Below are 288358 nucleotides of genomic sequence, written 5' to 3' on the forward strand. Positions count from 1 at the left end.
TGAGTCCTTAGTCTTCACAGGCAAGCACCTTAACTACTAAGCCATCTTTACAGCCCTAAAATAACTTTTTTAAAGTACCCTTTATTAAAAACCCAGTGGAGCCAAGCGTGGTAGTGCACACCTTTAATCCCAGCACTCAGGAGACAGAGGTAGGAGAATTGTGGTAAGTTCGAGACCACCCTGATAATACAGAGTGAATTCCAGGTCAGCCTGGACTAGAGTGAAACCCTACCTTGACAAATCAAAAAAAAAAAAAAGAGAGAGAGAGAGAGAGAGAATGAATGAGAATTAATTGATACACCAAGACCTCCAGCTGCTCTGCAAAGGAAATCCAGATGCATGTGCCAACTTGTGCATCTGGCTTTATGTAGGTCCTAGGGAATCAAACCTGGGTCCTTTGGCTTTGTAAGCAAGTTAAGGCTTTTTGCCTTAACTGCTAAGCTATCTCTCCAGCTCTGTTTTCTTTCTTTCTTTCTTTTTATTTTTATTTATTTTCAGAGAAAGAAAAGGAGAGAGAGAGAGAAAGAGAGAGAGAGAATGGAAGTGCTAGGGCTTCTAGCCACTGCCGCTGCAAACAAACTCCAGATGTATTTGCATGTGCCACTTTGTGCATCTGGCTTTACGTGAATACTGGGGAATTGAACTCCGTTCATTAGGCTTTGTAGACACGAACCTTAAAAGCTGAGCATCTCTCCAGCCCTTTAAACCATTTTAAATGAATGTGCAATTAGATAAAGCAGGGGATGAATAGGACGGATTTAGAGATGGCTGTCTATCGTAATTTGTATGGTGTAACAGAACAGTTTCCCAGGACCTTGCTGTTTTGAAGCGAATGATGTACACAGCGCTTCAGCACTGATGGCCAAGGCCGACTCCTGGCTTCACAGCACAGGAGGAGAGGGCCTGGTGGGCCTCTGTATTACAGATTTGAGCCTCAGGATAAATTCAGGAAGTCCTGTCTCTAGCCCAGTCCTGTCTTCCTGTGAGACCTAGCAGTCAGAGGTCACAGGCCCTGCTAGAGGTAGGCTTCATGCCAGCTGGTCTCCAGATCTTTCTAGGAGGTGGTGACTTTGCTGGGAATCAGCCCAGCTGAGTGTGGATTTCTCCACACTGTGAAGAGCATCTGTGGAAGTTTTCTTCACAGGTACAACTCCTAGCCTGTGATATACTAACTAGTTCCTAGTTGTTTTTAATTTTTTTTTTAACTGTTTCTTTGTAAGGAGAGAGAGAGAGAGAGATGCCAAAGCCTCCTTCCACTGCAAATGAACCGCAGGTGCATGCGCTACATTGTGCATCTGGCTTCATGTGGGTATTGGAGAATCAAACCTGCGTCCTTTGGCTTTGCAAATAAGTGACTTTAACTGCTGAGCCATTTCTCCAGCCCCCACCTCATCTGAACATGCCATTCAGAAAGATGAGAATGTTTTATTAGGCTTTCCATAGACCAACATTTGGCTTTCTCAACCTTGGTAGGCTATTTGAGGCTCACATTGACTCTTGTTTTTGCATCTGGTTTCTAATAAGCTATGTGAGCAGTGAGCAGGGATCAAGACAAACACTTGGCACTAGGAAAAGCCATTCTTGCTATTGTTCATCCATCCTCTGCTCTCCCTTTTTTGCTCTGTTACTACTTTTCTCTGGGAATGATTTTGAAGTGGTTAAATACAAATTTGTACACACTATCTAGAGGAGCCAGACTCCTTTTGCTCCAGGCTTCCTGCTGGGCACACTCTCATGCTTAGCTGGTGTACAGCTAGCCTTGGGGAGACATACTGTGAGGTAGTAATGAAGAAATGGTGTCTGGAAGTTGGTGTGGCCAGGCCTGGTACTGCCTGTTTTCATGATTTTTGTTAAGAACCAGTTGATAATAGTTGTTCACGTTTATTTCTGGACTTTCTTATGTGCTATTGGACAGTATGTTGGGTGATTTGCCAACACCATACTGTTTTTGTTGCTATGGCTCTTTAGTGTGTTTTGAAATCAGGAATTATACCTCCAGCTTTGTTCTTTCTGCTTAACATTGTTTTAGCAAATCCAAACCCCATATTGATTCCAGTATGGTGTTTTGAATGGAAAATACCCCCAATAGCCTCGTGTGTTATAATTATGCCTCATACTTAATCCCCACCTGGTGGAGCCTTTGAGAAGGAGCCTTGCAGGAGAGGGTGTCACTGGGGTTGTCCTTGGATATTATGATCCATCCCTGCTTGCCAGTGCTAGCTAGCTTGCTTTCTCTGCTTCCCTGCTACTGATGTAGAGATGTGCTACTCCTGCTCTTTCTAGGACGTGGTGACTTTGCTGTGAATCAGCCCAGCTGAGTGTGGATTCCTCCACACTGTGAAGAGCATCTGTGGAAGTTTTCTTCACAGGTAGAAAAGTACCCTTTATTAACTTATTAATTTATTTATTATTTGCCCTGGTGTACTAATTCTTTCTCTCTCTGACTATCTTTTTTTGTTGGACATCAGTATTTACTGAAGCATTATTCATAATAGCTAAATTATAGAACCAACAACAGAAAGATGAATAAATAAAATACAGTATCTATATACAATTTTTAAAATTTTTTTTTTTAGTTTTTCAATGCAAGGTCTTGCTCTAGCTCAGGCTGACCTGGAGTTCTCTAGGTAGTCTCAAGGTGGCCAAACTCATGACAATCCTCCTATGTCTGCCTTCCCAGTGATGGGAAGCCACCACACCTGGCTGCACAAAGGATTTTTTTTTAGCCATGAAGTCATATCATTTGCAGGAAAATGGGTGCAACTAGAGGTAATCAAGAGTTAAGCCAATTTCAGAAATATCATGTTTTCTCTCATTTGTGATTCCTGGATTTTATGTAGCTACATCAAATCTTTGTGTATAAGTGTATATAAAAGTATATATGGGGGGGGGCTGGAGAGTTGGCTTAGCAGTTAAGTGCTTGCCAGTGAAGCCAAAGGACTCTGGTTCAAGGCTTGACTACCCAGGACCCACGTTAGCCAGATGCACAAGGGGGTGCACGCATCTGGAGTTTGTTTGCAGAGGCTGGAGGCCCTGCCGTGCCCATTCTCTCTCTGTCTATCTCTCTTCTCTATCTCTTTCTCTCTGTGTGCTTACAAGTAAAATTATATATATATATAATGTATATATATATATATATATATATATATATATATATATATATATATATATATGTACATACACATACATAGGGATAGGGAGAAGGATCAGAGGTTAAAAGCACATGCTTGCTGACCTGGGTCCAATTCCTCAGCACCCACATAAAACCAGGTGCACAGAAGTGGCCCATGTGTCTGGGGTTTGTTTGTAGTGCCAAGAAGCCCTGGCACAGCACACCCATTCATTCTTTCTCTCTTTTCTCGCAAATAGATAAATAAAAATATTTGTGTACATCATGAAAGTAGAAATAAAATGGCCTAGGGGACAAAGGGGACTAATGGGAAGTGAGGGGATAAGAAAAGGGAGGTCAGGAGATCAAGGGGAAATGTGTTCAACATAAATTATATCATGTACAAAAAGTTATAAAAGGAGGTGATGGGGCCTGGGGAGATGGCTCAGCAGTTTAAAGGACTTGTGTGCAACGCCCGCCAGCACAGGCTAATTCCTCAGCCACCCATGTAAGCAAAAAAGGGCCCAAGCATCTGCTTGTCTGCTCACAGCGGCAAGAGACCCTGGCACACCCATCCAAGTACACACACATGTACAAACACATAAATAAAAAAACTTTAAAGCAAAAAAGAGACAATCACTACATTGTTCCAATATAACAGAACAGAGTAAAAATTACAGAGAAAAAAAAATTAATTCATAAAGAAGTTGGGCCTTACCAAGAAGAAGGAACTATGTCTTCTTACTGCGAAATAACCTTTTGTGCTGGGATTTGGTAAGCAATGTAAACAAATCCCATCTTCCTCCTTTTTACCTAATCTTCAGTCACTAAGACGGCTCAACATTAATGGATGAGCAGATCTTGGTGGCTTAAGCCTGTAACCTCAGCACTGCAAAGGCTGACATTTGAGACCAACCTAGGTTACAGAGTAAGTGCCAAATTAGTGAGACCCTGCCTTCAAAAAAGGAAATGAGCCGGGCATGGTGGCGCACACCTTTAATCCCAGCACACGGGAGGCAGAGGTAGGAGGATCACCGTGAGTTTCAAGGCCACTCTGAGACTACATAGTGAATTCCAGGTCAGCCTGAGCTAGAGTGAGACCCTACCTCAAAAAACAAAACAAAACAAAAACCCAAAATGAACAAATCAGTGGATGTCCAAACAAACAGAAGATTTAAAAGTCACTCTAAAGACAATATTTGTCTTTATACTTGTAACTGGCTTTTTGTCTCTCTAGAGAAACATTATACTAACAAAGAGATGAAAACATGGGTACACTTAGAAAAAAAAAAAACTAAAACCATTTCAAGCACCTCTGACTTTGCCTTGGGAGTGGGAAGGGCATGGTGAGCAGACATTGACACCATGTCTCTGAGTGTTTGCTGCCCTCCAGGGCTAACAAAAATTGGACTGGATTCATGAACATCAACAAGCTTTTGACGTCTTCTGATGTCCATAATTGGGGATTGTGACTAGAAGAGGGAAGAATTCAGGCTGAGCTGGACAGGCACTTCTGAAAGTCGCTGAGGCCCTGCAGGTTATTTTCTTGAGAAGTTTTATTGGGCTCAATCAAATTGCTACTGGCATCCAGGCCACACAGTTCTGAGACTACCCAGTACTGCCTGGCTATGGGACAAGGGTCTTTGCAGAAGCCAGTTCCTTCCTCTGCCAGGGTCAAGGAGGCCAGGCCCTGTCACTGGGGGAGAAGGCTCCCTGCCCAGGGCAGAACTAGGTAGAAGCCTAGTAGGCTGTGTGACTAAAGTGCCTGTCATAAGTGAAGGGCGGGGCCAGCGGTTGCCAAGGCTCTGGGGCTCTCTCCCATTCAGCAAGAGGCAGCGCTGAGCAGCGCATCCCTGGTTATGCAGTGTTCCCTGTACTTGTCATGTTTCTACTTTGCTACCGCAGACCAGGGTTTCTCCTCAGCCAGCGGCTTTTGTCGGGGTTGGCCCAGGCCACTCCCACTCAGGAGCTGGCAGGAAAGCTGCTTGGGTTGATTTGGAAACCCTGGGAACTGGCTTCAGCTCAGATCTCCCACCCAGATCCCTGCAGGGACCTGCATTATCATCAGACCCTGAGGATTTTGATTACCTGGGATCCTCTGCTCCCTTCCAGATGATCACCCTGCCACAGTGGCTGACAGTGGGAACCTGCCACTTGAGCCAGATCAGTTCCCTGTTCTCATCAGGATCTGCGTGACAAGGTGACTCACCCTGGGAAGCACCTGGAAATTGTTGAGGCTAAATGATATTAAAAATCAGGCCTCCAATTTGCCTCTTCAGTTCGAAAATACTCATCTTTAGGGACCAAAAGTAACATCCAGACTTCTGGTCACAATCAGGCAACAGATCACCAGGCATTTGAAATGCATGTTCCATCTCTAGGGTGTCGTAGTTCAAAAGCGACACAGTTTGTTTCCCCCCCTGAACTTAAAGAAAGACCTAGCTCAGCACAAGGGGCTTGGCCAAGGCTGTGGCTGCAACAGCAAGCCAATTTGTCCAAGCTCAGCTGAAGCAGCATGCGTGGCAAGATGGTGATGATCAGAGTGTGATGCGGACTGCTTGCCTCTGAGATCCCAGAACTCAGGTGAACCTTCAGAGCCCCCTGAGCTCCTGAGAGAGCTTTTCAGGCAGACCTGGAACTTCAGCTGGCTTCCAGAACTTTCAGTCATTGTCACCTTAGCAGGAAGCCAGCTCCCACAGCACCTTGAGGAGGCTGAAACTCCAATGCAGCAGGAGGCCTCAGCTCCGCATGCCCTCGCTGAGGAGTGTGTGCAATCTGTACTTCCCGAGGTAAGCGGTCCCTCTCCTAGTAGGAGTCAGGCTCAACACTCCAGCTCGCCACCTGCCGCAGTGACACCCATGGATTTTGAGATCACCATAACCCCAGAGGTTCAGCCATCTCCCAGCCAGCAGCAGGTCCCAGTTCAGTCCCCAGAGAGTCCTGAGGAGGAAGAGCCTCCACCAACCCAACAAGATCACCCATCTCAGCCTTCAGCGCTCTCTGAAGCCCTTGAAAGTTCTGGAAGCCAGCTGAAAACTGCAGGTCTGCCGGAGGAGCCCTCTCAGGAAGTCAAGCCTCTACTGGAAGAAGAGGATTCAGCTCTAGGTTTGGAAAATGTAGTTGAAACTCCACCAACAACAGTTCAAACTCCCAGCCAGGATCAATATAATTTTCCCAACAGTACAGCTAAGACTGCCAACTTGGAAATTACCATAACCTCAGAGCCTACAAGGGAAACTAACTCTTCCCCAGTCTAGCAGGAGCCCCCTGCTCAGCCTCCAAGCCTTTTCTGGAAGGTGAACCTTCTCTCATCCAGGAACAGGAGTCCGATCAGCCTTCCTGAATCAACTGGGGAGGTGGAATCTTCTGGAAGCCACCTGGAGTCCCCAAATCAGTCTCCAAAGGATACTGAGGAGGTAGACTCAGATTCTGAAAACCAGCTGGAATTTGCAGTACTGCCTGAAAGGCAAGCCCCCAGTTGAACAAGAGGCTACAGTTCAAACTCCAGAGTCCTCTGTGGAGAGTCAAAATGACTCCCACCAATACAGTGTGACCAGCTACAGTTAGGCCTGTGGATGTGACTCTCACCATAACATCAGAAACTACCCCCAAGGGCGAATCAGCCCAACAGGAGACCCCAGCTGAGCCTGCAGAGGAACCTGAAGAGCTGGAACCTCCTCCAGGCCAGGAGGGGCCTGTCATCCTGCCTGCAGAGCACCCTGTCACCCCATCTGCAGAGAATGGGTTTGAATTTCCACTAAACAATCAAGTGCTCTAGATGAGTATTCACTGTCCTCCGTGGGGGACAGTGTTCTTTCTTCAGATAGCATGGGATTTCCTCTTCAAGATATGGAAGCAATGTTCAGAGGTCAACATTCAAAGTTGCCTCATACCACAGTTAAACATGTGGATGTGGAGATCACCTAAACCCAGAACCCATTATGGAAGCTGGAGTTCCAGTTCAGCAGGAGGACCTTGCTCAGCCTGTAGTTCCCACCAGGCAAGCTGGATTCTCTCCAGTCCAGCATGATGTCTCTTCCCAGACTCTGTATTTCCTTGTAGCTGACTTCTCCAGTCCATCAAGAGCCCTCTGAAGAGCCCATACCACCAGCAAGTGAGCCCCCCCAAACAGGTAGATCCTAGGTCTGCCTCTGGGTCCTACTGTGGAGGTGCAACCTTCTACAACACAGCAAATGACCCCATCTCAGCCTGTAAAAGTCCCTGAGAATCTGGAGCCATCTCCAGTGTCACAGCCTAGCCCAGCCCAGCCTTCAGAGCCATCTGTGGAGGTGGAACCTGCTCCAACCCAGCAGGTAGTCCTACCTGAGCTCCAGGAGCCACCTCCAACACACTGTGTCAGGATAGTTCCTTCTAACACTGGGTCAGGGTCAGGCTCACTCTTTAACTTCACCCAGTGTCACATCTCAGCCTTTGGACCTTGAACTCTCCATAAGTTCAGAGCCTACTAAAGAGGCTCAACATTTCACAACCCTAATGAATACAGCTTCTACTCCAATGCACCCCTGAGGTAACACCTCCCGGCCAGGATCAACATCCAAATCTGCCTAAAGTTACAGTTGGACCTTTTGATCTGGGACTTCCCATAACTGAGGTATCCAATATGGGGGCTGAACTTTCTCCAACCCTACAAGAGACCCTCACTGAGCCTCACAGACACATACAAAGGTTATAGATCAAGCATCAGTATTTAATGAGTTTGCACATGCAATTCCAGATCAGGATCAAACTCAACTTCCAGTGTCCCCCAAAGACTCATTTCAACCTCTAGACCAGACACTTAATGTGACTCTGGAATCCTGGACAGAAGCAGAACTCTTTATAGCCCTGACCACAGCTATAGCTCCTCCTCGAAAGAACCCTGAGGCAACAGCTCCAGACCAGACTCATGCAAACAAACACAAATAACATCACAATTCAAATGTTACATGTGGAACATTCCAAAGTTCCACAAGCTGCTACAGTGGTTCAACAGTCTCCATCTATGAAGATGAAGCTCAGCCTCCAGAGCCACCTGAAGAAACTGTAGCTCAGTCACCAGTTCTAGCATCAAGTCAGGGTCAAGCTCAGAGCCCAGTGTCACCAAACCCAGAGGCTGCACATTCTGAGGCCCCAAAGACTACAGCTCCTCCTCCAACGTCCTCTGAGGTGACGTCCGCAGACCAGGGTCAGACTCAAAGTCCAAACTCAGCTGAAGTCACTGCTCCTCCTTTGGATATGGGAGCTATAGCTCAGTATTCTGGAGTCCCCAAAATGAATGTACTGTGTCCAAGGATCAAATCGTGGCCACAGGCATCAACATATGTGAGCTCTTTACATGCCAAAAATGAGACACTGTCGTGCGTTGGTCTCAACCCAGAGCAGAAGCTGCACCAAGTGCCTGTGCCAGAGCCCAACAGCTACAATGGCACCTTCACCATCCTATATGAATCACCTTTCCTTCCTTGTGCCCTGCCTTCTGCCTGACCTTGGTTACAGGCATGTGCCACCACACCAGATTTGGATCCTTTCAGCAGCCATGTCAGTAGTGATTTTGAGAGGAACACTCAACTCTGGAACATGCAGAAAGCTCTAGCACAATCTAGGATAACGAGAGCAGAGGTTGAGTCAGTGTGGTCATCCTGCGAGTGGAAAGAAAACCCCAGGATCTCTGCAAAGGAAAGGGTTGACTCAACAGGGTGCCCAGTTGAGCCAAAAAGCAAAAAGGAATAAGACTCCCCCTGGATGGAGATGGGAGTGATGGTGGAGTCACAGTGGAAACAACAGGAGAGAGAAGCTGGTTTGAGGGAAAGGTTTCAGCTTTTGGCATTTTCATTGGTGGGCTCAGAGCACTCAGAGGCTGTGGTTGAGTGGTCATGTCCACTAGGCAGAGGAATGGACTTACTTGTTCTTCATGCCCTGACAGGTATGTATAAACTTGAACAGCAACGTCTTCCATTAGCAGAATTTTCATTGGCTTCGCTATTAATCATTCCATTAAATTCTTTTCCTCCTGGATGAGTCACTCGAAATAGCAATGACTAAGACTTCATCATGTGGCTGTTACTAGGTTTCAACTGGTTACTGGAAACTGCAAGGCATGGGAAACTTCCTGGTTTGGTTTAATTGAGATCAGGAGTCAAAGGCACCTGCTTTTTACCTGTAGGAACTTGCCTTATTGGACAACTTTCTTTCTTTCTTTCTTTATTTTTTTGGTGGCAAACTTTCCCAAGCAGAACTTCCAGGGGAATTTTGTTCATTTTCTGAGTATTGTGATGGCTTATCGTGTTTGGGGAAGAAACCAGTAGATGTTAGCTGCAAATGAGCTGACAAGCCACGAGATTCTTGTTCTCCTCTCATTTTCTCCACTTAACTTTAAATGTTTTCCTTTTGATGTGTGTTCTGGTGTTTTGATGAGACATGTAAGAGTTCTGTGCAAAAATATTGGGGCTGTGAGATTTCCAGTTCGAAGAAATCTATAGATCTGTGTTGGTTTCTCAAAGGCCTGCAGGAAGACCTCTGGTCAGCCTAGACATGCTCCATTTTAGGCTTCTTCACTGGTAATGAGGTGACTAGGAGGAGGAGGAGGCTGAGCAACTGCCCTGGAGCCGCCCCTTCTCCCATCATGGTTTCTGGGCTCCTGCCTCCTCCCCTCCCCACCAAGCCAAGCTAACCGGCTGGCTGGCCCTGGACAGTGAGCACCCCAGCCTAGTCAGGCTCCAGGACCACAGAGAGAGGGGAAGGAGAGAAGAAGGGAAGGGAAGGGGGGAGGAGAGGAGGGAAAGGAGAGTGTTATCTCTTTCACAATAAAAGGCCAGTCTGTTGAGTTTGTTTCAAACAAAATAAAAAAATATATATTTTTTAAAGAAATAATGTCCAGTTAAATTCATCAAAGAAATCATCTTGTCTCATGTACTACTTTGCTAGGAGATTTCATTACTGCTCTCTCTTTTTGTTTGTTTGTTTGTTTTGTTTTTCGAGATAGGGTCTCCCACTAGCCAAATCTGCCTGGAATTTACTATGTAGTCTCAGATGGCTTTGAACTCACAGTGATCCTCCTGTCTTTGCTTCCAGAATGCCGGGGATTAAAGGTGTATACCACCATGTCTGGCTCAGACTCATAATTTGTTACCATTATAGACAGGGTTGTTTTTTTTGTTGTTGTTGTTGTTATTTGTTTGGTTGTTTTGTTTTTTCAAGGTAGGGTCTAACTCTGGCTCAGGCTGACCTGGAATTCACTATGTAGTGTCAGAGTGGCCTTGAACTCATGGTGATCCTCCTACTTCTACCTCCCAAGTACTGGGATTAAAGGCATGTGCCACCATGCCCAACCAGAGTAGGCAGGGTTTTTATGACTGCATGGCTCCCTTTTGATAAGTCAGGTTTGTCTGGAATTATTTCTAATCATAGCTTTTCTAATTTGTTAGGACATAGTTTTTTCATGGAAATTCCTAATTATCCTTTGTATTTCTATGTTTGGTTGTACTGTATCATTTTTCATTACTAGTTTCATTTATTTAGACTTTGTTCAATTTTCTTGGTTAGTTCCATTATATATATATAATATATACTATATATACCATATTTATAGTATATGTTTTTTGGCTAGTTTAATATACATATGTATATGTATATACCATATATATATATACACACATATGTATATATAAAGAACACAAATGTGTTCATTATCCATTTTAATCAGTCATCTGTTGATGGTCACTTAGGCTGATTCTATAACTTGGCTGTTTGGCACAGTGTCACAACAAGCATGTCTGTGTGTCTGTCTAGTGGTCTCTACTCTATCGAGTTTGATACCTTTGTATATAATATCCAAGATTAGAATAGGGATATATAATTTTTCTTTTTTTTCTCCTTTGGCTTTTCAAGATAGGGTCTCACTCTAGCCCAGGCTGACCTGGAATTCACTATGTAGTCTCAGGGTGGCCTCGAAATCATGGCAATCCTCCTACCTCTGCCTCCCGAGTGCTGGGATTAAAGGCATGCGCCCCCACGCCTGGCTCCATTTTCCTGAGGTAATGTCTTGATTTACCTCTATCCTGATTTCCACAGTGTTTGAACTAATTTACATTCCCAGCAACAACCTATAGGAGTTCCTTTTTCCCCACATCCTTGGCAGTATTTGCTAATGTTTTTTCTTTTCTTTTCCTTTAAGTACACCTTGTTGGGCTCAATGTAAATAGTTTGCATAACTATAAAATTTAGTTAAACATTAGAAAATTAAATTCTTAAAAAGTGAGAAAAATTAATCAAATGGGTTACACTGTGTAGCTGATAAAAATTGTCCAAAGAGGCTGGGCATGGTGGCGCACTTCTTTAATCCCAGCCCTTGGGAGACAGAGGTAGGAGGATCACCATGAGTTCAAGACCACCCTGAGAACTACATAGTGAATTCCAGGTCAGCCTGAGCCAGAATGAGACCCTACCTCAACCCCTACCCCAAAAAAACAATTGTCCAAAGGAATTATTCCAAATGACCTAGAAACCCATTAACTGCCTATAGATTCATATTGAGATATACCCTGAGGGTAAAAACTCTTCAACTCTTTCTTTTTTATCAAGTTGAAACTTTATATGGACACATCATGTTTTAGTACCATCATTTTCCTCCTCCCTGCCTTCACTCCACTGAGGGCCCTCCTCAGTGGGATTGCTGGTATTCACCATGAAGTTGTGGGTTATTAATTGTGAGAGCAGCAGTCAGTCACTGTAAGGTGGGGGTAGGATGCCTCTGAATAGTCCTCAACTCTGTGCCTTTTACAATCTGTTGCAGTCTGATTCGCATTGTCAGTAGAAATCACCCAACCGAAAGCAGCTTGTGAGGAAAAAGAGGTTTATTTTGGCTTACAGGCTTGAGGGGGAAGCTCCATGATGGCAGGGGAAATGATGGCATGAGCAGAGGACAGACATCACCCCCTGGCCAACTTAAGGTGGACAATAGCAACAGGAGAGTGTGCCAAACACTAGCATGGGGAAACTGGCTATAACACCCATAAGTTCACTCCCAACAATACACTGCTTCCGGGAGGCATTAATTCTCAAATCTCCATCAGCTGGGAACCTGGCATTCAGAACACCTAAGTTTATGGGGGACACTTGAATCAAACCACCACATTCTGCCCCTGCCCGCATAAACTAATAACTATACATGATGTAAAATGCAGTGCATTCATCCAATTTAAAAGTCCCCATAGTTTTTATCACTTCCAATGATATTCATACATCCCCAGAGTCCAAGATCTTTTAATTGAGCCATAATACCAAAAAAAATTCCCCCCAAAACCATAATGGCACAGAGTAAACAGTCACACTGATGGCATTGGGCATAGTAAAGAAATATTCAATCAACACAAGATTTAAAACAACCAGGGCAAATATCAAACTCTATAGCTTCAAGTCCAACAACTCTAGCCAGTGACAAATCTCCAAGTTCAATCATTCTAGCCAGCAACAAGTCTCCAACAAATTCCAAATCTGCTTCTCCAGCTGGGCTACTCCAGTCCTGTAAAACTTCATCAGGGCCAGCAGCTTTCCTTGGCAGCCATCTCATGGTTCGAGCATCTCCACTGGGTCTCCACTGCAAAACGGTTCATCCTCATGGCTCCATGGGGTCTCTATGCAGGCAACCAGCAAACCTGCTTCACACTGCCCATGGCCATTTCCAAAACACAAGACTATGTTACAAACTCAGTGACCCTCTCTTTCCAGCATTTCTTATACTCCACAATACCAGGTAGGGTGCCAATTTGTTAATCCTGGGGGGAATAAAGTAGACTTTGAAGAACAGGACACTCCTTGAGCACTCAGGCCCCTTCAAAAGAGTCTACATTCTTCCTGTTGCCCAGTGCAGGTCAGCTAGCCCAGTCTCAAAGGTTGTAATCTCTCAATTGCAGCTGAATAGCCAGCAGTTCACCCAAAGATTTTTCTTTCTGTTCCATATCCTTCTGCTCACACCAGTTCATTTCTATGCAAAGCAATCCTGCACAACTTCTCAGGACACAGGCATAACCACAAGCTTTTCACACAAACTGCTAGCCCAGTCCAAGCAAAGCTCTTTCTCACCCTCATAAGCCAACCTTTATAGTCCATACATAGTTCTTACTGCATTCAGGTCTTTCAGCTCTAACCAGAATAGTCCATCAAGCTGTACTTACAGCACTGCAAGGCATCTCTTAGGCTGAAGTTTCAAATCCTTCGACATTCCTCTTGAAAATCAGCTCCAAAAGGCCAAAGCCACACAGTCGGGTGCATAGCAGCAATCCCACTCCTCAGTACCACTTAACTGTTGCAGTCAAGTTCACACTGCTCGTGGAAATCACCCAACCAAGAGCAGCTTTTGGGGAAAAAAAAAAAAAAGATTTATTTTGGCTTACAGACTCAAGTGGAAGCTCCATGATGGCAGGGGAAAGTGATGGCATGAGCAGAGGGCGGACATCACCCCTTGGCCCACATAAGGTGGACCATAGCAACAGGAGAGTGTGCCAAACACTGGCTATTACACCCATAAGCCTGCTCCCAACAATACACTGCCTGCAGGATGTGTTAATTCCCAAATCTCTATAAGCTGGGAAGCTAGCATTCAGAACACCTAAGTTTATGGAGGACACCTGAATTAAAGCACTGCACCATCTTTGTGCCTCCTTTTCCACAAAATTCCCTGAGACTTGGTGGGTGAGTTTTAAGTCTATTTTAGTGTTTAGCTCTCAGCAGCTCTGGATTTCTGCTTTGGTACGTTTTCGACTATTCTCAGTGTCTGTCTCCATCACTCTGGCACAGGTTATCAGGCTCACTATTGAAGCTGCCCTCTTGCTCGTCTGGCCAGTTCCTCTGTGGTTTTACTCAGGCCCTAGCTGATGTGCAAAGGCTGGTTCATCTCCTGCCAGGGAGCCTTGTCTTGTTGATAGTTTTTTTGTTTGTTGGTTTTTTTTTTTTTTTTTTTTTTTTTTGTCCTTGGTTCTCACTACCTTTGGGAAAAGAAAAGCAGATACTCCCATGGAGAGTGAGATCAGTATAGGTTTAAGGGGATAAGCATTGTTAATGTAGAGATATTTTGATGGGTATAGCTTCTCTTTTGGCCAAAAACTAGTGGGCGTTTCTCACTGGAGTCCATAATCTTGGTCTCCATTGGATTCCTACTTGGTTCCCAGCTATCTATTCCTTTCCACTGAGTGGATCTCTTAGCCTATCAGAGAGTCATTGGTTACCCACCTAGGCTGGGTGCCACCATTTCACAGGTGTGTACATCTTGTTAGGCCAGCTGCTTGCATACAGCAGGGCCCCTGCTTGCTCACAATGCTGTTGGTCATTTTCCCCCAGCAGGTCTTGTAGCACTTCCCAGTACTACAAGGGCTAAGCATCTGGGAGCTGGTCCAACCAGATCTCCCCATGTCCTGTGTCTGCAGCATGTGATGTCTTCAGCAATAGAGTCCTACCTTTTACCTTAGGCAGGTAATCAAGTACTTTTGCACAAGCCTGATTTGTTTTCGGGACCTTATAGATGTCTCCAAACAACAACGCAACGTTGGTTGTAATTGATTTCTGGCACTGGAAGTTACAAACCAGAGCCAGGTGTTTTGGAGCTAGGCTTCATACCACTTTCTCTAGGGCCCCTCTTACCAGAGGATCCATGCCCTATATTCCTATTGAGTGTTATATCTTTTAGTCTACTGTCCAGGAGGAAGGTTTCTATGGTACTAATTAATTTTAGTTTGTTTTCTTGATGATAACCATTTTGACTGGGATAGCATAGAATCTCAAAGTAGTTTTGATATGAAGTTCCTTGATGACTAAAGATGTTGAATATTTTTTTTCAAGGTGGGGTCTTACTCTAGCTCAGGGTGACCTAGCACTCTGTCATTTCAGACTGGCCTCAAACTCATAGTGATACTCCCCTATCTTTGTCTCTCAAGTTCTGCATGCCCTGCCTTGAACATTTTTTTCTTATTTTATTTATTTATTTACAGGCAGAGAGAGAGAAGGAAAAGAAGAGAAGAGAAGAGAAGAGAAGAGAAGAGAAGAGAAGAGAAGAGAAGAGAAGAGAAGAGAAGAGAGAAGGGGAGGGGAGGGGAAGGGAGGGGAGAGGAGAGGAGAGGAATGGGGATGCCAGGGCCTCTAGTCATTGCGAATGAACTCCAGACACATGACGCATGTACCACCTTGTACATCTGGCTTATGTGGGTCCTGGGGAATTGAACCTGGTTCCTAACCATTAAGCAATCCTCTAGCCCCTTGAACTTTTTAAATGTACCTAATGAACATTTCTACTTTGTTTGTTTGTTTCTTTGAGGAAGGGTCTTGTTCCAGCCTAGGATGACCTAGAATTCACTATATAGTCTCAGGTTGGCCTTGAACTCACAGCAATCTTCCTACCTCTGTCTCCTGAGTGCTGGGATTAAAGGCATGAATAATGCACCAGGACCTCCACCCATTGCAATCAAACTCCAAATGCATGCAGCACCTTGTGTGTCTGGCTTATGTGGGATCTGAGAAGTTGAACATGGGTCCTTAGGCTTCACAAGACAAGTACCTTAACCACTAAGCCATCTCTCTAGCCCAGCATTTCTACTTTTGAGGACTGACTATTCACATCATTTCCCAGGTATGGAGCAGATTGACCTTTTGTTGTCTAATTTTTTATTATTTTTTTTGTTTATTTTTTTTGAGAGCAACAGACAGACAGAGAGAAAAAGGCAGATGGATATAAAGAGAATGGGTGTGCCAGGGCCTCCAGCCATTGCAAACGAACTCCAGACGCGTGCGCCCCCTTGTGCATCTGGCTAACGTGGGTCCTGGGGAATCGAGCCTCAAAGCAGGGGTCCTTAGGCTTCACAGGCAACCGCCTAACCACTAAGCCATTTCTCCAGCCCCTCTTGTCTAATTTTTTGTTTTCATATGTTCTAGATATTAATCCTTTGTCAGATGAATTACTGGCAAACACTCTTGTACTTTTTCAGCTGTCTCTCACTTTGTTGATTATTTCCATTACTGTACAGAAGCATTTTATTTTCATTCAGTCCCATTAGCTAGTATTTTCATTAGTTTTTGAGCTATTGAAATCCTAATCAAAAAGTCCTGCTTACAGCTATACCTTGAAATGCCAGTCTTGTATTAAATATTTGGTCTATTTGAAATTGATTTTTGCAAGAGTGCAAGAGGGTCTAGTTTCATCTTCTACTTGTGGATTTTCGAGCACATTTGTTAAGAATCTGTCATTTCTCCAAAATATTCTTTTGGTATTTCTGTTGAAAACCAGAGTACTGAAGCTGTGTGGATTATTATTTTTTTTTTAACTTTTTGGTTCTCCATCCATTCCATTGGTCTACACTTCTTTTGTGCTGTGTTTGTTATTTTTCCTGATATTTCTCTAGTATAATTTGAAATCAAGAGCATGGACATGTTTTTAAAATATTCTACTTATTTATTTATTTGTAAGGAATAGTGGTTTGATTCAGGTGTTCCCCATAAACTTAGGTGTTCTGAATGCTAGGTTCCCAGATGATGGAGGTTTGGGAATTAATACCTCCTGGAAGCGGTGTATTGTTGGGGGCGGGCTTGTGGGGATTATAGCCAGTTCCCTTGCCAGTATTTGGCACACTGTCCTGTTCCTGCTGTCCACCTTGTGTTGGTAGTGGTGAGGGGTGATGTCCACCCTCTGCTCATGCCATCATTTTCCCTGCCATCATGGAGCTTCCCCTGGAGTCTATATGCCAAAACAAACCCTTTTCCCACAAGCTGCTTTTGGTTGGGTGATTTCTACCAGTACTGTGAACCTGACTGCAATACAGAGAGAGAAAGAGAGAGAGAGAGAGAGAGAGAGAGAGAGAGAGAGAGAGGGAATAGGTGTGCCAGGGCCTCCAGCCAATGCAAAGAACTTCCAGATGCATGTGCCATTGCATCTGGCTTTATGTGGGTACTGGGGAATCAAACCCAAATTATTAGGCTTTGCAGGCAAGCACCTTAACCATTAAGCAACTTCTCCAGCCCAGCAATGATGGTTTTGCCCAGGATTGGTTTGGCCATTCTAATTCTTTTATGAGCAAACTCTCCAAATACATACATACTCTTTTCTACTTAGGAAGAATTATCATCATTTATACAATGCAAGAGCATAGTACAGTCCATTCCTCCAGAGAAAGAGATGGTGGGGGGGGGGGGCGGAGATAGGGACACATCTCCATAATAAGTCTTAAGAGTATAATAAACATTTGAGGAAGATTATAGCATTAAGTGATTTGGGGGCAGATAGTGTTTAGTGTACATATTTGGAGAATTTGTGCCTACTTATAATTTGAAACTGATGCTTTATCATAATAGTTTATCATTATACAAGGCTTTAAAAATATTTTTTATTTATTTAAGGCAGAAGGAGACTGACAGAGAGAGAAGAGAGAGAGAGAGGAAGAGAGTATGGACATGCCAGAGCTTCCTGCCACTGCAAACAAACTCCAGATGCATGTGCCACTTTGTGCATGTGGCTTTCAGCTGGAACTAGGGAATTGAACCCAGGCCATCAAGCTTTGCAAGCATTGTAATTTCTCCAGCCCCAAGGTTTTTATGATATGGATAAACCTCATATACCTCACCATTTCTGTTTAAGGAAAAAAACTCACGTTAAAAATTGAATTCTACCTAACAGTGACAAAAATGGTACTTATGTAAAGAAGAGCTGGAATTGCTCAAGTCCTGTGAGTTTTGCTGACTCCTTTTTCCCCTTGGGTAGCCTGCAGCTGACATTCAGTGGCAGAGATTGTAACCACCAGGGCTGTACTCTGAACTGCTGTACTGCGCTTCCTGCCATTAAGTTGCTGTTTCACTTGGCCTCAGCTTCCTGGTCAGTTCTTTTATCTAAATGAGACCCTTGCCTACTAAAGCACACCACTCCCGAAATTCCCCCCACTCTCCTGCACTCTGTTTCCCCTCACTATCAGATCCTACCAATCTGACCGTCCAGGGTTCAAGCCCCTGTTTAGTCACCAGCTGTGGGTTTCTGGGTTCTTGCTCTGGGGCAGTCGCCGTACCCCGAAGGTGCCCAGGGAAATGGGGTGGGTGAGCGTGAAAGTAAAAGACTTCCCAGAGATAGTTCCTTTGGTGAACAGCTCTCTCAGCTTATTGTCAGGGAAAGGGTTTTATAAGCATCTGAGGGCAGGGGGAAGGGTCCTAAGGTGACTGGACATACCAGGTTCATTCCTGATGCCTAATTAGTATATGGGGACATTCATTCCAGCACTTAGGCTGGGGGAGAGGGGGTCAGGTGATCTAGGGGGATGGGCTGTGAAGGTACTGGCTGATAAGGAATTTCCTAGGCAACTGGCCAAAGGTTACAGTGCAATGGGCAGAGCCTAAGTTCAGGTGTGCCAAGCTTGGAGGGGGAGTGGTCTCCTGTAGCCTGGGGGTCCCAGCAGTGCCTGGAGGCTCAGGCCCCTCTCCTGATGGCCCGAGCCTGTGCCTGGCAGTGCAGTGCCCGACGTCTACCCATCTACTACGGAGGTTAACCCGCCTTCAAGAGGGCTTCCGTTGCTTCTGACTGCCCTACTGGTACCCTTCAACATTTCATCTCCTCAGATCAGAACTTGAGAAATCAGTCTCTAGTCCTCTCAAATATTCTTTCATCGGCCTTTGGCTCCTACATTCTAAACTCTAAATGCCAGTAGTTGCCTCCACGTTTCCAGATTCAGTGGTCTATTTCTAGGTCTCATCTTTCTTCTCTTAGCAGGAATCGACAGTTGATCAAACCATGCTTCTTGAATGTCTTTCTCATTTGTTTCTAGAAAATCTCCCATTTCACCCCCAACTCCCCTGCTGTACCTACTGCCCCTCCCTGTCTTCCTTGTAGGCTTCTCCATGTCTCAACCTTTGGGCTCTAGAGTAACCCATGGCACAGCTTGTGGGTAGCTTGTCTACCTTTGATGGGCTTGTTTAGTCTCCTGGCTTTAATGCTATCCATTTGAATCTGCAGCCACACTTCCTTTCTGAATTTTGGTTTTTGTTTTCAATGTTCTGTTCAACACATCCATTTGGATTTCTAGTCAGCCCCTCAAATTCAGCTACTCCACAAGTGAACTCCTGTTCGGCATGATGACATGCACCCACAATCCCAGCATGCAGGAGACTAAGGCAACATGATCAGACGTTTGAGTCCAGTCAGGGCTACATATTGTGGGCTCTAAGCTACTCTGGGCTATGTAGTGAGACCAAGACTCAAAATAAAAAATAAATGATACAGGGGCTGGGCATTGTGGTGCATGCCTTTAATCCTAGCACTCAGGAGGCAGAGGTAGGAGGATTGCCATGAGTTCAAGGCCACTGTGAGACTACATAGTGAATTTCAGGTCAGTCTGAGCTAGAGTGAGACCCTACCTTGAAAATCCAAAAATCAAAATAAAATAAATAACATATTCCTGACTCCTCCTATCCTCATTTTGTTCTTCTGGTTCTCCAAGTCAGATGTGGAAGTCACTTTTGCTTTTTTCTTTTACACCTACATCTTTGGTTCAACCACTTCCCACCTCTGCCACTTTCCTCTCTTGCTTGGTTTATTATAGTGGCTTCTTAACTGATCTCAAATTCCCTTTTTGCATTTTAAATCAGTTTGCCTTTAAAGAGGTATTTTTATGCTGGAGAGATGCCTCAGTGGTTAAGGTGCTTGCCTGCAAAGCCTAAGGACCCAGTACCCATGTAAAGCCTGATGCACAAAGTGACAAATTTGTCTGGAGTTCTTTAAAAAAAAATGATGGGCATGGTGGTGCATGCCTTTAATCCCAGCACTTGGGAGGCAAAGGTAGAAGGATCACCATGAGTTCAGGCCATCCTGAGACTACATAGTGAGTTCCAGGTCAGCCTGAGCTAGAGTGAGACCCTACCTTGAAAAACAAAAACAAAAAAAAAAAAGGGGGGGGGGGAGTGGTGGCACACAACTTTAATTCCAGCACTTGGGTGGTAGAGATAATTACTGTGATTTGAAGGCCACCCTGAGACTACATAGTGAATTTCAAGTCAGCCTGGGTAGAGAGAGACCCTACCTCAAAAAAAAATTAATTAATTAATTTAAAAAATGAAGAGATACTTAAAAAAAAACATAAATTAGCTCATATTCTTTATTATGATGAACTCTCCAATGCCATTTTATTTGAAGACCTACAGTGCTTTATAACAAACATCCACTATTATAACCTCGCCCCTGGGAAGCTGGCCACCACCTGCCTCTCTGACCACATCCTTCTTGAGTTCATGATCCCACTGTAGGGCCTTTAACTTGCTACTCTCTCAAATCAATCCTCTTTTCCCAAATATCTACATGGCTCACACCATCACTGCCTTCAAAGCCACCCAATCAGTGATGATTTCCTTGACCAATCTATACTTTCTTTCTTCTTTTAATTATATGTATTTATTTTACAAAGAGGGAGGAGGAGGAGGAAGAGGAGGAAGAAGAGGCAGAGAGGGAAGAGAGAGAAAGAGAGAGAGAGAAGAAAGATAGAATGGTTACACCAGAGCCTCCAGCCACTATAAACAAAATCCAGATAGATATGCCATCTTGTGCATCTTGTTTAGGTGTGTTCTGCAGACCCAAACCTGGGTCCTTAGGCTTCACAGACAAGTGCCTTAACCACTAAGCCATCACTCCAGCCCAGTCTATACTTTCAAGGTTCTCCATTCCTCCTAATAGGCAGCATCCCTATTCTACCTCTGCCCTACTTTTCTCCATGGATCTAACAGACTCTCATACTTTCGTTACTACTTATCTAGGTCTTCTAAATAGAATATACATTCAAAGAAAACAGAGACTTTGAGCCAGGCATGGTGGTGCATGTCTTTAATCCCAGCATTCGGGAGGCAGAGGTAGGAGGATCATGAGTTCAAGGCCACCCTGAGATGACAGAGCTAATTCCAGGTCAGCCTGGACCAGAGTGAGACCCTACGTCAAAAAAAAAAAAAAAAAAAAAAAAAAGAAAAGAAAAGAAAACAGAGACTTCGTAGAGTCTGTTCATTTGGATACACAACTTCTAGAAGTACTCCTATCCTATTTGTAAGGAATGGATGGGTCCATGAAACCTTAGTGTTGGAACAGATGATCTCTAAAGTCTCATTTAAATCTGATTTTATTGTGAATTGGTAGTTAATAAGCACTCATCCCCTTTTTTTATTAATGTCTTAAAATCATAAAACTATGATGCTAAGAAACTGCTTCAACTGAAATGATCAAATTTATACAATTTTTTTGTTTTGTTTTTGATTCTTTGAGGTAGGGGTTCTCTCTAGCCCATGCTGACCAGGAATTCACTATGTAGTCTCAAGGTGAACTCACAGCAATCCCCCTGTCTCTGCCTCCTGAGTACTGGGATTAAAGATGTGTGCCACTATACCTGGTTTATTATTCAGTTAAATTTTTTTTGTTTATTTGAAAATAGATAGAGAATGAGTACAAATGGGTGTCCCAGGGCCTCCAGCTGCTGCAAATGAACTCTTAGATACATGTGCCACTTTTGCATATGGCTTTACATGGGTACTGGGGAATTGAACCCGGGTTGTTTGCAGGCAAGCACCTTAACTGCTGAACCATCTCTCCAGCCCCTTTATTCAGTTTTTGAGATGGATTCTCACCATGTAGCACAAGCTGGCTTTGAAATAATGATCCTTCTGCCTCTGGTTTCTGAATGCTGGGATTATAGGCAAGTGCAACTATATACCTGGCTCAACATAATTATAAAAGCTGGCACATTTTTTAGTTCTTGTAATCATCTATGAATAAGCCCATTCATTCCTCACAACAACCTTGTGAACTAGGTGTTATTTCCATATGCCATGTATAGAAATTTATGAAAAGAACGGCAAGGTTAGCACATAGCTCAAGGGCATTGAGTGACTGGCAGAGCCAGGACTTGAACACATGCACCCAGACTCCAAAATGATAGTTCTTTACAGTATGTCATCTCCTGTATAACACAAAGATGACATTCTCTTAAAGGTGATAGAAGGTTTAAAACGTGACTAGTATCTCAGTTCCTTCTTAACATACTCTGCATTAAAGTCTCTCTCTTTTTTTTTAAAGTCTCTTTTTCCAAAGCATGTTTCAAGCATGGATATTGCTAAGCCTTAATTTTATTAACTATGGCTATTCAAAACACTATAAATAATGAAAATAAAAAATAGTATAATTTCTTCACTCTTTTTTCTTTAGTTGATTTCTTTTTCCTCTGCTTTAACTCATAAATGGTTTGATGTTTTTATTGGTCTTTGATAGGTATCTGGTATGCTAGAAACTGCAATGTCATCCGAACTGATGGAGTTGGCAGTCTCTAATAGATTGTAAACTCTTCTGAGAGCAACGAGACTCTATGAGGGTCCAGCCAGGGAGCCTTGTGTCCCAGTGATGCTTCCTGACTGTGTTTTTATGAAACCTGCCCTGCCAGATGAACTAGTAAAGCAAGGTAGGGGAGGAAAGATTTATTTTAGCCCGGTTTCATAGCAGGCATGGGGGTGGTCAGGACGGCAGGAGTGGTGCCTGTCTGCGGCAGTGGGAATGTGAGGCAGCCTAGGCACATCCCAGTAAAGCTCTCAGTAGACTGCTCAGGTTGCAACCAGCCTGGCTCTAATCAACAAGGCCTGCTCCCCAGTAATCCACTTCCTCTAGCCAGGACCTATGCCTCTCTAAGCTTCCATAACTTCTCCAAGCAGCATCACCAGCTGAGGACCCAAGTGGTCAAACATATGTGTCTTTGGGGGAGGACATTTTATAAACAAACTAAAACATCCAAGTGGGGAGTTAATTCTCTACCCACTGCAGGCATCTGCTCACCAAGTTCTGAAGAGGGGTCAGTAGAAGGAACTTCATAGTGCATGGCAAGGAGAGGTGAAACCTCCTTATAGGATTTACTGACTATTCCACTTAAATGTTGACATTCCACTTCATCTTCAGCAGTGTGCTGATTTTCCAGATCGGCTCAACGATACAGTTAATAAAACTGCCAGACAGCATCCAAAGCCAGATGCTTCCTCCTGTATCACTGCCTTGATCTTTACCACATTCCTTTAAGCCCAAATCAAGAGAGCACTGTGAGATGGGTTTAGGGTACCCCAGCCTAAGTCCCAAGCAGCTACACCAAGATTTCTATTACCATGGCTATGCAAGGGGGGGGGCAGGGGGGACTGCTCAGGGAACGTGCCTATATATCCTCAATTCTTTGACATTAAGTGATCTGAGTTCATTCACAGGAAGGGGAGAAGTAATCATGTGTCCTTATGTAACTAGCATTTCGCCCAATACCTAAGTAAAAATCTCATTTTAGTTTGAATTAAGAATTGATTAGAAGGCGGGCGTGGCATATGCCTCTAATCCCAGCACTCAGGAGGCAAAAATAGGAGGATTGCCATGAGTTCAAGGCCACCCTGAGACTACATAGTGAATTCCAGGTCATCCTGGGATAGAGTGAGACCCTACCTCGAAAAACAAAAACAAAACAACAACAAAAAAAGCAGCATTGATTAGAGGGTAAAGTGTCAAAATGAGTAAAATAAACACTTCTAAAATAGCATAGAGGAACCCCCCCCCATCCCAAGAATGCATACTCATCAAGTGTGTGTGCAAGGAAGAGCGGCTCTTTTCAAGAATGGATTAGACAACAGGAGACATTTGCGAGACATTACCTGGTAAGAGAGCGATATTTAAGCAGGTGGCTTCAAAACTGAAGTATGCTGGCAAAAGTGAAATAATGTGACTTGCAGCTAATTCCTTTTGAAGAACCCTTTTTATGTCTCTTCTCCTGAGGGTGGGCGGGGGGCATGCAAACAGAAATACAGAGATGCCTGACTGACCAGGTGAGTGATGGAAGCCAGTAGACAATCATTTCACACAGCAAGCTTGGCCCTTTCCCCTATTATGGAAAGGAAGCATGCTCCCCACCTTCCTTTCCTATTATTCAGCTGCAGATGACTCTTAAACTAACAATACCGGTGTGAAGCTCTCAGAGACATAAGGAGTAGGTGCCTTGCTGAAGTCTTTTCCCATGCATTCTGGTTCTCACACAGCTGATTAACGTGGAGCAATGGAATTAGGGAGGCGTTAAAGCTAAGGTAGACCTAGGCACAGCTGGGAGAATTTTCTATTAAACCAACCAGAGTCTGAGGGAAGTAGCAAGTGGTTCTGAATGAGAGAGCTGCCTGTGGGAAGGATCATTCTTGGCAGGTCTTCTTAGAGGAGGCCAGGGAGCAGGCAGTAAAGCTTTGTGAGTACAGCTCACCTATCATGTCCAGCTCTTTCCTGGTCAAGTCCACTGCAGGCCCAAAAGCAGCAGGGCTGCACACAGCCTCTTGCAGAAGCATGGAATCAGGGGCGGGGTGGAGCTGGCAGGAAAAGCTTTGAATGTAGTGTTAGATTCTCCCTTCCCTGGAGAGATGAGCAATCATAGGGAGAGTGGGAATCTCAAAGATTTGCTTGATGGACAATGACCAGAGGGTTGACATCGGGTGAGGGGTTTGACAGTAGAAAGCAGTGGGCCAATGACAATAATGTTGCTACCTCTCATAGTACCCTGGCTTGGAGCATAGAACCAGAGGCATCTACCACTGAGCCTGTACTATTTGAACACTTTTGACCCTATATTAATAGAAATGTGCAAAAAGGAATCCCCTGTACGAATGAAAATAATTTTTCTTCTAAGTTAGGAAATTTAGAGGGCTGGAAGACTATCATAATATGTTTGACATTTCCTGGACATTGCAGTCACAGTGCACCGGGGCTATGCAGGGCATGATTGCATGCAGCAGGAAATGGATGGAGGACAATTTTTCTTCAATCTCCTGGAAGCTATATGGGACAGGACAAGGATAGGTACAGATTTGATATGCACCACACAGGCAACCTTTGCTATGTCTAACAATTGCCTGCCTTTCAGAGGAGCATGGGCAAGAAATTTCCTTGAGAACAGTGGGCGTGAACAGGAAGCAGAGAGTCTAAAACCAGGATCAGGCCCAAGCCTGACCTGCTGACAGGAAGCCTGCAGATGCGGAGTTCTCTTGGCCCACACCGTGACGGGCCAACCTGGGATTGGCCTGCTTGTTATTACTCCCCCTCAGTCTACACATGCGGAGTGTGTGAATAGCCAAAATCCAACCCGGGGGTAAGTCAGCAAATATTCAGGCTAGTTAAATAGCAATCATTCAGGAAGTGAACAGAAAGTTCCACGACACAACACTTAAGAGTGCATTAAATAAATATAAATTTTATTAAAAACACTCACATAGCGTTATCAGGAATGATATAATAAACAGCTTTCAAATAACCTGCATTCATAACATTACAATACTTACAGTATTTATAACCATCCTCAGATTTTATAAACAAACCCAACATCTCATGAAAATGAAATGAAACTAAGTTAAAAAAATAAAGCATAGAAAAATGCACACAGAAGTTCATTATCTTAGTGTCAAACTGCAAAAAGTTTCCTACACAATTTAGCTACTACCTTTAAAAGTGAACTGTACATCACTGTGCGTCAATCAAGATGAAAAATTCATTCAAGTAAAGTTGACACCACTCAAAAGCATTTTCAAGTATGGCTATGTAGTCAACCTGATGTTCCTATATAAGCAAACTGTAGATCTGCTTTCCGTTCATTCTACCCGAGGCAGGCTTGTTATTTACAATTATAGATCTGGTATTTACAATATGCCATTCGATTTCCCCTCTTCCTACCTGACCTCTACCCACCCCCCGACCCAAACCATGCTTCCTGCTCCTGTTGGCCAGCAATTTGACAAATGACAGAGATGGCTACGTCAGAATCACAAAATGCACGAGCAGTAACCAAATGTTTTGGATTTGGCATTATGATAGGTAAGACATGAAATTCATGTGGTTTATATGCAAAATAAACATTTTTAAATGCTTAGAACTTGGGAATAATCAAGAACTAGAGAAAACTCTTGGACAAAATATCATGAAGATTTGACCCCCTCCCCCCAAAACCCCAGAGGCCTCCACTGATTAAGAATTTATTTGAAAAGCTAGTAAGCCACATTGCATTTACAGGCCTACTGCCCTGTGCACGTCTGGATGCTAGGTCCGGTTAGAGAACTCGATTAAAAAACTATTGAGTCCAAAGGCTTCTGGCCAACAGCTGCTTGCCATACTTCTGCCTTCCACAGTCTCCCTTTATTAGCTCAGTGCATTCTATTTTCCTGTTATTTTTTCTTCCTTAAAAATGCTTTTCTTTATAATTAAGAGCCAGCAAATTTACAAAATTAGTTTTAGTTACTTACATCAGCACATGTACAAGTAAAATAGGAGGGATTCAACAACAAAAGGGTTAAATCCCTGAAAAAAGAATCTATTTATTAACCTACAACAATTTTACAGAAACACAGGTGACATGTTGGCATAAGGAGAACATGAGCTGAAATATCCCTGAATTTTTAGAACAAAAAGGTTGAAGTTCAAGTTATACTTGCTAAGAAATCAAGTATTGAAGAAAAGGTATGCTTTTTTTTAATAATAAAAAGGTTGAAAAAATGGTGGTACACAATGCAATAAGCTTTCACTCTCAGTTCCAGATCCTATTGCCAAACTAGTGTTGAGGTATATGACAAGTAGGAACATCACTCAAACCTGTGATGAATATTCTTAGCTCACATTAGGATATATGTGAAGCAGGCTGAGTAGCACCATCATGATGTGAATTTTGCTTCAATCCCATATATATGTGTGTGTGTGTGTATATACACACACACACACACACACACATATATATACACACACATACACACACACATATATATATGTATATATTTAAAATTTTACAGTACTAAAATACTAAAGCATTGCGTTAAAAAAGTTTTGTTTACAATTTAATTTACTATACAACGTTCACTTCTTTATACAAATGAATGATTTAAAACCACCACAGCAAACCAGCTGCCTGTTCATTTTTTCCTTTATAAGCAACAGATTCACGTGGACCAAACCCTGTTCAGTCATCTTATGCAGGTATCAGTCCACTCAATCTTCTTGGTGAGGAGGACACTTAAGCTAAGAAATGACAACATACAATGCACATAATCATCAACACAAAGGCAGACTGCCACTCAGTTCTCTGAAGAGCACACTGACCATCAAGTGAGCCAAACCAGCTTTGCTGAGTGGTGCATGCAGCCAACTTTTACCTGTGGTTAACAGAAAGTTCTCAAACTGTACGTACTGAAGCAATGAACTCGCCATACAATTGTGTGTAACACGGATTTACAGTGTAGCCTGTGAGATGAGCACCGGTTTGCACAAGCACCGGGAAATGTGTTCTGTGGATTAACATTCCCTGGAATCCAGTCAGCCTCAGTGTGGGTGGAACTGGCTGTTAACAGTGAGCATACTGCTAATGAACAGATGTAGGATGAAAAGCAAAAACGCCTTAAAAGCTTTCCTTGTATCCTTAAAAAATTTAACTTTTCATCCTAAGATGAAAGTAAACGTTTTCTTTTTAAACATCTCAGTACCTTAACATTGTTCAAGTTGTCATAGCTTCGGTAGGCAAAGTGCTTCTAAAACATCATTGAAAATATTTATACATATACATGTATTTGCACATATACAAATGTGTGTATATATGTACATATATACGTTTATTGTCCCATAAGGACACTGCTGGATGAGCAAGATCCAGAAGCCTTTACAATGTCCACATTTTAGAAACAAGGCTTGTGTAAGGACAAGTAATTATGGTAAAACTTGAATGAAAGGTCCCCCTGTTCTTCAAGGGCACTGGAGTACACTGACAGCATCTTGATGATAAAAAGGCATTAATTTTTCAGCTATTAAAGACACCATTTTCGTAGCACCATTTCGTAGAACACCCAAACATATTCAGTGTTTTGTTGCTATTCATTTATGCTTTCTGTAGCTATTTTGATAAATAAGTTAATATTAAGATTACAGTAAAAACTGCATGTTAAAAAGCCATAATTCCAGTATTTCAGTACATTATATATTCAGCACCAGATGGTATTTTAATATTCCTGCAACTGTACTACTACAGTACTGTGTTCCATGACTACGCAAACTCTGTATTATTAAAAGTGGTCACAGATGTGTGGAGTTGTAAGAGGGAAAAATCACATTTACATATCTAATCGAATAATAGAACCAGTGTTTGAAAATGTAAATTGTGGAACATTTTCTTCCCCACCTTCTTTTGCATAGAATGCTTTGGTCTTTTTCCTGGGTATTATCTGTGACCACTGGGGAGTCAGTGGGACTTTAAGTGCTATGGTAAGATATTACCTTTTTTTTTTTTTTTTTTGCTGGTGAGCTGAGGTTTTCCCCACCACTTTTGTCATGAATACCATGACATGTCTCCACTTCCCAGAGAGCTAGCCTACTGATAGAATGGTGGTCATCTGTTCTACTGAGGTTACTGACCAAAGGGCCACCATCATATGTATCTACTGTAGGGCCCTGTGACCCGAGTGAAGGCATATGGAGACGTGGTCACTGTGGAGTCTGTGGTCGCAGAAGCGGTCTTCTCAGCCAGGGACTTGATGAAGCGCAGGTAGGGGGGCTCGGCGGCTTCGTGCGGCTCGGCGGGCTCGCGCTTCACCTTTTTGCCGTGCGTTTTCGGGGGCACGTGGTCTGGGCCGTGCTTCTCGCACTCTTCCCCTTTCTCGCGGGCCTTTTCAGCCACTTTGGCTTCCCAGAGCGCCAAGCCATGTTTGGGCTCATTCATGTTCTTATGCTGGTAAAAGACAAGCGAGACCCTGGTGGGGTTTATCCGATTCGGATTCTTTAAGGGGGTTGTAGCGTGAAGCTCGCGCTTTGCACACTCAATGAGAAGCGACCCATGAGTTGGAGCCACGGCCACTCCCCCAATGTCAGGATCCAGAAAGTTCTGCTCCCCGTCTGACCAGACATCATGGTCCTCTGCAGTAGACGCCGACCCCTGGACTGAGGCTGCAGGCGCCTTTTCCTGACCGTTGGCGTCACTCAACAGGCCCTGGGCCGAGGCAGCGCTATCGCGGCTGAGCCCAGGAAGCACCTTCGGCAGCCCATTGGCTGTGTGGGAAAGCATGCCATTCTCCTTGTTTTGGAGACTCAGAGCGTGAAGAGAGCTGCTCATCACGCCCGAAGCTGCACCGTAATTGGAGATCACACGAGAGGGTGGATGATGGTCACCGTTTTTGCACTCGGGATTTGCTGGGTTGCTCAAATTGGCTGGTAACCTGGAGGCAGCGCCCATGAAGTGGCCGTCCATCTCATGGGTGGGGTAAGGAGGAAACGTCCCTATGTGGGGCACGTTTGGTCTTCCCGTACAGTTGCTGAAGGCCTCTCCCTGAATATTTTGGCTTCCATAACCTAAGTACTTTGAGGTAAAGCTCTGACTGTTTCCAAACCTCTGCTGGTAAAGCGTGTGGATAGGTGGTAGATTGAGCTTGGAGAGAGGGTCCTGGCTTGGATATCTATAGAGATCCACGGCCTGAGACTGGGGAGAGTAAGACCCCAGGTACGGGGAGTAGCCGTCCACAGACACATTTCCATTGCACTGATAGGGTGAATATTGGTTATTCTGATTTAGAAGCCCAGGGTAGGCATTCAAGGGGTTAGAACTCAAATATGAGCCTGCAGCTTGAGAGGAGGTGGAATAGAGACTCACGTGGTTGGAGCCTCCATAAATATCTGCAGGATGGGACGAGTTTGGATAAGGACTGATGGGGTTGGGCCTTCTCATGTATAAATTGGTAGATCCAGACGAGTAAGAACCAACAGAGTTGGACTGAGGGTGACTGGTCAAGGTGTGTTGAGCAGGCTGCTGTGTTTGCTGGGCATGTCTCTGGAGCTGCTGGGGCTGTTGCATGACTGGTCCTGAAAGCCGCAGAAGTTCTGTGGACAGGGAAGGACAGAGCAGGAAAAAAATATGCCTGATTATTACCTTGTGAACTCTAGCGAGGGTAATTAAACGTTTGCAACGTGATTATGCAACTGCCGTAAGTCAGGATGACCAAGGCGCTGACCACTGCTCAGTTCAGCGTCATCGTTTATGTCTGAGTATTAGAAGCAAAGTGCAACACTCTGCCAGGATATTCTGCTAGGTTCAGACCTCCAGAGAGGTTCCTGTGTTCTTGGCTTCTGGTGCAAATATAGGTATGATAAGCAACAGGACCATGTGGTGCATTTGGGCCTTCCTTTCTCCACTCTTAGCTATGACCTTCGAGGGGAGGGGACCTACTTTACTTCATTTACCTGCCTCCTGGCACGCAGCAGAATTTGCTATGTAATTAAAGTAAAACTACACGATTTATTATGGGAATTAGGCAATATTAAGAGAATGGCACTTATTTCTTCATTAAAAAATCTTATATAATTGACCAATTTTACTTCATGAACAAAATTTCTAGGAAGGATTTTTTTTTTTCCTGTTTGGTTTTTTGGGTTAGGGTCTCACTCCTAGGAAGGAAATTTATACAACTCTAGATAATAGTTTATAGAAACTATATTAGCTTTGTCTGTGAAACTTTACAGCTCAGTTTTCTGTACCGTGACTTCACTTTTAAGACTTTTAAGGGCAAATGAATGGACATACAATGACAGTTTTGAGAACTGAACAGGTTCCAGAAACCAGTAAAAACAATATACTATTCCTTTATACTGTGTGTTCCACATAAGACAACCACCAAAAATACTTAGTAAGCATTTTTAGATGCTGTTATGAATTACTTCATTTATATGAGCCTGAAAGTTATTCAGTAGAGAAAGGTGCTTTGTTCTTAGCAAACTGATAAATTAAATAAGATATGTTGTTAATGGTCAAGCCAATATAATTTCAAAATTCGGATGTGTTGGGCTGGAGAAGATGGCTTAGTGGTAAAGCGTTTGCCTGTGAAGCTTAAGGACCCTGGTTCGAGGCTCAATTCCCCAGGACCCACGTTAGCCAGATGCACAAGAGGGTGCACGCGTCTGGAGTTCGTTTTCAGAGGCTGGAGGTCCCAGAGTGCCCATTCTCTCTTTGCCTATTTCTCTGTCTGTTGCTCTCAAATAAATAAATTTTAAAAAATTTGGATGTGTTTAACCAGTCCTAGCTACAGACACAAACATGGGGCCTATGGATAGAAGCAGCAGCTAAATCTAGTTGTTGTCCTGCAATGACTGTAAGCAAATCTTCAATAGTTTCACAGCATAGCTGCATGTAGAACTCTTCAACATGTTGAAGGAAAAAGTACTCGGTAGGGTTCTTTCCCTCCCCAGTAAATCACATTTCCAAACTTTCAAAATAGTATTGCTTTAGTTATTTGGTCTTAAAAATTTGGAAACATCAAAAGCCAGGTATGGTGGCACATGCCATTAATCTCACTCAGCACTCAGGAGGCAGATAGGAGGATGGCTGTGAATTCCAGATCAGCCTGGGCTACCTCAAAAAAAAAAAAAAAAAAGTCATCCTTAAAATTTTCTTCTCCAGTTCAATATTAGACTTTTGTCATTTTGAAGAATTTACTTGCATCATATATATATAATATAATATAATATAATATAATATAATATAATATAATGTCATTTGATTTTCCTCTTCTTCTGTTTGCCAACCTGTCACTGCCAAATTAATGTTATTTTCAACATACAAATTGCATGTTGTTTCTTAGAGAGCCCCAACGTCTCTATCAAGCTGCGATGGGTGGTTACCACCTCCCTAACATCTTCAGGAGGAAAGCCTGACCCTTGCTACCTGAGAGAAGCTTCTGGTTTACAACCAAGAACCTTCCAACCTGTAACACACTGCACACATGGATCCGCGTTTCAGCCAAGTTTACCTGCCAGCTGCTTCACCTGGCTTGCATTTTCAGCCTGTTTGGTACGCGTTGAGGCGGATTTTTCTTTTTCAGTCTTACTTGAGCTGTTCTCCAGAGCAGAAAGCTTTTCTGCTGCGGCTCTCTTGGCTTCTAGCTTCCTTTGCCGGCAAGTCTTGACGGGCTCTGCCAACATCCTGACTTTCCGCCGGAACGAGCTCAGTACCTGAATGGCGCCCGCTCGCTTTTTCTCCTCCTGAGCTTCTGCACTCCCAAACTCATCCACATCCGAAATCTTGTACAAAGGCAACACGTGGAGCTGCTCATCCTCCGGCGTCCCTCCAAGACCTCGATTGTCTTCTTTAGTAAGGGTGCACACCTGGTGGGGAATGAGATGTTCAGCCTCAGTTGTGGGTCCCAAAGAAAAAGAGTGTATGGGGCCAGAGAGGTAACTTAGTGGTTAGGGCATGTGCCTGTTTAAAAGCCTAACGACCCGAGTTCGATTCCCTAGATCTCACTTAAGCCCACACATAGTGGCACGTGTGTCTGGAGTTCGTTTGCAGTGGCTGGAAACGCTGGCAGGCCCATTCATTCTCTCTTTCTAATAAATAAATAAATAAAAAACTTTGGGTTTTTTTTTTTTTTTTTTTTTTTAAGAAAGTGTGTGTGCATGCCATACCTATATCTGTGTTGGATCAGTAGCATGCCTTTTACCTACCATAAACCCAAGCCTACCTGTTCCCCATTATCAATGAACACAACATCAAATTGGAGCCGTGATAAAAGAAATGTTTCCTCGTTGAAATTTTTCAAATTTCTCTTTAGGGAAGAAACCAGTTGCACTCTGGCCAAAGGAAATGAAGTAATCTGACCCCTTTCACTTGCCCAGAACACATGCAATAGATGTGTTTCTTTCAAAGGGGCTAAAACCTGCTTCTACCAGTAGACCTCCTTTTAGAAGGCATTGTGGAAGTTTATGTCACATTATACAAATGCATGTCACAACTTTCTTCACAGCTGACTCTTAACTCTCTGTGTTTAAGACATTTGCTGTGTTCAAGAACTTAAATGAGTCACCTAAGTGTAAAAAAAAAGTCTAAGTAACAAAAAGTTGAAGATTCAACTGACATGTATACTTCACACTTCTTTGCTTTGATAATTGAGCCACAGTCATATTATTTTTTAAAAAAAAAAATATTAGTTTTGATGGAAGGGTGTTTTTAGCATATACATTTTTATTTATCTAGTGCTTTTGGAAAAAAAAAACAGAAAAAGTATAAAACCTAAAAGACAAAACAATATGCAATAAGTGAGAGACACTCTTAAAAGGAATATGGTCATAGCAGCCTGGTCTTTATAAATAACATGAGATGGTGTGATGGGTTTGCCATTTCCTACATAGGCAAGTTCTCCTTGTCTGAGCACTTCTCTTCTGTAGTGTTTCTTTCCGTCATACCCTGTAGAACCTAGATCTTTCAGAGGAAAATCCCCTTGACTCTAAAGAGCTTTCTCAGTTTTCAACACTGACTGTGGTTATCTTTAGAACCTGCTATATAAGCTGAGCTAGCATGCATTTCTTTCACTGTCCAGAATCTAGCACTGCCTCCTAATAATGAGCAGATGCTCAGGTGGCAGCATGACTGGCAGGCCTTGGGTTTACACTCTTAGATGTGAAATTAAAAACCTATGGCCGGTGGTTGTTGCAGTCAGGTTCCACTGCTAGCTGAAATCACCCGACCAAGAATTGCTGGGGGGAGAAAGGTTTTATTCTGGCTTACAGACTCGAGGGGAAGCTCCATGATGGCAAGGGAAAATGATGGCATGAGCAGAGTGGACATCTCCTCCTGGCCAACATAAGGTGGACAATAGCAATATAAGAGTGTGCCAGACACTGGCAAAGGGACACTGGCCGTAACACCCATAAACTGGCCCCCAACAATACACTGCCAAATCTCCTTCAGCTGGGAACCTACTAGCATTCAGCACACCTAAGTTTATGGGGGACACCTCAATGAAACTACTGCAATAGTCAATCTGCTCCAGAGGCTCTTCTTATAAGACTAGGAAACCAAGAATGTTTTTCACATTTTGAATGGGTTAAATAATAATAGTAAACATCATCATCTCAAAAGAAGAAACATGGCAGAGACACCATAGGGCCTATAATGCTCAAAGTATTTTTACTACCTGCCCTTCGTAGTTTTCTGATTTATGACCTAGATAAGATCAGTATCTTCTCTGCTTCTCAAGACAATCTTCATACTAGCTTCTTTATTTTTATTTTTTAAAATATATATTATTTGAGAAAGAAAGGCAGAGAGAGAGAGGGAGAGTGGCATCCAGCCATTGCAAAACGAACTCCAGATGCATGTGCCCCTTATGCATCTGGCTTACAAGGGTCCTGGAGAATTGAACCAGGATCTTTTGGTTTGCAGTCAAATGCCTTAACTGCTAAGCCTTGTCTCCATCCTGTAGCTTCCTTAAGTTGTATCAGCTGTTGTCTATAACCAGGTCTCATGTACCCCAAGCTAGTTTCAAACTTCCAATACAGCTAAGGATGAGCATTTTTTTTTTGTTTGTTTGTTGTCTTATTATGACAAGACACAACCCTAGACTTTGTCACTGAGATTTATACCCATGTTTGCCTTTCACTGTAGTCTGAATCCTAAGACTTATTCCATTCTGTCCACTTTAGAATGTAGGCACAATGAGTGCTTTTGGGCTTTCAGATTTTATTTAGTAGATACTATGACAATGATAATGTGTTTTTATTTAAAAAAAAATATTATAGCCAGATGCAGTGGCACATGCCTTTAATCCCAGCACTCGGGAGGTAGAGGTAGAGGGATCACCGTGAGTTTGAGGCCACCCTGAGGCTACATAGTGAATTTCAGGTCAGCCTGAACTAGAGTGAAACTCTACCTTGAAAAACAAAAACAAAAAAAAAATTATTTGAGAAAGAGAAGGAGAGGGAAAGGGAGAAAGTAGGGGTATGCCAGGGTCTCTAACAATGCAAACAATCTCCAGATACTTGTGCCACTTTGTGCATTTGGCTTTACATGGGTACTAGGGAATAAAACCCAGGCAATTAGGCTTTACAAGCAATTGCTTTTAACTGCTGAGCCATCTCTCCAGCCCTTACAATGCGTTTTCAGTTTGTACTTCTCTCTGCAAGGTAGATAAGTACTTAGGCTTATCGATAGTTTTGTGTTTAATTGACTGAAATCTACCATATAGCTGAAACTATATATTTTTTTTTGTTCTGTTTTTTGAGGTAAGGTCTCTAGCCCAGGCTGACCTGGAATTCACTATGGAGTCTCAGGGTAGCCTCGAACTCACGGCAATCCTCCTACCTCTGCCTCTGCTGGGATTAAAGGCGTGCGCCACCACGCCCGGCTAAAACTGAATTTTGATATTCTTGGTAACTTAACTGGAAATGGCAATAAAGAAGCTTAATACTAATATTATAAAAGTTAGTACTAAGAGTTACCAAAATTCTCATGTGACTGTAAATAGTTTTCTCCCAATGTGTCACTAAGGTCATCTTGTAACACCACTTCCTTCATGGAAACACCCCTTTGGAGGTGCCTGTGGCAGAAAGCATGCGTGCTAAGCACAGGCTGCACAGCCAGCCCGTGTTCCTCGCTGGGCAGAGCTGAGCCCTGCGTGCCGCTTACCAAAGTGCTGCCATTGTGCATGTTGTGCAGGTCTCTATGCGCGTGAGCACAGAAGTCCAGGCACGCGGTGACCCCTGAGAACGGACGGCCTTCTTTCAGACCCAGACGGCACTCCGGAGCTCTGTGCTCATACTCAACCTGAGGAAAGAAAGGCACATGTGTGAAAGTCACTGCAAAATTATTTCTCAGGATGTTCTGTTCTTGATATCTAGAAACAAGATAGAGTAACAGAAAATATGGTATATTCCTAAAAATGGTCAAGTTATACTGTTATAGTGCTACTGAGGCACTCCTCAATAGTTGGTTGTTTCATATGATGCCAGGGATCAAAACCAGGTCCTCACACAGGCAAGGCAAACACTTACCAGTCAGTATATTCTCAGGCTCCTAAGTAGCTTATATTAAGCATCATATATTTGATTTATACTTTGTTGACTTTTGATCTACTTATACATCCAAGTAACTATGCCATAAATAAAAATACATATTCATTGTCTCATGACCCCTTGGCACACAAGCCAGGTGTGGTGGTGCACGCCTTTAATCCCAGTATTGGGGAGGCAGAGGTAGGAAGATTGCCGTGAGATCAAGACCACCCTGAGACTGCATAGTGAATTCCAGGTCAGCCTGGGCTAGAGTGAGACCCTACCTCAAAGGACTTAAAATACAAAAATACTGGCAAACAAAATACAAGGATATATCAGAAAGATCATTCACCCCAAAAAAGTATCCCAGAGATGCAGGGAGGGTTCAACATATGCAAATTGATAAATGTAATACATTATATAAATAGACTTAAGGACAAAAATCACATCATCATCTCATTAGAGGCAGAAAAAGCATTTGACAAAATACAACATCCCTTCATGATAAAAGTCATATAGAGAGTGGGAATAGAAGGAACATATTTTAACATAATAAAGGCTATTTATGACAAACCTACAGCCAACATAATAGGAAACAGAGAAAAACTTGAAGCTTTTCCACTAAAATCAGGAATAAGACAAGAATGTCCAATGTTCCCACTTTCATTTAATATAGTACTGGAAGTCTTAGCCATAACAATAAGGCAAGAGACACACATAAAAGGTATACAACTTGGCAAGGAAGAGATCAAGTTATCATTATTTGCAGATGACATGATTCTATACATAAAGGACCCTAAAGACTCTACTAGCGAACTGATAGAGCTGATAAAAACCTACAGCCATGTAGCAGGATACAAAATAAATACACAGAAATCAGCCTTCCTAACCCTATATGCCATCAACACACAGAGGATGAAATCAGAGAATTACTCCCATTCACAATTGCATAAAAAAATAAAGTACCTTGGAATAAACCTAACCCAGGAAGTAAAGGATCTCTACAACGAAAACTTTGGAACACTCAAGCGAGAAATTGCAGAAGACACTAAGCGAGAAATTGCAGAAGACACTAGGAAATGGAAAGACATCCCTTGTTCTTGTATTGCAAGAATCAACATTGTGAAAATGGCAATCTTACCAAAAGGAATCTATACATTTAATAGAAATAGAGAAAACAACCCAAAAATTCATTTGGAAGCACAAAAAAATCTTGAATATCTAAAACAATTCTAAGCGACAAAAATAAGGCTGGTGGTATCACCATACCTGATTTTAATCTATAATACAGAGCTATAGTAACAAAAACAGCATGGTACAGACACAAAACAGACATGTAGATCAATGGAACAGAACAGAGGATCCTGATATAAATTCTGGTAACTACAGCTGCTTGATCTTCAACAAAAATGCCAAAAAAAAAAAAAAACCCTCATTGGATAAAAGACAGCCTCTTCAACAAATGGTGCTGAGAAAACTGTATATGTATCTGTAGAAGTATGAAAATAGAATCTTATCTCTCTCCATGTACAATAATTAAAAGTCCAAGTAGATCAAATACCTTAATATCAGACCTGAAACTCTGGTATAGAGGAAAAAGTAGGGGAAACCCTTTAGCATATTGGTCTTGGCAAAGACTTTCTGAATATATCCCCAATTGCTCAGGAAATAAAAACACAGGTCATCCACTAGGACTTCATGAAATTGCAAAGCATTTGTACAGCAAAGGACACTGTGAATAGAGAAAAGATGTAGCCTTCAGAATGGGAGAAAATCTTTGCCAGCTATACATCAGAAGATTAATATCTAGCTATACAAAGAACTCAAGAAACTAATAAGAAGTCAAACCAGTTATACAGTGGGCTATGGAACTACACAGAGAGCTCTCAAAAGAAAAACACCAGATGGCATATAAACATCTTAAAGAATATTCTACATCCTAGCCATCAGGGAAATGCAGATTAAAACTACATTGAGATTCCATCTCATTCCTGTCTGACTGGCTACCATCATTAAAACAAATGACCATAAATGCTGGCAAGGATGTGGAAAAAGAGGAACCCTTCTACACTGTTGGTGGGAATGAAATCTGGTCCAGCCATTGTGGAAATCAGTGTGGAGGAAGGAGATTCCTGAGACAGCTGAAAATAGATCTACTGTATATCCTAAGGATTTGTCTCACTACCTTAGAGATACTTGCTCCACCATGTTTATTGCCTCTTGATTCACAATAGCTAGGAAATGGAACCAGCCTAGATATCCCTCAACTGATGAGTGAATAATGAAGATGTGGCTCATTTATACAATGGAGTTCTATTCAGTGATAAAGAAAAATGAAATTATGAAATTTGCAGGAAAATGGATGGATCTGGAAAGGATTATACTTAGTGAGGTAACCTAGGCTCAGAAAGCCAAATGTCACATTTTTTCATCTCATATGTGGATCCTAGCTACAAATGATTGGATTTCTATGTGAGTAGGAATAAAACTCAGTAGCAAAGGCCAGTAAGCTAGACAAGGGATATAACAGGAATAGAAAGTGAGGGAGGGGGACTTAATAGGATGGTATTGTATATATGTAAGTAGAAGAACAGATTAATGCAGGTGCAAAGGCCTAAGTGAGGTCAGGGGAAGAGATTGAGTAAAGGAAAGGTAGAGGAAGGGCTAATCAAAATCTAAGAGGATATAAACCTATTTTTTTGGACAATGGAACACCCAGAAGCCATAGATTGTTATTAAAAGTTTTTCGGTGCCAGAGATGGGATATCTCCAGTGAGTTGTTGGCCAGGGAGGGCCCTGATGCCCTCAAACATTTCAGGCCATTGCCAAGGTTCTTGGTTCCCACCGAGAACAGATGGTAAGATCCTATTGCTGAAGACCAATACTTGGGCTGCACTATTGCACCTGCTGGGGCATTTTCCCTGGCTGGCCGAATTTAAGGCTTGCAGTGTCCACTGGTGATTTCTCTCTCCCATTGAACTGCATGCAGTGTAGCATTTTCTGTCAGCTGGTCTACATGGACAAAAGTTTCAGCTCAGCTCAGCAGGATTCCTCAGTGACTTGGCAGCCCAGTAAGCACATCTCTCAATGTTTATACCCATATATTAATGCTACTCTCACTTTTGGTTGGAGAAACTTCTCTTTGCAGATGACAGTGACCTTGGGATGACTAAGAAGGCACTGAAATATCTCTATCACACCTTCTAAGGCTCAGGGTCCATTGTGGAAAAGGTGGCAGAAACAATGTAAGAGCCAAAGGAAGGGTAGGACTCCTAACAACGTGCTCCTCCAGACATAAAATGGCCTGGATAGCCATGAGCTCACAGTGCCTGACAAAAGACCATCATAACAGGAGGAAAAGATCATGACATCAAAATAAAAGAGAGACTGAATCAGAGGGGGCAGGGATATGATGGAGAGTGGAGTTTCACAGGGGAAAAGTAGGGGAAGGGAACTTTTATTGTCTACAATTATGGAAGTTGCCAATAAAAATAAATAAATAAATAAGCCATCCTTTCCAATTGAATTGTTCTGGTTGAAGGTCAGTGGATCATATTCCTTGGGGGTCTATTTATAGACAGTTTATGCTAATCCACTAGAATGGTAGATATATGTGAATACTAATTCTATACTTTCTTCATCACTGGCAAGCAGATATTTTTAAGAAACCTTAAAATTAAGCAGAATACATATATAAATTCTAATCTTTAACAAAAATTGACTTGGGCTGGAGAAATGGCTTAGTGGTCAAGGCACTTTTCTGTGAAACCTAAGAACCCAGGTTCAATTCCCCAGGACCCATGTAAGCCAGATGCACAAGGTGGTGCATGTTTCTGGAGTTCGTTTGCAGTGTCTGGAGGCCCTGGCATGCTTGTCCTTTCTCTCTTTCTCCCTCCCTTGCTCCCTCTCTCTGTCTCTTCCCCTCCCTCTTTCTCTCTCAAATCTTTTTTTTTTATATATATTTTATTTATTTATTTGAGAGCAACAGAGACAGAGAGAAAGCTAGATAGAGGGAGAGAGAGAGAATGGGCGCGCCAGGGCTTCCAGCCTCTGCAAACGAACTCCAGACGTGTGCGCCCCCTTGTGCATCTGGCTAACGTGGGACCTGGAGAACCAAGCCTCGAACCGGGCTCCTTCGGCTTCACAGGCGAGCACTTAACCGCTAAGCCATCTCTCCAGCCCTCTCTCTCAAATCTTTAAGATGTCAAACATTATTTAAAAAATTGACTCAAGGTCTTTTGCATTTCTATATATACATTTTAGAGCCATCTTAACTGTTTCTTTAAAAAAATCAATGCTCTCCCATAGTTCTAGGGGTGATGTGCAGATCCTTTAAGACTTCCTCACTGAGTACAGTTTTATTTCAACTTATTTAATTTGCTTCCTTCTTTTTTCTTCTACTTGCTTCACTGCATCATGTGAATGTTCTAGTATGCTTTAGAGAAGTGATGAGAAGACAGCCTTGTCTTGTCTTGTTTCTTCCTGTGGGAAAAGGCTCTAGCCTTCCTCCATTATGTATAATGTTGGCTTCTGACCATTTATCTGTTGCCCCTTTGAAGGTGGAGAAAGTTCCTTTCTATGCCTATTGAACATTGCAAAATACTTTTTCTTCATAGACTGAGTGAATTATATTTTTTCTGCTATATCTGCTAATATGGTGAATGACTTATTTCTGAATATCAAATGAATCAAATATTCCCAAGATAAACTATATTTGGTCAGGCTCTTTTATAGCTTTTATGTATTCTTTCATTTTATTTGCTAGAGTTTAGAGTTAAGAATTTTTACATCAATATTCAGATAAATTTTACTGTAGGTTTTTTTCCCTTTAATGTCTTCATCCAGCTTGACTGAACAAGTTGGCATGTGTGTATTATCATTTTTAATTTTAGAATAGTTTCCATAGAATTGGCTTCATTGTTTCCTTAAAAGATGGCTAAAATTTGCCAAGGCAGTCATGCAAGCCAGAAGTATTGCTGGTAGAAAGCATTTAGCCACAGATAAATCATAGTCACTGTTCATTTTAGGTCCACTTCAGTGATGCGGTCTGGGGTCTCTGTGTCCCTGAGCATCTGATTTTGTATGAGCTCTGCTAGTTTGTTATTCAGATTTTCTCTCCATTTTACCTAATATGCTAAATTTATTGTCCTGAAATTTCTTTTTTTTTAATTTTTATTAACATTTTCCATGATTATAAAATATATCCCATGGTAATTCCCTCCCTCCCCACCCCACACTTTCCCGTTTGAAATTCCATTCTCAATCATATTACCTCCCCATTACAATCATTGTAATTACATATATACAATATCTACCTATTAAGTATCCTCCTCCCTTCCTTTCTCCACCCTTTATGTCTCCTTTTTAACTTACTGGCCTCTGCTACTAAGTATTTTCATTCTCACGCAGAAGCCCAGTCATCTGTAGCTATGTCCTGAAATTTCTAATATTTCTTTATTCTTTTAATGTATAAGGATCTTTAGCAATTTATGTTATTTGTGTATGTGTGTGTAAGAGAGAGACAGAGAGAGAGAGAGAGAGAGAGAGAGAGAGAGAGAGATAGACAGAGGCAGACAGACTGGAGAAAAAGAAAAAAATGGGCATCGGGCTGCTGGAGAGATGGCTTAGTGGTTAAGCGCTTGCCTGTGAAGCCTAAGGACCCCGGTTTGAGGCTGGGTTTTCCAGGTCCCACGTTAGCCAGATGCACAAGGGGGCGCACACGTCTGGAGTTCATTTGCAGAGGCTGAAAAGCCCAAGCCCTGGCGCGCCCATTCTCTCTCTCTCCCTCCATCTGTCTTTCTGTGTCTGTCGCTCTCAAATAAATAAATAAATTAATTAATAAATAAATAATTTTAAAAAAAAGGGCATGCCAGGATCTCCAGACACTTACAAAAGAACTCCAGACAACCGGATATGGTGGCGCACACCTTTAATCCCAGCACTCTGGAAGCAGAGGTAGGAGGATTGCCATGAGTTCAAGGCCACCCTGAGACTACATAGGGAGTTTTTTTTTTTTTTTTCCCCCCAAGGTAGGGTCGCACTGTGGTCTAGGCTGACCTGGAATTCACTATGCAGCCTCAGGGTGGCCTTGAACTCATGGTGATCCTCCTACCTCTGTCTCCCAAGTGCTGGAATTAAAGGTGTGTGCCACCACATCTGGCTCATTTTTTTTTCCCCTCCAAGTTCTTCATATACTATTCTTGCAATGTTAGGGATCAAACTCAAGCCTTCTGCATACTAGTTAATTGTTCTATTATTGACCTCAAGTACTTTAATTATTATTTGTAATTTTACCTCTAGTGCTAGGGCCTGCACCTAGGGCTTGCACACAATAGGCAAATGTTCCAACACTGAGCCACAGCCACAGTTGACATTGGTGATTTATTCCATCTCTGTTGTTCCTGACCATACTACCTCAATGAAATGATTTATTCCCTTATTTTACACATTATTCCAGATTGGTTTTGTATTTTTTCCATTTCCTTACCTTTTAGGGAATAAATTGCTTTCATTTTTCTAGTTTCTTAGGATAGATGCATACATTACATTGAAGCTACACTTTTCTAATATATGTGCAATGGTTTAGGGATGTATCGCATGAATTTCAATACTTTAACTTTCCAATTAAATTCTTTGACCCTAAATTATTAAAATGCATGTTGGGGGTGGGGAGATGGCTCAGTGGTTAAAGGTACTTGCTTGTAATGCTTGACTGGGTTTGATTCCTCAGTACCCATGTAAAGTCAGATGCACAAAGTTGCATGGCGGCACATGCCTTTAGTCCCAGCACTTAGGGGGCAGAGGTGGGAGGATTGCCCCAAGTTTGAGGCCACATGAGACTTCATAGAATTCCAGGTCTGCCTGGGCTAGAGTAAGACCCTACCTTGAAAAAACAAAAAAAAACAAAAAAAAACAAAAAAGAGTATGTTACTCAGCTGGAGGTGGCTGTACACACCTTTAATCCCAGCACTCAGGAGGCAGAGGTAGGAGGATCACCATAAGTTCGAGGATACCCTGAGACTACATAGTGAATTCCAGGTCAGCCTGAACTAGAAGAGATCCTACTTCGGAAAAAAAAAAAAAAAAAAAGGCTAGCCTGGGTCTCTAAATTGAGTTCTAGGTCAGCCTCAGCTAGAATGAGACCTCTCAAAAAACCAAACAAACAAGTATATTACTCAATTTCCATATGTTTAAAGAATTTTTACATGTTCTGTCACAGAAGTGTTGAAAACTTTTTTCAAGGTACGGTCTTGCTGTAGCCTAGCCTGACCCAGAATTCATTATGTAGTCTCAGGCTGGCCTTGAACTTACAGTGATCCTCCTACTTCTGCCTCCTGAGTGCTGGGAATAAACGTGTGCACTAACACGCCCAGCTCTGTCAAAGATTTTTAATTTTATTTCATTACAATTAGAAAGCTTGCCTGCCATTTTTAATTTATTGAACATTGTTTTATAAACTAGAATATGGCATCAGAATATCCTTGTAAATGGGTGCACTTGAATGCTATGCTGTATTTAAAAAAATATTTTTATTTATTTGAGAGACACATGGGGAAAGAAGGGAGGGAGGGAGAATGGGCATATCAGGGCCTCTAGCCTCTGCAAACAAACTCCAGACGCATGCATCATCTTGTGCATCTGGCTTATGTGGGTACTGGGAAATCAAACCTGAGTCCTTAGGCTTCAAAGGCAAGTGCCTTAACTGCTAAGCTATTTCTTTAGCCCAACTTGTATCTTTAAAGAAATTTACTAAGCTCTGTCCTTTAAATAGTGCCATTAATACAATATACATTTTTGTTGTTGTTGTTGTTGAGGTAGGGTCACCCAGATCTTACACTATAGTCTTAAACTGGCCTCGAACTCAGAGTGAACCTCCTACTTCTACCTCCCAAGTGCTGGGAACAATATAAATTTTTAGATGGGACCAGAGCAGCTAAATTTACTTCCACTCCCAGGCCTAATCTAATTCACCTTGCTTTATCTTCCCTTTGGACATGAACCAGAACTATTTCAGGTCCTGTGTGTGTTTAGCCTGCTTCTGTCAATGGTTCTATTCTCCAGTTCTGATAGTTTCTCTGCACTTTCTCTGTCCAGCATTGTTCTCTACTGCTCTCTGTAGCTCTTCTCAGTGAACTTTTCCTCTCTTCTACTCATAAGTCATGAACTGTAGCCTCTTGGGCTCTGGTTTATAGGCATGTGCCTCCACTCTTAGCCAGTCGGCTAGCTTTCCACAAAGGCACCAAGAACACACATTGGAGAAGGTATAGTCACCAGTGCTGGTAACTGTCCCTCTGAAGAAGAAAGAAGCTAACTCTCCCTCTCTGACCATATCAAAGACCGACTCAAAATGGACCGGCCACTGTGGACAGGAGACCACTCAGCAATGGGCACATGATTCTACCCTACCTTTTGCCATATGATTTAATAATTGCTGTTGGCCTTATAATGGGCCAGCCAGGCCAAATGAGCCAGTGGGTGCAATAGTGGCAGGTCAGTCATGATGGAAACCAACTGCCCTACAATTGGACTGGAGGCCCACTCCATGTGGGGGAATACATCCCTGATACTGAAAACTTAAAACAGGGGTAGTCAGGAGCCTTGGGGATGTAACATCTGTTGATGTCTGGAAAAATATATATATTATGCTTATCTAACTGCCTAGTGAGCACTTCTCTTAATATCCATACCCTTATTTTAACACTACTCTCACTTTGGGTAGAGAATCTTCTTTTTTCAGATGGCAGTGACCTTGGGATATCTCAGAAGGTATCATAGTGCTGGAAGGAAGTGACTGGAGTACTGAGTAACATCTCGATCACACCTTCAAGGCTCAGGGTCTAATGCGGAAGAGTTGGCGGAAAGAATGTAAGAGCCAAAGGAAGGGTAGGACTCCTTACAACGTGCTCCCTCCAGACATAAAATGGCCTGGATATCCATGACCTCACAGTGCGTGACACTACCTTCACAAGACCCTTATAATAGGGTCATAAGAGGAGGAAAAGATCATGACATCAAGATAAACAACTGATTGAGATGGGGAGGGGATTGATGGAGAATGGAACTTCAAAGGGGAACATGGGGGGAGGGTATTACCATTTAATATATATATATATATATATATATATATATATATATATATATATATGTTTTGGTTTTCTGAGGTAGGGTCTCACTGTAGCCCAGGATGACCTGGAATTCACTATGGAGTCTCAGGGTGGCCTCGAACTCATGGCAATCCTCCTACCTCTGCCTCCCGAGTGCTGGGATTAAACGCGTGTACCACCACACCTGGCTCCATTTAATATTTTTTTATAATCATGGAAGATGTTAATAAAATTGAGAAAAAAAAAGAAATTTGGCTTTCCGTTATTGGTGATTCTGTTGTTGGTGTTATGGAAACAGTGGAGATGCGAATTTGTTGCCTTCTTCATGAGCAAGTTCTGAACAATCACCTGCCTATCCAATAAGGCATCCGACAGTACATATAAATAGGGCAATGAGTAGATAAATAAATAGTTCTGTTACTTGCTTTATGGAGCCAAGACATAACAAAAGAAGAAAATAATGGCAAAATTGGACATATTTGTACACATACTTATACTTTCAATACAATACACTCGCTCATTTGAATGTATTCACTAATGTCTTCATATAGGGACAAAGTTATTGAGAACAGGTTAGTGTATAAAGCAGCTATTTTGTTCTTAAAAATCTTTAAAGCTAAAAAGATCAACACGATGTCATTTTGAGGATATAATTTTCATATACAAGAACTAGTGTTTTTTGAGCTGGAGAGATGGCTTGGCAGTTCAGGTACTTTCCTGCAAAGCCAAAGGACACATGTTTGATTCCCCAGGACCCATGTAAAGCAGATGCACAAGGTAGCCCATGTGTCTGGAGTTTGTCTGCAGTGGCTGAAGGCCTTGGTGCACCCATTCACTCTCTCATTAAAAAGAAAGAAGCCAGGCGTGGTGGTGCATGCCTTTAATCCTAGCACTCGGGAGGCAGAGGTAGGAGGATTGCTGTGAGTTCGAGGTCACCCTGAGACTCCATAGTGAATTCCAGGTCAGCCTGGGCTAGAGTGAGACCCTACCTCGAAAAAAACCAAAGAAAAGAGAAAAGAGAGAGAAAGAAAGGAAAGAAAGAAAGAGAAAAAGAAAAAAAGAAGGAAAGAAAAGGCAAAAGAGAGAAGCAGTACTTCAGAGTACTTCAGAGGGAAGGGGCCCATCCTAGACAGAAGTGAACAAAGAAAAGAAGAAAGAAAGAAAGAAAGAAAGAAAGAGAGAGAGAGAGAGAGAGAGAGGGAGAGACAGAGAGAGAGAGAGAGAGAGAGAGAGAGAGAGAAAGAAAGAAAGAAAGAAAGAAAGAAAGAAAGAAAGAAAGAAAGAAAGAAAGGAAGAAAGAAACCAGTGTTTTAACAATTAAGATGAAAAGTTAAATAAAGAAGCATTTCTTCAAAGACATTTTTTGGAGCTGGGCACACCTTTAATCCTAAAACTTGGGGAGGTGGAGGTAGGACTACAGTGTGTGACTACAGAGTAAATTCCAGATTAGACTGGACTGGAATGAGATCCTGCCTCAGGAAGGAAGGAAGGGAGGGAGGGAGGGAGGGAGGGAAAAGGAAGGGAAAGGAAGGAAAAGGAAGGAAGGAAGGAAGGAAGGAAAAGGAAGGCAGGCAGGAAGGAAGGCAGGCAGGAAGGAAGGGAGAGAAAAAATGACAGACCAGTTTCATTTGTATCAACAACAAAAATCCTCACCAGGAGTAATAGCGAGAGAAATCTAACAACATGATAAAGAACAGTACATTATTTTAAATATTTTACTTATTTAGTTATTTGAGAAAAAGAGAAAGAGGTAGCAAGAGAGAGAGGGAGAAAATGAGTGAACCTGGGGCTCTAGCCACTGCAAATGAACCCCAGATGCATGCTCCACCTTGTGTATTTGGCTTTACGTGAGTACTGGGGAATCGCACTTGGGTCCTTGGGCTTTGTAGGCAAGCTTCTAGCCAGTGAGCCATCACTCCAGCCCCAATACAATATTTAAAGGATAAGTTTAGCTGGCCATGGTAGCACATGCCTTTAATCCCAGCAATTGGGAGGCAGAGGTAGGAGCATCGTCCTGTGTTCAAGGCCACCATGAGACTACATAGTAAACTCAGGTCAGTCTGGGCTAGAATGAAACCCTAAAAACCAAACCAAACCAAAATAAAACAATAACCAAGGATGAGTGAATAAGTTATTAAAATCTTTACCAATAATCATTTAAACTCACCTGATTATTGTATGCATCAGGTGCAAGTTTCTTGTATGTGGGTGCAATAAGAGTGGACAGGCTTTGTAAATGAGACTCTAGTTTCTCTTCCTGTATAAAAGAGAGATTCAACATATTAAATTATAAACCTATATATGTACATACATAGGATATATGACAGCAAATTATTCTAATTGCTGGCAATGATTGCTTATTAAATAATTATCCTAAAAATATGACTATTTCCATTGTTATTTACTTTTCCATGTGCTATTAAATATTAAATATCTCTCTATACAATCATGGACAATCCAAACATTGAGAACATTCTCAGAACTACCTCTATGACAGCCTGAAAAGGGAAATGCTTTGTTACGCCCCCACACCTCTGCACACCAAGAATAGAATTTCCAAATAATCTAAATATATATCTTTATATATTTAAAAATATATATAAATATATATTTAAAATATATATCTCTCTCCCCCTTCCTCTTTCTCTGTCAAATAAATAAATAAAAATGAAAAATATAAAAATTTAAAAAAAATGGTGGGCACAATAAGCTTAGCAGATGTGGTGGCTTCTGTGGGGGAAAGTCCTGTATAAGAGAAGGTAGAGGTTAATGGTCATCTGGCTTTGGTTTATGAAAACTGGGTAAAGTGGCAAGCATTTATGTATGAACTACTGACAAACCTCTTAGTATAGAAAACTAGCTTCTACTTTTCCTAAGGTCCATTAAATATGCCCCTGCCTTATGAAAATAGGATGCCTGCTTATTACTGAGAATACAATCCTCTGAAAAGTTTGTGTCCCAATTTCAAGAGATTTTACATTTGTTATATTTTCACTTTCTATTGTAGGTACTAATAATAAAGATAACAATTTTTCCCGTTGGATGACTAAATCAAGATTAATATATACTATAAGGTATACACTGAGGTTTTCTGATCATTCGACTACCATACTCTAGACTATATGCTGGCCCAAATACTGTTAAATCTGATATTAAATGATGTTATAAAAGAAAACAATTTATATTATAAAAATTACATTTTAAGAAATGAGGTAGGAGGATTGCCATGAGTTCAAGATCACCCTGAGACTACATAGAGAATTCCCGGTCAGCTTGGGCCAGAGTAAGACCCTACCTCAAATAACTAATCTATATATGTATATGTATATCTCTTAGAGGAAACAAGAAAAGTCTGATGGCTTCAGTATGAGAAGCCAATGTTCATTTATTTCAACTGAACATTTATACTAAAATCTAAATATATTTTTGTTACTTGAATGCATTCATTATAGTAACCAAGATAAATTGTATAGCATGTGAATATTGACTAGAAATGGTTCATAAACATGACTTCCATAATTGAGACTCAAAAGTAAATGAAGGCACCAATCCTAATTCAGTATCACTACTGAGATGATAGCCCTTCAAAATTTTGGAACTGGCAAAAAAAAAATCTAAAAGAAACTTTATTGGAATTAACAAAATGTAAATGCCTTAATATTAGTGTAAGTAATGTTGCTGAAATGCTATCTATTACTTTGGTATGACATAAATGGATTAAATGCATAAAGTAGAATGTACCTAAAACAGTTTAGCCAAAATTTTTGCAAATTCATCTGAGATGAAATTCTGCTGTTAATGAGAGCACAAGAGGTTATATTAACTTCAGCCATAGTCATTAATTCTCTATTTAAGAAAATAGGTTATGTACCAGGAAATCGACTAACCTCTTTTGGGTCATCACCAAGCAGCTTAAATTTCCTTGGGATCTTGCTTCTGGCGAACTTACATCCATTGTAGTACATGCTCCAGGAACAGCCAAACGAAAAGGAGGCACCACAGGTCTCTGGATCTAGACCCTGGCAGGCACAGGTTCTTCTAAGAAATCAAAGGACCAAGCTGAAGACTAGGCACATTGTATTGCTAACCTCATATTCTGGGTGCATGTATACATACAAAAGGAGTTTGAAAAGATATCTAATACACTGTGTTACTAAGCTGAGACAAAAACACACCCAGAAAAGAACTATTTCAACTAACTTTAAAATATAGTTTGAAGAATGTGAATGACTGGTGGTTGGTGGCCAAGGAGTTATGGTACTCTCTCCAGACATGGCAGCTTGATCTCAAGGACCACTGCATCTCTGGTTCAGGAACTGGCCCATGCTGGAGGGCCACATCTTTATCCCACAGCATTTGGCCACACGGCTTAAGCTGGCTTTCATCCTTCTGAGAATAAGTCTCTTGTGGCTCAGTGTTTCTTCTGACTCAAGGAGTGGAGAGGCCTGGAGGTGGGTGACAGTGTCACAGGAGAACATGAAAAGTAGTCCTTTTGGTGGCATTCCTTATTGTCAAGAGGTAGTTTGAAGAATTAACCTCAGAGAATTCTTGAAACCAGACAAAGGGTGAAGACAAAGTCAAAGGAAACCGGTGGCAAGCTGCAAGGATAAGAAAGTCTGCTACTCCATGCTGCAGCTGGCTACCTTGAGATGAGCCCTTGCTGGTCCTAAGTGACCTGTCCTGCTCCAGCCACGTACCCTAGTTTTCTAGTCTTTCTGTGAGACCTTTACTGCTAAAGGGAAGGAGAACACCAGTATGTTGAAACTGGGTATTTAGCAGTGTTCTTCTTTGCCTGAACCTTAGAAATTCATCTGCCTGTGCTGCTGCGGCTGGTGGTGGCCATGGTGGCCGCTTCACTCTTGTTAGATCTGGTCTGTGAGTCTGGGGATTTGCAGAGAAGACAGCAGTGGATGTGCAGGGCAGTGTTCCTGTGACTGGGGATCTGACTTGGGTATGGATGCCCATGCAAGGGGTTTCTTATCTTCACCCCTCCAATGCATTAGCCAGTCAATGTTTCCCATGCTCCATACATGGTGATATGGACTGGGCCACTCAAAATTCACCTGCCTTCATAATAAGCATCTTCCCAATGCAAGGAGATTGAATCCATCCAACAACAACAGAAGAAACACAATTTAGCAACCTTTGGTAGAACAAGAGGTTCTAGCTGAGTGGTAGAGAACTTGCCTAGCATGCAGGTTAAATGCTTTGCGGGGTGGATGCGTGTGTGGGAAGGAGTAAAATCTGGGCCCTTGGACATACTAAGTAAGGGCTCTAACCCTCAGCTAATCCCCAATCCTAACAAACATTTCTGGCAGGATAAAGTACATACATAAAAGCACATATTGTGGGCATGGTGCTGTACACCTAGAGTCCCAGAATTCAGGAGGCTGAAACAGGAGGATCACAAATTCCAGGCTACAGCTGAGCACGGTGGTGTATAGCACCCGGGAGGCAGAGGCAGGAGGATCACCATGAATTCAAGGGCACCCTGAGACTAAATAGTGAATTCCAGGTCAGCCTGGTCTGGAGGAAGACCCTGACTCAAAAAGACAAAAAAGAATGAAAAGTATGTGTAACTTTATTCCTAAAAAATGTTCACAAATTGAGTGTACTTAGGCAACATTTATTAGAATGCTAGAATCTTCCAAATCCTTCCAAAACAGGCCCCCTAGTAGCAACTTCTCTCAAAGTAGCTTTGTTTGGCCTATTTTGATATGTGATTTATAAGCATATATATAATTTGTGCCTTTTTTTTTGAGGTAATGTCTTGCTCTAGTTCAGGCTGATCTAGAATTCACTATATAGTCTCAGGTTGGACTCAAACTCACAATTCTACTTCTGCCTCCAAGTGCTGGGAATAAAGGCGTGTGTCACCATGCCCAGCTTATTTGTGTCTTTTATTTTATGTTTTGACTTTTGGAGGCAAGGTCTCAGTCTAGTCCAGGTTGACCTGCAATTCACTATATAGTCTCAGACTGGCCTTGATCTCATGCTGATCCTCCTACCTCTGCCTCCCAAGTGCTGGGATTAAAGGTGTGCATCACCACACCTGCTCTTTATTTGTGCCTGCAAAAATATTTTGTCTTTACTTGAGAGAGAGAGAAAGAGGCAGAGAGTAAGAGAAAATGGGTGTACCAGGTCCTTAAGCCACCACAAACTCCACATGCATGTCCCACCTTGTACATCGGGCTTACATGGGTTCTGGGGAACTGAATCTGAGTCCTTTGGCTTTACAAGCAAGTGCCTTAACTGCTAAGCCATCTCCAAACATGTTTGAAAAATCCATTTTTGGGTTATAGGGATGGCTTAGCGGTTAAGGGAATTGCCTGCAAAGCCAAAGGACCCAGGTTTGATTCCCCAGGACCCATGTAAGCCAGATGCACAAGGGGGCGCAAGTGTCTGGAGTTTGTTTGCAGTGGCTGGAGGCCCTGGCACATCCATTCTCTCTCCCTCACTCTTTCTCTGTCAAATAAATAAGTAAAAATAAAATAAAGAAAATCCATTTTTATTAGTGCATGTAGTTATGCCTTAAAATTTTTATTTTATGTTGTGAATATACTACCAGGTTACTCTGTAGTCCCAGGCTGGCCTTGAATGCTTTTCCTATGTCTTGTTTCCTGAGTGCTGGGAGTAAAGGCATACTCCACCACATCTGGCTCCATTATTCTTGTTTTTTTTTTTTTTTTTTTTTAAAGGTAGAGTTTCACTCTAGTCCATGCTGACCTAGAAATCACTATGTAGTCTCAGGGTAGCTTGGAACTCATGGTGATCCTCCTACCTCAGCGTCTTCATGCCCCCTCAGTGCTGGGATTAAAGGCGTGTACCACCACACCTGGCTATTATTCATTTTTTGAAGAATAGTTTTGCTATGTTAATTCATTTTATGCAGTACTTATTCATATTCATTGCTTCTATGGAGGATAAACTCTCCAAAGATCTATATCCTTGCTTTTTATTGAGCTCTGTGCAATAGTGGTTTCTTTACATTGGTATATTCCTTTAGCATTTATTAGCTAAAATTCTTTAAAGAGCTCTCCTTATCAGCTGGTTGGTTATGGTTGGATAGTTTATAAGCAATAAGCAAGTGACAGAAAAAGCTTACACATGTTATTGTTACTAATATAAAACCAAGTTGTTAGGGCTGAAGAGATGGCTCAGCAGTTAATGCACATGCCTGCAAAGCCAAATGACATGGGTTCAATTCTCTAGTAACCACATAAAGCCAGATGCACCAAATGGCACATGCACCTGGGGTTTGTCTGCAGTAGCTAGAGGCCCTGGTGCACCCATTCTCTCTCTTTTTCTCTCTTTCCCTGCTTGCAAATAAATTAATTTAAAAAAAAGCCAGGAGTGGTAGTACATGTGACCCTACTTTGAAAAACTAAAGAAATAAACAAAAAACCCTCAGACTTCCACTTATGATCGTGGCATTGTAGACATGCCACAGCAGCCTAGGGGAAGAAATGAGCAGAAAAACACCATAATACATTCTTCTACCAAAAAGTGAAGGTGTGTAAGTAATTATCACCACAGCAGAGAAGCAGGAGAGACCCAGAGCTTCAAGCAATTGTAGAATCAGTTCCCGCTGCAGTGCTGGTCCTTGTCCCAGTGTCAGGGAAGAGCTATGCGCCTAAGCCGCAGAAGAAACCAGGTAGGGAGACACTCCACTCACACCAGCCTTCTTGAAAAATCAAAGATCTGAAGAGACAGCAGGGTCCAGCAGAGCAGCTGCTGAGGAAGGGGACCACCGGGACCAGCTCACAGATCTGCAGCTCCAGCACAGCCTCAGGCACCCTCCAGAGTCTCCCCTCCCTCAGCTGCCAGTGCCAGCACACCACTAGAGACCCGAGGAAGGGGAATCAGCTACCCAGCACCCAGCACAGCCATCAGAGCAGTGGACCCACTGACCCAGCCAGCCTAGCCAAGCCCACAGTGCAGTACAGAGGGACCCAAGAAGGCACACAGCATAGGTGAGACCAGAAGCCATCCCAAAAGGTAAAAGGGCCGACCAGGTGAGTGCCTGCCCCTAACCTGGAACACAGGCCGGCCTCGGAAGTGCTGCTGGCACCTTCCATGTCAGGTCCCAGTTATGGTCTTGCATTTTGGTGCAGTCCTTTGTTGCTTCCTGATTTATAGGGCCTTTGTTTTTTGTCATTTGTAGGGGCAGGGTCTCACTCAGCCCCAGACAGACCTGGAACTCTTTACAGACCAGAAATTTCAGCCTCCCAATTGACAGCATTAAGGGTGTAGGGCAACACACACCCTAGGACTTCGACTTTGTTAGGTTATCTGTTTGTTTTAATGACCACTCTTACATAAATACTCTGTGCTGGTTTTAATGGGTGTGTATATTGCTCAGCTGAATTTCAGAACTTTCCTATATTTTGCTCCACTTAGCCTACTAGAATATTTGCATAGCAGGCAAACCCAACACCTAAGGACACTTTGCTGTAACTCTGGGAGTAATATAAGAGCCACATCTGGCACCTTAAGCTCCTACCCTGAAGAAATATGTCAGATTAACATGTCTAAGAAACTGAAAGTAATTAGAAAACCCAGGCATCAAATTAACCTTAGGCAAAAATCTCTACATAAATACAGGAAACAAACAACAAAAAAAATCAGGGCACTATAATTCTGCCAAAACTTACAAATCCATCATAAATAACCTCCAGTGAGACCGATTTAGATGAAATGCCTGACAAGTGGAACTAATAGTATCTACAGACTATTCCATCCAATTGCTGCAGAATATAGAAAATTCTCTAAAATAAACCATATCCTAGGACACAAAGCAAATCTTAATAAATGCAGGAAAACTGAAATAATTCCTTGAACTCTATCTGATCACAATGGGATTAAACTACCAAATCAACAGCAAGAAAAACTATAAAGCATACACAACATCTTGGAAACTAAACAGTACCCTACTGAATGATGAATAGGGCATTGAAGAAATCAATAAGGAAATTTAAAAAAATCATACAATCAGCTGCGTGTGATGGAACACACCTTTAATTCCCGCACTTGAGAGGCAGAGGTAGGAGGATGGCTGTGAGTTAGAGGCTACCCTGAGAATACAGAGTGAATTCCAGGTCAGCCTGAGCTAGAGTGAGACCCTACCTCAAAAAACAACCAAAAAAAAAAACAAAAAAAAAATCATAGAGTCAAATAATAATGAGAATACAACATTCCAAAACCTTTGGGACACAATATGAAGGCAGTCCTAAAGAGAGAAATTTATAGCTTTAAGTGCCTATACTAAGAAATCAGAAAGGTCGCAAGAAAACAACTTAAAGCTTCACCTTAAGACTTGGAAAAAGAAGAACAAGCAAGCCCCAAATCAGTAAATGGGAAGAAAATAGTAAATTTAGGTTGAGCTCACACCTATAATCCCAGTACGTGAGAGACTGAGGCAGGAGGAGCACAGTGAGCTTGAGGCCAGCTTGGCATCTTAGTAATGAAATGTCAACCCAGCCTGCCTCTCTCAAAAGACTGAACCTGTCTCTAAATAAACAGTTATGTCAAATAATTTAAGAATTGAAATGTTTAACTATACGATGACCACAAGAAACACCTTAACCTTAAAGGTATAAATAGGCTAATATAAAAGGAAAGGAAAAATACATGTCATTGAAATCGTCGTTTAAAGGCAACATGGGGCTGAAGGGACGGCTTAGCAGTTATGTTGTTTTCCTGCAAAGCCAAAGGATCCAGGTTCAATTCCAGAGGACCCATGTTAGCCAGATGCACAAGGGAGCGCACACGTCTGGAGTTTGCAGTGGGTGGAGGCCCTGGCACGCCCATTCTCTCTCTCTCCCTCTTTCTCTATCAAATGAATAATATATATGTATTTTTTTTAAAAAAAGGAATATGATTCTCACTGGTATGGTGCTTATTGAGCATGTACAAAAAAAGATGTTTGAAAAGCAACCTGGATTGGCTAAACAAATATAAGACATAATAAACTGACATAATATTACCAAAGAAAAACAATTATATTTTATAATGTTGCACAGGTGAACCAATTAAGTGTGACAATTATAAACATATGATCCTAACAATAGAACATCAAATTGTAGCCAAAGATGACAGAATTAGAATCACAGACAATTTAAGAATCCATTTTAAAAAATGGACAGAACAAGCAGAGATTGAAGCAAAAAGACAAGTTGTGAAGAGCATTATAAAATACAACCACAATTGTCTATTCTATATTCTACTCAGTAGTAGCAAAATTCTACATTCTTCAAGTGCTAACAGAGCACCCCAGGACAAGGTACATTCCATGATCCCTAAGGGGAGTTGGATTAAATTATAAATGAGTAACAGGAGCAAAGCTGTGTTAACTGTAACCTGATGAAATAAAATGACAAAATGCTCAGCATATAATAAATGGACTGAAGGAAAATCATGAGGCAAATAATGAAAATTCAAACTAAACACATGAAAACTTTAAGGAATACATTTAATACACTGCTAGAGGGAAATATACTGCTTTGGTTGCCTATATTAAGAGTTAAAACGTTCTTAAATCATTTAGCCAATTTTCTATCTTAAGAAATTAGAGGGGCTGGGCATGGTGGTGCACACCTTTAATCCCAGCACTTGGGAGGCATAGGTAGGAGGATGGCCGAGAGTTCTTGGCCACCCTGCGATGACATAGTGAATTCCAGGTCAGCCTGAACTAGAGTGAGACCCTACCTTGAAAAACCAACCCTTCCCCCCCTGGCCCCACAGAAAAAAAGAAAAGAAATTAGAGGACTGGAGAGATGGCCTTATAGTTATGGCATTTGCCTGCCAAGCCAAAGGGCCCAGGCTCAATTGCCCCAGGACCTACATAAGTCAGATGTACAAGCTGTTAACATGTGTCTGGAATTCTTTTATAGTGGCTAAAGGCCCTAGTGCACCCTTTCTCTCTGTCTACCACTCTTCCTCTCTCAAGCAAATAAATTAAAATTAAAAAAGAAATTGGGGCTAGAGAGAGATGGCTTAGCATTTAAGCACATGCCTACAAAGCCTAAGGACCCAGGTTCAATTCTCCAAGTCCCAAGAAAACCAGATGCACATGGTGTCACATGCATCTGGAGTTCGTTTGCAGAGGCTAGAGGCCCTGACGTGCCCATACTATCTCTGTCTCTAAACATAAATAAATAAACAAACAAATAAATAAATAAATAATGTGCGTTACCAAAAGGAGGAGGAGGAGGAGGCATGGTGGCACATGCCTTTAATCCCAGCACTCAGGAGGGAGAGGTAGGAGGATCATTGCACATTTGAGACCACCCTGAGACTACATAGTGAAATCCAGGCCAGCCTGGGATAGAGGGAGACCCTACGTCAAAAAAAAAAAAAAGAAAAAAGCAAACCACTCACACTCCAAAAGTAGAATGAATGCTAAACATTAAATTGGACAAGATTAAAATGAAAGAGAATGATAATAAAGAAAAATCAATGGAATTTCAAAGGGAAAAGTGGGGGGGAGGGTATTACCATGGGATTTTTTTATAGTCATGGAAAATGTTAATAAAAATTGAGAAAAAAATTAAAACAAAAGAAAAATCAAAGAAAATATTATATGGTTATTTGGGATGCTGCAGCAAGTAAGTCTCAGTCCCTCCCTTGCTTTCCCTGCTTGACTGCCTTCCCCCAAAGTCATGTGACAGGCCTTCAAACCTGACAGTCTCAGTTTCACTTCAAAAAGAATACTTTAGATTCACCAATTTAAATATGATTCCCATTACTAAAATCAGAAACAGAAGATTACTACTGATCTTACATAAATAAAACAAAAAGAGCAATGTTTTCACAAATTAGACAACCCTGATAAAAATGAAAATTTCTTGAAACATACAAGCTATTAAACTGACTTAAAGTATGATTTGACCTAGCCAGGCGTGGTGGTGCACGCCTTTAATCCCAGCACTCGGGAGGCAGAGGTAGGAGGATTGCCATGAGTTCAAGGCCACCCTGAGACTACAGAGTTAATTCCAGGTCAGCCTGGACCAGAGTGAGACCCTACCTCGAAAGGAAAAAAAAAAAAAAAAAAAAAAAGTATTATTTGACCTAATAAGTAAAAATATACATCCCATAACTGGGCATGGTGATGCACACCTATAATCCCAGCACTTGAGAGGATCACCATGAGTTCAAACCCTCTGAAACGATAGAGTGAACGAGACCCTACCTCAAAAATACAAAAACAGTTGGTTCCCCACCATGGCTGTGTGCCACTATTGCACTTGTGTGGGCATCACAACAGGTTATTTGTTGCTAAGTAGGTTAGACCATGAGTTGCTTGGACAGATATTGGTCATTTTCCCCCAGCCGACCATGTAGCACCTTCTAGCACTAGATGCATTGACTGTATGGGGACTGACTCTCTTCCAGCTTCCAGCCACACCATTCCATTTTACACGTCGACCACATAAGGTGAACTGCTCTTGATTTAGCTAACTGATCCCCTCAGTGGTATGGGACTCATAGCTGGAGCTGGGAAACAAGTCAGAACCATATCCAAACATAAGCTTGCTCTCCATTATCAAGCTACCAATCGTGGGTTACAAGAGGGCCTACACCTATGAAATTCTCTATTAAAAAAAAGTAAGGGTTATCTCATTTGTCCTGGTGCTAACTTACTCTCTGTTGGAGAATCTGCTTCTCTTTTTCAGATAGATGTAGATCCTAAGAAGAGAGCCACCCCATCATACCTCAAAAGGGCCCTGGCTGAAACTAAGAACAATTGCGAAACAAGCAAGGGTGCTATTTCCTGGTGAACCAGGTACCAGCAGAAGGGTGAAGAAGATCAACACAGAGAAAAATCAACTCCTTTCATATCAGAGAGCCAGAGACCCAGAGGCCAGAGACCCAGAGGCCCCCAACACCTCATCACTGAAGCAGACCAAAAATGAACCCAACATGGCTCAGGGAAAATTTTGCAGAAGAGGGGGCAGAAAGAATGTCAGAGCCATATGTTGGGTCATGATATGCAGAGACATTTATCCTACCCATAACTGTGGGCTAACTCCACGATTCATGGCCCATATACCTCAACAATGAGGGGCCAAGGGGGGGGTTTAGGTCACGGATGAGCCTAATAATGGTACCAAACTGACTGTATTTGCTGAATACAAAACTAATTAATAAAAAAATTTTTAAATACAAAAACACAACATATACATCCTATAATTAAAGATGTCCTATACTACTTCCCATTTCTGACCTTACACAGATGATATCTGCATTTAATACTTGATCCTAACAATGAGAGAGGTGAACAAACATTAAAAAGTTAGCACTACCTAGACTATCAAAAGTAAGGTTGCCAAAGGTCAGTGGTAAGTCCCTTTTGCTGAAGACTCCATACGCAACTGACATGTAAAATGGAATGGCATGGCTGGAAGCCAGGAGAGAGTCAGTCCCCAGACAGTCAGCATGTTTTGTGCCAGAAGGTGCTACATGAGCGACTGGGGGAAATGACCAATTATCTGTCCAAGCAACTCTAGTCTAACCTGCTTAGCAATAAATAACCTGTTGTGATGCCCACACAAGTGCAATAGTGGCACACAGCCATGGTGGGGAGCCAACTGCTCTTGATTTGGCTAAATGATCCCCTCAGTGGTCCGGGAAACAAGTCAGAACAATATCCAAACATAAGCCCTCTCGCCAATATCAAGCTACCAGCAATCATGGGCTACAATAGGGCCTACTCTCTATTAAGAAAAAGTAAGTGTTATCTCAATTTTCCGGGTGCTAACTTACTCTCCGTTGGAGGATCTGCTTCTCTTTTTCAGATAGATGCAGATCCTAAGGAGAGAGCTGCCCCATCATACCTCAAAAGGGGCCCGACTGAAACTAAGGATAATTGGCGAAACAAGCAAGGGTGCTGTTTTCCTGATGAACTGGATACCAGCACAAAGGGGAAGGAGACCAACACAGACAAAAATCAACTCCTACCAAATCAGAGAGCCAGAGCCTCAGAGGCCCCCAACACCTCAGCACTGAAGCAGACCAAAAATGAACCCAATGTGGCTCAGGGAAATTTTGCAGGAGAGGGGGCAGAAAGAATGTCAGAGTCACATGTTGGGTCATGCTATGCAGAGACATTTATCGTACTAAGAACTGTGGGCTAACCCCACAATGCACAACCCATTTACATCAACAAGGAGGGTCCATTGGGAGGGTTAGGTCATGAATGAGCCTAAACAATGGTACCAAACTGCCTGTATTTGCTGAAAAGAAAACTAATAAATTAAAAAAAAAAGTTGCAGTGCAAATCCCTGTCCTTAAAATTGGACAGGCTGAAAAAAGAGAGCAAAGTGCATAAGGAGAAACCTCCGTAGGTAGCACTAGGAAAAGCTGAAAGGAAGACTGTCTGGGGGCTGTATGCGAAGAATTCTGAGGATTGAAATCTCCAAACGTAGAAAGCCCTTTACATTTGTGAGTTGTTTTTTTTTTAATCCCTAAGAAATGGATCTGGTTTCCACAGAGTAGTTGAGAAAAATCCCCCTAGCATGCAGAGAGCGAGGGAAGAACAGGACCATTTTGAAAGTGTCACATTATTCAGTTCTTCACAAATCCTACAATCTGTCTGAAGATAAAAGTAGAATAATTACCTTGTAGCTCATTCTATGAAGCCAACCACACTTGAACACCAAACCAAAACCAAAACCAAAGTCCTAATAAGAAAAGATACAGTCCAAGCTGGGTGTAGTGGCACACATCTTTAATCCCAGAGGTAGGAGGACATCTTGAGTTCAAGGCCAACCTGAGACTACACAGTTAATTCCAGATGTACTCTGAGCTAGAATGAGGTCCTATCTCAAAAATAAAGAAAAGGTACAGTCCAATATTGCTCATAAGCATGAATGTGAAAATTCAAATCAAATAGTAATATATATATATATATATATATATATATATATATATATATATGGATTTATATCTATCAAATACTATATAATAATCAAATAGGATTAACTCAAATAAGGTAGCCTGAAAATTTGAAAGTCAGGTTGGGTTATGACTCACTTGGAAAAGTGCCTGATGCACAAATTTGAGGACCTGAATTCAGATCTCAGAACCCACATAAATGCCAAACATGGCAGCTCTTGCCCATAATCCCAACTCTTGGGAAGCAGAAGTAGGTGGATCCTTGTGTCAAACTGGCTACCAAGAGTAGCTAAACTGGTGAGCCCTGGACTCAGTGTCACCCTGTCTCAATAAATAATAAGGTAGAGAGTGATCAAGAAAGACACCCAATATCAACTTCCAACCGCACATGCACCCACATACATATAAACACATATACACATGACATACATGCAATAACAACAACGACAAATTGAAAACAAGCTGGGTGTGGTGAACATGCCTATAATCTAAGTACTTGGGAGCACAAGACAGGAGAATCAAGTTTGAGAGCAGCCTGAGCTACATGGTGGAAGTCTATATTAATTAAAAAAAAAAAAAGTTCATGTCAACAGATATAGAAAAATCATTTGAGGGCTGGAGAGATGGCTTAGCGGTTAAGCGCTTGCCTGTGAAGCCTAAGGACCCCGGTTCAAGGCTCAGTTCCCCAGGTCCCACATTAGCCAGATGCACAAGGGGGCGCATGTGTCTGGAGTTCGTTTGCAGAGGCTGGAAGCCCTGGTGTGCCCATTCTCTCCCTCTCCCTCTATCTTTCTCTCTGTGTCTGTCACTCTCAAAAAAAAAATTTAAAAAGATAAAAAAAATCATTTGATAAAAACCAGCCCAAAGCTCTCAATAACAAGAGGGAAATGTTTCCAGTTTCTCAGAAGATCCCACAACCAGCACATTCAATAGTGATATACTTTAAGACCTGCTGGGATCAGAAATAAAGTATGGACTGTTCCTTCTCACCACTACAAAATAAAGCAAATAAAAACGTGGAGATTAGGAAGGAATAAAACCATTCATATTCCCATATGGTAAGATCTAGAAAACTCAAAAGAACTAAAAAAAAAAAAATCTGTTAGTTGATTATAACATGACTATAGGTTATAAGGTCTGTTCACACCAACAATGACCACATAGAACATGAAATTTAAAAATATTATCATTTATATTAATACTCTGCAAAATGAAATACTCATGCACAAATCTAAGAAAACATAAAAAGCTCAAGTGAGAAAATGGCAAATCTGATAGACAACATCAACAAAGAACTAACTGAAAGAAAAGAAATTCCTCTTCATGGGCGCCAACACAGTGTTAAGCTATCCCTTCCAGACTGATCTAAGGACTCAAGCTAAATTTCTATCAAGCCTCAGAAAAGTGCTTGTAGGGCTGGAGAGATGGCTTAGTGGTTGAGCGCTTGCCTGTGAAGCCTAAGTACCTCAGTTCAAGGCTCGATTCTCCAAAACCCACGTTAGCCAGATGCACAAGGGGGCGCACACGTCCAGAGTTCATTTGCGGTGGATGGAGGCCTTGGTTTGCCCATTCTCTCTCTCTCTCTCTGCCTCTTTCTCTGTCTGTTGCTCTCAAATAAATAAATAAAACTAAACAAAAAAATTTTTTAAAAAAAGAAAAGTGATTGTAGACAGTGATAAACTGATTTCAGAATTAACAGTGGGAGGCAAAGACCCAGAAAGAAATACTACTGAAAAGAGAAGAACAGTGTCACAGACCTGTCTACACAATTCACTCAAAATCTCACGTGGTCAAAATGACAGCACTGGTAGAAGAGCAGACAAGCGAATGCATCAGAACACAGAGCCCAGAACGAGGCCCAAGTAAGTGAACAGAAGGTAAATGGTCTCTGACAAAGGAATAATACAGTGGGCCAAGGCAAACTGTATAACAAATGGTACTGAGGCAAATGGACACCCCATGCAAAGACAGAATGTAGATATGGACTCTATTGCTGTCACAAAATTACTCCAAATGCATTCAGACCTAAACGTAACATGGAAAACCATAAAACTAGAAGACAGCGTGGGAAAGAATATAGATGCTGACCATGCAAGCATGACTGATGGCAAGCTGGACTTCATTCAAATAACCCTCCTTCTGCAAATAATACCATCGAGACAATGAAGAGTGGTTTTCCCCTGGGAGATACTGTTTGCAAAAGGTGTATCTCTAAGCCACAGAGAACAACTCAACACACAATCAGAGTGCCAACAGACCTGTCATGGCTCAGGGAATGTTGCCGAAGAGAGGGCAGAAAGATTGTAAGAGGCACAGAGTAAGTAGGAATATCCTGATGCATGGCTCTCCAGCTAGCTCACAGGGACTGACTAAGGCCTTCATCACCCTACAATTCCATAACTCCACTGAGGAGAGCCCCAGGGAAGTGGGAGCAGTGGCGAGGGGATAACAAAAACTAACATAACATAACATACATACATTACATATATATATATATATATATATATATGCATACACACACATACCTGTCCTTCAAAAAAAAAAAAAAAGGAAGGTATCTCATAAAAGGCTGCTACTCAGGATGTACCAACTACTTTTGAAATTCGATGATAAGAAAGTAACCTGACTTTAAAAATAAGCTGAAGCTGATGACTTTAACAGACACCTCAAGGAAGGTACACGGACAGGAAATAAGCACATGGAAAAGAAATGCTGCACATCACGTCTTCAGGCAAATGCATACTGAGATAGTGCTGAACTATCATCATGCACAGAATGGCCAAATCGAAGCACTGGCAGAATGCTGGTAAGGCAGTCACAGGAACTTCTGTTCATTACATCTGGGAATGCAAAATGGTATAGTCTGCTTGGAAAATAATTGGGTGGTTTCTTAAAAGAAAGTCAGACATGCTTTTAACCGTCCATTCTAGTCATCAGGTTCATTACTAACCCAAGAGGCAGCTGTGGAGACAGGAAGGCTGCTATGGCCACGTGAAATGGGGAGGTGCAGTAGGCTCAGCGCAGGCAGCGCAGTGGCGGTGGCGGTGGCCCCACACTCGGGGGCTGGGAACAGACGTCATTGGCAGAGTAAGCCCGAAGTCAGGGGCGGATCAACCTCTGCAGCCACTGATCTGCCCTTTACTGCTGTGACGCCCAACATGTTGGCACTCCAGTGGGTTCTTGACACACACAGCTGCATCCCTCCAGCAGAAAGACTGATACTTAAAAGGTCGTGAAGGTAGGAGACAGATGCTCAACTTTACAGCCCTCGGTGCCAAGGTGGCTTCTCACACTCTCAACACACTTAGAAGACAGTGCCGCTGGACGAGTAGCCCTGGCAGGAAGTATGGGCTGGGAGTCTCAGGAGATCTGCCTCATCTGAATGCAAAGCTAAGGAGTCCAGCAGAGGCCCCCGGGGTACTCAGATGGAGGGCAGTAAAGTGAAGGCGGCTCTGAGGGACATCAGTAGCCACTTCTCCAATACAGGATCAATAGCAGCATAAGCCACAGGAATGACCAGGGTCCCTAAAGCTCAATGATTTAACAACAGACAACCAGAAGGAAGACTGTCATAGATGGAGGACAGTCAAGGAAGTATTACATTCAATGCTCAATATGGAAGAAAAAGTCATGACCATAGCATTCAAGTCATTTAGAATATGAAGAGACCAAACCTAAGACTCCATGGGAAAAGAAAAGGAGCTGAGATAAAGCTACAGGTATTAAGCTCTATTCACTGACTTTATACCAGAAAGTTGCCCAGACTAGAGAGTTGGACATCTAACCACAAAAGGCATGTAGATCCCCAAAGACCTGACCAGAGAAGCTGCCCTTAGCACATGATAGTCAGATGTCAAAACCAAAAAGTAAATAAATAATATTGAAAGTTCTAAGAGAAAAATGTCAACTCACCTATATAACATCAGAATAATGCCACATCTTTCACCAGCAACCATAAAAGCCAGGAAAGCATAAAATAATATATTTCAAGTCCCGAAAGTAAGTAAATTCCAACAAAGATAGTCATATATGGCAAGGCCATCTGTTAAAAGGTGGTAAAAGAAATTTCAAGACCATACAAACTAGAGCAGTTTATGACCATCAGTACTGAAGAAGTCCTGGAAGCAATTCTAAACACAGAGGATGAACAAAGACAGATTCACAAGAGCCCTGGGAAGAACAAAGTCCATGAGAGGAACAGGTGAAGAGAGAAAAGCAAGGTAGGAATCCATCTAAAAACCAACAAAGAAGCTGGCCGAAGTGGCACATGCTTTTAATCCCTAGAAGTATGTGTGTATGTATACCAAATTATAGCAACAAGATAAAAACAACTTAAACAGTCCTACAAAATCAACAAGATTGAAACATACAAATCAACAAATGTAATATAGCACAAAGACTTCACAAAACTCACATGATTATCTCAATTAAAGAGACAGAAAAGGCCTGTGACAAAGTTCACATCCCTTCATGATAAAAGCCCTAAAGAAAGTAGAACTATTTCAACATAGTAAATGTTATATATGACAAACCTAAGTTGTGAAAAACTGAGGGCATTTCCTCTAAAATCATGAACAAAGAAAGGCTTCTTACTCACCACTCTTATTTAATATCTTGCTCAAAGTCTTAGTTAAAGCAATGACAAGAAAAAAGAATAAAATGTATATAAACAGGAAAAGTGAAGGCTGTCTTAATTAGCAGATGACACAAATCCTATTAATATTTAGATCTGATAGTTCTAGCAAGGAAGAAGGTTATAAAATCAATGTATCAATCAATAATGACCTTGTCAAGGAAGAAATCATAGAAAAAAATCAGTTCACAATAGATTCAAATAAAATAATAAAATACATAGGAACAAACAACTAAGGATGTAAAAGATCTCTATAATGAAAACATGACACTGAAGAAATCAACTGAAGAAACCACTACCAGATGGAAAGACTTCCCTTGCTCATAGACTGGTACAGTCAGTATTAAACAAATGGTATGTTACCAAAGTGCTCTCTCTATAGATTTTAGGCAATCCTTATCAAATTTACAAAAATAGTGATATAGGGCACTCATCTGTGAAGCCTAAGGACCCAAGTTCGATTCCCCAGGACCCACATAAGCCAGATGCACAAGGTGGCACAAGTGTCTGTAGTTCATTTGCAGTGGCTGGAGGCACTGGCATGCCCATTCTATCTTCCTCTTTCTCTCTCAAATATATAAATTTAAATTTAAAAATTTACAATTATTTCCTTTACAGAACTAGAAACGCAATCCCAAAAGACCACAAATAGCCAAGGAAGAAAGCAGAAAGAGCAATGGTGCTGTAGAGACATTGCAAATGCCCCTTAGTTATGAGTTGATTAAAATCATGACAAACACATCTCACATACATGTTATTCAGCCATAGAAAGAAAATATAATAATGGCCACAGCATGGATGAATGTGGAATGAAATTATTGAAGTACAGATAGGCTAATGATTCCACTACTATGAAATGGCCAGAATGGCCAAGAGATCTATTCTGTTCTGTTCTGTTTTCTGTTGTGATCTTCTTAATTATTTGCCACAGAGACCAAAAGTTAATTCATTAGTGGTTGCCACTTGCAAAGGAAGATGGGAGGAAACTGCCTATAAAACCTAAGGGTTCTTTGTAGTGTAGAGAACATTCCATGGGTACAGATGATGACTGTATATCTCAAGAAAGTCATTTCCACATGACTTGCAATGTGGCTCATGCTTAGATGAATGAAATAAATATAGTGCAAATGTAATCTATAACAAATTTTAAAAATCCTTGGCCTTTTATTACCATTTGGTTTCAAAATTACTAAAATATTTCAAAGGGAAAATAAGATTATGTATTTGGCAAATTCAGAGCCTCTCCTTCTTCCTTCCCTTCTTCTTTCCTGCTTCATTTTCTTTTGCCTTTCTCTTTCCCCCTGTCATTCCCACATCCTCCTTTCTTATCATTTCATTTTTTGAGACAGTCTCTCACTATGTATCCCAGGCTGGCCTGGAACTCCTGTTTTGCATCTCAAATGGTAGATTTACATGTATGAACCATCATACCTGGCTGGGATACTTTCAAGAGAGAGAAACTCTACCTAATAGTTATGTCAGACAACGGGTGCAAAAGTGGCATGTCTGTCATGGTGGAAACCAACTGCCCTCCAATTGCACTGGAGGCCCATTCCATGGAAGAAAATACATCCCTGATACTGAAAACCTAAAGCAGGGGTAGTCAGGTGCCCTATGGGTGTAACATCTGCTGACGTCTGGATAAATGTATATACTATGCTTATCAAACTGCCCAGTAAGCACTTCTCTTAATATTTATACCCTTATATTAATGCTACACTCACTTTGGGTAGAGAATCTTCTCTTTTCAGATGGCACTGACCTTGGGATGACTCAGAAGGTATCATAATGCTGGAAAGAACTGACTGGAGTACTGGGTAACATCTAAATCACACCTTCCAAGGCTCAGGCTCTAATGTGGAAGAGGTGGCTGGAAAGAATGTAAGAGCCAAAGGAAGGGTAGGACTCCTTACAACGTGCTCTCTCCAGACAGAAAATGGCCTGGATATCCATGACCTCATAGTGCCTGGCACTACCTATAAAAGAGCATCATAAGAGGAGGAAGAGATCATGACATCAAAATAAAAGAGAGACTGATTAAGATGGGGAGGGGATATGATGGAGAATGGAATTTCAAAGGGGAAAGTGGGGGTAGGGAGAAAAAAAAAGAAACTCAGATGGAAAAAAAATTAGTTATGCCAGACAACAGAGGTAAACTGGGACTATTCTACCCAAAAGCCTCAGTTAATGCAAGGTGTGTACACTCTCCTTTTCATTATCTTTGTTTGGAGGGAGGCACTTGTGTTTACATATCTCTGTCCATGTAATTTCAACAGATATGTCCTGATTATTGAATGACATTAAAGAATTAGCAGCTTTTAGATGAAAATGACAACATGGGCTGGGTTATGAAACAAGAAATTGTTATCTCTTGGGAGATATAAATGAATGTTTTTTTATGGTAAAGACAATGTGGTATCTTTTTGGTTTTAAAACACTAGTGGCAGTGGGAATAATAAATATAGGACAAACACATGAAATGGTATAGCTAAAATGTTAACTGATACACTGCAGCTGTGTGCAGAGTCCATCATGTTACATTGTTTTCTTTTAGGTGTCTTTGAAACTTTTTATAATATACATTTAAAAAATGCTTTATATCAAACTGCCATGGGAAAAGCATTTCTGGCTTTGATTCCCTCATAATGACAGATATACTCCCACAACTCTCACTTGCCAAAAAAAATATTGAGTAGGCTTAGTCATAAAACAGAAATCTCACAGGGAACCTTAAAGGAGAAACAGCTGGCTTGGCTCACAAAAATGTGAGAATCACCTTTTGATCCCCTACAAGATGCTCTGAGCTCTTCTCTGGACTCCCAGTGGGCGGTGCAGTGTGTGTGGGCACAGGGGACTGACACTGCAACATGGCTTTGAATGTGAAACTGAGGCAGCGCCCTGGTCTGAGACTTCTTTCTTGGCATAAAGTAAGGATTTTGACTTCCAGTTAAAATGGCAGCCTAAGGGAGAAAAAGCCATAAAACAAACAACAACAACAAAAACCCCAGCAAAATACACTCTTCTACTAATAAGTGAGGTGTATAGGAAATTACCGACTGCAGCAGAGAAGTAGGAGAGATCCAGAGCATCTAGAGCCCACAGAACCAGGCAGTGGTGGCTCCGGCAGCAGTGGCACCAAGTCTGCATGGCCTCAGCTATAAGGCTCAGCCTGAGCCACACAGGAAAAGGCAGGTAAGGAGACTCTTTGCTGGTACTCTAGCTCCTTGCAAACTCACACAACGTGAAGGGAGGACAGCAGGGAAGAACAGAGGAGCAGCTCGTGAGGAAGACGACTGTGAGGACCAGCAGGAAAACATCAGCCATCATTCACTGCCTTTCTCCCCCCACCCCCCACCAGCTTAAATCCCAGCAAGCACCAGAGACCTGGGGAAGGAGCTCACCTACATAGCAACAGACAGGTGATCAGAGCAGCAATCCAGCAACCCAGCCAGCCTACCTGAACCCACAGCGCAACAAAGAGAGACCCAAGCAGGAGCACAGCACAATTGAGACCAAAATCATCCCAAAAGGTAACTGGTATTACACCAGGGAAGGGTCTTACATGGTCACAACCTGACTTGAAACCCTCAAAAGACCAGAAATCCTAGCCTCCTAGTTGACAGAATTAAGGGTGTGGGGCAACACACATCCTAAGGGACTGTGATTTTGTTTAAGGATCTGCTAGTCATAATACCTACTTTTGCATAAATGCTCTGTGCTGTTTTTCATTGAATGTGTACATTGTTCAGTTAAATTTTAGACTCTGCCTGTATTTTGTTTCACTCAGCCTTCTTTAACACTCTCATAGTAGGCAAACACAACATCCAGGTTCACATTTTATAGTTCCTCTGAGAATCTTAAGAGCCACACCTAGCACCTTAAGCTCCTACCTTGATAAAAGATAACATCAGATTGGTTGATATAACTAATAATACTGCAGATAATTAGAAAAATCCAAGCATTAAATTAATCCAAGATGCCAAAATATGTACATTATAACACAAGAAACACACACAAAAAATCAAGACAATGTAAATCCACCAAAAACTGTTAATGCATCAGAACTGACCTCCAGTGAGACTAATTTACAGGAAATGCTTGAAAATATGTCAAAGAATTATTATAAAAATGTTCAAAGATTGGGCTGGAGAGATGGCTTAGCGGTTAAGCGCTTGCCTGTGAAGCCTAAGGATCCCGGTTCGAGGCTCGATTCCCCAGGTCCCACGTTAGCCAGATGCACAAGAGGGTGCAAGCGTCTGGAGTTCGTTTGCAGTGGCTGGAGGCCCTGGCATGCCCATTCTCTCTCTTGTCTCCCTATCTGCCTCTTTCTCTCTCTGTCACTATCAAATAAATAAAAATAAACAAAAAATTTAAAAAAAATGTTCAAAGAAATCAGGGAGGACATCAAAGGAATAAAAATCAAAGGAATCAAAGATGACACAGTAAACCAATTAAATGAAATGAGAAGGTCAATATAAGACATAAATGAAGGAATGGAAATAATAAAGAAAAATCAGTCAGAATTACTAGCAATGAAGAACACAGTCAATGAAATAAAAAACTCTGTAGAAAATTTCACCAGTAGAATGGATGAAGGAGAAGACCAGATGGCAGATCTAATACATACAGTCCAACAAAGAGAAAGACAAACTTGTAGAAAAGTATGAGTGGGAATTTCAAGATATTCGGGACACTATGAAAAGATCCAATATAAGAATTCAGGGTATAGTAGAAGGGGAAGAATTTCACTCCAAAGGCATAGTAGGCATCTTCAACAAAATCACAGAAGAAAATGTCCCCCAAATTGGGAAAGAGATGCCAATGCAGACACAGGAAGCCTTTAGGACACCAAAAAGACAAAACCTGGAAACAATCTCTCCTCAGTATATTATAACTACACTTCAAAACATACAAGCCAAAGAAAATATATTGAAAGCAGTTAGACAGAAAAATCAAGTCACATACAAAGGCAAGCCATCAGGATCACAGCATATTACTCAACGCAAACTTTTCAAAGTCAGAAGGGCTTGGAGTATTCAAAGTTCTGAAAGATAACAACTGTCAACCAAGTTTACTTTATCCTGCAAAGCTATCCATTCAGATATATAGAGAAATAAGGACATTCTACAACAAAATCAGGCTAAAGGAATATTTGAAGACAAAACCAGCTCTACAGAAAATACTTGAAGCAATCCTTCATACTGAAAAGAAAGAAAAGCACCTATAAGGAACCTGGAAAAACCAAACCATACTCAAATACTGCTTAATACAAGAAAGCAAAGGTGAAACCAGAATAACAACAAAGCAAGAAAAATGGCAAAAATAAATAAAGACCTTTCAATAACTCCTAATATCAATGGCCTCAATGCGCCAACCAAAAGACATGGGTTTGCAGACTAGGTTAAAAAGAAGGATCCTTCAATTTTTTGCCTCCAAGAAACTCACCTTTCTGCAGAGGATGGACAGTATTTTAGGGTGAATGGTTGGAAAACGGTGTTTCAAGCAAATGGGCCTAGAAAACAAGCAGGGGTTGCTACCCTAATATCTGACAAGGTAGATGTCAGTCCAACATTAGTTAGGATAGATAAGGAAGGTCACTTTATATTAATTAAAGGCACACTCAAACAGGAGGACATTACAATCCTAAACATATATGTACCTAACATGGGGGCTCCCAACGTCATCAAACAAACGCTATTAGAACTAAGGTCACAGGTAACACTGAACACAGTTGTAGTGGGTGACTTCAACACCTCACTCTCATCAATTGACAGGTCATCCCAGCAAAAATTAAACAGAGATGCATCTGGATTAAATGAGTTCACAGAATAGACCTAACAGATATCTATAGGACATTTCATCCAAATGCTGCAGAATACACATTCCTTTCAACAGCACATGGAATAGTCTCTAAAATAGACCATGTATTAGGACACAAAACAAATCTTAATTGGTTGATATTGTATATATGTAAGTACAATGATTGTGATGGGGAAGTAATATGATGGAGAATGGAATTTCAAAGAAGAAAGTGTGGGGGGGAGGGAGGGAATTACCATGGGATTTTTTTTTATAATCAGGGAAAATGCTAATAAAAATTTTTTAAAAAAAAGCCTATGGTGGGAGAGAACCTGGGCCCTAGGGGAGTAATGCCTGCTGTTGCTGGATTAAACACATGTATCATGCTCACCAAAAAAAAAAAAACAAAAAACAAAAAAAAAAAAACACAACTTAACAAATACAGGAAAACTGAAATAATTCCTTGCACTCTATCTCATCACAATGAGATCAAACTACAAATCAATAGCAAGAAAAGCTATAAAGTATACACAAAATCACAGAAACTAAACAACACACTACTAACTGATGAATGGGCCAATTAAGAAATCAAAATATTCAATAGAGTCAGAATATAATGAAAACACAGCATACCAAAACCTTTGGGACACAATAAAGGCAGTCCTAAGAGGTAAATTTATAGCTTTAAATACTTATAATAAGAAATTATAAAGGTTGCAAGTAAACGATTTAATATTTCACCTTAAAGCTTTGGAACAATAACAAGGCAAACTGAAAATTAGTAGACGGGAAGAAATAAAGATTAGGGAAGAAATTAGTGAAATAGAAACCAAAAAAAAAAAAAAAAAATCCAAAGAGTCAATGAAACAAAGAGTTGGTTCTTTGAAAGGATAAACCTTTAGCAAATCTGACCACTTGCTCAACCATTTTTATTGCTGCACTATTCACATAGCTGGGAAATGGAACTAGCCTAGATGTCCCTCAACTGATAAATGGATAATGAAGATGTGGTACATTTATACAATGGAGTTCTACTCAGTGGTAAAGAAAAATGAAGTATGAAATTTGGAGGAAAATGGATGGATCTGGAAAGGATTATACTAAGTGAGGTAACCCAGGCCCAGAAAAACAAATGCCGCATGTTCTCTCATATGTGGATCCTAGCTACAAATAACTGGATTTCTGTGTAAGTAGGAAGAAAACTCAGTAGCATAGACCAGTAAGCTAGAAAGGAGCTATAAAAGGAATAGAAAGGGAGGGAGGGGGTACCTGATAGGATGGTATTATATATACTTAATTAGAACAACAGATTAATGGGAGTAAAAAGGTCTAAGTGAGGTCAGGGGAAGAGACTGAGTAAAGAAAAGGTGGAGGAGGGCTAATCAAAATCTAAGAGGAGGGCTGGAGAGATGGTTTAGCGGTTAAGCGCTTGCCTGTGAAGCCTAAGGACCCCGGTTCGAGGCTCGGTTCCCCAGGTCCCACATTAGCCAGATGCACAAGGGGGCGCATGCGTCTGGAGTTCGTTTGCAGAGGTTGGAGGCCCTGGCGCGCCCATTCTCTCTCTCTCCCTCTATCTGTCTTTCTCTCTGTGTCTGTCACTCTCAAATAAATAAATTAATTTAAAAAAAAATCTAAGAGGATATAAATAAGTCATATGGAAACCTACTTTTTTATATCATGAAACATGTAGGAGCCATAGATTGTTACTAGAAAACTTTCAGTGCCAGGGATGGGACACCTTCCAGTGATATTGGTCAGGGAGGTCCCCCAAACATTACAGGTCATGGCTGAGGCCCTTGGTTTCCCACCAAGAATAGATGGTAAGAGCCTGTTGCTGAAGTCTCCACATACTTGGGCTGCACGGCCACTGAGAAACCCTGATGGAGCTGAGCTGATAACCTCCCCCATGTAGACCAGCTGAAAGAAATCTGGAAAAAGCTATGCTACATGCAGTTCAATGGGAGAGAGAGGAATCACCAGTGAAGATATTCAACAGTGCACACTGCAAGCCTTATATTTGGCCCGCCAGGCCAAATGAGCCAATAGGTGCAATAGTGGCACATCTGTTTTGGGGGAAACCAATTGCCCTCTTAATTTGACTGGAGGCCTGCTCCATGGGAGGGACTATATCCCTGATACTGAAAACCTGAAACAAGGGTAGTCATGAACCCTAGGGGTGTAACATCTGCTGCTGTCTGGCTAAATGTATATACTATGCTCACCAAACTGCCCAGTAAGCACTTCTCTTAATGTTCATACCCATATATCAAGGCTACTTTCACTTTTGGCTAGAGAACCTTCTGTTTTTAGACTTAGGAGGTGACATGGTATGAGAAGAAGTGACAGAAGAGTGCTCACCACAGAAATATCTCAATCACACCTTCCATGGCTCAAGGTATATTGTGGAAGAGGTGGTGGAAAGATTATAAGAGCCAAAGGAAGGATAGGACTCCTTAAATGTGCTCCTCCAGACACAAAATGGCCTGGATATCCATGACCTCACAGTGCCTGGCACTACTTACACAATACCATCATAATAGAAAAGAAAAGATGATGACATCAAAATATAAGAGACTGACTGAGAGGGGGAAGGGATATGATGGAGAGTGGAGTTTCAAAGGGGAAAGTAGGGGGAGGGAGGGAATTACAATAGGATATTGTTTATAATATGGAAGTTATCAATAAAAATTATTTTTAAAAAGTCATAATTTTGACTTAAACCATCTATAAAATAAAAGTTAATTGTGGGGTAGAAGAAACCTCAAAAGGTATTTTCTAAGTATAGTCTCTATTGCTACTTGATAGACATCTGTTTTAATTATGTATTTCTTTTATGTTTTAAAACTTGGGGGAAATGGTAGAACTTCCCTTAGTATGCAGAAGCCTTAGCTTAAACATTATCTAAATAATTACATCTCTACCCTGAAATTCTAGACAAGGGAAAGCAAAATGATACAACTATGCTTTAAAAATATCTTAAGAAAAACAAGTCTTAAGAAAAAATCATTAAAGATTAACAAAAAAGTCTTACTGGGTGTGGTAGTACACTTCTTAATCCCAGCATTCCAGAGGTAGAGGTAGGAGGATCATTGTGAGTTTAAGGCCAGCCTGAGACTACACAGTGAATTCTAGGTCAGCCTGGGATAAAGCAAGACCCTACCTCAAAAAAATTTAAAAATCTTAATATTTGATTCATATCTTTTAAAATATTTTATTTGATGGAGAAAGAGGCAGATAAGTGAAAGGAAGAATGGATGCACCAGGGCCTCTGGTCACTGCAAATGAACTCCAGAAGCATATGCCACCTTGTGTATCCCACTTCAGATAGGTATTGTGGAATCAAACCTGGGTCTTTTGCCAGCAAGTGCCTTAACCACTAAGCAATCTCTCCAGCTCAGAATCATATCTTTTCATTTCATACTTACAAACTATTTAGATCAATTAAGCCAATTAAGACCTCTAAACCTCTAGACCAACCATTGTTCATGATTTTAAAATGTGAAACAAAAAAATTTAAGGAGGCTTTTAACATATATTTCCTTGTATACGTCAGTGTCCATTTCATGTAAAGGTATTTATAGTAAATTAAAGATGCCTTTAGGGGAGAAATGCCAGACATAAGTAAAATTAATGATGAAAGTGAAAGTTCACATGAAATTTCAAGAAAATTAATTTTAACTGTAATTTTCACAAGCAGTTATTCAGTGATCCAGAAATTTTAATCCAAGTCGAAAAGAAATTCTATTTAAAAACAACATAGTGTTACTGAATTCCTAAGGAAATATCACCCCAAATGCACCCCAAATGTCTTTTAATTTCTTTTTTGACTCAAGGTACCTATTTCTACTTTTTCCAGAATGAACAAGAAAATTTACAGAAGGTTGAAAAATATTTCACAACTAATGCAATACATGGTAAGTTTGCAAATCACGTGTTATGAAGCATTTGTGGAAGTGGGCTGACAGCAGTCAAGCCACATGTTCATTATAGGATGAGTAATGTATAGTGGGCATGGTGGTGCACACTTTTTATCCCAGCGCTTGGGAGGCAGAGGTAGGAGGAGCGCCATAAGTTCAAGGCCACCCTGAAACTACATAGTTCCAGGTCAGCCTCAGCTAGAGAGAGACCCTACCTCAAAAAACCAAAAAAAGTAAAAAAGTAAAAGGGAAGAGTAGTGTTCTTTAATAAATTACTGATCACCAGGGATGGAAGGATGTCTTAGCGGTTAAGGCATTTTTGCCTGTAAAGCCAAAGGGCCTAGGTTTGATTCCCCAGGACCCACGTTAGCCAGATGCACAAGGGGGTGCACACGTCTGGAGTTCGTTTGCAGTGGTGTCTGACATGCCATTCTCTTTCTCTCTCTGTCAAATAAATAAATATATAAATAAATAAGATTACTGATCACTGATTTGCTATGTACCAAAACTATACTGACTTAATGTTGGTAAAAACCATGAGCAAATTATAGCCAGCAAAAGAATAAATTTGATTAGCAATGGACTTAGCGTAATGTGGATATGAATATTTCCATAACCTCAGCATACTATTTTGTGGTTAGGAAGATTACAGAAACTGTAAAACTAAAATTATTTTTGAACAAATTATGATCAAAATACTGATTATCTCAGCATGCCACGAACAACCTTCCCATATCTTAGCATTATTGATGAATTCACAGCACAAAAATAAAATAAACCTTTCTCCAAGTGATTGCTATGGCTTCCTATAAAGTGGAAAAAGTTAAATAAACAAAAAATCCCAATTAAATGCTCTAAATATATTGAACTGGATCCTCTTGCCATCCTACACCAAATTTTTAAGACATATTTATTTAAGGGGGGGTGGGCAGATAGAGAAACTGGCTGCACCAGGGCCTCTAGCTACGTCAAACAAACTCCAGACCCATATGCCACCTTGTGGGTACTGGGGAATTAAACTTGGGTCCTTTCACTTTGATAGCAAGTGACTTCCTCCAGCCCCATCAAATGTTTATATTCTCAGAAAATAATACCTATTCAGTCATAGAGAGCAATTTTCAGTTATTCAGCAACAGTGGAAATGGAAGCAACCTTCGTTAGTATAAGGAAATAAATGAACTCAGTTAAATATAAAAAATATTTCTATTTCTATAGACATTCTAGAAATTTTATAATTTTGTTTGATATATGTTTACTTAAACATATGTCAACATGACTTATATTAATGGTCCATGACCTGGAAATAATGAAATTTTTCACAAAATGTATTTGCTTTGGATGGTGGACCCTGGAAAGTGATGTCACAAAGGCTGTCAATTGCAGCACAAGAAAAATATGCTAATGGTCATGTCAGTACTTACAATTCTGTTCTGGACTGTCGTAAGATCACAGTATGCAAAATTTTGGAGAAATCACCTCAAATTACTCATGCTAGCAAATAGTTACATTGCCTGACTGTGAAATACACATTCTGGCTTCCACCTTATAGAGATATACAAATATAAGTTCAACTATCCTCCCTTAGCCAAGGACAGGCTTTCCTACAGGGGCCTTAGAGAGTCAAAGGGCTCCTAAGCTTCACTTACTCTTCGTTGAGGGCACAGCGCCGGTTGGTGAGCGTGCCATACTTCCTCAGCGTCTCGGTGAGCTCAGAGTAGAGTTTGTCAGCCAGAGTCAGGGGTATTCCTTCCCACACGAGGATGAGGATCACAATGACAGCAGCCTCGCAGGAGTGGCCAGCTCGCTCTCGCACCAGACACAGTAGCTTCTCCTCAGCGCTCTGTCTGCGAATCACCTGTGAGGATCAACATGCCACCAACATCCCCCACCCCACCCAGGACAAGACACGGTCACTTGTGGCAGATCAGAGCACTGATTTATGTACACATTTCTCGTCTAGATCAATATTAGAACAGCATTTACTGGCACCTTCAATTTGCTTGTTATTGTCCACATAAAATGTGGGAATCTAACCCTGATCTCACAGAAGAATATGATCAAAATACTTTCTTTATTTCTTTTATTTGAGGCGGAGTCTCACTCTAGCCCAGACTGACCTGGAGTTCATTTGCTAGCCCAGACTGACCTTGAACTCACAGTGATTCTCCTAACTCAGCCTCCAGGGTGCTGAGATTAAAAGTGTATGCTACCATGCTTGACTATAAAATTTGCTTAATGTTTATAATAGAGTATGCCAACACAGTGGTGGTCAATTAAATGACACCCCATTAAACCTAGAGCTATATGAATGACATATAAAGTCTTAATTCGAGGTTTTCATAAGCGACAACATAAACATTAACAGTGTTAAGGAAGTGAAGATGAGTTTACATCTTAAGGATTATACTTTAAGCAGGACCTTTCATTTAAAACTAAATTCTTTCAATTAAATAGCATACTTATGATTCTCATCTGCCTTATGAGTAATTACAGGACAAGTCCCTTTTCACTGGCATGACTTTGCTTGGGCTCAGGGGAAGATTGACAGATCAAAATGGACAAGATGGAAAACCAAAAGCATTGCCAAGTCACACTTACCCATTTAGCAATAGGACATCCCTGAGAACTTTTGCCTTCTTTACCAGTATAGATGACTTTTTCAATCCTAATAGCTTTACCCTTCTGTCCAAACCTTAAAGAAACCCACAGAAACACACACACACATACAATTAGCAAATGACTTTAATGAGGCAACTGAATTATTTGAACATTAAAGTATAATTCTGTCCCATGACCACACCCTGAGAAATGGTTTATTTTCAAAAAAGTGGTTCTTAGCTAAGCACACTGGGTAATAGTCACATTCTACAGTATCAAAATATACCAAAAATTGTAATGAACTGTCCTGTAATTTATGTTGAGTGAAAAAATTTGGGAAACATATTTATACATCATTTCAAAGTGTGAAATTTTAGTTAGTATGCTAAATTTGGGTTTTTATATACCATTTTATTTTCATCCTTTACTAAATTTAGTTATTTTAAAATTTTGGGACTCATAGTACATTTTAGATAGAGGTGATTCTTAAAGAAACCTCACATATTTCTAAAGGGAATCTGGCAAAAAGTTCGTATCTAGCCCTTCTGAAAATATAGAATAGTTCTATAGATAGACAGTATTCCTACTTACAGCCAAAGCATTATGCATGACTTATAATAGACAATGCTACTCTTGTTAACCAGGGTACTAGGTTGGTACATAGCAAATTTTTACATATTACCTTAGAAATGCATAATTTACAAATAAAGTCAGAATGATAATGAACATGTCCTTGCTGGCCATATGTATCTAAATTTATTATTCAAACACTGCCTAGCTCTTAACAGAAAGACATGTGAGTAGAGAAATGGCTCAGAGCTATAGATATCTGCAGGAAAGGCCCCCTGAGTCTCCACCATGCAGGAGATAAATGTAGATACACACAATGCTCAAATACCTGTGAGCGACAGTATATAAAAGCAAATGCAATCTGCCTCTTTCTATCAACTTCTCACACTTGCTCTCTCTGTTCATCAGAGGAAACTTCCTTCAAAATATCTACATTTACAAGTAGAAGAGAATTTAACTCAGTGATTCCGTTCTTATACTGCTTTCCCCTTCTTTCAAAACTCTGTAACATCTCAGCACCAGGAAGGAGAGCGGAGGGAGGGGAGAGCCCCTCTTTGCTCATGCTAGCACCCTGAACCTGACAGGCATTCTGGATGATTCTTGTTTGTGCCTGGCGTTTCTAGTGACTATCTCAAAGTGGGCAGACCGTGCCAGCTAACCAACTATTTATACTGTCAAATATTGTGACTCTCTGGTGAATAGCACAGTGTGTAGTGTTGGCAACCCTGGAATAGCTAGGCCGACTAGTAATTACTTGATTTACAATTGTTTACTGCTTTGTGCGTGAGGGCTGAAAAAATTCTGACATATACAAAAGGATAACCGTTAATCTGCCCTGTGCCTTTGCGTTAATTACCTTTCTTCCATGATTTCTCTAATAGCTGCAACATTAGGACCTGCTCCTAGATGGGTATAAAAAGGACCTTCATCTTTTTCAATAATTTGCTCTGTTGAGATAATAGAAGATTATTATTTTAGACCTCAATTATACTAAATATAAAGGCTATATCCACAAAGATTATCCCCCAGCTGCACATTCAGGGCCCTAAGTGACTTTATTTTTTTTTCTCTGTAAAATGAGTAAATTGATGGACTGATTACTATTAGAAAATGTACTATTACTATTAGAAAAAGTGCCAAGTAATTAAGAATATGTACGTGATGGTTACTGGAAAAAATGATCAGGTTACAATTCAGATATGGAATATAAGAAGTTATTTCAAACCAAATGGGTGGAAATAAACAAAGAAAACAGCTTAAAGGACTTGGAATGTATTATGTATAACATCAACTACAACTCAAGTTTTTAAACTGAAAAAGTAAAAAATGTAGGTTGGGTGTCATGGTGTACGCTTTTAATCCCAGCATTTGGGAAACCAAGGTAGGAGGATTAGCATGAGTTTGAGGTCACCCTAAGACTACAGAGTGAATTCTAGGTAATCCTGGGCTAGAGAGAGACCCTACCTTGAAAAACCAATAAAATAAAATAAATAAAAAATGAAATAGAAATGTAAAGCTAACTAAAAGCTTGTCTGCCACTTGTAAATTAGATTAAAAAATATATAACTATCCTACTCCACTTCCAGGATATTATTCAGTTTATTGTTAAGGGTCCATTTTTCTCCTGTTAATACACCAATATTTAATTGCTCTTTTGAAAATAATATTCTACCTAGACTCATATTTGTATGCAGAATTTATGAGAGAAACTCCTCAGATATCAGGTAAAAGGGACAGTTGTAAACTACCAATGACGGGTTGTAACTTACTTAATGTTATCTATGACATGTGTGGTACTTTTAAGTCCAGGGCAGCAATTTAATAACCATATGGAGATGTAGTATGGATCCTACTTTTATCAGTCTACAAAGTGTTTGACACAATGCGATAACAGGGACAATGTGGAGTGGTTGGAACATTAGCCACATTAATCTAACATGAATTTCTTTTTAAATGCCTTCTATAGCTAGGTGTGGGGGACATACTTTTAATCCCAGCTTTGGGAGGCTGAGGTAGGAAGATGGCTGTGAGTTCAAGGCCAGCCTGAGACATAGTGAATTCCAGGTTAGTCTTGGTAGTGCAAGACTTTACTTCAAGAAAACAAAAAATAGGACTGGAGAGATGTCTTAGTGGTTAAGGTGTTTGCCTGCAAAGTCCAAGGACCCAGGTTCCATTCTCTAGTAACCACATAGGCCAGATGCACCAAGTGAAGCATGTGTCTGGAGTTCACTTGCAGTTGCTAGAGTTCCTGCCATGCTCATTCTCTCTCTCTCTGCCTTTGCTTTTTTCTCTCTCTCATATAAATAAATATATATTATAAAGAAAAACAGACAAAAAACTAAAGGTGATGCAATCAAACGCCTTCTACAATATCCATGCAGAGTAGCTATAATTAATATCTTCTGTCTACCTCAATAACTACATCCATTGGCAATTATGGCTACTTATTCTCAAAGGCCTATTATATAATCTGAATTTTAATAAAAGGTATTTATAGAAAAAAGAAATAAAATACCACTTTTTAACAATGACAAAAAGATAAGATGGAATAGAAATCATAATGGCTTAAGTGTATATGTGGAAAGGGTTGTTTTATAATTTCCCCAACTCAACAAGACTGAATAACTTCTTCATTATCCCAAAATCTTGTAAAGCTAATACTTAACTTCAAATTAAACAAAAAATCATATTTTCTATTCATGGGCTGGAGAGATGGCTTAGTAGTTAAGTCACTTGCCTGTGAAACCTAAGGACCCTGTTTTAATTCCTAAGAATCCACATAAGCCAGATGCACATGGTAGTCCATGCATCTGGAGTTCACTTGTAGTGGTTAGGCCTTGGCATGCCCATTCTCTCTCTCCTCCCCTCAAATAAATAAAACTAAAATATAAAAAAAATCCCATTCATAATTTTTATAAGCAATTATTCTCTCATAGTAACAGAGATTTTTAAAAAGTTGCCTGCATGTCTCTTTTAGAGATGATATTTAAAGTTAAACTAATGGATTAATCTAAATAAATATATTTTTGGATGTGAATAGAGGGGAAAGATGAACTTACACAATTAAGTTTTAGAGGGGAATGCATTCAAGTGATTTTTTTCTTTCATGGCACAAACATCTGTGATTTAAAGACCAAAAAAAATTGTAGGCTTCAGATACTATGAGCTTTCACAAATTGCTCCCAGACTCAAGATTTAAAAAGGAAGAAAGAAAAATCCCACATCTGAAGATAAATTTGCTAATTCTGGAAAAATGCCATGTGCTTAAATACATTTTTGGCACTTACCTACACATCTGCATGATGGGAAATCATACTGAGTCTTGACAGGTGTATCCAATAAATTTTTTATAGGAGTGTCAAGTAATTTGGAAGGTGACTCTAAAAAATTATTGAGAACAGAACCAGCTGTTCTTTTGGTTGGTGTCTTTTCGGAAGGCGCTGCTTGCTGCTCTAAAGCTGGGGTGTGGCTGTTAAGTTCTGCAGCATTGATATGTCGAGATAGAACTGTGACTGACCCTGACATTTCAACTTTCACTTGTTTCTGTGACTTGAGATTCAGGGTCTTGTGGTCAAACAGGGACTTGACCTGAAACTGCTTCAGATGTTGCTCCATGGTTTCGATGATGCTCTTGGGCTGCACACTGTCACAGCTCGGGGTGGGAACCTCTTGCTTTGCGATCTTCCATGTTCTGTTTTCTAGTGGTGCTGACGTAGGGCGCATGCAATCATGGGGTTTGGATCCAGGCTCAATCTTAATTGGCCTGTGCATCTTACTGTGACAAGACTCCACCTGAGTTTGCTGCTGTTCTTGCTTTTGCAAAAGATGCCACCTTAGGGCAGCATGCTTTTGAATATCCTTTTGAGGAGGGGTCTGTGTGTGACTTCCTCCCTGGTCAGGCACAGGGAATGCCTTAGCTTGGTTCTGCATCAAGTACCTTTGTGGAGCTGGCTGTGTAGCCTGTCTAGACATGTCTTGGTTCCTGTTTTTATAGACCTGGAGAACTGAAGCCTGATGAGGCTTCTCCTCTTGTTCTGGAAAGCACCTGTGGAGAACCTCTTGCTTGGGGGTCACATTATTTGAATTATATTGCATGTGATGCAAGTTTTGGGTCTTGCTTCCTGCAAAGAGTTCAGAGTGGATAGTTTGTTCTTTAGTCTCTGAGGCCAGGTGGGTACTGTTTGAACAGGAAACCTGGCTTGCACTTGACTTCAAGATCTGAGCATAAGGAGAATTGTGACTCTTGGTCTTCTGGACTTGCTCCAATTCCAACTGGGTACTGTGAGTTTGCAACTCACTGGATTTTGAATACTGATTTTCACCGCTAAAGTGTTTTTCCTCTTTAATCTGGCTGAAGAATGACCCTGCTCTTTGTTGATCATTGTTACCTTGGGGGTGAGGAACAGGCTGAGGCATTTGTTCTTTATTCTTCATCTGTAATGTTTGCTGCTGCTGCTGTTGGTTTTGAGGGAAGTGTGCATTCTGGGATGGCAGTGTCTGGGCTGCCTGCTTATGAGGCTTGTGTTGCAAATGGTGTGAGTTTGAAAATGGCTCAGTCTCCAAAGCCTGTTGATTCAAATGCTGTTTTAACAATGGGGTCATGAGTTTCTCAGTCTGTGGATCTGCTCTTTGCTGAACATGATATCTAGGGGCACATTGGGCCTGCATGTGAGCATCAGGGGGAAGGTCTGTCTTAGAGACGAGCGCCTGGTGTGAGGGCTTTTGGAATTGGAGATGTTGGTCCACCATACCTTGAGACTGCCCTTGATTAATCTCAACTTGGTATATCTGTGACTTCTGCTCATGATGCACCATTTTCTGGAGGTAAGCTTGCCTTGGGAACCCTCCAGCCATATTGGAATTTCCAGTGAATTGGGTGGAGGTCATTGGATTAGAAGGGTTGGACTGATACTGTAGGACTGAGTGCAGGGATGCCTCACTGCATTTGGGATGAGATGATGCGTGACGAAAATGAGAGGCCTTCAACTCAATCCATCCTGGCTTCAGACAGGGCTGTGCTGGAAGCATGAGATCTCGTGTCTGCTCCCTGTCTTGTCCCTTCAAAATCGCTTGCTCTTTTTGTCTCATCAAATGCTGGGGGTGATCCTGTAAATCTCCACCACTACCATGATCTTGTGGGGTTTGCCTGAGATGTTGTGATATTGTTCTTGTTTTCTCAGAACAAACGGGAACAGCCATTGTCCCTGATGCCCCCATACAATTTTTATTCAAACAATTATTCTGCAGCCCTTCTGGAAACACCAGTGGGGGGTTGGATGTGTGTGTGGATAGATTAGAACTCTGGGATGTTGATGCATCAGCCTGACCTTCTATTTTCACTTCCCTTAAAAGGGTTATATTACTATGGTTGGGGTAGTGATGGCGTTCTAAAACCCCAACATTCATAGCGCCTTTTCCTTCTGAAGGGAGCTGAAGAGGAGGAGGAGGAGGGGGAGAAAGAAGCAATTGTGATGGTGGCGGTGTGGTAGTGGCAGAAAAGGAATCTTTAGTGAACACCAAGCTTTGCTTGAAGTAAGCACCATTCATTTCATTTTGCTTTAAATACTGTGCAGAGCTGCCACTAGGAGCTTGCAAATTGCTGCTGGAACCTGAACAGAATTCCTTACCAGATAATAGCTTTGTGTTTCCTTGGATGTTATTGTTTTCTGCAGGAGATGGGCTTATCTCAAAAACTGACTTCTGTTGATGGTGTTCTGGTTTCTGGAAGGGACAGGTCCCTAGCACTGCAACTGGCTTGCTGGCATTCTCCACATCACAGGCCTCAGTCACAGCCGCAGCTGGCACTGGAGGCAGCTCGGAGCTCGAGGTCTGTGAGGAATTGATCTGCCCTGAGGTATGCGATGGATGAGTGATCTCATTAGTAGCCTGACTGTTAATGGCATTTCTGTGAGATGTGGTTTTCTGCACTGCAATGGAAACACAATCTGGATAATATTGAGACAGTGATTTTTCCAGGAGTTCACCGTCAGTGTTTGCCATGGAGGAGGCAGAAACTGTAGCACCATTAGGCATTAGGGCTGCCTTGTTTTTAAGAAGTAATACAATGTTCTCGTCATGTTTCCCTTCTTGCTTGTTGACAATCTGGAGCTCTGGCTTCTCAGACCCATTGCAGCTATGTGTTGGCACATGGATGAAATCTGTAGCTGCACCTTCTTGGGCTACAGAGCTCACAGATTCTCTCTTTTCATGCAAATCGGAGACATTTGGTTGACTGCTGCTTTCACCTGGACTTCTTCCTTGGCTTTCCCCGAAGTTTGTTCTTTCTCCGTTAGCCTTTTGGTCTTGTTTCAATTTCTTGTTCTGTTGGAGTCCAGACAGAGATGGTTCACTAACTGTGCGCTTTATCCCACCATTCTGCAAGCACCTGGGATACGCTCTGCCTTCTTGTATGAAGTCTGGACTCACACGGGTACCCTGCATGTGGGGCACTCCATAATAGCTCTTGAAATATTGCCACTTGGTGTCTCCATTTACTTCTGGGTGGGGTCTTTCAGCTAACGGGCTTCCATTTTGGAGCTTGATGGCCAGAGGGTCTATCTGGCAGATGGAAGGTGATGGTACCAGGAATGGACTCAGTCTGTTGCCCTCAGCATGGCTGGTTCTGTCCTGTTCCATCAGGCTTACTTCGGGGCCATCCACGAGGCTGCCCTTTGAATGAACCCTAAAGATCATGGACAAAATGTAAATGTACTAATATTTACTTAACACTAAAACATCTTAGACAATGACTTGTGGAAATAACCCAAGAATGCCTAGGTCCTGCAAACTATGAAACTCATTTTTATCTTTTTAGCCAATAGCTACTTCAGGACTCCAGGAAATGATTATGCTCATCTTTCCAGCAACTCTAAAATATTTATGGTCAAGGAGCAGAATGATCAAAGTCATGAGGTGAAATGGGAGGTTCATACTACATTAGTAACATCAAGTGCCTTCTCAAACAATTCCTTTCAATCACAATACTAAGAACAGTAAAGAAAAATTATCTTCAGTTTTTTCTATTACTCATTGATCCCATCACTTACTGAGATCTACCATTTATACTTCTTGCATATTTCTACAACCATCTTCAAACCACCTCTTCACAGAGATCTATATCCTATCTCACCAGCCACTTAATAGTTTGCACCCCCCCCCCCGCAATGGCTTCCCTCTTAGCCCATTTCCCCCTCATCCCACAAGCCCTTCAAGTTATGGAAAGATCACAAGGAAATGTTCTTAAATATAATTCTGATACTGTGCCCTCTGTTCACACGTTACTGGCTCCACCTTTCCTGCACCAGTGTTCTTACAGTTTGTGGCTTTTCCATAAATTAACAAATCCTCTACTGATGAACACTTATGTTGTCTATAGCCTTTTTCTAAAACCTGTATACTTACTAAAAAAAAAAAAAAACAACGTAGTAAATGACTATGTAACAGACTGGTCAGAATGAATTGCCTCCAAGCCAGGAACCAGCAGCTGAAGAATAGGCCAGGAAAGGAGAATAGGTTTTGTCATTTTGTACCATTCAAGTGTGTGAAGTACTTAACAAAATTTAAATAGAAAAAGTTAGAATTCCCACTGGACAAAGAAAAGCAGCAAAGTGACGCTTCTATTTATACTTGGTTTACTTCCTTCCAAATGCTGAGATGGGAGCAGGGTAAAGGGAAAAGGTGGTACCCACACATAATACATCCATAAAGTATGTTCTTAATAATATGTGTGTATACGTGTGTATGTGTGTGTGTGTGTATATATATATACATATATGTATGTATGTGTGTATATATATACATATATGTATGTATGTGTGTGTATGAGTAAAAAAAAAAATTAAGCTTTTTCACCAGCCATTTATATAAGTTAAATAAAATAGGCTGGAGGAAGTTATATAAATGTGCCATTTATATAAGTTAAATAAAATAGGCTGGAGGAAGGTTCTGTATACAAGGTTGCCTGCTTAATTTTCAAATAAAACATTTTTGTAAGCATTCAATACATTATTATCCATTCACATAATTTTGGAAATTCTTTCAAGTGCCAAGGGCAAAATTACAATAGATATCTGCAACATGCAAATCTTTTATGAGAACAATAGCTCTAAGAGAAGATGACCTAAAATGAAACATTTCAATATGAGGTTTAAACACAATTTCCATTTTTAAATGTCTTATTTGAGAGAAAGAGGCATTTTAAATAAATATATATATATATATATATATATATATATATATATATATATATATATATATACGGAGAGGGGGGGAAATAGGTGCACCAGGACCTCTAGCCATTGCAGTCTTTAGATACGTGTGCCACCTTGTGCACCTAGCTTACATGGGAACTGGGAAATCAAACCTGGGTCCTTTAGGCTTCACATGCAAGCACCTTAACCACTAAGCCATCTCTCCAGCCCCACAGTAGCAATTTTAGACATTAATTTAAAATGATTAACAGAAACATCTGGTCTGTGACAGCAATTCCTTTCCTGGGTAAAACTACTGGCTATGAAAAGTTAATGGTTAACTTCTTAGGAAAGTCAGGAAAAGAATCTCAGGGCTGTTCGTTATTGGTTTTAGAATAAGTGAACTGCCATCTTAGAAAACAAAACTAGAACATTCCCTTTGGATTTAAAATGTTGTTCACTACACTTTTGCATGTGTACTTTGAAGAGACAGTAAAAGGCAGAAAGAGTGAGTATGCAGGCACCAAGACCTCCTGCCAGGGTAAAAATTCCAGATGTATGTGCTGCTTTATGTATCTGGCGTTACATGGGTACTGTGGAAGTGAACCAGGCCACTGGGCTATACAAGTGAGTGCCTTTAGCTGCTGAGCCATCTTTGAGCTTTTACACTATGATTCATCAATATCATTTCTTTTAATAAAGACATAAGGTATTTTTAAAAAAATGTCATGCTACTGGGACGGCATACCTTCCAGTGAGTTGTTGGACAAGGAGGTCCCTGATGCTCCCAAAACTTTACAAGCCACTGCCAAGGCCCTCAGTTTCCCACCATGAATAGATGTTAAGACCCTATTGCTGAAGACTACACATACTTGGGCTGCAAGGCCACTGAAAAATCCTGCTGGAACTGAGCTGATAACCTCCTCCATGTAGACCAGCTGACAGAAAGCTGGAAGAAGCCATTCTGCATGCAGTTCAATGGGAGAAAGAGAAATCAGCAGTGAAGATATTCAACAGTGGATACTGCAGGCCTTATATTTGGCCAGCCAGGCCAAATGAGTCAATGGGTGCAATAGTGGCATATCTGTCATGGTGGAAACCAACTGTCCTCTAATTGGGCTGAAGGGCCTCTCCATGAGAGGGAATACATCCCTGATACTGAAAGCCTACAACAGGGGAAATCATGAGCACTAGGGGTGTAACATCTGCTGCTGTCTGGCTAAATGTATATACTATGCTTATCACACTGCCCAGTAAGCACTTCTGTTAATGTTCATAACCGTATATTAATGCTACTCTCACTTTTGGCTACAGAACATTATCTTTTTAGATGGCAGTGACCTTGAGGTGACTCAGAAGGCATCATGGTGCTGGGAAGAAGTAACAGGAGTGCTCAGCACTGCAATATCTCTATCACACCTTCCAAGGCTTATGGTCCATTGTGGAAGAGGTTATGGAAAGAACGTAAGAGCCAAAGGAACGGTAGGACTCCTTATAACGTGCTCTTCCCCCACCCCACCGACACAAAATGGCCAGAATATCTATGACCTTATAGTGCCTGACACTACCTACACAAGACAATCATAATAGAAGCAAAAGATCATGACATCAAAATAAGAGAGAGAGGGATTGAGAGGGGGAGGGGATATGATGGAGAATAGAGTTTCAAAGGGGCAAGTGGAGGGAGGGAGTACATTACCATGGGATATTGTTTAATAAAGAAAAAATGGCATGATGTAGTCCTCACAGATTCATACATATTTTTAAAGATCCTAGAAAGTTATAATGTATAAGGCGAAACAATCTCCAGGGGCTGGAGAGATTGCTCAGGGGTTAAGGCACTTGCCGGCAAAGCCTAACAACCAGAGTTTGACCCCCCAGTACCCATGCAAACCAGATGCCAAAATGACACATGTGTCTGGAGTCGATCTGCAGTGGCTGGAGGTCCTAGCATGCCCATTTCATTCTGTCTGTCTCTCTTCTATCTCTCTGTGCTGGCAAGTGAGTAATAAGAATTTTCAGGTTGTATTTTGTGGATATTTTCCTACTAATCAGTTAAATAAGTTTTTTCCCTTATAAATTTAAATGATTGCAAGAAGGAAATATTGTTGGAAATTATGCTAAATATTTTTCAAGGAATTATAAAATTTTTGCTATGGAAAGTTTTACGATATTCTTTAGTCTGTTTTCTATTGCTAAAAATAGACTAGGCAAGTTATAAAGAAGCAAACTTAGCTGGGCGTGGTGGCACACACCTTTAATCCCAGCACTCGGGAGGCAGAGGCAGGAGGATCATGGTGAGTTCAAGGCCACCCTTAGACTACATATTGAATTCCAGGTCAGCCTGGGCTAGAATGAAACCCTACCTTGAAAAGCTAAAAAAGCAGATTTCCCTCTTTATTTTCAAGGTTGAGTCACCTCCATTGGTTATATTGGTTCCTGCTGTTCACATCTGGAGGTGGGGCAGGAGGGCATCATAGCATGTGGCTCAGGTGGAGGAGTGCTTCTATAGCATGCACAAAACCCTGGGTTCCATCTCCGGCTGTGTTTAAGCCAGGCATGGTGGCAATTGCCTGCAATCCCAGCACTAGAGAGGTGAAAGAGGCCATTCTCAGCCTCAAAGTTCAAGGCCAACCTGGGATACAGGATACTCTCAAAAATAAAGTACTATTTGGATATTGAATACAAGTTCCCTGATATCAGCATATATGTTGTGTTATGCTGGAAGCCTTCCCCAGTTCCAGAACTGTATGGGACAAGGCTTGTTCACACAGACTCATGAATGGCATTTTCATCATTGAAAGGCTATGGGATTTTAAAATGGCATTCAAATGAGTGAATGATGAGGACAGTCCTAATGATGGAAACATTTCAGAGTATCAGAAGGTATCTAGGTCTATTTACCCATTTAATGTATGTGAAAACTGGGCAAAGATTAGGTATGAAATTAGTGGCTCCCTTTGGGGTCATTCCTAAGCACTGCTGATACCTTTATAAAGCCCTGTCCATCACATAATGCAAAGAGAAATGCCTAATTTAAGGATAAGAGTTAATTTTCTTATTAAATCCATAAATTGAGACTTTCCAGGTTTAGGATTCATATTTCAAAAGATGATTATATTGGTTACATATCAGAGGGCTTGTAATTATTAACATGATTATGGGCATTTTTATATGCACTTTACCAAGGCACAATGTTTCCTTATATGGCTTGAAATAAATGAAACATAGATGTTGAAGTTGCCATAGCTATTTAAATCCTTTCTTGAACTCAAGATCCTGTAGCTTCACCTTCAAGTGCTAGAATTACAGGTGTGTGCCAAAATATTTGAGGGTGATTTATCAAATCTCGGTTACTGAAGGAACTCTGAGTCAGCACACATTAGATCATTTATTTATTCAGCCAAGTATAACTTGAAACCTCCCTTAGTACAAGTGTAATGTGGAGCTGTTGCAGTCAGGTTCACATTGCTGGCAGAAATCACCTGACCAAGAGCAGATTGTGGAGGGGGGAAGGGTTTATTTTGGCTTATAGTCCCGAGGGGAAGTTTCATGATGGCAGAGGAAAATGATGGCATGAACAGAAGGTGGACATCACCCCCAGGCCAACATAAGGTGGACAATAGCAACAAAAGAGTGTGCCAAACACTAGCAAGGGGCTATAACACCCATAAACCCAGCCCCCAATAATACACTCCATACAGGAGGTATCAAGTCCCAAATCCCCATCAGCATTCAAAACACCTAAGTTTATGAGACACCTAAATCAAACCACCACAGCAGCTACTGTAAAAATCCACACATCCAGGCTCAAGGAATGGTTTAGTGGTTAAAGCATGTGCCTGCAAAACCAAAGGACCCAGGTTTGATTCCCCAGGACCCACGTAAGCCAGTTGCACAAAGTGGTACATATGTCTGGAGTTCGTTTGCAGCGGCTAAAGGCCCTGGAATATCTATTCTCCCTATTCTATCTATTATAGCTATCTATCTATCTATTTCTCTCAAAAAACTAAATAAAAATTAAAAATAATTTTAAAAATCCACACATCCTACTCTGCGCAGAACCATCACTATGCTGAAGCAATAGGGCTGACTCTTCACGTGCCAAGGGTGAGATGAGAAAGAGGATGGGCCACTTCATCACCTATGCCTGCACACCCCGTACCCAGAATGCTCAGGAAATTTATTTTATTTCCTGTTGCCTTATGAGAGAGAAAATGTGTCCCACTCAGTTTTAAAAGGCCAACAATGAACAAGGTTATCTAAAGGCCTTCCTGGGCTAAAAAGATGGCTCAGCAGTTAAGGCACTTGCCCAAAAGCATTAATGTAGAAACAGCAGTGATTTGAGTAGAAACATACATCAGTTGTGATTATCAACACCAGAAGAGACCACATGAAAACCTCAATATTTAAGACAAAACAAAATCAACTAGCAATATTCAACGAATGGCTTATGGACACTTTTGTAATACTGGACACTAAACCTAGGAAAAGACATGTTTCTTTGCTTTACTCTAATTGCTAATCAAAGTGTAATAGCTTGATTCTGTAGTATGTCATGGGACTTCTTTTTAGGTCTACAAAAAAACAGTTATAAGATGAAGTGAATTTAAAAATGTGTAGAATACAGGCATGGTGTCACATGCCTTTAATTCCAGTGCTCAGGAGGCAGAGGTAGGAGGATTACTATGAATTCCAGGCCAGCCTTGGACTACAGAGTGCATTCCAGGTCAGTGTGAGCCAGGGTAAGACCCTACCTAGAAAAATCCATCCCCTCAATAATGTATAGGTTTAGCATTTTTTAAGGGCTTAAAACTCCATTTTAGAAATTGTCATTTAAGTGACAAAGTTAAATCACCAAGAAAAGTCACAATTTAGATCCCACTAACCATGTTTTTATGTTTATATTTTTATTCTAACAGCTTGATATTCCTCATGGACTCTGGTTTTCTGAGGAACCTAAAGAGTACCAATATCTACTATTATTGTTAAAAAATTTAAGCAGGAGAGTATAATGGGGAGGAGGTAGTTTAACATACATAGGAATGTGGAAAATACAGTCATTTAATGGTGCCACTCTACAATATCAGGTAATGCCGCAGAGTAATTTTGAGACAGAGAGAGATTTACAAGTTACAAAGCATGTTTCCCTCTGTTCAAAATGCTAACATTCTTACTGGTAGCTAGCATTTTGGTTTCCTAAGGGTAAAAGAGGTTTTAGCCACAGTACTTCTCCTTTGATATTTAATTCGTGCCTTCTCCTGCCTCTCTGACAATAATTAATTATAAATTCCAGTTGCATCGGCAGCATCTGTGAAACAATTACTGTGCGGAGGACTGACTCTGCAGTCTAATCCATCATAATTATGACAGTCCTCTTTGAAGATACTATGATGCATGACTTAAAAATAGCACATTAGTGTGCAAATGGATCAGCCTCTCATTTCACCAATGTGCATTTAGGGCTATAATTGAGCTCAACACCATTTGACTCCTTTTGAATCACTCAAATGGTCGCTGTATCTTTCACCGCATAAACCTAGATGAAGCTCAAAATTTGTGAAAAGAGGTTTTGAATTTTCTTTTGCCTTTGGTTTTGTAGGTAGCATGTCTTTTCCTACTCTAAGAGTAAGCTTGTACATATCATTTCAGTTTCCTGTCAGCCTTTTTCAAGGGGCCAAAGTTAATTTATAAGTCTGTGTTGATATTATACTACAAGGAAATTTTCCCCATAAAATCCATTTGTCTGTAAGGTTAATATTACCAATATATAAAAAGAATCATTGACAAGTGAGTCCTGTTTACTGTAAATACACTCAACTCAGTGAGGGTAAATAGTTGAGGCTGGTTACCCATGGACACCACATCTACCAAAGCCTGTGTTCCAGCGCCAGCCTCAGGGGGTCGTTGTTCACAGCCCTGATGAGCTGCACCCCTACTGCCAATTCACTGTTAGGCGTTAGTTCTTGACATGGACATCACTGAGGAAAGGTGATATGTTTGACTACACTTCCTGCATAGATGGCAACATTATCCAAAAAACCTTACAACCCAAGTTGATAACAAGAATATAACTTGTGTCAATCATGTACTTATTTCAAGATGTGTACAATATCATACCTGTAATCCCAGCATCTTTGAGCTGAGACAGCAGGATTTAAAGTAGGAGGATGGAATTTGCAGGAAAATGGATGGATCTAGAAAGGATTATACTTAGAGAGATAATGCAGGCCCAGAAAGCCAAATGTTACATGTTCTCTCTCATATGTGGATCCTAGCTACGAATGATTGGACTTCTGTGTGATTAGGAATAAAATAGTAGCAGAGGCCAGCAAACTAGAAAGGGGATATAAAGGGAATAAAAAGGGAGGGAGGGGGGGACTTAATAGGATGGTACTGTATATATGTAAGTAGAAAAACAGATCAATGTGGGTGAAAAGGCCTAAGTGAGGTCAGGTCAGGGGAAGAGACTGAGTAAAGGAAAGGTCGGGGGGGGGGGGCGGAGGGGGCTAATCAAAATCTATGAGGATGCAAATAAATCATATGGAATCCTCCTGGTTTGGACAATGGAACACTCAGGAGCCATAGATCGTTTGTTAGAAAATTTTCAGTGCCAGGGATGGGATACCTCCAATGAGTTGTTGACCAGGGAAGGCCATGATGCCCCCAAAACACTATAGGCCATTGCCGAGGCCCTTGGTTTCCCAGCAGGAATAGATGGTAAAACCCTATTGCCGAAGACTCCACATACTTGGGCCACTGAGAAATCCTGCTGGAACTGAGCTGATAACATCCTCCATGTAGACCAGCTGACAGAAAGCTGGAAGAAGCCATTCTACATGTAGTTCAATAGGAGAAAGAGATACCACCAGTGAAGATACGCAACAGTGGACACTGCAAGCCTTAGATTTGGCCAGCCAGCCCAAATGAGACAATGGGTGCAATAGTGGCACGTCTGTCATGGTGGAAACTATCTGCCCTCTAATTGGAATGGAGGCCTGCTCCATGGGGGGAAACACATCCCTGATACTGAAAACTTAAAACAGGGGTAGTCATGAGCCCTAGGGGTGTAACATCTGCTAATGTCTGGATAAATGGATATACTATGCTTATCAAACTACCCAGTAAGCACTTCTCTTAATATTTATACCCTTATATTAATGCTACTCTCACTTTGGGTAGAGAATCTTTTCAGATGGAAGTGACTTTGGGATGACTCAGAAGGTATCATAGTGCTGGAAAGAAGTGACTGGAGTACTGAGTAACATCTCGATCACACCCCCAAGGCTCAGGGTCTAATGCAGAAAAGGTGGCGGAAAGAATGTAAGAGCCAAAGGGAGGGTAGGACTCTTTACAATGTGCTCCCTCCAGACAAAATGGCCTGGATATCCATGACATCATAATGCCTGACACTATCTACACAAGATCATCATAAGAGAAGAAAAAGATCATGACATCAACATAAAAGAGAGACTGACTGAGATGGGGAGGGGATATGATGGAGAATAGAATTTCAAAGGGGAAAGTGGGAGAGGAGTATTACCATGGGATCCTTTTTATAATCATGGAAAACGTTAATAAATATTGAGAAAAAAAATATATAAGATATAAGTCATATGGAAACCTACTTTTTTGGACAATGGAACACCCAGAAGCCATAGGTTTTTATTAGAAAATTCAGTGCCAGAGATGGGATACCTTCCAGTGAGTTGTTGGCCAGGGATGGCCATGATGCCCTCAACATTACTGAGGCCATTGCTGAGGCTCTTGGTAGGAATAGATGGTAAGACTGTATTGCTGAAGATTCCACATACTTTGGCTGCAAGGTTATTGAGAAATCCTACTGGAGCTGAGCTGAAAACCTCCTCCATGTAGACCAGCTGACAGAAAGCTAGAAAAACGTATGCTGCATGCAGTGCCATGGGAGATGGAGAAATCACCAGTAGGGATACTCAACAGTGGACACTGCAAGTCTTAAATTTGGCCAGCCATGCCAAAGAGCCAATAAGTGCAATAGTGGCATGTCTGTTATAGGGGAAACTAACTGCCCTCTAATTGGACTGGAGGCCCACTCCATAAGAGGGAATGCATCCCTGATACTGAAAACCTGTAACAGGTGTAGTCATGAGCCCTAGGGGGTGTAACATCTGCTGGTGTCTGGCTAAATGTATATACTATGCTCACCAAACTGCCTAGTAATCACTTCTGTTAATGTTCATACCCATATATTAATGCTACTCTCACTTTTGGTTAGAGAAGCTTCTCTTTTCAGATGGCAGTGACCTTAGGATGACTCAGAAGGCACCATGTTGCTGAGAAGAAGTGACAGAGGAGTGCTCAGCACTGAAATATTTCTATCACACCTTCCAAGGCTCAGGGTCCATTGCAGAAGAGGTTGTGGAAAGATTGTAAGAGCCAAAGGAAGGATAGGACTCCTTAGAACGTGCTCCTCCAGACACAAAATGACCTGAATATCAATGACCTTGCAGTGCCTGACACTACCTACAAGACCAGCATAAAAGGATAAAAAGATAATGACATCAAAATAAAAGAGAGACTGACTGAGAGGGGGAAGATGTATGATGGAGTGGAGGTCTGCATTTCAGATGGTTCAGAAGCAAATCTGTAGTATGCAACGCAATTCCACCAACCAGTCTCCCAATTGGTAAGATGAGCACAGTCTTGTTAATTCTCAATTATGAGCATGTGAGTTAAACTGTTTCTTAAATTTGCTTGTTTTTGCTGGGACACCATCTAGGATGTACTCTCTCTGATACCTGAAATTTAGAATGTGAAAGAGGGCTGGAGATATGACTTAACCATTAAGGCACTTGCCCAGGTTTGATTTTCCGGGTCCCATGTAAACCAGGAGCACATGGTGGCGCATGCATCTGGAGTTCATTTACAGTGGCTACAGGCCCTAGCACATCCATTCTCTCTCTGTCCCACTCTCTATGTCTCAAATAAAAATAAATTAAAAATTTTTTAAAAATGTGAGTTAGAGAAATCGTAGGAGTTGTTTCTCTTTTTGCCTCAGAATCTCCCCAACAGACAAGGAGACCCCAACAGAGTGGCTGGGAGTAAATTCCGTGGGCAAAATGAAAGTGGACACTGATGTGGTGGTAAAAGAGACTAAGGGAAGATGGATGTTCCATGCCATGGAGAGCCTAACTGAAGCAATGAGAAACAGGATTTGCAGGCCTACTGCAGTCCTTCATTCTGGTTCAGGTGAACCCTCCTGCCTGGTTTCTTAGGCTTAAACAGGAAGGGAGAAGAAATACTCAGAGTGGGTCCCTTACTCTCAACTGTTTTAAGTGTTGGTGTTTTAGCCTGTGCATGGAGAGGAGCAGACCATGAAAATGAGTAGGACTGAATTTCAGTTATGTATTTAGTTTTGGTTTTTCAAGGTAGGGTTTCATTGTAGCCCAAGCTGACCTGGAATTCAATATGTAGTCTCAGGATGGCCTCAAACTCACAGCAGTACACCTACTTCTGCCTCCCAAGGGCTGGGATTAAAGGCGTGAGCCACCATGCCAGGCTCCAGAATGGTTCTTTTTAAATATTTATGTTTTTATGATATAGAAAGAGGCAGACACAGAGAGAGAAATAGGTGTGCCAGGGCCTCTAGCCTCTGCAAGTGAACTTCACACACATGTGCCACCTTGTACATCTGGTTTATGTGGGTACTGGGGGAGTAAACCTGGGTTCTTAGGCTTCACGGGCAAGTGTCTTAACCACTAAGCCATCTCTCCAGCCCAGGACTGATTTTCAAAGACTAAAATAAAGCTAACAAAAGATGCTACAAAAATTCCAGAACTTGGCTTAGACAAAAAAAGGTAGAATAGACTGGGAGAAGACTATGGTCTATTTGAGGAGCAACTACAGAGAAGAACGTTTATTTTTACACCTTCAAATAAAATAGCTTCTAGTAACATATTAGAATTACATGTAATTTCTGACAGGGTTTGTAATCACTCAATGTTTTAAATATAGTTTATCTATTTTTATTTATTTAACAGAGAGAAAGAGGAAGAGAGAGAGGGAGAGAGAGAGATCGGACGTGGTGGTACATGCCTTTAATCCCACCAGTCAGAGAGAGAGAACGGGTGCACCATGGCCTCCAGCCACAGCAAACAAACTCCAGATGCATGTACCTTATGTATCTGGCTTACATGCGTCCTGGGTAATTGAATCTGGGTCCTTTGGCTTTGCAAGCAAGTGTCTTAACCACTAAGCCATCCCTCTAGTCCCCTCACTCAATATTTTTAATGCAATGACACTAGAATTATCATAAAAGCAATCATTCAAGAGTATTCATTTTTCACTCAACAAGTATATTTGCTGACTAAATTCTATATGGCAGGCACTGTTGTAACCACTAACAATGATACACCACTGAACAAACGAGACAAATACCCCTGCCTGTTGAACCTGATGATCTGAGGAGAGAAACAATAAGCACAGGGAGGATGTCAGTTGTGCAGTGTGGTGGCAGATGCTGAGCGCTAAGGGAAAATAAATAATAGGACAGCATATGCAAAATTGGGTATGAGGAAAGGGTTTTAGGCAGCTGTATTCAATTCTATATGGTTAGAATAAGTCTCAATGGCATAGTGAGCTTTGAATAAAGTCTCAAAGCCAAATGACAAACATTTAATTAATCAAGATGTTAATTAACCAGTGTGCTAATTTTCTATCAGACATGATGTCTCCTGGCTTTAGTCCTAAATTAAGGAAAGAAATTTTTTTAAAAGGAGAGAGACAGAGATAATGAATGAGCTAACAAAATGAGCATGAGCCAAATATGGTAACATACACACCTATAAACCTTACCCTTGGCAGGTAGAGGCAGAAGCCAGGAGGATTAGAAGTTCAAGGTTTTCCTTAGCAATATAGTAGGTTTAGGTTTGAGATCAACTGGACTACATGAGACCCTGTCTGAAAGAAAGGAGGGAGGGAGAAAGGGAGGGAGGGAGAGAGAGAGAGAGAGAGAGAGAGAGAGAGAGAGAGAGAGAGAGAGAGAGAGAGAAAAGAAAGGAGAATGAAAGGAAGAAAATAAGAAAATGTATTAAAGTCGACCCAATTAACATACACTCAGTGAGCTGCAATATTAATGTAAAGTGGGCTATTAAATGTGTTTTATTTTATGATTTCATTGAAAAACTTCCCCCAGATAGTTGCAACACAGGCATTTTGAGAATTGCGCCATCTGCTTCTCAGAAGTGCTGTATGAATCTGCACAGCTCTGTCTTCAGACTGCTCCAATCTTAATCAAGGACAGTTACCATGGCAACCTAGTCATTTTTCTTCCTATTTTAGGATAGTGATTGCATGTTTTTGTTAACTTCTAAGGTGTTACAATGTGATTTTTTAAAATTTTTTGTTCATTTTTATTTATTTATTTGAGAGCAACAGACAGAGAGAGAAAGAGGCAGATATATATATAGAGAGAGAGAAAGAATGGGCGCGCCAGGGCTTCCAGCCACTGCAAATGAACTCCAGACGCGTGCGCCCCCTTGTGTATCTGGCTAACTTGGGTCCTGGGGAATTGAACAGGCAAGTGCTTATCTGCTAAGCCATCTCTCCAGCCTGCTTTTTTTTTTTTTTTGAGACAGGTTCTCATGTAGCAAAAAATGACCTTGAACTTCTGATCCTCCTGCTGCCACCCTCCTGAGAGCTGCTGTTACAGGGATATGATGCCAACATGCCTGGCTCATCTGCCTTGTTGGGGGATCGAGTCCACGGCTTTCTGCCTGCTAGGGGTCACCTCACCTGTATCTCCACCTCCACAAAGTAATTATTGACAGTAAGAGGGACATTTTTACACCTTAATACTTCAGTGTGTATCATAGGGATGTCATTGAACTCATGACACATCAATGGCTATCAATTTGAGACTTTAATATATGCCAGTCCTGCCTGGGCTGGTGGCTCATGCCTTTAATCCCAGCACTTCGAAGACTGAAGTAGTATGACTGCCATAAAGTTAAGGCCAGACTAAGGCTACAGAGTGAGTTCCAGGTCAGCTTGGGCTACAGTGAGACCCTACCTCAAAAACAAACAAACAAACAAACAAACAAAAAAACACCTGTGTACCAATCCTAAGGAAAACTGCCAACATGGTGACACACTTTAAGACAACTCATTTTCTTTAACTAGGAAGATATGGTAAATATTTTATTTATTTATTTCTTCAGGGAGGGGGGAAGGGAGGGAAGGAGGTGGGAGGAAAGAGAATAGGCATGCCAGGGCCTCTAGTCTGCAAACTCCAGATGCATATGCTACTTTGTGCATCTAGCTTTATGTGGGTAGTGGATACTAAGGAATTGAACTTCAAGTCCATTGAGCCATCTCTCTAACCCTTTCATAAACATTTTAAGACTATATAAATTACAGTGCACACTTTAAACAATATCAAATTAGAAAGACCTTAAGTTTTTCTCCTAATAAAATTTCTTTCTAGAAGAAGTCTGTGGGTTCCTGATATAATACAAAATATAATCTCTGAGAATTTGTAATCATCTAACTAAAAAAAAAAGATAGCACACACTGGTCAGGTATGTCAGAATAAGAAAACTGTTGGGAGATGGGGTCCTTTAATCCCAACACTTAGGAGACAGAGTAGGTGGATCAGTGTGAGTTACAGGCCAGCCTGAGACTACATAGTGAATTCCAGGTCAGCCTGGGCTACGGCAAGACCCTTCCTCAAAAAACCAGTGGTGGGGGGGGGAGATAAAAAAAAGAATGCAGCACAAAGAAATAACCACCACTACAGTTATCAACTTGTGAATTTTAATTCTCTGGAATTAGTAGTGGTATCTCCAAGAACTTCACTGAGACAGATCATCACAGAAAAGAGAATAGTCTCAAAAGAGAACTGCTACCTCCTTTTACAGAATGTAAACAGAAGGTAAGAGGGTAAGAGATGGTATAGTTGGCACAAAGAAAAGGGAGACAGGCAAAGTAACCCTACCCAAACCAAGTGCGGGAGATGGAGATGATGAGTGAAAGACAGGGAAGTGCGTTGCTTGTGCCTTAGCCACACCCTCCTGGAAAAAGCACAGCTAGCAAGAGAGCAGTCGTGAGCACAGAGATTCTCTTGTGGAGCAGAATGATTGAGAATCAGTATTCACTTAGCTCTAAACAATAAAATACTCTTTACAGAACTGCCAAGAGACATCAGATATTTTTTATGTAAGTACCACAGAAAGTTAAGGGAAATCATATTAAATTCTTAATTATTAATTGAAAATGCATAATATTCATGAGCTCAATTAAAATAATCCAATTTCCTTCAATTCAATCAACTTTGAAGAAGAAATAAAATTGGGGATTTGGATTTTTATTTTTATGGTTTTTCGCGATAGGGTCTCACTCTAGCTCAGGCTGACCTGGGACTCACTATGTAGTCTCAGGGTGGCCTCAAACTCACGGTAATTCTCCTGAGTGCTGGGATTAAAGGCGTGCGCCACTATGCCCGGCTTGGATTTTTTAATAACTATGAGATCCTGGAGAGTGTTATTCACCCAAATGTCTTATTTCTTGACATTTCAATCATCTTTGCATGTCAGTGTTAATTAACTGGGTAACATCCAAATGCAGTATCTATGTACACCACACTTTTGGAATAGTCATAAGGTTCTCTGTAGAACTCTAGCTGTATGTGACATTATTGTGTAATTTTTATAGGGCTGGAGAGAGTGTTCAGTGGGAAAATGCTTGCTGCATAAGCACAGGCAGTAGCTGGAAATCCCCGTGCTGGTGAGATGGAGACAGGGGAATCCCTAGGGTTTGCTGGCTGGTTAGTCTAGAGATGAAGACAGGAGAATCCCCAGGACTTGCTGGCTAATTAGTCTAGAGATGGATGCAGGAGAATCCCCAGGACTTGTGACTAATTTAGTCTAGAGATGAAGACAGGAGAATCCCCAGAACTTGCTGGCTAATTAGTCTAGAGATGGATGCAGGAGAATCCCCAGGACTTGCTGGCTAATTAGTCTAGAGATGGATGCAGGAGAATCCCCAGGACTTGCTGGCTAGTTAGTCTGGAGATGGAGATAGGAGAATCCCTAGGACTTGTTGGCTAGTTAGTCTAGAGATGGAGACAGGAGAATCCCTAGGACTTGCTGGCTAGTTAGTCTAGCCCAGGTTGTGAACTCTAGGTGTGAAAGCGATTGAGGAGGACAACAAATGTCAGCCTCTGGCCTAAACACACACATGTACATATGTAGACCCACACAGATACAAACATACATACATGCCCATAGCCCAACAAAGGGGTGGGGGCAGCTGAGTCTTAGTGGTATGTGTTGCTAGTCCTAGCTGCTGGAGACACTGAGGCAGGAAGACCAGTAAGAAAGACCGGGGTTAGAGGCCAGCGGAGCAGTGTCTCTAAAGGTATGTTTGGGGGGAGACAATGAGATAATTCTGCATTCAAGCAACAAGCGAAACTCAAGTTGGGTATGGTAGCACACATCTTTGATCCCAGCACTTTGGAGGCAGAGGTAGGAAGTTGAGGCCAGCTACACAGTGAGTCCTAGCGCAGCATGGACTAGAGTGAGACCCTAGCTCAAAAAAAAAAAAAAAAATCATTTGTTTAATATACATTTATCATTTTCTCTACTAAATGGCCTTAATGTTTTTAATCTGATGGGATAACTAAAAAGTGCAGTGCCATGCCATTTCCCAGATACAGGTGGGACACAGAATCATTATTTATAAAGCACTCTGCAAACCCAACATTCCATTGAATAGCATAAATTATAAATCCCTAAGTGAGATGGACATGGTAATTTACAATGTATTAATTAAATGCATCAAAATATTTTTATAGAAGGGCATGGGGGCACACACCTTTAATACCAGCACTTAGGAGGCAGAGGTAGGAGGATCGCCATGAGTTCAAAGCCACCGTGGGACTACAGAGTGAATTCCAGGTCAGCTAGAGTTAAGAGTGAGACCCTACTTCAAAAAACCAAAAGGGTCTCACATGGTAGCTCAGTCTAGCCTAGGAATCACTTTGAACTCAGGTGGACATGCACATATACAGGCGTTATCTTCAAATTAAAGTGGTAAAAACTGAATTATCACTGGGCGTGGTGTCTCACGCCTTTAATCCCAGCACTCGGGAGGCAGAGGTAGGAGGATCGTCATGAGTTCGAGGCCACCCTGAGACTACAGAGTTAATTCCAGGTCAGCCTGGACCAGAGTGAGACCCTACCTCGAAAAACCAAAAAAAAAAAAAAAAAACACCTGAATTATCAAACTTGTTATTTTACTTTTTTAGATGGGAAGAGACATAATTGGCACACCAGGGCCTCAGCCAGAGCTGGCAAACTCCAGATGCTTACTTGTGCCACCTAGTGGGCATGTGCCACCTTGCGCTTACCTAACCTTTGAGTGTCTGGCTAATGTGGGATCTGGAGAGTTGAACATGGGTCCTTGGGCTTCTTAAGCAAGCATCTTAACCGCTAAGCCGTCTCTCCAGACCCCCTTGTTATAGTTTTACTGCTCTTCCCAATGTTCAAACTTTTTTGCCTTTAACTCAGTATTTCTTCTGCCCTAGAGAAAAGATCCAAAGTGGTTACAAAATGTTAAGACAGAACAAGAATTTTGAAATAGAAACTCTTCTTCTTTTGAGGAGGAGTCACTCTGGTAGCCCTGATTTACCTAGAAGTTGCTATGCAGACAATGCTGACCACCAACTTGTGGTGATCCTCCTGCTTCCTGAGTTACAGGGTTCCAGGTTATGTGCCACCACACCCAGTGGCAGCTCATAACATTATAATTACATGGTGATTTTAGTTTGTGTCTATGAATTTAATATAGCAAATATTTACTTATCCAAATGTAATTTTTATCACATACACATATTTTAGTTTGTGAGAGGAATGAGAATTTACTTTTAGAATTAATTTTTATAAGCACAGTCTTTATGATCTCTATCTTCTCAAATGTCACATCAGGAAAATAATTCCCCACAAAATGGCCTGGATACCGGTGACCTCACAGTGCCTGACACTACCTACACAAGACCATGATAAGAGGACGAAAAGATCACGACATCAAAATAAAAGAGACTGATTGAGAGGGGGAGGGGATATGATGGAGAGTGGAGTTTCAAAGGGGAAAGTGGGGAGAAGGAGGGAATTACCATGGGATATTGGGATATTGTGTACAATTATAGAAGTTGTTGGGCTGGAGAGATGGCTTAGTGGTTAAGCGCTTGCCTGTGAAGGCTAAGGACCCCGGTTCGAGGCTCAGTTCCCCACGTCCCACGTTAGCCAGATGCACAAGGGGGTGCACGCGTCTGGAGTTCGTTTGCAGAGGCTGGAAGCCCCTGGTGTGCCCATTCTCTCTCTCTCTCCCTCTATCTGTCTTTCTCTCTGTGTCTGTCGTTCTCATATAAATAAAAAAAAAAAAAAAAAAGAAAAGAAAAAAAGAAAAGAACTCCCAATTAATTATCCAACTCCAGCTCACAAAAATGAATGGATTGCTGCTAGGTTCATTTTTATAGACATGTAACTACCAACAGAGCTGAGAAACTGCAGTGACATAAATCTAGTTAAGGGTAACTGAGTAACTGAAATGAGAATGAAGCTGGAGCACAGGCCTTTAATCCTAGCACTTGGGCAAGGCCACCCTGAGACTATATAGTGAATTCTAGGTCAGCCTGGACTAGAGTGAGACCCTACCTCAAAAATCCAAAAAAGGGAAGGAAGGAAGGAAGGAAGGAAGGAAGGAAGGAGGAAGAAAGGAGGGAGAGAGAGAGAGGGAAGACGAAGGGAGGAAGTAAAGAAGAGAGAAGGGAAAATTTTGATTTTACAATTTTTTTCTAAACATCCCTCTTTAGAGCATTAAAAAATTAGAAATCCTATATATTCATATTAAAATAATTCTATCAAAGTTCATCAATCCAGAAGTAAAGAAAATTTTAATGATCATAAAATACCTATTTTCCTCTAAACTTCTCCAAATATACTATGTATTACACAAAACAGACTCCTTAGCACTACTATTGAATGAAATTAAAAAAAAAAAAAAAAAAAAAACCTAGTAAGTTTAAAAGAAAAGAAAGCCAAATGGGAAAATTCAGATTCCCAATACGGATTTCATATTAAACTATCTTGTTACTATGTACCATGCCAAACTTATAGAAAAATCTCCTCCCCATTTCCGGTCCTCTTCCTCTTCCCCCTACCCCACTTCTGGCACAGGGTATGAACCCAGGGCCTTCATTGTGCTAAAGTATATCCTTCTCCATAAACAACTGATCTAAGTTACATTTCTGGAGTTAAAGGTCTAGCTCTGCAGGACAGTCTGGGGGACTGTTTGTCAACCCTGATAACATCTTCATGACATGCTCAGGGCAGAATAAGGATAAAGAAAAGAATAGCAGCAAAGAAAGTATTGTAAACTCAGTCTACAAATTCAAGAAAAACATACTTCTATGAATGTATAAATATCCCATAAGAAAGCTTAGAATTACTTAGGAGTTATCATGAATTCACATGCCATACTGAATGATATATTTAAGATTTGTGTGTGACCAACAGTTTGCCCAACATAGAGAGCTATAGATCTGTTATCATACCTATAACTACATTTGTTAAAAGACACATTAGCTTTTTTGTTTGAAAACAGCTTCAAATTAAGCAGTCAATGATTAAAGTTTAGACTTTTTTCCTAGAACAAAACAAAATTTTTAGGACAAATCAATTGGAATTTTTAAGTATTTACTTATTTGTAAGCAGAATAGGCATCCCAGGGCCTCCAACAGCTGCCAGTGAATTCCAGTTGCATGCATGCGCCACTTTGTGCATCTGGTTTTACATGGGTACTGGGCATTTAAACCAGGTTTTAGGTTTTGCAGGCAAGTGCCTAGACCACTAAACCATCTCTCCAGCCCCAAGTTACATGAATTTTGTCATAACTTGTGGCAAGTCATTGATTTTTATTAGAATATGGAATATGCAATTGTAAATCTGAAACTATACTGAAAATATCACCAACTACCTAAAAATTGAAGTTTCTTTGTGTTTGTTTGTTTGTTTGTTTGTTTTGTTTTGTTTTTTGAGGTAAGGTCTCGCTCTAGCCCAGGCTGACCTGGAATTCATTATGTAGTCTCACGGTGGCTGCCCTACCACAAAACAAAACAAAACAAAACACAACACAACACAACACAAAAAACAAAACAAAACAAAACAAAACAATACAATACAATACAAAGCTCTAAAGCTAGGGCTGGAGAGATGGTGCAACAGTTAAAGGAGCTTTCCTGCAATGCTTGATGCCTTGGGTTTGATTCCTCAGTACCCATGTAAAGCCAGATGCACAAAGTGGCACATGCTTCTAGGATTTGTTTGCATTGGCAACAGACCCTGCCATACCCATTTCCACCTACCCCCCTGCTTGCAAATAAATAAATAAGAATATTTTATAATTATAACAACTTCCATGATTGTAAACAATATCACATAGTAATGCCCTCCCTCCCTCCCAAGAATGTTTTAGAATATTTTAAAAAATTTATTTATTGGGCTGGAGAGATGGTTTAGCGGTTAAGTGCTTGCCTGTGAAGCCTAAGGACCCTGGTTCGAGGCTCGGTTCCCCAGGTCCCACGTTAGCCAGATGCACCAGGGGGCGCACGCGTCTGGAGTTTGTTTGCAGAGGCTGGAAGCCCTGGCGCACCCATTCTCTCTCTCTCCCTCTATCTGTCTATCTCTCTGTGTCTATCGCTCTCAAATAAATAAATAAATAAAATAAGAAAAAATATATTTATTTATTTGAGAGAGGGAAAGAGGCACAGAGAGAGAGGGGAGAGAGAGAGAGAATGTGCATGCCAGGGTCTCCAGCCACTGCTAATGAACTCCAGATGTGTGTGCCCCCTTCTGCATCTGGCTTATGTGGGTCCTGGAGAGTTGCTCCGGGATCCTTTGGCTTTGCAGGCAAACACCTTAACTGCTAAACGATCTCTCCAGCTCCCAAGAATTTTTTTTTAAATTTTTTTTGTTTATTTTATTTATTTGAGAGTGACAGACAGAGAGAGAAAGAGGCAGATAGAGAGAGAATGGGCGCGCCAGGGCCTCCAGCTGCTGAAAACGAACTCCAGACGCGTGCGCCCCCTTGTGCATCTGGCTAAGGTGGGTCCTGGGGAATCAAGCCTCGAACCGGGGTCCCTAGGCTTCACAGGCAAGCACTTAACCACTAAGCCATTTCTCCAGCCCCCAAGAATATTTTTAAAAGACTCAAAAAAGTTCTGGGCTTCACATGATGGTGTATGCCTTTCATCCCAGCAATCAGGAGGCTGAGGAGGAGTACTGTCATGAGTTTGAAGGCCAGCTTGAGAATACATATTGAATTACTCATTAGCCTGGGCTAGAGCAAGACCCTACCTTGGAAAAAAAAAAAATCTGAGCCAGATACAGTGGCACATGGTTTTAATCCCAGCACTTTAAAGGCAGAGTGGGAGGATCGCTGTGAGTTAAGGCCATCCTGAAACTACATATTGAATTATTCCAGGTCAACCTGGACTTGAATGAAACCCCACTTCAGGGGAAAAAAAAAAAAAAACAAAAACAAGCAAACAAACAAAAATTCTGGAACTAACTTAACTTTGAAGAGAGAATGAATAGAAAATGTTTGGGCTCTTATTGAGAAAGTTACTCTAACCACAGATAGAGACTTGGATGTCTTGGTTGTCAAAAATCTATGCAAACTTACTGACTGACAGAATGTTCAAAATTCAATAGTACTATGCAAACAAGGGTTGAGTTAGGATTTCAGAACTGTGAGCCGGGATTGCAGTAAAAATTCTATACTTGGGGCTGGAGAGATGGCTTAGCAGTTAAGCATTTGCCTGTGAAGCCTAAGGACCCCGGTTCGAGGCTCAATTTCCCAGAACCCATGTTAGCCAGATGCACAAGGGGGCGCACGCGTCTAGAGTTCCTTTGCAGTGGCTGGAGGTCCTGGTATGCCCGTTCTCTCTCTGTCCTCTCTTTGCGTTTCTCACTCTGTCTGTTGCTCTCAAATAAATAAAAAATGAAAAAAATTTCTACACTTGATCATAGCCAAAAGGCTAAGAAGTGGTCAATGAAAATTCTAAATAACCTCTTTCCCATGTTTAAATGCTCATTTTGGGGAAAGATGCAGAATGAGGAGAGAAATGGAAACAGTTCACATGCATGCAGCTTTGTAAGCGGCTGCACACAGCCCCACTGAAGCCACTCATTCCTCAACTCTCTAAATGAAATCTTTCCTTCGAGCCACTCTGGCATTTCCAGCTCTGGAAGGCTGCCACAGAGCTACCAATCTTACACATTTAAAAGTGCCTCCTAGCCAGGCGTAGTGGTGGATATGGTGGCACATGCCTTTCATCCAAGCACTGGGGAGGATAGCTGTGAGTTCAAGACCAGCTGAGACTAATCCAGGTCAGCCTGGGCTACAGCAAGAACCTACCTCAAAAAAACAAAAAAAAGTACCTCCTTGGTAATTTAAATTTTAAATGGTTGAAATTGCAACGAACTGTGTACAAACTAAACTAGGGATTTTCATAAACATGGGCCAAATTTGATAAAGCTTTAAATGGTATTTCATTAGTTTTCTAATATATGTATGCTAGGGATTCACATGTAATCATAAGATATTGGAAAGACACTGAAATAATCTATTCTTTTCTACCTAAATGCTACTCAGCTAAAGAAAATTAAATTCTATGAAAAAGTTTGAAGGTTATCTTTTATGAAAGTACCACATCCTGCATCACTATACCAGGCAAACTTCTGGACACACATTCTCAAAGCTAGGTTCAACTTGGTTATTGAGGCCATCGCTGAGTACTGTTAAGTGCTGAAAAGAAAAATAAAACAAATAAAAAACCATGGCACTATTAAGTTTCATCACACTCACATAAAAACGGAACCATGGGGATTCACAAGGTGAACAACTGACCATAAAACCTCAAGTTAGGGCTGGACAGATGGCTTAGCAGTTAAGGCACTTGTCTGTGAAGTCTACAGATCTAGGTTTGATTCCCCTAGTACCCACATAAGACAGATGCAGAAGATGGTGCATGTGTCTGGAGTTCATTTGAAGTGGCTGAAGGCCCTGGCATGCTCATTCTCTCTCAAATAAAATACTGGAAAAAAGCTCAAGTTCAACACCTGCAACTAGCATAATCTTACTATTTTAGTAGCAGTGTTTTGTGGTTAAATGTAATCTCAAAGCCTATTCTACTTCAGTCTGAAAGGCTTCCTCAGCCAGGCGTGGTGGCACATGCCTCTAATCCCAACACTTGGCAGGCAGAGGTAGAAGGAGGGCCATGAGTTTGAGACCAGCCTGAGACTGCAGAGTGAATTCCAAGTCAGTCTAGGCTAGAAGAGACCCTACTTCAAAAAACAAACAAACAAACAAAAAAATCAGTCATCAAAGTTAACAATAAAAAGAAGAGACAGAACAGGACATGGTGGCATATGCCTTCAGTCCCAGCACTTGGGAGGCAGAAGTAGGAGGATCTCTTGTGAGTTTGAGGCCACCCTGAGACTACAGAGTGAGTTTCAAGTCAGCCTGGACTATAATCACACTTTACGTTGCAAAAACAAACAAACAAAAATGAGATGGAGCTGGTGTTCTGACTCACACCTTTAATCCCAGCACTTGGGAGGCAGAGGCAGGAGGGTCACTGTGAGTTGAGGCCACCCTGATATTACATAGTGAATTCCAGGTCAGCCTAGGACAGAGGGAGACCCTACCTCAAAAAATAAACAACACACACACACACACACACACACACACACACACACACACGAGAGCATAGTCTTCATTGTGAGTATGGGTACACTGATCTCTCTATCATTTGACTCATGGCATGGCTTGAACATTCTGAAATTTCTCATGTCTCAGGGCAGATGAAGCACTTGTGGGAAAATAATTTTATTCTTTGGATCCTCACAAAGTAATCTTAGGAATAATCAAGGTAACTAGCTCAGGCCACTGTGGTGGTACATGCCTTTAATCCCAGCAACTGGGAGGCAAAGGTAAGAGGATCGCTGTGAGTTTGAGGCCAGCCTTGGACTACAGAGTGAGTTCCAGGTCACCCTGGGCTACAGTAAGACCCTACCATGAAAAAAACAAACAACAAAACCAGCCTAGGAATGATCAGTGTAGACATAATTGGTCCTTACTGTTACCCTGTTCTTTCACAAGCTTCTAACACTAGCATGCTTGAAGGTGGACATTAGTGACTTAGCTGGGATCAAGGTGCATTAAATCCTTTCTTCCATTCACCGAGGAGTCATAAGGAAGGCTTGGTGTTTCAGCTTAGTGACAGCAGTAAATTAAATGGGTTACTCTAAGCATTAAGCATGTAAAAGACAGATGGGACAATTCTGGTCCCTGAACAGTCCCTCTATACACCTGCCTGCATGGACTCTCTCCAGCAATCTCTTTCAAGGCTGGATTAAAATTTTACCTCCAGGGCCTTTGGTTTTCCACCAGAAATAGATGGTAAGACCCTATTGCTAAAGACTCCACATACTTGGGCTGCAAGGTCACTAAAAAATCCTGCTGGAACTGAGCTGACAACCTCCTCCATGTAGACCAGCTGATAGAACGCTGGAAGAAGTCATTCTGCATGCAGTTCAATGGGAGAGAGAGAAATAGCCAGTGAAGATACTCAACAGTGGACACTGCAAGCCTTATATTTGGCCAGCCAGGCCAAATGAGCCAGTGTGTGCAATAGTGGCGCATCTGTCATAGTGGAAACCAACTGCCCTCTAATTGGACTAGAGGCCCACTCCATGGGAGGGAACACATCCCTGATACTGAAAACTTAAAACAGGGGTAGTTATGAGCCCTAGGGGTGTACTATCTGCTGCTGTCTGGCTAAATGCATATACTATGACCACCAAACTGCACAATAAGCACTTCTCTTAATGTTCATACCCTTATATTAATGCTACTCTCACTTTTGGTGGAGAACCTCTTTTCAGATGGCAGTGACCTTGGATGACTCAGAAGGCATCATGGTGCTAGAAAGAAGTGACAGAGGAGTACTCAGCACTGCAATATCTCTGTCACACCTTCCAAGGCTCAGGATCTATCATGGAAGAGGTGGCAGCAAGAATGTAAGAGCCAGAGGATGGGTAGGACTCCTTACAACATGCTCCCCCAGACACAAAATGGCCTGGATATCCATGACCTCACAGTGCCTGACACTACCTACACAAGACCATAATGATAGAAGGAAAAGATGATGACATCAAAATAAAAGAAAGGCTGATTGACAGGGGGAAGGAATATGATGGAGAATGAAGTTTCAAAGGGGAAAGTGGGGAGGAGGGAGGAAATTACCATGGAATATTGTTTACAATCATGGAAGTTGTTAATAAAATAATAATAATGATAATAAATTTCACCTCCAGGCACTAGGGAGACTCAGTGGATACAGCACTTCTGTGTCACCACGAGGAGCTGAGTTCAGAGACTCGGGATTCACATAAATGCCTGGTGGCCTGCCTGTAGTCCCAGTGCTCAGGAGGAAGAGACAGGTGGATCCTTGGGACAAGCAGGCTAGCTACAACTGAATTGGTGAGCTGTGGATACAAGTGAGTTCTTGCCTCAGTAAATAAGGTAGAGTGATGGAGGAAGTCTCTTCACATCACTCTGACCTCCACAAACACACACATGTACACCACACACATACATATGCTCCTCCGTGTGCAGCCTTTCCACCAGCTCCAGGGGCTGTCCCCTTCTTCCAGAATCTGGTGTTTAGGTTTGTGTGTGGTGGCACCCTCGCCGCAGTGACATCCTGTTGGGAGTTTCCCTATCATCTCTTCTAGTCAGTGTTCCTCAGCCTCTCACTCTGCTTGTCCCTTAAATGCAGGGGGCTCAAGGTTCTGTCTAGAGTCCTCTTCTCTTAGACTTCATCTATTTATAATCAAAATAGTTAACTATGTTCAAGGTAGTGTTCTGGGTTTAAAAATGAGAGGCTGATAGGCCAATTTCCTTCATTAGTTAAGATTTTGTAGACTAAGAAACACCTTAATTTCAGGATAATAAATTCTATTATAAATTCAGGAGAATAAATTCTCTGAAGAAATAAACCTGAGTGAGGGACGAGGGAAGCTAAACTAGGATTATTTAGAAATAATAGTAAAGGATATATTCTCTGAGCCACTGATGTTTATCTGAATTAAATGAAAAAGCCAGGGATGAGAGCTGGGGGAAGATGTTCCACAGAAATTCTAATAGTACTGGTGGTGAAATTAGCTTGGAATGTTTGAGGAAGAAACCAGACTGCTCAGTTCCTGATGACCAAGAGAAGGAATGATTTTAAGATGTGACTAGAGGGCTGGAGAGATGGCTTAGTGGTTAAGTGCTTGCCTGTGAAGCCTAAGGACCCTGGTTCGAGGCTCGGTTCCCCAGGTCCCACGTTAGCCAGATGCACAAGGGGGCGCACGCGTCTGGAGTTCGTTTGCAGTGGCTGGAAGCCCTGGCGCGCCCATTCTCTCTCTCTCTCTCCATCTGTCTTTCTCTCTATGTCTGTCGCTCTCAAATAAATAAAAAATGAACAAAAAAAAATTAAAAAAAAAAAGATGTGACTAGAGATACATAACGGCTGGGCAGGGCTAAGTTGTTGAGATCATTAAGTCAAAAGGGAGGCTACCACACAGAAAAACACATGATCTGACCCCCCACCCCCATCACACTGGAGATCGTACCCAGGTCCTCATGAATGCTAGTCAAACACTCTACCATTTACTCTCATTCCTGCTCTGGACTTTTTTTCCCCCTTTTTCTTTTGGGTTTTTGAGGTAGGCTAACCTGCAATTCACTATGTAGTCTTGGGCTGACCTCAAACTCACTGCAATCCCCCTACCTCTGCCTCCCGATTACTATAATTAAAGGCTGCTCTGGACTTTAAGAAGGCCACCCTAGGAGACGAGGGACATATCTCAGCGGTACAGTATGTACTTGGTATAAGCAGCAGTAGTTCTATGTCGAAGCATCACTGGAAAACAAATAATAAATTGAAAGTCACCATACTAGTTGAAGAGAGAAAGAATTACAAGCCTGGAGGGACCACAAAAGAGATGCAGGCAAGTGGAGAGGTTGAGGCAGAAACAACTTGGTAATAGATTGGATAGAGGTCATGAAAAAGGAAAAAAAAAAACACCATCATAATACTGAGTTTTGGACTTGAATAGCAGGTTAATGATAATGTCTCTTATTTACTGGGCCAAAGGTGGAGAAACACAGGACCACTGTGAAAACAGACTTCTGTTCTAAATGTGCTTGGCTTGAAATGCACATTTAAATCTAAGGGGGAAGTTGGACATGGTGGCCCATATATAAAATGCCAGCACTTGGGAGGCTGAAGTAGGAGGATCACTATGAATCTGAGGATATAGCCTGGGTGAGAATGAGACCCTGATTCAAAAACAAACAAACAAACTCCAAGTGGGTCATTCAGGCAGACAGTCAGGTATACAAGTCAAGGACCTAATACCTGGATAAAAGAAGAAAACATCATGAAACTAGCCAAAGGCTGAGCTAAAAAAAAAAAAAAAAAATCCTATTTCAAAGAGACAGAATAGGGCTGGATAACTTAGTGATTAGAGTGCTTGCCTGCAAAGCCTAATGACTGCAATTACATAAAGCCAGATGCACAAAGTGGTCTATGCATTTGGAGTTCATTTGCAGTGGCTGGAGGACTTGGTGTGCCTATTCTTTCTCTGTCTCTATTTCCCTCTGCTTGTAAATAAATAGGGCTGGACAGATGGCTTAGTGATTAAGGTGTTTGCCTGCAAAGCCAAAGGACCCAGGTCCAATTCCCCAGGACTCACGTAAACTAGACGCACAAAATGACACTTGTGCCTGGAGTTCCTTTTGCAGTGGCTGGATGCCCTGGCATGCCCATTCACTCTCTCTCTCCTCCTCCTCTCTGCCTGTCTCTCAAATAAATAAATCAAATATTTTAATATAAATAAATAGTTTATTTTTTTAAGCGGGCTGGAAAGATGGCTTAACAGTTAATTAAGTTGCTTGCTAGCAAAGCCAAAGGACCCAGGTTCAATTCACCAGTACTCACATAAAGCCATGTGCACAGGTGACACATGCATCTTGAGTTTGTCTGCAGTGGCTAGAGGCCCTGGTGTGCCCATTCTCTCTCTTTCTCCACTATATAAAGTGGTCTCTTTCTCTCTCCAATAAATAAATGAATAAAATATATATTTTTATTATAATTTTTAAATTATATATATATTTTTTAAAGGTGCAAACATCCTTTATTCGTTGCAACAGTAAATGGAGAGAGGTGGGAACGAGTCAGCAATTGTTCCTTGCTCGGCGACCCCAGACCAGCCGCACTGGAGAGGTAAAATATATTTTTTTAAATGGAGAAAGAAGAGTCAGTGAAGTGACTCAAGACACAGCCAGAGAGATGTGAATCAGCTGCTGGAGGATGTCTTTTGTATGCACAAATTCAAGTATCATGCCACTCTTGGATGTCTACTTCTTTTTAACTCAGATTTCCAGTCCTCTCCTAGTCACCTATTCCTGAATATGCTATAAGCACATCATATACACAAGCCAAATCCATTTTCTTTACCTCAAACTTCTCTTCAATATTTCCTAGCAGGAGGAAGGATCTTATCAGATATTCAGGTTTCCAGCCTGACACTCCAGCAGATATCGGTTATCTGCAAATGTGTTGGGTGGCACAGCTATCTCTGAACACATGTAGCCCAAATACCTGACAAAATTACTCGGATGTTTACTTCTTTTTTCTTTGTTACAAACATCCCATTAGTTACCACACACTGTTGGTTCTAGCTCTTCCTTTCTATGGAACCCCTTAGCATAATGGGAAGTCATGTTTCAATTTTTCTTAAACTTTGGGGTTACCTTAGCATGAATTTCTACTCCTCTTCTTGTGTCCATTAAGAAACACATGGGAGCCGGGCATGGTGGTGCACGCCTTTAATCACAGCACTCAGGAGGCAGAGATAGGAGGATTGCCGTGAGTTCGAGGCCACCCTGAGACTACATAGTGAATTTCAGGTCAGCCTGAGCCAGAGTGAGACCCTACCACGAAAAACCAAAAAAAAAAAAGAAAAAGAAAAAAAAGAAACACACGGGGTGCGGGGCCTGTGGGCCGTGGCGCCCGTGTGGCCGCAGCGTGGCCCCGGCGGGGAGGCCCCAAGCCTGGCGGAGGCCGGTGTGTGCTCAGCCTATGCAGCACCGCTGGACAAGAGCACCAAATCTCCCCATAGCCGCGGGAGACATTTCCACCTTTCAATCCTTCGTCTTTCTTGGGGGACAGCTGACCCTTGGCCCTGGATGTCCTTTTGTGTCCGAAGTACTACAGTACAGCTCTGGAAGCATCATCCTTACTTCTTGTTTTTTTTGTTGTTGTTTGTTTGTTTGTTTGTTTTCGGGTATGGTCTCACTCTAGCCCAGGCGGACCTGGAATTCACTATGGAGTCTCAGGGTGGCCTCGAACTCATGGCTATCCTCCTACCTCTGCTCTCCCGAGTGTTGGGATTAAAGGCGTTCGCAACCACGCCTGGACATGGGCCTGACTTTTAACTGGGGAGCTTTACTCAGATGATCTGCTGTCAAGGGTTCCTGCGATCTCTGTGTCTGCCTCTATTTTTTCGGAGTTATGTGGACACTGATTTATGATACTATTTATGCCCATCAGGACAAAAAAGGGTGACGCTCTGATTGGTCTGAAGTCCAGGGTGTTGCTGTTCAAAGAGAACACCAAGCAGTGGCTCAGTGGCTTCGGTGTCGCCATGCAGGGGCTCTGAGCCTGGTGGGCATGACTGCCGCCTACTACACTGCTCTGGTAGGGGTAGGAGCCCGCCTGGCTCACCAGATTTACACCTAGACATCAACAGACCTGAGGACTGCTGGGATAAATTCACCTCTAACTGAACAATAGGAATACTCATGTTTTTAGGAATTGTGCTTGGGAATTCATGGAAAGAGAAGACATATAAAACCGGGGAGGGGGAGGGGGATGAAGACAGAATAGAAAGCTAGCAGATAAGACAGGCATGATGGTACACACTTTAACCCCAGCAGTGAGGAGGTGGAGGTAGGAGAATCATGAATTCAAGACCAGCCTAACAACCTGTCAAAAAAAAAAAAAAAAAGGGTGGGGGTGGTATAATTAAATCAGTTTTTACAGAGTTATGAAACCAGATTTTTATAAAGCCTAAAGATGGCCTTGAACTCACTTGTGATCCTCCTACCTCAGCTTCCCAAGTGCTAGGATTAAAGGTGTGTGCCACCATGCCAGCTACTGTTAGGATTTTAATTCATCTATTTCCTAGCAAGGTCACCAAAACAAGGGACTTATGGATTTGAGTTGACCTTGAGTTAATACATCCTTCTATCTAGTATAATTCTCATGTGAAGTTTTGGGAGTCATAGACTTTTAGCACTTTAAATAAACTTGATGTGTATCTCATCTAAATGAATGTCATTTTAGGAAACAGAACTTTGTTTCCTGTGTTGAATTAAGGCTGAATCTCATGTGAGAAGCTATGGTGTGTTCTTTATTGTGATCTTGACTTCAGTGAGTCAAGATCACAATAAATTGAGTAAGCCATTCTGGGCTTTAATGTTTTAGAAGAAATTAAATAAGTGCATAAAATTTTTACCTGTTCTACCAACGCACTCCCCCCAAAAGAAAGAAAGAAAGAAAGAAAGAAAGAAAGAAAGAAAGAAAGAAAGAAAGAAAGAAAGACAGACAGACATGGGGCCAGATGTGGTGGCTCACACCTTTAATCCCAGCATTTGGGAGGCATAGGTTGGAGTATCACTGTGAGTTCAAGGCCATTCTGAGACTACATAATGAATTCCAGGTCAGCCTGAGCTAGAGTGAGACCCTACCTCAAAAACAAAACAAAACAAACAAACAAAAATCAAGCTGGGTGTAGTGGTACATGCCTTTAATCCCAGCAGAGGTATCCAGGCCATCCTGACCTGAGACTACATAATGAATTCCAAGTCAGCCTGGGCTAGAGTGATACCCTACCTCAAAAAAGAAAGGAAGGAAGGAGGGAGAGGGGCAACTAGGCAGGCAGGAAGGGAAAAAGAAAAACATCAGGCCTGGTGTGGTGGTGCACACCTTTAAGCCCAGCACTCAGGAGGCAGAGGTAAGGAGAACTGCCATGAGTTCGAGGCCACCCTGAGACTCCATAATGAATTTCAGGTCAGCCTGGGCTAGAGTGAGACCCTACCTCGAAACCCCCCTCCAAAAAAAAAAAAGAAAAAGAAAAAAAAAAGAAAAACATCAGGCTGGGGAGATGTATTTTTTAAGATGCTTGCCTGCAAACCCTAATGATTGAGGTTTGATTCCATAGTCCCTGCATAAAGCTAGATTCAGGGTAGTGCAGGCATCTGGAGTTCTTTGTAGTGTTCAAAGTCCCTGGCATGCCTATTTGCTCATTATCTTCTTCCTCCCTTTCTCTCTACTTGCAAATAATTAAATATTTTTAAAAAGAGAGGGAGGGTATTACAATGGGATATTTTTATTATCATGGAAAAATGTTAATAAAAATTGAGAAAAAATAAAATAAAAAGAGAAACACATACACATAAAAATGCAAGACAAATTCCCCCCCCACACACACACACACAAACCAATGTGGCTAGGTACTATTTTAGTTAAACTAAAACTACTGGAAATGCTTCATGGAGACATGAATCAACAGGCAGTAAATATTTAGGCTGCTTGGCCTTTGATATAAATCCAGCCAACTAGAAAATGCAAAGGTCCAGGTGTTGTGCTCACCCCTTTAATCCTAGCACTCAGGAGGGAGGCAGAGGTAGGAGGAATGCTGTGAGTTCGAGGCCACCCTGAGACTACAGTGAATTCCAGGTCAGCCTGGCCTACAGTGAGAACCTACCTCGAAAAACAAAAACAAAAACAGAAAAACAACAACAAAAAGTAAAGATCCAAAGACAATGTGGACTATGTGTAGACTTACACTGTCTTCAGTGTGCCTAAGAGCAGAAATCTTGGATTTCTTTCCTATTTGGCCGAGGACTCATTTTATTTTATTTTATTCTGGTTTTTTGAGGTAAGGTCTTATTGTAGCCCAGGCTGACCTGGAATTCTCTATGTAGTCTCAGGGTGACCTCAAACAGCGATCCTCCTACCTCTGCCTCCCAAGTGCTAGCATTAAAGGCCTGCGCCACCACACCTGGCTTGAGGACTCGTTTTTAATTCAGAACCCTGTTATATTCAACTCATCTCAGAGCAAATTCAAACTTAAGCTATTGTTAACCAGGCTGCAGTTTAGTGATACTAATTGAATAAATCCTAACTGGAATAAGCACCAATGATGAATGGACAAAAAAAAAATTCATGTAGACACAACCTACTGTGGGTAGTTTGGCCAGGAGCTGCCCTGATCCAAACAAACACACTAAGCATGAGGCATGTGTGTTTATTTCTGCTGGGCAAGTTGTGAGTTAAACACCAACTGTAAGTTACCACACTCTTGATTGTCTTCTAGCAGATGTTAAAATGTAATAGCTTTGCCCCTTCTTCCTGTTTCCCTGGAAAACACCAACCACTCGTGAATGTGGGTTGTTTTTGCTGACAGCTCCATCCTTTGGTGGATGGGGACAGTTTTAATTGGTACCAAGTGTCCTGCTGTTTCCTCTTTGTCATGGCAGGTCACCATGTCAGAAAAGCAGGAAGACACCAAACAAGGGCATTCCTGCTAAATTACTCACAAATGCTGAGATTAATTGGAAACACTACCTGCTTGCTTGGTCCCGTGCTGATGTGAGGCCTGCTCCTCCTCTACTTGTCACGGTGCTCGAGGACCAAATGATGATGCCCTCCTTAGCTTTTTAAGAATGATGCATTTTAAAATCAATAAAGTTTTTCAGTGTCCCTCATTCCTCTGCTTAAAGGCAAGAAAATTAGAAATTTTTTTTAAAAAGTGGAGAGGAAAATAATCCACCAGAGATTTCCCAATTTGCAAAACTGGCTCCTCAGGACTAAAAATACAGTCTGGATGATTATGCTGGGGAGTCCTACTCAATGTTCAACATTTAGATATTGACCAGTGGACATTTTTTCATCAAAGCAGAGCATATTAAAATATTCTAGCCAAGTGTGGTGGCGCACACCGTTAGTCCCAGCACTCGGGAGGCAGAGGTAGGAGGATCGCTGTGAATTCAAGGCCACCCTGAGACTCCATAGTGAATTCCAGGTCAGCCTGGGCTAGAGTGAGACCCTACCTTGAAAAAACAAAAAGAAAAAAAAAGTTCTAAATTAGAGTTGGAGAGATGGCTTAGAGGTTAAGGCAATTTGCCTGTTAAACTTAAGGAGTCAGGGGACTGGAGAGATGGCTTAGTGGTTAAGTGCTTGGCTGTGAAGCCTAAGTACCCAGGTTCAAGGCTCGATTCCCCAGGACCCATTTTAGCCAGAGGCACAAGGGGGCGTACGTGTCTGGAGGTTGTTTGCAGTGTAGCGCGCCCGTTCTCATTCTCTCTCTCTGTCACTCTCAAATAAATAAATTAAAATTTAAAAAAAAAAAAAAAACACAAGGAGTCAGGTTCGATTCCACAGCACCCATGTAAGCCAGATGCACCCAGGGCACTTGTGTCTGAAGTTTGTTTACAGTGGCTAGAGGCCCTGGTGTACCCATTGTTTCTCTATCTGCCTCTTCCTCTCTCAAATAAATAAATAAATAAAACTTAAAACAAAATGTTCTAAATTAGCATCTGGTGTGGTGGCTAGCACTTGGGAGGCAGAGGTAGAAGGATCTCTGTGACTTTGAGGCCAGCCTGGAAGTACAGATTGAGTTCCAGGTCAGCAAGACCCTACCTCAAAAAAAAAACAAGGATAAAAGCCGGGAGTGGTAGAGCATGCCTTTAATCACATCACTCGGGAGGCAGAGATAGGAGGATCGCCATGAGTTCAAGGCCACCCTGAGACTCTATAGTGAATTCCAGGTCAGCCTGGGCTAGAGTGAGACCCTACCTCGAAAAAAAAAAAAAATTACAAAAGAATAATAAAATATTCTAAGTTTAGGTGGGAAACCACTGAAGTCTTTCCAGCTACGGCATCAGAGAAGTACAGAGCTGCCTCGGGAACAGTCATTTCAGTTCCTTTTTCTGTCCTTAGTACAGCCATGGGGCGGAAGCCATGGCCTAAACCAAGCTTACTAACTTTGAAAGCTTTCAGACTTCCTTTTTTCCTCCTTCAGCAGACCACGGCTGCTATGTGATGCACACCCATATCCCGATGTGCTGCACATCTCAGCAATACAGTTTTCTTTACTGACCCTCTATTGTGAGTTCTCTTTCTTCTTTTCTCTTCTAACGAGGACCTTTAATATTTCTGTTAAACCCATTTCTTATTAACTAAGTTTACTATTATCCAAACAAGAAACACACTGACAAATTGAATTTCCACACACATTCATTTCTAAGCTTTGAAAAATCACAGGAAAACTATTGGTCCCTAATCTTGGAAAAATTTAAGTAAACTTTCCAGATTATTGCTGGGCGTGGTGGCACATGCCTTTAATCTCAGCACTCCGAAGGCAGAGGTAGGAGGATCACCATGAGTTCGAGGTCACCCTGAGACTCTATAGTGAATTCCAGGTCAGCCTGGGCCAGAGTGAGACCCTACCTCAAAAAAAAAAAAAAAAAAAAAAAATCAAAAAAAAATACAGATTCTTTATAAATCACCACATGTTCTTGTCTAAAATCTTTATCATTTTCAGTTTTTTAATTCTATAGCATCATTTGAAAAGTTCAGCTTAAATTTGAAATTTACTCCAAACTGGACATGGTGGAGCACCTTTAATCACAGCACTCGAGGCAGAAATAGAAGGATCAAGGCCACCCTGAGACTACATAGTGAATTCCAGGTCAGCCTGGGCTAGACTGAGATCCTACCTCAAAAGAACAAACAAACAAACAAAAAAGAAAAACAGCCAGGAGTGGTGGCACATGCCTTTAATCCTAGCACTCGGGAGGCAGAGGTAGAAGGATGGCTGTGAGTTCAAGGCCACCCTGAGACTACATGGTTAATTCCAGGTCAGCCTGAGCCAGAGTGAGACCCTACCTCGAACAACCTCCCCCCCAAAAAAAAAACCTTTATGGAGTCAGTGCTCATTGTGCCCATTAATAAAATTAAGACACACAAAAGTAGAAATATTACAAACATATACAAACTCTCTATGGAATAATTAAAGTGATTTAAGAAAAATAAAAATTTAAAAAAAAAAGGCCAGGGGTGGTGGCGCACACCTTTAATCCCAGCACTCAGGTGGCAGAGGTAGGAGGATTGCTGTGAGTTCAAGGCCACCCTGAGATTACAGAGTGAATTCCAGATCAGCCTGGGCTATTGAGACCCTAACTTGAAAAAAAAAAAAAATTCAGCAATATCCTATATTAGCACTCAAGCGCTAGGGGATGGTGCTAGCTGACAAATATAAAAAGGAAAATACAGAGGAGGGGCTAAAGAGATGGTTCAGTAGTTAAAAAGAGACTTTCCTACACAGCCTGCTGGCCTGGGTTCAATTCCCTGATGCAAAAAGTGGCACTGGCACGCTGGAGAGCTGTCTCTGTGGTTAAAAGTGTTTGCTTGCAAAACCTGGTAGCCTGGATTTGATTCCCCAGTACCCACGTAAAGCCAGATACATGAAGAGGCTCATGTGTCTGGAGGTCGTTGGCAGTGGCTAGAAACCCTGGTATACCCATAGACTCTCTCTCTCTCTCTCTCTCTCAATAAATAAATAAAATAAGTTCTTTTTAAGACACTAATAAACCAGGGATAGTGGCACACACCTTTAATCCCAGCACTAGGGAGGCAGAGGTAGGGGTCACCTTGAGTTCAAGGCCCCCTGAGACTACATAGAGAATTCCAGGTCAGCCTGAGCTAGAGTAAGACCCTACCCTGATAAACCAACAAACAAATAAACAAACAAAACAAACCTACAGAGGGCGAGAGATATGGCTCAGTGGCTAAAAGTACTTGTTTACAAAGCCTGAAGGCCTGGACCATCACCCAGTATCCACAGAAAGCCAGATGCACTAAGAGTCTGGAGTTCTTTGCAGTGGCAGGAAGCCCTCATGCAGCCACTCTTTGCCTTTCTGTTTCTCTCTCAAATAAATATTTTTTAAATAAATAAATAAAAATGGATGAATTCACTTATGAATACTGCTAACAGTCTATTCAGTATCTCTCTTCTAATGCCAACCATAGAATGCTACAAAAGAACAGATAAAAAAACACCCTGCTAACTTCACCACCCTTATTTAGAGGACAGGAGTTGGAGCAGATGCAGGAGATAATAAGAAATGGAAGGGAAGGCTCAGGGTCTAATGTGGAAGAGGTGGCAGAAAGAATTAAGAGCCAGAGGAAGGGTAGGACTCCTTACAACGTGCTCCCCCACCCCCACAAAATGGCCTGAATATCCATGACCTCACAGTGCCTGACACAACTTACACAAGACCATTATAATAGGAGGAAAGGATCATGACATCAAAATAAAAGACAGACTGATTGAGATGGGGAGGGGATATGATGGAGAGTGGAGTTTAAAAGGGGAAAGTGGGGGCTGGAGAGATGGCTTAGCGGTTAAGTGCTTGCCTGTGAAGCCTAAGGACCCCGGTTCGAGGCTCGGTTCCCCAGGTCCCACGTTAGCCAGATGCACAAGGGGGCGCACGCGTCTGGAGTTCGTTTGCAGAGGCTGGAAGCCCTGGCGCGCCCATTCTCTCTCTCTCCCTCTATCTGTCTTTCTCTCTGTGTCTGTCGCTCTCAAATAAAAAAAATTAAAAAATAAAAATAAAAAATAAAGAAAATAAAATAAAGAAAAACATGGAAGGGGCGGGAAGGAGCGGACAGCAGGAGAGGAGGAAAGGAGAGGGGAGAGGAGCAATGTTGTGATATCACTGGAGGCACACTCTTGTGGTCTGCTCACGCTGATATGGGAAGCTGCTTCCCAGCCAAGGGGGTCCTCTCTTCCTGTACAGATGCAAGGACAGAGAAGGGGGCGGGAGGCTTTGGAGAAATGGATATGCAGCAACTTTCTGTGGACATCAGGATCTAACCTGGCTTCTCTTGCTGCCAGGACTCATTTAGATCAGGGTGCTACTCTTCAGCAGGGCGGGGTGAAAGGCCAGAGTAACAACAATGAAGCCTAGTGTGCTGATGCACTCAGGAGGTGCAGGATTGCCATGAGTTCGAGGCCAGCCTGGGACTAGAGTGAGGTCCAGGTCAGCCTGGGCTAGAATGAGACCGTACCTCAGAGGAAACAAGAACAAACAGCAACATAAAATAATTCAATTAAAAAAAACACGTGTAAGCACATTCTGCACCTAGACTAAAAATATGAACAAGTAAAGAAAAATACAGACAGAGCAGCAGCAGCAGGAACTGACCTCTTAAGCAGGGGATGGCTTTTCAGTGATAATTGCTCTAAATGCCCTCATCAAGCAAATGCCCTGAACATCCTGAGATTCTACTGGATGGCTGTTGAGTGTAGCTGACTCTGCCTTCCTTCCAGGATGTGCCAAGAGGGAGAAAAACAAACTGACAATTTATCTTTGGCATTCAAACCTTAAGCAACACAAGACCACTGCTGTGACCCTAAAAGCGGTGAGAATTTGTCCCCATGAGCATGGAAAAACCTCAAGATGTGCAGCAGGATGTCGCTGTTACTCAGTTCTCTTTCTTGAGACACAGAGCACATTACTATGAGTTCCCAGCCTGGACCACACTAACCTTGAACTCCCAGAGATCCTCCTGACTCATCCTTCTGATTGCTAGGATTACACACATGCACCATCACACCAGACTTCAAGTCTGACCTTTTTTTTTGTTGTTTGGTTTTCGAGGTAAGGTCTCACTCTAGCCCAGGCTGACCTGGAATTCTATGGAGTCTCAGGGTGGCCTCGAACTCACAGTGATCCTCCTACCTCTGCCTCCTGCGTGCTGGGATTAAAGGTGTGTGCCACCATGCCCGGCAAGTCTGACATTTTGACAGAATATCAGGTCTCACAGAGTGTCTCTTCTACTAGGCCCCTTGGATATAGTTCCATTAATTTGTTAGAGTGGCTTGCAGATTTCAGAGAGAACCATTTGTGAGCTTCCATACAGAAAATGGCACAAGATCTTGTAGCAGGTGAGGTATGGGAGAAGGAGCTGGGAGCTTTCTTACCTTCTTCAGAAGCCCCACTGCAGGATCTCTGCCTTCAGCTGTAGGAAACCCTAGCACAGTCCCCTGTGTGGGGTTTAAGAGAAATAGAATGCTAAGGGCCTGGGTGGAGACATCCCAGAAGGCCTATCTGCTTCAGCATTCTTCCTAGCCTCGCCCCCTTCCCCAGGGCATGAAGGGCAACATTCCTCAGGAAAGTAAAGTTTCTGTGCCCCACCTTGTGGGAATGAACTCTACTTTCTAAGGTCTGTATTGGGGTGGAGTAGAAGATGAAAACCAGTATACATCTATCTCATAATATCCAATATTTTTGGTGGGAAAATAAAAGTTCAATCAGAAGAAAAAAATGAATGCATCACTCAACAGCAAAAGAACATGTTTAGGAATAGTTTATTTAAGCCAGGTGTGGTGATACATGCCTTTAATCACAGCATTGGGAAGCAGAGGTAGCAGGAACACAGTGAGTTGAAGGCTACCCTGAGACTACCTAGACTACTTAGTGAATTTCCAGATCAGCCTGGGCTAGAGCAAGACCCTACCAACAACAACAAAAAGAAAGAAAGAAAGAAAGAAAGAAAGAAAGAAAGAAAGAAAGAAAGAAAGAAAGAAAGAAAGAAAACAAGGAAATTATTTAGTACTCTAAAAATTAATCAGAAATGTAATGTGTCATCCTGTCAAGTTTGGGGGCTGGATATGTAACAATTTGATAGAACACTCATGTAATAGCTGGGAACCCTTGGGTTTAATCCCAAGCAACAACATACACACAAACACCCACACATTCTTAGGCAGTCTTTAAATCACATGAATGCAAGTTTGAAAACTGAAAAACAAGAAGGAAATTAAAGAAAATTATGTTATTCCACAAAGAATTACAGCATTCTTAGAAGAAGCAAAACAAGTAGAACACTTCAAATACTAAAACAGTAAACATGGAGTTAAGGGGGAAAGGGTCATTAAGGTCAAAACTAGAGTAGCACTGATTTGGAGTATTCAAATGGATTCTGGAGGCTCATCTAGTCAGATCTCAGATAGGCCCACACATAAACCTCTGAACTGGGCTGTGGAGATCCTATACTGCCATGAATATTTGGAATATTCATTTCTGTTGATTTGCACTCCTGTCCCTTTAAAAATATATATATTCATTTATTTGAGAGAGAAAGAGGGGGAGAGAGAGAGAGAAAGAGCATGCCAGGGCCTCCAGCCACTGTAGATGAAGTCCAGCTGCATGGGGCCCTCTTGTGCATCTGGTTTACATAGGTCCTGGAGAAATGAACTGGGATCCTTTGGCTTTGCAGGCAAACACCATAACCACTAAATTATCTCTCCAGCCCACCCCATCACCCTCCATGCTCATCCCAAACTCAAGATCTTAAGCGTAGGTGTTTGTGGTCCAAGCCTATAATCCCAGCACTCAGGAGGCTGTTTGGGTTTAAGAGTGGGGTAATAAGGACCAGGCGGGGTGGTGCACACCTTTAATCCCAGCACTTGGGAGGCAGAGGTAGGAGGATCGCCTAGAGTTCTTGGCCACCCTGAGACCACATGGTGAATTCCAGGTCAGCCTGGGCTAGAGTGAGACCCTACCTTGAAAAATAAAAAAAAAAATAAAAAAAAAAAGAGTCGGGGAATAAGAATGAATATCCACCTGAGTACTGGGATTACAAGTATGTGCCACCCCTTCCCCAGCCCACTAATCCTTTTCTTAAAAAAAAAAAAAAAAGAAAAGAAAAGAAAAGAAAAGAAAAACAGAAAGCAAGCTGTGTGTGGTGGCACACATCTTTAATCCTAGCATTTGGGAGGCAGAGGTGGTGGAGGAGAGTTGGAGGCCAGCCTAAAATTACACAGTGAATCCAGGACAACTTGGGCTAGAGGAGGACCTGACCTTGAAAAACCGAAAAAAAAAAGAAAGAAAAAAGGAAAAAAGGCCAGGGGTGGTGGCAGTGCCTTTAATCCTAGCCCTAGGGAGGCAGAGGTAGGAGGATGGCTGTGAGTTTGAGGCTACCCAGAGACTACATTGTGAATTCCAAGGGCTAGAGCAAGACCCTACCTTAAAAAAAAAAAAAAAAAAAAAGTAGGGCCTGGTGGTCCACACCTTTAATCCCAGCATTTGGGAGGCCCAGGTAGGAGAACTGCTTTGAATTCAAGGCCACCCTGAAGCTACAAAGTGAATTTCAGGTCAGCTTAGACTAGAGTGAGACTCTACCTTGAAAAAACTAAACAAATATAACAAAACAAAAAAGGAAAAGGAAAAGAGATAGCATGCTGGTGCAGGACTTTAATCCCAGGACTCAGGAGGCAGAGGTAGGTAGGAGGATCGCTGTGAATTCAAGGTCAGACTGAGACTACATACTGAATTCCAGGATCAGCTTGTTTAAAAACAAACAAAAATAAATAAATAAAGGGAAAAATACTGGGTATTAACTAATCGTGACTCCTGACTGAGGGTGTCACAGCTGGCCAAGCCCCTGGAGGTTTACAGCTATTCAACAGCTGATATCTGGAAAAAGCCTGGGGCACATCTTCAAGATGGCTTCAGTCCGGTTTTCTCAGATAGCTGTACTATTTAGCCTCAAACAAATGCAGTATCTTCACTGCTTTAGAACAGGTTGATTTCATGTTAGGTCAACAAAGCTAAGCAGACTTTTTTTTTTTTTTTTGGTTTCTTTTCCTAAATAACTCTTTGATCAAACAACAAAGCAAAGTAAATATCTGAAAATGGTAATGAACTCAGAACATCACACAAATTAATGGAGACTAATTATAACTTAAGCCCTAAAACCCTTTTATTGCCAAATAAAGTGGAACAAAAAAATAGAGCATTCCAAATCAATGGTATAGGAAAAAGCTGGGTGTGGTGGTCATGCCTACAATCTTAGCATTTGGGAGGTGGAGGAGGAAGATCAGGACTTCAAGGTCATCCTCAGCTATAAACCCTGCTCCATACCAGACTAGGCTATGTGAGACCTTATTTTTAAAAAGTTTAAGGAGCCCTTGGGAGGCCGAGGTAGGAGGGAGGATTGTAGTGAATTTGAGGCCAGCCTGGGACTATAGTGAATTCCAGGTCAGCCTGGTCTAGACTGAACCCTATCTGGGATGTGTTTGTGTGTGTAGGTGTGGTGGGGGTAAGGGGGGTTGTTTACTCTTCCTACAGTGAAACATTTATATTCATCAATACAACCGGAATGTGCATATTGGCTGCCATCCTAGAGGCTCAAACTGGCCAAACACATAGAACTCAACTGTAACAAATTTAATTGTGGTAGGATACTTTCGTGAGGCAAAGGGTATCAATGAGTCCACATTTGTTAATTACAAGTAAGCTTATTTGATGGTCAAGCTCTGAAATAATGTAACTCTGTAGAGGGAAATGTTCCAATGCTCTAGTCCCCACACCCCCTCGCAACAAAGGGCAGGTCTGTATCTATTTCAAGAAGTGGAAAGGCGGGGGAGGGAGGGTATTACCATGGGATATTTTTTTATAATCATGGAAAATGCTAATAAAAATTGAGAAAAAATAAAAAATAAAATAAAATAAAATAAGAGAGGCTAGATGGGAGGGGCAGGAGATTCAATGGAGGGTAGATTTGAGGGGTGGAATGGGAGTGCAGAGAGGGAATTATCATTTATATATTAAAAAAAAGAAATGGCCAATGGGGGCAAAGAGAAATAAAAGGTACTTTTTTTTTTTTTTTTTTTTTGGTTTTAGGAGGTAGGTTCTCGCTCTAGCCCAGGCTTTGACCAGGAATTCACCATGTAGCCTCAGGGTGGCCTCAAAAAAAAAAAAAAAAAATGATCCTCCTACCTCTGCCTCCCAAGTGCTGGGATTAAAGGCGTGTGCCACCACCCCTGGCCTCTTGCATGTTTTTTAGAATGAGTTTGAGAGTTTACAATAAAACCAGACACTGCAAGAGCTCTGCCATGAGGTTAGAAACAGCCTGTATGAACTAGTGCCTTCAGAGTGCTGGAGCAGACAGGCACAAGTGATCACAGGCATTACCATGTGAGCAGCGGCAGCACCGCACTCTGCCCTCCTCCGATGTGCACACTAGGCTGTGTCGCGAAGGAAAAAGTCAGTAGAGAGTTCTCAAAGGAAGAAATACGAATGGCATATAAGCATCTAAAAAAATGTTCTACGTCACTAGTCATCAGGGAAATGCAGATTAAAACTACATTGAGACTCCATCTCACTCCTGTCAGATTGGCCACCATCATGAAAACAAATGATCATAAATGTTGGCGAGGATGTGGAAAAAAAGGAACCCTTCTGCACTGCTGGTGGGAATGCAATCTGGTCCAGCCATTGTGGAAAACAGTGTGGAGGTTCCTAAAACAGCTAGAGATTGATTTACCATATGACCCAGCTATAGCACTCCTAGGCATATATCCAAAGGGCTCATCTCATTTCCTTAGAAGTACGTGCTCAACCATGTTTATTGCTGCTCAATTTATAATAGCTGGGAAATGGAACCAGCCTAGATGTCCCTCAACAGATGAGTGGATAATGAAGATGTGGTACATTTATACAATGGAGTTCTACTCAGCGGTAAAGAAAAATGAAGTTATGAAATTTGCAGAAAAATGGATGGACCTGGAAAGGATTATACTAAGTCAGGTAACCCAGGACCAGAAAGCCAAGCGCCACATGTTCTCTCTCATATGTGGATCCTAGCTACAGATGACTGGGCTTCTGCGTGAGAATGAAAATACTTAGTAGCAGAGGCCAGTAAGTTGAAAAGGAGACATAAAGGGTGGAGAAAGGAAGGGAGGAGGATACTTAATAGGTTGATATTGTATATATGTAATTACAATGAATGTAATGGGGAGGTAATATGATGGAGAATGGAATTTCAAATGGGAAAGTGTGGGGGTGGGGAGGGAGGGAATTACCATGGGATATATTTTATAATCATGGAAAATGTTAATAAAAATTAAAAAAAAGAAAAAAGAAAAAAGAAAAAGTCAGGAACCCAAGCGTCACCATGGAGGTGCAGAGGATGAAGGGTAGTCAGGATGTGGGTCAGGAACATCAGGCTAGGAGTGTGTTCAAGCTAAGAGTGTGATCTTTTTCTCCCACAGTCAGTGCATTTCTGAACTGAGTTCTGAAGACCTTTAGGCTTCCCAGATCAACTCAAACACATTCTGAACAGGATAAGAACTGACAATTAGCCAGGGGTGGTGGCTCAGGCCTTTAATCCCAGCACTGTGGAAGCAGAGGTAGGAGGATCGCGGAGACTACATAGTGAATTCCAAGTCAGCCTGAACTAGAGTAAGACCCTACCTTGCAAAACCAAATAATAATAATAATAACAACAACAACAACTAGCAATCTCTTCCAGATCGAGGTTCTTGGAGAAGCTGCTACTGTTAGCAAAACTTGATGGTGGAGATTCATGGAGAGCTATTAGGAAGGGGTGCGGTGGATCTGGTGACATATGCCTGAAATCCAAACACTCAGGAGGTGGGGGCAGGAGGATCAGAAATTCAAGGTCATCCTCAACTGCACAGTGAGTTCAAGGCCAGCAAGGTTTATAAGAGATCAGGTCTCAAAAAGGGTGTAGAGGGTGTGGGGAGTATTTACATGGGCAGATATGCATTTAAAAGCAAGGCAGTCAGGCATGGTGACACACACCTTTAATTCCTGCACTCACTGTGAGTTCAAGACCAGCCTGGGACTAGAGTGAGTTCTGGGTCAGTCTGAGCTAGAGTGAGACCTTACCTGGGGGAAGGGGGAGAAACAGGACCAAACAACAACAACAAACTATGAACGGGCCAAGCGTGGTGGTACACAACTTTAATCCCAGCTCTTGGGAGGCAGAGGTAGGAGGATTGCTGTGAGTTCGAGGCCAGCCTGAGACTAGACAGTGAGTTCTAGATTCAGCCTGGGCTAGAGTGAGACCCTACCTTGAAAAGCCAAACAAACAAACTATGAATGGATTAGACACAAATAAAATATTAATAAGATGATCACAGATTTTCATAGAAAACCATTATTGGCTTAATTCAACACCTTTTAAAGAAGTTGAGATAATTAACATAACTTTTATATTCTGAGAGAACAGATGGATTGACATTTGTAATGATGAACAAATATTCTCAAGCCTTTGTTAGCATTATGACTCATTTCTGCCTAAAATATCCTATGAGATCAAGAGAAGCAACAGATTCTTCATTGATGAGGAAACTGAAACACAGAGTGGTGAAAATGACTTTCATGGGGTCCATCTTAGTCCAGTTTACTTGTTCTAAACTAAAAGGACACATCATACGTGGATACTTATTGCAAAAAAAAAAAAAAATGCTACAGAGCTATTTGTAAATTTAAGGGTTGGTAAAGTTCTTAGACAAATCCCATGAGGATGTCGGTGGCCTCTAATTCAGTCCCTTGAGAAACAGTACTGACACCAGTCTGGACACTATGTTTAACAGAGATTTTCCTTTCATGTAGTTCAGCCAAGAGTCACACCATACTGCAATTTGTGGAGAGAGTAAATAAGTAATTGTAAGGGCCAGGCGTGGTGACACACGTCTTTAATCCCAGCACTCGGGAGGCAGAGGTAGGAGGATTGCCGTGAGTTTGAGGCTACCCTGGGACTCCATAGTGAATTCCAGGTCAGCCTGGGCTAGAGTAAGACCCTACCCCGAAAACAAACAAAGAAGTAATTGTAGAGCTCTTGGAGACAGGGGGAAAAAAGTCTTTAAAATATGCTTTTTTTCAACTACTAAATAATCCCACTTTGGGGGCTGGAGAGATGGCTCAGTGGTTAAAGACACTTCCTTGCAAAGCCTGCCTGCCTGGGTTCGATTCCGCAGTGTCCACATAAGCCACATGCACAAAGTGGTGCATTTACTGTAGTTCATTTTTAGTAGCAAGAGGCCCTAGCATACCCATTCCCTCAATCTCTGCCTCAGTATCTCTCTCTGTTTGCAAATAAATAAATAAATATTTGAAAAAATCTATTTTTGTTTAAAATTTAAAAACAACTAATAAAGCCGGCGTGATGGCGAATGCCTTTATTCCTAGCACCCGAGAGGCAGAGGTAGGAGGATTGCTGTGAGTTCGAGGCCACCCTGAGACTCCATAGTGATTTCCAGATCAGCCTGGGCTAGGGTGAGACCCTACCTTGAAAAAACCAAAAAACAAACAAACAAACAAATGGACAGAAAATGGAAAAATAGGGGTTTTTTTTTGATGGTTTTTTTTGTTGTTGTTGTTGTTCATTTGTTTTGTTTTGTTTTTCGAGGTAGGGTCTTACTCCAGCCCAGGCTGACCTGGAATTCACTATGGAGTTTCAGGGTGGCCTGGAACTCACAGCAATCCTCCTATCTCTGCCTCCTGAGTGCTGGGATTAAAGGCATGTGCCACCACGCCCAGCTCGAAAAATAGTTTTTCCTTGACAAGCACTCCAATAAATGGCCTGTAGGGCCTATTTTTCTTTTTAAATTGCATGGCAGCTAGGTGTGGCGGTATGGTCAGCATGTAGTCTAGCTAGCTATCTGGGAGGTTGATACAGGTGGACTTCTTGAGCCCATGATATGGAGACCAGCCTGGGCAATGTAGTAGAACTCCATGTCAGAAATAAACAAAACGCCCCATTCAAAGGATAAATTGATGAGGCTATATGACTATGGACTTCAGAGCATACAAATGGTTTGTAAGGAACAAACATTGTAATTCTTAAATTGGGAAGGAGATTTAAACTATAGGCGTAATCATGAATTATGTCAAGACTATCAGGCAGTTTCCTGTTTCTAGTGGGTCTACGGTTTTATAAGTCAATAAGAAGAGTCATGTTTCCTCGGAGAGTTTAAAAAAAAAGGAAGGCTGGAGAGTTGGCTTAGCACTTAAGCGCTTGCCTGTGAAGCCTAAGGACCCTGGTTCGAGGCTGGATTCTCCAGGACCCACGTTAGCCAGATGCACAAGGGGGTGCACGTGTCTGGAGTTCGTTTGCAGTGGCTGGAGGCCCTGGCGCGTCCATTCTCTCTCTCTCTCTCTCTCCCTTTCTCTCTCAGTCGCTCTCAAATAAATAAACAAAAAAAATTTTTTTAAAAAAAGGAATACATTAAAAACAGCTATTTCACCATGCACCAGGTGGTGCATGCCTTTAAACACAGCACATGGGAAGCAGAGATAGGAGGATCTTTATGAGTTTGAGGCTAGCCTGGGACTATAGTGAGTGACAGCCTGGGCTAGAGTGAGACTTATCTTGGAAAAACAAACAATTTCTTCTGAAACTCCTCACTGCCAAGAATGAGGTTCTATCCTAGCACTTGGGAGGCAATGGAAGGAGGATGGCCCATGAGTTTGATACAGAGTGTGAGAGCTCCATGTCAACCTGGGCTAGACTAAGACCCTGCCTTAAAGAAAATGTGAAGCTTTTAAAAACAAGTGAGCCTGGCATGGTGGCACCTACCTTTAATCCCTGCATGACGGGGAGGCAAAGGTAGGAGGATGGATCACTGTGAATTCAAGGGCAGCTTGGGACTGCACAGTGAATTCCAAATCACCCTGGCAAGATCCTACCTCAAAAAAAAAAAAAAAAAAAAAAAAAAGCAAGTGACATTTGTTTCATGAGGGTAAAAATGAAGTGACTACAGATTTGAAAACATGACAGAAAGTAGTGTGAAAGACACACAACTATGTGCTTGTGCATGAGTATGGAGGCCAGAGGTTGAGGTTAGGCATCCTCCTCCACTGCCGTCCACTTTAGAGACAGGTTCTCACCTGATCCCACTGAACCTAGCATTCAATGACTTGGCTAGGCTAACGAGCCAGTTTGCCCCTCACATCTGTCTTCACTTCCTGGAGGCTCCTGACTACATTTGGAATTTACATGGATGCTGGGAATCTGCTGAGGCCTTCACAAGTCTCCCGACTCCATATTCTTTTATTTATTTATTTTTTGAGATAGCATTTCGCTCAAGGCCAGGCTGACCTGGGATTCACTATGTAATCTCAGGCAATCCTCCTTCCTACTACCTCTGCCTCCTGAGTACTGGAACTAAAGATGTATACTACCATGTCTGGCCCAAAAATCCATTTTCTTTTTCTTTTTCTTTTTTCTTTTCTTTTCTTTTTTTTTTTTTTTTTTTTTTTTTGAGGCAGAGTCTCACTCTACCCCACACTGACCTGGAATAGTCTCAGGGTGGCATTGAACTCAAGGTGATCCTCCTACCTCTGCCTCCCAAGTGCTGGGATTAAAGGCATGCACCACCACACCCGGCTCCCACCAATAATCGATTTTCCTAATCTCATTCCTGAATCACTCCAGTAGGTCCTTTTTTTTTATTTTTATTTTTGGTTTTTCGAGGTAGGGTCTCACTCTAGCTCAGGCTGACCTGGAATTCACTATGGAGTCTCAGGGTGGCCTCAAACTCATGGCAATCCTCCCACCTCTGCCTCCCCAGTGCTGGGATTAAAGGCGTGCGCCACCAGGCCTGGCTTGTGTTCTTGGTTTTTTGATGAAGGGGGTTCTTGCTCTAGCCCAGGCTGACCTAGAATTCACAGTGTAGTCTCAGGGGGGCCTTGAACTCATTGTGATCCTCCTACCTTTGCCTTTCAAGTAGATATACCACAACAAGCCTTATTCTTTTAAATGTGTCAAAAATCTTGTTTCTAAAGATGTGAATTCATCTGGCCACACACAAGCTTCATTTTTTCCCAAACATTTTCAGGACAGGGTAAGCTTTTTGGGTTGACATTGGGGTTTCCACATGTGGGCCTTCCTCTGCTTCCCACCTGCTCTACACTCCTCGCAACTGGAGCTCTGTACAGCTAGCTCCTCACCTGACCTCAAGGATACCACATTTTTCTCTTTTTTTTCTATTAACAACTTCCATGATTGTAAACAATATCCCATGGTAATGCCCTCCCTTCCCCCACTTTCCCCTTTGAAACTCCACTCTCCATCATATCCCCTCCTCCTCTCAATCAGACTCTCTTTTATTTTGATGTCATGATCTTTGCCTCCTATTATGATGGTCTTATGTAGGTACTGTTAGGCACTGTGAGGTCATAGATATCCAGGCCATTTTGTGTCTGGGGGGAGTACTCTGTAAGGAGTCCTACCCTTCCTTTGGCTCTTACACTCCTTCTGCCACCTCTTCCGCATTAGACCCTGAGCCTTGAAGGTGTGATAGAGATACTGCAGTGCTGAGCACTCCTGAAAGACACCATCATTACCTCACTCCATCTCGTATTCTTTTCTGGCATTTTTTGTGCACTGGGACTGGGACTGTACTTTTTTATTTATTTATTTTTGGTTTTTCAAAGAAGGGTCTCACTCTAGCTCAGGCTGACCTGGAATTCACTATGGAGTCTCAGGGTGGCCTCCATCTCACAGCAATCCTGATCCTCCTACCTCTGCCTCCCGAGTGCTGGGAATAAAGTGGGGGTAAAGGTGTGCAACACCATGCCCGTCTTGTACTCTGTTTTCTTCAAGGTAGAGTCTTTCTCTAGCTCAGGCTGACCTGGAGTTCACTCTGTAGTCTCAAGGTGACTGGGGTTAAAGACATGCACTACCACGCCTGATATCCAGCTTGGACTCTTATCTACTCAAGTTCCTCCTGCCCTTCATGAGAGAGGCCCTGCCCTGCCAGCCACCTTGGAATGACCTAGCCACTCCTGGACACCTCAAGTTCTCACCCATTCGCATTTAGGTATACCTGAGAATATTTACTGGTGATACGTGTTTAAGCTGCATCAAAGGCTCTGGTTCTCTTTGACTCACTCTAGGAAATCTTTTATTTTTATTTTCATGGCTATTATGGGACTTTCTCCCCAACATAACTTTGTAATTTGTTTGAATACCTTTACTGTATCTTTTCCCCTTCACTGAGTTTTTTTTTTTTTTTCTCACTGGCAGACACATTTATTTTGTCTTTAATCATAAAATTACATGGATGCTAAGGAATTGTTTTATAATAAATTTATTTTTGATTTCTTATCCATGTTTAATTTTTTAATTTTTATTAACATTTTCTATGATTATAATAAAAATCCCATGGTAATTCTCTCCCTCTCCCCCCCACTTTTCCCTTTGACATTCCATTCTCCATCATATTACCTCCCCATCTCAATCATTGTACTTACACTGAGTTTTTAAAAAAATATTTTATTTATTTATATGCAGAGAGAGAGAGAGAGAAGGAGAGAGAGAGAGAGAGAGATTGATTTTACAGGCAGGAGTCTTACCCACTAAGTAACCTCTTCAGGCCCGTCACTGGGGTTTTGCTCAAACCACAATCTGGGGCTAGAGAAATGGAATAGTGGCTAAAGATGCTGCTTGCAAAACCTGACAGCCCAGATTTGTTCCCCAATACCCATGTAAAGCCAGATGCAGAGTGGTGCATGCATCACTGCTTGCAGTGGTGGAGCTTCTGTGCCCATTCATATTCTCTCTCTCCTTGCAAATAAGTAAATGAGTTTTTTTTTAAAAAAAAAAAACAAAATACTTCCCAATGAATTTATATGTTAGAAACAGAAAAAGAGGGCTGGAGAGATGGCTTAGCAGTTAAGGAGCTTGCCTACAAAGCCAAAGGACCCAGGTTCGATTCCCCAGGACCCATGTAAGCCAGCTACACAAGTGGCACATGCATCTGGAGTTCATTTGCAGCAGCTGGAGGCCCTGGAACACCCATTTTCTATCTGCCTTTTTCTCTCTCTCAAATAAATCAATAAGAATAAAATTTTAAAATTAAAAAAAAACAGAAAAGGAACTAGGGGTATTGCTCAGTGGTAAAGCACCTGCCCACCATGTACAAGGCTTTTGGTTCCATCACCAGTGCGGCCAAAATTGAAGTTAAAGAGAAACTGAAGAAAATGTTTTAAGAATAGTGACAAATAATAATAGTAATAATAATAATAATAAATGCTAGTGTAAAATTGGGAACTTAGAACATGCCAAGCCCTAAACATATTACCCATAAAAATCCTATTATTATCATCACCCATTATTACTTTCTGCATTGGCAGATAAAGAAAGGCTAAAGGATATCTGGCTTTATGTGGGCACAGTGGAATTAAGCCCCAGGCCATAGGCTTTGCAAGCAAGTGCCTTTGACTGCTGAGCCATCTCCCCAGCTTTATTATGATGGTTTGAATGAAATATACCCCATTGGTTCATGTGTTTGATCCTTAGCTGTTGACAATGTGGGAAGGTTGTGGGGACTTTTGGGAGGTTGAGCTTTGCTGGAGGAAGTATGTCACTAGGGGGTTGAGGTTTATTAATCCAGACCTACTGGGTGCTCAGAGCTCAGTTCCCTCTCTTTGCTACCTCCCCGCTGATGTGACAAGATGTGATGCCCTGGCTGTCTGTCTGCCCTGTTTTCTCCCCACCTTAATGAAAGTTCCCTTTGAAGCAGTAAAAATAAACTCTTTCCTCCAGTGGAGAAAAAAGAAAAAAGAAGACTCAAAGAAGTAAAGAAAATTTCCAGGAATATGCCTGCAATAAACGTACTAAAAATAAGACATAGTAGCCAGGCATGGTGGCACACACGTTGAATCCCAGCACAGGGGAGGCAGAAACAGGAGGATTGCCAAGAGTTGGAGGCTACCCTGAAACTACTTAGTAAATTCCAGGTCAGCTTCGACTACAGTGAGACCTTGAAAAACAAAAACAAAATAAATAAATAAATAAGACACAGGGCTGGAGGCATGGCTTAACAGTTAAGGCATTTGCCTGGAAAGCCAGAGGACCCCTGTTTGATTCTCCAGGACACATGTTATCCAGATGCACAAGGGAGAGCACACATCTGGAGTTCATTTGCAATGGCTGCAGGCCCTGGTGTGCCCATTCTCTCTCTCTCTTTCCCTTTCTCTGTCAAATAAATAAATAATAAAATATATATATTGTAAAAAAGACACAGGCTTATTGCCTACTGAAAGTAAGTCCTAGGCTGAGCTATTCCAAGAGTAAAAAAAACTAAGCATAGCAGTCTGGCTAAATGTATATACTATGCTTATCAAACTGCCCAGTAAGAACTTCTCTTAATGTTCATACCCTTATATTAATGCTACTCTCACTTTTGGTAGAGAATCTTCTCTTTTCAGATGGCAGTGACCTTGGGATGACTCAAAAGGCATGATGGTGCTAGAAAGAAGTGACAGGAGTGCTCAGCACTGCAATATCTCTGTCACATCTTCCAAGGCTCACAGTCTATTGCAGAAGAGGTAATGGAAAGAATGTAAGAGCCAAAGGAAGGGTAGGCCTTCTTACAACGTGTTCCTCCAGACACATAATGGCCTGGATATCCATGACCTCACAGTGCCTGACACTACATACACAAGACCATCATAATAGGAGGCAAAGATCATGACATCAAAATTAAAGAGAGACTGATTGAGATGGGGAGGGGATATGATGGAGAATGGAATTTCAAAGTGGGGGAGAGGGAGGGTATTATCATGGGATATTTTGTATAATCATGAAAGTTGTTAATAAAAATAATTCAAAAGAAAAAGAGGGCTGGAGAGATGGCTTAACAGTTAAGGTGCTTGCATGCGAAGCCCAAGGACCCAGGTTCAATTCTCCAGGTCCCATGTAAACCAGTGGCACATGTGTCTGGAGTTCATTTGCAATGGCTAGGAGCCCTGGCATACCCATCCTCTCTCTCAATCTCTCTCTTACTCTTTCTCTCATTCTCAAATAAATAAAAAAATAAAAAATATTAAAAAAAAGAAAAAGAACTGGAAAAAAACTAAGCATAAAATAAAATGGGTAAGTTCAGAGAAAGAACTCTTCAGAAAGCTACTTGTATGTAAGAGTATTTTTCTTAAGCAGCTCATATTTTCAGTCTTATCCTTGCTTCTTTTTGGTTATTTATCTTGCCCTTGTCCATAAACACCTCCTCCCTTACCCAACCATCACCTCCAAGAAGGGAAAAAAGTATGGCTATTATTTCACTAAAGCAAGAAAATTCTATCTTAAAAACTACATTCCCATTCTCATGTAAAGGGCAGGAAAAGACTGAGTAGAGCCAGTGTCCTCACCCACATTGTAAAGTCAGTGATCATTACGAGAGGAGGGAAAGTAAAGAATATGCTTTATTCACAATTACCTAAGATTTTCCAGCATAAGAGGGAAAGAGGAAGTCTATTTTCAGTGACAATGACTGCTCTAAAAATATTAACATGCAAGAGGAAAATTTTCATTCTGAGAGTTACTACTCAGCTGAGCTCTCTCTGCACAGAGATCTGGAATTCCCAGGGAGGAGAGGTAATCTAGGCGGGACGCTTGCCTAAGAACACAGCAGCCTGAGGGATCCTGGGAGTGTAACTGAGGACACGCTGCACAGGATCCCTGGGCGCCAGCGCAGCCTCTAGGAAGTATCAAGTGGCAGAGTGGAGCCTTCCCTGCTGGAGTGTGGGGAGGGAGGGCAGAGATTACCGCCTCTCAGAAGACTCCCTAAGTGGATGCTTAGGTTCACTGAGACTAAAATACCTGCTAAGAGCTACAGAAGGAAAAAAAGTGCCCAGTGTTTCCTTGTGTCTCTACCCAGCCTTCAGTTTCTTCCCCCAAGGCCCCCATCATTTTATTTGGCTTGTAGTACAGGAAAGCGTGTACATTAAAACCCATGCTAGCCTTCATCCTAGATGTTTTGGGGGAAATAATTCATTAGTTTCCTACTTACATACCTGCATATAAATGAAAATGGTTTGACTAAAAACAAAATGGGCTCGAGAGATGGCTTAGCAGTTAAGGCACTTGTCTGTGAAGCCTAAAGAACCAGGTTTGATTCCTCAGTGCTCACGTAAGCCAGATGCACAAGGTGTCTGGAGATTGTCTGCAGTAGCTAGAGGCCCTAAGGAGACCATTCACTCTCTCTATTTCTATCTGTCTCTTTCTCTATCTCTCTCAAATAAATAAACAAACAAATTTTTAAAGTTACTTTTTGGCAATAGATATTGAAGAGACTCAAAACTCATCAAAGCAGAAAATCAGAAGCTGCTAAGAGATCAACCCTACAGGAGTCTTCTGGGAGCAAAAGAGAAGGAATGTAAAGGACACAACTGGAAGGGAATATGAGCAATGTGTAATATGTTCATATACTATAGCTCACAATAAAAATAGAAACAAATCCTTAATTTTATCTCATTAGCAGTTCAATGGCATTAAAAACAAACTGGCTTTTATTAAGATCAATTCTTTTATTTTTAATAGTTATTTGTTTATTTGAGAGAGAGGAAGAGGCAGAGAGAGAGAGAGAGAGAGAGAGAGAGAGAATATATGGGTGTGCCAGGGCTTTCAGCCACTGCAAATGAACTCCAGATGCATTGTATGTGCCCTCTTGTGTATCTGGCTTACAGGGGTCTCGGGAAATCAAAACTGGGTCCTTTGGCTTTGCAGGCAAGCACCTTAACCTCTAAGCCATCTCTCCAGTCCTAAGATCAATTCTTAAAACCATGATGAAAAAACAGTTACTGTCTTGCTGTCTTACCTAAGTGAGGCCAGGGGAAGCAATTAAGAGAAGGGTGGGAAGAGAGTCAATCAAAATTCAAGATATTCTGAATAAGACATATGAAAGCCTACTTCTTTGGATAATGGCACATCCAAAAGCCATAGATTGCTACTAGAAAATTTTCAGAGCCAGGGATGGGATACCTTCCAGTGAGTTGTTGGCCAGGAAGGTCTCTATTGCCTCCAAAACATTATAGGCTATTGCCAAGGCCTTTGGTTTCCCAGGAGTAACAGATGGTAAGACCCTAATGCTGAAGACTTCACATGCATGGACAGCAAGATTACTGAAAAATCAAGCTGGTGCTGAGCTGAAAACCTTCTCCCTGTAGACCAGCCAACTGTAAACTGATAAAAGTTGTACTGCATGCAGCCCTATGACAGATAGAAGTCATCAGCCATGAAAACAGTGAACACTGGAAGCCTCAAGTTTGGCTAGACAGGCCAAATGACTGAACAAGCGCAATATAGCATGTCTGCTCTGGGGGAAACCAACTGCTCTATAATTGGGCTGAAGGCCTACTCTATGGGAGGGAATACATGCCTGGTACTGAAAACCTAATTAAAAGCCTATGGTAGGGAAGGTCATGAGCCTTAGTAGTATAAAGCCTGCTCTTGTCTGTATAAATGCATATATTACTCTCACCAAATTGCCCTGAAAGCACTATACTTAATGTTCATATTCTTATTTTAATGCTACTCTCACTTCTGGTTAGAAAATCTTCTCTTTTCTGATGGCAATGACCACTGGATGACCCAAAAGGCAACGTAGTGCTGAGAAGAAGGGATGGAGGAGTGTCCAGCACTGAAACATCTCACACCTTCCAAGGCTCAGGGTCCATGGTGGAAGAGGTGGCAGAAAGAATGTAAGAGCCAAAGAAAGGGTACCACTCCTTACATACAACTGTCCAGAAAGAAATTGGCCTCAATATCCATGACCTCATAGTGCCTAGTAATACCTTCATAAGACCCTCATAATAGGAGAAAAAAGACGATGACATCAAAGTAAAAGGAGACTAATGGAGACAGGAAGGGGATATGTTGGAGAGTGGAGTTGTGACAGGGAAAGTGGGGGAGGAGAGGGAAATATCATGGTTTATTACAAGTATAGAAGTTGTCAATAAAAATATTTAAAAAAATACCACCTAGTTCTTTTTAAAAAAAATTTTTTTTGTTCATATTTATTTATTTATTTGAGAGCAACAGACAGAAAGAAAGAGGCAGATAGAGAGAGACAGAGAATGGGCATGCCAGGGCCTCCAGCCACTGCAAACAAACTCCAGACGCGTGTGCCCCTTGTGCATCTGGCTAACGTGGGTTCTGGGAAATCGAGCCTCAAACCAGGGTCCTTAGGCTTCACAGGCAAGCGCTTAAACGCTAAGCCATCTCTCCAGCCCCCTACCTAGTTCTTAACAAGACTGAGCCAAGTGGCCTCAAATAAATTAAAAACGGAGGTGAGAGGGCAGGAGAGATGGCTTAGTGGTAAAGGTGCTTGCCTGCAAAGCCAAAGGTCCCAGGTTTGATTCCCCAGGACCCTCATAAACCAGATACACAAAGTGACACATGTGTCTGGAGTTTGTTTGCAGTGGCTGAAGGCCCTGTCATGCCCATTCTCTCCTTCCCTCTCTCTCTTTCTCCCTCCCTTCCTCTCAAATAAATAAATTAAATTAAATTATGTTTTTTCTTTTTTAAATGGAGGTGAGCTGGGTATGGTGGCGCATGCCTTTCATACCAGCACTCAGGAGGTAGAGGTAGGAGGATCACCGTGAGTTCGAGGCTACCCTGAGACTACATAGAGAATTACAGGTCAGCCTGAGCTAGAGTGAGACCCTACCTCAAAAAAAGAAAAAAAAATGGAGGCGAGAGCTAGGCATGGTGGCATATGCCTTTAATCCCAGCGCTCAGGAGGCAGGCAGAGGTAGGAGGATCGCTGTGAGTTCAAGGCCACCCTGAGACTACATAGTGAATTCCAGATCAGCCTAAGCTAGAGTGAGACCCTACATCAAGCCCCCCCCCAAATGGAAATAAGGCTGGAGAGATGGCTTAGTGGTTAAGGCATATGCCTGGGAAGCCCAAGGACCCAGATTCAATTCTCCAAGTCCCACATAAACCAGATGTACTTGGTGGCATATGTGTCTGGAATTCGTTTGTAGTGGCTAGAGGCCCTGGCATGCCCATTCTCTCTCTCTCTGACTCTAATAAATAAATAAAGAAATCTTTTTTAAAAAATGGAAATGACTGGCTGGGCGTGGTGGCGCACGCCTTTAATCCCAGCACTCGGGAGGCAGATGTAGGAGGTTTGCCATGAGTTCAAGGCCACCCTGAGACTACATAGTTAATTCCAGGTCAGAGCGAGACCCTACCTCGAAAATCAAAAAAAAAGAAGAAGGAAATGACAGCACTATGATTAAGGGACTACAGTGTGACTCTGTGCTAAATTCTTAATTGATTCTTCTTCTGAGAAAGAAAATGGGGAAAAGTTAGGAATCTGATGAAAACTCTCCAGAAAAATACTGCTAAATATAGTCAGCAGACAGCTTTAGAGATCCCTTTATGTGAAGCTCTACCCTTGTGTCCTGAGCATACTTATTAGACACATTTAACAACATAACAAGTTGAAGGTTAGAAGACAGATTAACCATTAAATTAAGAGTGATCTTATATGTGTGAGTCAAGCAGCAATTGTCCTTATTGTCTTACCAGCAGCTCTGTCCCTCAAGGCTCCTCCTGGATCATGTCCTGTTGGCTACAGATAAACCCATCTCCTGCTTCCAAGCACAGGAACCAACAGGAACAAGGGACATAGATAATCTTGGTTCTGCTGCTGAGGGTTTGCCAGCCTGGAAAAGACAAAATTTGAAAATCTTTAAGTTTACAAAAGGGATCAGGCACGAAGGTGTTGACTTTTCAGTTTCCAATGTCTATAATTAGATGATTCCATTACAATATTGACTCTTAAAAAATTAGTTAAAAGATCTTTCTTATCTTTTCAACATGAACTGAGTAGCGCTCTCATGACCTCACCATGGTTCCTAATATCCCCCAGAAGACCAGCCCAGTTCTAAGCCATCAACATTTTGACATGGAGAACAGAGGAGGCTAAAAGGAACAAGACAAGAAAACAAAGTAGGACTGCCTTGAACGAGAAGGGCCTTCAGGGGATTAAGGGAGATCAGAGGAACAAAATAAGAATGAAAGGGCAGTAACATGATCAAAGTACTGTACATATTTATATATTAAAGTTCTCAATAGAAAAATCTTTTTCAGCCAGGTGTGGTGGTGCACGCCTTTAATCCCAGCAGTTGGGAGGCAGAGGTAGGAGGATCGCCTTGAGTTTGAGGTCACCCTGATATTATATACAGAATTCCAGGTCAGCCTGAGCTACAGTGAAAGCCTACCTTGAAAAAACAAAAACAAAACAACAACAACAACAAAAAACTCAAAGCAGTGTCAAATATCCCAACAAAATTATCTAATAGATGTAGAGCACTTTGAAACACCCAAGCAGGGCTGGAGAGATGGCTTAGCCATTAAAGCACTTTTATGTGAAGCCTAAGGATCCAGGTTTGACTCCCCAGAACCCATGTAAGCCAGAAGCACAAGGTGGCACACACATCTGGAGTTCCTTTGCAGTGGCTAAGACTCTAGTGTGCCAATTCTCTCTCTCCCTTGCTTTTCCTTTTTCTCATAAATGAAAGAAAGAAAGACCCCCAGCAGTTCTGGTCACCATACTTTTGCAGTAATCAACTTTTCTTGTTAACTGTTGGCTTATGTTAGCTCATCTATTGAGCTCAAGCATTCATAGCTTGGGCTCTAGAAGCACCACAGTGTAAGGCCCAGAAGTTCTGATATGCTAGGCTGAGGTGAAGCCGTAGTTACCAGGTTCTTCTAGGTGAGGGTAGACTGAGAACCATTGGTGGAAGCCCTTGTACCTGCTGATATACAGCACTAAGCTAACTCATGAACAGTGAGTATTTAAGTGCATATGACAGTGACCATGTCAAGGGCAATGCTAAGTGCTGTGGATAAGGAAAGCATTGTAACATGCAAACCCTGTGTGCAAAATTGTACGGTAGCTAGGGACATTGGACATAGTTTTCAAAAGATCACCTAGGAAGCCACACACTTTAAAAACAACCCAAGTGGGTTGAAGAGATGGCTTAGTGGTTAAGGCACTTGCTTGTGAAGTCAAAGGACCCAGATGTGATTCCTCAGTACCCATGTAAGGCAGATGCAAAAGGTGGTGCATGCATCTGGAGTTCATTTGCAGTGGTCAAAGGCCTTGGCATGCCCATTCTTTCTATATATATGCCTCTTTCTCTCTTTCTAATAAATAAATTAATTAAATATTTAAAAAATAACCAAGTAAGATTCTGTGGTCAAAGATGCAGTGAGAACCTTGGGTATTCCAGAAACTAGAAGTGATGACGTGCTTATGAAAGTGAAAGATCTATGACATGAGAAAAGCCATGGAGTTCTAAGGACAGGGTGTTGTTCAGGCAAAGATGTGTGGCAAGGAGGTATGCAGTAACTAAGTTGGATGAGAAGGGTTTCTCAGCTGGGTGTGGTGGCACACGCCTTTAATCCCAGCACTCGGGAGGCAGAGGTAGGAGGATTGCCATGAGTTCAAGGCCACCCTGAGATGACAGAGTTAATTCCAGGTCAGCCTGGATCAGAGTGAGACCCTACCTTGAAAAACCAAAAAAAAAAAAGAGAGAGAGAGAGAGAAGGGCTTCTCTAAAAGAGCATTAGAGCAGTACAGAAAGCTACATCAAATCAGAAGCTGAAGAGTTTTAGTAAAATGACCAATGTCACTGAGCCATTTTCCTAAATATCTAGAAACAGTACTGGAATATCCTGAAATAATGTCAACAAGAATAGCACATTCTAGGGAATTTTAATAAATTTATAGGGCTCTTAGTACACACAGACACTATACTTGTGACTTCACTTAGCACACTAAGAATCTGGTGAGATGGTTAATATCCTCTCCACTTTATAAGGAAGAAGGTCTCATTTTTCCCCCCTCAGTTACATGGCTAGAAATAATAAGCCCCAAACTGAGAAACACAGTTTCTCAGAAGTGTGATAGCCTAACAGTCTCGTGACATGACTGAAAGGTTTGCAGCTAGGATTCATAAACCATCAAATTCTTTTTTTCTTTTTGAGTTAGTGTCTCACTGTAGCTCAGGCTGACCTGGAATTCACTATGTAGTTTTCAGGCTGGCCTTGAACTCACAGTGATCCTCCTACCTTTGCCTCCCAAGTGCTGGCATTAAAAGTGTGCACCACCACACTCAGTTTAAATTCTTTTTTATATATATTCTGAAGTTTTATTAGTTTGTTTGCTTTTTTTTTCTTTTTAGAGAGATAAAAAGAGAGAGAAACAGAGAAAATTGGCATTCCAGGGCCTCAGAACTGAAATTGAACTCCAGATGCTTCTACCACCTAGTGAGCATGTGCAACCTTGCACTTGCCTCACCTTTGTGCATCTGGCTTAGGTGGGATCTGGAGAGTCAAACAAGGGTTCTTAGGCTTTGCAGGCAAGTACCTTAACTGTTGAGCTATCTCTCCAGCCCTGAAGGTTTTTTTTTTAATATTTATTTATTTATTTGAGAGAGAGAATGGGGATGCCAGGGCCTCTAGCCACTGCAAACAAACTCTAAACACATGTGCTACCTTGTACATCTGGCTTTACATGGGTACTGGGAATTGAACCTGGGTCCTTAGGCCAGGGTCTCCAGCCATTGCAAACAGAATACAGATACCTGCACCACTTTGTGTACCTGCCTTTTATGTGTGCACTGGGAAATCAAACCTAGGCCATTAGGCTTTGTAAACAAGGTTTTTAGTTTCTGAGCCATCCTTTGGCCTCCTATACTGAAGATGTGACCAAAGGCCTTGCACATGCCAAGCAGGCATTCTATCACTGAGCCACAACCCTAGCATAAGTTCCCCTTTGGAAACCACACCCAGAAGTGAGTTTTGACATATTCAGAAATTTGTATCACTGATCACAACCATCTATTCCAGAATATTCCTATCTATCCCAAAACATACCAGGCCCACCACTGATCAACATGCTATCTCTATAGGTCAGCTCTATTCTATATATTTTATATAAAGTGGAATTACAGAAATTTTGTCTCTTTTTTCCCTTTCTTTTCTCTTTTTTTTGGCGGTGGGGGGTACTTCTTGAGTTAGGGTCTCACTCTATTTCAGGCTGACCTGCAACTCAATCTGTAGTCTCAGGCTGGCCTCATACGCACAGGGATCCTCCTACCTCTCTTCCTCTAGTTCTGGGATTAAAGGCATGGTGGCTGGGTTGTTTTTTGTTTTTTGTTTTTTTCCATGTGGTATAATGTTTTCGGGTTCACCCATGCCATAGCATATATCAGTGCTTCATTATTAAGACAGAGCAATGTTCTGATGTATAGATACACTAGAATCCTTAATATCTACCAATGATGTACATATGGGTTTATTCTGTTGGGTTTTTTTTTTTTTTTTTGACTACTAGAAAAATAAAGTTTATGTGAATACTCATTTGTAAGTTTTTTGTTTTTTTGTTTGTTTGTTTGAGGCAGGGTTTCACTCTCTCTCAGGCTGACCTGGAATCCACTCTGTAGTGTCAGGGTTACCTAGAACTGACAGCGATCCTCCTACCTCTGCCTCACCAGTGCTGGGATTAAAGGCGTGTGCCACTATGCCAGGCTTTCATTAAGTTTTTATTGTGGTCAAATACATCTAACATAATGTTTGCCATTCTGACTATTTGTAAGTATATACTGCTGTGGCATTCATACACTCACGCTGTGGAGCAAAATAGTCTGTTGCCACCATCAACCTCTAGAGCTTTTCACCCCCCTCTCCTGCCCAAATGAAATTCTGCAGCCACCAAGCAATCCTTCCTTCCCACCTTGCCTCTTCCCTGGCAACCGCCATTCTGCTTTTTGCCTCTAACATTTGACAGTTCTAGGTAACTCATGTAAGTGGAATCATATATTTGTTCTTCCAGTCCCAGTTTATTATTATTATTATTATTATTATACTATTATTATTATTATTATTATTATTATTATTATTTTGGTGTTTCGAGGTAGGGTCTCAGTCTAGCCCAGGCTGACCTGGATCTTACTATGTAGTCTCAGGGTGGCCACGAACTCATAGCGATCCTCCTTCCTCTGCCTCCCGAGTGCTGGAATTAAAGGCATATGCCACCATGCCCGGCTCCCAGTTTATTTTGCTGAGCATAATATTGCCATAATATGTTCCATTATACTGTAACCCGGCTCAGAACATTTTCCCTTTTAAGCGTGGATAAGCTGTGTGTGTGGCTCATATCATCTACTCATCCACAGAGGACACTTGTGATGTTCCTTTTGGCTACTGTGAATAATGCTGCAGGGAACATGAATATAGCTGGGTGTGGTGGCGTGAGTTCAAAGCTACCCTGAGACTATATAGTGAATTCCAGTTCAGCCTGGGCTAGAGCAAGACTATACCTTGAAAAACCAAGAGAGAGAAAGAGAAAAAAAAACAAACAAACAAACATAAGTATACATCATTTTGTTGATATGTTTTCATTTTTTTTTCTCTTTGGAGTGAAATTCCTAGTATTCCTGGTTATATAGTAATTCTATGCTTGTTCTCTTGAGTAACTACTTAACTACTGTAATATGACCTTCACCAAATTAAATCTCTTATTTCTACTTATTTATTGATTTGAAAGATAGGGAGGGAGGGAGAGAGAAAGAATGGGTGAGCCAGGGCCTCCAGCCACTACAAATGAACTCCAGACACATGAGCCACCTTGTGCATCTGGTTTATGTGAATCTTAGGGAATAGAACCCAGGTCCTTTGGCTTTGTAGGCAAGTGCCTTAACCACTAAACCATATCTCCAACCCCATTTTAGACTCTTAAAAGCCATGTATCAGTGTTATAACTTCCCCATCCTGACCAACACTCCTTAAGGCATGTCTTTAATTGTATTCATCCAATGAGTGAGAGGTGGTACCTGACTCAGAGGTGACACATAACCACAGGCAAGGCTTGGCTTACTGCTGTGCCACAGGCATAAAATGACAGTCTGAGCAAGAGGACAATAGAGGAAATGACATGATTAGATAGGGAGCTGTATTGATAAATAAATGGGCAAAAGTTATAACATGCCAGATGCCAGAGAAAAAAGCATGACTCATTTCCAAAACTAAAGTTTTAAGCTTGTACGGATGAGTGAGGGTATGAGTCCGAAAAATACATCCTCTAGAAAGGAAGCTGAAGTGAAAAGCTAAAGTCTTGACATAACGCATTTGAGAAAATGTGGCAATTACAAATAAATATCACTATGCAGGTAAATTTAGGATATTCTATCTATCGATCTCTCTCTCTCTCTGTCTCTGGACTCCAAGAAGGACATTATTATCTGATATATACTTGAAATTCCCAAGACTAAGCCCAGCAACTCACAGACCAAACACAGGATGGCAGAGGAGTTTCTGTCTTCCTGTTTTCTGTTGAAAGCAGTAAAACAATACTTAAAGAGTATCAGGACTTTAGCAGTAAGTCCTTGGTTGGTCTAATTTCTTGTATGTATCAGGATGGTGGTACCTCCCATTTCAGACTGGCATGAGCATGCTTAGTGGACGTGTTCTTCAATTCCTGGCACAAGTTCAGCAGTCCTAGAAGGCTGACTGTTACTGCAGTTTTTGAGGATTTGAGCCGGCAAACTGTTAAAGAGACCAATGGAGGTCCACTCATCTTTGCCCCAAGGAGATCCTTAGTACAAAGCTCCACGCTAACAATCACAGCAGCCCTGTGTTAGCAGTTTCTTGGTGGTCAATGGTCCTGACTTGGTTCAGCTTTGGAAAGACTCTAATGTGATAATATTCAGGCATCAATGGAGTAATGACTTATATGCTTGGGGACCTATGTGATAGTGAAGCTTAATGACACTATTTAGGACCTTGAGGTGACTGTGCTGGAGGAAAATGCAAAATGCTGTCTGCCAGCTTATATGTGCTGTTGTTTCCTTCTAACCAGGTATGTTGAGACTTAAAAGAGAGCCCATCACTGCTGAAGTTGGGGGGGCAGGGGAGAGCCACAGGGAAGCACCCTCAAAACAGAAGCCCATGAGCACAGTCAAATGTCTTCACTCCCGTACACGTACATTTCCATTCAATGATACATACTTTCTCATGTTGTAACCTTTCTGAGGTTAATATAGTTTCCAGTCAGTTGACCTAGTCCTTGACAGTTTCTCCTAAATTAAAACCTACTCTGATTTGATCCTTATTAATTACTCATCAGTTTTTAAAAGGAAAATATCTACTTCCTATAAGATTTTCTAGAGAGCAGATTTTTAAAAATAACCAATAAAAAAGCTCAGGTTTACTGAAAACATCCCACCATTTAATCATTTTTAAATATATTTTTATTTATTTGTGAAACAGAGAAGTGGATAGAGAGGAATAATGGGCGCACCAGGGCCTCCAGCCACTGTAAACAAACTTGACACATGCACCACGGTGTGCATCTGGCTTACATGGGTCCAAGGGAATTGAACCTGGGTTCTTTAGCTTTGCAGGCAAGTGCCTTAACTACTAAGCCACCTTTCCAGCCCCCATTTAATCTTTGAAATATCATCTGCTATGTACTTGTGTACATAACTTATTGCTAAAAGAGACTCTTAAAGACCAAGCATGCCTCAGGGTCTTGACAACCTTGGAGGAGACTCAATGCAGAAGATATTTCATTTTGGCAAAAGGCAATAATTTTCCATTACAAACCCTGGTGAGGCAGTTTAGGGTGACTGGACTCCTAATTTAAAAAGCAGGAATGAGCCGGGTGTGGTGGCGCACGCCTTTAGTCCCAGCACTCGGGAGGTAGAGGTAGGAGGATCGCCATGAGTTCGAGGCCATCCTGAGACTCTATAGTGAATTCCAAGTCAGCCTGGGCTAGAGTGAGACCCTACCTCAAAAAACAAAACAAAAAACAAAACAAAAAAATTAAAAAATAAAAAGCAGGAATATCCTTGAGTCTGCCCTTGCAGTCTTCACTTTGCTAGAAAAGCAGAGAATGATCTTTATCTCTCTCTCTCCCTCTTTTTTTTTTTTTTTTGGTTTCGTCAAAGTAGGGTCTCCTCTAGCCCAGTCTGACCTGGAATGCTCTATGTAATCATAGGGTGGCTTGAACTCATGGCAACCCTCCTACCTTTGCCTCCCTAGTGCACCACCACACCAAGTTTTGGATTTTAATTCTTTAAATTCCTAAGACAAGGATCTGGGAAACTTCAAATTTACTGATGCATTAGTGTATTTGGTGCATTGGTAACCAAGCCCAAGACTTCCATTACACTATAAACAAATTTTTATTTTAAAAAAAATAGGGTGAATGTCTCTCAAAACTAGTTACTCCAACTACAAATATATGCACATCTATATAAGCTATGGGCACTCTGTGTAGGCACATTTCTTTCGGGCATTAAATTCTCTGCTCTGTTCTATTGTGCTTTCTTTGAGACAGGCCCACATTTAATAGTCCAGGCTCACCTAGAGCTTACTATATACCCCAGGCTATATGTGAACTCATGTTGAGCCACCTGCCTCAGCCTCCCACAATTTATAATCCCGCAAGATCCACCATAGGTATGAGAGCCAGGCTTTTCTAAATTCCTTCTTTTTCAAAAGCCGGATCTCTAACTGATAAAACCTCAGCTCTCCTAAGCAAACAGAAGGGTGTGTTTATCAGGATAGATCCAGGCCTTCCTTTCTCCTTTGTGGAGCTGGAGCGCCTGGGGCACACTTCTTCAAAGCCTCCTGGAATAGCTTCCTTCCTGGAGAAAAGCTGCCTCAGCTCCCTGACACCACACGCCTCCAGGTCCAAATGGGGTCAGACTGGAGTTAACCTAGGCAGGTCATGTTCACTAGATGGTTCTCCCCTTACACACACACACACACACACACACAGGGCAAGTAAACAATCCCAGCTGTGCAGCACCCAAAGGGAAGTGCTACTTCAGACTGTCAGCAACTTGGCAGCAATGGCTCTTTTTTTTTTGTTAGTTTGTTTTTTGTTTTTTGAGGTAGGGTCTCACTCTAGCCCAGGCTTACCTAGAATTCACTATGGAGTCTCAGGGTGGCCTCAAACTCACAGTGATCCTCCTACCTCTGCCTCCCGAGTGCTGGGATTAAAGGCGTGCGCCACCACGCCTGGCAGCAATGGCTCTTCTATTAGTGCTCTAAAAAGTCAGTGCATCAAAATACTTCACTACACATAGTGGTCAAAGCTCTGAGGGGAAAGTTCAAGAAAGACCTCACATGTACTTCTCTTTGCTTCTCCTAACATATACAAAGTAAGAATTCAGTCAGAATTTCAAGAACAGAGTTCAGCAAAATTATATATATGTATGGATGTGTGTGTGTGTGTGTGTGTGTATACATATATACACACACACACACACACACACACACACACACACACACACACACGTGGGCTGGAGAGATGGCTGTGTGGTTGAGGCACTTGCCTGTGAGGTCTAGTGACCTAGGTTCCATGCCCCAGTACCCACGTAAGCCAGATGCACAGGGTGTCGCATGTGTCTGGAGTTCATTTGCACAGTGGGGTGCACATTCTCTCTCTCTCTCTCTCAAAAATTCATTAAAAAGAAACAAGGATATACCACACAAACTTGCTTCTAGTCAACAGTATTTTTTTTTTTTAATTTGAGAGAGTCAGATAGAAAGAGAGAGAGAAAATGGGCATGCCAGGGCCTTCAGCTACTGCAAACAAACTCCAGATGCACATGCTACCTTATGCATCTAGCTTATGTGGGTCTTTAGTAATGGAACTTGGGTCCTTTGGCTTTCCAGGAAAATGCCTTAACTTCTAAGCCATCTACCTAGCCCCTAGTCAATAGTTTTTACAGATCTAAAATTGCCAAATCTGAAATATTAGCCAGCACTAAAAAGCTGTATATTATAGTTTCTCCACTGTACAAAGACATTACGTAATAACCAAATAGAAATGTAAGATACACACAGAAACTCAGTTGAAGTAATGAACAGATTATATATAAATCTGTTTATACGGTTTCTAGAAGCAGAAGCAGTAAATATATCAAGAGATATCTTTAAAAACTACAAAAGAATTAGAAGAAAATGTTGCATAAACACAAGCAGAAAGTCAGGTGTGATGTGAATGTCTATAATCCTCACATCCTAACAGCCTAGGCAAGAGAACTATTGCCTTCAGGTAGAGGCCCCTACACTGTACAGCAAGACCCTACCCTGTCACAAAACACTACGGCATGGCCAAACAAAAAAGCAAGGGGGCTGGGCGTAGTGGTGCACACCTTTAATCCCAGCACTCGGGAGGCAGAGATAGGAGGATCACCATGAGTTCGAGGTAACCTGAGAATGCAGAGTGAATTCCAGGTAAGCCTGAGCTAGAGTGAGACCCTACCTAAAAAATTTATATTGCTGAAGACTCCACATACTTGGGCTGCAAGGCCACTGAGAAATCCTGCTGGAGCTGAGCTGATTACCTCCTCCCTGTAGACAAGCTGACAGAAAGCTGGAAGAAGCCATTCTACATGCAGTTCAATGGAAGAAAGATACACCACCAGTGAAGATACTCAAAAGTGGGCACTGCAAGCCTTATAAATGGCCAACCAGGCCAAATGAGCCGACGGGTGCAATAGTGGCACCTCTAATTGAACTGGAGGCCCATTCCAAGGGAGGGAATACATACATCCCTGATACTGAAAACTTAAAACAGGGGTAGTCATGAGCCCTAAGGTTGTGATATCTGCTGATGTTTGGATAAGTGTATATACTATGCTTATCAAACTGCCCAGTAAGCACTTCTCTTAATATTTATACCCTTATATTAATGCTACTCTCACTTTGTGTAGAGACTCTTTTCAGATGACAGTGACCTTGGGACAACTCAGAAGGTATCATGGTGCTGGAACGAAGTAACTAGAATACTGAGTAACATCTCGATCACATCTTCCAAGGCTCAGGGTCTATAGAGGAAGAGGTGGTGGAAAGAATGTAAGAGCCAAAGGAAGGGTAGGACTCCTTACAATGTGCTCCCTCCAGACAAAAAAATGGCCTCGATATCCATGACCTCATAGTGCCTGACACTACCTACACAAGACCATCATAAGAGGAGGGAGGGATCATGGCACCCAAATAGAGGAGAGACTTATTGAGATGGAGAGTGGATGTGATGGAGAATGGAATTTCAAAGGGGAAAGGGGGGGGGATATTACTATAGGATATTTTTTATAATCATGGAAAATGTTTATAAAATTGAGAAAAAAAAATTTTTTAAAAAGCAGAGGGAGGGGGAGAGAGGAAAAGAGTAATATATAAATTCCTATATCTGAAGTACAAACGTTTCTATGACACTCTATTTGGCAGTACTTGACCTCTTTGGTTAGAGACTGGGCAAATGGAGTATGAGCTCAAATCTTCACTCTGAAACCAGTGAGAGGGAGGACAGGGAGGGAGGGGGAGGGGGAAGGGGAGGGGAAGAGGAAAAGGGAGGAGAAAGAAAGAGGGGGAGAGGGGGAGGAGGAGGAGGAGGAAGAAGAAGAAGTAGTAGTAGTAGCAGCAGCAGCAGCAGCAGCAGTAGAAGAAGAAGAAGTAGTAGAAGTAGAAGTAAAGAAGAAGAAGAAGTAGTAGTAGTAGTAGTAGTAGTAGTGGAAGAAGAAGAAGTAGTAGAAGTAGAAGTAAAGAAGAAGAAGAAGAAGAAGAAGAAGAGGAGGAGGAGGAGGAGGAGGAGGAAGAAGAAGAAGAAGAAGAAGAAGTAGAAGTAAAGAAGAAGAAGAAGAAGTAGTAGTAGTAGTAGAAGAAGAAGTAGTAATAGTAGTAGTAGTAGTAGTAGAAGGAGGAGGAGGAGGAGAGGAGGAAGAGGAGGAGGAGGAGAAGAAATAATTTAGGGCCAGGCTTTCCAGACTAAGCTACATACTAGGAATCTGTCAATTTAATACAAATACATGATGCTTCTATTCAGCAGAGATAAATAAATGCTTACTGCTGGGTCTGGTGGTAACACACCTTTAATGCCAGCACTCGGGAGGCACAAGTAGGAGGAGGATTGCTGTTAGTTTGAGGCCAGCCTGTAAGTACAGAGTGAGTTCCAGGTCTAGACTGAGATCCTACCTTGAAAAACAAACAAAGAAAATGCTTATCATCACCTTTAATCGCAGCACTTAGGAGGCAGTGGTAGGAGGCAGCCAGCCTGCGACGACAGAGTGAATTCCAGGTTAGCCTGGGCTACAGCAAGACCGTACCCCCCACCCAAATTAAAAAAAAAAACAACGAACGAACAAAAAACACGTTTATCAGCTATATGTCAAAGTGTAGCTCATAGGCTAGAGGAGGATCCTAGTAGCCAGCTACCGTACGCTTGCATGATTTCACTTAGAAGGCTGTGGAGAGGTCTGGAGAGGACGAGAGGAAGCACGCTGTGGCCCAGGGCAGCAGTTACGTTGCCAGTCACCTTGGAAGCGCTTCAATGGCACCGGCAGAGCCACTCTCATGCACCTGCTGTGAATCAGCTCTGGCTGTCTGCACAATTCTTAAGTATGGGAGTAAAAAAAAAAAAAAGACATTAACTACTGTTGTAAATTTTTTTAAAGATTTTATTTTTATGTATTTATTAGAGATGGGGGAGGAGAGAGAGAGAGAGAGGAAAGAGTGAGAATGGGCATGCCAGGACCTCCAACTCCAGATGCATGCCCCCCCCCGTGCATCTGGCTTACGTGGGACCTGGAGAATCGAACCTGGGTCCTTAGGCTTCGCAGGCATGCACTTTAACTTCTAAGTCATCTTTCCAGCCCTGTTGTAAATCTTTTGAATCTGTGTTTGTTGGGGGAAAGTATAGCTATTCGTGTTGGTCATAGCTAGAAAACAAAAGAGTAAGTGAAATTTGGTGGGAAAAAAAATAAAAATGTAAAGAATCACACTTATTGTTGTTTTTGTTTTTTGAGGTAGGGTCTCACTCTGGTCTAGGCTGACCTAGAATTCACTGTGTAGCCTAGGATGGCCTCGAACTCACAGTAACCCTCCTACCTCTGCCTACCGAGTACTGGGATTAAAAGCATGTGCTACCATGCCTGGCTAAGAATCACACATTTTAAAAATATTTTCAAAATTATAAAAGTTTTATAGTATTAAGCATCAATGAAGATGGACGTATGAGGGTGAACTTTCAAGTAGTAGACATGATAATTGAATTTAAATCTATTTCTACTTAAGTAAAGATAATTACTATAAAAAACCACAAATGCAACTGGGCATGGTGGAGTACATCTGTAGTCCCAGTGTCAGGGAGGCCAAGCCAGCAGAACTGTGAGTCCAAGAACAGTCTCAGGTACATAGACTGTCTCAAAAACAAACGCTGTAAATTCAATCACACATCAGACTTTGGTTAAGAATCATATAACTGACTGATAAAGTCAATAACAACAAAATTATGACATGTTTTCATGAAAGTAATTATGACATAGTATGTTAAATTTTTTGTGGCTAAAAATTTCCTGGAAGGGAACTACAACTGTTACTACTTACAAACCAATTTCTTATAAATGTTCAAGAAATAGTATGGACTGGAGAGATGGCTTAGGAGTTAAGGCATTTGTCTGAAAAGCCAAAGGACCCAGGTTTGGTTCCCCAGGACCCACGTAAGCCAGATGCACAGTCACATGCATCTGGAGTTTGTTTGCAGTGGTTGGAGGCCCTGATGTGCCCTGTCTCTCTCTGTCCCTCTTCTCTCTCTCTCAAATAAATAATAGAATATATTTTAAAAAAGAAATAGTACCATAAGTAATGGTCTATACAAACCTACACATTTTACAAAATGTTCACTTTTTTGTTTTTTGTTTTGTTTTTTGTTTTTCAAGATAGGATTTTGCTCTAGCCAAGGCTGACCTGGAATTCACTATATAGTCTCAGGCTAGCCTCGAACTCACAGTGATCCTCTTATCTCTGCCTCCTGAGTGCTGCAAAATAATTTTTATTTGCAGGATCCTCTAAGAGGAATATTTGTTGGCTTTGACTGTCCTTTGTTAAAAGAGATTAAAGTTACCTAGCAATGTCTGTGTTGTAGAAACTGAAATAGAGTTGTCTCCTACCAGTGCTTCTAACATAGAAGAGTGCAAGTAAGAAAAGCACTGTTAGCTAGGCGTGGTATGCATGCCTTTAAGGCCAGCACTCGGGAGGCAGAGGCAAGAGGACCACCGTGAGTTTGAGGCCAGCCTGAGACTACAGAGTGAATTCCAGGTCAGTCTGAGCTAGAGTAAGACCCTACCTCAAACAAGAAGGAAGGAAGGAAGGAAGGAAGGAAGGAAGGAAGGAAGGAAGGAAGGAAGGAAGGAAGGAAGGAAGGAAGGAAGGGAAAAAGGAAGGAAGGGAAGAAGGGAGGAGAAGGGAAGGAAATAAAAGAACTATTAGTGCTATGGTGTCTTGACACTCCTTCTTCACCACATGGCAAAGTAAAAATCATTAAGAAATTCTTAGGAGATGGCAATTCTCTCAAAGAACCTCAATTTTGATTAAATAGAGGATTTACCAACTACACCCATACATAAAAACTGTACACATACACACACACACACACACACACACACACACACACCTCCAAGTGAAAATAACAGAAGACACAACTAAAATGTCAGAGATAGTAGCTGAGACTGCGCATTAGCCATTGGCTAAAGTCCAGTGTGAGGACCCCATGAAAGTGGAGCTCAACGGCTACACACGTGGCTCGTGCAGATAATCCCAGCATTCAGAAGGCTGAGGCTGGAAGGCTGCTGGGAGTCTGTGGCCAGCAAGAGCTACATATAAAGACCCTGTCTTAAAAACAAGCAAACAAAAAAGTCCACACACATAAAATGAAACCCTCACAGGACGGCAGCAGCTGCACAGGGCTTCCCAGCACACTGCTCCAGGGGGATGTCAATCTTCCCAGCAAGCAGAGCCACCGACATGACTTAACACTCTAGGTTTATGCCAGGTCAGGGCACACAAGTCACCTCCACTGCCATGAATGAAGCCTTGCTTATCAGAAAGCGGGTCAGAGGGGACATAAATCATCTAAGAGTAACAGCTAACCTCAAATAACTTTCTATTACAAGCCCTTGCTTTTCAAATGAAGAGGAGATGAGGAAAACACAGACTACATTTTCATCTCAAATCCTCTAAGCATTTCTCTAATGCTTCATATTCTAAGTGTAGACAGTGTGATTTGCTCTGTAGCCTTTGAAGTACAGTGGCTCTGAAGGAAGGTAACTCAACTCTGCTCATGGCTTATCTCCTGTCCACCCATCACCTGCTTGCTTTTAATAAATGACTGGTAGTGTTCGAAGCTAGCCATGCTAAGGGTCAGCTAAGAAGGACACTAGGTTAGTTTCCTTCACCAAACCGGAACATAGAGGTTAAAAAGACTTGAACTGAAGCAAAGTGGCAGCCACAGATGAGAGAAAACACTGTTATTATTTAGTATTTTTTTCCTTTCTATAAATTTGTATTCAGGTTGTCTTAATTTTTTTTAATGCTAATATACTTTACTTCTTGGTTCACAGTAAGATTAGCAAATAGCATGCAGTTCAAATATGTGTGTGTGTGTGGGTGGGTGTGTGTACACACACACATATATATACATCTTGATCCCACACACCAACAAAACTGTACACTTGTTGAATATATTTTTTATCAAGATGGGAAAGTTGGCCAGGCATGGTGGTGGATGCCTTGAATCCCAGCACTCAGGAGGCAGAGGTAGAGGACCACTGTGAGTTCAAGGCCACCCTCAGATTACATTTTGAATGCCAGGTCAGCCTGGGCTAGAGAGAGACCTTACCTGGAAAACAAAAGATGGAAAATTCCACATATTCCTAATCTGTGTCATCATGTCTTTTTCTGCATGTGCATGTATGTGTGGTGTATGCATGAAGGTGTACTTGTGTTCAGGAGCACATGTTCATATGCAGGTCAGAGGTTGAGGTTGGGTGTCTTAAATTGCTCTCCACTTTATTTACTAAAGCAGGGTCTCACATGATCCCCTGACAATTCAGCTAATCTAACTAGCCAAGTGTCCTGGGACACACTTGTCTTACCTTCCAGGTGCTGGGATTACAGGCAGATACCCACCCAGTGTGGAATCAAAAACCTGAACTGTGATCCTCATTCTTGCATAACAAACACTTTATCTAGGAGGTACCTCCCTAACCTCTATCATAAGCCTTTTTATTTTATTTTATTTTTATTAACTTACTTATATGGGTATTGGGGAATCAAACCCTGGTCATTAGGCTTTGCAGGCAAGTGCCTTAACTGCTGAGCCATCTCATTAGATTTCAATGTGCAAGGCCCTGAGAGACACTTAAACCATAATCTAGAGGCTTATCAGTTATGTTGTTTTCTCTAGTGATTTTTTTCTTTTCAATGTTATATGTTATATTTCATCTTCAAATCTCATTGTTTCTGCTTACCTTGTGTTAATTTTGCTTTTTTCCTCTAGTTTCCCAAGGTGGAAGCTTAGATTGTTGGTGTTTTATGTAATTTATGTATTAGATATTGTTTCTCAATATGCAATGCTTTTACTACATTCTAAATATTTTGAGAAGTCATTGTTTGCTTTGATTAGATGAAAACATTTTAAGTTTCTTTTGAGATTTCATTATTGAGCCATGCTTGATCTCCAAGTAGCTGACCTTGAACTCACAGTGATCTCCCTATCTCAGCCTCTGAGTGCAGGGGTTAAAGACATGAACACCATGCTCTGCTCTTGGCGAATGTTCTATGCAATTTTGAAAAGAATGCTAAATTTCCTGGTTAACATAGTCTACATATCTTAAGTCTATCCAGTTAGCAATGATGTTATTGAGTTCCACTGTGCTCTTATGGGATGTTCTCCTTGGTGGAGCTATCCATTTCTGCTAAAGTAGTAATACTGATATATTTTTAAAATTTTATTTATTTGGGAAAGAGGCACAGAGAAAGTGAAAGAGGATGGGTGTGCCAAGGCTTCCAGCTGCTGCAAATGAACTCCAGATGCGTGCACCAATTTATGCATCTGGCTTATGTAGGTCCTGGGTAACATCTATATACATCTAAAAAAGTGTTCTACATGCTCCCTCCAGACACAAAATGGCCTGGATATCCATGACCTCACAGTGCCTGACACTACCTGCACAAGACCATAAGAGGAGGAAAAGATCATGACATCAAAATGAAGAGAGAGACTGATTGAGATGGGGAGGGGATGTGATAGAGAATGGAGTTTCAAAGGGGAAAGTGGGGGGAGGGAGGGCATTACCATGGGATACTTTTTATAATCATGGAAGTTGTTGATGAAAATTTGGAAGAAAAAAATAAAAAGATAAAAACAATAAAAAAGTGTTCTGGTGTTCTATGTCCTTAGCCATCAGGGAAATGCAAATTAAAACTACTTTGAGATTCCATCTCTCTCCTGTCAGAATGGCTACTATCAAGAAAATAAATGACAATAACTGTTCGTGAGGATGCAGAAAAAGGGGAACCCTTTTACACTGTGGTGGGAATGTAATCTGGTACAGCCATTGTGGATATCATGTGGAGGTTCTTGAGACAGCTAAAAATAGATTTATCATATGATCCAGCTATAGCACTCCTAGGCATATATCCTAATGATTCTTCTCACTACCTTAGAGATACTTGCACAACCATGTTGTTTTTGTTTTTGGTTTTGAGGTAGGGTATCACTCTTGCCCAGGCTGACCTGGAATTCACTATGGAGTCTCAGAGTGGCCTCACACAGGGATCCTCTTAGCTCTGCCTCCCAAGTACTGAGATTAAAGGTGTGTAAAGCCACGCCCAGCTCACTGAGTTTTAATATGTGTCTTTCCAGATGAAGTGAATTTCTTGCATACCACTTTGTATATAGTATCTTGACTATACTTAAGATGATGCATATGTAATTGGATTTATATCTTTTATATTTGTTACTTTCTCCACTTTTATTTCTCTTTATTTTTTGAATTTTTATTTATTTGCAAGGAGAGACACAGAGAGAGAGAGCACAACAGGTCCTTCTGCCACTGCAAACAAACTCAGAATGCATGCACCCCTTTGTGCATCTGGCTTTCTGTGGGTGCTGGAGAATTAAATCTGTATCATTAGGCTTTATCGGCTAACCAATGAGCCATCTCTCTAGCACCATTATTTCTCTTTTGTTTCCACTTTTTTTTTTTTATCTTGTGGAATATCTATTTTGTTTTGTTTTGTTGAGGTAGGGCCTCACTCTAGCCCAGGCTGACCTAGCACTCACTCTGTACTCCCAGGCTGGCCTTGAACTCACAGTGATCCCCTACCTCTGCCTCCCAAGTGCTAGGATTAAAGGCGTGCACCACCACATCTGGCATCTTGTGAAATTTATTATTTTTTTTGGTAGTGCTACAATCTGAACCTAAGGGCTTTGTGAAAATTCGACAAGTACTGAAGGAGCAGCTATGGCCCCTCGAGATAGTCTATTTCTCCTTCATATTAAAAAAGAATTGTCAGCCGGGCGTGGTGGCGCACGCCTTTAATCCCAGCACTCGGGAGGCAGAGGTAGGAGGATCACCGTGAGTTCGAGGCCACCCTGAGACTACATAGTGAATTCCAGGTCAGCCTGAGCCAGAGTGAGACCCTACCTCGAAAAACCAAAAAAAAAAAAAAAAAAAAAATTAAAAAAGAATTGTCATGTATGAGTTTTACCCTCACCAACATGTGATTGAGGTGGCAGTGCTGGAAACAGAACCCAGGGCACCACACACACTCAGCATGAACTCTAAAGCACACCATTCACACACACACACACACACACACACACACACACACACACACACACAGCCCTCTGTCAAGACTTCAAATGTCCCACTCCAAAGTCTTATTTGCATGTTTATAAATCGGACTGATTTCGTCTTTGCCTTCTTTGGGCTTCTTTCAATATCTTTCCCTTGGATCTGGCATGTGAGCAACCACGTATTGTGTTCTCCCACACTTCATAGACTCTCTATCATGCTTACTGTCCTCTGAGCCACCTGGATGTGTAATATGGCATGTGGCATTAATCTGAGGAACTCTTTCAGGGACTACTGCTTCACATATGGCTTTGTTCCTTTTTTGTTTCTCTTATGCCCAGTATACATTCTGTCCTTTGTAGGCGCCCTGCAGTTCTTGGCTAGTGCCATCCACCTCCGCAGACAGCGTCCACTTTGCACTTTAGTTCAGGGGCTTCCTGCCCGTAAGCTTAGTGATGCCGCCCGTAGTCAGGTGCAGTTTAGTACTAAGGCCATCAGTCTCTTTCTTCACACCTGCCCCACTGTTTTGCTATCTCACATTCTTTTGGGCTCTTTCTCAGCACCTCTCTGTGCTTGTATTCCCATCTGCTCCTGCATGCTGTCTACTTCTCCCACAAAAGCCCTTGGCATATTAATTGTCGCTAAAATAATTCTATCCCAATAACTTCCATGCTAATTCCGCTTCTGGGGCTAGTTTGGTGTCTTCAATTTCTTTGGGTCCCTTGTGATTTTTTTTTATTGAATGACATACATAATATTCTGTGTAAAGAGCACTGCGGTAAATAAGCCTTTCATGAGTGGTGATGGGGGAGGAGCGTGGTGAGGACTCCTTCTTTTTGGCGGGGGGCTGTAGCTAAGGCTGACCTGGAATTCACTATATAGTTTCAAGGTGTCCTCAAACTTAGGGCAATCCTCCTACCTCAGCCTCCCAAGTGCTGGGATTGAAGTTGCATGCCACTATGCCCAGCTAGTCCTTTTTTTTTTTTTTTTTTTTCCTTCAGTTTTTTGAGGTATGGTCTCACTCTAGTTCAGGCTGACCTGGAATTCACTATGTAATCTCAGGGTGGCCTCAAACTCATGGTGATCCTCTTACCTCTGCCTCCAGAGTGCTGGGATTAAAGGTGTGTGCCACTATGCCCAGCTAGTCCATTTAAAAAAAAATATTTTTATTTATTTGCAAGGAGGGAGAGAGAGAATATGAATGAATAGACATGCCAGGCCGGTTGCTGCTGCAAATGAGCTCCATGCACATGTACCACTTTGTTGCATCTGGCTTTACATGGGTACTGGGGAATTGAACCCAGGCCTTTAGGCTTTGCAAGCAAGAGCCTTAATGGCTGAGCCATCTCTCCAGCCCAGGCCTTCACCTTTTAGTGAGATTATACCTTGGACTGTGACCATCACTAGCGGATCTCAGTTATTTTCCCATCAAGTGGGACAGGATGGCTTCATGAGGTCTGGAGTTGGCTATTTCCCTTCTCCCAAATGGGTTATAATCCAATAACATTTCAGTTAGACTCTGGTAAATAGTTTCTCTAAAGGCGGGTCTTGATAAGTCTCACAGAATGCTCTGAAATACTGCAATATGGTTCCTTTGCCTCTCCCTTTCCTGGAGGCCCAAGGTAAAGAGGTACTTTCTCCAATCCCCACTGTGAGGAACTGGAAGAACTGACAGACAGAAGTCACAAAGGCTGCAGCACCATCACTAGACCTCCTGGCCTGGAAGGCTGAAACTCCAGGCCTTGCTGAGCCTCCAGCAAGTCCATGTATATGTTGACAGCCATCTATGATCATTTAAAATCTTTACTACTTACTGTATATTAATTATATTATAGGTATGGACAAAATATTGTATATTATCCACCTATATTCACCATCACCCACTATTTTTTTGTTTTTTTTTCGAGGTAGAGTTTCACTCCAGCTCAAGCTGACCCAAAATTTACTATGTAATCTCAGGCTGGCCTTGAACTTGTGGCAATTCTCCTACCTCTGCCTACCAAGTGCTGGGATTAAGGGTGTGCACAACCATGCCCAGTTTAGCCATTATTATTTTCAACTCAGTCCTAAAGAAATCTCATGATTTCTTAAAAAACCAAAATGAATCTCCATGAGCTTATGTTCCCCTATATGTGTTGCTTGAAGTTACCCACAGGATATCAGCCTGATCTTATAGACCTTCTAATTTATCACATAATGAATTATGAAGAAATTACCTTTTTGTTGCTTGTATTTTTTTAAATTTTTTTGTTCATTTTTATTTATTTACTTCAGAGTGACAGAGACAGAAAGAGGCAGAGAGAGAGAGAGAGAGAGAGAGAGAAAGAGAGAGAGAGAGGAGAGAAAGAGAGAGAGAGAGAGAGAGGGAGGGAGGGAGGGAGAGAATGGGCGTGCCAGGGCTTCCAGCCACTGCAAACGAACGCCAGACATGTGTGCCCCCTTGTGCATCTGGCTAACGTGGGTCCTGGAGAATCAAGCCTCAAACTGGGGTCCTTAGACTTCACAGGCAATGCTTAACTGCTAAGCCATCTCTCCAGCCCTGTGGTTGTATTTTTTGGTTTTGTTTTTCAAGGTAGGGTTTCTAGCCCAGGCTGACCTGGAATTCACTATGTTGTCTCAGGATGGTCTTGAACTCACAGCGATCCTCTTAGCTCTGCCTCCCAAGTGCTGGGGTCAAAGGTGTGTGCTACCAAGCCTGGTGAAACTACCTTTTTGTGAATATTCCCTGAGGTTTAAAGAAAATTAATCAGCAAACTATGATTTTCCTAGTCTTGTCACTTTTTTTAGTATTGTAGCAAATTTGTAATTTTCAAAAGTAGAATTTCTTTATTTCTTTTACAGAAATGTTTTATTATGATATAAGGCTTTAATACCATTGAAATTTCCTTAAAAGGATAATCTATGAACTTACCACTTTGGTAAAACAGTAAGTAGCAAATATCTTATATACATTTTCCTCTAGAGATTAAGGATAAGTAAACTTTTCATTATACTGAAAACACGTAGGCATTGATTGCTTCTTTAAATCCAAGTGTGTGTGTGTGTGTGTGTGTGTGTGTGTGTGTGTGTATGCATATTTGAAAGGTTTATACTTTTTTTTTTTTTTTTGGTTTGGTTTTTCGAGGTAGGGTCTCACTCTAGCCCTGGCTGACCTGGAATTCACTATGGAGTCTCAGGGTGGCCTCGAACTCACAGTGATCCTCCTACCTCTGCCTCCTCCTATGTGCTGGGATTAAAGGTGTGCACCACCAGGCCGGCTAGGTTTCGACTTTTATTTATTATACATTATTGTTCTTTGAGACAGGGTCTTCCTAAGTATCACCAGCTAGCCTTGAATTCATTAGGAAGAGCTAGCTGACCTGGCACTCACAGCTGTCCTCCTGCCTCTGTGTCCTGAGTGCTAGTCTGCAGGTGTGTGCCATTCCACCTCACCACAAAGTGTGTATTCTGAAGAGGTGCGAGGCTGACTTATAGAAAGAAGATTAAAGGGCTAGGGGTGTCGCCCAGCTGGCAAAGTGCTTGCCAAGGCCCTAGATTCAGTCCCCAGGACTGCAAAGCCAGGTGTGCTGGCACATCCCGGCAATCCCCGCACTTGGGATGTGGAGGCAATAGTATCCAATGTTGAAGGTCATCTTTATCAACAAAGCGAGCTTGAGGCTAGCCTGCATGGGACCCTGTATCAAAAAGAAGACCGAGGGCTGGAGGAATGGCTTAGCAGTGGTTAAGGCATTTGCCTGCAAAGCCAAAGGAGCCTGGTTTAATTCCCCAGGACCCACATAACCCAATGCACAAGGAAGCACATGCCTCTGGTGTTTATTTTCAGTGGCTGGAGGCCCAGTCTCTCTCCTCTTTCTCTCTCTCTAATAATAATAATAATAATAATAATAATAACAGTAATAATAAAAAGAATGACAAAAAGGAGGAAACTTTCCATTGTGTAAGCAGAATAGCATTATCACCGCACAAGCAGAGAAAGGTACAGCCAATAGCCGGCATAGACAGAGCTGTTCACTGCCCATATCAATTTAATTACCAAGAATTAGTCATCTGCTGGGGCAGAACTGATGAATACTTTTGCTTCACTAAAGATTTTCCTTTGAAGTTGGGTAAAAAATTAGCCAGTGGCAAACATTAAGGCCACAAATTGTTCACATTTTGGGAGACACAGTAGAAAGCTCAAAGATTCTCTGCAGGAAACCATGGTTCTAAAATGTTTCTCCTAAGCATACAGGAATTTGAATTTTCCCTGAATGGAAATAACAGTCACAAAATGCAGAGTAACAAATATTCACTCACTATAATTATGCTGCAAATAGCCTCTCTTCTCTCTCACACACACACATACACAGAGAGAGAGAGAGAGAGAGAGAGAGAGAGAGAGAGAGAACTATGTGAAATCCCATTAAATTTCAAAGATTACTTGTCCAAATACTGGAAATCATACTATCACATGAAAAGCCAAAGATTCATCTAAATAGCCATTTCTTTACTTGCCATACCAAATTCATCCCACTCTACTCTTTTTTTTTTTTTTTTTTTTTTGAGGTAGGCTCTCACTCTAGCCCAGGTTGACCTGGAACTCACTCTGTAGTCCCAGCCTGGCCTTGTACTCATGACAATCCTCCTACCTCAGCCTCCCAAGTGCTGAGGTTGAAGGTGTGTGCCACCGCACACAGCCTTCCCAAGTTCACTTTTTGTTAGAGAACAGTAAATGCTGCAGACACCGGGAAGGAAATTAGGAAGCGGACGTGCATACACGTGCAGATGTGGCTGTGCAATCCCACTTCAGCAGCACAAGAACAGAGTGAAAACCCCACAAAAATATGGCAGTATGTTTGCATTTGTCACTTCTAATTTGATTTTCTGTCCCCTTCCTATCACTTTTAAAGAATGGAAGATGAAAGCAGGGTGTGATGGTGCACACCTTTAATCCAATCACTTGAGAGGCCAAGGCAGGAGGATCGCCATGAGTTCAAGGCCACCCTGAGATACATAACATAGTGAATCCCAGGTCAGCCTGGGCTAGAGTGAGACCCTACTTTGAAAAAAAAAAAAAAAGAATAGAAGATGAATGAAGGACCACCAGCTTCTATTATTTGGTTATATGGCTATATACTGTGATCAATAAAAATTATGAAAACTCAGAAGTCAATTCTTTGATTTCACAGTGTTCTCTGTTTGGAGGGTTAATAAAGAACAAATAAAATGCATGCATTTACTGGCACAAACTAGAGTATTATTATTTGTGTCACTAAAATATCACAGGGAGAATTCTTTTTTTTTTTTTTTTTTTTTGGTTTTTTGAGGTAGGGTCTCACTCTGGTCTAGGCTGACCTGTGGAATTAACTCTGTCATCTCAGGGTAGCCTTGAACTCATGGCAATCCTCACAGGGAGAATTCTTTAAAAAAAAAACAAAACAGATTGATCTGGAGAGATGGCTTAGCAATTAAGGCATTTGCCTACAAAGCCAAAGGATCCCAAAGGACCTTGGTTCCATTCACCAGGACCCATGAAAGCCACATGCACAAGGTGGCCTGTGTGTCTGGAGTTCATTTGCAGGGGCTGGAGACCCTGGCATGCCCATTCTCTCTCCCTCTCGCAAATCAATGAGTTTAAAAAATACTGTTCTCTGCTCACAAAGTGTCATCTTGGGATCCTCATAGACAGGCTCTGGGCTAGACACTGAAAGTAACACTTTGAACAACAACAAAGTGGATCCACAGATTATGTTGAAATTGGCTATATGTTAAGCTAGCACCACAGCAATAAGAAAATTGCAGGCTGGAGAGATGGCTTAACAGTTAAGATGCTTGCCTACGAAGCCTAAGGACCCAGGTTCAGTTCTTTAGGTCCCACAAAAGCCAGATACACAAGGTGGCACATGTGTCTGGATTTTACTTGTAATGGCTAGAGGTCCTGATGTGCCCATTCTCTCTTTCTCTCCCTTTCTATCTCAAATTTTTAAAAAAGTAAATTAATTAAAAAAAAAAAGAAAATTGTCAACAAAACACTATGGAAGCAGGATGTGGTGGTGCATGGCTCTAATCCCAGCACTTGGGAGGTTGAGGTAGGAGGATCTCTGAGAGTTTGAGGCTACCCTGAGACTCCATAGTGAATTCCAGGTCAGCCTGAGCTAGAGTGCAACCCCACCTTGGAAAAACAAACAACAACAATAAAAACCCACTATTAGTTTGTTTGATGATTTTAAATTTTAATAAAAGATGCTTTGAAGCCGGGCGTGGTGGCGCACACCTTTAATCCCAGCACTTGGGAGGCAGAGGTAGGAGGATCACCGTGAGTTCGAGGCCATCCTGAGACTCCATAGTGAATTCCAGGTCAGCCTGGGCTAGAGTGACACCCTACCTCGAAAAAACAAAAACAACAACAACAACAACAAAAAGATGCTTTGAAAGTGGCAGAAAACTTGCACACAATGAATCCTCCACCTAACTGCCTTTCAATGCCAAGGGCATGGGATCTCTAAAGAAGCAAGCTGAAAGATACCTATCTCATCATGACAGTAGATGCTAACAGGTGCTGGAAACTCTGTTTCTCCTAGTTTGGTGGTTAGCAGACAGGCTACAGGAGGTCAGAATGCAGCAGAAAGACGCAGAGCTCATCTCGCAGGAGGTAAGCTCCCAGTCAGCTAAGGTTCAAAAGGGGCAAAAAGTAATGTTGCCAACAATGTTGACATTTTGAAGTAGTTGCAAAGCCCTTTGAAATACACAATGTAACCAGAATATTATCTGCATTGTAATAATAACATCAGAAAAAAACACAGTTGCCAGTGTACACAGTTTTCTAGGTACAAATGCTTTCTTTACTCCTGAAGCTCCTGGGGACTTGATTCAGGCCACATGGATCAGAAAGCCAAACCCCAGTCCGTCATGGTGGCGCATGCCTTTAATCCCAGCAGAGGTGGGAGGATTGCTGTTGAGTTCATGGCCACCTGGAAAGTACATGGTGAATTCCAGGTCAGCCTGGGCTAGAGGGAGACCCTACCTCAAAAAACTACAAAAAAGAAAAAAGAAATTAAAAAGCCAACCTCCATCCACATGTGCTCAGTGAATACTGTTGAAATCAAGGGCAAAATAGAAGGAAACCAGCCATGCCTATTCTGAAGACAGAGGTAGGAGGGTCGCTGTGAGTTCAAGGCCAGCCTGAGACTGCATAGTGAATTCCTGGACAGTTTGGACTGCAGCAGACCCTACATTGAAAAAAATGAAAACAAAACAAAAAAACAGGAACCAAGCTGGCATATGTCACAAGCAACACCAGATGGTTAATATTCTACTCACATCTCCTAAATTCTTTCTTTTGTTATTATTGTTGTTTTGAGGTAGGATCTTGCTCTAGCACAGATTGACCTGGAATTCACTATGTAATTTCAGGCTGGATTCGAATTCACAGTGATCCTCTTGCCTCAGCTTCCCCAGCTGGGACTGAAGGCGTGTACAATCACACCCACACCCAGCTTGTCTCCTAAATTATTTCTTTTTTGAATTTTACACATCTTTATTTACAATAACTTAAAATAATTTTTCATCTCTGGCAGATATTTACAAGGTCAACAGTGACTACATTTCACATTTTAACAATCAACAGCATTAATTAGTTCAGTAAGACAAGATAATGGCTTACATGCGCCAATAAATATGATCTTAAGTGTGTGGTTTTTCTTCAGCTCTGAAAAAATGAAGATTTTCACTAGTCCTAGGATGAAAGGACATCATTCAATAAAGATCTTACTGTTTACATGCCTACCCTAATTTTCTTAATAAAATTATTCTAAACTAGCTGAGTATGGTAGTGCACACTTGAAATCCCAATACTTGGGAGAATGAAGCAGAAGCATCATGATTAAGCACTTTCTCTCCTGTAGCTCAAAAGAAATAATTAGAGATATAAATGAATGTGAAAGTCTCATATGGGGCTGGAAATATGGCTTAACAGTTAAGGTGCTTGCCTGCGAAGCCTAAGGACCCAGGTTTGATTTCCCCAGTACACACATAAAGCCAGATGTCCAAGGTGGCACATGCATCTGAAGTTTGTTTGCAGTGGCTAAAGGCCTTGGAATGCCCATTCTCTCTCTGTTTTTCTCTCCCTCTAAAAAATGAATAAATATTTTTTAAAAAGCCTCAAGTATACATGTACACACACACATATATATGAATGATAATAAAGGTATATAAGGGTCAGAGTAAAACATGTAACTAAGCCTAAGAAGAAACAAAGAACAGAAACTCTATGTCAAAATAGAAGGAGGCTTCATGAAGGAAGTATATTTCTAATAATTAATTAATTAATTTTTAAAAAAGAAAGTATATTTCCTTTTTCTGACTTTTTCTTTTTTTTAACTTTTTTGTTTATTTATTTATTTGAGAATAACAGACAGAGAAAGGGGGGGGGGAGGGAGGGTGGGAGAATGGGCACGTCAGGGCATCCAGCCACTGCAAACAAACTCCAGATGCATGCACCATCTTGTGCATTTGGCTTACGTGGGTCCTGAGGAATCAAATCTAGTTCCTTTGGCTTTGCAGACAAGCACCTTAACTGCTAACCCACCTCTCCAGCCCCATTTTTTAAAAATATTTTAATTTGTGTATTCAAAAGCAGAGAGATAGACAAAGAGAATAGGTGCACCAGGGCCTACAGCAACTGCAAAGGATCTCCAGATACACGTGCCTTCTGTGCATCTAACTTAGTGGGTACTGGGGAATTGAACTCACATCCTTAGGTTTTGCAGGCAAGTACCATTTTGACACTTTGACAATATAAATAATTTCCTCAGCCTCATATTTTTCCCCCCTTTGGTTTTTCAAGGTAGGGTCTCACTATGGCTAAGGCTGAGCCTCAGGCTGACCTATGCAGCCTCAGGCTGGCCTTGAACTCACAGCAATCCTCCTACCTCCATTTTCCGAGTGCTAGGATTAAAGGCATGAGCCACCATGCCTGGCATAGAGAAAGAATGGGTGCTCCAGGGCCTCCTACCTCCAGATAATTCCAGATGCATATACCACTTTGTGTATCTGGCTTTATGTGGGCTCTGGGAAATTGAATTGGCATCATTAGGCTTTGCACGCAAGTACCTTAACTGCTGAGCCACCTCTCCAGCCCTTAGCCTTATCTTTATAAAACAAGCCCATCTATCAAATAAACCAGTTTATTGCATGCATGTCCATTTAAGTGAAACTATAGTCAAATGAAAGCTATATTTCAATCCATTATCAGAGTCAAGTACAGGGTGTGCACCTGTAATTACAACACCCTAGAGGCTGAGGCAAGAAGATGACCATGAATTCGAGGCCAGCCTGAGCTATATATGGAGACCTTGTCTTAAAAAAAAAAAAAACATAGCTTGGGCCAGGCATGGTGGCACATGCTTATAATCCCAGCATTTGGGAAGCAGAGGTCGAAGGATTGCTGTGAATTCCAGGTCAGCCTGGGCTAGAGCAATACCCTATCTCAGAAAAAAAAAAAAAAAAATTAAATATCCAGAGGCATTGTTCCCCACAATGACTGACTACTGCTTTCACAATCCATAGCCCTTACCCTCATGGTGAATAGGAGTAACACTGCTGAAGAAGGCCCTCAGTGAAGGGGGCAGAGAGGAAGAGAATGGAATCATCACATGATCTGCCCATACAAAGCTTCTAATTAATTTTTAAAAAATGAAAATGAAAACAAAGAAGGGCTGGACTTTCAAAGCTTGACCGCCTGGGTTTGATTCCTCAGTTCCTCAGTACCCATGTAAAGCCAGATGCATAAAGTTCATTTGCAGTGGAAGAAGGCCCCTAGCATGCCCATACTCAGTCTTTCTCCCTTTAAAAAAAAATAAAAATGAAAACAAAAAGTTAAAAGTAAAAAAAAAAAGGATAACAGCAGAGCATGGCGGCTGATGCCATTAATCCAAGCACTTGGGAGGCAGAGGTAGGAGGAATGATGTGAGTTTGAGGCCAGCCTGGGCTAGAATGAGACCTTAGCTTAACAACAAAAGGTTAGTTTTTAGAAGAAATACATGAGCTTTAATCAACCAGAGTTCTTTCATTTTATAGCCATGTGACGCTCAGTGCAACAAACGACCAAGGAGGAATGTTCTGTAACATGGCCTAATTCTCCTGAAAGCCTGGGTGTTCAGACGCGGCTGGGTAGTATGCGGGAAAAGGCACTCATAGGTAATTTTATATACACTTTTGTTATTAGGCCCTAGCAAGATTGAGATAACTACATCTTTACTAGCTCAAAGCAATGAATGGCAAATGAAGAGAATTTATAAAAGTCTACAATCTGTTTTCACCACAGCTTAGCTTTGGTACATTAGAAATGTATGATACGGGCTGGGGAGATGGCTCAGCAGTTAAAGGCACATGCATGCAAAGTCTGACAACCCGGGTTCAGTTCCTCATTACCCACATAGAGCCACATGCACAAAGTAGCCCATGCATCTGGAGTTCATTTGCAGTGGCAAAAGCCCTGCATACCCACATTCGCTCTCTGATTCTTTGACTCTCTCAAATAATGAAAAAAAAATTTTAATGAAATGTATGATAACACTTAATAACGTTTTTCTTTTAAATTTATTTATTTATTTGAGAGAGAGAATGGGTGTGCCAAGGCTTCTAGCCAGTCCTAATGAACTCCAGACACATGCACCACCTTGTGCATCTGGTTTACATGGGTCCTGGGAAATCAAATCTGGGCCTTGTGGCTTTGCAGGCAAGTTCCTTAACTGTTAAGCCATCTTTCAAGACTTGAATAAATTTTATTGTTTCAAATACAGAGAACTTTCTCCCCCTTTTTGGACCATCAATGCAGATTAAAACTATCTTTCCTTAGATTTCACAGTGTTGGTTAAATGATTCACCCTTGAGAATGTGAAGAGATTCAGAGGTTAATTGACCAAAACTTGTGTTCCATAGGTTAATGATAGAATTGGGCAGATAGTCTAAAGTCTTCTCATCTAACATTTTCTATATTTAAAAAAATATTTTATTTATTTATTTGAGAGAGGGGGGCAGGTAGAGAGAAAGAATGGGTACACCAGGGCCTTTAGCTACTGAAAACAAATTCCTGATGCATGTGCCGCCTTGTGCATTTGGCTTTATGTGGGTATTGGGGAATCGAACTTGGGTCCTTTGGTTTGAAGGCAAGCACCTTACCTGCTAAGCCATCTCTAGCCCCTTCTCTAACATTTTCTAATGCTAAACATGCCTCCAGTAAGAGCTAAAGCTTGGTTTAAAAATTCCTTTCAAGCCAGGTAATCCCAACACTTGGGAATCAGAAGAAGGAGCATAGTCAGGAGTTCGAGGCCAGCCTGAGACTACATAGTAAATTCTAGGTCGGCTTAGGCTAGAGTGAGACCCTACCTCGAAAAACCAACCCCCCCCCAAAAAAAATAATCCTTTCAATGGGCTGGAGAGATGGCTTAGTATTTAAGGTGCTTTCTTGCAAAGCCAAAGGACCCAGGTCCACTTTTCCAGGACCTCAGAGGCACAGGGTGGTATATGTGTCTGGAGTTCCTTTATACCAATGTGCCTTTCTCCACTCCCCCTCATCTCTTTCAAAGAAATATATATAAATTCTTTAAAAAATGCCTTTTCAAGAGCCAGGCATGGTGGCATATACCTTTAATCCCAGCATTTGGAAGGCTGAGGTAGGAGGATGGCTGTGAGTTCAAGGCCAGTCTGAGACTAGGTAGTGAATTCCTGAAAAACAAAACAAAAAAATCCTTTCAAGTATGGTTGCTCATGCCTATAATCCCAGCACGCGGGAGGCTAGGGCAGGAGGATTGCTACAAATTTTAGGCAAACCTGAAATAATCACAGTAGTGTTCTAGGCATGCCCTCAGCTAGAGTGATACCCAGCCTCAGAAATTTAAAATAAAAGCTGGGTGTGATGACCTCCTTTTGTAATTCTAGGACTCTTGAGGTGGAAGACGGAGTTCAAGGTCAGTTTGGATTGCAATCCCATTTCAAAGACTAAGCTTTATTTTGAAACAAGACCTTATTTATGGATAAATGCAAATGAAAACCCTTAGAAATCGATTAAAGAAAGGAGGAACCACTCCCCCCCCCCCTACGGGGAAACCAGCGGTGGTTTGTGTTGTTTTAACCCAAGGCCGGGAGATAGAATCACAATGCGGAGGGTGGAGGGAGTGGGTGAGGGGAATGCAAGCGAGGAAGGGCGGATGACCAGAGAGGGAGGTAGGGACCGCGAGCGAGCGGGAAGCAATCCGCAATGTGGTAGCAGTTATTCCTTTGGGAAGTGGGATCACTTCTCTTGCGTCTTAAGACACAAGGAGGTGATCTATTTTTTTGTTGCATGTTTTAAAGGCATTTGTTAGAATGGGCGACAGGCATGGGCACACTTCACACACGGGGCACTGTCAAAACCCATCAGAACAAAAATATAACAGACCCCCAAAACCCTTCGGCTTGACGCGGCACTGGCTTCCGGAGCTACGTAAGCACCCGCAGGCACCGCCTCTGGTAGGAAAACTGCACTGGGAAGACCTGACCGAGACGTCCTCATCTTGGGTTCATGACCCCATCAGAGCCAGACAAGGGCTCGGCGGTGAATTACACAGGATGCTCAGCAAGCGAGCTCTCCAGGGTGCTGGGTTGCGAAAGACTCGGGAATCCCAGGCCTAGAGAGCAGAGCGCGGGCGGTGCCGCGGAGCCCGTGCCGCAGGGCCCGTACTGCAGCGGCGCGCGTGGAAACCATCCTGCCTGCCCACAAAGCCTCAAACTCCCTGATTCTTTTGCCATAAAAACCGTGCCCGTGCTTATCAAGGAATCATCTCTAATGGTTTTTTCTTCTTATTAGCTTTTTAAAGGGAAAAAAATGTATGAGAGGAAGAAAGGGTCAAAAATGTTTTAAAAAATTTCACTTGTTGCATCTTTTCCATTTTTTAAAATAATATATTTCATTTATTTATTTGAGACAGAGAATGGCAGAGAGGAAGAGAGGGGGAATCGGCAAGCCAGGGCCTCTAACCACTGCAAACGAACACCAGAAGCATGTGCCCCACCTTGTGCATCTGGCTTAAGTGGGTCCTGGGGAATTGAACCAGGATCCTTTGGCTTTGCAGGCAAAAGCTTAAGCCGATAAGCCATCGCTCCAGCCCCTTTCCATCTTTTTTTAAAAATCTTTTTTCGCCGGGCGTGGTGGCGCACGCCTTTAATCCCAGCACTCGGGAGGCCGAGGTAGGAGGATCGCCATGAGTTCAAGGCCACCCTGAGATGACAGAGTTAATTCCAGGTCAGCCTGGACCAGAGTGAGACCTTACCTTGAAAAACCAAAAACCAAAAAAAAAAAAAAAATCTTTTTTCAAGATTTATTTTATTTATTTGAGACAGAGAGAAAGGGGGAGAGGGGTGAGGGAGAGACAGCGCCAGCGCGCGCGAGAGAGAATGGGCGCACCAGAGCCTCCAGCCCCTGCAAACGAACTCCAGACACGTGCGACCCCTTGTGCATCTGGCTAATGTGGGACATGGAGAATTGAACCTGGGTCCTTAGGCTCCACAGGCAGGCGCCTTAACAGCTAAGCCATCTCTCCAGCTCCCTTTTCCATCTTTTGATGTTTGTTTTGGTTTGGTTTTACAAGGTAGGATCTCACTCTAGCCCAGGCTAACCTGGGTGAAATTCACTATGTAGACTCAATGTGGCCATGAACCCACAGCTACCCTCCTATCTCTGCCTCTCAAACGCTGGGATTAAAGGCATTTGCCACCACCTACGATTCATTCCATCTTTGACTGGCTGACATGCCTAATTTATTTGATCAACATTTTGTAACCTCAACAGTGCATTCTACAAGCACCTCCAGGCTCCTCTGACGGTGCTCATCTGTTTTGATATGGACAGAAATTTTATTAAATGGGGTTCAAGAGTTGCTGGAGATATGTTTGCAAAGTGACAATTTACATTCATCTAAAATAACAAAATGACTAAGCACTACTTGTGTGAGAAGGAATTATTATTATTATTATTATTATTATTATTATTTGTTTTGTTTTGTTTTTTTGGAGGGTAGTGTCTCTTTCTATCTCAGGCAGACCTCGAATTCACTGTGTAGTCTCAGGATGGCCTTGAACTCTCAGATATCCTCCTACCTCTGCCTTCCAAGTGCTAGGATTAAAGGCTTGCATCACCATGCCCAGCAAGACATATATTTTACCTGACTTTTTAGTTCATGTTTTACACACACACACACACACAAACACACACACACACACAAAATTTTTTTTGGCTTTTTTGAGGTAGGGTTTCTTTCACTCTAGCTGAGACTGATCTGGAATTCACTAAGTAGTCTCAGGATAGGCTCCAACTCTGGGTGATCCTCCTACCTTTCCTCCAGAGTGCTGGGATTAAAGGCATGTGTCACCATGCCCAGGAAATCTTTGTTAAAGATATTTTTATTATAGGTGTGGTAGCTCATACCTGTAATTCCAGCACTCCAGAGGCAGAGGTAGGAGGATCACTGGGAGTTTGAAGCCACCCTGAGACTACAAAGTGAATTCCAGGTCAGCCTGTAGAGTGAAACCCTACCTCAAAAAAAAAAAAAAAAAAAAAAATTTTTAAAAATTTATTTGCAGAGGATGAGAGAGAAAGAAGAGAGATAGGGTGAACCAGGGTCTCCAGCAATGGCAAATGGACTCCACATGCATGCACCACTTTGTGCCTCTGGTTTTATATGGGCACTGGAAAATATAACCACTGACTGAACCATCTCTCCAGCTCTGGTTAAGTCATTTTAAGGTGAAATGTCTTATGTTCCTTTGAGGCAGTTTAAGGTGATTGGCACCTCCCCCCACAAAGTAAAACAGGGAATACCCTTGAGCTTAGTAGTGAAGGTACTTGCTGGCAAAGTGAAAGGACCCAGGTACAATTCCCCAGGTCCTATGTAAATCCAGATGCACAAGGTGGTGCATGCATGTGGAATTCATTTGCAATGGCTAGAGGCTATAGTGTGTCCTGCGCCCTTTCTCTCTCACTCTCTCAAATAAATATTAAAAAAATGTTACACCTAAACAAAAAAAAGTTAAAAGGGGGGGAGAGGGACTGGAGACATGGCTTAGCAGTTAAGCATTGCCTGTGAAGCCTAAGGACCCCAGTTTGAGGTTCGATTCCCCAGAACACAAGTAAGCCAGATGCACAAGGGGGCACACTTGTTGGGAGTTTGTTTGCAGTGGCTGGAGACCCTAGTGTGCCCATTCTCTCTTACTCTCTCAGCCTCTTTCTCTCTCTGTCACTCTCAAATAAATAAAAATTTTAAAAAAAAGTTACAGCTGATGTTATTAAAAAAAAGGAGTTCCCTTGATCTGTCCCCCCCCCCCCCATAAAACAGCTTGAATGTTTCCCTAGGAAGGGAGTTCCCTTCCAAAAATTAAGATTCCTGGAAGGACTAAACCTGAATTTAGAAAATTCTGATTGGTTAAGCTTAGCCCCTAAAACTTGGCCTCATGACTGGTTAACTCAGCTCCCATTCAGAACCTATAAATGACCTCATTTGGGGCCTCTAGGTAGGCTTAACCGGTTTTTGCCTACTCATGGGCAAGACCCTTCATATTATCTCCTTTTGCCTTTTCTTGAATTAATAAAGTCTAAATTTACCCTCTGGTAAGTGGATTTCAATTCTTTGAATTCATAAGAAATGATTTGGGGGATAGCCCAAAATTATTGGTGTGTTGGCATATATTGGTACAATGGTGAGGAACTTCAAATATTGAGTTTCAGGCTGGAGAGATGGCTTAGCGGTTAAAGCACTTGCCTACAAATCCTAAGAACCCAGGTTCAATTCCCCAGAACCCATGTAAGCCAGATTACATGAGGCTGGAGTTGCTGTTTGCTGTGGCTAGAGGCCCTTGTGTGTCTATTCATGCCCCCCACTGCCTTGAATCTCTCTCATAAATAAATAAAATATTTGATTTTAAAAGATCCAGTTTCACCTTATACACTTAAAACTATACTTTGGGGCTGGGGAGATAGCTTAGTGGTCAAGGCACTTGCCTGCAAAGCCTAACCACCCAGGTTCAGTTCCCCAGTACCCACATAAGCCAGATGCACAATGTGGCACACACATCTGGAGGTCATTCGCAGTGGCTAGAGACTCTGGTATGCCCATTCTTTCTCTCTCTCTCTCTCAAATACATAAATAAAATATTTTTGAAATAAACTTTGTAAAATATTTTCAAATTATATATGAAAATAATTTGATACTTATAAAATTTTCTTTTTTTTATTCCCCTTTTACTTATAAAATTTTCTATTTGGAGTAAGAATCACATTTTAAAAAGTAAGTGAGTCATTTTAAACTAGTGAAAGTTTAGTTCCCAAAGCTAATAGCCAAATGCCCATCCCAATTTTTATTTTTAGCAGTAACACATGACCAAACTTAAGCCATTAATAAGACCAGCCACCAGCAAAAATGTCAGCCAACCAGGTGTGGTGGTGCACACCTTTAATCCCAGCACTGGCAATACTGAGTTGTGAGGATTGCCATGAGTTCAAGGTTACTTTGAGACTACATAGTGAATTTTCCAGGTCAGCCTAGGCTAACTAAGCATGAGACCATTCCTTGGAAATTAAAAAAATAAATAAATAAAAAAGGCAACTAGCTTTGTTTTCTGCCAGAGTTTTTGCATGCACTATGCATTGGAAATTTCTAAATTAAAATATAACTTTGCTTGAATTTTAACTTATAGTTTATAAACTTCATAGGACAAAAAATAATAATAATTGATCTGACTGATGTGGAATAAAGATAGAATCTGAGGGCTGGAAAAAATGGCTTAGTACTTAAGGCATTTGCCTGTGAAGAGTAAGGATCCATGTTCAATCTCTCTCCAGATCCCGCATAAACCAGACACACAAAGGTATTGATGCAAGCACCTGGAGTTTGATTGCAGTGGCTAAGGCCTTGGTGCATCAATTCTTTCTGTTTCTCTCAAAGAAAAGAAAGAGAAGAGAAGAGAAAAAAGAAAAGAAAAGAAAAGAAAAGAAAAGAAAAGAAAAGAAAAGAAAAGAAAAGAGAGAGATGGGCTGGAGAGATGGCTTAGCAGTTAAGGCACTTGCCTGCAAAGCCTAAGGACCCAGGTTTGATATTTCAGGTCCCACATAAGCCAGATGCAAAAGGTGGTGCATGTATCTGGAATTTGGTTGCAGTGGCTCGAAGTCCTAGCATGCTCGCTAGCTCTCTCTTTCTCTCTATTCCTTTCTGTCTCTAAAAAATAAAAATAAAAAATAATTTTTAAAAGATAGAATCTACTTGCGTGTAAAGCCTAAGAACTTGAGTTTGATTCCCAGTACTCAAAGAGAGCCAGATGCACAAAGTGGTGCATACATCTGAAGTTCTTGCAGCAGCTACACAGCCTGGTGCGCCCATTCTCATTCTCTCATTCCATTCATTCTCTCTCCCCCTCCCTCTCCTCTTTCTTCCTTCCCCTCCCCCCTCTCTGCCAGGCATGCAGGCATGGTGGTGCATGCCTTTAATTCCAGCACTCAGTAGGTAGAGGTAGGAGAACTGCTGTGAGTTCAAGGCCAGCATGGGACTACACAATAAATTCCAGATCAGTCTGGGCTACTGTCAGACTCTACCTGGAAAACAAAAAATAGAATCTAGAGTACAAATTTTTATTTTTATTTTTGGTTTTGGCAAAGTAGGGTCTCACTCCAGTCCAGGATGACCTGGAACTTACTCAGTAACCCCAAGATACCTTAAACTCACGACACTCCTCTTACTTCTGGTCTCCTGGTGGTTGGTATTAAAGGCATGTGTCACCTCACCCAAGTGGAGTATAAATTTTAAAATATGTTTTTGACTGCTAAGAGGTACCTGCCTTGGTTTTCACAAAAACAATAACTCATATGGCAAGTATTTTTAAACTGGACAATGTCTTCTTTCCTGGTATGTACAAGACATTTATTTATTATTGTTAAAGGTATTTTCTTTACATCAATTATACATGGTACATTAAAATACAAATGTGAGTGAATTACTATTTTACTATCTGAATTCACTTTTTAAGATGCATACTTTGATTTTACAGACTATTACCCACTTTACTTGCAGAAATAGTTTCTTCTTTTGCTATAATGTTAAAATAAACTAATGAAAAATGAATCCTCATTGTCTGTACTAATTAGAGGGTGGTTAAAAGTCAGCCTTAGTGTGAAAAAAAACCTCATGAAAAGTGACCAGAGGAGAGGACTTTATAGCCAATGGCAAGTATAAAAATTCTATGACTTCAAAGTAAGATACTTCAAACAAAAGTGGCAAAGTGCTGAAAGAGCCAACATTAAAAACTAAATGAATAGGAAAATGACAGTGCTGAGGACAGGATGCAGGTGTGGTCCTGGCTATTGTTACTGTAGAGGCCCTGGGACAGGCATGTTTTAATGGATGACCTTGTTTCTATGCATACGCAGGGAAGGAAAAGAGCACCATAACTCAGGCATACTTTATTTACTTATTTTTGTTTATTTGAGAGTGACAGAAAGAGAGAGAGGTACAGAGAGAGAATGGGCACACCAGGGTCTCCAGCCACTGAAAATGAACTTCAGACGCTTGCGCCCCCTTGTGCATCTGGCTAACATGGGTCCTGGGGAATCGAGCCTCGAACCAGGATCCTTAGGCTTCACAGGCAAATGCTTAACTGCTAAGCCATCTCTCAGCTCAAAGTGAACATTCATTTGTTTGTTTGGATTTTGTTTTTCAAAGTAGGGTCTCACTGCAGCCCAGGCTGACTTGGAAATGACTATGTAGTCTCCTACCTCTGCTGGGATTAAAGGCGTGTGCGCCGCCACACTCCACTACTCAGGTGTCCTTGATATCATCAGGTTTGCATTACTCTCATTCAAGTCATTGGGTTTTGTTGTTGCTGTTGTTATTTTAATTTCTTCAGACAAAACACATATTTCAGGAAGAACAGTGTTTTTGTTTGTTTGCTTGTTTTTTGTTTGTTTTTTGAAGTAGGATCTCCTCTAGTTCAGGCTGACATGGAATTCACTATGTCATCTCAAGGTGTCCTCGAATTTATGGTGATCTTCCTGCTTCCCAAGTGCTGGGATTAAAGGTGTGCACACCACGCCCGGCAAAACAGTGCATTCTCTGTGAGGAAAAATGTAATTTGACAAGGCATACTTCAGCAATCCCTCAGGCATGACAATCCAAATTAAAGTGATCCATATTTTGCACACCCACAGAGCAAACTGTGACACCACAAAAAACAGCTGAGGCTAAGGTAGGAGTAGTGCTATGAGTTCAAGGACAGCCCAGGCTATTGAGTGATCACTTCTGGCATGACTTAAAGGCAGCCTGCCTACATTTATAATTGACTACAGGCAGACCTCTCTGGAGATAATAGTACATCAGCAGAAAACAGTGTTTTTTTTTTTTTTAATATATTGCATTTTCCAAAAAATTTGTTGTTTTCAAGGTAGTGTCTCACTGTAGCCCAGACTGACTTGAAACTCATTCTCTAGTTCCAATCTGACCTTAAATTCACAGCAATCTTCCCATCTCTGCCTCTCAAATGCTGGGATCAAAGGCATGCGCCACCACACCCAGACATCATACATACATACATATATACATATACATACATATATAGATAGATAGGTGTGTGTGTGTGTGTGTGTGTGTGTGTGTGTATGTATATAGTTTTGTTTTGTTTTTGTTTTTCAGGGTAGGGTCCCACTTTAGCTCAGGCTGACCTGAAATTTACTATGTAATCTCAGGGTAGCCTTGAACTCATGGCTATCCTCCCACCTCTGCCTCCCGAGTGCTGGGATTAAAGGTGTGCATCACCATGCCCGGCCATAAAAAAATATTTTTAGAAAAACAAAGTAAAGGGCTAGAGAGATGGCTCAGCAGTTAAGGCACTTGCCTGAAAAGCCAAAGGACCCAGGTTCGATTCCGTAATACTCACATAAAGCCAGTGGCACAAGATGGTAAATGCATCTAGAGTTCATTTGCAGTAGCTAGTGGTCCAGGTGCGTCCATTCTCTCTTTGTATGTACCTCTATCTCTCTCTCTCTTTTTCTTTCTCTCAAATAAAATTTAAAATTTAAAAACAAAATAAAAATATCAACTACGGGGCTGGAGAGATGGCGTAGCGGTTAAGCGCTCGCCTGTGAAGCCTAAGGACCCCGGTTCGAGGCTCGGTTCCCCAGGTCCCACGTTAGCCAGATGCACAAGGGGGCGCACGCGTCTGGAGTTCGTTTGCAGAGGCTGGAAGCCCTGGCGCGCCCATTCTCTCTCTCTCCCTCTATCTGTCTTTCTCCCTGTGTCTGTCGCTCTCAAATAAATAAATAAAAATTAAAAAAAAAATCAACTACGCAGGTGGGGCAAAGTAACACACACTTGAAAATCAAACACTTGGAAGGATGAGGCAGGATGATTTCTGAGTAGGACTACTTGGCAAAATACTGTCTCCAGAAGAGTTCAAGGCCTGCTTGAGCTACATAGTAAGGCTCTTATTTCTCTGGTAAGAATGAAAACTCCCTGCTTTCCATAACATTCACTTTCCAACTTCCTGACTGGTAAGAACTACTACCAAGAGTTGTCTGACTTGTGTTTGCCACAGATATACTGCAAGACTTTAAGTAAATACAATGATGATACTCTTAATATCTCATGTCATTTTATACAGCTATCTCTTGAAAAGGTGATGATCTGGGCATGGTGGCTGGCACACACCTTCAGTCCCAGCAGTCACTCAGGAGGCAGAGGTAGGAGGACCACTGTGAATTTGATGCCAGCCTGGGACTACAGAGTGAGTCCCAGGTCAGCCTGGGCGAGAGTGAGACCCTACCTGGGGGGAGAAGGAAGGAAGGAAGGGAGGGAGGGAGGGAGGGAGGGAGGGAGGGAGGGAGGGAGGGAGGGAGGGAAGAGTAATCATACCATTATGAAGCCAAAATACTTTGTGTGTGTGTGTGTGTGTGTGTGTGTGTGTGTGTGTGTGTGTGTGTGTTTGTATGCGTGCATGTTTACGTGGTTTGAGGTAGGGTCTTGCTCTTGCCCAGGTTGGCCTGGAATTCACTATGTAGTTTCAAGCTGGCCTAGAACTCACAGAGATTCTCCTACCTCAGTCTCCCAAGTGTTGGGATTAAAGGCATGCACCACCACACCCTGTTTTTCCTTTGTTGAGTATGACATAACATGTGTACCTTATGTTTCCTTGTGCTTGTTGCTGAGCCCCAACATTCAAGATTTCCAATTCAGCCAACTTCCCCCACTCCACTCACCAGTCTGTAACTCAACATGGAAAGTGGTCACCATTCTATTTCCTCTGTTCTGACATCACAAAGACTGCTCCAGAGCAGTTTCCTTTCCAATCTTATTTTACATCTACCATATGACATAGCATCAATACATAGAAATAGACTTGACTGCTTTAATCCTATGAAATGCTATCATTTGCATTTTAAAGTATGAGCCACCATGCCTGTCTCATGTCTAGAATCCCAGCACTCAGGAAGCTGATGTACGAAGATTGCCATGAGTTTGAAGCCAGCCTGGGTACATACTGAATGAGATCGAGGTCATCTTGAACTAGAATGAGACCCTGCCTCCAAAAACAAAAGAAAACCTGAAATATGACAGTGAGCAGTGATACAAACTGTTTTCAAATCAAAGTTTTAAAAATTATGTCCTCGAATGTCCTCAACATTCATGCAGAAAAGACACTTTGAAAATACTTTGTTTTGATTTATTTATTTGAGAGAGAGAGAGAGAGAGAGAGAGAATGAATAGGTGGGGCAAGACCCCTAACCACTACAAAAGAACTCCAGATACATGCACCACCTTGTGCATCTGGGTCCTGGGGAATGGAACCTTGGTCCTTTGGCTTTGCAGGCAAGTACCTTAATCACTGAACAACCACTTCAGCTCAGAAAAGACATTTAAAAAATTTTTTTATTGACAAATTCCATAATTGTAAACACTATCCCATGGCAATTCCCTCCCTCCTCCACTTTTCCCTTTGAAACTCCACTCTCCATCATATCATATCCCCTTCTCCTCTCAATCAGTCTCTCTTTTATTTTGATGTCATGATCGCAGAAAAGACATTTTTAATGCTCAAATGTTTGTCTAGTCATTCGGTACTAAATGTTCAATCTAGCAATTTCATTTCTCATTCTACCTACACATTTGGCATCAGTTTAACCACTGATTGCAATTGTTAAATTTCTACAGCCAGTCCTTGGGTTACATCTGCTGAACTACTTAGAAAAGGGCAACATAGTTGAACATACTTGAGAAAATTTCTTGCAAGAAACTCTTAAACTCTGTTCACCGAGTCTCCTAATCTATTCCTTGTCTATTTGATCATTTCATATGGAGTTTTTAAAACTTTTGTTTTAAGAAACTTGCTTTCTAATTTTTTTATTTTTGTTTTTATTTTTTAATTTGAGAGAGAGACAGGGAGTAGAAAGAGAATGGGTAACCAGGGCATCCAGCCACTGCAAACTCCAGGTGCATGCGCCACCTTGTGCATCTGGCTTATGTGGGTCCTGATGAATCAAACCGGGGTTGTTTGGCTTTGGAGGCAAGTGTCTTAACTGCTAACCCATCTCTCCTGCCCAGCTCTGAGCATTTTTTTAAAACATTTATTTATGATATATAGAGAGAATGGGTGTACCACTGAATACACACTTCAGACACATATGCCACCTTGTGCATCTGGCTTCACATCGGTACTGGGGAATCAAACCCAGGCCATTAGGATTTACAAGCAAGCACCTTTAACCACTGAGCCACCTCTCCAGCTACCAAGTTCTTTTTTTATATAAACAAAATTATGAACTTTTTTCTCATTAAGCATCCTCACCAATGAAAGGAAATCAATTTAACAACACAGCAATCACTGACCCAGACTTTTAGTGACACAGCTCCACTTGATTTAAACTATAGATATTTTTGCATGGAGCATGAAATACTTTTGAAAGCTAAATATCGTAACTGAATCTCATACTTTAAAAAATAAGACAGCTTTTTTTTTCTAAATTTGAAAGGAAAGAGAGTGAGGAAGAGGGAGAAGGAGAGAGAGAGAGAGAGAGAGAGAGAGAGAGAGAGAGAGGAGAGAGAGGGAGAGGCAGAGGAGAGGGAGAGGGAGAATGGGTACACCAGGACCTCTTGCTGCTGCAAATGAATTCCAGACACATGTGTCACTTTGTACATCTGGATTTACCTGTGTACTAGGGAATTGAACCCAGGCCATCAAGCTTTGCAAGTAATTTTTTTACTTTTATTAATTCATTTGAGAGAGAAAGAGGCAGAGAGAGAGAACGGATGCACCAGGGACTCCAGCCACTGCAAACCAACTCCAGACACATGTGCCACATGCCAACTTGTGCATCTGCCTTATGTGGGTCCTGGGGAATCAAACCTGAATCCTTTGGTTTTGCAGGCAAGCGCCATAACCACTAAGCCATCTCCAGCCCATTTTATAACAGTTTTATAGAGATATGATTCACATACAATACAATTAATTCTTTGAAAACCATAGCTTAGTGATTTTTTAAGATACTCACTGTTGTACAACACTATTACCTAGTTATAGAACACTTTCATCATTCTCCAAAGAGACAAAATGTCTATGAGAAGTCACTCCCCGTCCCTTTCTTCTAGTTCCCAGGAATAACCAATCTATTTTTTTTAAATGTCCTGCTGTGGATATTATAGCTAAATAAAATTAACCACATGTGGCCTTCTGTTATTTTTTCAAGGTTCAGTTATGCCATAGCATGTATCAATAATTCATTACTTCTTATTGCTGAACAATATTCCACTGTATGGATATACTATAAGGGATGGACATTTTGGTCATTTGCTCTGGACATTTGGGTAGTAGATTTGTAGGGGCAATTAGAAACATTTTAAAACCCAAGGACTTTCTCTGCATAGCCCACATTACAGTTATACTTTACTATTTATTATGACACAATGGAAAATGGTGGTTAAAAGTTGCCATCAAGAGACAAACTGTCCAAATTACAAATAAAAATTTTTTTTGTTCATTTTTATTTATTTGAGAGTTCATTTTTATTTATTTATTTATTACAGAGAGAAAGAGGCAGATAGAGAGAGGGAATGGATGCACCAGGACCTCCAGCCACTGCAAACGAACTCCGGATACCCCCTTGTGCATCTGGCTAACGTGGGTCCTAGGGAATCGGGCCTCGAACCAGGGTCCTCAGACTTCACAAGCAAGCGCTTAACTGCTAAACTATCTCTCCAGCCCCAGATTAAAATCTTTACTATGCTACATACTGCCTGTATGAATGAGACCATTCAACCTCACTAGGCTATAGTTTTCTCATCCTTAGTGATAATGATATATGATATAATGATCTATATAATTTTGAGAAGTGACATCAATTTAGAGTGTCACAAAATATCAAATCCAAAACCAAAAGAAACAAACAAAAACCTCAGAATAGCTTCAAATATCTGAAACACAAAACTCAGATTATGCAAAAAAAAAACAAAAACAACTTGGCTGGGCATGGTGGTGCACACCTTTAATCCCAGCACTCAGAGGTAGTAGGAGTGCCATGAGTTCGAGGCCATCCTGAGACTACAGAGTCAATTCCAGGTCAGCCTGGACCAGAGTGAGACCCTACCTCAAAGAAAGAAAGAAAAAAATTTGTTGATTTTTCGAATTAGGATCTCACTCTAGCCCAGGCTAACCTGGAACTCACTCTGCAGTCTGAGGCTGGCCTTAAACTCACAGTGATCCTCCTACCTCTGCCTCCTGAGTAACTGCTGGGATTATGCCATCTTGCCCAGCTTCAAAAAAAAAAAAAAAAAAAAAAAAACCTTTTATGTAAGTCAAGCATATTCTGAAATACATTTTGTTAAGACATAATATCACAGTCACATGATAAGGAACTGTGCTAAATTCTGTTTCCAGGAAAAAAAAATCCACGATCAGGTGGTAAAATGCTATAGAAATTAATACACACAAGAGTGAGCAAGCCCAGGTCTAATTGGGGAAACCATGTAAGGCTGGCAGGCCAACAGTCAGGCATAGCAGCACGTATCTGTGACCTCGGCGCGACTGAGGGTGACGATGCCATCTTCCATGCCAGTAAGACCCTTCCTCAAAAAAAGAGAAGAAAAGGAAAAGGAGAAAGGAGAGGGGGAGGGCAGAGAGGGGAAGGAGAAGAGGGGAGGAGGACCAGGAGCCAGGTATAGTGGCTTATGCCTGTAATCTCAGCAGTGGGGAGGCTGAGGAAGGAAGATTGGTGAGAGTTCAAGGCCAGTGCTTGCCTCGCATATGCCAGGACCCGAGATCGATCCCTAGCATTTCAGAACAAACAAAATTGATGTCCTGTATCAAGTCAGTGTCTGGTTCTGATATATAAAAGTTTGGCAAAATGTTGCCACTAGGGGAACTTGGGCAGCATGGATGTGGGATGGGATCTCTCTACATTATTGGGATCTCTCTACATTATTTCATCAACTGCCTGTGAACCAACAACTATTTTAATGAACTTTCCATTAAAAATATGCAATCCCAGCATCAGTTCATTAAAAGCCAATACCTTCTATGCATAACACAGGAGGCTTTCTTGAGGACAGCTGCCATTTCTTGTAGAAGATACATTATGGAAAAGCACCTGTGTCATGTTCTCATGGCTGGAACAAAATACCTGAAAAATCCCCAGTTTAAATGAAGAAGGGCTTATCTCAGCTTCCAAGTCCAGGTTACAGTTCACCAGGGTGGGGAAACATGGTGGCAGGCGCTCTAGGCTGCTGGTCACATTCAGCACAGCAAGGAAGCAGACTGATGAATACTGCTGCTCAGCCTGCTCATTCCTTTTCCTTCAGTCTGGGACCCCAGCCCATGAAATGGAGCTCCTCACTGTTAATGATCTTATTACCTTAATTAACCTAATCAAGATAATCCTTCACAGATGCACAGAGGCAAACCTAATCTACATATCTTCCAATCAACAGAAACCATCGCAGTACCATCACTACCCACCACCATCCCCGTCACCAGGGTCTTTGTGAATAATTTTTCTATCTGACTGGAAAACAGATTACATATTTTCCAATTAACTAGGTTCTGCTAATGAATACAGAGATACAGAAATTGGTTGCTTCCTCCCAAGAGATAGAAAGACCAGTAATTTAAAAGAAAGATTTGAAGCATTTTTAGTAAAACAGCCCATTTCTAAATTATTTGTCCAAATCCTTCATTCCTGGTTAGCCATCTCTCATTGTCATGTTCACAATTTTTTGAATGTGACTTTGAGTCACTTTGAATGACAACCTTCAGTGAGTGAAAATGTCTCGAAGCCCAGTACTTTGGAGGCTGAGGCAAGGGAAGCAGCAAATTGGAGGGCAGTCTGGGATTCACAGTAAGTACTGGGCCAGCCAGGGATATAATATAGAAAGAACTTGTCTCAAAAACAAAACAAAAACACACACACACACACACACACACACACACAAAACAGTATTTTAAAAACTGGTGGCCATTGATATTACTGAATGTTCCATAAAATATTTCAAATCTACTTACTATCTATTTTTGTTTCTTAAAACATGACACATGGGGGAAAAAACACTTATGTCAAAGCTGAGAATTGACTATATCAGAATGGGCAACCCAAGGTCAATGCTATTGAGAAACACTAGGGTTTGTGTTCTCCCCTTTCTCCTTCCTTTCTCCTCCTCCTCACCCTTTCCCTCTCCCTCTCACCTGTACTGGTGGCTGGCCTTAAGTCTGGGATTCTCTGCACCGTACAGTCTCAGGTCATGTTGAAGACAATCAAGTGCATGCAGTTCTGCTGGGCTTGGGGTTGCCATGACTCATAAACTCTCACTTAAACTCCTCCCCTAGTGGAACCCCTCTTGGACAGCAACCAGCAGAAGTACTGCATAACCTCATTCAGTAATGTCACAGTGCTCATCAGGTTTTGGCAGTGAGCTGAAATAGAAACTGGAACTCTAGACCAAGTAATTACTGTGTATTTGGCAAAATCACTTGTGGCTGTGTTCTTCAGTACAGTTTCCGAGATAACCCAGCTCTACTTGGCAGCTGGACTCGTGCACAGTTAAGGCTCCAACTGTAAAGTTGGCTTGAGAGACACTTTCCTGCTGTTGGCTTTGATGCTGTTGCCACCGCTGAGAATTACAATGTAACAGGAGCAGAATCCTTAAGAACAGTGTCATTTTAATGGACCCATGCTGACAGCTGGTCAACAGTCTTAGCCTGTCCCCAAATTTACGAAATAATTATATTAAAACTATTTACCTGTTTATTTTCAAAACAAGACTCCCTCTAACAATATGAGATAGGTAGGCAAGATTAAAACAGGAACAGTGGAACTTTAGAAACCACTGCAGATCTAGTATCTTCGAAACTATTCCAAAGATACTAACATTCTATATCAAATATTCCTAATTCATTCGCATTCTCTCTCTTCCTCTCTTCCCCCCTCCCCAGTTGTCACCTGTAGTGCAGGCTGGCCTCAAACACATGGCAATCTTCCTTGCCTCAGACAGCCCCTCAAGTACGGGAATCACAGGTTAGAGTCACCACGTGTGCTCAAGCATCCACAATTTTCTACAGCATTTCATTTCAAAGTAATTTCATAAGAATTTGCTAATTTGGACATAGGTAAGGGTGGAAAATAGAGTTTCTGCTAGGTGTGCCCATGATTCATAAAAAGAGCTTCTAACTGAGGTCAGCAAATAAGGAAATAGTGACACTTGGCTTACCACAGTGTGTGGGTGGAGACAGGGCAATTGATAGAGAATTTCTAACTTCAACAAGTGAAACCAAAACACGGACTCCAGTTGTTACCCAATACAAACCCAGCGCTCCACAAGGACTTTGGAAGGTTGTCATCACAAGTCCTCTCCGCAGCAGGTGCATTTCACTTGTTCTGCAAGTGACGCTGACCTGCCAATACTCAGGACCGTAAGTGTGCAGGAATACCACACCACCTCTGGTTCCAAAGCAATGAGAGCTAATGAAGGCCTTGAGGGACATTCAGCAACTAAGTGAAACCAAACAAAGCAAGGGTCTTCCCTCATTCCAACTTTGTTTTTCATTATGAAAACAAGCAAAATTATGTAATTATTTTTAAAACTATCAATCATGTTGCTCTCATCTACCTTCAATACCCAGACAGTTCTATGGAGTTTTTCGAGAACTCAAGTGGCACTATCACATATGTGGCAAATGAAAAGCTGAGGTTATTGCAAGCTTTTCAACCCATACTTATTGAAATCACTTTTCTTTCACAGAAATTAGAAAGTGTTTCTTTTATTCATAGGGGTCAATAATATACAAATTCCCTCCTTACAGTCACTGAACTCCTAAAATAACATCTAGCATAAAAAGTAGGAAGCATAAAATAACAAAAGAATCTAAATTTGATGATAAGACAGAACAAGCCTGCATGGTCACTAACCAAAGTCGGTACTCTTGGTTATTGATTAGAATGGGTATGTGGCTGAACGGTGAAGACAGCAAATACCAAAATATTTGAAATATTGCCTCCCCCCCCCACAAGCAGTTATTAACAAAACAGTCTGTTAGCAAAACAAAATCCTTATATTAATCCTGAAAGCTAAAATGGTTACATAGTTTACTGAGAAAATTGCAAACATTTGTGCTAAAAAAATCCCGTGTTCTCTATATTAATTTAGGGCCAATCGCAACCAGTGAACTGTTTCTATTCCACAGAGGTGAGTAATGGGGTGTGAAAGAAGCCTGGTACCAAACATTAAAGCAAACTTAACCACGATGCCAAAATTCAAAACAGAAAGACATACACACCACATGACTGATGGCAAACAGTTTTGGAAATGCATTTATGCATCAGTATATATTACTGTGCTTTCCCTGGAATGTTTTAATCAAACAAATGCCTTCTGAACTTGAACCCTCCAATCCCTCTCAGACACTTCTCTGCTTAATAACATTTTTTAAAATCAATATTTATTGTGTTGAGATTTATACTGTATTCCAAATCCACTGTGAAATACACACATAAACATGGAGAATACAAGTCCCCTTCAGTATTTCAACTTTCCATTAAAATGCAAATGTAATGATTTCATTAGCCAGGCAACAATACACAGTCTTAAACCAAGCCACCAATATATATTTTTTCGTGAATCCCAAATTCCCCTAACATAAATCTTGTTCCTATGTTGATGAATATTTTTAAATTTGAATCTTGTCATTACAGTCCCTAACCGGAGAGGGAAAAGTACAATGTGAGACTTGAAATTCTCAATTCGTGGATGTACTTATTCTGCTCCCCATATAGGAATGCCAAAACATTTCACTAAATAAATCCTAAACAAACAACAACTTAATAATGTTTCTATTCCTAAACATTAGATGAGAGAGATGGGGGGGGGAGGGAGAAATCACTCAGTTCAACGAAAAGTACACCATGAGATTATAAAGCACACCAAAGGACACGTATTTCCAATCTGACCTTCCAGGGCGTCTATCCAGGCCACACTTTATTTCTCCATAGGTAGAAAACTCTCCCTAGAAATCCGGTTATGTGTATAACAGCAGACAAGCCTTTGCAGTGAAAAGATTCTGCAAGATGGGGGGGGGGCGTGAGAGGGAGAGAGACACACACTAAAGAAAAGAGTGACGCCAAGAGAGAATGGAGGTTTGGACGATTTGGACGGGACTGTTTCAGATCTGCTCCGGCTTCTCTGCTGGGATAGGGTTTCATTTCTTCGGGCGCCCCTGACCTTGCAGTCTTCCAACTCTGCAGCCCGGCCGGCCCCCTCCCCTGGCCTGAGCCAGCCTTTGTGTCTGCCTGTCACTTACGGGGAACCCACAGCCGACTCGGAGCAGCACAAAGCCAGGGCACGGGTTCGCCCGCAGATTCTCACCCATCTTCCCAGGCTGGAAGGCGCGGCCCACGCTCAGCTTAGGGACCTCGAGAAAAAGTGGGTTCTGGGCTTCTCTGGGGGACCAGGGAAACTATTCCTTCCTGCCTCGGCGCCACTAACAAAACGCGCGGAGTTAAGAAAACAAAATAGAACAGAACTCCACTAGGTGTATTCCGACTGCACCCCTTGTGACATTTTGCTTAGTACAGTCCCCAAAAGGGGAACGACTGGGGAGGTCAAGGGGGCAGACACCCACCCAGAGCAGGACCCAAAGCCGACAGCAGATCAAAGAGTCCAGAGACACCCCGTCAGGGGGGGAGGTGGTGGAGAACACACGCGAGTGGCCTGACTTACAACGAAGGACGGAGGGGGGGGGACGAGGGCTGAAGGGGACGTGGTGCTCCCCCCCAAACTCAACTATGTTAGAAAGGACAGGAAAGGCAAAAAGAAAAAAAGATCACTTTCCGGAGGGGGGTGGTAGATACAAGGCCGGGCAAAGGGGCTCGTGGGAGAGGTCCAGGGTGAGTTTAGTGGGAGAGTGGGAAGGGGAGACAGACAGTAGCGGGAGCGCGCAAGGGGAGCCCCCCCCAACTCCAGGGTTCAAGGGTGTGTGTGGGGGGGGAGCGGAATTAAAACTCTATTTGTCAGCCATGTTGAAGAAGCTCCAGTAATTTGTGAAGCTTGCCTCTGTCCCTCCGGGTTGCTGGTGGTGACATGACAGGGTGGGCTCCGGGGCTGGGCCGGGGCGGGGGGAGGAGGGGAGGGAAGGGGCGCCCCGCGGCCCCCGACCCGGGCTCTGACCTCGGTGGGCGCTCGCCTCGCGGCGTCCGGCGGCGGTCCGTCTCCTTTCTAACAAATCCTAAAGGGCAGCCATCTTGCTTCCTCCTGCTCCTCTACGAAAGCAGCCTGGCCTCCCTCCGCATCAATATTCATAAGGCAGTTTGACGTCTGTTCTCATCACTCGGGGCGGCCGCGCCGAGGTGGGGGGGGGGGGCGGACGTGACTGGCATGCGAGCGCGCGCGCGGCGCTGGCGGCGGCGAGGCGGCCCCGGCCCGGCCCCGGCTCCGGCGCGAGCCTCGCAAGCCCCGCGCCGCTCCCTCCCCTCCTCCGGCCTCCTCCTCCTCCTCCTCCTCCTTCCCCGCGCGACCCGCTCGCCTCCGGCTCCGCCCCGGAGCCCCCGCAGCCTCCGCGCCCGGGGAAAGGCGTGCCCACCCGAGACGCTGCGCACCGGCGATCCGCCGAGTAGGCGAGCGCTGAGGCCGGGGGCTGCCGGGCTGGGAGTCCCGGTGGAGGTGGAGGAGGAAGAGGAGGGAGCCGCACGCCCGGATGCGCGTGGGGCGGGGGTGGAGAGCGCAGGGGGTGGGCCCAGCGCCCCCCCACCCCCCCACCCCAGGCTGAGACCTTTCACCCAGGTCCGCATCCGTGTCTCCATCCTCGCGTGGACAGTCCACGCGCGTCTTCACTCCCGGAAGGAGGTGTGTGTCTGGGCGGTGGGGTGTAAACCAGGGTGCTCCCACGTCCAGGGGAGAGCTCAGGGTCCCTTGGAAACTTTTGGCTGGCCCGCGCGCCCCCACCTTCTTCCAGGGCCCCACGCGCGCCCACCGCGCCCCGACGCCCGCGTCCTCGCGCTCCCCTCCTCCCTCGCGTGCTCCCCTCCTCCCCAGCACACGTCCCGCGCGTCCTTGCACCCACCCACTCGGTGCGCCCCTGTCCTGGCACACACTCGGGTCCACTTGCCCACGCCCGCGCATCCTCGCTTTCCCTGTGGCTCCGCAGAGCGTCCGGGTTGTCTCCAGGGACGCGCCCTCGGTGCTCCATGGCCCGGGGTTTTAAAGACTGGACAAATTGGGAACTTGACCTGAGTCCTGCCTCTCCCCGCCCAGGCCCACCTTCTGTTTACTTTGGCCACGTGGGCTACGCGGAGGAGGGAATCCCACAAATCCAAGGGGAATTTCCCATCGGTGACCCTCTGCTCCCTTGCGAGACACCAGCCTGTTCCTTCTTATGTCGGAGTCGCCTCCCGCAAGTTCCTCTATTTTGAAGAAATGTCCACTCGCACCATTGAGTGATGAAGAAACCGTCCGTAAAGAGCTCAATTCCCAGTAACGGACCTGACGCCCGCGTTTCTCTGATGTTGAGTTCCGCAAGCCTCTCATTGACAGCTTTCCCTTTTCTGTGACAGAGAAGCTTTACTTCTCTTTTTAATGCTCCTATTTGTAAATCGTTAGCTTGTTATTTTTGGGCGGGGTGGGGGGGATGAGATTAAAGGAACGTAGCTCCTGTGAATCATAGTAGATAGTCCTTTTTTGGAATATGCCCTCCACCTTTAAATTGTCAAGATTTCGATTTTAAGTTAAGTAATCTGGGCACATCGTTTTTTGGGGATCCGTTGTGATTGTAATCTTAAGTCATCATTAGTTGTACTGTGTGATTGCGTATAGTTCACCCTTTTTACAGAGGGTCGCCAGCACCCAAATTAAAAAAAGAAAAGAAAAGAAATTATAGAAATGAGGCCTGGTATCAGGAACGTGGAGCTTGCCTGTGCTTCCAACTACTGGGAGACTGAAGACAAGAGGATCACTTTAAGAGTTCTGGGCCCAGTAAACAGCAGACCTCAACTCAAGTGAAAACAGAGCTTGATGGCATCACCAGCCCGCGATCCCAGCACTTGGAAGGCTGAGGCACAAGGATCACTGGGAATTTGAACCCAACGTGGCTGATCTAGTGAGACCTAATCCAATAATAATAATGATGATGGGGGTGGGGCTGGAAAGGTTGCTCAGTGGTTAAGGAGAGAACTGGGGTTCAATTCTCCAGGATCCACATAAAGCCAGTTGCATAAAGTGGCGCATGTGTCTGGAGTTCATTAGCAGTGGCTAGATACTCTGGGCCTATTCTCTCTCTCTCTCTCTCTCTCTCTCTCTCTCTCTCTCTCTCTCTCAAATAAATTAAAAATAAAAGTAAAATACTTTTTTTAAAAAATAAGGGAGTTAAACAAGTGGTGCCTTCCCTTAATTTTATGAAATTGGAACATTTTCTCTTTGCTAAAGTGTTCTTAAAAAACAAACGGTTAACTCTTTCTATGGGTCACATTGTTACAGAGAAGAATGTTTAAAGTACATTCTAATGAAACATTGTTTTGCCCATTTAGAAACAATGAGGTGGACGAGGTTTTCCCTGGCACTTGGCATTTGGGAAACAAAGACAGGAATATCTGGGGGTCAAGGCCAGCCTGAGCTCCATACCAAGACACTGCCTCAAAAAAAAAATCAGATGTGTTTATTTTTTGTTATCGTTTAAACTTTTTCTTGAAAACTTCTATAAGTATAGACAATATTCCAGAAAGCCAGACTTCTGATTTGCATCAGCTGAGCAAAATTGCTTTTTTCCTTCTAAGGATTTCATGGGAAGTTGATTTTCTATCTTTTGTACCTGTGCACTAATGTGTCGCTGAGGTCTTGAGGGCTGATTTTTGGTGCACTTTAAGACCTGAGCTGGTCTTTGTGGCTCATGCCCTTGTTGGCCCAGCTATTTGGAATCTGCCTTGGGAGATTCATGATTAAGAATTGTAGTGAGTTTGAGGCCAGCCTGCGCTACATACTTAGTTTCTCATAAGTCTGGAGTAGTGTGTGACCCTGCCTTAAGTAAATACATAGATAAAACCAAGCTACTTGGGATGTTCCTCGTAGTTTTTCCATGCCTAGGTTTGGCTTTATGTTTTAGTTACTGTGTGACTGGACATGTTACTTAGCTGTCTGAATCAGTTTCTTCATCCCTTAAATACACAGAGTTTGTTGTGAGAATTACCTAAGACTCCAGGTAAGTCCCCAGGAAGTGATTACTCTAGCCAGTAGAAAACCATTCTAGTTTTTCCTGACTGACTACAAATATATGTAAGTGATTATGGGTTTTCTTTTTATGCTTAATGATATAGAGGAGCTCTCATGATTGCACGTATATGATGTAAGTCCCTTTAGTTTATTCATAATGAGGAAAATGATCTTTCAGGTCAGATACTTGTTCATCTTTGAAACGTCTCTCTCGTAACAGGTGGTTCTTGTCTATCTGGAATCATGTTGAGTTTGCAGTTGGTTTTGCAACAGGCCCTGAACATTTTCTTGCCAACTTTTTTCTCCACACTCCCACCCTTTCCTTAACCACCATGACATTAGTTAATTTAAAAGAAAATAGATTACTCCCGTTGGCTACTGTGACTTTCATCAGCAAAAGGAAGTAAAATTGTGAAAGTGGAAATTTTTTTTTTCAAGTTTTGTTTAGTTGATTTAAAGAAAAACCTTCTTTCTTAGCTAGTTCTGGGAAAGAAATGATGTAGTGTGAAATCAGTTGTGGACTGGATCTTCCTGCACATTTGTTTGTCATCCAGAGCCTGCTTTTGTGAATAGTGTGCATTCTTGACATGCCTCCTCTTATAGGTGTGAATAATACAATTTTTAAAAGAGAATTTTCTCCTTTAACAATGATGGATTGTTGTCAGATCTCTTGCACTGCTTCCACAAGGGGAAGAGAAATCCTTGCTTCCGTAAAAAAAAAAAAAAAAAAAAAAAACTAATAAAACAAGCTCTATGACAGGCTATTCTGCTGTGTGAGAAAAATTGACTTGATTGGCCTGGGCACCTGCTGTCTATCTGAGTTGCTCCATCTCTGAGCCTCTTAGAGTGGAAAATACTTCTGTTCCTCTGCCACCCATTAAAGCTGACAATAGCAGTGTGCTTTAAAATGCAAGTTGTGGGCTGGAGAGATGGTTCATCCATTAAAGGAGCTTGCTTACAAGGCCTGACAGCCAGGGTTCGAATCCCCAGTACCCATGTAAAGCCAGATGCACTAACTGGTGTATTGCAGCCAGTTTTCACATTGCTGGCAGAAAACACCTAACCAAGAGCAGCTTATGGAGGAACAAAAAGGTTTATTTTGGCTTACAGCCTCGAGGGGAAGCTCCATGATGCTAGGGGAAAATGATGGCATTGGCAGAGGGTGGACATCACCGCCTCACCAACATCAGGTGGACAACAGCAACAGGAGAGTGTGCCAAACATTGGCAAGGGCAATTGGCTACAACACCCATAAGCCTGCCCCCAACAATATACTGCCTCCAGGAGGTGTTAATTCCCAAAACTCCATTAGCTGGAAACCTAGCATTCAGAACACCTAAGTTTATGGGGGACACTTGAATCAAATCACCACATGGTGCATACATCTGGAGTTCATTTGTAGTGGCAGGAAACCCTGGCACTCCCATACTCACTCATTCTCTCTGTTAGCCTCTCCTCCACCCTCAGATAAATTTTAAAAGTGCAAATCATTTCGATATTGTACTAACAACAATGGCAACAACAAAAATTGTACATGCTTACTTACTTTCCTACCCACCTGCAGATTAGGGCATTTTCTTTAAGGACCGATGATTTTCTCTTTCAGAATTGGATTACAAGGCCTGGGAAGATGTCTCAGTGAGTAGTCATAGCATACAAACACTAGGACATGTGTTCAGATCCCCAGAACCCACATAAAATCAGGTATGTCCATGCACATCTATAATCCCAGCATTGGGGAGGCAGAGGCAGGAGGACTCCTAGAACTTGCTGGATAGTATAGCTGAATCAGTGAGCTCTAGGCTCAAGGAAAGACCATTTCAAAAAATAAAGTGGGAGCTAGAGAGATAGCTTAGTGGTTAAGGTACTTGCCAGCAAAGCTTAGGGACATGAGTTCAATTCCCCAGTATCCACATAAAGTCAGATGCACAAAGTGGTGCATGCTTCTGGAGGTTGTTTACAGTGGCTAGAGGCCATGGTGCACCTGTTCTCTCTGTCTGCCTCTTTCCCATTCTCTCTCAAATAATTAAAGTATTTTTTAAGAAAAATAAGGTGGGCCCAAAGGGGTGATGCATGCCTTTAATCCCAACACTTTGGAGGCAGATGGCGGAGGAAGAGGAGTTTGAGGCCAGCCTAACACTACCACTACGTAGTAAATTCCAGGTCATCCTGGGCTGGAGAGAGACTCTACCTTAGGGGGGGGAAAAAAAGGAAAGAAAGAAAGAGAAAAGATAAAAGATACCTCCAACAGATAAAAAGATAAAACATTTAGACACAAGTGACTGATTGAATTATGACTATCAATAAAAGCTGTTGTTTGTTAAAGCCAGTGATCATAATATTATGAGGGCCTAGGCTGTCTCTTCTTAATATTATTTGTCCTTTAAAAAAAAAAAAAACAGCTTCTGGAGAGTCTTATTACAGGAAAATTTTGCACATTTACTTTCACTAGTCTGTTCAGGCATATTGGAGTCACCTGGATCTATGGCAGCATGTGATACTCTTATCATTTTCAATATGCTTGGCTCAATTCAATATCATTATCACCACCATGATGGACACCAGCTCTAGCCAATCCAGTGTTCTATGTGAGACTTCCTCAAGCAGGGCAGTTCTTGGCAAGAATGACCAGTGTTGCTTTGCCCTGTCTGATCATCTTCAGAGTTTGCTTGTACCCCACATGTACTTCCACTTTCCATCAACTGGAGGCTGAAATTGATGGAGTCCAGAGACCTTTTTAAATATTTTATTTATTTATTTGCAAGAGGAAAGAGAGAATGGGCTCACCATGGCCTCTAATTACTACAAACAAACTTCCAGACACATGTGCCACTGTGTGAATCTGGCTTTATGTGGGTTCTGGGGAGTCAAACCTAGGTCCTTTTGGCTTTGTTAGCAAGCAACCATCTGTCCAGCACTGGAAACCTTTTGGTGGTCAGCACTTCCTATCTTATATGTGGATGATCCTCAACCAAGAGCAACCACCCATATACACAATGACAATGACTCTACTTTTTTTTTTTTCTGAACTTGTTTGACCTTATTTCTCTTTGTATAACTTGAAAACTTTTAATGAGCAAATATAAAGGCTATAACTCTAAATCACGAACTGCAGGGACTATCCAATGTTCATATAAGTTAATAGGGGCAAAGTCAAATATCAGCTGAATCTCAAAAGTCTAATCCTACTTTAATTAATTAATTCTGCAGTGTTGGGGATGGAACCCACTACCTTGTACATGCTAAGCAAGCATTTCACAACTGAGCCATATCCCTAGCTCCAATCATAATAGGATATTGCCAAATATGTTATAAATTGAATATCAGGATCAAAAATTATGGGGATTCCTCCAGAGTTGTTGCAGGTATATTGCCAAGATGAGTCTGCCACAGTTTTCAAGGATCTTTTCTGTTTTCTTTTTCTTGAGACAGGGTGTCATGTAGCCCAGGCTGGCCAAGAATTTATTATTTAGACTAGTGTGGTGGGTTGATTCAGGTGGCCCCCATAAACTTAGGCCTTCTGAATGCTAGGTTCCCAGATAATGGAGATTTGGGAATTAATACCTCCTGGAGGGAGTGTATTGCTAGGGGTGGGCTTATGGGTATTATAGCTGGTTTCCCCTTGCCATTGTTTGGCACATTCTCCTGTTGCTATTGTCCACCTTATGTTGGCCAGGGGGTGATGTCCACCCTATGTTCTTGCCATAGTTTTCCCCTGCCATCGTAGAGCTTCCCCTTGAGCCAGTAAGCCAAAATAAACCTCTTTTTCCCACAAGCTGTTCTAGATTGGTTGATTTCTACCAGCAATGCAAACCTGATTGCAACAGTAAAGTGGAACCAGGAGTGGGGTTGCTACTAGACATCTGACTGTGTAGCTTTGGCCTTTTGGAGCTGATTTTCAAGAGGAATGTGGAAGGATTTGAAACCTTGGCCTAAGAAATGCCTTGCAGTGATATAAATACAGCTTGATGGACTATACTGGTCACAGTTGAAACACCTGAATGCAGTAACAACTATGGACTGTGAGGTTTGGCTTATGAAAGTGACAAAGAGTTTTGCTTGGACTGGGCTAGCAGTTTGTGTGAGAAGCTTGCTCTTATGCTGATGACTTGAGAAGTTGTGCAGGGTTGTTTTGCATAGAAATGAACTGGTGTGTGCAGAGGGGTATGGCACAGAAAGAAAAATCTTTGGATGAACTGTTGCTCGTTCACCTGCAATTGAGAGATTACAACCTTTGGGACTGGGCTAACTGACCTGCACTGGGGCAACAGGAAGAATGTAGACTCTTTTGGCGGGGCCTGAGTACTCAAGGAGTGTCCTGTTCTTCAAAGTCTGCTTTATTCCCCCTTGGATTAACAAATTGGCACCCTACCTAGTATTGTGGAGTATAAGAAATGCAGGAAAGTGAGGGTCATTGAGTATGCAACACAATCTTATGTTTTGGAAATGGCCATGGGCAATGTGTAGTTGCTAGTTGCCTGCACGGAGACCCCATGGGGCCATGAGGATGAACCGTGGATTGCAATGGAGACCCAGTGGAGATGCTGGGACCACAAGATGGCTGCTAAGTAAAGCTGGTGACCATGATGAAGTTTTCCATGACTGTGAGTAACATAGCTGGAGGGTGAAATTGGAATGCCTGAGATTTGATGCTGGTTATAGTTATTGGACTTGGAGATTTGTCACTGGCTAGAGTTGTTGGACTTGAAGCTACAGAGTTTGATGTTTGCTCTGGCTGTTTAAACCATGTATTGCTTGAATATTTCTTTGCTATGCCCAATGCCATCTTTTTCAATGTGAATATTTATTCTGTGCCATTATGGCTTTTGGGGGGATTTTTTGATATTATGGCTCAGTTATAAGACCTTGGACTATGAGGATATATGAACATAATTGGAATTGATAAAAACCATGGGGATGTTTAAAGTTGGACTGAATGCATTGTATTTTATATCAGGCATGGATATCAGTTTATGGGGGCCAGGGGCGGAACATGGTGGTTTGATTCAGGTGTCCCCCGTAAACTTAGGTGTTCTGAATGCTAGATTCCCAGCTGATGGAGATTTGGGAATTAATGCCTCCTGGAGGGAATGTATTGCTGGGGGCAGACTTATGGGTGTTATAGCCAGTTTCCCCTTGCCAACGTTGGGCACACCCTCCTGTTGCTATTGTCCACCTTATGTTGGCCAGGGATTTATGTCCACCCTCTGCTCATGCCATCATTTCCCCCTGCCATCACGGAGCTTCCCCTGAAGCCTGTAAGTCAAAATAAACATGTTTTTCTCAGAAGCTGCTCTTGGTTGGGTGACTTCCACCTGACTGCAACAACTAGGCTGGCCTTAAACTTGTGATAAGCCTCCTGCCTGTGTCGCCCAAGGATTATAGGTGTGCACTACCACACCCAGTAGCAAGGATAAATTATAGTACATGTTTTCGATATTATTGTGGGAGTAGTGGATTTCATCTTTTCTTTATTTTAGCAGTATTTTATTTATTTTTTATATTTTGGTGTTTTGAGGTATGATTTTTCTCTAGCCCAGGCTGACCTAGAATTCACTATGTATTCTCAGGGTGGCCTTAAATTCACAGTGATTCTCCTATCTCTGCCTCCTGAGTGCTGGCATTAAAGGCATGGGCCACCATGCCTGATTAATTTAGCAGTTTTTAATGAAAGTTGTACATCAGTTACTTTATTCCTTTATCTTCTCCATCATTATGTTCTCCCTCTTCCTGCTTGGAAACATGTGGTTTTCTATTCAAGTATCTTTATGCAGTGTCTGTCTAGTTTTAGCCTGGTGAAAACTACCTTGCTGAGAGGAATGTGCAAGTAAAGACTTGTGCCTCTGGCCCTTTCCTGCTGTTCCATTCAAAGTAGATGACAGGTTTCCTTCTGCAAATCTGGAGTGCTTCCCTAATATGCTCTCTATATATCTATAGTGTCCTTATGCAACCTCAACTTCTACACCCTTTCTTTACTTTTGTTCAGCTTAGAATGGGCATGCCAGGGACCCCAGCAGCTTCAAAGGAACTCCAGATGCATAGGCCACTTTGTGCATCTGGTTTTATATAGGTACTGGGGAATTGAACCTAGGTTGATAGGCTTTGTAGGCAAGCACCTGAACTACTGAGCCATCTCTCCAACCCTAAGGAGTTCATTTCTTTCTTTCTTTCTTTTTTTTTTTCTCCTGAGGTAGGGTCTCAGCCCAGGCCAGCCTGGAACTCACTCTGTAGTCTCAGGTTGGTCTTGAACTCACAGTGATCCTTTTACCTCTGCCTCCCAAGTGCTGGGATTAAAGGTTTGTGCCACCATGCCCAGTTTATTTGGCTTTTGAGATGGAATTTCCCTAAACTGATTAGGCTGGTCTTGAACTTGTGATCTTCTTGCTTCAGCCTCCAAAGTGCTGAGATTAGAGATGAATATGTACTGTTATGTCTGTGGTGGTTTGATTCAGGTATCTCCCATAAACTTAGGTGTTCTAAATGCTAGGTTTCCAACTGATGGAGGTTTGGGAATTAACACCTCATGGAGGAAGTGTATTGTTGGGGGTGGGCTTATGGGTGTTATAGCCAGTTTCCCCTTGCCAGTGTTTGGCAAATTCTGCTGTTCCTGTTGTCCACCTGATATTGACCAGCAGGTGATGTCCACCCTCTTCTCATGCCATTGTTTTCCCCTGCCATCATGGAGCATTCCCTTGAGTCTGTAAGCCAAAATAAAACCTTTTTTTTTTTTTCCACACCAGCTGCTTTTGATTAGGTGATTTCTGCCAACAATGTGAACCTGACTACAACAATGTCCATCTTCTTCATCTTTTCTGATAAGCATGAATTGGAAGCAATACTTTTGTCTCAGCTCTTTGGAAAGAGGGGAAGACATAACTTTTCTTCTATGACTCTTGCTTTGGTCAGAGGCACAAAGGGATGGACAAAATGGACAAAATTGCACCTTTGATCTGCTCATGACTTTCTTGAGTGACTGAATAGTCATTCCTCCAAGCAAGGAAATTGGCAGGTAGACAGAGTGCCATCTACTGAGTTTGCCAACAGGGCATGGGTCTTTGGGGATAATCTACTCACAATCATATCAATTGGGAAAACAAGTCAGAATTACCTAGAGAGCTTTGGGAAAAGCATGGGTGGAAAGATTGTTCAGCAGTTAAGGGTGCTTGCTTGCAGCACATATCAGCTTGGGTTCGATTCCCCAGTATCCATCTGGAGTTTGAAGCATCAGGAAGCCCTGATGTACCTATTCTCTTCTATTTCTCAAATGAATGAATAAAAATATTTTAAAATCAATAAATATTATATTTAATATATTATAAATTTTATTATATTTTATTATAAATATTGTAGTATTTAAAGTATGAGTAACTAGGTTCCACTTCTCATTGCAGCAGCCTTGTGGAGAGTCTTATGAGTTAGGGCTGCAAAAACAGTACCCTTCAAAAGATTTGCAGAAACTGCTTGAAAATTACTGGGATAGTTTACTTGTGAAAAAGTAGTAAAACACATCTAGTAGTCAGGCCCGGTGGCTCAACCCTATACTTCCTCCCAATCCTTGAGAGGCTGAGGCAAGATAAGAGTTCAAGGACATCCTGGGTTACATAGTGAGTTCCAGGTTAATCTGGGCTATTGTGTTGGGACTCTGTGTCAAAAGCAAAACTACAGAGATGAGATTAATTTTAGGTCTCTATTAATTAAACTCTTTTCTGTTTTACACATACTCCATTATGTTGTTGCTTCCCAAGTGCTTGAATTAAAAGCCACCACACCTGGTTTCCTTGTTATTATAGATACTCTGAATGAAAAAAATAGGAAGTAAGGTGGCCATTATTTGATAGCCAATTTTCTTCAAATGTTTTATAGTACATTTTCATATCTTTTAGTAAAATCTAATGAGATCTGCCTCACTGCCAATCAGAGCCCTTGGAAGCAAGAGAAGCTGATAGTTTCCCACACAGCTGGGCACTACAACCTCTGTTCAGTTTGTTTTCTCATTTTGTCCTAGAATACAAACTAATACCTCTTTGATCAGTAACCAGGCATGGTGCTAAATTGATCAGGGGTTCATTACCAGCCAATTGTCTTGCATTTCACAACAGTTCCTCCTTCCCACAAATAAATTCTATTCAAACAGTGGTTCCTGACATCAAGTCTAGGGTAAAAGATGAAGAGATGCAACCACACATTAAATTAGAACGTCAAACATCCCGAGGGAGTTGTTTTGGGCTGTTTCAGGTAGGATCTCACTCTAGCACAGGCTGACCCGGAATTCAGGCATGCACCACCATGCCCTGTTCTAAGGCACTACTTTACTGTGGCTACTGAACTTTCACTTCTCTGAAGTCCAGTGGTCACTAGCCTTAGTTACACCAAGTCAGGGGGTGTGAGACAGTGATACCTACTGAAGAAGAATGTCATAAGGGGCATGTGGTGTAATTCTGATGGTATTTTTATTGCTTTTTTTTCCTTTACTTTCTGGTGCTAGGATCAAATGTAGGAGCACATGCACACTAAAAAAGTGCTCTACTACTGAGCTACACACCTATGCAGATACTTTTGTGTGTGTGTGTGCGGGGTGGGGGGTTCAAAGTAGGATCTCACACTATCCTAGGCTGACCTGAAACTCATTCTGTAGTCTCAGGGTTGCCTCAAACTCATGGAGATCCTCCTACCTCTGCCTCCCAGAGTACTGGATTAAAGGTGTGCACCACCATGCATGGCAGATTTTTTTTCTTTTCTTTCTCTCTCTCTCTCTCTCTGTGTGTGTGTGTGTGTGTAAGATTTTATTGTAAGCAGTCATACCCTTCCTTTCCTTTTTTTTTTTTTTTTTATTTTTTGAGGTAGGGTTTCTCTCTAACCCAGGCTAACCTGGAGTTCATTCTGTAGTCTTAAACTGGCCTCAAACTCACAGTGATCCTTCTATCTCTTGGCAGTTTTTTTTTTTTTTCCCCAACATAGGGTCTCACACTAGCCTAGGCTGACCTGGAATTCACTATATAGTAGTGTCAGGGTAGCCTTTGAACTCACAGTGATCCTCCTACCTCTGCCTCCTGAGGCATGTGCCACCACACCCAGCTTCCAGAGGCTATCTTTTGCTGAAGGGATCTTTCCAAAATACCCTTAAATTATAGACTCAATAGAATCCTAAGTCATAAAATTCTAGGATGAATTTAGAGGCAAGAACTGAGAAGAGTATCTGGATTGAAAATCTGGGGAAAGTAGATCCACAATTTTTATGAGTAAGGATGGCTGGTAAAGGTAAATGCAATATGAATTTAAAAGTTAGGGTTGTTTTTTTTAAATTTTTTTGTTCATTTTTATTTATTTGAGAGTGACAGAGAGAGAGAGAGAGAGAGAGAATGGGTGCGCCAGGGCCTCAGCCACTGCAAACAAACTCTAGACACGTGCGCCCCCTGGTGCATCTGGCTAATGTGGGTCCTGGGGAATCCAGCCTCGAACCAGGGTCCCTCGGCTTCACAGGCAAGCGCTTAACCGCTAAGCCATCTCTCCAGTCCGTGTTGTTTTGTTTATTTTTAATTTTTATTTTCAAGGTAGGGTCCCACTGTAGCCCAAGCTGACCTGTAATTCATTATGTAGTCTCAGGGTGGCCTCAAACTCCTGGTGATCCTCCTACCTCTGCCTCACAAATGCTGGGATTACAGGCAGGTACCACCACATCTGGCCTAAAAGTTAGATATGTAATAGCCTGGGGAGGTGGCACCTGCCTATAATCCCAGCATTTGGGAGACTAAGACAAGAGGATTGTGAGTTCCAGGCCAGCATGGGCTATGAGACACTGTAAAAAACCAAACAAACCAGGTGTGGTGGTGCATGTCTTTAACCCCAGCAATTGGGAGGCAGAGGTAGAAGGATTGCTGTGAGTTTGAGGCCAGCCTGAGACTACACAGTGAATTCCAGGTCAGCCTGGGCTAGAGTGAAACTCTACCTCAACCCCCCTCCCAAAAAAAAGGACTGGGGAAATTTCTCAGTGGTTAAAGATTCCTGTTTGTAAAGCTTGAGGACCTGGGCCCAATTCTCCAGTACTGATGTAAAGTAAGATGCACAAAGTGATGCATATGCATCTGAAGTTTATTTGCAGTAGCAAGAGGACCTGGAGTGTCCATTCTCTTTCTCCTCACAAATAAATAAAATTATTTAAACAGCTGGAGAGATGGCTTAGCAGTTAAGGGACTTGCCTTCAAAGCCTAACGATCATGGTTGAATTCCCCAGTACCCATGTAATAAAAAAACAAGATGTACAAGGTGGTGCATGCCTCTGGAGTTTTTTTTTTTTTTGCAGCAGCAGCAGCAGCAGTGAGAGGCCCTAGCTCACCCATTCTTTCTGTCTCTCTTCTCTTGAAAATAAAAATATTTTAAAACATAAAAAATTTAAACAATGGGCTGGAGAGATGGCTTAGCAGTTAAGCGCTTGCCTGTGAAGCCTAAGGACCCTGGTTCGAGGCTCGGTTCCCCAGGTCCCACGTTAGCCAGATGCACAAGGGGGCGCACGCGTCTGGAGTTCGTTTGCAGAGGCTGGAAGCCCTGGCACGCCCATTCCCTCTCTCTCCCTCTATCTGTCTTTCTCTCTGTGTCTGTCGCTCTCAAATAAATAAATTAAATTAAATTAAATTAAAATTAAAAAAAATTTAAACAACATAGACAAACAAAACTAGAAAATATTGCTATAAATCTGTAGTCTTGACACTTAGGATTGGCCAGGAGGATTGCTGCAAGTTTGAGGCCAGGCTGGCTATCAAGTGGGACCATGTCTCAAAAAAAAGAAAGAAAGAAAGAAAGAGAGAAAGAAAAAGGAAAAAAAATATAGTGCTTGTTTGTTCACTTCAGCAGAAATAAACTTGAAATACTGCACTATACAGAGAAGGGGAACATGGCCCCTGTATGAAGATTACATACAAATTTATGAAGTATATGGCTTTTAAAAGATTTTTTGGGGGAGGGGAGGGTTTCTGAGGTAGGGTCTCACGCTAGCTCAGGCTGACCTGGAATTTACTATGTAGTCTCAGGGTGGCCTCGAACTATGGGCGAGCCTCCTACCTCTGCCTCCCAAGTGCTGGGATTAAAGGCGTGTGCCACCACACCCAGCCCTTAAAAGATATTTCTAAAATTTAGGAAGAGAGATTAGTAAAATTATACTTTTGGAGTAAACTCAGTCTGTTATAAGTAAGTGACAAGGTCGAGGACTTCAGTCTAAACTCCAATAACAACCTGTCCTTCCTTCATCACCAAATTAAGAGAGAAAGAAAAAGAAACACTTTATTGTTTTTCTTTAACAATCTGTTGGCCAAGTGCAATTGTACTCCCCAACCTCAACAGTTACCTTTAAAATAGGTAAATTATGATTCCTATCTTACTTAATTTTACTCTTTAACATGAAGGAACATGTATTTAACACATGCAGAGATATGTCAGAAAGAGTAAGTAACTGGCTTAGGTTACACAGCAGGTAATAAATTCCCAGATTTAGTCTTCTGTATTCTTTCTGCAAACCAATGAGCTGACTTTAATTTCTTCCCCAGCACGGACAAAAATTCTCATCACCTTATGACCTTGTATCTTAGGCTGATACATGCTTACTCCCTGCCAGTGTTAGCCCAGAGAATGCTACAGAAAGGGAAGGAAGTGTTTAGGAAGAGTGGTGTGTATGTGTGCCCATGCAACCCAGAGCCTCATGAACGCTATGAAAGCTCTGCTACTGAGCTGCACATCAGCCTGTAGTGTATTTTTTCCCATCTACTGTGGGTAGGAATTGTGTGTATGCCAAATATGAAGTCAAAATTAATCTGTCCCCTGAAAGCATTTCTAATGGATAAAAGAATAAATGACTCAGAGGCATGAAAGATAAGGTCTCAGAGCTCTTCCTGGCTCTCAGCTTTCAAGCCGCAGGAAGTTTAGGGCAAGGAAGAGATAAAGAGATGGTAGAGATAGAGATGGTTGAGCATAGAGATAGGAGAGCTACCTGCATATAGCAGATGAAATCACATCATTAATAAAGACATAGATTCGCGTTTTCAAAAACAGAAAATGAGGTCTGGAGGGATTGCTTAGTGGTTAAGGCTCTTGCCTGCAAAACCAAAGGACCCAGGCTCAATTCCCCAGGACCCATGTAAGCTATATGCACAAGGTGGCATCCACATCTAGAGTTCATTTGCAGTGACTGGAGGCCCTGGCTCGCCCATTCTCTCTCTCTCCCTCCCTCTTTCTCTATGTCAAAGAAATAAATAAAAATAAAATACATTAAAAAAATAAAATGATTGAAGTAATTCTCCTTTTATTGACTAAGGCATGGAATTTGGTGGATTTAAGTAGAATTAGTGAGATCCTGCCTCACAAAATTAGTTGGAGAGAAACTGAGGAAGATACCCAACATTAACATCTGACCTACACACACACACACACACACGCATGTGCACATGCTCAAAAATGTGTACCCACACATTTGAACATGCATTGCACACCACACATGCACACACAGAGATTTTTGCTTAATTGAAGATCAAGGATATTTACATCCCTATTTTAGGATCTTGGTAGTTTTTGTTTAATATGACTTACTTATTTATTTGTTTGAGAGAGAGAGAAAGAAAGAGGGAGAGAATGGGCATGCCAGGGCATCCAGCCGCTGCAAACAAACTGCAGATGCATGTGCCTCCTTGTTCATCTGGCTTACGTGGATCTTGAAGAATCGAACTGAGATCCTTCGGCTTTGCAGGCAGACGCCTTAACCGCTAAACCATCTCTACAACCCAGTCTTGGTAGTTTTAATATTTGCATTTAGGTCTTTAATTCTGAGCTCATTTTTGTATATGGTAAGCAGTCGGAGGTCTAATGTCACTTTGCATGTGGATATTCAGCTGTTCCAGCACCATTTGTGGGAAAGATTATTCTTTCCCCATTAAATAGTCTTGGCACTCTTATTAAAACGATCAAAAACAAAGAATAACACAGAAAATTAGCCTAATCAGACCACCTCAGAAACATTTCCAAAACCTTTCAGAAATGAAGGTTTTTGTTAATCTAATTTTCTACTGTATAAATGGATGCTCAGTTCTGAAATTTTAATCTGTCGTACTTTATGATGACACATTGGGAAGCTGATAGGTCATTTGCATTTCAAACTGAGCATGTGTGAGAGGCAGCTTGATCAGCGTGTGTCCAGAACCAGCACACACTGCGTCATCACGGGGGTTCTGCTTAGGAAATCTCAACACAGAAGGCTCTGGTGTGGATGGAAGCACCATCACAGAAAATCTCCTCCACCGGTCACAGGTCATCAAAGAATGATGGGTCTGTTCTTCCCCTGGTTTCACAGTAACAGGGGGCATTTCCAATGCTGTTTTCTTAGCTTTTTGTATGCCCAAAATTACATTTGTGTGCCAAGAGCTCATGGTAGTATACTAACCTTAATATAGTTCTCACCCATCCATTCTTACATAAAGGGATATAATAGTTTATAAGCTGTGTCGCTTTTTCTGCATGTATCTTACATTGAGGTGAAAAAGCGGACATGTAAATGGGTAATTACGTGCAGTGTAAGCTGCATGTGTTGGTGTGCAATAGGAAAGGCATTTAACTTAATGTTAACCAGGTGAGAGGATTGGAATGTGGCCAAAGGGTCCTAGAGAAACATGATGGGGTTTTTACCAGGTGTGGTGATGTATTCCTCTAATCCCAGCACTCAGAATGCTGAGGCAGGAAGTTGTGAGTTTAAAGTCAGCCTGGACTACATAGTTCAAAGCCAGTCCGATATACATGCAGAATGTGTAACACACACACACACACACACACACACACACACACACACACACACCCCATAATAATAATTAGAAGAAAAAATCTGAACATGTTTTCCAAGATAAGCAAATGATTGGATTCACACACTCAGACTTTGAAAACATTTCTGTAGTTGCAGTGGGAAGAGGGGAAAATAAATTGAAAAACACAACAGTAGACTAGAGCACCTGTGAGGAGAGTGAAAAATCACTGAGATCAAACTAAAATCAGAGTCACCTGGACTAGAGATTAGGCTACAAGGAAGAAAACAGTGGGCTGATCCTGAGTAATTATAGTGATTGCAGACCTGGAGCAGGAAGTCAAGGCAGAATCCAAGGAGGATGCAGGACTTTTCAAGTCTCAGACTGTGAGGGTTAATGTGAACTGTGGTGAGGAGCTGGAGTAGGGTCAAGGATGCCACCCACATTTCTCACAGGACCAATACAATGCTGGGTGGTAACGATCACTGGAGAGAAAAATAAGGAGAGCCAGGCTTGGTAGCGCACACCTTTGATCCAAGCACTTGGGGAAGCAGAGGTAGGGGTATCGCTGTGCGTTCAAGGCCACCCTGAAACTACATAATGAATTCCAGGTCCTGGGCTAGAGTGAGACCCTATGTTGAAAACCCAAAACCAAAACCAACAAAATCAAGAGCATTAGGCTTGAGGGCTGGAGAAATTGCTCAATGGTTAAGATGCTTGTCTGCCAAGACTAAGGACCTGCGTTTGGTTTCCCAGTGCCCATCTTGGGCAAAGTGAATTTGTGTAGAACAGTGGAGCCACAAGCCAGACTGCCTGAGGCTGAAGGCCAAACCAGAAGAGAGGATTTGCCCTCAGTAGGGGAGACAACTGTTTACCAAAGAAACGGGAAGTAGATAGAGTAGTTGAGGGGCATGTGGGATTGGGGAAGAGTTTTTTTTTTTTTTTTTTTTTTTTAAGATAGGAGACTTGAGTATGGTTTAATGCTCCTAGGAGACAATGAATTGAGGTGGATGGTTGATGGGAAGAATGGATCAATTATTGAATAAGGCTTTTAAGAGGTGAACTCTTTGGGCTGGGGTGAGTTCAGTGGTGGAGTGTCTAAGATAGACCAGGCCATACAGGCTTCATTCGGAGAACAGAGGGAATTCTGTCCAAATACTTTTGCAAGATTACTATCGAGTACACAATTGCACACCTCTCTCTCAGGCAGGGTCTCATTCGCATATATGCCAGGCTGTCCTTGAACTCTCTAGCCAAGAATGACCGTGAACTCTTAATCCTCCTGCCTCTACCCATGTTACTGATTACCAATGTGTCCCACTACACCTAATTCATATACTGTCCAGGGTTGAGCCCAGGGCCTCATGCATGCTAGGGAGGCAACCCTACCAAATGAGCCACATTTTCAGCCGGCATTTGCCACTCTTGTGGTTGCAAGCGTTTCTCCGTCTGGGTTATGTGCAGCGTTGGCTGTCAGATTTTCTACTGCAGGAACAGTTTGTGGGGCGATGCTCAGCAGTTATTGGTGCTCACATGCAAAGCCTGCTGGCCAGGGTTCAATTCCTCAGCCACCCGCAGAAAGCCTAACAGACACAAACAGTGGCACCAGCACCTGGCGTTCTTTTGCAGTGGCCAGAGACCCTGGTGTGCCTGTGTGCTCACATGTATAAAATAAATAAACAAAAATTTACAGATATAGCAATCATAAAATAGTCCTGGGCACAAAGCATTAATGATTTTTATATTCTCACATGAAGCCTGTCAGATTGGCATTATTGTCTACACTGAGAAGATAAGTAAATGCTCAGAGATAATAAATATCCTTATAATCGAGGCCTCGTAAATGGCTGAACTTGAAACACATCTAGGCTTATATTTTGCAGTATGTGAGTACTTTGCACTGAATACCATGAGATATTATTCTTCAGGAACACCTAATTGAAGCCAAGTATGGTGGCTCAGGCATGGAATCACAGCTGTTTGAAATCATCCAGGGTGAGTGTCTCAGCAACACACTAGTTAAGATTATTGGGCTGGATAGATGGCTTAGACGTTAAGGTGCTTGCCTGCAAAGCTAAAGGACCTAGGTTTGATTCCTCAGGACCCACATAAGCCAGATACACAAGGTGGCACATACATCTGGAGTTTGTTTGCAGTGGCAGGAGGCCCTGGTGTGCCCATTCTTTCTCTATCTGTCTCTTTCTCTCTCACACATAAATAAATAAAATATTCTAAAAATTAAGAAGTGAGGGCTAGAGGGATGTAAAAGAGGACTGCTGTGAAACACTATCTTCTTGACAAGACATGGCGACTGCACTCATGAACCCAGCTGCTGAGATTGCCTGCACAAGACCTGCGCAGGATTGAGCCCCGTTCTGTCATGGGACTCATGAGGCCTCACCCCTCCCTGAGTGCCTATTGGTATTTAATGGTTAGTGGGTAAGAGGAAGACATTCTCCTTACTGGTGTAGCCCAGCCCATCCATACTCACTTAAGCATCCTTAATTTTTTTTAAATATTTTATTTTTGTTTATTTATTTGAAAGAGAAAAGGAGGGAGGGAGGGAGAGAGAATGGGCATACCAAGGCCTCCAGCCACTGCAAATGAAGTCCAGATGCACGTGCCCCATTGTGCATCTGGCTAATGTGGGTCCTGGGGAATCAAACCTGGGTCCTTTGGCTTTGCAGGCTGATACCGTAACCACTAAGCCATCCCTCCAGCCCCAAGCATCCTTAATTTAATTCAGTGGGGGCACACACACACACAGACATGAAAGTCAGATGGGGAGTAGTTGGGAAAAGAAGGGATTCAGCAGGAGTGGGGGTGGAGCCAAGAGAAGGTAATGGAGGTGAATACAGTCAAATACATTATAAACAGGCATGACATTATCAAGTAAACAAACATTGAAACATTGTTTTGGTCAAAATTTCTCTCATAGTAATGCTTTGTTACACTACTAAAATATCTTCTCTGCTGGACAATACTGAACGACCAATGCAATGAGAAATGGGTATTGTCACACAAGGGAACAACTGAAAGGAAACTAGGCCAGGAATGGACATAGCAAGGGGAGGAATAGAATCTTCTCCAGCGTGATGGAGACCTTCAGCTTCCCTCTTTGCTGAAGCATTTCATTTATTTGTTCAACAAAAATTAATTTTTACATATATTTTGTCCTCATAGAACTAAAAGTAAATATTCAATTACAAATCATGACCGTGATAAGAGCTACCAAGAAGCTTAGCATGCATAAGGATAATATGAAATGAAGGGATATAGGAAATGAAAATTGATATGATCTGTGAAAAATGGGCCAATCAAAGGAGTCTTTCTCTTGGCAGAGTAAACTGCATATGCTAGGCAGAGTCCAAAAGCAAAGAGACCGTGTGAAGGCCAGCGTGACTGAAACGCAAAAGGAAAACAGCACAACGTGATCGACCGAGGCTGGAAAGGCAGCGGGGCCACGTCACAAAGGACACAGAAAGTGTAGACTCCTCCCTCCCCAGCTAGTAGCATTGTGACTTTCCTGTGGAAAGCTGATCTCCAAACCAGGCATGGGCGGAGCTGTTCCACCTGCTGCTTCAAGACTGGGCATGAGTTGTTCCAGCTGTGGCCCATCAGAGAGTGCCATCCCCAGAACCCCACAGGACTTCCTTTGTTAATGTAATTGTAATGTAATTGGCTTGTTTGTTGTGAGGTAGCGTCTCACTCTATCCCAGGTTGACCTGGAACTCACTCTGTAGCCCTAGGCTGGCCTGGAACCTGCCTCCTACCCCTGCCTCCCAGGTGCTGGGATTAAAGACGTGTGCCACCACACCTGTTGGATTTTTCTCTCTTAAGCTGAGAATGGACACATTTTAGGTCCAGGATCACATGCCTAGGCCTACTAAGGCTATAAATTAGAGACTGTGTTTGAAAAAAATTAAGATGCAGAATTAAGATGCACCTGCTCCAACTTGGAAAGTTTAGTGAGGTACGGCATTAAAGGGACAGACACAGTTCAAGCGGACTTGTCTGAAGGGTAAAATCACTTATAGTCCCTCTTAGTCCTTATCCAGACAGACAAGCCAATCAGGAGCCAGGAATAGTTTCATTATTTGGAATCTGAATACTCAAGGGCTCTGCACCTATCTAACGTTAGTGTTACTGCTGGGCAAAGTGGTGCTTGCTTTTAGTCCCAGCATACCGGAGGCTGAGGTAGGAGGATCTGCTTGACTTGAGTTTGAGGCTAGCCTGGGGCTACAGAGTTCTAGCCGGCAAGAGTGAGACCCAGCCTCAAAAAACAAAACAAACTGGTGCTGGAAAGAAGTGACAGGAGTGCTCAGCCTTGCAATATCTCTATCATACCTTCCAAGGCTCAGGATCTATTGCAGAAGAGGCGGCAGAAAGAATGTAAGAGCCAAAGGGTAGGACTCCTTACAATGTGCTCCTCCAGACACAAAAAGGCCTGGATATCCATGATCTCACAGTGCCTGACACTACCTAAACAAGACCATCATAATAGGAGGAAAAGATAAATGATCATGACATCAAAGTAAAAGAGAAACTGATTGAGAGGGGGAGGGAATATGATGGAGAATGGGATTTCAAATGGGAAAGTGGGGGGAGGAAGGGCATTAACGTGGGATATTGTTTACAATTATGTAAGTTGTTAATTAAAAGTTCAATTAAAACAAAACAAACATCAGTTATGATAAGTTTCTTTTTGTTAACACTGTTCACTGTAATTGATGGAAACCTGATGTAGCATTATTTTATTTTACCGATAATATTGGTAGAAGACTAAAACAAAATGCCTATTTCTTAAAAAACAAACAAACAAACAAAAACCCCCACAATACATAAATAAATTTAGGTCAGGTGTGGTGGCATATGCCTTTAATTCCATCAGAGGTAGGAGGATTGCCATGATTTCAAGGCCTCCCTGAGACAACATAGTGAATTCCAGGTCAGCCTGGGCTAGAGAGAGACCCTATTTCAAAAAACCAATCAGGAGCCAGGAAAAAAAATATATATCTATATATCATCTATATCTCTATCTCTATCTCTATCTCTATCTCTATCTCTATCTCTATATCTATATCTATATCTATCTATATAAAATTAGTGCCACCTCCAGGAGTGACAATATATGTCTCTAATCCTAGCTCTTGGCAAGGTAAGGCAGGAAGATTTCTGGCTACAAAGGACAGTGAGTTCCATGCTGGCTTAGGTTAGAGAGCAGGACCCTCCCTCAAAAATTAACTAATTGCTGTCAACGATGGGAGGATAGAATACAATTGGAAGATGCAATTGAAATGGCTTACATGGGTAGGCAGAATATCAAGGTCAATCTTTTTCATTTTTATTTTTTTCTTTTACAAGGTAGGGTCTTCCTCTAATGTAGGCTGAACTGGAACTCATTCTGTAGTCCCAGGTTGGCCTTGAACTCACAGTGTGTTCCTCCTACCTCAGCCTCCTGAGTACTGGAATTAGAGGCATGCACTACCATGCCCACCTCCTTCAAGTTCAATTCTGTCTTTTTTTTAAAGTATTTTATTTATTTGACAAAGAAAGAGGGAGAGAGGGAGAAAATGGGCACGCCAGGGCCATCAGCCACTGTAAAACAACTCCAGACATGTGTGCTCCCTTGTGCATCTGGCTAACATGGGTCCTGGGGAATTGAACCTGGGTCCTTTGGCTTTGCAGGCAAACACCTTAACCGCTAAGCCATTCCTCCAGCCCAAGTTCAATTCTTTTGTTGTTGTTGTTTATTGGAGGTAGGTTTTCACTCTAGCTCAGGCTTACCTGGAATTTACTAAGAAGTGTTAGGGTGGCCTTGAACTCATGGTGATCCTCCTACCTCTGCCTCCCGAGTGCTGGGATCACCAGTGCCACCATGCCAGGCCCAAGTTCAATTCTTTACAGACAGAAACAGGTTTTGAATGTAGGTGCAAGAATGAGGACTCCATGCCATGCATGGTGGCACATACCTTTAATCCCAGCCCTCAGGAGGCTGAGGTAGGAGGATTGCTGTAAGCATGAGGCTAACCTGAGACTATATAGTGAATTCCAGATCAGCTTGTGCTAGAGAAACACTACCTCAAAATAACAAAAAAAAAAAAAAAAAAGAAGAAAGAAAGAAAGAAAACTGGGCTTGGGCTTGGTGGTGCACACCTTTAATCCCAGCACTTGGGAGAGGCAGAGGTAGGAGGATCGCTGTGAATTCGTGGCCACCCTGAGACTACATAGTTAATTCCAGGTCAGCCTGGGCTAGACTGAGACCCTACCTCAAAATAAATAAATAAATAAAAATTTAAAAAGAAATAAAGAAAGACAAGACTCCATACTAACCAGCATTTGTTGCCAAGTCACAGAATTTACTGGAAACAAATACATTATAGAGGAACTTGGGTTTCCAGAGAAACTCAACCACCAACATACTGAAGGCTGTGATTGCTTAATTCCCACAGAGATACTACCCAGATCCTGAATCCTCACAGACAGACACACACCCATCTGTATGGTTTGGTAACCAGGAAAAAAAAAAAAACAAAAAAACATTCACCTCATGGCTAGCACTGAAGCAATTCGCCCCAAAAGACAGATCTGAGAAGAGACATAAGGGCTGATGATGAAATTTTCTCCCAATCAAGGCCTCCTGAGTAGCAAGCCAGTACATGGTGGAGAATGATGACTATCTACGCCATTGTCCACTGCTCCCTTTCCAGGAGCACTTGGGATGGCATTTGTTTGCTCCTCAACAAACATTTGGTGGAGATAGATAGCTATGTCATCTTTATGGCAGGTCTCTGTTCCACGAGAAATGTACTTTATCTAGAGCCCAGGAGGCAGGGGCTATTATGTGTTCTTGTAATCCCAGCTGCTTTGGGAGGCTGCAGTGGGCTGGACATTAGCAGTCAGTCTAGGCGACAGAGTGAGGCTCTGTCTTAAGTAACAGAAAGAAAAGCTGGGTATTGTGGGCATGACTTAAAGTATTGAACTGAGGAGGTAGAGGCACAAGGATCTCAGGAGAAGTTCAAGGTCATCTTCAGTAAATACCTAGTTGGAGAGCCATCAGAACTACATGTGATCCTGTCTCAAACAGTAAAGAAAAGAAAGAATGAATGAATGAAAAGAACCTCAAACCAACCAAAAAAAAAAACCACACACACAAACAAAACATCTTGGGGACTGAAGAGGTGGCTCAATGGTTAAGGCACTTGCCTTCAAAGCCTAAGGACGGAGGTTTGATTCCCCAGTACTCACATAAAGCCAGATGCAGTAGGTGGTACATATATCTTGAGTTCATTAGCAATGGGTAGAGGCCATGGTACACCCATTTTCTCTCTATATCTGCCTCTTTCTCTCTGTCTCTCATAAATAAATAATATATATAACCAAAACAAACATCTAAACAAGTATCTGGACTTAGGTTGGATAAAATTTCAATGCTGCATATGGCGTTTTCAGCAATAGGGTCTTACCACTAACCTTTGGTGGGTCATCAAGTACTCTGACAGAAATCTGTCATTCTTTTAGGAAACCTTGTAAGTTTCTCTCATCAAAAGCTCATTGTGGATGATAGCCCCATGCTGGTACTGGGAGTTACAGGTCAGTGCCCACTAAGAAAATGAGGAAAAAGATAACTAATATACAAGACTTAGAGAGACGAGAGAGAGAGGGAGAGGGAAGGAAGGAAGATGTAGAAGATTTAGGTTAGACTTGATCCTACCCTCTCCAGTGTCTTGTGGTTCAGGTGTTTCCTGTAAGGGCCTGGTGAAGACACCATATGCAGCTGACATGTAAAATGGAATGGCATGGCTGGAAGCCAGGAGAGAGTCAGTCTCCAGACAGTCAGCGTGTCTAGTGCCAGAAGGTGCTATGTGGGCGACTGGGGGAAATGACCAATATCTGTTCAAGCAACTCATGGTCTAACCTACTTAGCAGCAAATAAGCAGCTGTGATGCCCACACAAGTGCAATAGTGGCACACAGCCATGGCGGGGGCCGGGGGGGGGGGACCAACTGCTCTGGATTTGGCTAACTGATCCCCTCAGTGTTATGGGACCCATAGCTGGAGCTGGGAAACATGTCAGAACCATATCCAAATATAAGCCCACTCTCCAATATCAAGCTACCAGCAATCATGGGCTACAAGAGGGCCTACACCTATTAAACTCTCTATTAAAAAAAAAAGTAAGGGTTATCTCATTTGTCCTGGTGCTAACTGACTTTCTGTTGAAGAATCTGCTTCTCTTTTTCAGATAGATGCAGATCCTAAGGAGAGAGCCACACCATCATACCTCAAAAGGGCCCCAGCTGAAACTAAGGAAAATTGGCAAAACAAGCAAGGGTGCTGTTTTCCTGATGAACCAGATACTAGCATAAGGGGGAAGGAGACCAACACAGAGAAAAATAAACTCCTACCAAATCAGAGAGCCAGAGCCTCAGAGACCCCCAACACCTCAGCACTGAAGCAGACCAAAAATGAACCCAACATGGCTCAGGGAAATTTTGCGGAAGAGGGGGCGGAAAGAATGTCAGAGCCACATGTTGGGTCAGGATATGCAGAGCCATTTATTGTACCAATAACTGTGGGCTAACCCCACAATGCACGACCCATATACCTTAACAAGGAGGGGCCAATGGGGAAGGGGTAGGCCACGGATGAACTTAATAATGGTACCAAACTGCCTGTATTTGCTGAATACAAAACTAAAAAAAAAAAAAAATGTGAATCCAGCTACAGCCACACACAAAAATATTTCAATGCTGATGGTACATATGATTCCTAAGGTATATATATGACTTCTATTCTGTATGTTAATATTATTTCTTGTGGGCTTGGGTTTTTCTTTTGAATATTTAGATATTAAAAATGGTATGGGAGCTGGGCGTGGTGGTGCATGCCTTTAATCCCAGCACTCGGGAGGCAGAGTTAGGAGGATTGCCGTGAGTTCGAGGCCACCCTGAGACTCCATAGTGAATTCCAGGTCAGCCTGGACCAGAGTGAGACCCTACCTCGAAAAACCAAAAAAAAAAAAAAAAAAAAAAAAATGGTATGGGATGCTTTGTAGCCAAGAGACAAACTGTAATGAATATCTGCTTGGTCAGTCTAAATCTGGTTTTTCTAGGCTTATTTCTGCAGTTTCTCAGAGAAAGGAGTCTTCCCTCACTTTTATTACATACGGCTGAGAGAATCTCATTGAATCTAGCTGCAGAAGTTCAGCACTGACTGAGGTCTGGCCAATCAGGACACTGTAACCCTCTGCTTTGGTGATTGATTCTAGTCATTCCAACCATATGTTCAAAGCTCCATTCAAATGTTGAGGAAGATGCATTTTCTTGCTGCTGGGATATTGCCTTAAGTTTCTAGAATTGATCATGAGTGACCACAAAGCTAGAATTTTCCAAATGGATGTTGAGAAAGTGAGACCAGGTTTTTTTGTTTGTTTGTTTGTTTTGTTTTGTTTTTGTTTTTGTTTTTCGAGGTAGGGTCTCACTCTGGTCCAGGCTGACCTGGAATTAACTCTGTCATCAAAGGGTGGCCTTGAACTCATGGCAATCCTACCTCTGCCTCCCGAGTGCTGGGATTAAAGGCATGTGTCACCACACCTGGCTGAGACCAGTTTTTTTTTTTTTATTTTAAAATTTTTATTAACATTTTCCGTGATTATAAAAAAATATCCCATGGTAATTCCCTCCCTCCCCCCTGACACTTTCCCCTTTGAAATTCCATTCTCCATCATATTACCTCCCCATCTCAATCATTGTACTTACATATATACAATATCAACCTATTAAGTACCCTCCTCCCTTCCTTTCTCTTCCCTTTATGAGACCAGTTTTGACTTGAGTACTTTAATCTACCTGAAGACATATCCATGCATTTTTTCTTTCTTTCTGTGCTGGGACTAAAGGTGTGCACCACCATGCCAAACTTGAATTTTTTATTTTTTGTTTTTGAGACAGAGTGTTACAATATTCCCCAGGTTATCCTGGAAATCACAAGGTAGCCCAGGATGACCTTGAACTCACAGCAGTCCTCCTTCCTCAGTCTACCAAGTTGAGATCATAAGCATGAGCCACCATGCCTGGCCAGATTTAAGCTACCATATTTGAAATATTTTTGTTGTTGTTTTTGAAATTAGTATCTCATATATCCCAGGCTGGCTTTGAATTCACTTCGTAGTCAAAGATGATCTTGAACTTCTGCTCCTTTTGCCTCTACCCTCCAGGTAGAAGGATTACAAGTATGTGTTACCACACTTGGTTTTATGCGGTGCTGAAGATCAAACCCAGTGTTTGTGCAAATTGAGAAAGCCCTCTACATCCCCAGCCCCAGATCTGAGGAAGTTTTGAGTAACCCAACAACTCAACTTGAGGGAACATTATGTCATTGTCAAAAAAATTATAAGGAGAAATGATCACAACAGGCATGTCTGTAATCCCAGCCCTTTAGGGACTGAATCATGGGATCACAAGTTTGAGGGCTGTCTCACAAAGTCCAATGTAAGAAAGAATAAGAAGGGAGAGTGGCCGGAAAGACAGCTTAGCCATTAAGGCACTTACCAGCAAAGCCAGTGGATCCAGGTTCAATTTCCCAGTATCAACGTAAAGCAAGATGCACAAAGTGGTGCATACATCTGGAGTTCATATGCAATGGCTAGAGGCCCTGGCACACCCATTTTTTCTCTATTTGCCTCTTTCTCACACATAAATAAATTAAAATTTTTTAAAAATTTCATTTATTTTTATTTATTTATTTGACAGTGACAGACAGAGAGAGAAAGAGGCAGAGAGTGAGTGAGAGAGAATGGGCGCGACAGGGCTTCCAGCCACTGCAAATGAACTCCAGACACGTGCTCCCCCTTGTGCATCTGGCTAATGTGGGTCCTGGGGAACCGAGCCTCAAACCGGGGTCCTTAGGCTTCACAGGCAAGCGCTTAACCGCTAAGCCATCTCTCCAGCCCTTAAATTTTTTTTAAAGAATAAAAAGGGGGATGAGAAGCAAAAAGTAAAAAAGGTGAAGAAGAAGGTGGAGAAGTAACAGTCAGCTGATGGTTGCAGCAATATTTGTACTGGAGGCTTGTAAAGGGAATTGAATGTATCTTGTATTAGAGCATCTCACCAGGGGTAAGACATATGAACATTATATAGAGTTCATTTTATTTATTTATTTATTTTGGTTTATAGAGGTAGGGACTTGCTCTAGCCCAGGCTGACCTTGAATTCACCATACAGTCTCAAGGTTGCCTCGAACTCATGGTAGTCTTCCTACCTTTGCCTCCCTAGTGCTAGGATTAAAGTCTTACACCACCACACATTGCCACAGTTCACTTCAAAATACACACACACACACACACACATGAGTGGAGAGAAAGAGAAGAAGGAATAGAAAGAGGAGAAGGGAGGAAAGGAGAATAAGTGTGTCAGGACCTCTTGCCACTGCAAATGAACTGGAGACACATGCACTGATTTGTGCATCTGGCTTTCCATGGGTATTGAAGAACTGAACCGAGATTGTCAGGCTTTGCAAGCAAGTGCATTTAACCACCAAGCCATTTCCTCAGCCCTACAATTATTATTTTTTTTGAAGGTAAGGTCTTTCTCTAGCTTAGGCTGACCTGGAATTCACTCTGTAGCCTCAGGATGGCCTTGAACTCACAGCAATCCTCCTACCTCTGCCTCCCAAGTGCTGGAATTAAGGGCATGCACCACCACACCTGGCTATGAATATTTTTATTCAGCTTGAAAGGCAGTTAATATTTCATAAGCAAACTGGCTAAATTTATGGCTCATTATCTAGTTATGACTTCAAAATTAGAGAGAGCAGTTTGTAAGATTCCTTTTTCTTTCTTTTTAAAAATGTTTTAATTTATTTGTGAGCAGAGGGACAGAGAGATGTGTGACAGAGAAAGAAAAAGAGAGAGGGAGGGAAGGAGGGAGGGAGAAAGACAATGAATGGATGCACAAGGGCCTGTAGCCACTGCAAATGAAGTCCAGATGCCTGTGCCACTTGTATATCTGTGTATCTGGCTTTATGCAGGTACTAGGGAATTGAATCCCAGTCATTAGGCTTCGCAGGCAAGTGCCTTAGCTACTGAGAAATTTCTCTAGCCTCTCCTTTTTCTTTTACATGATATATATTGAGTATTTTTCATGAAAGAAGATAAGTCTACTAATTTTAGTAACTATAACTAACAGGATTAGGAAGCATTTATTGGGGGATGGCAAGATGGTTCAGTGGCTAAGGTGCTCGCCTGCAAAACCTAAGGAGCAGAGTTCATTTGCCCAGTACCCATGTAATGCCAGATGTACAAGGTGGTGCAAGTTTCTGGAGATCATTTGCTGTGGATAGAGGTCTTGAACCCATTCTCTCTTTGTCTGCTTTTCTTTAAATATCAAATAAATGAATAAATATTTAAAAAGAAGCATTTGTCAACCTACGCTTGGTGGCATATCCCAGGGATGTCAGTATTCAGGAGCCTGAGGCAAGAGGATTGTGAGTTCAAAGCCAAAGTATGTTATATAGTAAGACTCTGTCTCACTAGAGAAATATAGCTCAGAGGCATACCATTCGCTTAGCATGCACAAGGTTTTATTCCCAGTATGAAAAACATAGTATCATGTCATGATATACATATTAAGATTTTTTAGAAGCATTAAAATTTTTCTAATGACCTTAAGAACTATTCTACCTTTCTGAGGTTCTTTTTTTGTTTTGTTTTGTTTTGTTTTGTTTTTTTTAATTAGGGTCTTGCTATAGCCCAGGCTGACCTGGAATTCACTATGCAGTCTCAAGGTGGCCTCAAACTCATGGCACATTTTTGCCTCCAGAATGCTAGGATTAAAGGCATGTGCCACCATTATTAATTTTGTTGTTGTTGTTGTTTGTTTTTATTTTTCAAGGTAGTGTCTCACTCTACCCCAGGCTGACCTGGAATTCACTCTGTATTCTCAGGGTGCCCTTGAAATCATGGCAATCCTCCTACCTCTGCCTTCTGAGTGCTGGGATTAAAGGTGTGTGCCACCACACCCAGCTATGAATGTTTTTATGAGATAGAGTCTCACATTGTATCCCAGGACTCAGCATTCCAAGTGCAGGAATTAAGACATATGCCAACACCAATTACCTCATTTTTATTTTTTAAAAATTTATTTCAGAGAGAGAGAGAGAGAGAGAAAGAGAATGGGCACATCAGGACCACCAGCTTCTGCAAATGAACTCCAGATGCATGCACCACCTTGTCCACCTGGCTTATGTGGGTCCTGGGAAATTGAACCTGGGTCCTTTGGCTTTGCAGGCAAGTGTCTTAACTACTAAGCCATCTCTCCAGGCCACCAATTGCTACTTTTAAATTAGTTTGAATTTGGTTGTAAGATTTAGATACAACTTGAAATATTTAAGCCCATGTGTTTGTTTTTATTTTTATTTTAAAAATATTTATTTATTTATATGTGAGAGAGACAGAAGCTGGGGTCGGGGGAGAGAATGGGCATGCCAGGGCCTTTAGCCACTGTAAATGAACTGCAGACACAGGCACCACCTTGTGCATCTGGCTTTAGGTGGGTACTGGGAATCTAACCCAGGTCCTTAGGTTTTGCAGGCAAGCACCTTAACGGTTGAGCCATCTCTCCAGCCCTAATCTTGTGAGTCATAATGACAGGCTTGAAATAGGCCAGTATAATAAATAGCTATAACTGGATTTTAACAAGTAATTGGAAATCCAAATTTATATCAAAAAGACAGGGCTGGAGAGATGGCTTAGCGGTTAAGCACTTGCCTGTGAAGCCTAAGGACCCCGGTTCAAGGCTCAATTCTCCAGGACCCATGTTAGCCAGATGCACAAGGGGGCGTATGCATCTGGAGTTTGTTTGCAGTGGCTGGAAGCCCGGGCATGCCCATTCTCTCTCTCTCTCTCTCTCTGCCTCTTTCTGTCTCTGTCACTCTCAAATAAATAAATAAAAATGAACAAAAAAATTTTTTAAAGTCTCTACTACCTATTAAATACATTAAAAAAAAAGACATAAGGCAAAAAAAAAGAAATTTTGCTGAGAGAAGTATTCAGTTTTTTATCAGAGATTCTAATCTTTAAATTAGGCAACTAGAAAACCTGACATGGTATGAGAATCAGAAGTTTACGGTCATTCAAGGATAGCCTAGCTTTCAAACAAACAAATGAACTCAGGGTGGCCTCAATCTAATGGCAATCCTCCTACCTCTGCCTGAGTGCTGAAATATCAGTTTTAAGTAGAATAAAATGCTTAGTATTTTGGGTGCTTATGCAATTTGTTAGAGGGGCAAGGATAAGGAAACATGAGGGAAATGGAAGGAAATACTAAGTATGGTGTGTTCTCATTCCAAGACCTTGAATCTATAGAAGATTTTAAAAAGTTTTTTGAGGTAGGTTCTTGCTCCAGCCAAGGCTGACCTGAAATTCACTATGTAGTCTTAGGCTGGCCTCAGACTCATGGTGAACCTTCTACCTCTGCGTCCCAAGTACTGGGATTAAAGGCGTGCACCATCACACTGGCTTAAAAAGTTATTTGATAATGCCTTTATAGAAAATGGCCAATCTGAAAAAAAAAAAAAAAAAAACAAATACACCAAGATCCTACACTTTATAGCTTTCTCACTTTTTTTTTTTTATGTATCCTGCATGTGTCTTGTATACTTGTGAAGAAAAAGTACCTGTTTTTACTGAAGATTTATTCCACTTCCACACAACATACAACAATACTGTAAGGGGGAAACTAACTCAAGGCCAAGTTTCCTTCAAGGTAACTTCAGGGTAGGAAATAACTGACCAAACAAAGCCCAAGGCATAATATAGAAGAGAAGCTTCTTTCTCTTCTAGATAAGTGGCCTATATTTACTGGGTATATGTGTGAGTTTTGTATTCATGTGTGTTTTGAGATAGGGTCTCATGTAACCCAGGATGACCTGGAATTCCTAATCCTCCTACCTCTACCTCCCAAGTATGGGGATCACAGGCTATATATTTAATATGTGTGTGTGTGTGTGTGTGTGTGTGTGTGTGTGTGTGTATTTGACCGAGAGAGAGGGAGAGAGATAGAGAGATAGATAATGGGCACATCAGGGCCTTCAGCCACTACAGAACTCCAGATGCGTGCTACGCCCCCTTGTGTATCTGGCTAATGTGGGTCCTAGGGAATTGAACCTGGGTCTGTTGGCTTTTGAAACAAGCACCTTAACCACTAAGCAATCCCTCCAGGCCCACAGGCTATCTATCTGTCTGTCTATGTATTTATCTATGTATCTATCTATGTATCTATGTATCTATCTATGTATCTATCTATGTATCTATGTATGTATGTATGTATGTATGTATGTATGTATCTATCTATCTATCTATCTATCTATCTATCTATCTATCTATCTATCTATCTATCTATCTATATGTAGGGTTTCTCTCTAGCCCAGGTTGACCTGGAATTCACTCTGTAGTCTCAGGGTGGCTTTAAACTCACACTGATTCTTCCACCTCCCAAGTACTGGGATTAAAGGTGCCACCACACCTGGCAACAGGCTATTTTATTATCTTTTTTTCTTGAGACACAATCTCCCTATGTAGCTCTGGCTGGTCTAGAACTTTTTAGTGTGTATATTTAACTGTCCTTGAACTTGCAATGATCCTCCTGCCTCTTCCTTCCAAGTACTCTGATTACAGGCTTGGTTTATGGGGTGATGGGGCTCAAACCCAGGATCTTGTGTATTCTAAGCAAGCACTCTGTAAATTGAGCTGTATCTCCAGCCCCTGCTTTTTTTTTTTTTTTTTTTTTTTGTTTCTGAGACAAAATCTGGCCATGTAGTCTGGGCTGGCCTCAAGCTCAGGGTAACCCTAGTGTTTCAGCCTCCCAATTGTAGGCATGAGTGACCACACCTAGATGAGAAGTGCTTCACATGTCCCACATTCAAAGAAGGAATGAACGTGGACTTTACATGGCAAAACTTAAGCATTCAGAGATGAAACTAATCACACATGAACCATTTTCAAGTGTCTGACTTTAATAAGCAGTTGAAAATGCTTTCCTCTGTATATTCTCATTCCAGGGGAAAGAGGGCACTTCAGGCAGTGCCGCTGATATTATTACTGAGTATGGGAACATCCGGAAAGCTGAACACCTGGAGGTACCTGGAGCATTACGTGCACAGAGAAGATAGTTTGGCTCAAGGAAATGTGTTTTGTGAAGTGAAAGAAGGAAGGGATTTGAATGAGAAACCATTGATTCTTGGGTGATCATGTGGCCACCCACAGAATATGGAGCTGTGTTGCAACCAATTATTAAAGGCAATATGGACCAGTGGAAGTTAGACATGGAGTCAGTTCTGGGGTGTGGATTTAGGGTAAAGGAGAAATAGGTAGCTTTTTTGTTTTTGTTTTGTTTTTTTAATAAGAGAGGGAGGGAGGGAGAGAGAGAGAGAGAGAGAGAGAGAGAGAGAGAATTGGCACAGCAGAGCATCCAGCCACTGCTATCGAACTCCAGATGTGTGTGCCACCTTGTGCATATGTGTGACCTTATGTACTTTTGTCACCTTGTGTGTCTGGGTCCTGGAGAGTCAAACCTGGGTCCTTAAGTTTCCCAGGTAAGTGCCTTAACTGCTAAGCCATCTCTCCAGCCCAAGTAGTTTTTTTCTAATATTTTTATTTATATATTTGAGCAGTGGGGGGGGGGAATAGGCATGCTAGTGCCTTCAGCTGCAGCAAATGAACTCCAGATGCATGTGCATCTGGCTTACATGAGTACTGAGGAATTGAACCTGGGTTCTTTGACTTTGCAAGCAAGTGCCTTAACCAATAAGTAATCTCTCCAGCCCCTCCTTCTTAAAACACACACATATATTTTGTTTAAGAAAGAGAGAGAAAAAGAGAAAAAGAGAGAGAGAGAGAGAGAGAGAGAATCAGCAAGCCAGGGTCTTCAGCTGCTGCAGACAACTCCAGACCTCATGCACACCTTGTGCATCTGGCTTACGTGGGTCCTGGGAAATCAAACCTGGGTCCTTTGACTTTACAGGCAAATGCCTTAACTGCTAAGCCATCTCTCCAGCCCCCTTCCTTTAAAAAAAATTTTTTCTTTTATTGACAACTTCCACAATTATAAACATTATCCCATGGTAATTCCCTTCTTCCCCCCACTTTCCCCTTTGAAACTCCATTCTCCATCATATCCCCTCTCCCTCTCAGTCTCTCTTTTATTTTGATGTCATGATCTTTTCCTCCTCTTATGATGGTCTTGTGTAGGTAGTGTCAGGCACTGTGAGGTCATGGATATCCAGGCCATTTTGTGTCTGCGGGGAGAACATTGTAAGAAGTCCTACCCTTCCTTTGGCTCTTACACTCTTTCTGCCACCTCCTCTGCAATGGACCTTGAGCCACCCCCTTCTTTTTTTTTTTTAACATAAGCAGTCAGTTAGAAACAAGTCCTAAGGACAAGTATATGCTACTTCTGCCTGGCCTAGAAAAGTAGAGCTCTGCCTTTAATCCAGTGTCACCCAAGATGTTCATGACGATTTCTCAGCAATAGTGCCCCCTACTTCTTCCCCAAACTAGAATACCTGGGTGAGCTGGCCCCTCTTGGGTCAGCCCCTTGAGTACACGGACCAATCAGGTCTCTTCCTTACACACGTTTCACTATTAAGGACTTGTCCAGGGCATAAATGGGCTCTTGGCTACTCATTCTCCTGGCGTCTGAAACTCCTGTCCTTCCTTCAGTAAGTTCTTTCCCCTTAGGGGTTAAGATTCATTTGCCTGGATATTTCTCTCCTGCTTCTAACATGTATTTTGCTTTCAGGTGCTTTTCCCTCTCTTTTACATGTATGATTTTCCTCTAAACTCTAGTGGGCCATGTGCATACTAAGTGTCTTGCCTATCTTCTCCTGGCAGCAGACTCTTGCTTTCTGCGTTGGTACTCTCTAGCTCTGTTACACATGTGACCTTTCTCGAAGCCCCAAGTCCTTTACTATCCTATTCCATAGTCTTTCCTGACTGCTATATGATTGTAAGAGTTCCCCACGTGTGTCTCTATATGAGCCAGAGGACTTTTACCAGGAGATTGTCTCCAACTCCCCTCTCTCTTTCCTGCCCAGCAAGAAATTCTGTTTCAGGCCTAAGTCTTTCTGGCCTTCTCCTGGATACCAATTTTCCCTAAACAAAACTCATAATTCATATTTACCCTTCCCAAAGACTATTGCCTAAATTCTTTGTTAAAATGGACACAAACTAAAAGTGGGAGTTCACAGACCTGGGGAACCCCAAAATCCTATAATAAGGGGATTCTTCACCAGGAAATTTGAAATAGTAAGAAAGAAAAAATGAGGACCGGGAAGATGGGTCAGTGGTTAAAGGTATTTTCTTTTCTTTACTTTTTTTTTTTTTTTTTTTTTTAAGGCATTTTCTTGTAAAACCTGGCAGCCCAGTTCAGTTCTCCAGGACTCAGGTCAAGCCAGATGCACACGATGGTGCATACATCTGGAGTTTGTTTGTAACACACCACTCGTTGGCTTTGTGTACATGAGTGCAGAGACTAGAGGACAACCTTGGGTGTCATCCTCACGACCACTGTCTGCCTTTGAGACATAGTCCAACAATGGTCTGACGCTCACCAGTTAGGCTTTTTGAGCCCCAAAACTTCTGTCTTTGCCTCCCCAGCACTGAGCTTACAAATACCATGGTGTGTCTGGTGTTTTAGGTGGGCTCTGGGGACCAACATCAGGTCCTCTTATTGTGAGGCAAGCAGTGACTGACTGAACTGTCTCTTTGGCCAATTATTGCTGTCTTTAGTAGATAAACTGTAGTTTGCTGGATTGGGCTTTGAGGTTGGACTGACTTTGTATGGTAGCCTGTCTAAACTCAGGCCACTAGCTTCAAAGCCTCCTCCAAAGGGGAATATCATGATACAACAATAGAAAGTAGCAGGAAGATCAGGAGTCACCAAGAAGGTAGTCAGTGTGTATGCTACAGAGTAGAACAGCAGGTCTGGGGGTGCAGGACTCATACGTCACTATTCAAAAATCTCAGCTGACTGTATGGGATGCAGACACAGATCTTTTCCCAGGAAACAAGCAGAGACCGAATGAAAGCCACTGGAAGGTCTGTTATTCTGAGACAAGGGACTACCTAACCCCTCTTATAAGTACCGGGTGGGATACCTCAGATAATGCAGCTGCTAACTTTGCATGCAGGCCATTTGGCACTGGCTAAGTAATTTGGATATTCAGTTACTAAATATACCTATCACCCAGGTCATGGTAATGGTGTTGATGTGGGATTTGGAAGCTCAGGAAGGGTCCTCCAGAATTAATGAACTCCAAGTTTTGGGTTCTATCCTACTTTTAATAAAGAATTAATAAAGACAGATTCAAGAAGGTTAAATTATAAATTATCGAGTTTATTTAGGGGGAAATCACAAATCATGAGGTTTGTTTAAGGGAGATGGGATTTAAGAGAAATTAATGCTTTTAAAGAGAGATTAAAGATGCAAGCACATGGACTTAAAAGAAACTGAGGTGTTTTTTTAATTTTAAGTTTTGTTTTTATTTATTTATTACAGTCAGAGAGAGAAGGAAAGAGAGAGTGAGAGTGAGGGTGAGAATGGGCATGCAAAGGCTTCTAGCCGCTGCAAATGAACTCCAGATGCATGAGATACCATGTGCGTCTGGCTTATGTGGAACCTGGAGAATTGAACCTAGGTTTTTAGGCTTCACAGGCATATGCTTTAACCACTAAGCCATCTCTACAGCCCTGGTTTTTTTGTTTTTTTTTTTTTGAGGTAGGGTCTTGCTCTAGCCCAGGCTAACCTGGAATTACTCTTAGGCTAGACTCAAAGAACTCACAGTGATCCTCCTACCTCAGCCTCCCAAGTGCCGTGATTAAAGGTGTGTGCCACTATGTTTGGTGAAACTTAGGCTTTTAAAGAGAGATTAAAACTGCAAACATATGGAAGGTAAGAAAAATGAAGGCTTTACTTAAAGAGGGATAAGAGTACAAGGCACATGGAAAGCTCACTTATGAGAAACTGAGGCTGCAGTACAGCCATAGTAAGGGGAGGATGGAATTTAGGAGCTTGTGTAGGGAGACTTAGAAGGAACAGCTGTGGCATCTGCCATGTGCTTTCCCCATGGAAGAAAGTTAAAAGAACAAATGTGTGACTTAGGAAGAATAGCGAAAAGAAAGTACCAAAGCAGACATCAAGAAAGTCAGAGGAGAAATGCATCATGAAGAGTTACACTCACGGTTACCCCGAGTTTCAGGAAATCACACAGGTAGCAGGCCTGGAGTTAGTGAGAGCACCCGGGTGGTAGAGCTGGATTATACGGAAAGTAGGCACATGATAGTTCAGAGACCACAGGAAATCAGACAGGTAATCAGTGTGAAGAAGGTACCCCAAGCCATAAAGCGGAGGCAAGCAGAAAAGTTCCCCCTGACCAAGAAACAGTGTTATGCTCTCCCTCCCCACCCAGCCAGTCTTGGTGAGGGGGAAGCTAGACTCACATATATCCAAGCAGAGATAAGAGGGGATCCAGAGTGAGCTCCACAAAGAGGAAAAAAGCCCAGACAGGAAGATTAAATCCTTTGCATGCAGGAGGAAGACTGCAGTGGTTTGTGGATGTGGAGGGCAGACCCCAGAGCCAGCCCACCTGGGTTGTTTACTCAGGCAGCACACTAGACTAAGGGCAGCAGAAGGCACTATAGACCAATCTCAATCAGATAAGAGCTCCACTTCTGCCAAGAGTTCCCTTCTTGTGCCAGGATGAGGTGGCATGTGAGTGGTGTCTCCTGGTTCTCTCTGGGCCTCAATCTCTAACTAAAATTACCTAAAAGAAACTAGATTTCTCCTATCCTCCTTCACTTTGATTGAGGAGGTTCTTCTCACACAGCTCCCCTTTTAACATCACTGCTTCAAAATGAGATTCAATCAGAAAAGCCTCATTATTGTGTGTGTTTTCTTTTCTTTTTAAAAATATTTATTTTAAATATTTGTTTATTTGGGAGAGAGAGAAAGAGAGAGAGAGAGAGAGAGAGAGAGAATATGGGTGCACCACGGCTTCTAGCCAGTGCAAATGACTCCAGATGCATGTACCACCTTGTGCATCTGGCTAACATGGGTCCTGGGGAATCAAACCAAGGTCCTTTGGCTATGCATGCAAGCACCTTAACTGCTAAGCCATCTCTCCAGCCCCTCTTTTTTGTTTTTTCAAGGTAAGGTCTCACTCTAGTCCAACTGACCTAGACTTCACTATGTAGTCTCAGGCTGACCTTGTACTCACAGTGATCCTCCTACCTCTGCCTCCCGAGTGTTGGAATTAAAGGCATGAGCCACTGTGACCAGCTCTTATCACTTTTTTTTGGTATGTGTTTCCCCTCAAGGGTCCGGCTAAGAAAAAAAAGAAAGAAAGAAAAAAAAATTTGGTTAATTAGTAGGAGAATGAGGAAAGACATGGGCAGAGTCATGACTCATTCCAAGCAGGTGAAAACAATTCAAAATCTAGGCGTAAGGTGAATAACCATGAGAAAGGTAAAACAACAGACAGTAAGGATGGGAGTCATTCCCGATAGGGTAGACATCTTTAGATGGTCAAGAAGTGAGCTGAGCTGAGCATGGAGTGGGGGAATGTGCTTGTAATCCGAACACAAGGACTGAGCGCTTCGGGTCAAGGCAAGCCTGGCCTAAGTAGTGAGATGACACAAATCAAGAGCGCAAAAAGAGAAAGGGAAGGCATAACATGGACAGGTAAAAAGTTCAAATAAAGATTTTAATGTAGCACTGTTGAACAGGAGTTGTAGCTCAGTGGTGTAGCAGTTGCCTAATATGTAAAAGGCTCTGGATTTGAACCTAGTACTTAAATAAAATAAAAGGAAAAGAAAGTATAAATATGTTATCCAAGATTAAGTGGGTTAAAGACAACCCTTGCTGGTCCTCCCATTTTACTTTTTTCTTAGTCTTTTTTGTTTGTTTGTTTGTTTTGTTTTTTGAGGTAGGGTTTCACTCTAGTGCTGGCTGATCTGAAATTCACTATGTAGTCTCAGGGTGGCCTCAAACTCACCATGATCCTCCTACCTCTGTCTCCCAAGTGCTGTGATTAAAGACATGTGATACCCGTCTTTGGACCTCCCATTTAAAAACACTTCATAATTATGGAAGTTGTCAACAGCAACAAAAAAAGACTTTAAACAGGTTTGCTGAATTTTTCACAATTTGGAGAAATTTAAAAACACAGAGGGCAGAGATTATAATGAGAAATCTGATACGAGATGGCCTGGGGGCAATGGTGAGGCTGAAGTAATCAAGATGAGCCCTAGGGTTTGTTGGTTCAACTTTGCTGGAGAACCAATGCCCTTTGCACAAGAGAGGATAAAACAGCAAGGAGATGACAAAGAGAAGTTCTTAGTTTTGGAATATTGTGGTAGTTTGATTCAGATGTCCCCTATAAACTTACATGTTCTGAATACTATGTCCCCACTTGGTGGCAATTTGGGAATTGGAGCCTGCTGGAGGCAGTGTATTGTTGGGGGTGGGCTTATGGGTATTTTAGCCAGTGTCTCATTGCCAGTGTTTAGCATGTTCTCCTGATGTTGCTGTCCACTTGATGTTGGCCAGGAGGTGATGTCCATCCTCCACTCATGCCATCATTTTCCCTTGCTGTCATGGAGCTTCCCCTGGTATCTATAAGCCAAAATAAACCCTTTCCTCCCACAAGCTGCTCTTGGTTGGGTGTTTTCTGCCAGCAATTCTAGAACAAGCTTTGTTTAGCTACTAGAAGATCCAAATGTTCAAAATGCTATAGAAACCCTCAGATAGATGATATTGCACATATTTGAATCTCATTTCTTCAGACCGAGGACTGTGCCATCTAGCCCATAATGTCCAACAATGGGCACAGAGTTAGCCCCAGCAGAGCAATAACAGAGTGGTGAAACAGCCAACATTGGTTAGGTAAAGTGGGAGAGGCTATGTAGGCCTGGAGGGCTGGTTTGCATGCTTTTCCAAGTGTGTGGTCACACTCAACGTGAGCAGGAATAAAGGAGTGTCAGGACTAGATTTTCCTCTTTTCCTGGTTGATCTGGGCGTGAGGAGGCCAGAAGGATTCTGTTGTGACACTGAGGGAGAAATATGCTAATATAAGAATCTTTCATTTCATTGCCACATCATTTCCTCTCCTTCCTTAATAGCAGTGGCCGCAGTAGCAGGACTGCAAGTGCTGAAAGCAGAGATGATCCCTAAGCGAGAAACTGTTTTCAAGCTTAGGATTCCTAAGGTCCTGATTGGGGATGGGTGGTTGTGCCTTTACTTTGTGTGGCAGAATCAAGGCTCATAGTGAATTTTGCTTGGTGGTTAACATAGACACTAGATCTGCACCTGTGTTGTGGCCCCCAACCCCTCTTTGCTTGTCTCAGTGGACTCCGGTAAGGCCCTTGCTAGTCTTGCTCTTCTGCCTGCATTAGAGACAAGCACAGTGGACGGACCCCATGTCCCCTTCCCAGGGGTATGCTATGAATGTTAGTGAAGAAAAGGAACAGTAGCTGAGGGGAAGGGAACGAGTAAATGCATGCTATACTGAGTGAAGTGCAATGTTACATTAGCACCTTGAAAGATAGTCAAAGCAAGGGATGATATTGTCTTACAGCTCAATTACTCCAGATGCCAGAAAGGGTAAAGGTGCTCTGTGCTGGCTAATCCTGCCTTTGGGACCTGATAAGATAGAGAGGAAGCTGGAAAACCTCAGTGACCTCACCTGGAAGCCCTGCTCATGATACGATGGTGGGCTGGAGAAGCTATTGGTGATGACACAAGACTCTAGTGAGGCAGCAGGACAGAACAGACACTGCTGCTGATACACACCCATTACCCAAGAGACTCACGAATCGCTCTGATTTGGTATAAATATAATTAGAAAATAACTACCAATCAGTGATATCCAACTTCTTGACAATCTGTTGTGAATGTAGATGATTTTTCATTGCAAAGAGGAAGTTTGGAAATTAGGAATTTATACAAGGACACTCCCTGACATTCCCATGAGGGACTCCTGAGCAGCATAACCCAGTGATACACTTTTTTTTTCTTTTGGTTTTTCGAGGTTGTGTCTCACTCTAGCCCAGGCTGACCTGGAATTCACTATGTAGTCTCACGGTGGCCTCAAACTCATGGCGATCCTCCTACCTCTGCCTCCCGAGTGCTGGGATTAAAGGCATGCACCACCATGTCCAGCTACACTTCATTATATATATAATTGAGAGGAAGAGAAAGAAGCAGAGAGAAAGGCAGATAGAGAGAATGTGCACACCAGGGCTTCCAGCCACTAAAGTGAAATCCAGATGCATGTGCCATCTTGTGCATCTGGCCTACGTGGGTCCTGGGGGAATCAAATCTCAGTTTTTTGGCTTTGCAAGCAAGCACCTTAACGGCTAAGCCATCTCTCCAGACCCCAATGATACACTTCTTATCAAAGACCTTTAGAAAAGACAGCTTTAAGCTGAGTCAACTTTTTAGTGATTTTGTTATAGTTTTCCACATTTTCTTAGTGGGCACTGACCTGTAACTCCCAGTTCCAGCATGGGGCTATCATCCACAATGAGCTTTTGATCAGAGAAACCTACAAGGTTTCCTAAAAGAATGACAGATTTCTGTCAGAGTACTTGATGACCCACCAAAGGTTAGTGGTAAGACCCTATTGCTGAAGACACCATATGCAGTTGACACGTAAAATGGAACGGCATGGCTGGAAGCCAGGAGAGAGTCAGTCCCCAGACAGTCAGTGTATCTAGTGCCAGAAGGTGCTACATGGGAGACTGGAGGAAATGACCAATATCTGTCCAAGCAACTCATGGTCTAACTTACTTAGAAACAAATAACCAGTTGTGATGCCCACACAAGTGCAATAGTGGCACACAGCCATGCTGGGGAACCAACTGCTCTTGATTTGGCTAACTGATCCCCTCAATGGTACCAGACCCATAGCTGGAGCTGGGAAACAAGTCAGAATCATATCTGAACATAATCAATATCAAGCTACCATCAATCATGGGCTACAAGAGGGCCTACACCTATTAAACTCTCTCTATAAAAAAAAGTATGGGTTATTTCATTTGTCCTGGAGTTACCTTACTCTCCATTGGAGAATCTGCTTCTCTTTTTCAGATAGATGCAGATCCTAAGGAGAAAGCCACCCCATCATATCTCAAAAGGGCCCCAGCTGAAACTAAGGAAAATTGGCAAAACAAGCAAGGGTGCTGTTTTCCTGATGAACCAGATACCAGCACAAGGGGGAAGGAGACCAACACAGAGAAAAATCAGTGCCTACCAAATCAGAGAGCCAGAGCCTCAGAGGCCCCCAACATCTCATCACTGAAGCAGACCAAGAATGAACCTAACATGGCTCAGGGAAATTTTGCGGAAGAGGGGGCAGAAAGAATGTCAGAGTCACATGTTGGGTCAAGATATGCAGAGACATTTATCATAGCAATAACTGTGGGCTAACTCCACAATGCACGACCCATATACCTCAACAAGGAGGGGCCAATGGGGAGGGGGTAGGTCATAGATGAGCCTAACAATGGTACCAAACTGCTTGTATTTGCTGAATAGAAAACTAATAAAAAAAATTGTCTCTTAATACATTTACAGTCTTGTATTTATAAGCTAAATATACATAGGAAATCACAAATCCTCTTATTTTTTTGTTTTGTTTGTTCTTAGTTTTTCTAGGTAGGGTCTCGCTGTAGCCCAGGCTGACCTGAAATTCACTATGTAGTCTCAGGCTGGCCTCCAACTCACAGTGATCCTCCTACCTCTGGGATGAAAGGTGTGTGCCACTACACCTGGCACAAATAAATCCCTTTTAAGTTTAAAAAGAATGTTAATAAGCTGGTGATGTGGCTGAGGGTAGAGCACTTGTATAACAGGTATGAAGTCCTAGTTCCTATCCCTGGCACCACAAAGTAAATAATAAAATAAAAATTTACATTTATTATAATTTTCTTATTTGACACACTTGAGATTTTGCAGGCCTCAAATTCCCAGTTATGGATTGAAGTTCTTTAAGAAAGTCACATCTAAGACTAGCCATGGTGGCACATACCTTTAATCTCAGCACTGTGGAGACAGAGGTAGGAGGATAGCTGTAGGTTTGAGGCCAACCTGAGACTACATAGTGAATTCCAAGTCAGTCTGGGCTAAAGTGTGACACTACCTTGAAAAACCAAAAATAAATAAATAAAAAGCCACATCTCGCCGGGCGTGGTGGTGCACGTCTTTAATCCCAGCACTCGGGAGGCAGAGGTAGGAGGACCACCATGAGTTCAAAGCCACCCTGAGACTACATAGTTAATTCCAGGTCAGCCTGGACCAGGGTGAGACCCTACCTAGAAAAACCAAAAAAAAAAAAATAAAAATAAAAAAAATAAAAAATAAATAAAAAGCCACATCTCTGTTGAAGAGTCTGCAGAATGAGTAAATGATTCTATGATTGAGGAGAACTGGAAAGTTGCCCATAAACAGCCAAAATTATGTTGGGCTATCTTTAATCCTCCTAATAGCCATTAATCTCTTATCTGTGTATTTCATCTAAACAGACTTCTGACTATCATGCAAAACCTTGAGAGTGTATCAAATAATTAGAAGTCACCAGCCTCCATCAAATCAAAAGCTAGGAATGTGATAAAATGGCACTTGAAAGTTATGGCAGGGATTTCCCTGCTTCTCCATGACCCACCTACCTGATAGCCTCACTGGTGTGTTTGTTAAATACGTCCACATTACTTTGTTTTGTTCTTGTTACAATTTCCATGGTGGAACATGCCATTTAGGGCCACCTGCCTCTGTTCCTGGACCATGATCACTCCTATTTGGCTCAGAATAAATTATCTTTAATATCATTTAGAGCAAGAGCTGTGCTTTGCATTGACACAGGCCATGGCAGTGATGATTGTCTGTGGACCTCACATAAAATAACAAGGGGATAGGTACTAAGGTATCAAAATTTATACCTAAAATATTATAGGAATAAGAAACTGGTATTAAGTATAAATACCCAAATGGATTCTACTTTCTCAGGTAGGGAAATATTCATCTAAGAAATATTTATCAAGTGTCTATAGTATGGCTGGGTCTAATGGTAAAGGTCTGTAATCCCAGGTACTAGGGAGGCTGACATCAACAGATTGCTAGTTCAAGGCCAGCCTGAGCAATTTAGAGAGACTCACTCACAAAATAAAATAAAGCCAGGTGTGGTGCCACATGCATTTAATACCAGCACTTGGGAGGCAGATGTAGGAGGATTGCCATGAGTGTGTGGCTAGAATGAAACTGTAGAGTGAATTCCAGGTCGACCTGGGCTTGAATAAGACCCTCCCTTGAAAAACCAAAATAAATAAATAAAATAGAAGCAGATTGGGATGGAGCTTAGTACTAGAGCATTTATCAAGTATGCTAGAGGCTCTGGGTTATAACCCCAAGTAAGCGCGCGCACACACACACCCCAGATCACAACATGTCAGACATTGTTTTAGGAAGAAAAAAATGGATTTTTTTTTTTTACTATTATTTCTGTTATCATAAGAAAAAAAATGTGCCAAGCCTTTCTCACATCTACATCTTTTTTGTTATGCTCAGCGTTAGTTTTTGATATATTTTGGACATAGGTTATATATGCTGAAAGATCTGTTTCCGTAATACAATCTCTGATTCTATCATCATATTAGTCAAGTTCCTGGAACTTGGAAATAGTTTAGAAGATTACTTCCAGTGAAATGTTGCTCCAAGATCAAATATTTAACTAACAAAACAAGTGGGAAAACATAATTCCATTTAAGAGTGGAGGAGAACAACTCTATATTGTATGATACTTGAATTGGTTAAATTTGCAAGGAAATCTTAGTGTGGCCCTTGAGCTAGGATCAGTGATTTTCTTCCACAGCTGCTCCGTGTGGCCTTTGCTGACATAACCCAGGTCAAACTGACCTGCCAAGTAGCTAGCATTTGCTGAGTGCCAACCAAAAGAGGGGCTGAGTAATTGTACTACCTTCTCTGACGGCAAGGGCACTGACCTCAGCAGTTAGTAAGCCAGTGAGATGTTCACGTCATAATGAACCTGGTAGCTACATCACATGTCTAATTGTGCCCTGATGAAAGAGGGTGCATTTTCCTCAGTCTTGAACTTCTCTCAAAGTGACTTTAGGAAACACAGTGTCGCAGTTCTCAGTGTGTGACTGTGAGAGGGGAAAAACAGCAGTCATGCTTTTGCAACAGGGAAGGCTGCAGTCTCTTGTTTCAGTAAATGAGGTGCCGAAAGTTCAATACCTGTGTCATTGGGAGAACTAATGAGAACTAACCAGTGCTTGCTGGAATGAAGCTTTTAAGATTTAGAGCTTACTAACAATTATTCTTTGACATGACTCTGTTTATGTGTACTTACAGTTCCCTGTAGCTTATTCGTGCATCTCTCTCTCTCTTTTTATCATGTGCTTTGTAAGTTATTTGGCAGCAAAGATGGTGCCACCTTGTTCCTCTCTTAGTCTAAACATAGCTTCACTCATTAAAAATGCTCAGGATGGGGCTTTAGAGATTGTTCAGTGGTTAAGGTGTTTGCCTTCAAAGCCTAACGACACAGGTTTGATTCCTGAGTACACACGTAAAGGCAGATGCATGTGGTGGTGCATGCATCTGGAGTTTATTTGCAGTGGCAGGAAGCCCTGGCATGCCATTTTTCTCTCTCCTCTTTCTCTCTCTCTGCTTATACATAAATAAATAAATAAAATATCTTTTTTAAAATGAGCAGGATGGGGGCTGGACAGATGACTCAGAGGTTCAGGCACTTGACTGCAAAGCCTAATGACATGCATTTGATTCCCTAGCACCCAGGTAAAGCCAGATGCACAAAGTGGTGCATACATCTGAAGTTCATTTGCAGCAGCTAGAGGCCCTAGCATGCTCATTCTCTCTCTCCCCCATCAAAACAAATAAATAAACAATATTTTTCTTATTTGGAGAATACTTTATTAGTTTCTGCAATCAAAGCTATGAATATACTTAATGCAGTGCATTACAAATAAAAATATTTTTTTAAAATGCTTACAATGAAGCTGGGTGTGTGGCGCATGCCTTTCATCCCAGCACTCGGGAGGCAGAGGTAGGAGGATCGATCGCCATGAGTTCAAGGTCACCCTGAGACTACATAGTGAATTCCAGGTCAGCCTGGACAAGAGTGAGACCCTACCTCAAAAAGACAAAACAGAACAAAAATGCTTATAATGGCTTGGTGAGTAAAACCAGAATGTGATTCTTCCAGGTACTTTCTCATTGCTGGAAAAACACTAGACCAGAGCAGTTTATGGGAAGAAAGTGTTAATGTCAGGCTTACAGAATATAGGGGAAGTTTTATCGTAGTAGATGAAGCTGACCCATTCCATCACACGTCTACAGCAGATGTGAACAGCAAGCAGGAGCTGGCTCTGAACACACACTGCGGGCTGGACTGCACCTCCAGGTTTGACCCTGGTGACACACCTCCTCCAGCATGGCTCCGCTTCCCAAACGCTCCAAGCTGAGGACAAAGGAGGAAACTCAATCACAAATACCACTGCCATCTTATCCTAATCTTTCTTGGGATCAGATTCTTCCTGTTTATTCCAAAGAGGCTTTTTGTGCCACCTCACTCACCCCTTGCTGATCACAGCTAGTTAGAGAATTGGAACAACTCCTCTAAGAAGTTTGAATTCATATTCATGACTCTGTAATAGGTTTCTCTCAAAAATCAAAGAAGTGCATATTCATGGAGATATAGGAAAGTCTTTAGGTGAAGTCAACCTGAATATTGGCAAAATGGGTAAGAAGTGAAGTCTTTTTAGCTTTAGGGGGGCACAAAAATTTGCCTTTGGCCTTCCTTCAATCCTGTATATCCTATGGTATTCACTAAATAGCATATCTCATTATACATGCACATATTTTCCTAGAAAAATCCTCATAACACTATTACCAACATTGTTTAATATTATGTTTGCATGTAGTAGGTGTGTATGTGTGTATTCATGCCCATATGTGTATGTTGTACCTGCGTGTAGGCACACATCTATATGTGTGCACATGCAAAGGATGACTTCAGATCTCTTCCTCTATTACTCTTCACCTGATATATTGAAAGAGTCTCTTATTTGAACCCAGAACTCACTGATTTGGCTAGTCTAGCTAGCCTGCTTTCTCCTGTCTCCCACTGTATCTGCCTCCAAAGGGCTGAGATTACAGCTGGGCCACCATGCCTACATGGCCTCCACCTGGGTGCTGGGAATCTGAACTCATGCACAGCAAGCCTGTACCCACTGAACTGTCTCTTCACCCCTAATGTAATCATACATGATGATTGCACTAGGGCACTGAAGGTGTCTTCAAGGAACATTATCTACTGACTCTACTGGTTGTAATACAATCAAGTCTAAGTAAAAAAAAAAAAAAAAAAAAAATGTCAAGCTCTCTGCCAGGTATGGTGACACATGCCTTTAATCCCAGGACTTGGGAGGCAGAGGTAGGAGGATCACTATGAGTTCAAGACCACTCTCAGACTATATAGTGAATTCCAAGTCAACTTGGACTACAGCAAGACCCTACCTTGAAAAATCAATAAAGCTCCACATATTAAAACATATGTCTTGTGACCTTGGGACGACTTAGAAGGTATCATGGTGTTGGAAAGAAATGACCGCAGTGCTCAGTACTGCAATATCTATATCACACCTTCCAAGACTCAGGGTCTAATGCAGAAGAGGTGGCAGAAAGAATGTAAGAGCCAAAGGAAGGGCAGGACTCCATACAACATGCTCCCTCCAGACACAAAATGGCCTGGATATCCATGGCCTCACAGTGCCTGACACTACCTGCATAGGACCATCATCAGAGGAGGAAAAGATCAAGACATCAAAAGTAAAAGAGAGACTGATGGAGATGGGGAGGGGGTATGATGGAGAATGGAGTTTCAAAGGGGTAAGAGGGGGAAGGGAGGGTATTACCATGGGGTATTTTTTATAATCATGGAAGTTAATAAAAAAATTCAAAAAAATATGCCTTCAATAAATTATACCTAGATCCAACTGTTTTTTTTACACAGGTGTTAGTTTAAAGAGACCCAGAAGCTGGGTGTAGCTCAGTAGTAGAGTGCTTGCCTAGTATAAGCAAGGTCCTGGGTTCTATCCCCAGCACTGAAAAGAAAAAAAAAGTAAGTGCAAAGAGAACCCGTAGTAATTCTTGGTGTTCAACCAGTGTCACTATGTGCCAAATATGATATTATAATATTTTATTTTTATTTATTTATTTGAGAGAGAAAGAAAGGGAGGGAATAGAAAGGATGGGCATGTCAGAGCCTCTAGCCACTGCAAACATACTCCAGATGCATGCACCACCATGTGCATCTGGCTTTATGTGGGTACTAGGGAAACCAAACCTGGGTCTGTAGACTTTGCAGGCAAGTGCCTTAACCACTAAGCTATCTCTCCAGCCCCTGTATATTAAGGATTTTATATGCATGGCTTTATTTAATATTTATAGTATCCCCAAAAGTGGGTATAATTTTTGTTTCTACTTTGCATGTGAAGAGGTAGAGGTACAGAGTAATATTAAGACATTTGTCAAAAGACCCTTGATCAGAAGGCACAAAAAAAGAGATTCAAATCCAAGCTTGCCTAGACCCAGAGCTCTTGTTCTAACCCCATAGTAAGCTACGTAACCCTTCTAAAACCAAGCTTCTGTCAGGGAAAAAAAGAAATCGAAGTGTCATAAAGGTACACACTGCAAATAACTGTTTGCTCCAAACTGTTGTAAACAGTTTTTCTAATCTTATTATTGTCATGCCTTGAAAAGCTATTTTTCTACCAGAATAAACTGAGAAGTAATGCATATTTAGTATGATTTGATAAGGTTAGTATACACTAGAAGTGAAGAAAGAATTCATATTTATTAACACTTCAAAATATATATTCAATTTAGTAGACTTTTCTGTACACTACCCTGTACTATTTAGAGAGAAGTTAATGAAATATTGTATAGCAAGGGGTTCCTTACCCAACATATCACTTTATATAGTTGAATCATAACATGGATGCAATTTTATTTGAGATAGGGTGTTGCTCTAGCCAAGGCTCACCTGGAATTTACTATGTAGTCTCAAGATGGCCTTGAACTCACAGTGATCCTCCTACCTCTGCTTCCCAAGTTCTGAGATTAAAGACGTGCGGCACCATGCTTGGCTTAAGGGTGCAATATTTAAAATATTTAAAATTCTTTATTTATTTTATTTGAGATGGAGACAGAGAGGCAGAGAGAGAAAGAGCGAGAGAGAAAGGGTGCACCAGTGCCTCTAGTCACTGCAAACAAACTGCAGACACATATGCCACCTTGTGCATCTGCTTAATGTGGGCCCTGGGGAATTGAACCTCGGTTCTTAGGCTTGGCAGTAAGTGCCTTAACCATTAAGCAATCACTCCATCCCCAAGGATGCATTTTTAAAAAAATTTTTAGAGAGAGTGCATGTGTGAGAGAGAGAGTGAGTGAGATGAGACAAAGAATTGGCACCTCATCCAGTGCAATCAAACTTCAGATGCTTGCATTACCTAGTCAGCATGTTTGACCTTGAGCTTGCCTCATCTTTGTGCATTCTGGAGAGTATCACATGGGCCCTTAGGCTTTGCAGGCAAGTGCCCTAACCACTAAGCCATCTCTCCAGCCCAAGGATGCAATTTTTAATACCATGTACTTCACATGGCCTACGTTAGCATTTCACTTCCTTCTATGAAGTACTTCCTAGGGAGGATTGAGGCTTGAAAAATCTTTCATGTGCTTAATATTGATTCATACTATGTCAACATTTCATTATTGTTGAGCATTTTTGCCTCTCACTTCCTTTCATTCTGATAGTATAAGTTCTCTGAAATGAACATCTTGTGATATATAGCTTGTCCTTCCTGCTCTCTTCCTTCATTTCCCCTTATTACTTTCTCTTTTATTTACTTTATTATTTCCTATGTGAAATTATCAAAAGATAAGATTATTTTTGTAGCTCTTGAAATCTTTGTCAAATTGTTTACCAAAAGTATTAAATGAATTTATAATGAGATTAGTAATGGATGGCTTTTTCATTTCTTCTTATAATTATTGATAAATTGTACATTATAATCAAAAACTTAATGTAATGGTTAATGCTTTGTCATTGACGAAATTATCTCCTTTGGGGGAGGGTTCCTTTTAGAGGTTTTCATCAATGAATCAATTAATTCATATATGTATATATATAATTTATGTATATAGTACATGAAAATAAAATGGTTACCATGTGGGGGAGGAGGGGCTTAAAGAGGGAAGAGGATGAGAAAGTAATGGGGTATGGAAAAATAAATATATTATCTCTTATATGCAGAATTTTTTTTTGTTATTTTTTTGAGGTAGGGTTTCACTCTAGCCCAGGCTGACCTGGAATTCACTATGCAGTCTCAGGGTGGCTTTGAACTCACGGTAATTTTACCTCTGCCTCCCAAGTGCTGGGATTAAAGGTGTGCGCTATCACATCTGCCTCAAATCTTCTTGAGGTAAGGTCTAACTGTAGCCCAAACTGTCCTGGAATTCGCTACATGGCCTCAGGCTGGCCTCAAACTCATAAGTGCTCCTCCTACCTCTGCCTCTTGAGTGCTGGGATTAAAGGCGTGAGTCACCACACCTGGCTAGAATTCAAAGTTAACAGCACACATAGGAAAGCAGAAGGAAGACTATTTAGAGGGAGGAAAGGGGTCGCGTGGGGAGGGAGTGCCATAAGGGAGGTTAAGCGAGTGAATATGAGCAACAGTATAGTGATGTACTCTGGGGGTGGGGTGGGGCTTAGAAGGGCAGGGGACAGGGGAAGGGGTGTGTGTGTGTGTGTGTGTGTGTGTGTGTGTGTGTGTGGCCGGAATTACTCAAAAGTTAAGACAACATGAATCAGCTCCATAGATACCTGCATTCTGGCTAACATTCTACATGATATAACCACCAATAAAGGGGGAAGGAAGACAGTCCAGACCAAATGGGAAAAATCTTAACTTTAAATTCATGGACCCTGGCTGGTAAATACCCAGGCCCCGAATTGGGATGTCCCCCACAGTGAGCTATTGGCTAGGGAGACTCATGGGGTCTCCAAAAGAATGCAGGCCTTTGCCAAAACACTTGATTACCTGCCAGAGCTAAAATATAAGACTTTATTGTTGAAGACTGGACAGCCTGCTGTCACAGGACATCAGAATATCACGCTGGAACCAAAAGGGAAACTAGCTCCCACCTGGCTAGCTCTCATAATGCTGGAGAGCTGTACAGGAGCTGCTGGAGGGCAATGGTCACCAGTAGGATGAATAAACAGGGGGCTCTGCAGACTGTGAAATCAACCAGCCAGTCAAGAAATACACACGTGTGCAATAGTGGCACACCTCTATGGGTAACCAAGTGTTCTCTGATTAGACATGAGGCCCACTCAGTGGGAAAGAACTCATATCTGGTACTGGAAACCAAGTCAGAATCCCATTGTTAGGAAACTCATAGAGAGGCCCCCTCTGCTCTCTGGAAAAGTAGAGTGTGGCTTTCACACCAAAAGAAAAAAAAAAAAAAACCTTTAACTCAAGCTGCTCTCACTCTTGTTTGGAGAATCTGCTTTATTTTACAGATGGCAGAGAAAACAGAGGAGAACCAAGATCTATCGGTAAGACAAGATGTTAACCAACTGTCCACCATGAGGTGTGCCACCTCTACGGCATCTGCCAAGGCCCAGGAGAAAGTGCAGGGACAGTGATGACAGGAACACTGCTCTTACTGGTAGCCTGCCAACCAGCCCTCAGTTGATGATGTCAAACATGGTAATCAACCTATCAAAGCAGCAATGCAGAGGCTACAATGAACTCAGCACTAAACTAGACTGCCAATAGGCCTTTAACAGCTGAACCATCTCTACAGGTCCTCTTTCTTTTTGTTACTCAGATTTCCCCTCCCTATAGGTTCTCCTGTTTTCTTAAGATACTAATGTTTGTAAACATTGTAACTGGTTGGGTGCTCTTGGCTTACCTTCTGCCTCTTGTATGGCCCTTCACTGTGTATGCTCTCCGAAAAACAAAAACAAAAACAAAAAATCCTTTCTTCTTATAGCACTCTTGGTTATTGGCAGATAAAGTTGAAGGGAGTCCACATCCAGATTCTTGGTTCAGAATTGTGTTCTTTGCTCCATTGCATTTCAATTTGATATTTTCTTGGAAATGATAACCAGAAATGTGAAAGAGATCACTGAAGGTCTTGGAAATGTGTGTCAACAAAGAAGAAAGAGGACCCATTACAATCTCATTAAAAGTACACTCACCCAGCACTCGAGAGGCAGAGGTAGGAGGATCGCCGTGAGTTTGAGGCCACCCTGAGACTACACAATGAATTCCAGGTTAGCCTGGGCTACAGTGAGACCCTACGTCGAAAAACAAAACAAACAAACAAACAAATGTACACTCAAAGGCTGGAGAGATGGTTTAGCCATTAAGATGCATGCCTGAGAAAACTAAGGACCCAGGTTTGATTCTCCAGGTTCCACATAAGCCAGATGCACATGGTGGTGCATACATCTGGAGTTTGTTTGCAGTGGCTACAGGTCCTGGTGTGACCATTCACACACACTCTCTCTGTGTCTCAAATAAATAAATAATCTTTTTTTGTTTAAGCACACTTATGTTGCTTTCAAAAGGTAGTCATGGGTGGGCATGAAATTATATTCTTGTAATCCTAGCACTGGGGAGGCTGAGACCAGAGGCTCTCTACCTTAAGGCAAGACTGAACTACATAATAAGAGCTGTAAAACTCTCTCCCTGCTGAAAAACATCTTCATATATATTTATGTGAGAGAGAGAAAGGCAGATGAAAAGAGAGTGAGCAAGAGAGAGAGAGAGAGAGAGAGAGAGAGAGAGAGAGAGAGAGAGAGAGAGAGAGAATGGGTGCACCAGGGCCTTTAGCCACTCTAAGTGAACTTCAGACACATGCATCACCTTGTGCATCTGGATTTTGTGGGTACTGGGGAATTGAACTTTGGTTCTTAGGCTTCACAGGCAAGTTCCTTAACCACTAAGCCATCTCTCCAGACCCATCTTTCTTTTTTTTAAGACAGAGTTTCATATCCCCCAAGCTGGATTTGAGCTCTATGTACTTGAAGATGAACTCCTGATCCTCTAGTCAGCTTCCCAAGTGCTGGGGTTATTGGTGTGTACCAGCATCCCTGGTTTATGAGGTGCTGAGGATTGAACTCAGGCCCTTGTGTATGCAAGGCAACCACTCTACCAGCTGCTCTGTATCCCTAGTTTGCTAGTATTGCCTTGATAGATACTGTAGTAGACCTGTTGGTCAGTGAATTGTTGCTTTGTACCTAGCATTGTTCTAGTTTAGCTTACATAATGTGCCAACTTAATCTTCACAGCATCACTAAATGATGATAGATTATGATTGTTCTTATTATACAATGAGAGAATGAAGCACAGGGGTGGAGCAACTTTCGGTTTGTTTGTTAAATTATTTTATTAGTTGTCAGATGTGGTGGCACAATGCCTTTAACACCAGTACTCGGGAGGCTGAGGTAGGATATAATCACAGCGAGTTTGAGGTTAGCCTGAGACTACATAGTGAATTCCAGGTCAGCCTGGGCTAGAGTGCAAAAAAAACCTGAACTCAAGGAGTTTCCATTGAGATTGAAAACAAAAGAGCAGTGCCCACTCTGACCACTGCTCTTCATCATAGTACTAGAAGTATAAGCTCAAGCAATAATATAGGAGAAGGAAATAAAAGGGATTCAAATTGGAAAGAAAGAAGTCAAGTTAGCTCTCTTTGCAGATGACATGATCCTGTACATAAGTGACCTGAAAGTCTCCATCTCAAAATTTATAAAGGTGATTAATTCCTTCAGTAAAGTGGTGGGATACAAAATCAATGCACAAAAGTCAGTAGCCTTTCTATATGCAAAGGCCAAATATTTGGAGAAAGAAATCAGTGAGGCTGTCCCATTTTCAATAGCAACAAAAAATTTTAATACCATGGGATAACACTAACCAAGGATATGAAAGACCTAAATAATGAAAACATTAAAACACACACACACACACACACACACACACACACACACACACACACACAAGAAAGAAATAGGGGAGAACTCGAGAAGATGGAAAGACCTCCCATGCTACTGGATAGGTAGAATTAATATTGTGAAAATGACAATTCTACCAAAATCAATATGCAGATTTAGTGCAATACCAATAAAAACACCGCATCATTCTTCACAAAATTTGAAAAAAAACACATCTTAAAATTCATATGGAATGGTAGCAGCAGGCCTCAGATATCCAAACATATCCTCAGAAAAAAACCAAACCAAACCAAACCAAAACAAAAAAAAATCTCTGGAGGTATCAACATACCCAATACAAAGCTATATTACAAAGCCATAGTAACAAAAACAGCATGGCACTGGCATAAGGACAGAAACATAAACCAATGGAACAGAATTTCAAGACTCAGACCTTAGGTCAAGTAACTACAGCTACTTGATCATTGACAAAGGAGCCAATAATGTAGACTGGAGAAAAGACAGCATCTTCAAACAATGGTGTTGGACAAATTGGGACCATATGTGGAAAAATTAAACTAGACCCAATCATCTTACCATGGACAAAAAATCAAGTCCAAATGGATTAAAGACCTCAATATAGGACCTGAAAATCTTCTTCTACTGAAGAAAAAATACGAGGCACTCTCCATGATATATTAGTGGGGAGAGACTTCCTAAACAAAACCCCAGTAGCATAGGAAATTAAACAATCACTCAACCAATGGGATCTCATGAAGCTAAAAAGCTTTTGCACAGATAAAAATAGTGCAGAGCCAATAGATTACCCACTGAATGGGAGAAAATATTCACCAGCTATACCACTGACAAAAGCCTAATATCTAGAATCTACAAAGAACTCAAAAAACTGAAGAATAAAAAAAAAAAAAAAATCAAACAACCTACTCCAAAAGTAGGGCAGAGAACTGAATAAGGAATTCTCAGAGGAAGAATTACAAATGTCTAACACACAGTTAAGACAATGTTCAAAATCCCTAACTATTAGGGAAATGCCAATTAAAACAACCATGAGATTCCACCTTACCTTACTCCAGTAAGGATGACAATCATTACAAAAAAAAAAAAAAAATAACAATGACAAATGTGGTGAGGATGTGGGAAAAGAGGACCCCTCATTCACTGTTGGTGGGTTTTAAACTTATACAACCAGTATGGAAATCAATTTGGAGATTCCTGAAAAGGATGAATATAGAGCTACCAAGAGACCCAGTTATTCCCTTACTGGGCATATATCCTAAATGTTTGGTGCATCAATATACAGACATTTGCTTAACCATGTTTATATCTGCTCAATTCATTATAGCTAAGAACTGGAATCAACCCAGATGCCCATCATTGGATAAATGGATTATGAAGTTGTGGTGCATTTACAGAAGGGAATTCTACACAACAGTAAGCAAACAAATGATACAATGAAATTTGTAGAAAAATGGACAGATTTGGAACAGATCATACTCAGTGAACTCATACTGTCACAGAAAGACAAGCGCTGCATGGTGTCACTTATCTGCCGTTCCTAACTTGGACCTGCTGGAGTTGCTTTCATACCTGATAGGCAGCTCAAGGCCCAGACAATAGGGATAGAAGGGATTGGGTGTAGGGGAAGGGAAGGAGAGAAAACAAACACAAAATCAAATCCAAAATGAGCTGATACCAGAGAAACATTTATCCATGGAGATAAGATAAATCTTCAATAGGAGTAAGGGGGAGCACCTGAAAAGTAGGGCTCTGGTGAGAGTGGGATGAAATCAAAGCTAAAAAGAAATACTTTTTTTCTGTCTTTGACTTGTAACTCCTGGAACCAGAGATTGGTTGCTACTCACATTGAGCTGTTGATCAGCAAGATTTAGACCTATGAGGTTTCCAAGTCAAGAGAGCTTTCTGTCAAAGCACTTGATTACCTGCCTGAGGCAAAAGCTAACACCCTATTGCTGAAGACACCATATGCTGCAGACATAGAGCACAGAGAGACCTGGCTGGAATTCAGAAGAAAGCCAGTCCCCAGACAGTCTGTCTAGTGCTGGAAAGTCTACATGAGCTACTGGGGAAAAACAGCTAACAACAGTCTGAGCAACCAGAGCTCTAAGCTACTCAGAAGCAAACTCCCTGACAGGATGTACAGGCCAGTGCAGCAGTGGCACACAGCCTCAGTGCGTAACCAGTAGCTTTCTGATTGGCTAAGAGATCCACTCAGTGTAACAGAAGCCATATCTGGAGGTGGGAACCAGATCAGAATCCTATGGAGACAAAAATTATGTTCTCCACTATCAAGCTCTCACTAGTTTTTGGCTAAAAGAGGGGTTGTGTACATCAAATTCTTCCTAAATTAATAATGCTTACCCTATTTAAACTATGCTGATTTCACTCTTCATTGGAAAATCTGTTTTTCTTTTTCAGAAGGTAGCAAGACCCGAAGAGATAAACTACCCCTGGCACTTCAGCCAAGCCACAGCTGAAACCACAGAAGAACTGGGGAAACAAGCAAGAGTGCTGCTTCCATGCTGTTCCTGATAATCAGTGGCAGGGTGTAGGAGACAGGCCCTGAGGATATTCAACACCTACCAAAACAGAGATCAGAGGCTCCTAACAGCTCATCACCGAAGTAGACTTAAAACTCACCCACCATGGCTCGGAGAATTTTGCGGAAGAGGTTTAGCCACAGGTTGAGACATCATGCCCAGAGGCATTCCCTCCCCCCCAAAATAACTGACTACTGCTCCCACAATGCATAACACCCACAACCCCATGGGGAATACCTGCAACCCCACTGAGGAGTGTCCCCAGTGAAATGGGGCAGGGATGAGGGAAAAGAGGGTACTAATACATGATGTATCCATATGAAACATCTTGTTGATAGTAATAACAAATATGAAAAAAGGAAAACAACATTGAATTAAACCCTGGAACTTCAATTTTGATAAATTTACTCTTATATTCATTAGATTGAAACAATATATACATGGCTATTGCTATCATTTTTTAAATGGTCATTGATACTAAAAATAACTTAAATATAGTCCATCATTAAGTAGATAATAGAAAATCAAATTTTTGGTTGACTATGAACTTAATTATCAGTTGGGGTTGACTTTATGATGGGATAAAATTTCAGCTCAGAGCTGGGCATGGTGGAGCTTGCTTTTAATCCTAGCACTCAAAAGGCAGAAGTAGGAGGATTGCTATGAGTTCGAGGCCACCCTCAGACTACATAGTGAATTCCAGGTCAGCCTGGGTTAGAGCAAGACACTATCTTGAAAAGCAAAACAAACAAAAATTCAGCTCAGTATCAATGTTCACAATGTTTCAGGCACCTCCCAAGGGAGGAACTGTAGGATAAGATATTTGATGAATAATGTAGGATACCACAGTATCCCTTTATGCAATTTAAGGCAAGTAAAATGATACTTAAAAAGTTGGATGAGTCGGGCCAGGTGCAGGGACATGCACCTGTCATCCCAGCTACTCAGGAGGCTGAGGAAGAGAATCAAGCAGGATGAGAGAAAGACCCATTTCCCCTGAATATTGTGGCACACAACTTTAATCCCAGCACTAGGGAGACTAGAGTAGGAAGACTGTTGTAAATTTGAGGCTATCCTGAACTACAGAGTGAATTCCAAGTCAGCCTGGGATAGAGTGAGACTCCACCTCAAAAACAACCAGAAATCATGGGCAGGCAGTTATCTTTTTACAACTATACCCATTGCTATCTTTGAAAGGTATTAAATAAAATCATCTTTTAAAAATTATTATTTATTAGGGAGAGAGAGAGAGAGAGAGAATGAAAGAGAGAATAGGCATGTCAGGGCCTCCAACCACTGCAAACGAACTCCAGATGAATATGCCACCTTGTGCATCTGAGCTTACATGGTTACTGGGGAATTGAACCTGGGTCCTTTGGATTTGCAGGTAGGCACCTTAATTGCTAAGCCATCTCTCCAGCCCTAAACTTATTTTTTAAAATATTTTATTTTTATTTATTTATTTATGTGAGAGAGGGAGAGAGGCAGATAGAGGAAGAGAGATGTGTGTGCCAGGGCCTCTAGCCATTGCAAATGAACTCCAGACATATGTGTCACCTTGTGCATTTGACTTTACATGGGTACTGGGGAATCAAGACTTCGGTCTTGACTTTTCAGGCAAGCTCCTTGATTGCCAAGCCATGTCTCCAGGCATAAACTTACTTTTAAAAATAAAACAATAAAAAACTGGGTGTGGTGACACACACCTTTAAATCCCAGCACTCCGGAGGCAGAGGTAGGAGGATTGTCGTGAGTTCGAGGCCACCTTGAGACTACATAGTTAATTCCAGGTCAGCCTGAGCCAGAGTGAGACCCTACCTCAACCCCCCCCCTCACAAATAAAATAAAGTAAAATAAATAATAAAATATTAGGGGCTGAAGAGATGGCTCAATAGCTAAAGGTACTTGTTTTCAAAGCCTTTGACCCAGGTTCAATTCCCCAGTATTCACATAAAGCCAGATGCACCAAGTGACACATGCATCTGGAGTTCATTGGCAGTGAATAGAGGCCCTGATGTGACCATTTCTTCTTTCTCTCACTTTCTCTCCCTCCTTGCAAATCAATCAATCAATAAAAATATAAATATAAGAAAATCAGATGAAACAGGCTGAATTGTACAAGTCTGTGCTTCTGTCAGTGCCCTTCTCAGCTGTGTGTCAGAGCATAGTGCACCTGACTGGCTAGGTTCTAAGGTCTTAAAGTGTAGTTTAAGCTTAGTTTGACATGAACATAGCTTTTCCCAACAATCTATCAGAGTGGTCGCATACATCTTGGAACGACTCTCTGAGAAAGGCCCACTTGCATCTCCAGAAAAACTTCCCTACTGTGTTGGGAGGCAGCCTACACATCAGGTCATTGCTGGGGCAGGAATGTAAATAGGCCGAGGCCTTATGTTAGTAACATGTCTTGCCTGAAAAAGTGTCAAAGTCCAAATCAGGGAGAATGTGTGCCTGAGCAAGTGTCATGAAGAAAAGGCTTGGACTCAGAAAGAGAAAAGAAGAACCCCAGATACAATCTTCCCTTTTGGTTTTCTAGATATTGCAAAATATGCCATGCAGCAGAGGTTTGGGGTACACATCAGTGACAGATAATGTACTTAGCTTCTGAAACATGTGTGTTCAGTCCCTACACAGAAAAAATCCAGAATCATGTACCTACACCTTTAATACTTCCACAAAGTGTTAAATAGGCAATCTATATGAGTCTAAACATATTTTTATAAATAGTTTTATGTGTTTTTAATTTATTTATTTACAAGGAGAGGAAGGGAGAGAGAAAGAGAGAGAAGATGGGTACTACAGGACCTCCTGCCACTACGACCTCCAGATATATGCACCACTTTGTGCATCTGGCTTTACATGTGTACTGGGGAACTGAATCCAGGCTGTCAGGCTTTCTAAACAAGTGCCTTTAACCACTGAGATATCTCTCTAGCCCCCTTAACATATTTTTAAAAATATATTTTATTTATTTATTGGAGATAAAGAGAGAGAGAGAGAGAGAGAGAGAGAGAGAGAGAGAGAGAGAGAGAGCGCATGCCAGGGCCTCCAGCCACTGCAAACGAACTCCAGATGCATGTACCCCCTTGTGCATCTGGCTTATGGATCCAGGAGAATCAAACTGGCATCCTTTGGCTTTGTAGGCAAATGCCTTAACTGCTAAGCCATCTCTCCAGCCGACATACATATTTTTTTAAATTATTTATGAGAGAGAAAGAGAGAGAGAGAGAGAGAGAGAGAGAGAGAGAGAGAGGGAGAGAGGCAGAGAGCAACCGAGAATGGGCACACTGCAAACATTCACTGTAACCGAGCTCCAGATGCTAGCACCTCCTTGTGTGCATGTGCAACATTATGCACTTATGTTACTTTGTGCCTGGCTTACATGGGACCTAGAGATTCAAACATGAGTTCTTAGGCTTTGCAGGCAAGTGCCTTAGCCACTAGTCCATCTCTCCAGCCCCACACCCGATTTTTTACATGGCTTCTGGGGAGTCAAACTTGGCAGTTTCTGGCCTGAAAGGCCTTCATGCTTAAGCACCAAGTGCTCTTAACCACTGAACAATCTTCCTGGCCCCTGATAGACATCATCTTGGTGGGGGGGGTGGTGCAGGTTCAAGGTAGGGTTGCACTCTTTCCCAGCCTGACCTGGCACTCACTCCTTAGTCCTAGGCTCGCCTCAGACTCACAGCAATCCTCCTATCTCTGCTTCCCAAGTGCTGGGATTAAAAGCATGTACCACCATGCCTGGCTGACTTCCTTTTAGAAAATACAATTTGAAAAATACAATATGGGGAGGAACTAAGTGTATAGCTCAGTGGCAGAGTCTGCCAAATATGGGAGGCTTTGATTCTAGTACTGAAGAAGAATATGAAAACTGCAATACCGGCACCATGTAATAAGTGCTATAGAAGAGATTTCTAAGACTCAGAGGAGGCCCAAAGAGGAAGGAACTGACTTTGACAGAGGGTACCAAAGAAGAATTCCCATGGTGGGATATCCAGACAGCAGGATCACTATGACAGAGAATGGAAACTCCTGTGAGGACATGAGGCCATTCTATAATGTGGCCATGAGTATAGGCAAGTGACACAAAAATAGTTCTATGGTGAGACTAACTGCAAAAGATTCCCTGGAGATACTGACCCAGACCATGTGATCTCCAAATGTCTACTTTTATTTATTTATATTTTATCCACTTATTTGCAAAGACAGAGATGGAGAAAAAGAAGGTGCCTAGCCAGGTGTGGTGGCGCATGCCTTTAATCCCAGCACTCACAGGCAGAGGTAGGAGGACTTCCATGAGTTCAAGGCCACTCTGAGACTACATAGTTAATTCCAGGTCAGCCTGAGCCACAGTGAGACCCTACCTCGAAAAAAAAAAACCAAAACAAAACAACAACAACAAAAACCCCCAAGAAAGATAGAAAGGGAAGAGAAAGAAAGGAGGGAGGGTACTTAATAGGTTCATATTGTATATATATAAGTAGAAGAATAGCTTAAAGGGGGTGAAAAGGCCCAAAGTGAGGTCAGGGGAAGAAACTGAGTAAACGAAACGTGGAGAGAGGGCTAATCAAAATCTATGAGGATGCAAATAAATCATATGGAATCCTCTGGTTTTGGACAATAGAACACTCAGGAGCCATAGATCGTTGTTAGAAAATTTTCAGTGCCAGGGATGGGATATCTCCAGTGAGTTGTTGGCCAGGGAGGTCCCTGATGCCTCCAAAACATAATAGGTTATTGCTGAGGCCCTTGGTTTCCCACCAGGCATAGATGGTAAGATCCTACTGCTAAAGACTCCACATACTTAGGCTGCAAGGCCACTGAGAAATCCTGCTGGAACGGAGCTGATAACCTCCTCCATGTAGACCAGCTGACAGAAAGCTGGAAGAAGCCATTCTACATGTAGTTCAATGGGAGAAAGAGATACCACCAGGGAAGATACTCAACAGTGGACACTGCAAGCCTTATAATTGGCCAGCCAGCCCAAATGAGCCAATGGGTGCAATAGTGGCATGTCTGTCATGGTGGAAACCAATGGCCCTCCAACTGGACTGGAGGCCAGCTCCATGGGGGGGGGGTGGAATACAACCCTGATACAGAAAACTTAAAACAGGGGTAGTCATGAGCCCTAGGGGTGTAACATCTGCTGATATCTGGATAAATGTATATACTATGCTTATCAAACTGCCCAGTAAGCACCTCTCAATATTCATACCCTTATATTAATGCTACTCTCACTTTGGGTAGAGAATCTTCTCTTTTCAGATGGCAGTGACCTTGATGGAGAATGAAATTTCAAAGGGGAAAGTGGGGGGTGAGAGGGAGGGTAGTACCATGAGATATATTTTTGCCTTTTATTTATTTTATTTTATTTCTCAATTTTTAATAACATTTTCCATGATTATAAAAAGTATTAACATGGGATATATTTTTGCCTTTTATTCATTTTATTTTATTTTTTTCTCAATTTTTATTAACATTTTCCATGATTATAGAAAGTATTACCAGGCTGGAGAGATGGCTTAGTGGTTAAGCGCTTGCCTGTGAAGCCTAAGGACCCCGGTTCGAGGCTCGGTTCCCCAGGTCCCACGTTAGCCAGATGCACAAGGGGGCGCACGCGTCTGGAGTTCGTTTGCAGAGGCTGGAAGCCCTGGCGCGCCCATTCTCTCTCTCTCCCTCTATCTGTCTTTCTCTCTGTGTCTGTCGCTCTCAAATTAATAAATTTAAAAAAAATAAAAAGTATTACCATGGGATATATTTTTGCCTTTTATTTATTTTATTTTATTTTTTTCTCATTTTTTATTAACAACTTCCATGATCATAAAAAGTATCCCATGGTAAAGCCCCCCCTCCCCCTCCCACTTTCCCCTTTGAAATTCCATTCTCCATCATATCCCCTCCCCATCTCAATCAGTCTCTCTTTTATTTTGATGTCATGATCTTTTCCTCCTCTTATGATGGTCCTGTGTAGGTAGTGTCAGGCACTATGAGGTCATGGATATCCAGGCCATTTTATGTCTGGAGGGAGCACGCTGTAAGGAGTCCTACCCTTCCTTTGGCTCTTACATTCTTTCCACATCCTCTTCCGCATTAGACCCTGAGCTTTGGAAGGTGTGATCGAGATGTTACTCAGTACTCCAGCCACTTCTTTCCAGCACTATGATACCTTCTGAATCATCCCAGAGTCACTGCCATCTGAAAACAGAAGATTCTCTACCCAAAGTGAGAGTAGCATTAATATAAGGGTATAAATATTAAGAGAAGTGCTTACTGGGCAGTTTGATAAGCATAGTATATACATTTATCCAGACATTAGCAGATGTTACACCCCTAGGGCTCATGACTACCCCTGTTTTAAGTTTTCTGTATCAGGGATGTGTTTCCCCCCATTGATCAGGCCTCCAGTCCAATTGGAGGGCAGTTGGTTTCCACCTTGACAGACGTTCCACTATTGCACTTGTTGGCTCATTTGGGCTGTCTGGCCAATTATAAGGCTTGCAGTGTCCACTGTTGAGTATCTTCCCTGGTGGTATCTCTTTCTCCCATTGAACTACATGTAGAATGGCTACTTCCAGCTTTCTGTCAGCTGGTCTACATGGAGGAGGTTATCAGCTCTGTTCCAGCAGGATTTCTCAGTGGCCTTGCAGCCTAAGTATGTGGAGTCTTTTGCAATAGGGTCTTACCCTATATTCCTGGTGGGAAGCCAAGGGCCTTGGCAATGGCCTATAATGTTTTCAGGATATCGGGGGCCTCCCTGGCCAATAACTCACTGGAGGTATCCCATGGGATATTTTTTATAATAATGGTAAATGTTAATAAAAATTGAGAAAAAAAAACCAATAAAACAAAAACAAGCAAACAAACAAACAAACAAAAAACAAAAGAGAAGAAGGTGCCTATTAGGGCCTCTGACACTGCAGACAAATTCCAGACACAAGCACCACCGTGTGCATCTGGCTTTATGCTTAAACATATTTTTGTTCAGAGGATTTATTGTTGAAGAACATTAAAATGATTTATTTAAAAAAACAACATTTATTTATTTATTGGAGGGGGGAGGAGATAGAGAGAATGGGTATATCAGAGCTTCCAGCCACTACAAACAAACTCTAGATGCATGTACCACCTTGTGCATCTGGCTTATGTGGGTCCTGGGGAATGGAAGCTTGGCTTCACAGGCAAGTGCCTTTAATGCTAAGCCATCTCTCCAGCCGGAGTATTTATTTTTCATGACAGAAGCCCAGGATGTTCCTTAATATAAACATTAAACAGTTCATCAATTCAAAAGGTGGTTTCAATTTGTCAGGAATTATTTTCAGGGAAAAGGTGCTAAAGATTCCTGTGAGGTAGAGGTTGGCTGTGGCTGGACTGATGATGTCTTATACTTACATGGTGGCATGCAGGTTTATTTTATTTAGTTTTGATTAGGGGCATTCTTGGGCCATAGAGAAAAGTATTACTGATTATTTTTGTTTTAGAAAGGAACATATATGGGGAGTGGATGTGATGGAGAATGGAATTTTAAAGGGGAAAAGGGGGAGAGGGAGGGTATTACCATGGGATATTTTTTATAATCATGGAAAATGTTTAATAAAATTGAGAAAAAAAAGAAAGGAACATATAAAAAGGAAATTGTCTAGTGATTTTCTTTAAATTTGTTCTCAAATCTTTACATGAAATTGAAAAATGTCAGGTTCATATATGTTAGAGATTTAGAAAACATGCGTAACCCATTTCATGTCTGTTTATCTATCTATCTATCTATCTATCTATCTATCTATCTATCTATCTATCTAACCTATCATCTTGTATGTTTCTTATGACTAGAAGAACCTATTTCCTGGGACCCAGTGAAAGCTGCCTTCAGTCAGGTCCCCACCTGCACAGGGTTCTTGGGTTGAACACTGAAGACTTAGCACTCACTTCCTAGATAGTCCAGTTATGCATCTCTGCACAATGCAAGAGGAATCTCTAGGATTCATCTGAGATGCAGAGCTACAGGTTTAGGGAAATTGTGTTCCGACTCCATGAGCTAATTTACAAAAGTGTTTTGGGGCATTCTGTTTTTAATCTGATTGTTTCTAAAATTCTCCTGTGCATGTTTATAAAAGGCATGTATAATATGTTCTTTATCAATATCAGTGTTTGGGAGACCTGCATATGCTGTGTGAATTTAGAGCCCTAAGAAGGTAGTTTCTTTCTTTCTTTCTTTCTTTCTTTCTTTCTTTCTTTCTTTCTTTCTTTCTTTCTTTCTTTCTTTTTTTTGTTTGTTTTTTCAAGGTAGGGTGTCACTCTAGCCCAGGCCGACCTGGAATTCACTATGGAGTCTCAGGGTGGCCTCAAACTCACGGCAATCCTCCTACCTCTGCCTCCCAAGTGCTAGGATTAAAGGTGTATGCCACCATGCCCGGCAGTACTTTTTTTAAAAACACAAAAAGAGGGGGCTGGAGAGATGACTTAGTGGTCAAGGCATTTGCCTGCAAAACTAAAGGACCCAGGTTCAATTCTCTAGGACCCATTTAGCCAGATTCACAAGGTGGCACATGCATCTGGAGTTTGTTTGCAGTGGCTGGAAGCCCTGGCATGCCCATTCTCTCTCTTTCTCCCCCCCTTTCTCTGTTAAATAAATAAATAAATAAATATATTTAAAAACACAAAAAGGAAGGGAGAAAAGGAGCATGAAGTTTGTTCTTTTTACTCTTGATGACTTCTAAAAGGAGTTATATGTTTTATTTATTTATTTGGAAGCAGAGAGATCCAGAGAGAAATGGAAAGTGAGTGAGAGAAACAGAGAGAGTATGGGCAGGCCAGGGTCTCCAGCTACTGCAAATGAACTCCAGATGCATGTGTCACTTTATACGACTGGCTTATGTGGGTCCTGGAGGGTTGAATGCAGGTTGTTAGGCTTTGCAACCAAGCACCTTAACTGTTGAGCCATCTCTCCAGGCCAGGAGTTATATTTTTGTCTTGGAAATTGACTTGTTACCTCATTTTTTTTTGTTTGTTTCTTTCATTTATTTATTTTTATTTTATTTTATTATATTATTATTATTTTCAGGCAGGGGCTCAGTGTGTAGTTCAGGCTGGCCTCAGCAGCCTCAAATTTTTGTACCTTCGGAATCCACTGCCTAAATCCTGGGATTACAGACATGTGTCACTAGACCAAGCACTTACTATCTCCTTCCAAATCAATGAGATAACTTCCACATTTTTGGTGGCCTATAATTTAATGAAGAAATTCACTGGCTTCACTTTAAAATATTCTCATGTTCTCTCAAATCCTCAGATCTTCCCAGGTAGTCCTTAATTAGTTAGCACTGCCCAGCACTGCTGAGCCATGCAGTGCAGTTCTAGGAGCAGTGTTCTTCTGGCTCTCTCATGGTGAGATGCAGACAACGCATCCCCTGGTTCTAGTGACTTCAGTTCAGTCCTGTCCTCCTTCTCTTCTATCTATTAGCCTATTAGCTGGTTGGACATTGGATAAGATAAGATGCTACAGTCAGTAAACCAATGGCCACCGGGTAAGGCGAAGGAGGTAGAGTTATCCTCTTACTAGGCTTCAGAGAGTATGTCACATTCCAGAACAATTCCCTTGTCTGGTGTCTAAGGTGGGAACATAGATTGACAAACACAGATTACATATACAATCCTGTAGAACAGGGCTCAAAGAGAGAATAAGCCAATGTCCTCTATATTTTGTACAAAGGCTTCTGCAAAATTTCTGAAACTGAGAACTGGAACTATCTCTTTGGTTATACAAGCCCATTCATTAGAGAAAAATGATAAGTTGATATACCATTTTAGGTATTCAGGCAAGAAATTCTAGGTCATGCATGTCTTCCAGAGGACTGCATGTGGTGTGCAGATGGCTGTTGTCATGAAACCATCTTTCTAGGATCTTGTAGAGGTTTGTCTTCCTCTGTCTTCCCATCTCCCAGCTTCTCAAAAATTTAAAACCCAAAGATACCTTGGGGGTAACACTTAGAGGGTTTTTAGCTATATCACTGGCTGATTAGAATTTCTAAGGCTCAGTGAACCTACCCCTAACATACTGTGAAGATTCTATGAAGGTGTTCCAGGCTCTAAAGAGCTATATCTGAAGATTTAGTAACAGTCATTAGATTTAGTTGGTGAGCCCACAGAAAATGAGAATCCCTATGGCTGCTAATGATTATGCATGGCTGATGTGGAAGAACTAGAAGATGCAAAAAGGAATGCAAGGATATGGATGAAGAGGGGGTGGGAGAAGACATGGCAGCGTTATTTGTGAAGATGTCAACCCATGGCCTTAGGTCACTGTAATCTAACTTTAGAATAGTTTCCTCACTCCCAAAGAAACTTGACACTGCTTAATAGTCATTCTCCTTTGCTTACACTTCTTCCCCAGTTGCCCAGCCCAGTCCTTGGCAAGCACTCACCAGCTGTATCTCTAAGGATCTGACTCTGATGGGATTGCCATAACAGTAGGGATAATGTAGTATTTGGTCTTTTGTTACTTACTACTTAACATAATGCTTTCAAGATTCATGTAGGTTGTACTAAATATTAGAATCTCGTTCCTGTTTTCTTTCCAATTATTTATTTATTTGCAAGCAGAGAGAGGCTCTGTCTCAAAACAACAACAACAACAACGAAATCACAACCAAACAAAAAACAATGAGACAATTAATAATCAAATGATTTTCCAAAGTTGTTATTCTCATTAATGCTTAAGGGCTAAAATTTTTCCACAATCTTGCTAAAATTTATGTTTGTCTGACCCCTCTATTTTGGCATTGTACATTTACTTTTATTTATTTTCAAGAAGAGAGAGAATGTTAGGACCTCTAGCTGCTGCAAACAAACTCCAGATGCATGTGCTACTTTGTGAATCTGGCTTTATGTGGGTACTGGGGAATTGAACTCTGGTTGTTAGGCTTTGTAGGCAAGTGCCTTAACCACTGAATCATCTCTCTAGTCCCCTTTCCCTTGCAGTCTTCAGCTGTTCTTAATTGATCAGGAATGGGAGTTGCCATAAATGAATGTTGACTGGGCCTATCATGTGCAGTCCTTGAGCAGGTATCCATATCTGTGATGACTTTGTGAGTTCAATGTCCTCATCATGTCAGGATCCCAGAGTTCAACAGCACTCCTCCTCATTCTCCAGCTCTGACATTGCTTTCATTGAACCCTGGAGGGGATAATGTATGTCTCATTTAGGTTTGCATACTCATCAGTCACTTATTTTCAGTACTTGACCAGTTTTGAATCTCTGCATTGACTACATCCCACTGCAAGATAAATAAATAAAGAATGAATGAATGATAGGTAATTAAGGCAAGTAGAAGGAGCTTTTCTTTTCTTTTCTTTTTTTTGGTTTTTCGAGGTAGGGTCTCTCTCTGGCCCAGACTGACCTGGAATTCACTATGGAGTCTCAGGGTGGCCTTGAACTCACAGCGATCCTCCTACCTCTGCCTCCTGAGTGCTGGGATTAAAGGCATGCACCACCACACCCGGCTTAGAAGGAGTTTTTCTAATTGGGACTGTGTTGCAATCACTTCATTGTTGGTGCAAAGCACCTGCCCAAAAGTAGTTTGTGGGAGGAAAAGGTTGATTTTAGTTTATAGACTAAGCTCCATGATGGCAGGAAAACAGCAGTGGAAGAGTGTGCCAAACACTGACAAGGGGCAGCTGACTTTAACACCCATAAGCCCATCCCAACAACGTAACTCCTCCAGCTCAGCTTTAATTTCCAAATTGCCATCATGTGGGGATCATGCAGTCAGAATATATAAGTTTATGGGGGACACCTGAATCAAACTACCACAGGCTGAGAGTAGAAATGACTTGTAACTATAAAGGGAAATATTTAGAACTTTGACAACTCATCTATTTGTGAATACAGTAATGGTTGTTCCCTAGATCCCATATTCTTTCAGCCAAGGGCTTTTGACCTGGTTTTCATTAACAAGCATGTATTCCCTCCTGTGGGCCTCAAATCCAGTCACAGAGCTGTTGGTTAACACCATAACCTTTATGCCACTATTGCACTGGAGGACACATCTTGTCTGCAGGGTCAGCATTTTAAAATGCAGGACTCATCTCTATGTGAAAATGTTGATTTATTTCATCTGCCAGTAGCCTGCATAGCAACTTCTTTCACTATGTAAGTTAGCAGGAACAAGTCTTCTACATTAGCTCCAACTTGATGGCTCGGTGTTAGGAACCCACTGGGTATGATGTCTTCAGCAATAGGATCATACATTTTAGTCCTGGTGGGCAGCAAGGATCCATGGTCATACACACACACACACACACACACACACACACACACACACACACGTGCATGCACACACACACAATACAATAATCCATGTATTATTTATGGGCCTTAGAGACTTCTCTGACCAATAACTCAATGGGAGGCATCCCATGCCTGACATTATTGTTTGATAACCCATGGGTCCTAGAAGCAGCAGCATCCATCTATGTGAGGTAACCCCATTCATTATTTAATACATTTTTAATCTTTACATATTTTATTAGGTTTACTAAATATTAGACTTTCTTATGGCTTTTTCATGTCTCCTATATTTTGGTTAGACCTCTGATGGTTGGAATGTAAAATGCTTCATGTATCTGTTAAGCCTCATACTTAATCCCCCCTGGTAGATCCTTTGGCAAGTGGAGCTCTGGTGGAGGAGGTATGCCACTGGGCATGGGCCTTGGGGTTTCACAGTCCAGCCTCACTTGCTAGTGCTAGCTGGATCACTGTGTCTACTTCCTTCCTGCTGCTGTTGAGATGTGATGTCCAGCTCTTGGCTTTCCCTGCCATGATGAAACTTCCCCTTGAAACTGTGAGCTGGAAATAAACTCATCCCTCCCATAAACTACTTCTGGTTGAGTGTTTTGATTCAGCAACCAGTAGGTAACAGCAATGAGTAGGTAATTTGCCACTGTGAGCCTGGTCTTCTTACCCATTTCCCTGCCCTCAATCTCTGCTAACATTTTTCAAACCTCAGTATCCCCTTGCACTGTTTTCATATCACTTGTGTTCTCCTATCTTCTACCCTTATACTCTCCTGTAGCACTTTTCTAACTTCCTGATCTTTGGAGACACGCTGAGTTGTATACACAGGTCTGGAGATTTGAATCTAGGATTTGCATGTAAAGGTAACATGTCTGTTTGGAGCCTGGGTTACCTAACTCAATATGATTTTTCCTAGTTATGTTTATTTTCTGAATTAAATTAATGAGACAGACAGAGAGAGAGAGAGAGAGAGAGAGAGCGAGAGAGAGAGAGAGAGAGGGCGCAAATAGGCATGCAAGGGCCTCTTGTACCAGTCTGCATCTGGCTTTATGTGGTTGCTGGGAAATCAAACCCAGGCCATCAGGCTTTGCAAGCAAGCACCTTAACCACTGAGCATCCTCTCCATTCCAGTTCTATTTATATTTCTTTACAGCTGAATAAAACTACACTGTGTATATGTACTACATCTTCATTATCTATTCATCCAATGATGGACATCTAGGGTCTCATTTTCTAAGTATCGTGAATAGAGAAGTAGAGGGATATGAATGTGCAAGTGTCCCTGGAGTATGCTATGAGTTGACTTGAATAGAAAGTATTTTAGAGACACAGTCCTGTCATTTTATTAAGGCCTTCAATTGATCGAAGAAGGTCCACGACATTATGAAAGATAACTCTGCCTTACTCAAAGTCTAGTAGTTTAAATTTCAATTTAAGCCCTATTTATTTAAATTGAGATGGTCTGTTTTATAGTTTAAATTTATTTATTTTTTACAGTCTATACATGTATATAATGTATTTTATTCATATTCTTCACCTGTTACACACTGTTATCTCCTTTCACTCCCAATAAACCCTTTCTTCTTCCAAACTAGTGTCCCTCCTACTTTTTATTTATTTACAATATTTTTATTTATTTATTTATTTGACAGAGAGAAAGGAGAAAGAGAGGGAGAGAGAGAGAGAGAATAGGCACACCAGGAATACACTCACTGCAAATGAACTCCAGACATGTGTGCCCCCTTGTGCATCTGGCTCACATGGGTCCTGGGGAATCAAACCTGAGTCCTTTGGCTTTGCAGACAAATGCCTTAACTGCCAAGCTATCCCTCCAGAATGTCCCTTCTACTTTTATGTTGTCTGTAAGTGTGTGTGTTCTATGTGACTAAATGAGATTAATATGAGATTAATTAGGGTTTGTTGCATGAGCATGGGTGGAGGGTTATTTACCAGAGCATGGGCAACTTGCCAGTGACTCCACCACTGCCGAAAATGATTCCTCCTCTTCAAGCAACTATTCATTGCCAATTGTTCCTAAAGAAGGGATGGGGTTTTGTGTGCCTTTCCTTCGTTTGTGAAAGAATAAGGTCAGGATCAGTTTCATGCAGGTCTTCTGCAGGTAATAACAGCTGCTGTGAGGTCACGAATGCAGCAGCCACATCATGTTCAGTATTACACAGCACTCATCCTGGGACTCTTAGGTTTTCTCCGTCCTTTCTTCCTTGGTGTACTCCATTTCGGTTGGTAGTTATGATCATTTATTCCTATGGTTGTAATTCCTTTTCTTTTAGCTAAAAGTATTTGCAGTTTTTTGTTTTTTTTTTTAATCAGTGTTTTGCTTGCATTTACTAAAATGTCTCCAGAAACTCCTCTCCCTTCTGTTTTTTTTGTTTTTTTTTCTTTTTGTATTTTTGTATTTGCAAGCTAGGGTCTCACTGTAGCTCAGGCTGACCTGCAATTCACTATGTAGTCTCAGGGTGGCCTCCAACTCATGACAATCCTTCTACCTCTTCCTCCCAAGCACTGGGATTAAAGGCATGCACCTCCATGCCTGGCTCCCTTATGTTTTTAAATGTATAATTAGCAGTGAAGGGATCAAACCCAGAGCCTCACATTAAGGTTTTTCTAATTTTACGGATATTTTTCCAAGTATAGTTCTTATATTCTCTGTTATATTTATTTTCATTCAAATTTGTATTATCTTCTTCTTTTGGACTTAGTTTGCCCTCTTTAGTTTTAATTATTATATTTTATTTGTTTGTTTGTTTGCAAACACAGAGACAGAGAGCAAGAGAGAGAGAACAAGGACTCTAGCCACTGCAAACCAACTGTAACTGCATACATCACTTTGTGCACCTGGCTTTATAAAGGTACTGGGGAACTTCGTGTGTGTGGATTTATGGGGGTAATGGGAAATCAGACTTGGACCATCAGGCTTTGCAAGCAAGCACGTTTAACTGCTGAGCCATCTCTCCAGCCCCTATTTGTTTTTAATTTAATATTTTTCAAGATGGGGTTTCATGCAGGCCAGGTTGGCCTCCAACTTACTAGGTAGTGGAGAATAACTTTGAACTCTTTTATTTATTTATTTATTTATTTATTTATTTATTTATTTATTTATTTATTTATTTATCAAGATAGGCTCTTGCTCTAGCCCCAGGCTGACCTGGAATTCACTATGTAGTCTCAAGGTGGCCTCGCATGGCGATCCTCCTACCTCTACACTAAAGGCACTATGCCCATGAACTTGTAGTATTTTTTGTTTGTTTGTTTGTTTTTATTTATTTGAGAGTGATAGACTGAGAGAGAAAGAGGCAGAGAGAGAAAGAGAGACAGAGAGAGGGAGAGAGAGAGAGAATAGGCGCTCCAGGCCCTCCAGCCTCCAGCCACTGCAAACAAACTCCAGATGCGTGCACCCCCTTGTCCATCTGGCTAACATGGGTCCTGGGGAATTGAGCCTCGAACCAGGTCCTTAGGCTTCACAGGCAAGTGCTTAACCACTAAGCCATCTCTCTAGCCTGACCTTGAACTCTTGATCTTTCTGTTTACTCTTCCAGAGTGCTAGGATAGCAAGCATTTGCCCCGGTGTTTTTGCTAATTTCTTTAAAACCATTATTACTATTATGACTATTTTTTGACCACTTTCTACATGTATTTAATCTACTTTGAAACTATGCCTCCCTTCTTGCCCTCTCTTCCCCTCTCCCGTTTCTGCTGAATCCTCTCCTCTTCTCAACTAGACCTACTGCCATGTCTTTTGAGGCAGTGACCTGATGAGTTTAACTAGGATTTCTTTTCTTTAATTTTATTTAATTTTTTTAAAATTTCTTTGAGAGAGAGAGTTAGCTAGGGATTGAAGGTTGGGGTGGGGTGGAGGGTGGCAGAAAATTGGACCACCAGGGCCTCTGGCCACTGCAAATGAACTCCAGATACATGTGCCAGCTGGTGCATCTGGCTTATGTGGGTACTTGGGAATTGAACCTGGGTCCTTAGGCTTTGTAGGCAAGTGCCTTAACCCTTTAAGTCATCTTTCCAGCCTGGGATTTCTTTTTGGTAACTTTTTTTTATTGATAAATTCCATAATTTTAGACAATGAGTCATGGTAATTCCTTTCCTTCCCCCAGTTTTCCCTTCACAAATCCACCTTCCATCATATCCTCTCCCCCTCTCAATTAGTCTCTCTTTTATCTTGACGTCATCATCTTTTCCTCCTATCATGGAGGTCTTGTATAGGGAGTGGCAGTAGTAGCAGTCACTGCAAGGTTCTGGCTATCCAGGCCACTTTGTGTCTGAAAGAGTGCATTATAAGCAATCTTACCCTCCTTTGGCTCTTACATTCTTTCTGTCACCTCTTCCACAATTGACCCTGAGCCTTGGAAGATGTGACAGAGAGGTCTCAGTGCTGAACATTCTTCTGTTCACTTCTTCTCAGTTTCTCAGTACTATGGTGCCTTTTTTTGTTTTGTGTTGTTTTTTGAGGTAGCGTTTCACTCTAGCCCAGGCTGATCTGGAATTCACTCTGTAGTCTCAGGGTGGCCTTGAGCTCATGGTGATCCTCCTACCTCTGCCTCCCGAGTGCTGGGATTAAAAGCATGAGCCACCACACCTGGCTAATGATGCCTTTTTTTGGAGTCATCCCAGTGGTCACCACCATCTGAAACAAGAAGTTTCTCTAACCAAAAGTGAGAGTAGCATTAAAATATGGGCTTGAACATTAAGAAAAGTGCATTCAGGGCAGTATAGTGAGCATAATATATTCATTTTGCCTGAAAAAAACAGGCATTACTCTCCTAGTGCTCATGACCCCCCCCCCCACCATAGGCTTTTGGCTAGATTTCAGTATCAGGCATGTATTCCCTCCTGTGAAGCAGGCCTACAGTCCAAGTAGAGAGCTGTTGGTTTCCCCCATAACAGACATGCCACTACTGCACCCATTGACTCATTTGTCCTGGCTGGCCAAACTTAAGGCTGGCAGTGTCCGATGTTTTTGATCACTGCTAATGACTTCTCTCTCCCATATGGCTGCATGCAGTGTAGCTTTTTTCAGCCGTCAGCTGGTCTACATGGAGGATATTTTCAGCTCAGTTCCAGCTTGATTTCTGAGTGACCTAGCAGCCCAAGTATGTGGAGTCTTCATCAACAGGGTCTGATCCTCTATTTCTGGTGGGAAACCACGACCCTTAGCAATGACCTGTAATGTTTTGGGGGCACCAGGGACCTCCCTGGCCAACAACTTACTGGAAGGTAACTAATTGGGGTTTCTTATATGAGCACAGGTGAGGGATTATTTATCAGAATATGAGCTATACCACTAAAGAACATGTCTCTTCTTCCTAAGTAGTCATTAACTGTCAGTAAATTCTGAGGGGGAGGTAAGGTTTCACGAGCCTCTCTTCCATCCATGACAGAGTATTGATGGGCACAATACTGTGTAAATCTTTGAAGGTAGTCACAGTTTCTGTCAGGTCATGAAGGCAATGGCCACTTTGTGTTTGGAAATCAACATTCTATAAACACTCCTTTCCTTCTCTTCTGGCTTTTACAATTCTTTCTACCTCCTCTCATGCAATGTTCCCTATACTTTAGTGAGGTGATACAGATGTCCCATTTAGGGCTATTCTAAGCACATTGGCCAGCTATGCTTCTCTGCAGTAACCACTGCCTACTGCAGAAGGAAGCTTCTCTAGGCAAAGATGAATGCAGCATGAATCAAGAGGAATAAGCACAATTATTCAAAAGATAATTTGGTGGGCATGTCATTTAAAATTGGCAAAATAATTGTAGTAGCTTCCCCACTTAAGCTCATGACCTCCCTATCCATCGGCTTTGACCAGGTTTATAATACCAAGACTGAATGCCCTTCTGTGAAGCTGGTCACAAATCCAATCAGAAAGTAGTTGGTTATCTGCAGAATAGTCATGCCAGTGTTACCAATAATGGGCACATCTTGCATGGCAGGTAGGTAATGTAGCATTGGCTATTTTCTTTGGCTTTCGAGGTAGGGTCTCACTCTAGCTCAAGCTCAGGATGACTTGGAATTCACTCTGTAGTCTCAGGGTGGCCTCCTACCTCTGCCTCCTAAGTGCTGGGATTAAAGGTGTGTGCCACCACACCCAGCTTGCTATTTTCTTAATGCAGACTCTTAGTGATTTGAGATCTTTCTCCTTTCCAAGCATCAGTGCTTGCAGATATATGTTTCTTAGAATTGTATGTATCCCACACGGTAAAATTTTCAAGAAAATTATCAGTGAGGGCAACTGAAGCACATATCTACTGGTGAAATCTTATAGTTTGCATGAAATACTTCTGTTAGATTTATCTCAGTGTAGGGATAAGGAAGTATTTAATAACTTCTTTTTAGTTGCATTAATCTTGGGAGGTGTTGACTAGCTGGTACTTCTGGTATTTTCCTTAATCTGGAAAAGAGAACCCATAAGAAAACATTGCAGTGCTGGCAATTAGAAGACAAGCCTGTTAGCACAGAAATGGAAAGTGATAAGGTGCTTTGTACAAGTAATGGGCACATTTTCTTAGTAGCAAGGGTGCAAGGCACCAAGCTATATGCCTCATTTTGCAATGTGTGAGGATATGCTTCAACATGTGCCAGATCCCTGCTTCCCTAAAGCATTTAAAAATACAGGGCAAGGGCTGGAGAGATGGCTTAGCGGTTAAGCGCTTGCCTGTGCAGCCTAAGGAACCTGGTTCGAGGCTCAGTTCCCCAGGACCCATGTTATCCAGATGCACAAGGGGGCACATGCATCTGGAGTTTGTTTGCAGTGGCTGGAGGCCCTGGCGCGCCCATTCTCTCTCACTCTTTCTCTTTCTGCCTCTTTCTCTCTCTGTCACTCTCAAATAAATAAATAAAAATTAGACAAAAAAAAAAATACATGGCAAGCCCTGAATCTTTTTTGGTCTTGTCATGGAGACTAGGGTGGCCTCAAACTCACACTATGGCGTAGAGTGTCCTTGAACTGTGGTGATCCTGTCTCATCCTCCTGAGAGCTGGGATTCCAGATGTGTGCCACCTTGCTTGGTATATTTTGTGGTTTTTCAGAAAGGAGTCTTACTATATACTGTACACTGCTTTTGAACTGTCTGCAGCCATCCTGCCTCAGTCTGTCAAGTGCAGAAACGTTAGGCACGAACTACCATAACTGGCTTTGAGGTTTTTTTTTTTTTTGTTGTTGTTTGTTTGTTTATCAAGGTAGGGTTTCACTCTAGCCCAGGCTGACCTGAAATTCACTCTGTATTCTCAGGGTGGCCTCGAACTCATGGCAATCCTCCAACCTCTGCCTCCAGAGTGCTGGGATTAAAGGCATGCACCACCAAGCCCGGCTTTAAAGAATAGCTTTTGTTTTGGGAGGGTTGTTTGTTTTGGTTTCGGTTTTTTGAAGTAGGGTCTCACTCTATCCCAGGCTGACCTGGAATTCACTATGTGGTCTCAGGTTGGCCTTGAACTCATGGCAATCTTTCTTGACTTTGAGCTTTTATGTAACAATGACTTCTGTACATCATTGAGGGGATTGTGTATTTGGTAGCTGCTAAGCATATCCATGGAAATTATATACATAAGGGACGAGGAAATGCCCAATTTAGACTATGGGTTCCTTGTAAAATAGTTATGGCCAGGATCCATCTGATCATTAAAATTTCAGATGGGAAGGCAGGGCTTGAGTGCAATTCATGTCTCTTTGCAAGAGTTCTGGAAAGGCTAGAGTCCTTGCTTTTCCCCACCCATTTGCTCTGGTCGTGGCCACAAGCCCTTTTAGTAGTAGACCTGGAGGATCTGTACTGTATATAATTGTTACAGTGGTATGTAAAATGCATTGTCCTTGTAATGGACTCTTGTTAGGAACGGGAACGCATTTCACAGATCATGGAATAAGTATGACTACATTTTTTTTTAAGGTTTAGATTTTATTATAGCTTAAAACTTTAGGAAGAAGAAGAGCAGTGGAGCTTAAGCCTCTAACATAAGAGAAAGAAAGTAGAGCTCTTGCCCAGGGAAATAGAAGGAGGTTTGAGAAGCCTTGTGAGAGAAGAAAGCAGAGCTTTTTCTCAGAGCAGCAAGAAGTGGTTTGAGAAGCCCAGCTTGAGACTCAGATCTGGGTTCTGATGTGGGGAAGACCAGGTATGGACAAAAACCAGATCTTATAGCTTCTTAGGTAAGGATCAGAGCTCCTGTCATCTAGGAATAATTGTGGCTTAAAAAATTTATTTTTATTTATTTATGAGAGAGAGAGAGAGAGAGAGACAGAGAGAGAGAGAGAGAAAGAGAGAGGACAGGCCTGGGCCTCTAGCCACTGCAAATGAACTCCTAGCTTACGTGAGTACTGGAGAATTAAATCTGGGTCCTTTGGCTTTGCAGACCTTAACCACTAAGCCACTTTTATTTTATTTTGGTGTAATTTAATAGTTGTGATTAAAAAAATTTGTTTTATTTATTTATTTGAGAGTGACAGACAGAGAGAGAAAGAGAGAGAGAGAGAGATAATGGGTGCACCAGGGCCTCCAGCCACTACGAACGAACTCCAGATGCGTGCACCCCCTTGTGCATCTGACTTACGTGGAGAATTAAGCTTCAAACTGGGGTCCTTAGGCTTCACAGGCAAGCGCTTAACCACTAAGCCATCTCTCCAGCCCAATAGTTGTGATTTTTAACCTTGTAGACTGATCAGCTGTCCAGCTTTGAGCTTTGTCTGTGCTAGGCTCCTGTCTCATTCTAAGAATTCTGCAGTAAGGCTCTCTGGATGCCATTCTGGATCTGAAGTTTTCAAAGCCTTTCCACCTTACCTTTAGTAACTATTACAACCTGGTCACCAGTTTTTTGGGATTTCATTGTTACCGATAACACAAGAGAAATGAGTTTTACCACAGTATTCTTCTAGTCTGGACCACATAGGAAAATGACCACTACAATTCTCAAAGACATAACTGGCTTCCTGCTCATGGAAAGTTTGTTTAATTCTTTTTTTGAGGTATTAGGGATTAAACCCAGGGTCTTTTACTTGTTAGACAAATGATCCATCTCTGAACTATATCCCTATCTCCCCTCAACTCCTTTTGAGACAGGGTCTTGCCATTTAGTCCAAGGCTGCCCTTGAACCCATGACAATCTTTTGGTCTTAGCCTCCTGAGTACTAGAATTAAAGACATGTGCCACCATGCCTGCCTAAAAGTTTATTTATTTATTTTTATTACTCCAGAAGCATGTGTTAACATGTGCATCTGGCTTACATAGGTTCTGGGGAGTCAAACCTGGGTCCTTAGGCTTTTCAGCAAGCACCTTAACTGCTAAGCCAGCTTTCTAGCCCTAAAAGTTTATTTTTTTAAAATTTTTATTAGCATTTTCCATGATTATAAAAAAATATTCCATGGTAATTCCCTCCCTTCCCCCCCCCCACTTTCCCCTTTGAAATTCCATTCTCTATCATATTACCTCCCCATCTCAATCATTGTACTTACATATATACAATATAAACCTATTCAGTACCCTCCTCCCTTCCTTTCTCTTCCCTTTATGTCTCCTTTTAACTTACTGGCCTCTGCTACTAAGTATTTTCATTCTCACGCAGAAGCCCATTATTTTTTTTTTTTTTTTTTTAATTTATTTATTTTTTTTTATTATTAGCAAAAGCACTATCTTCTGGTCCCAACTACAGTTAAGATGCACTTTCTTAGCCACTTCTGTGAGCCTTTCAATCCTTTTCCATTACTCTACCCAGACAATTTCAGCACCTCCACCTGCTTTACTGTAGGCTACGAGTGACTAAGCTTTAGTGAGGCATCTCAGGTCTGTACTGGGGCTGGGTTCAGGTGTTCTTGCCAAGACATTAAGTCCTGCATCATGAGAGAGAACGCCAATGTCAACAGACTCTTACTGCTCTGTTCAGGTTTACATCTGGCCATCTGAACTCTAAAAAAAAAAATCCCACTCCAACACACACATTCTACCAACTCCTGCCAGAACACATAATCCACAGCACGTGTTCTATGAATAGGACATTTCCTTCTGGAGCAGAGATCGTGTTTCCCCACTTAGTATTGAGTTGTGACCTTAGCTATCAGCATGGAAATGATTAGGGAGCTACAGTGGTGGGTTTCAAGAAGGAAGTGCGATGCTGCTAGGCTAGTGTATCAGGGAGACCTCTCCGCTACAGAGGAGCATGCTGCGTATAAGAGTCTGGATGATCTAGGGACCTTAAAGGATCAACTTTATTAAAGGATTTCATGCAAATAGCTCCATATCACTTCTTATAATGGTGATATCATCAGCTTAGGAATCTGCCTGGGCTGTAAGTTCAGTTTCTTTGCAAGGTTTAACATTTTGCCTAACCTTCAGCTTGACCCTGTGAGAGCAGGAACATGGTCTCTTTGAACCCTCAAATGGAGGCTTTTGGATCTTCATAGTGTGCACTCAGTTAAAAGCAAGCATGAACCTGTTCTAGGTCTATTCTGTATTCTACTTATTTATTTATTTATTTTAGTTTTTCAGAACATTTAACAATGGCCAGTAAATCCCATAGTCCTTATAGTTACCACTGCCCAATATCAATTAGTATGGCACTTTCCCTTATAACTCATCATGCCCACTACAGTACACATTATTAGTAACTGGTGGGATAGCATGCTAGGTGTGCATCTTAGTACGAGTAGTTGCATTATTAGTTGTAAAGTCTCATTTTAAGGGTTTTCCTTTTAATATAATTCCTGGTACCATTTGCTTTTTGGATTTTCTATAGATGATGTCTGAAATAAGAGCTTAAGTATCATTAAAAGGTAGGTCACAGGTGATCTGGGGATGTAGCTAAGTTATAGAATACTTGTCCAGTATTCAAGGCACTGGGTTTAATTCCTCACATCACTATCTCTCTCTTTTTTCTCTCTCAAAGATTTTTTTGGTTGTTTTTATTTGAGGCAGAACCTTAAGTAGTGGTGGCTAGCCTTGAGCTTTCTAGTTAGATGAACTTGAATGCTGATTTTCTTGTTTCTACCTCACAAGTGCTTGAATTACAGGTATGTGCCACCATACTCAGTTGATAAATTTTACAAAACTTAAGTATACTCTTATCATACCATCTAGCAATTGTAATTATTGTCCAAAGAAGATAACAATTTATGTCACCACAAAAATCTACACATAGATGCTTGTGGTAAGTTTTTTCACAATTGCTAAAACTTGGAAGCAACCAAGATGTCCTTCAGTGCGTTAATTGGTAAGCTGTGACACCACAAACAAACTATTATTTAGTCCTAAATGGAAATGGACTATCAAGCCATGAAAGAACCTTAAAAGAATATTAGCAAACATAACCCGGTGTGGTGGCACATGCTTGTAATCCCAACACTCAGGAGGCAGAGGTAGAAGTATCACCATGAGTTCAAGGCCACCCTGAGACTACAGAGTGAATTCCAGGTAAGCCTGAGCTAGGGTGATATCCCACCTCAAAAAACAAAAACAAAACAAAGCAAAAAGAATATTACTAAATAAAAGAAGTTAGTGTAAAATGTCACATACTGTGTGATTATGATATATGCTATCCTAGAAAAGTTCAATCTGTGGAGAGGGTGAGGTGATCTTGTTTATTCCAGGGATTAGAAGGAGGAAGAAATGAATAGGTAGAGGAGCATGGAGGGCCTTTCTGGTTGTGATATTGCAATGTAATTATAACCCTGTTCAAAGCCATCGAATGTACAGTACCACCAGTGAACCCCAGTGTAAACTGCGGGCTGTGAGTGACAATGATGTCTCAGTGTTAGTTCCTGAATTGTGCCAAATGTGCCACTGTGGTGTAGGAGTTTGATAATGGGAAGGCTGCTTGTGAATGGAAAGAGACCAGCACAGAGCAGTATGTGAACTCTGTACCTGCCATCCAGTTTTGCTGTGAAGTCAAAGTAGCTCTAAAACACAATTCCTGTTAAAGTAGAATTTGGATATGGGTAGAGCTTTTGCAATGTGAACCTACAAGCATAGCCGAATAAGGAAAGTGCGTCGGGGAAGGAGGAAGTCAGTGTAATGTAAGGCCCTTTTCCTCCCTTTACTGTGGTCAGTGTTGTAGGCATCAGGGGACTTAGAAGAAGCAAGAGTCCCCAAGAATTGCCCATGTACATGGTGGGGGTTAGAGAATGTGTCTCCCAATTCCCCATTACAGGTTTTTCTTATGTAAGAGGCTCTGAGGCAGGACAGAGAAAGAGGTGGGAGCAAGCAATGGAAGTGGTAGTTTGGCGGCAGGAGGCAAGTTTCAGTTATCCACATTAACCACCACTAAAATCAAGGCAGACAAGTAAAAATGTTAGGATTTAGGGAGGAAGTCCAGGGTAGAGACACAGCTGTGAAAAGACATGGCAGCAAAATTTCAAACACATGAATGAATGAGGCATGTCAGATGAGGTGGAAAGCAACAGCACAGTTTAAAATTAAAAAAAAAAAAAAACTGACTTCCGGGTAAGATGGCAGCATAGGAGCCATGACAAACCAGCCTAGGGAGGGATTTAAGCAAAACCACAGCAAAATACACTCTTCTTCTGAAAAGTGGAGTACAGGTTATTCTTAGACCCAGTGGAGAAGTCAGAGAGACCAAGATCCACACCAGAAAGGAGGAAAACTGCCAGAATCCCACTGAGGCGCTTGCAGCCTGCCAATCCAGGGGACCCCTGCCCCTGCCTGGCACCGCCCACCAGGCGTGCCAAGTGGTGGTAGCAACAGAGATCAAACAAGGAGATTTTCCAACTTCATCAGCCTTCTTGCAAAGTTAAGAAATCTGAAGATCAACTAAGGAGCTGCTGAAAGGGATACAGGTGCAATTGTGTGAGCAAATCCAGGAGTCTGCACTCTCATTCCCCAACCGCCAGAACTGCGGGCCTCTGGCATTCAGCCCCCAGTGCAGCACAGCTGATGAGAGCCCCAGCTCCAAAGCACAACATGGAGGGACTGAGGTGAGCACTCAGCATTGGTGAAACTGGAAGCCACCCCCAAAAGTGACAAGGCTGACTGACCAACAAAAAGGAAAAAAAAAAGTTACATAGGCCTGCATTGGAAGAGCTAATCTCTCTTTCCATGTCAGGGCAGGATATGGGTTACATATTATTGGTTGGCTGTACCATTTTCAAATAAGCTGTATTTTGGGGATGAATATTGTTGCCTTTGATGCTGTCATATTTATAAGGCCATTGTCTTTTGCTTCTGTCATTATTGGGGGCAGGGCCTGATTCAGATCCAGGCTGATCTAGAACCCAATTCAGAACAGAAATCTCTACCTCCCAGCTGACAAGATTAAGGGTGTAGAACAACACACACCCTTAGGGATTTTGGCTTTATAAGACTACCTGGGGCTGGAGAGATGGCTTAGTGGTTAAGGAGTTTGCCTACAAAGCCAAAAGACCCAGGTTAAATTCCCCAGGACCCACTTTAGCCTGATGCACAATGGGGTGCACATGTCTGGAGTTTGTTTGCAGTGGCTGGAGGTCCTGGTGTACCCATTGCCACTCTCTCTCTCTTCCTCTTTCTCTGTCAACTAACCAACTAACTAACTAAAATAAAATATTTTTAAAAGACTATCTGTTTGTTTTAACCCCGACAATTGCATACTCGGTGCTGGTTTTTATTGAAGGTATATATTGCTCAATTGAAGTTTAGAAGTTTCCAGTAAATTGTTCCACCCAGTCTACTAGAATACTTGCTTAGCAAGCAAACTCAACATGTAGGATTACTTCTGCAGCTGGACTGGGGGACAAGAGCTACACCTGGCACCTTGAACTCATATCCTGCCAGTATATAAAGGTGAATCGCCACATATAAGAACACTGCAGATAAGGAGAAAACCCAAATATCAAATCAACTCAGGATGTAAAAGTCACTACATTATAATACAAGAAACACAAAGAAGCAAGGCAGCGTAGTCCCACTCAAAATTATAAATCCATCAGAATTGATCACCAATGGGACTGTTTTAGATGAAATGCCTGACAAAGATTTCAAACAAATGATGTTATCTATACTCAAAGAAATCAAAGAAGAATTGAAGGGGAATCAAAGAAAAAAAAACAAAGGGATTAAAGAAGAAAACAAACTCCTGAAAGAGAACTCAGGAAACCAGCTTAATGAAATAAGGAGGTCATTACAAGGCATGAGTAAGGAAATAGGAATACTGAAGAAAAACCAGGCTGAAACCCTAGCTCTGAAGAACACAGTTAGTGAAATGAAAAACTCCGTGGAAAGTCTCACATCTATACTAGAAGATCGGGTGGCAGACCTAATACAGTCCCACAAAGAGAAAGACAAGCTAATAGCAAGGTAGGAATGGGAATTTCAAGATATCCAAGACACTATGAAAAGAACAAACATAAGAGTTCAGGGTATCATAGAAGGAGAAGAATTTCAATCTAAAGGCTTAGTAGGTGTGTTCAACAAAATCATAGAAGAAAAATTTTCCTAAATTGGGAAGAAATGCCAATGAAGACACAAGAAGCTTTTAGAACACTAGACAAAACCTGGAAAGAACCTCTCCTTGCCATGTTATAATTAAACTACTAAACATTCAAACCAAAGAAAATATATTAAAAGCAGTTAGAGAGGCAAAGAAAGTCACCTACAAAGGCAAGCCCATCAGGATCACAGCAGATTACTCAACACAAACTTTAAAAGCCAGAAGGGCTTGCAATGATGTATTACAAGTTCTAAAAGATAACAGCTATCAACCAACATTACTTTATTCTGCAAAGCTATCTATCCAAATTGAAGAAGAAATAAGGGCATTCCACAACAAACCCAGGCTAAAGAATTTATGACAACTAAACCAGCTCTACAGAAAATACTTGAAGGAATTTTTCACACTGAAGAGATAGCAAAACACACACAAGAGGAAATAGGAAAAAATAAACCACACTCAAATAATAGTTAAAACAAGTGAGTAAAGGGAAAATAGGAAATACTACAAAATAAGAAGAATGGCAAGAATAGATGCATACCTTTAAATAATAACTCTTTTTTAATTTTTTTGTTTATTTATTTATTTTGAAAATGACAGACAGAGAAAGAGGCAGAGAGAGAAGGAGAGACAGAGAATAGGCACGCCAGGGCCTCTGGCCACTGCAAACAAACTCCAGACGCATGCGCCCCCTTGTGCATCTGGCTAAGGTGGGTCCTGGGGAATCGAGCCTTGAACCGGGGTCCTTAGGCTTCATAGGCAAGTGCTTAACCACTAAGCCATCTCTCCAGCCCTCAATAATAACTCTTAATATCAATGGCCTCAATGCACCAACCAAAAGATACAGGCTTTCAGACTGGATTAAAAGGCAGGATCCTTGGGCTGGAGTTAAGTGCTTGCCTGTGAAGCCTAAGGATCCCGGTTCAAGGCTCGATTCTTCAAGACCCACGTTAGCCAGATACACAAGGGGGCACACGTGTCTGGAGTTAGTTTGCAGTGGCCAGAGACCCTGGCATGCCCATTCCGTCTCTCTCTCTCTATCTGCCTCTTTCTCTCTCTGTGTCTGTCACTTTCAAATAAACAAAAATTAACAAAAAAAAATTTTTTTAAAAAGGCAGGATCCTGCCATTTGTTGCCTCTAGGAAACTCATATCTCAATAAAAGATAGACACTATGTTAGGGTGAAAGGATGGAAAACGGTATTTCAAGCAAGCGGGCCTAGGAAATAAGCAGGGGTTGCTATACTAATATCTGATAGGATAGACTTCAAACCAACATTAGTGAGGAAAGATAAAGAAGGTCATTTAATACTGATTAAAGGAACACTCCAACAGGAGGACATTACAATCCTAAACATATATGCACCTAACATGGGGGCTCCCAATTTCATCAAACAAACACCATTTGACTTAAGGTCACAAATAGTAATCAAACACAATTGTAGTGGGTGACTTCAATACCCCACTCTCATCAATTGACAGGTTGTCCCAGCAAAAAAATAAAGAGAGAGACATCTGGAATAAATGATGTCATGGAACAAATGTACCTAACAGATATCTGCAGAATATTCCATGCTAATGCTATAGAATATACATTTTTTCTCAGCAGCACATGGAATATTCTCTAAAATACACCATATATTAGGACACAAAGCAAATCTCCACAAATATAGGAAAATTGAAATAATCCCTTGGACTCTATCTGACCACAATGGTATTAAACTACAAATCAGCAACAAGAAAAGCTACAGAGCATGCAGAAAGTCATGGAACCTAAACAGTATATTATTGAATGAAGAGATCAAATTGTCATTATTTGAAGATAATATGATTCTAAAGACCCTAAAGAATCTACCAGCAAACTGTTAGAGTTGACAAACACTTTTATCAACATAGCAGGATACAAAATAAATACATAGAAGCCAGTAGCTTTCCTATACACTAACAACAAACATGTGGAGGATGAAATCAGGGGATCTATCCCACTCACAATTGTCTCAAAAAAAAGTACCTTGGAATAAACTTAACCAAGGAAGTGAAGGATCTCTACAATGAGAACTTTAAAACACTCAAGTGAAAGGCCAGGTGTGGTGGCACACGCCTTTAATCCCAGCACTTGGGAGGCAGAGGTAGGAGGATGACCGAGAGTTCAAGGCCACCTTGAGACCAAAAGAAAAAAATATACTCAGGTGAGAAATTGCAGAAAGGAAATGGAAAGATGTCCCATGTTCTTGGGTTGGAAGAATAAATATTGTGAAAATGTGGTGGAAAGAATATGAGAGCCAAAGGAAGGGTACCACTGCTCTTACATACAACTGTCTGGACAGAAATTGGCCTCTATATCCATGACCTCACAGTGCCTAGGTATACCTACAAAAGACTAATAATAGGAGAAAAAGATGATGACATCAAATTAAAAGAGAGTCTAATGGAGAGAGGGAGGAGATATGACAGAGAGCAGAATTATGAAGGGGAAAGTGTGGGAAGGGAGAAAAATACCATAGTTCGTTATCTATAAGTATTGAAGTAGTCAATAAAAATGTGTATACATATTAAAAATATTATTTACTAGCAGGGAAAGAGAGAAAGAGTGAGAGCGTGGACATGCTACCTTGTGCATCTGGCTTTATGTGGGTACTAAGATTCAACTTGGGCAGTTAGACTTGCAAGCAAGGTTCTTTACCACTAAGTCATCTCTTTAGCACCCATACTCAATATTAAAAGAGGGATGGAGAGATTGCTCAGTAGTTAAAGGTGCTTGCCTACAAAGCCTGACAGACTGGGCTTAATTCCCCAGTACCCACATAAAGCCAGATGCATAGTGTCACATGTGTCTGGAGTTCCTTTGTAGTGGCAGGAAGCTCTGGGATGCCCATTTTCTCTCTCTCTCTCTCTTTTAATTTTTTTTTGTTCATTTTCATTGATTTATTTGAGAGAGAGAGAGAGAGAGAGAGAGAGAGAGAGAGAGAGCGCCCGTGCTTCCAGCCACTGCAAACGAACTCCAGACGCGTGTGCCCCCTTGTGCATATGGCTAACGTGGGACCTGGGGAACCGAGCCTTGAACCGGGGTCCTTAGGCTTCACAGGCAAGCACTTAACCGCTAAGCCATCTCTCCAGCCCTTTCTCTCTCTTTTTATCTCTCTGTCTCTCATAAGTAAGTCAATAAACGAAATATAAAATGTGTAGGAGACGAGAATTCAGGGAAGACTAGGGATTGATGATCTGAGACATAAAAAGAAAATCAGGTGCTGGAGAGATGGATGAGTGGTTAAGGTGTTTGCTTGCAAAGCCAAAGAACCCTGATTTGATTCTCCAGAGCCCATGCTAGCCATGTGCACAAGGGGGCTCATGCGACCAGAGTTCATTTGCAGTGGCTGGATGCCCTGGCATGCCCATTCTCTCTCTCTCTCTCTTTCTCTCTGCCTCTTTCTCTCTCTCAAATAAACAAATAAAATATATTTAAAAAAAGAAATAGGAAATCAGGAGATGATCATGTCATGGAAAAATAAAAGTCTCAAGGGAGAGAGTGGTCCTTATATTAAATATCCTAGAAATTTAGTAAATAAGTCCCAAGAAACAGACACTGTATTTATAAGTAGGCCATCTGCATTTGTGAATTTTAGCAGGGTGCTGAGGACAGAAGCCAAAGCAGTCTGAGTTCATTATTTATTCATTTTTATTTACTTGCTTACTTATTTATTTAGACAAAGCCTTAGCATATGCCAGGCTGGCTCTGAAGTAGCCATCTTGTTGCTTCAGCAGCCTCCCAGTGCTCAGAGGAGCAAGTGTGGCTGCTACCCCAGACACACGGGGAGGAGTAGAGGATTGGACAAGGGCAAGATTCACTCAGGAGCGAAGGAGAGACAGTGTTGAGGATGAATAGGGGAGATTCTTCCTTGGTGTGTATGCAGATTCTAAAGCTCAGAATTAATTACCTCAGGACTTTCTTTTCTCTGCCTAGCCATTCAGCTAACTAATTGGGGAGGGAGAAGTCAGTTCTTGAGCCCATAAGGAGAGTCTCAGCTGTTTTCAGAAATGTAGTCTTTTAATTTATCTGACCACTTCCTCTTATAAAAAGAAGAGACCAGGTCACAACTTGGTTGAGTTTTGCTCTTAAAACCAGCATGTGCGTGAGGGCTAGAGATGTCTAGAGCCTGGAAACAGAAGGAAAGAAGTGATTAAGATCAACACAAAGCTTGTTTAACCTATGCACAGGAAACTTCCCAGGACACATTAAAATGGAAACAAAGAGATCAAATTTAAGAAAGACATGCTGAATTTCTCTTACTCCATGAAGGCCAAATTTCTTTACAGTAAAAGCCTCGCAAAAGAAAATTAAGCAAACACACTATTGTTTTTGCTGGCTACTAGCTTTCAGCCTCCTGACACATTGTCACACTGACTGTCCCCTTCACCCTAGGCAGGCAGGCAGGAGCTTGAAGTGCCCTCAGCAGCAGAAGGAATCCCTGCCCATGCCTATCATGGGCAAGGCTGTGTGACTCACTGGCTGAGCTTGGAGTCCTGGGAGTTGAAGTGAGGACAACATGAGAGGACTCTGTCTTCCCCTAGCTGGTCAAGGAGACAAGATCTAATGTGTGATCTCACACACCCTACTTCTAAGGGACCTCTATTGCCCAGCTACACACGCCCTGTGGAGAAAGGTGAGGGCCTTTGAGGGATCTGGTACTTGCTTCTTTTTTTTTTTTTTTATTCCTTTCCCTATTACTTTTTCTTCACTGTGCTTCCTTCGTTCTGAAGCTGCCTCAACTTCATGTCAAAATATGTATTTAATTTTATTTATTTTTTAAATTAATTAATTAATTTATTTATCTGAGAGCAACAGACACAGAGAGAAAGACAGATAGAGGGAGAGAGAGAGAATGGGCGCACCAGGGCTTCCAGCCTCTGCAAACAAACTCCAGACGTGTGCGCCCCCTTGTGTATCTGGCTAACGTGGGACCTGGGGAACCGAGCCTCGAACCGGGGTCCTTAGGCTTCACAGGCAAGCGCTTAACCGCTAAGCCATCTCTCCAGCCCAAAATATGTATTTTATTTATTTGTTTGAGGGGGAAAGGAGAGAGAGAGAGAGAGAAGAGGGAGGGAAGGAGAGAGAATAGGCACATCAGGGCCTTTAGCCACTGCAGATGAACTGCAGACACATGAGCCATCTTGTGCATCTGGCTTTACGTGGGTCTTGGGGAATCCAACCTGGGTCCTTTGGCTTTGCCAGAAAGTGCCTGAACTGCTAAGCCATCTCTCCCGCCCCTTATTTTCTTTTAATTTTTGGTTTTGCGAGGTAGGTTCTTGCTCTAGCTCAGATTGATCAGGAAATTCACTATTTAGTCTCAGGCTGGCCTCGAACTCACAGTGTTTCTCCTAATTCTGCACCCTTAAGTGATGGAATTAAAGGCATGCCTGGCTTCCTGTATTTTATTGTTTGAAAAAAGTTATAGCTAAGATTATTGGTGACATTATGACTTTCAATTTTTATTGGAGTGTCTAACCAGCTCTGTGAATTTTACCCTTTCTACACTGGTTAGGAGATACTAGGATTGCAATTAATATTTTAGTTTAGGAAGAGCTAGGTAGACAGCTTGCACCCTTTCCTCTCCTCCCCTCCTTTCTTTATTTTTCTTCATTATTTGTATTTATTTATTTATTTATTTATTTTTTGAAGTTGGGTCTTGTTCTAGCCCAGGCTGATCTGGAATTCACTATGTAGTTTCAGGGTAGCCTTGAACTCATGGGGATCCTCCTACCTCTGCCTCCTGAGTGCTGGGATTAAAGGCGTGCACTACCTATTCTTTTCTTAATACTACTATTTTGCTTATTATTTCTTTGCTTGTCTCACAGATTATTATGAGACTTTATAACACATGAGAAAGTATTTAAGTTCATAAAGCCCTATGGTATTGATTTAGGCTTATAATGGTTACTCCTATGCTATTGTGAAATGAAGATTAAAGATGATGTCACAGGGGCACACACATCTGGAGTTCAGTTGCAGAGGCTGGAAGCCCTGGCGCGCCCATTCTCTCTCTCTCCCTCTATCTGTCTTTCTCTCTGTGTCTGACGCTCTCAAATAAATAAATAAATAAATAAAAATTAAAAAAAAAAGATGATGTCACAGAAGGAAACATAACAGCAACTCAAATATTTCTTTTTTTCCCTCTTTTTGCATGTGTATGTGTATATACGCATTTGGGCATGTGTATGTGCATATGTGTATGCCTTCTCATTTGGGGATGTGTGTGTTTCTGCATATACCTGTCTGTGCACTTGTCCATGCGCACGTGGAGGTCAGAGTACAACCTTGGGTGTCATCCTTAGGAATGATGTTGACCTTGTTTGAGACAGGGTTTCACTCACAAACATTCTGTCATTCACTGCCAATCCTTAGTACCGAGAACATGATTATCTATTAGTATTTAATAACTTTGCTAAAAAGCATTAAATCCATATCATGCCCCTCTTTACATTACTCAGCTTCTCTTGCTTGCAAGGCAGACACTTTACTAACTGATCCAGCTCTGTAACCCCCTCGAATATTTCATTATTTCTACCTTGCATATTAAACTAAAGTAGAAACAGTGAACTTGTTGTACTGCTTTTGGTTGCTAGCCACACCCATATTGTCTCAGTTCCACCAGCATGAGGGTTTCACTCTCTACATATACACATACACACGTACATATATGTGTACATAGAGCTATGTGGAATCCACATACGCTTGGGATTACTAGTCTTGAATTATATTGGGACTTCAAGCGTTTCTCCTGCAGGGTAACAGGGCATGTTCTGTGTTTCCAGATGACCTTCTTTGTTTCTCATTGCACAAGAGCATCATCACATCACACATGTCACCTTCTAGGTGCTTGTTCTTCCTAACCTTCTGAAAGCAAGAACCCAGAACCCGCCTCAGTTCTCAATAGAAACAGCAGAGAAACCAGGGAAGCTATGCACCTATTCTACTCTGCCTGTGCTTGGCTGACAGACGGCTGGCCTCCTTTCCCTGCAGTGACTGGGGTGTGACTAGGGGCAAAATACTTGCCTAGCATACTCGAGGCCCTGAGTTCAATCCCTAACATAGCATACATAGCATAAGACAACAACCTACTTGCCCTGATGTCACATTTGCGGCTGCTCTTTGACCTGTGGTCTGGTGAGCAGTCACACTGGCTACTATTTTTTTCTCAGTGGCATCATAGTTTACTTCAGAAGAGCTGATTTTTGTTAGAAGCCAGAAAGGAAGAGAGAAGAGACTCTCCTCTTCCTCCCCCAACTGGGGCAGGGGCATGGTGTTTCTCATGAGACACTCTTAATCACCTCGCATGTACAAATTAGCCCAACATCTTACTGCTTAAAATGCTCTGCGCACTATGAGAACACATGCCCGAGGCATTGAAGGTTGCAGATGCTCGACAGTTTTGCTAAACTGGAGCCTAAGCGCGATACTCCTGGATGGAAAGCAGATTCTGTGTAGGGGCTTTGGTTTCATTGCTGAGGGAAGTTGCTTGGAAATTATCAACCTTTAAATAGTACTCCACTCACGAATTAAATTTAATTCAGGGGCAATGGATGTCCAAAGTGAGGCACAGAGCTGAAGTCTTTATTTCTAGGAGAGTGGCTGCAGATGCTAATTTAGATTTACTGAGAAAGACAATGGTCCGTGGCAAACACTCTGCAGCAGCTGGAAGGCCTTGGGGACTCTGGGAGGACGCTTGCTAATGAAGCTGTACACCTCCCTCTTCCATGCTTAGGGTTCAGCAGTTGGTGTTTATATCAGATAACTTTCCATTTGTTCTTTCTGTTTTCCTCCTTCACCTTCTGGAATTTTCATTTCTGCTGGCAAAATTGGCAAACTTTAATGCACTGGACAGTACTTTTGCCAAGAAAAGTAAGCACTTCAATTAAAAATTTCACTTTTGGGCCTGGCGTGGTAGTGCACGCCTTTACTCCCAGCACCTGGGAGGCAGAGGTAGGAGGATTGCTGTGAGTTCAAGGCCACCCTGAGACTACATAGTGAATTCCAGGTCAGCCTGGGCTAGAGCAAGACCCTACTGCAAAAAAAAACAACAACAAAATTTTTTTTTTCACTTTCTCAGCCCGGCATAGTGGTACACACTTTTAGTCCTAGCTCTTGGGAGGCAGAGGTGGGAGGCTTGAGGCCACAATAAGACTACATAGTAGATTCCAGATCAGCTTAAATAAAATAAAATTCACTTTCTCATGGGAGTAAAGGGGAGACTATTAGGATTGTCGAAGTGAAAAGGGCAGGGAAGATAAAAATGCGGAATAGAGAGAGTATGTTCAAAGTATATTTTCACATATATGGAAATGACACAATGAGTATATGTTAAAATATATAAAAACTTTGAGAGCACAAACATTCTGTCATTCACTGCCAATCCTTAGTACCGAGAACATGATTATCTATTAGTATTTAATAACTTTGCTAAAAAGCATTAAATCCATGAAAAATTACTTCCTGCCTCCAAGCATAGTTTTACAAAAGTTTTCAACCTTTCTGGAAATATTACAGAAACAGCTTGTGGCAATTTTCCTTGCACGCTTTGGTCCAGATTGCCTTCATACTCACATCCTCTGCCAGCTGTGGGTACCAGAGGCAGAGTAGCAAATGAAGCATGCTTGGTTTCAAAACATCAAGAGCACCTTATTCATAGTGGAGTCCTAACTCTTCTAGAACTTTTCCCTCTTGGGTACTATACTCAGTTTTTTTTCTTATTCTGCCTCCATGTCTTCCCTGTTATCCCACTTTCACCATTCTTTTTTTTTTTTTTTTTTTAATTAGTTTTCTATTCAGCAAATACAGGCAGTTTGGTACCATTATTAGGCTCATCCATGACCTACCCCCTCCCCATTGGCCCCTCCTTGTTGAGGTATATGGGTCATGCATTGTGGAGTTAGCCCACAGTTATTGGTACAATAAATATCTTTGCATATCCTGAACACCTAATCACTGAAGCAGACCAAAAAAGAACCCATCATGGCTCAGGGAAATTTTGCAGAAGAGGGGGCAGAGAGAATGTCAGAACCATTCTTTAAAAACAAAACAAAACAAAAAAACAACTTTATTTTTATTTACTTATTTAAGAGAGAGAGAGAGAAAGAGAGGGAAAGAGGCAGAGAGAAGAAGAGAGAAAATGGTAGTGCCAGGGCCTCTGGCCACTGCAAAAAATCTTCAGATGCATGTGTCCCCTATCTAGCTTACGTGGGTCCTGGGGAATTGAATGGGGGTCCTTTGGCTTTGCAGACAAATGCATTAACCACTAAGCCTTCTCTCTAACCCCTTCATTGTTCTTTATTAGCACTGAGTAATTGGAAATTACTCAGGCTCATATTTCACAGCTGGTTGTTTAGGATATGCCTGCTTATTGATGGCAAAGGCTGTTATCTCCACAAAACTCTCAGTGGTTCTCAAGAATTAATGTGATTGAACTGTTGAAGTCTGCTTTTCGTGGAGTCTGGTTCCTTATAAAACTCATATTGAAATTTAACTGCCATTGTAGAGATGTTATGTTCATCAAATAGCCTTCTAAATGTGTATGTTTGTGCCCTTTGTTAATGCTACTCCACCTTTTGGCTGGAGAGCCTTCTTTTCACCAAAGGCTGTGAACACCAGGGAGACCCAAGGCTATCAAGGTGATGAGAAGAGAAGCTCAGTGCTTAGCACTGGAGGAGTCATCTCTATCATACCTGTCAGTGCTCAGGGAACATTTCAGAAGAAGTGGAAGAATGAATAGGAATACTTCTCTCAGTGGAACCCAAACAACTCTCTATGAAGATGATGACAGACACTGAGGAGATTCAAAACTCATTAAAGCAGAAAATAAGAGGCTGCCAAAACTGCAACACTATTTGAGATATCTATCAGACCCTCCAAGTTCCAGGGAACATTGAGGAAGAGGGGGCAGAAAGAATGTAAGAGACACAGGGTAGCATGTAGTACTTTGGGGTATTGTCCTGACCAGAACCAACTGGTACATTCATCACACCACAGTGTTTACCAATACCCCACAAGCCATCCAGTATTCTGAACCTGTCAACACTTTGATATGGAGGATGGAGGAAGATAAAAGGAATGAGACAACAAATCAGAGAGGAAGGACTACCTAGAAAGAGGAGGCTCCTCAGTGGAATGTTGGCAGGGAAGAGGAGACAAAAAAGGATAACAAGATATAAACAGGATTGAATTACAAGATGTTCATATTTTAATGTTCTCAACAACAACAACAACAAAAGACATTTAGCTGGGTGGCATGGCACATGTCTTTAATCCCAGTACTCAGGAGGCAGAGGTAGAAGGACTACTGTGAGTTTGAGGTCAGCCTGAGACTATAGGGTGAGTTCCAGGTTAGCCTGGGCTAGAATGAGACTGTACCTCAAAAAACAAACAAACAAAAAACCTACACAAATAAATAAATGTCATTGTAGCAGTATTAAGGAAGACCTTTGAGAAGTGATTAGATCATGAAGGCTCCACCCTTATGAATAAATTAATGTCATTATTGAAGAGGTGGGTTCTTTATAAGATGGCAATTTTGGGCTCTCTCTCCCATTCTACCAGGTGATGACAGTAAGAAGCCCCTTGTCAGCTGTAGTCTCCTCAAACATAGATTTCCTAGGGTACAGAGCCATCAGCCAATACAATTTGTTCTATTATAAACTACCAGGTGTCAGGTTGCTTTCAGAGAAGCCCCAGATGAGCTAGCATGATGGAGATAGACTGGAAGGACGAAGTGTTTGTGGCCAGCTTTGCTCAGAAGTTCCAGAATGGGAGGGAATGTGGTGGATTATTCCTTAGAGCATCTATCATCACACACTCATGCATGGTGCCAGTTCTTCCCCTTTGTAACTTTATATGCTGTACATGTCTTCTCCCACCCTCTGCTGAAGCACAGCTCTTTTCTTTTTAAAAACTTTGTTATTTGGCAACTTCACACATGGATATATTGCATTTTGATCATATACACCCATCATTACCCTCTCTTATCTTCCCTCCCACTCCTTCTAAACCCATTCTTCTTCCCATTCATGGCTATACCACAGACAAGCTAGGCTTCCCCTCAGCAACCATTACCTTCCGTTGGCTTCTCAGGGAAAGGTAGGGCCTCATGATCCCCTCCTCCATTTTCCATATATATATATATGTATGTATTGTTTTTTGAGATAGGGTCTCACTCTAGTCCAGGCTGACCTGGAGTTCACTGTGTAGTCTCAGGGTGGTCTCAAACTCATGACAATCCTCCTACCTCTGCCTCCCGAGTGCTGGGATTAAAGGCGTGCACCACCACACCCAGCCCCCATGATAAAATTTTGACAGGCCCAATCTCATACAGGTCTTGTGTAGGTAACCACAGTTACAATGAGTGCAATAGTCATTTCATGACCAAAGGGCAGCATTGCGCAGCCTTCTTCCCCATCTTCTGGCTATGACATCCTTTTTGCCTCCTCTTCTTTCATGTTCTCCTAAGCCTTGGAGGAGCTGATGACATAGATGCTCCATTTAGGGCTAAACACTCAACAATCACCTGTAGCACTTGGAGGAGTTTTGTGTCTCTTCAATACCCACTGACAAACAAAACAAAACAACTACAAAAATAAAACTTTCTGACCAAGGCTGACTAGCACTAATCTATGGGAATAAACATAAATATTTAGAAGGATATCTGACCACGTATCTGCTTAGCCATGGGCTTTTGACCTTGCTTACGGTACCAAGCATGAATTTCCTCTTGAGGAACAGTCTTCAAATCTAATCAGAGTGTAGGAAACAGTTGGCTACTCTTATAACATTAATGCCACTATTGTTATCAGTGGTAACCTCTTGCTTGGCAAGTCAATACTATAGCATTCAACATGCATTGCTGGGTGAGACAGTTGGCTTTTCTCCCCGTGAAGCCTGCATAACCCCTTCTGGAACTATGAAAGCTAACCAGCAGTATAGAAGCTTCATGTTCTGGTTAAAGCTTGATTTCTCTGTGGCCTATAACCATAGACTATGGTGTCTTCTGCAATTGGGTCTAAACAATCAGTTCTGCTTATAGAACAATGGCAATAACCTGTATTGTTTTGGTGGCCTCTAGTGCTTCTTTGTTCAAGCATTCTGAGGGAGGCATTTCACACTCAGTACTGGAATTTTCTTTTAATAGTCTATGGAGCATAGGCTTCTTGTTGATCCAGTGACACAGAATAATTTGGTAGGCAACCAGCAGTGTGTATACTGACTTACAGGTCTGGCTGAAGACTCATCACCTGGCTGCACAAGATGTTCTGACTCAGAAAAGTTGCTGAGTTCTATGGTGCACATACTCCCACCATGGCTGAGTCAAGCTAGTGAGACCACTGAGTGCGGAGCTTCTAGAGACATGCATATCTGGCTTTTACAAGCTAGCAGGAGCTGGTCCCACCACCCCACTGAATGTACATTTAAGTCTCCAGAAGAGTAAAGTCTTCACTCATGGGTGCTTTTATCACTCATTACCACTATTGTGGTCATTACTGTGTCTCTTCCTTTCTCTGCTTTATATTTACAAGTACATATGCAGCTAGTCATTTACCAGAAAACTCTAAAGAGCCTTGATTTGTAGCTTTTTTCAATTACAGAAAAATACATGTATATTGGGTGTTTTCAAGCTACCAGTGGTTTACACTTGGTTTGCAAAATCCTGAATATGAAACAATTATGTCTCTTAAGCTGGTAGGAAACTTCCCTGGCATATAATTTCTGTAAGAGTTGGTTTACAGGGGTGTGTGTATATTCTGCAGTATTTTTTCCACAAGCAGGTTGTAATTTTTCAGAGTCTATATAAGGGAATTTTTTTCTTCTTGTAAGTAATTATCTATGAATATTTTCTGTATCTTTCCCCAAAGTTTCTTTTCTTTTTCTTTCTTTCTTTTTTTTTTTTTTTTCAAGGTAGGGTCTCGCTCTAACTCAGGCTGACCTGGAATTCACTATGTAGTCTCAGGCTGGCCTCGAACTCACGGTGACCTTCCTACCTCTGCCTCCTGAGTGCTGGGATTGAAGGCGTGTGCCACCAAGCCCAGCCCCAAAGTCTATTTTCTTTGCCTACATAAAAAATTTTATCTCGGGCTGGAGAGATAGTTTAGTGGTTAAGCGCTTGCCTGTGAAGCCTAAGGACCCCGGTTCGAGGCTCGATTCCCCAGGACCCACGTTAGCCAGATGCACAAGGGGGCGCATGTGTCTGGAGTCCATTTTCAGTGACTGGAAGCCCTGGCATGCCCATTCTCTCTCTCTCTCTCTCTCTCTCTCTCTCTCTGACTCTCTGTCTGCCTATTGCTCTCAAGTAAATAAATAAATAAATGAACAAAAAAAATTAAAAAAAATTTTTATCTCCCAATTTATAAAAAATATTTCAGAATAAAAATTTTTACTATAACTCACTTGAAATTCTTTAGAATATTTATTAATTTGGCTTTGCTAATCTGGTGCTTAACAGTTATTTAATTTAACAACTTTGGACAAATCTGAAATCAAGGATAACAATACCTGAAAGGATAGCTGTGAGCTCTCAAGGGATGCTACAAAGAGCACACACAGAAGATGTTCATAAAGCAAGAAGAAGAAGGAGAATGAGCACATAGATTTCAAGGACTTTGAAGCCCATATTTTCCTCTCAGTCTAAATGCCTTCAGATGACTTGCATTGTGAAATGAACCCAACTTAAACTAGTCTTAAATGAGTAATCAAGTCAGAGCTTGCAGGAATTCCATCATATCCAGTACTTATAGGAGATTTAGAACTGGGACTACAACAGAAGACTGCTGGTTCTTTGTGGCTAATGGAAGGGGTTGGTGGTAGACTGGGGTTGCTGCAAGATCAGCAAGTGAGGCAGGCAGGCAGGAATGAAGGTCAAGGTTCACAGGAGACGAACTGGGTCCTGCTGATAGCCCTGTCTCTCCTACCTTGAGCAAGTATGACCTGCTGAGCACATGTGCCGGTGGTTCCACTCCGCTCCCATACTTCATGCAGACTTCTCCTATGGCCCATACTGACCAGGGCTATGCAAGGCAGGAGACTCTTGGAATGAGGTTTCAGCTTATTTAATGAAAAATGATACAACTTCCAAGGGAAGGAAGATTGACAACGTATTTCTGTTGTCTCTTTCTACCCAAAGGAACTGACGTGTTTATGGACTTTTCTACAAGTGAGCACCAATGGCCTATTCTTCTCACCACACTGCTTATCCTGAGTATGAAAAGTTGTAGATGTTTAAGATCTACAGTTAAAAGTGTATCCTTTTTCTTTGGATGTTGGTTTCTGAAGTAAAATTGTATAATCGCTTTCTAGCCATGATTTATATCATATGTGTGTGTGTGTGTGTGTGTGTGTGTGTGTGTGTGTGTGTGTGTATGCTTCCTGAGTTAGGATCTCTAGCATGGCAATTCTCCTACCTCTGCCTCCCTAGTGCTGGGACTAAAGGTGTGAGCCACCACATCCAGCTTTTTTTTTTTTTTTTTTTTTTTAATGTTTGAGAGAGTAAAAGGGCAAAGAGAGAGAAAGAGGGAGATAGACAATGGGCATGCCAGGGCCCCTAGCCACTGTAAATGAACTCCAGACACTTGAGCTACTTTGTGTAACCATCCACTTTTATGTGGGTGCTGGGGAGTTGAACATGGGTCTTTTGGATTCACTGGCAAGTGCCTTAACTGCTAAGTCATCTGTCTAGCCTATAATGTGGAAATTGGGGTTCTGGGGTACTTCCTGGAACCCCAAGCCCTGAGTTCATACCTGAAAACTAACCAAAGAATCAGCAATTCCAGGTTCAAGAGCATGACTTTTGAAATATCACATTTTATTCAGATTTTACAAAGGAGTGCAGAAAGGGGAAGGCTGAGAGGTGAGGGGAAACAAAGTGGGGAGAAGAGAAGTACACCACCTTGAGCCCCAAAGCCCATGTGGGCCACATGTACTTCAGGATTCCATGTGACCAGATAGGGATCTGGGAAAAAAGCTGGAAAGGAAAAAAGAAAGTTCAAGGAGCTCCTACATGTGGGGAGCTGGAGGAGATAACCCATGCAGAGAGTAAGGGCTAGGGGCCCTCCCAGCTGGCCCTGGCTAGGGTCTAGGCTTAGCCCCCTCATATCACATTTTAAGGATACTATTAGAAAAAAAAATCTCACTGATTGAGATGGGGAGGGGATATGATAGAGAATGGAATTTCAAAGGGGAAAGTGGAGGGAGGGAGGGAGGGAAGCTATTACCATGGGATATTTTTTATAATCATGGAAAATGTTAATAAAAATTAAGAAAAAATAAATAAATAAGTTGAAAAAAATCTCTCCCCTCTAAGCACTGAAGTTTATGCCCATATTCTAATGCTACTTTCACTTTTGGTTAGAGAAGCTTCTCTTTTCATATGGAGGTGCCTACTGGGATGACTCAGAACTCACCATAGTGTTGGGAAGAAGTGACAGTGAGTGTTCACCACTAAGTGAGACATCTCTATCACATCCTCCAAGACTCAGGGTCCATTTTGTAAGGGGTGGTGGAAAGAATGTATGAGGAAGAGTAGGACTGCTTACAACACAATCTTCCAGACACAAACTGTCCTAGATATTCATGACATAGCAGGGCCTGACACTGCGTATGTAAGATTTTCATAATAGGAAGGAAAAATGAGGACATCAGAATAGAAGAGAGACTAATTGGAAAGAAGAAGGAATTCAAGGGAGGGAGAATTTGGGAGGTGGAAATGGGATGCAAATACTATGCTGTACTGTCTATACTTATGTGGAAGATGTCAATAAAAAAATAGGCTGGAGAGATATCTGAGTGGTTAAGGTACATGCCTACAAAGCCAAAGGATCCAGGTTCAATTCCCTAAGACCCATGTAAAGCCAGATGCACAAGGTGGCACATGTGTGTGGAGTTCCTTTGTTATGGCTAGAGGCACTAGCATGCCTATTTTCTCGTTCTCTATCTGCCTCTGTCTCTCTCTTTCACATAAATTAAATAAAAATAAATCACTTCTGCTAGGCATGGTGGTGCACGCCTTTAATCTCAGCACTTGGGAGGCAGAGGTAGGAGGGTCACCATGAGTTTGAGGCTACCTGGAAGAGACTACATAGTGAATTGCAGGTCAGTTTGGGCTAGAGGGAGAACTTAGCTCAAAAAAACAAAGCAAAAACAAAACAAGCAAACAAACAAATAAAAACAAAAAAAAAATACTTCTGCAACGATATGAAGCTGTGTATTTTGGAGCAAATATGGTCATGAACATTAGCCATTGACTGTTGACTTCAGGTGAGGTTATACAAACAAATGGGTGGCTGAGCTACTGACAGAGAGAGATGCCCTTGGC

General features: G+C 41.9%; 1 protein-coding gene and 1 pseudogene across 2 annotated transcripts; one reads left to right on the forward strand and one right to left on the reverse strand.

Annotated features, from left to right (window-relative positions):
* Positions 1 to 25324: 25324 nt before the first annotated feature.
* Tet2 (tet methylcytosine dioxygenase 2) lies at positions 25325 to 189809 on the reverse strand. 2 transcript variants are annotated; one of them, XM_045142504.1, is made up of 11 exons: positions 189715 to 189809; positions 139994 to 140133; positions 80734 to 84128; positions 78303 to 78393; positions 76877 to 76970; positions 75925 to 76133; positions 48922 to 49072; positions 47202 to 47291; positions 35566 to 35703; positions 31913 to 32267; positions 25325 to 29990 (listed from the first exon to the last, which is right to left on the reverse strand). In XM_045142504.1, exons 3-11 carry the CDS (start codon positions 84080 to 84082, stop codon positions 28549 to 28551), a joined length of 5919 nt encoding a protein of 1972 aa, XP_044998439.1. In that variant the 5' UTR covers positions 84083 to 84128; positions 139994 to 140133; positions 189715 to 189809; the 3' UTR covers positions 25325 to 28548. The 2 variants fall into 2 exon arrangements, with proteins under 2 accessions (XP_044998439.1, XP_004663050.2); XM_004662993.2 differs by lacking the exon at positions 189715 to 189809 and adding an exon at positions 188823 to 188970.
* Positions 112868 to 113682, forward strand: LOC101599385 (annotated as a pseudogene).
* Positions 189810 to 288358: the final 98549 nt, after the last annotated feature.

This window comes from Jaculus jaculus, chromosome 2, assembly GCF_020740685.1.
Source record: "Jaculus jaculus isolate mJacJac1 chromosome 2, mJacJac1.mat.Y.cur, whole genome shotgun sequence".
In the NCBI taxonomy this organism is placed as follows: Eukaryota; Metazoa; Chordata; class Mammalia; order Rodentia; family Dipodidae; genus Jaculus; species Jaculus jaculus.

Bases quoted from the DNA above. Each gene is read 5' to 3' on its own strand.
- Tet2 (XM_045142504.1), bottom strand. From the start codon at position 84,082: ATGGAACAGGACAGAACCAGCCATGCTGAGGGCAACAGACTGAGTCCA. The intron at 78,394-80,733 runs GTAAGTGCCAAA...TTATCTCAACAG, and splicing joins CCCATCATGCAGATGTGTAG to AGCAAATTATTGAAAAAGAT. The intron at 47,292-48,921 runs GTTAGTCGATTT...TCTTTTATACAG, and splicing joins TTGGTGATGACCCAAAAGAG to GAAGAGAAACTAGAGTCTCA.